We start from the raw sequence: 287,770 nt of genomic DNA, 5'->3' as shown, positions 1-287,770 counted from the left end.
TGACTTCAGCAGGTTGCTCTTTGTTCCCTGACAGATCAGTTACTAGTGGGGATATTTTGCAGCGGTGTCCCTATCCTTTTCCATATCAGTCAGTTTCTGGCACGTGACCTTGAAGAAGTGTGGCTGCTCAATAATTTTCTCTCCTCATCAAGATGGTTTGGTTGTAATAGCTGTAGCACAGGCTGAAGATGGGGTACTGCTTTCACAAAGTATGGATCCATTAGAAATTAGCACACTAGTAGATTATCTTTCATTTTGCTTTGAAAAAACCTCACTCATGCAATCGTAAAGCCATGGTTTCTGTTAGAGAGGCTATACACAGAGATTGTTGTCCTTGCCTCATGAGACTTCTTGTATAACAGGGCAAAAAAATCTCACCCCAACTTTCTTAAGTGATGCTCAGTAAACTTGCAGTTGAGATAATGCATGGTTTTTAGAAAGATGCCCAGCCTAGAAGTTTTTGATGAGTCTGTTTCCAACCACAGACAATGCGGTAGAGCATCCCTCTATTCAGCAAATAAACCAAGCTTTTAGCCTGCTCTTGGAAACATGGAAATCTACTGGCAACAGGCATGCTATAGCAAGCAAATCTATAGTTGATTCATCTGTCTCTCTGCTCTTGCTTTGGGTCCCCCTAGTGAGACAAGCGTCTGGAAATTTGATTGGTGTCATCACATAAAAAATGGTTGATGTTTAACAAAAAGCTGTGAGAGCCCAGCTGTGCCTGGCTGCAGCTAGTACACGTTGCCTTTCTGTGCTCCCCTAGACCAGCGGCTCCACTCTTCTTGGTGTCCTACAAGCAGGCCGGCCCATCTGTGCCTGTTCTTCAAACATCCAATGCATTCGGACTTCCTACAGGGCACTGTGACACCTTCTGCTGGTGGTTGCCCTCCAGAAAGTCACTGTCAGTTGCCCCTTTGGGGCAGTGTTCCTTATAGTCATGAGCCAGCGCTTGCTGCTGAAGAACAACCAGCAGCCATTGACTGCAGTTCAAATATCCTGAACACAGAGCAGGCATCCACAGGTCTGCACAGGCTTGTGAGAACACTGGAGTGACTTCAGTGTACTGGGCAGTGTACTGGTTGTCCCACACATCTTCTTCTTCACCAGTCAAACCTTTCAGGCACAACTCGATAATAGCCAAGGAGCCTACTTCACCCTCCTCAAGCCTCACCTGGGATGACTGCATAGTGTTGCCTCCTTAACCAAGCAATCACACACATCTACCCTTGCTCTGGGCTCCCAAAGGACTCCCCATGCCTCCACAGAGCTGGTGACAGGCGACAGGTGTGGGCTTCGGTGTCTGGCAGATGAGGCACATCTCCTAGCTTTATCAATCCCTCACTGCTGATATCAGCCCCAGAGGGAGTTCCTGTGCCAGGGCACTTTTTGGGTGGCAGACCAGATGAAAAGAACCATGATTAAATGCAGCAATCCCCACCGCCCTGGACTCATACGTGGCAGCTGGTGGACTCATAGAATGCCATTCCAGATGAAAGGCTCCTGACCAGGCACTGTTTCTCCAGGCAGAATACTTCATTTGTATGAGTACTTCAGAAGCAGCACTGCAGATAAACCCCACTCTCTCATCACTGCTGAGGAGTCCAGCTAAAGCTGCTATAGCACCCCTGTTTTACCTTCCAGGAGAAAAAGAGATCCTTCCCATGGCAGGGAGACAGCTCTGCCAATGTTTCCTTCTCATACCTAGCACTGGCAGTGATTTCAGCTGTGGCAAGATTCAAAGTTAATCATCTGACCCTCATCTACATGAGATAATTTTTCAGTGAGCAGAATTTGCCAGTAGCCTCAGCTGGCATCGTGCAGACCAACATGAGCAAATCACATCCTGTTCCAGGTCTGGCTTTCCAAATCCCAAGCAGTGAAAGGGAGCAGCGGGTGTCAGATCCTGAGGAAGACCTAGATTCAATTCAGCGCTTGGTGTTCGGCCATACGGCTGCCTCAGGTAGCTCTTCAGCAAAAATCTGACAGTCCCCAAATCTTCACGAACACTTCTGGCCCCGAGCGGCTGGCGTCTTGCAAAACCTTCTGATCTGACAAGTTTGCCAACATTTTGAATGGTGAACATCTCATGGGGTAGGCGGTTCTTGGGAAGCTTCCATGCATCTTCTGTCGTCTCTGAAAACCTGTCTGAAAAAAATCAGTCTCCTTCTGGCTTTGCATTCAGCCCAGCACCAAACCTATGGAGGCAGGTTCAATTGGAAAGGTCCCATCTCTGCAGGGGTTTCGAGCCAACCTTCTGATTTGATGTGAACAGTATGTACGAATGCCACTGAATGACATGTTTCCATGATAAAGAGTGTGGTGATGAAATTCTTCTGCATGCCAAGAATGGAAACAAAAAAGTTGGTGGGCAGCTGCAACACATCACGAAAACTGGAAAACAAAACCTTTTCTGATTTCCAGCAGAGTTCTCCAGGTACTCGGAAGCCTCAGATTCCTGGCCCCTGCAAGGGACCTGCGCTCCCCAGGTACACCTAAAAGCAGCCGGGCACTGTCACTGTATTAAAGCTAAACTCCACATAGAAGATGTTCATATAGGGAGATATTGTTTGAGTGACAAGGCTGATAAATCATTTTCCAGAGTTTTTCCTCTTTGCTTGACTTCTTCCCATTGATCGATAGGGAATCGATGGGACTTTGCGTGTGAAAATCTATAACCCAAAAGTCCATGCATTGATGACTTTGAGCTAGTCATGTTCTTGGGTAACACACCATTTGCTTTCGTTTTCCGTTAGCATTGTTCTTCTGTGGGGAGGAGGATAAAGAAGCCCAGGATGATTTTTGAAGCGGGGACAAGAGAGCTGATCTGTGTCTTCATGACAAAGCAGCTCTCAGGCCCTCTCTGGAGAAACGCTTACCACTCACATGTCGCCTGTCCCTGATCCTACCGGGAGCTGCGATAGCTCAATAGCTCTTAGCTTGTAGGAACTGAGAGCAGTTGAACAGACGGTATTGATGCCAATGATACCTTCATGGATAGCTGTAATGTGGTGTGTACTTGGGCGTTCAAGTGTCTAGCAGAGACTTGAGGGGCTCACTCTGTCTGCTCTGCCTTTAATCATCACCCCATATCTCCTCATCTCTAAAAGAGGGATGGCAGTGCTCACTGTGGTCTCAGAATGTAAGGAAGCTTTTTCATCCTGAAGGCCCACTGTGGTGGGTTCACCCTGGACAGCAGTTAAGCACCCCAGAAAGCTGCTGAGCTGCTCCTACTCCTCAGCAGGATGGGAGAGAGAACAGGAAGAGCAAAAGTGAGAAAACTCAGGGGTCGAGGTAAAGGCAGTTTAAGAAGTGAAACAAGACTGCACCAGTGAAGGGAAATAAGGAATTCCTTCACTCCTTTCCCATTGGCGGGCAGATGTCCAGCTGTTTCCTGGAGAGCAGGGCCTTGGAATGTGTGACAGTTACTTGGAGAGACAAACATCACAACCTGCTTAATCCTGCTTCTCCTGAGCTTTCATTGCTGATATCATATGGTATGGGGTATCCCTTTGGTCAGTTGGGATCAGCTGTCCTGGTTCGTTGCCTCTCAACCTCTTTCCCACCCCGTTCCTGGGGCAGAATGGGAAACAGAGAAATCCTCAACACAATGCAAACACTGCTCAGAAATAGCCAGAACACCAGTGTGTTATCAACGCTGGTTTAGTCACAAATCCAAAATGCAGAACAATATGGGTTGCTGTGAGGAAAATTAACTTCCTCCCAGCAAGACCCAGTATACCCACAGAGCTTTAGTTCACAAAGCAGCACTGTATCCAGGGCATCACTTTCTGTATGCCATGGACAAAAGCTTTGCAGGGCTCTGAAGATGCTACACACAGAAATAGGTCCATCAAGACCACCTTCTGCTGCTAATCTTCTATTGATCCAAAGGGACAGACAGCCTCAGGCTGGACAGAATAGCTAGTGGCTAGAGTGCGCTATCCTTCAGTTTAGGAGAACAGGAGACCTCCGTTTCACTTTGGTGTCCTGAAGAATGATTGAGTCATTTACCTTCCCTGTGTCTCATTTTCCCAGTGCCCAGAGCAGAATCTAGCAGTGCTTGTGTCCCAGGGGTTGGTGGTGATGCAGGGATGTCAGGGAGTGACATGGGCTGTGTAAAATCACTTGTTGCTGGCTCTGTTGCATAGATATTGTGTCATCTCTCCTCTGCCCTTGCTTATCTTTGAGCCGACTCTTCCAGAAGATGTAGTGTCCATGTGGATATGGACTGATTTGGTCTAAGACTCACAGAAGTTTCCCTGTAGATCTGTGCCACAAGATGTGATGTGAACCTGCACAACATATGGTTCAGATCTCCGTATTTCATACAAAATGGGACTTATCTCCATAATCCTGAACTAAACAGAAAGAGATACAAGCAGAGCCAGAAGGGAGCATCACTGCCACTCTCCTGCCAGTTTTCTGGGTCGGCATTGGCTTACACACATCTCTGCAGAAGCATTCAGCAGTCTCACCCACCAAAATTCATTTCCAAGCATCCAGATGGGGACTGAGTCAGGTTTTAACTGAGCCACTTCCAGGTGGCGTGCTGGGCAGCCCTAGGCAGACCTTGTCTTGTGCTACAGCTCCGGTACTGGGTTATACTGGCATGCAGGTCTGCATCACGCAGAGTCCTCAGCTTCAGGGTTCTGAAAGAGCTATGGAGTGAGTAACCAGCAGCACTATTGACCTGGTGTCAGCAGGGGTGGGCAAGTCCTCTACCTGTGTCTGTCCAGCAGCCTAGAATAGAGCTTTGGATCATGCACTCACCCATAAGAATTTCTCAACATGGGTAACGTGCATATGCCCAGGCTGTCCTGTACTCTCTGGCTAGCTGTAACTCATTCTGAGCCTCAGCCTTTCTGAGTTTGACCCACGCTTTCCTTCTCTTCTTTTATCCGTTACTCAGTTGTAGCTATTCAGCTTTTTTTTTTTTGTTTCCTTCTTGAGTTTGAGATCAGTGAAGAGTTTGGGATTCAGCTGCTTTGGTTATTTGCTGTGTTCCCTTGCCTTATTTTGTACCTGTATTGTTAAGATTGCTTCTGTAAGGAACTGTCATCAGCCCTCATCTCTGTTCCCCTTCACCCCCGGGAGCTCACCTCCGGGCTCTCCGAGCCTGCAGGAGATGTGTCTCAAGCCCATTGTCTTCCTCTTGCCACTCTCCTGCCACTTCAGAGCTGTGAACTCTCACAGCTGCTCTCACCCAAGGTGCCTCCCACTTTCTGTTTGCAAGGATCCCACATTGAACGTATGCAGCCTAAAGCTAACAGATGTTTTTCCAGCCCATCAGCTCAGCAGGAAACTGAGATTCAGGGTTTTTTTTCCATCACTTGTACCACCAGTACTAGAGGTTCTTTGGGATAAAAGCTGGCTTCACTGAACACCTGCTCAGCCCTTTGCTCTACAGTCATGTACTCATGTAGTCATGCCATTTTCCTGCAGATGCAGTCTTAGGATGTAGAACTGAAAATAAGTAACCTCAGCAACCCTAGATATCACATGTTTGTCTGATTATGGGACTCTTCAGTCTTTCTCCAGGTCTCTTGGTGGCATTTCCAACTGAAACTGAATGCTACCTGACCATGCTTCCCACAGTTTACTGAAGAGCTGGTGTTCTTCTTTATACCTTGGCTTAGATGGCTGGAAAGAACAGTCTCATAAAGAACCATCATTATTTTACCAGAGGGGAGCTGTAGTGAGACCAATCCATGGTGATTATCTTTTACTGGCCACATAAGAAAATGTAAAGCATGGCGAAGAGTCTTTCCTAACTGTCCTGCTGTACAAGGAAAGGCCCAGGCTTTGTGTGGTTCCAGCGCAGATAGACCTTCCTCATCCTCTACAACAGTGCCGGACCTGCTGTGGAGGAAAACTTGCCTTCATGGCCTATGTCCACCAGTTATCCAGACAGGGCCAGTCCTTCCCAGGGCATCCCAGCCCACATCCTCACTGCCTCGCTTCCCAACCCCTCAGTGCTCTGTCGTACCCACGGGGGAAGCAAAACAGAAAGGATGGATGTAAAAGGGAAAAGTGATGGCCACTTTTCTGTGCTTATAAGAGACCACGGTTGCTCCATGGCCTTTACCAGGGTCTGCACGTATATTAAGGATAGATTGCTCTTTTTGATGATTCACCGTAAAATGCATCCTCTTAACTCCCTCCCCTGTAGCCAGCCCAGCTCCGTTGAGCTGTGAATCAAGCAAAGCAGCAAGATTTTATTCCTGCCACTACCACATCAGTTCAGATTCATGCACAAGGGATTTAGTGGGTTAAGTAAGAAGGGACCATTTTCATGCAGTTGCTTTCCAGGTAGGAGCTGGGCTTTTGTTACAGTATTTTTTACAGCATCTCAACCAGTAAAACTCTGAGCACAGGGAGTCAGGACACGGTACGTATCAGAGAGGGAGATGTTCCCTAGAAATAAAACAGTCACTGTGTTATCTCATCTCCTGCTATCCCCTGCAAAAACCCGGACCTCAACACTAACATGCCTTGCTGCAGAGGGCTCCAGAAAGACACACAAGTCAGCAGGGAGCAGGAGCATTCCTCACACTGTCAGTAGAGGAGGTGGGATACCACAAGGGGACTGTTGGATGGAAGGTGAATTTGGAAAGCTGTGCACAGCCACTGGCCTTTGATAAGACACAACCCGAGTTCCCAGGGGAGCTGGGAGAAGTAAGTATCAACCATCTGCTCATCCAAATCTACCCATTCTCCAGCAGGCAACATCACAGTCAAAGAAGGATCACATCTTGCTCTTTCCCAACAGCTGGGGAGCCTTGCTGGCCTGCCCTGAGCGTGTGGATCACTCCCCTGACTTTAGAAACCTAAAAGTTTCTTGATTAAGGACTCATCTGATCTCCTTGACAAGGGAGACCCCTCACCTCAGAGACCAGTTTGTCCCAGGCAGAAGAAAACACTAGCAGCTGTTTCTCTGGCTGAGACACAGAGCTGGACATCAGGTTGTGATTTAGGTAAGGAGCTATTGGGTGTGAGAAGTTAGCTGGGATATATCATGGCTTTGTGGTCTGGGGGACAGACTGCTGGCCGTTTGTCGTTGTGAGCAGCCCCGTGTTGTCTGTCCCTGTCCCTGACCTGGCTGGTTGGACACACTTCACGCAAGAGAGCTGGGTAAAAAGTATCTGTTGAGCAAATCCAGTAGTTTAAGGCTTTTTGAAGTGTTTCTCCCATCAACATCAGAAACACTCCAATGCCCTGTCCAGTTCAGGCCTGGTCTGAGTGAGCCATGAGCCCATTTTTAGGCGCAGTGTTGAGACACACCTGCAAGCTGACTGAGGACATGCAAATCATGTAAATCAACAGTTTTCTAATTTGTGTATGTAATTTCTACATTTTGTGTTTTTCACAAAGGAGGTTTCTACAAGAGCTGAAGTCCAAGAGAGGACTAAGGCGAGCAAACAATAAAGGAACAGGATGCATCCAGCTTTGTTACTGAAAAGGGAAAACAATGGCTTCTCCATCCACATCCATCAGAGACATAAATAAATGTTGCTGGGGAGGGACCTCAGAAGATTTCTAGTCCAATCTGCTGTGGCTAACACTACACCAGGTCAGCTGTGGTTTGTTCTAACTGTTTCTTGAAAGCACTGCCTCTCTGGTGACCTGTCCTGGGAAAGCAACACCCTTATGGAAAAGACATTTTCCAACCAGAATTTCTCAAGCACAACTTGTGGCCATTTTCCTTTGTTTTACTTGTCACTGATTGACTAGCTTCTCATTTCCACATGGCCATACCATACAGGGATGGAAAGGAAGATGTTGGCAAAGGTATCACTCTGCATGTGTTGTTGTCAGTGTGTATATAGATTTTGATGGGGTCTTACTATGAACACTGGGAAGCTATCAGAAAAAACCTGCACTGCCAGCCTCACCATCCAGGCTGGAGTCATGTCCTGACTGTAGAAATAAGATGTGCTCAAACATTGAACGGGAGAAGATCCAACAGGCAGTGTTAAGCAGATTGTTGCTGGCAGGACCTGACAGTATGGCAGGGCCCCCTGAGTCCTGTCCAGTTTGCCTGTATCTGGGAAGAGAATGTCAATACCAAGGGCAGCTGCTAAGCAAGATCTCCAAGTTCCCTGCATCTGGAAGAGTTTTGATGCTGCTGGGACCAAGGACAGGAGGTTAGGCAAATGGCACTGCCTCAAACATTTCCCTCTTTCAGAACACAGAGAAGAGTGAGGTGCAGGATAGAAACTCACTCTCTGGGGCTGGACAGACATGTACAGACAGAAGTGGCTCCAGACATGTCCCATTTGCTTGTAGCATCACACATCAGAATTCCCTCCCTCCTTGCCCATGGCAAAAGCTGGCAAGAAGCTTCTTTGTGCTGGAAGTCGTCATCTGGAGCTGGAGAGACTGAGAAAATGCACTTGCTATTAGTGGGCATCAGAGAGTCTCTGTCCAGAGGTGCCGGGTTGAACTAGGGGCTCTCGATGCTCATAAGGAGTTCAGCAGCTTCTTCAAATCAACTTCCCTGAGTTGACAAATTGTTTGAGTGGTTGCCCATGAACATACTAAAGTTGCAAAGGTCCCCCAGAAAGTTTGCAAAAGATATGAATTTCATTTGCTAACACACTGTCTATTTTTACTGAAACTCTCTTCAAAACTGTTCAAAATTTGCCGTTGACCAAAAGCATTGTGTTTAAACATGGTTCTGAAAAAAGTGAATACTCATAATTCTGCAGAAAGTGGCAAATGTCAAGTTGAATTCATGCCAGCTTCCACTTATTTATTAAATAGTGTCAGTCTTTCCATTTAAATAAGTTCCTATCAAACAGTTTGATTAGCTCCCCTAACTGTGGCTTTGATTGTGATCTACTTATCCTACTAATGTCCATCAAATGAACAGAGGTGAGGACACAGAACAAACCGCTTGCAAATGAAATCAAGAACAGAGGAGGAATTCCCTACCCCCATAATAAAAACCCACACACTGCTGTGGAAGGCCCACTGCTCAGCCTTTAAACACTATGGCTTGTGCTTAATTTGGATACCATGGTTCTACTGCCATGATGAAAAGGTGCCAGTCTTACTCCAGGCAAAGAAAATCCTGGGGCTTAGCGGAGCTGCCAGGCCCTGTCTTGCTACAAGGTCAATGCCATGGTCTAGAGCAGTCATGATTGCAGCAGTAGAGATTGACCCAAGATGAGATCTCAGCCAGCTCAGATACATAACCGTGAATTAGACATGGATGGAAGGAGGCATTTGTTGACATGTTGGGGAGTCAGTCTAGATTTGTTTCACCTTAAAATGAGAAGTTATTTCCCTAGAGCACAGGCCAGTGTGATTAACCCACAAGGTCTCAATAGTGGTAGATATGATAACAAGAGGCAAGGGCTGCAGGTTGAGTCTTCGGGTTTGGGCATTAGAAAAAATCCCTGGGTGATGGTGCAGCCCTGGGTCAGACCATGGAGATGTAGGATTTTCAAGATCTGGCCAAATAAAGCCACATCTGACTGACAAGAGGCCTGTTCCAAGCAGGGGGCTGGACTAGAGTCCTCCCAAGAGCCCAGCTCTCTTGCAGGTTTTATTTGTGTCTCAGTCTGGCAAACTGTGCCATTATCTGTTTCACTGAGCTCAAGCGTAGCGTCTTCTGCTAAAGGTTCCTGTGAGCAGGTAGATCTTGGGAAAACACTGAGCTGTTTATGTGCAATGATTTTCTGGGAGAAGTTGAACGCATACATGTTAAATACTGGGAGCGTTTCTTAACCTGCAGCCTCTGTCCTCATAAAGCTTCAGAGAAATACCTTTCTTCCCAGGTCAGCTGAGGTTACCGCAGCTGGATGGGCTGTCAGACAGCAGCCCAGATCCACCCAGGCTGATCAGCCTTCTTCATCTCAGGGCCAAGCAGTGGATCTGGACCCCGCTCAGACCTGAGCCCCTACCCAGGTTCCCATATCAGCTGGTTTCGTTGTGCTCTGCCCTCAAACAAGGACAAATGAGGTGGAATTCAGAGAAGAGCAACAGGAATGATTATGGGGGTGGAGGTAATGGCTGAGGAGGAAAGATTTTGAAATTTAAAGATGGATAGCCAGGCTACAAGCCTACATGCAGAGACATTACCATCAGTCATTAAACAACACCACGCTTCAGAGCCAGGGCAGTTCATGATTCAAGACAGCCCGGTCTCCAAAGTGCTGTAGCGCAGAGGAGCAGCGCCAGGCCAGGGGAAAGGAGCCCATTCATGTGTGTGAACATGGACTTTCTTTCTGTTTTTTTTTCCCCTCAGTACAATCACTCTTATTAAAAAGGGAAATTCTGCTTGGCACCAGGCAACACCACAGGGACACCACTAAAAGGGAACCTCAGGCTCAGGGAGACTGTCTAGAATCTGGAATTGACTTGGCATGGAAACGATCGGCCAGAGAAAGAGTCAGAGCCCTGCTGCTGAGGACAGGGAAGTTGGACCAGCCAAAGCGTCTGCCGGTAGACAATGGTGCGTAATCTGCCACCGACCCGCAGAAGGACAGAGTGATCAGAGGTAGGCTTGCCCAGTGCAGATTTGCAAGAGAGGGGCCAGATTTGCCTCTGGTGTAATCCTCAGCTCCCCAGTTTCTCACCCAGCGAAGGGCCGGGCTTGGTTTGCAATGCGTTCGCACAAAGTTTGCAAACTGCAAATGTCATGCAGCGAGATGGGGAGGGAGCAAGTGAGAGGAGAAAGGAGAGCAATTAATATGCAGCTGGTGCACAGGCTTGAGTGAAAGGAGCCGACGATGACCACCCGGAGCTGACGCTTAGAAACGTACAATAAAAGCTAAACGGATGGCTGAATGTAAGGCCTAGCACATCAAAACAGATGCAATAAACTAAGGCCAGTGGAACCAGCAGCCAACAATGACAGCAGAGCCCATGGGCTGGGGGGCACGCGGTTGGCACAGAGAAAGGAGGAGGCCAGAAAGAAGCGCAGATGAGCACTACCAAGGGAATCAAAAGCCTGCTGTTTCAAAAGCCAGAAAAAATGGCAAGTGTGGTCCTGCCGCACATGGCATCGACAGCAGGAGCTGCGTGGTGCTCCGTGTCCCTCCAGGAGCCACATGGAGGCAGGACGCTTCCAGGCCCAGCGCAGGATCCTCCGTCTTCCTCCGGGGAGGGCTGCCCACAGCCGCACACTGCCAGAGGGAGCTCAGGAGGCTGCTCTTGCAAAGGGATCCTGCTGTGAAAGCTCCTCTGTCCCCCAGCATCTGTCCCATCACGAGACAGAGAGATCATCCACCCCTTGCCCAGCATGGTTGTGGTTTCGGTCATTTGGGACAAGGGCTGCAGCTGCAGAGCCCTATCTCAAGCACCAGCTTGAGGTTTCCAGAGTCTCTGTTGCATGGTGGGACTCATGTGAAGAGACTTAAGCAGGGAAGTGAAGGTCCTCACTGATGAGGCCTCCTGCCTCTTAATTTGTTGGGGCATCACACTGTGGATTAGCACAACAACCGATGCCTTGAGCCAGGGGCAATGCGACAACGCATCTGCCGAGAGGAGAGCTGACTTTGTAGCCAAGGATGCAGACGCTCAGCCATGAAGCTCTTGTGTTGGTGACATCCATGAATCTGTGTAGGACATGCATGCACATTAGAAAGAGATAGCAAGCATTTGTGATTCATATCCAATATCTGGGGTAGCAGGTTTATGTATCTAGTGAGGAACGTCTGTGGTTTTAAAGAGCTGGAGCCAATCTGCAGGGGATGTAAACCAGCATGGGGCTTCCGCAGAACTGTGTTGCTCTGCAGAAGAGAGCATCTGGACACTAACTTCACATGAGGGGTGCAAAGGTCCCAGGTGACTGGCTTCCTTGCAGCACGTAAACGCCAGCAAGGCAAAGGCTGGCATATCTGCACTTACACCATCTCCAGGAGCTGTAAACCTGCCTTGAACATCTCAGGCCATTTAAAGAAAGAAAAAAGGAAACCACCTGAAAAGTCCCTTTTGACTCCTGGCATCTCACTTGTTTGTTTGTGCCCTCCCTTGTGAAAGACCATAAGAGAAATTTTTGCAAAGGGTAGGGCGGTTTCTTGAGATACTTCTTGCTGCTCCCAATGCACAGCCCAATTTAGAGGAGTGTTGCTTCATCTCCCCAGCTCCTCACAGTTAACCTGTAGAGCAAGACAGACTCTGCAGTGCTGTAACAACCCATTAGACAGCCAGTCAATCACATCAGTGATCACTATAATGGTGCATACACCAGTGGATGCTTCCCCACCAGGGCTGGGCACAGCAGTACAACAGCAGGTCCCCTCAGCACCTACCAAGGCATCAAATGATATTAAAGGGGAAAAAATAAAATGCTCAATGTGATCTCTCCTCCAGCTGCCTGTTCTCCCTGCTGGTAGAGACTCCGTGCCTTGAGCGTGCTGTGCCCACGTCAGAGAGTGTCCCTTCCAGCTGGTGCTCAGCTCTCTGGGCAGAGACTCTCTCAAGCCTCAACTCTCATCAGCTCACCAGTACCCTTCCCATACAACACCAAAATCATACTGCAGGATGTAATGATGGCAATAGTCTCTTTCCCTGTCCCTGCCATGGGCTTTCTTAAGCCCCGTGACGACCATTGTTGTTGTGGAGATCACAGGGACTCTGGCCGTATGGGACCCTTGCTTTGGTACAACACTGTCCCGCTTCTCTTTCCCCTTCCATTTTGTTGTGTCCTGTTCTTAGAGTGTGACGGATACAGGAAGTATCCTGTAACTCCAGAGTTACCTCTTGGTTCCAGAGAACATCCACCGTGTGTCAAATTCTTCAAAATCTAGATCTAGACAGTTTTAGAAAACCACATCAGGAGATGGTTTTGTTTCTTTGCCACCCTGAAGCCCTCTCAAGAGGTATTGCCCACAGGCTTAAGCTCTTCCCAGCAAGTCTCAAACTGAATTATAAATATATCAAAGCAGGATTCTCACATCCCCCCAAAGCATCCCAAATGTCCAAAGCCTTACATTGAAATCAGCCATCCAGCAACCTCTTGAACCCTCGAAGAGAAGGCTTTTCTGGAAGAGAAACCTTGGGCCTTTTTGTGTTACTGGATATTGCGCAGGGGCAACTGGATAAAAGTCTCTGAACTCTGTCACTCAAGATGATCTAACTGTTTCTTCTCACCTTAAAAATAATTTATTAAAAATAAGCCAACTCTGGACTGTGCCAGCAAAACCTCTATTATAGTTTTGGCAACAAGATGTCCAAATCTACAGTAACCATTGACACCACTGCGATGGATCTGCTGGAGAAAGCCTGTGTAAGGATGGGTACCTATATAACAAGGAATATGGTACATATATAAATATGTGCAGGCTTCAGTAAGTGATAAATCAGTTGAGAACCCCTTAGTGTTTAGAGACAACCAAGCTATGTTCTAGTCAATCAATCTGTTGCTGAAAATATTATTAATGCCTGGCACATAGATTCATTATGAAGGCTAGATGGATGCAAAAGACACGTTTGTTAGTAGGAATTTTTGATAACTGTGCTGAAATACCATTCATTTTTGAAAAGAAAGCTAGATATAGTCATCATAGCGAATAGTCTTCTTAATCTCTTTGTTGTCCACCATAACATGCAGAACACCTGGATTCTCCTGTATGCAGGGTAAAAATGGGTAGCAGTATACCCAGCATTGTGGTACGTCATTCCCAACACAGAGACGTTGGGCCTTGGTCTGTGTTCAGAATCTATTGACACAAAGTCACCATCATCACTTCAGTGAGATCATCTGCATGTCTTCATGCAGGGATGGACACATGAGGAGAGGAGAGGAGAGGAGAGGAGAGGAGAGGAGAGGAGAGGAGAGGAGAGGAGAGGAGAGGAGAGGAGAGGAGAGGAGAGGAGAGGAGAGGAGAGGAGAGGAGAGGAGAGGAGAGGAGAGGAGAGGAGAGGAGAGGAGAGGAGAGGAGAAGAGAAGAGAAGAGAAGAGAAGAGAAGAGAAGAGAAGAGAAGAGAAGAGAAGAGAAGAGAAGAGAAGAGAAGAGAAGAGAAGAGAAGAGAAGAGAAGAGAAGAGAAGAGAAGAGAAGAGAAGAGAAGAGAAGAGAAGAGAAGAAAAGGGGTCTCATTCTGTAGCCTCTGTTAGGCACAGTAGTTATGGAGCTCAAAATAAATATAATGGAGCATCAACAGCAGGTCAATATGAAGAGCAGCTTGTATCAGCATGAGCATTTCTGATGTTGCTCATAAGTTTGTAGACTGATGTTGTTACACTGTGCTCTCCACAGTGGTGCACATCCCAGCCTCTCCTCATCCCAGCCCTGCTGGCCCCATTTCCTCTTGGCCATCACCAGCTTCCCCCTTGCCCGAGAAGATGTCTGAGTGGCAGTTAGACCCTGGTGTGGTTGGTCCTCAGCAGCCAATTGTGAGTTGTCCACAGTGTGGAAGACTCAAGCCTTGAGGCTGAGGGATCTTTGCCAGAAATGCACGGAAGACTGTCAGATCCCCTGGGACACTGGCTCCAGCCTGCCCAGCACCCCCATGGACATTTCTAAACACCGGCATGGATGAAGAAAACCTAAGATGAGAAGCTGTCTCCAGAGCATGAGGAGCTCATGGCAGTTGCAAAAGGAGGGCATCTAAGCCCTGCCTACACCACACAGAGCAGACCAACTCTAGCACCACTGGTCCAGCATCAACCTCAAGTCGAGCTCTGCCCCTCCAGTCCCAGGCCCCACGTTTCCTGGGCCAGCTCTCCACCTGCTCAGCTTCCTCGCTTCCCTCTACTGCTGTTTTTGTTTTCTTTCCACAGCTCATTTTCTCGGTCATCCATGTCTCTGTGCATCATATATCACGCCCATGTGTCCAGAGGAAAGAAAGATCCCCTCCAACCCAGCAGCCCTGTAACGGATGGACCTTCCCAATTCGCAGCTAGCTGACAGCTTGTGAGACAACAGCTTGAATTACTGAAAGAACTTTTCCCACTGAGTTAATCTGCAATGGATGTAGGTGACCTTCTAAAGGCATCTATTAATCAAAAAACCAGTGCCCATTCACTGTGCTAGGCTGAGCCCTTTGGGGGAGGGGGGTACTAATTTCCCTCTGAGATAAATCATAATTTGACAATAATCATCTGCCCTAATCACTTCGATTCTTCCCTTTAATTATTTGTACACACAGCTCTTCCTTCCCAAGAAAAACAAAGGACAACATTAAACGTGGTGTTTGCACTGTCTTCGGGGAAATGCTGAAGGCTCCAGCCACAGTCTTAAATCACTCCATGCAGAGAAGAGCACCCGAGGGACCGGAGCTGCCAGGACCCTCCGCCCAGGGTGCAGGGATCAGCCTTTCCTGGAGAGGAGCCACCGCTGCCAGCCATGGGGGCACAGTGGTACCTGAGCCCAAGGAGCAGTCCTGCAACCAGAGCATCAAGGAGGCAGACACTGGAGAGGACACAGCGGAGAGCGAAAGGGCTCCGAAGCTGTTCCAGCAGCCCGCAGTGTCACCCCAATGCTGTCCACAGCTCTACCCACTGGAAGAGCCTGACCCCCACACAACACCCATCCCCTGAATTCTTCCCGCTTGGAGGGCTGTGATAACAGCGAGACTGCAGAGAGCACGGGGTTAATCTCACATCAGTGCCCCTTGGACACTGGAGGAAGGGCTGGGAGCGGGAAGCCAGCAGACCACGGGAGGGAGGAAGGACTGAGGAAGAAAGAGAAGGAGGGGCGGTTGGGGTGGCCATGCACTGTATTGATGCATTGCATTGGTCTGGGGCTGGTGAAGATCCCTGCCTGTGGTAAGACCCCTCACTCAGCGTGACTGCGCTGTGAGGGGTGGGTTGGGCAGGCCCTGCCCTGGGAAGCTCTTGGGTGGTGCTGAAGAGAGGAGGATGTCTGGCTGCACCCCAAGGACCCAGCATGGGCAAGGGCTCCACTTCTCCTTTCATGCTTGGCCATCAAGCTGTGGGGGTGTGGAGTTGGGTCCTATTACTGCCTCTAGCAGCTGGTCCCTTTGCTCAGCCACCTTGGAGCCATGGTGTTCCCCAAGGCATGTAGGCTGCTCTGATGCTCCAGAGACAATGATGCTGTGCCCCTGGGCACTCATAAAACCTGAGAGGTTTTTGACAGGGGTCAGATGAGCTTTTTGTCAAAATCTGCATCAGAGGGATAAGAGTATTAATGGCAGTAGTGGGAGAATTTGCCCATCACTGTGGCTGAAGTGAGGGCAGGTATCTGGCTTTCCCCATGACAGCAAGGGTACAATGGTCCTGTGGGTGGGAGGAAGCTGAAAGCTGCGCAGCAGAACTCTTTTTCAGCAGGTTCGTGGGATGAGGCAAACAGTGCATGCAGTCCCTGGGAAAATGGGACTCCTCCTTTCTCTCCCTGGGAAGAAATCCTCTAAAACTGGAAACAGCCAGGAAATGCTACGCAGCACCTCATGGGAAGTGAGATTTCTCACTGCACCCATCTCCTCTCCCACTGGTTGCGCCCACAGTATTTCCTGCAGTTTGGGCAGCCAGGCACAGGCTGGGTGCACCAGCCCCTCACCACCAGTCCCCCATGGGAGACACAGCCTGGAGATGCACATCCCAGTGTGGGCAGCCAGGACGGGCTTCCAGGTACAGCAGCATTACTGCAGAGACACAGCAGCCACATTTCATTCCCTGCTTAATAGGGCTTGCGTGCAGGACTTCTTAAAATTCAAACATCTGTCCTCCCAGAAACCAAGCAAATTTGGAGACAGCCCCCACAGGCTTCTCCAGTGCTACTGGGATGACTTCTAGTTATTCCCATAGCCCAGGTCAGAACGATGTCTTGCAAGCTAAACCATGGACCTACAGCACCATATGCTGGCCTAGTTTAGCATCTACACAGCAGCACAGCTTGCCTCTCTATGTCCCTGGTCCCTACAAAGCCGTGCAGAGCAGAGCTGGCTGTCTGGTCTGGGCCTGGGGAAGCTCCAAACAGTTGGTGATGCTCCCCACTCCCTGCAGTGGGACAGTTGATGCCTCGTGGGGCCACCTCCGAGAAGGAAGCATGGCAGCACTGGACCAGCATCACTCATGTGAGCTGTCCCCAAGAGAGCAGCTCCCTGGGACGCCCGTCCAGATGGTGCAAGCGAGGTGCCCGTCTGAGCAGAGGGAGGCTGGAGCTCAGCCTGCGCGGAGGATCCGGGCAGTCCTGTCCTCCCTGACCTGCTCCTGCCCCCTCCTCCCCTGACCTGCGCTTTGTGCTGCACCAAAACCCACCCTGTGGGAAAGCTCCTCTCCAGTTTTGATGTCCCTGGGGGCAGTGGAGCCCTCCCACTGGGGGTCCAGCTGAGGCCAGCTTTGGATCCTGCCCGCCAGCAGTGTTCAGACCTGCCAGACTCCATGCAGCTCAGCTCACGATCCTCCCGCAGATGGGAGGGACGAAGTGACCCTGAGCAGCTCTGAAAGTAACCACATTAACATCGAGCTGGGGAGGAGCAGGCTGTTTCCTGAAAGTCTAATCCATGGACTCCCTGCCATGAGAGACCAGTAGTGCTGAGAGCCAAGGTTACAGAAAAGAGGACTTAATACAACTGACGAGAACTAACTGCATCGCTGAGAAAAACAGGCATAATGCTACTGTGTGCTTGGTACCTTTGTCTCCTGTTTCTCATCATTGTCTAGCATTGACCAGGGAAATACCGCAAGCTCGATTGTAGTGCTTATCTCCAGGGAAGTGAGGCATCACTGAACACAGGCTTCTTGTAAGAGGTGCTTTGCACTGCCGTGTTTTTTCCTGAGCCATAGGGGACAGCTCAAGGCTACGTGTTCCTCTGGAACAACTCCAGTAGCAGACCCTGAGTGTTTGGGATGCTATGTGTTACTCTTGGCCTGTGTATGAGTGAGTTCTGCACTGGGCACAAGGGACAGATGGTTTTTACTGTAAGGTCTGGCATCTCTAGGGTGCATGCCCCTGTACAGCAGCATGGCCCAAACAAGAAACTGCTGAGAGAAATCTATCTTTGTGCTAAGCCAGACATCAGCCTAGGTCCATCCTGTCCCCAAAACCTGTAGGGGCAGAGCTGGAGGTAGCAACGACCCATCCAGACTTTGCATATGTATCATCAGTTCACCACATGCTCCAACTGCCCTTGCTTTGCAAAGAAACACATACTCCTGTTCTGGATGAGCCTCTCCTCTGTGTGGGATGTGCTCATGAGCGAGAACATATTTAATGCCCAGCAAGCAGAGAAATGACCTTGCAGTCTCACAGTCCTGCTGTGTTCCCGTACCTTTAGATACAGCTGCCCACAAAGATGTGGGGCAGCAGTGGAGTGCCTGGGGAGGAACGGAGAGATTATTTGCCCCCAAAGTCTAAGGAGGGAAGAAACCAAACAAAATGCAAGAGGTCAGCAAATACAATGCAGCAATTAGTGCAGGCGGGTGGGGAGGAGAGAACGAGACAATGCGATTTATGGAGTTCAGGAGAGGGAATTCTCTAGGGGCACTGATCACGCACTATAAATACCTTCAAGGTAATGACATAAATGAAGGGAGTAAATTATTCACCATCTCTGATGATGGGAGGGCAGGAGGCAGTGACCTGGATCTGAGGAAGGAAGTCTGGGTGGGAGGAAGGCCGGGTGGCAGGAACAGCCTGGCGTGGGATGCTTTCCCTGGGGCAGCCCTGCTTTCTGCACAGTGCATCCTTGGCCAGGCCCACGGCAACACCAGTGGTGAGGCCAGCTCGTGGCCTGTGTGGGAGCTCCCAGTCTAGGTTCCTCCTGACATGGAGAGAGTACGTGAAGTTTCCTGCATGTGATGCCTCTGGCCCACACATTGCGCCTGTTGTTCTCCCAGGGCTGCGGCTGAGCAGGCAAACAACTCTGCTGCCTGCAAGAGCAAACCATGGCCACCTGGCCCCACTCAGCGTTGGAATGGATGGAGACCAGTTTGGCATTTGTGACAGCCACCAAGCTGGGCAAGCCAGCAGGATGGAGTTGGAAGAAGCTATGGCTTTGACTTGGAAAGAAGAACCAGGGGTTGGAAATGCAGCCTCCATCAAGACCACAGCATTACAGACTGGTTGAGGCTGGCAGGGACCTCTGTAGCTCATCTGGTCCAGCCCCTCTGCTCATCCAGAGACACCTAGATCCAGTTGCTCAGGTCCACATCCAGATGGCTTTTGAATATCTCCAAGTATGGTGACTCCACAACTTCCCTGGGTAACCTGTGCAGCGCTCAGTCACCCCCACAGTGACAAAGTGATGTTCAGAGGGAACCTCCCATGTTTCAGTTTGTGCCCATGGCCACTGGTCCTGTCACTGGGCACCACTGAAAAGAGCCTGGCTCTGTCACCTCTGCCCCCTCCCTTCAGGTATTTAAATACATTTATAAGATCCCCCTTGAACCTAAAAGAAGGAGGTTTCCTGGGGACAAACAAGAAAACTCCTGCATGCTGCTGGGGTTATTTATCTGTCTGTAGACATGCATGTTTTTGCTAAAGAGTAATGACCACATTGAAATGATGCCTCTGCTGGTGCTCTTGGCCTGTGCTGGAGCCCAGTCCTACTCCTGCTCCCTGTTGCCTCCCAGCAATCACAGTGGGGAGCTGTGAGCAGATTTCCCAATGCCTGCTCTTTTTTTCTCTCTGCTGCTGGATCACGGCCTCACACCACAAGGAAAATGGAGGTGAAGTGGGAATAGTTCTGCTGTCCCCTTTTTCATGGTGACCCGTGGAGGCAGGGGTGCCTCCTGCACAGCCCGAAAGCCTGGCTCCCCCGGCACCGTCCTGTGCCTCACCCGTGGCTGCCAGGAGAGAAAGGCGGCAGAGGAACACTGTCCGCCTCACACAGACGCAACCTTCTGGTTCTCCTCGCCCTGCAAGAGCCAAGCCTTCCTGCGTGCAGGCAAACACTCACACCCTGGCTTGCACAGGCTGAATTTAATCAGCCAGGGCAGACAAAAAGGAAATAAATGCCCCAGTGGCTTCTGGAAATCTGTCTAGATCAAGCTTTCATGTCTGTGAGCAGCATCCAACCCCTAGGAACATGTGGGCAACTCAGACTTCTCTTCCTGGCCCGACATTAAACTACAGCATGCCCCTGATAAGAGAAGACATTGACCTGATGCCAAGTGGAAAGAAAAATGTTACAGCAGGCACCATCTAGGTACCTCTGATCCAACAGACCAGTTGGGGTGATCAGGTGTGGAGGGGACCCATTGTATTTGCTAGGACATCCACTTTGATATTTGGGGTCTTTTCTATCTCTCTGCATATGTATGTGTCATTATCTGCAACTCCCTTGGGGAGACTGTCCAAGTGTCTTATTATGGCCAGTAGGCCTGGAAGGTAGCTACAGGTGTCCCAGAACTGTGTATGGGGTCAGGGTATGTTAGGGGTGTTTCTTTTTCCCAGGTTTCCCATAGCAGAAACTCAGGCATGGATTCCAGAAATTCTTCTTAAACAAATAATTTATTCACAAGGTACAGGATAGCACAGCTAGAGCCGGCACCTCCTCAAGAGAGACCTTCAGCAAAATAAACTTAGACAATTACACCCCCAAAATAGGAAGGTGGTGGCGTGAGCTGGAATGGCTTTTGGAGCTGAGAGTCTAGAGGAAGCTTTCTGGCAATGCAACCCACAGAAGCCACAGGGTCTTCTGTTCCCTCTTTGCACGGACAGGTGGCCATGGGCAGGGTGGTCAGCCTGACTGTTGGGGAGAATAAGGGAAGAGAAATCCTCATGGGAAAACCATTACAACTTTGGCTGCCCAGATCCAGCTGCCTGGTCCATGTCTCCCACAGAGAAGGATTGTTAAATTCAGTTTCTGGACACTGCAGTGTCACAGAGCTGAATAACAACAGCAGGAAAACAATGATCCCTTAGACCCCGGTTGGTTTGTCCTGTAATGGCAGAGATGCAGTATCTGTCCCAGGCACTGATGCTGTACACAGAGAACAAGGACATGGGTCTGGTCCAGTGTGGGGAACGCAGCTTTACAAGCCAGAGCAAGAGGAAAGGCAAAGGAAACTGCCTCCTAAATGTGAATTAACTGGAGTCTGGCTCCAGATTCTCAAGACAAAGCTATAAATCTGCCTAGCCCTGCTGTGAAAGCATGAGACACCCTGGGACAGCCACACGGCGTCACAGTGTCCTTGATCTCTGTTTTTTCTTCCATCCCTTCCTTTCATCCCCGCCACCCCCGGAGGCACGTTCAGTCTCCTAGTGACTACGGCTTCTCAGCCGGCTCAAAGGCTGCTCTCTCCATCCTGCTGTGTTTTATAGCAGGCTGGGTCATGTTGCAGTTGCTAATAGCAGTAGCAAAGCTCCGAGCGCAGGGAGGGCAGTCCCAGCTGAGGGACAATTTTTCCAGCAGGACACGCTGCACCTCTTTTGGTGGTGTTGGCGTCCAGCCCCCGCTCTCGTCTGTCCTGTTTCGGGAGGCACCGGGAGGACCGGCCTGTGCAGGGAGTGCAAACTGGTGGGTGTTTCACCCCAGGACTCATGTTTGGTCATGCGGCTGACAGCGCCCTGGCACATCCCATCACATGGTGGGGAGTGGGTCTGAGGCCATGCGTGACCCACGGATGCAATGGCCATGAAGCACTGCCCCCAGGCTGGATGTGGGTCACAGGACCCATCACAACAGCTCCTGACCCTTTAATACTTGTTGGGCTTGAATTTTCCTGGTAAGCGAGAAGAGGAATTCTCCAGCCGCCCTGGGAAGGGGGAGCCACGTCGACGCCTCTTCCTAACATAGGGCTGACACTGAGACATCCCCAGGGAGACACGACTTAGTCCAGCTCCCCAGCTGGTTTAAAAGTGATTCTGTTTTGAACCCACAGTCTGCCTCCCCTCCCACAACAGCAGGCAAGGAGACAGTCTCAAAGGCCACCCAAACCACATGCAGGCAAACCATTGCCTGCTTGTCCCCGTTTGACCATGTCCTGGACATCGTCTGGAAGAGAAGGAACAAAGCAAAGAGGGCATAAAGCCATCGCCTTGCTCTCCCCTGATTCTGCTCCATGCAGGGTAGGCAGAATAAGGACGTAAGCCACAAAAAGTCTGTGCCACATTTGTCTCTTTTGTGTATCTGGTCTTGCTGCACAAGGAGCAGAGAAAAGAGAAATGTGTTCAGGCTGTAACTAATGCCAGAGCCTAAGAAATGGATCAATTCACCCCCAAACGATTTGCAATGCAAAGGGAAAAGCTCTCCTCCTGGTTTACTCCTCCCCACGCACAGACACGCACAGTCCCTCTTTCCCACATCCCTGCCTTGGGAAAAAAGCAACCGCCCATGGCCCCAGTGCAGGTAGAATGCTCCACGCCGCTGCCCCCACCTGCTCCTCGCAGCTGATCATCTCCTCACCGAATTAAATCCCTCACGCGGCACCCGGGTGCCTGTGCACCCCTCGGCACCAGCGATTCAGGAGTGGCGATGGCTGGATGCCGGCGGGGGGGTCACCCCAGCACGGTGGTGATACTGCCCGTACACAGCCCAGCTCTCCGTGCCTCCAAAGATTTCCCTCCCAAGTGTGCTTGACTAATTAGTAAACGGAGCCTAAACCTTTTGGTCTACATCGATCTTATCTTTAAACCCTGCAGACAACAATTCCTCAATCGATACCTCATTTAATTGCTGCCACCAGGCTGACAGCTGGGGTTCTGGTTGTGCAAGCCTGGCTGTCACATGGCGGGCTGCCAGTGCCACCTTCTAATCCCAAACTGATTTATCCTCATGCAGCTCCTCTCTCCCGCTGACCCCAGCGTCGCCATCCCTGTTCCTGCCCCTCCCTCCCTGCGCAGGCGATAGAAAATGCCCTGGCTGCCTGCACGCCCCTGTGAACACATCACACCTTGTGCTCATCTGTCCCCGGAGCACAGCTGTGATCAAACTGTCGTGTAGATGAATGCCCAAGCATGAACGTGCAGCCTCCCTGCACGCTGCTGAGACCCAGCACAGCCTGGTCCCAGCCCAACCAGCAGAACAACAAAGGGGGGACGTCTGGGTGTCACCTGTGGTGTATCCCAGCCAACCCACGTTGAGGGACAGACAGGCAGCACTTGCCCTGCGCATCCCAATACCAGAACTGACCTCCATGCATCCTTGTGGTACTGCCCTTCCAGCTGGGACCCAGCATGGGCTGGGCATGAACCGTTTGCTGGGCTGCTGCTCCTGGAGAGCCCCAGAAACTGGGTTTTTAGGGATTCTCTTGGTTCTTTGACGAGCAGCAGATAGAGAGGCAAGCCGTGACTCCTGTTTTGGCACAAGCTGCCTTATGCAATACTGCATTGACTTCCCAGTTAAGCACTTTGCTTGGGGCTGGGGTAGGTATTTCAAGTTGATCAGGCTTTTGTGATGGACTGCTAGCCATGGTTGTTCTGTGTTTCTGTGTTCTCTGTTTTCACTCTTGTTTTAATCATGTTTTTTGCTGTAATTTAGTGACAATCCTAGGTGCAACACGCATTGCCTCCAGTGGTAGATATGTGAAATAACTGCTGTAACCCTGATGTTTGATCAGTTATGTGTTTGTCATCTGCAGTTCTCGATGGCCTCTCTTTGTGGTGATGCTGATTGCCTCTGTCCTTTTATCCTCAGGAAACATTAATGTGTAATTTTGGAAAGAAATAGAGCTTGCGTATGAACACATTACCAGCAATACCACCAGAATGAGACCCAGGCCCAGCTCTAGACTGAGATTGTGCCCCACAATACCAACCATGATTCTGGTGTCTGACCAGCAAGGAGGGGGGTGACTTTGCTTTCAGTGTTGCCTGTGTGACCAGTGCATACGCAGCTCAGCCCAGCCACCGTGACCCAGCGCAGACCTGGTCTTGGTTACACCAGCTTTCAAGCGGAATTACCTCTGAAGGTCACTTGCTCTATCTCCAGCTTCATGTGGAGCCATCAACTTGTCCCAGCCCTGCTGAACACATCTCAGAAGACTTCTCAGCCCAGATGAGGTGGGACGGGTTTGCTGGAAGTGCTACCTTCTGTGACAACTGAGGGATCAGTGCCTGGAGCTGATCGCTGACTTCCCTGAACTCCAGGACAGGAGAGGTTGTAACAGAACAAAGCTTTCAGATTTGCCTTACAAAGCCTGACTTATCCACTAAGTACCACCAGTGACCTGTCCTTGCAGCTTTGAATTGCTCCACTCAGAGTCAGCCTCCTGCAAGCCAGAGGAGGTTCAGAGATACAAAATAAATCACCAGCTCCACTATTTGCCTTAGTTAGTATCCCCATTTTTTGCTAAGTTACAGGGACAACCCCCTTGCTATGCTAGTTGCTGTACCAAGGGTAAGGGTCTGGGGGAACACACGTCTTCCCAGTGTCCAACAGATATGTGGATATTTTCTCAGAGGTGACCCTCTTGGTGCCATTTCAAGTCTTCACAGATAGCACCGAGGAACTAGTGCACTAGGGGAAGGCAGAGGAATATGCTAACAGTTTATTAGGGATAAACTCAACTATGGTGTAAATGGATGCACTGTCTTTGGCTCCACTGGGCTAACTCAGAAGACCCTTGGCTGCTGCAAGGGGCTGCTTTCTTCTCCAGCTGATGACCGGTGGGATGCATCACGTCCCACACATCTACTATTGCAGTTTGCTTTTCTCCTGGAACAGCTACACCAAGGCAGAATGTGACCCTGGACTAAAAGCTAGAATCTGCTCTTGGTGCAAACTACCGAGAAGTCAGGCTGAAGTTAAAGGTACCTAAATCCCAGCTCTCTGGGCCAGAAACCATTTCCAGAGCCCTTGTGCCTGGACAGAATCTAGCCTGTGTATCCAAGGTGTCTTACCCCTGAGCATCTGTGTGTAAGCCAGACTGTCCCTGTCAGGAAGCACTATCTTAGGAGAAAGTTTGCCCCGTTCTCAGTCTCCCAGACCACGGTTCTGCAATGAGACAGGGAGGGCAGTGAATGCTCAGTTGGTCCATGAATGGAGTCCGTGAAATCTTGCTATCATGTTAGTGGGAGTGGGGGGCTCATATGTTATTAGCAAACCACAAATCGTTACCACTGGCCTCTGGTACCGTTCAACAGCCTGTTTTATTCAGGACCACTGTCTGCTGCAGCTTGCTTGTGCCAGGTCCTCTGTGAGCCAGGCTGGAGCAAAGGGGATGCAGGCAGGCAGTGGGAGAGGGGACTCATGGCAGAGGAAACCCCCATGGGCAGGATGGAGGGTGGATACCTGTGCAAGCAGCAGCAGGGGAGTGCCAGCCCCACACAGTTGTCCTTCACCTTGGTGCGAGAGGGTGCCTGACACATGCTGCTGGGAGATCAGCAGTTGGCCCTGAGCGTGCCCCAGATGGTTCGATGCCAGGGTGTTTGCACACAGCTCTGCCATTTAATGGGGAGAGAACGCATAGCTGATCCCAGCTGAAGCCATACACCAAAATGCTGACAGACTGTTTGTTGAGACACAAACATTGGCAAATGGCCCTGCTTGCCATATACTTAGAGTCAAGGCAGAGAGGGAGGGAACTCAAGAACAGGGCTGTCTCTGGCAGCAACTGAGAGTCCTCAAAGCACAGATCAGCGCATGTTTCTGGGAACAGGAAAGTCACTTTCTTGGGAGATTTGAAGCACCCTTTTCCAAATGGGTGGAACCAGGATGCCCAGCTTTTTAAAATGAGGTTGGGAGAGATGTGGGCTGCTGGGTGTGTTCCCCGTGCAGCACAGTTTGGAGGATGGAGCATCCCACCTTTCCAGACAGGACATTACCTCTTTGGTCCCTCAGGCTTGGCATGTTTAGTAGTACTTCTCCAGAGAAAGCCAGACCATCAGCGTTTTGGATGTGCCGGAGAACTCCTCTCCGAGCAGGCAGTGCAGCGTGCAGGGCTGCGGTGATGCCAGCTGCGCTCAGCGCCTGGGGTCTCACACACCAGAAAGGAGGGGAAGGGAGTTGTGGAGAACATGACACGGAAAGCACGACTAAGAGCTGGGCAGCACGGGGCAGGGAGCAGGGGACCGGTCTTGTGCCCAGCATGGGACAGCTCTGCTCACCTCGGGGTCAGGATGGGACCTTCCCACAGCCGTGCCATGAATTCACAGGGAAGGGAAGGGAAGGGAAGGGAAGGGAAGGGAAGGGAAGGGAAGGGAAGGGAAGGGAAGGGAAGGGAAGGGAAGGGAAGGGAAGGGAAGGGAAGGGAAGGGAAGGGAAGGGAAGGGAAGGGAAGGGAAGGGAAGGGAAGGGAAGGGAAGGGAAGGGAAGGGAAGGGAAGGGAAGGGAAGGGAAGAATTGCCTCCAAATGGCGCTTCCTGGCCTCTAGCACATCCCCCGGCATGCCTGGGTTTGCAGCCTGGGGAAACCAGTTCACATCACCCAAGCGTTCAGCCCCAAACAGTTGGCTCCCAGGCGGTCTAGGTGGCAAGAGCTTGAAGGCACTGAACTACAGAGCTGCTGTTTGCAGCCACCAAACTAGGCAAAACAAGCATTACTCCTGCAGCCTTCATTTTGTCATCAAGTGCTTTTTGTCTCTCATAAGATCCCCCTAGTGGGAAGAAACTTTGGAACCTAATTGTTAACCTGGCTGGGCCTCAGTTCAAGATGATTGAGTTCTGCAAAAAAAGGAGTCCTGTGGTTCCAGGAGATCTGCTCTGCAAAATGCTGAATACTTCCCAGGGCAAGAGGGTGGGTGAGACGGGCACCCAGAGAAAGGAAAACATGGCCCATATGGGTGGGAGGCACAGAGGAAGAGGGGTAATGAGGAGTGGAAGGAGCTATCACCTGGGAAGAATTACAAGCAGAGTAAGGCCTTTTCATCTACCTGGACACCACTGTGGGGCAGTGTGATGTTAAGGTACTCCATAGTTTTAAATTACCACTAATGACCAGGTCCTCCTTCTCCAGCCCCCATGAAAGCACTAGAAACTTCTAGACCAATAGACCAGTATGGTCAAGCACACCCCCCTTGGTTGACAGGCAGGGGCCTTGGCCAATGAAACACCTTGGTTGAGAGAAGTTTCTGGATCAGTATCATGAATGACCACAGTTCAGATTCAATTAGGGTATAAATGAAGCCGTTGGAGAATGCGTTTTGAGTTGGTCTCTTTGGAGCACTGGGTCTGCAGTTGAAGACTCTTCTCCTTAGACTGGCCATCTAAGGAACATTCCCTGGGGACTGAGGTACCTTATTGGCAAATGACCTTCTGGCTGCCCTCGAGAGCCCTCACTTTTTATGAGTGGGAAGACACGTTTTGAATCATCATTCTGGAGTTTTCAGACGTCTTGGGTTTGAATCAGCTGTGTAGCAACTGAACTCCTAACTAGTATGTGAATCTGTGTTTTATAATGTTGTTGGAGTGCTGCATAATTTTGGATAAGCCTAATTTCTAATTGTTTTTTTCCTTTTTTTGCTAAACAGTTCTGGTTAGAATTAAGTCTGTTTGGAGCTTATTGCCTGCCTAAATTGATTTTTGGGGTGCCTGTGTGACATATCATATCAAAAATATCAACATTTGGGGTCATGGTTCGATGAACTAGGGAAGGACTCTTGTGGTTTGATCCTCTGCTTTAAGGATCAACTGACATGTACCTGCATTGGAGCAAGGGCAGTAAAGGTGCCAGGGGATGTCCCTTTCACCAAGCTTCTGCAAAGTGGATGGGGTCCCTGCAGAGCACGGGGCTCAGCTCAGCGAGTTCTCACTGCTCCATGCCACATGAGGCAGTGACATGAGCAGCAACCAAGCCAGGCTGTGACACCCACAAACACCCCAGCCTGCAGCGCCATCAAGGGCTCCTTAGGGGCTGCAAACGCCTGGGAGAGCCCAATAACTCCATGCTCGGAGCAACCAACCCCTATGGTGCTATCACTGCAGCTCAGGACTCTAAAATCAGTGTGTGCAACTGCGCAGGAGGCTCAGTGAGGTGATGTCAGAGGATGCATGGTAGGGCTGTCCATCTATCCTATTCTGTGCTTCTTTCTGTTCTCTCCTGGGGACTCCTTAGTGCTTCCAACTTCAAAAGATATGATTTTTTTAAAAACCTTACATCACATGATAGAAATGTTGGTCACCAGAAGAGCAAAGGAAGTTTTTATCTTGTGTGAGTTACTGTGGAAATTATGAGAAGGACTTGGACATGGGTAGAAAGATGCCTATCATGGTACTGAGGGGCAGCTACTCACCAGGTGAGATGTCAGAGCATGTCAGCGATGCCCCGTTTCCCCAGTCCAGTCTCTGGGACAGTTGTTCAGCTAACTTGCACTGGAGAAAGTTCTGGAAGCTGGGTCCTGCACCACCTCCAGCCGTCATTCTTGCTGTCCCCTGCACCGGGTTTCATACCCCACACGAATTCCTTGCCCACATCAAAGGAGGGAGAGACAAAAGGCGCCGAGTGACTATTTCTCAACGCGATACAAATGCCTCAGGCGGTGACCCAAGCAGCAGCTCGGCCACCACAGTGCCCGGCTCCCAGTGCACTCATCCTGTCCTCAGTGTCCCCCCGTGCTCCTGTCTGCCTGGTTGCCCACTCAGCCTTCACCCTGAGGGTTGCACACACACCAGCTGCTCGCCCCCGACCAGACGTGGCCCTGGGAGGGGGAAGGGGCTGCCAGCGGAAACCTCTCGCTTCACTGTGATCTCCCTGACCTGGAACCCTCCGGAGACTTCTCTCCAGATTAACCTCATCCTGCCGATGACGAGCTTTCCTCCTGGTCTTAACGCCTTTCTCCCCACTTCAGAAGTTTCCCAGTGAGGTGTGTGGGGGGTGATGATCACGGGTGCCTTTCTGCAGCTTTTTGTGTGATCTCTGCCATCTGCCTTCCCTCATCCAGAGGTTCCCCGGCGGCTGCAACCCCTCCTGCCGATGTGCTGGGCTCAGGCGGCTGGCACCACAGCCTCCCAGGGGATCCCGTCTCTTAGCAACACTCCAGCCCAGAAGGTAGATGCTGAGCACACGTCTGGTTCATTCGTCCAGGGGGTTGCGTGCACAGGGCAGAGGGCAGCTGCTGCCTGGAGGGGACGGGGCTGCAAACCCTGCAGAAACCACCTCCTCTCTCCCCTGCCCCTGGAAAGCGGGTGAGGAGCACAGGAGGTTGGCACCACAGTGGGGTACCCAGGCCCCAGGCTCCTGCTGATTGCAGAGCTCTCAGGAGCCCCTGTCAGCACCAGGGACGTGAAAAAATCCCACCGCCCTTCCTGCTACCCCTCCTCCACCACTCCCACGGCCCTGGAAAGGTGCTCGGGCCGCCCCCGCCCCAGGAGAACCGCGGTGCGCATGAGCACGGGTTCAGACCGGCGGCGGGACCAGCGCTGCAGCTGCGCCCCAGGGTGGAGGGGGGACCCATTGGGCACATCCCTAGCGTGGGACCCAGTAACGGGGCGGGCCTGGTGCTGCCAGTGTGAGTGTGGAGGGGGTAGCCGCCCCCGCCAAATCTCCGCATGCTCCTGCCCCACGCCCCCCGCCGGAGCCGTGCGCAGCGCGGGCTGTGACCGCCAGGGGGCAGCAGAGAGCGCGGCTCCGACCGGCGCCTCCGCGGCCTTTGGCGCCCCCTGGCGGCCGCACTTCGCCCTCCGCCCGGGAGCGGGGCCGGTTCCGGTCCCGGGGTTCCCGGGGGATGCGCCGAGCGGAGCGGAGCGGCTGCCCCATGGCCGCACGCGTGTCCCGGGGGCCGGAGCCCGGGGCGGCGAGGACGCAGGAGCGGAGAGTGGCAGGGCGCGGCGGTGCCAGGTGAGTGTGCGCACCCCCTTACTGGGGGAAGCATCCCTGGGGGTGCGAGCGGGCAGAGCCCCTCGGGGTGAGCGGGGCGCTCGAAGGGGAGGTTCGGACCGAGGGCTGGGTGCCCTGGGGGCTGTGCTGTTGCCCGTGGCGGAGGAGTGGGGCTGCTCCCTGTGCTGTTTTATCCCCAGTGCTGGAGGAGATGGTCTTCTGAGGTTCCTTCCAATCCCTAACATTCTGTGTGTGTGTGTGAATGGGTGCCCCCGAAACTGCGGTGTCGCCCGTGCCGGAGAGAAGGGGGTGCTCCTAGGTCTGTCTTGTCCCCTGTGATGATGTTCCTCGGGGCTGTGCCGTCCCCTGTATCAGCAGTAGGGTGCAGGATGGGCTTGTCAGGGCATTGCATGCACAACTCTCTGCCAGCCGAGCAGCGCCCCGAGCTGGTGCGACCACCTGCAGGAACACCATCCTCTTGCAAGTGATGCTGTGTAAAGTAACGCATCTTGAGTTAGAAGGAGGAGGCCCTGAGAGCCTCTGGTAACGGGTACTGGGGGATTAAGGTTGTGCTCAAGTGGTGTCATGCTTTTTGAAAGGGCTGCAATGCTTCTCAGGCTGTTCAGGGAAGGGCTTGGTGTACAGGTTTTAAAGGATTTGAAGCCTAGCAGAGGGTTTGCTGCGAGGATTTTTCTGCTCTCAGGTTCCTAGCCAGCTGCTTCCTTGTCCAGTGCCTCTCTGGCTTTATTCTGTGCAAGGGAGCAGGCTCAGCTGGGTGGCAGAAACATCCTTTCAGCCACCATCCAGCGATATTTAAGATACCAGCCAGAGAAGCAGCGTCCCTGCTGGGCTCTAAGCAGTGCTCCTTTGCTCGGACATGGGTGAAAGGTACTGAGCTTGCTGTGATTCCCCAACAGAGAAAGAAGGCTGAGAAGCAAGAATTAAAAAGTTGTGACCTGGGCAACCCCATTGAAACTCGCAGGTCACCATGGTCTGATGGTCAGAAAATGCACTGTGAAGGCTTCAGGCCTTTCTTGGTAGGCAAACCTACTGACTTCTTGGCGAAGTTGCAGGCATGGGATGCTGTCTTTGTGGGATGGGAATCTCTTGCTATGAGGAGCAGTCTTCTAGTGTTATTAAACGTCAAGTTCATTGTCAGTGCTTGTAGGAGGAAATGAGACTTGATTAGAGCTGAATACATCTGCTTTAACTTCTTTGTTAGAATACTTTGGGGGAGATGGTGGACTGTTTCAAAATATCAGGATATTTGATAATTTACATTGCTTTTCTGAAATACCTATTTTAAAAAAATAAATAAAATAAAGGAAAATATTTTTCACACTTTCAGTTCTTGTTTGTGAACTTCAGACAATTCTTTAGTTTGAAATGCCTTTGCATAGGGCGAAAGGTGCTCTGTAATAAACCAAACTGTGTCTGTCCCAAATGCCTTGTCCTCTCTTGAAGACAAGTGCTAGCAAGTAGTCCCTGTGTTAGTAGCAAGTAGCCCTAGAAAAGACTAGTGAAAACCTTCTCTGCATCTTGGCTTCCTCCTAGATGGGTGTGCAAACTCCCCGGGGCCAAAAGCACCTGATTGCACAGCTGAATTCAATGCAAGGCAGTTAAAAGGCTGTTGTCACTGATAGTTTTGAGGATAAAAGCAAGTTGATGTGGTGATATTTGAAAAATGGCCTTGATGGCTTTTCTCAGGGTGGGCTCAGCTCTCAAGTTAGACCAGAAACACTCAGTTTAGTGTCTGCTGAGGGAGCCTCTGTGGTTCACACCTGAGTTCATGGCTGCCGCAGAGTGCTTTTTGCAAGTCTGCATTTAAGAAAACAAACCACACTCTGCAGGGAGACCTTTCTCTGGAGGGGTTTGAAGCTTTCTGCGAAGAGACCTGGGACCTGGATAGTTTCCTACTGCCTCCTTTGAGAGCGGCAACAACAGGGAACAGGGTTTTGAATGGTGTCCGGAGACCTGGTGCTCTGGGTTTCCGTTCCAGCACAAGGTTCTAAGCCAAGAAAACTTCCTGTCCTGCCAAATTCGAGTAGGAAACAGCCATGGAGCAGCCAGTCAGCGGCGTGGCGTTAACTCCTCTCTGCAAGCAGCGTGGGGCTCCTTTGATGAGCATCTATCTGCAGCATTTGCATTCTTGTTTCCTTTTGAAAGACCTGGTTAGCTGCAGCCTGCTGGCTGGCTGGTGGGCTGCAGATCTTTTGAAGGTGCTAATACAAGCTCGTTAATGACCCTTAATCACTTTATCATGTTTTCTCTGAACAGTGCTCTTCTAGTGGGCTGAAAACTTGGCTGGGGGAAATGCACTGGGGCACAAGGAGTCAAGTCAGGTAGGTGGACCTGAGCCAGCTGAGGTGATGGTCTCGGCAGCAGAGAGCCTCGGGGTCATTTACAAGCGTTAAACTTGTTCTGGCACTTCAGCAGTCAGGGACATTGGGAATCTATTTGTGTTTTCTCTCTTGGTGATTGTTTTCACGCAAAACCCTGTGTTTGGCTGATCAGGCAGAAGGGATCAGCAGTTAGGTTTTCAGGCACAGGTTCCTGGGGGCAGGATGTTACTTCTTGTAGGCAGCAACAAGTCTAGCAGTCCTTTCAGAGAGATGGAGAGCTGCTCTGCTTCGACTGGGGACTGCTCAGCCCAGCCGCTTCCCTGAACGTACTGCATGTCTGCTCTTTAGCTATCTCCTGTCAGGTTAGACATGTGCGTGGACAAGATACCTCCTCTGTATTTGCTCCTCCTGCTGTGGTGACCAGATGTCCTACTCTTTAGTAGTATTGTCCTACTTTCAAGTAGGTTAATCTATTTTTGCCTGGCCCAGGGTATTGGGCTGTCCTTTGTTGTGACTTTGCCTTTCTGTGTGTCCTATGCTTGGCTTTCCCACGGAAGAGGCAGAAGATCTGTAGGTGGTGAAGCTCAGCAATACAAGCAGTTTTCCTGTGCTCTGTTTCCTGGGAGCAGCACTTGGGACCTCGCATAGCGATCAGCCCTGCAGATGAGGTGTGTGCTCAGGGGCCAGGTGCACGGTTTGGAATCTGCCTCCTTAAAGGTGATTAGATGCCAAAGGAGGGAAGGGCCAGGCTTCCAACTTGCTTTAAGGGTCTGGATGTCCTTGTGCTGGCTGGCGGTCGTGCAGATGTAGTTGTTCTTGTTTGCGTGTCTTCAAGCACCAGCACTCCCAGGGTCTGGAAGAGATCTCTGAGCAGGGAAGGAAGGGACTTTTAGGGCCATGAATGAGCTGGGGACAGGACTGGAGCCTTGTCCTGTAACTGAAAACAAAACGGAGATTGAAGCCTAGGTACTGCAGGGAGCCAACTTCCAACTCTTAAGCCTTCCTCTGAAAATACCTTGTCTTTTTCTTGCCCACCCTGCTAACACTGATCTCTGACACTGTCTGGCTCTTCCTAACCACTAGTTCATTCACCTTTTGACTTGAATTTGAAAACAATAGCTTCTTGTCCAAGCTAGCTGTGACACGCTGAGGTCTGCATGCCTGAAGGGTGCACCTCTGAGGTGGACTCCAGGTGTCCTGGCATGGCTGCAAGGCTACGGTCATGGAAAAGGCAAGGGAGCTGGACTCTCCAGTGGGTGGGCTGTAGCGTAGCAGGGCTGGGGGGCAGCATGCAGGCTGGAAGCTGAAGGCTGATGAGCTTTGGACCACTGCTGCAGTTTATTTATGGCCTGCTTAGCAATTTCAGGCAGGCAGCGTAGGTTAAGGCGTCTCCTGTCCTGGATTGACAGTACAGATCCGATTAGCTATGAAAGCCTCTAATTATTTGTCCTGAATTGCTCTGGTGGTAACCAAGGCTCTGCTATCTCCTCCTTTTGTGTGTGTCCCAGCTGGAAATGCCCCAGTGTCCCTGCAACTAGAGGAGCAAGTGTGATGTGTGAGCAGAGGCGGCACAACCTAATCAAAAGAGACAGCCCCATGAGTTAATGAGGGGATGGACCCGCTTCGTTAACTCTGGGGAGTTCTCTAAGCCCCATCCTGAGAGACAAAGGACTGAGATTACTCGTGGCTAAGATAGGGCTCACGTGATGAATTACTGCAGTGGGAGAGCTGGGTGGAGGGGCTGCAGACCATGGGTATGGGGGGTGGCTGTCAGAAAGGATGTGAAAGCTGGAGGTCCCTTGTATCTGTGCAAGGCAGGCACATCACTCACTGAGTTCAATGTCTATGCCCAGACCAAGCTGCTCATTCTTGTGTTTCAGTGCTCCTTTTGAAGCTGTATCTGAGGGTCCTCAGGAGTCAGAGACAGCAAACACTTCAGTCGCTCTGCCTGTTCTTTGCCATCTGTGCTGCTGCCATCTCTCCAGAAGGACACCTGGTCTTTGTCAATGGTGGGTTCTCCTCTGGCCCCAGTGCTTCAGCATCCAGCCCTTCTTACTGCTTATCTTTGGCTGGTTTATTGATGGTCCAGCGCAGAGGGACTGGTTGGCTTTGCATCTGGCATACTGCCACATATGAAACCAATGGAGGTGACCATCCCAGGGAAATGACCCTGACTCTCAGGGGTCTCTACAGCTTGGCCAACCCAACAGAACTGTTGCAAGCTGGCAGCTGAGAGGGAAGTCACGGACACGAGGTGGCATTACACACGCGAAGCCTGAGGACTTCTTTTTTTTCCAGGCATGCATGCTAAGTTATAGCTGTAGATTCACAGCCACAAAACTATTTTAAGGTGAAAAAAGCTTTGCAGAGCACTTACCGCATCCTCCAGCTCAATCTGGGTGCTCATTGTGCAAAAAAGGAGTCTCAGCTCTCTGTGATAGAAAATGTGTCATTTATGTTCTTAGTAACCTTAACTCCGATCTAAAATGACAGCAGATAGTTCTCAGATGAGACAGGCCATCCAGCCTTGTTTTAAGGCAAAATTTTACACAAGTAATATTAGAGGCCAGCTGAGTGCTTCCACTGTTGTTTTCAGGTCACAAAGTCCCCCCAAAATGGAATTTACATCATAGTTTCGAGATGCTGCCCAAAAGCACGCCACAGCTTCGCTCGCCACGCACAGCTTTTCTCTTTGTGTGTGCGTACAAGACCAGCCCTGCAGCAGAGCCTGCTGGTGGCACGGCTCTGCCCTGAGCCCAAGGCGAAGGGACACGGGGAGAATGGGAAGGACGCCCACCTTGTGAGCCATTTGCAGGCATCCCTGGTGGGACGCAGGTTGCTGGAGAGCTGAGTGCATTTCTCTGACCTCCAGCCGAGGGACATTCAAACGGGGCCTGTCTGCCAAGGCCAGTGCAAGTCTAGGAAGCACCAGACACATCCTTCAAGCCTCTTGGTGTCCTTCCCCTGCAGGCCAGAGGCACATCTGACAAGTTCAAACCAGAGAGCTTCCTCCATACAAATGAGGATGGGGGTAGGGCTGGGTTGTTAACGTACAAAAACTGTTTCTTTCCTGTCCACTTGGAAAGTGGAGCTATTGAATTTTAAGCAGGAAAGACAAAACTCTGTTGAAGAGACGTCTTCTGTGCTTGCTTGGTGAAATCACTGATCACAGTGGTTGGGGGGTCCAGGAAGATGCCAGGCTTGGCCTTATTAATGACTCTGTTGTTGTCTGCTCTAGTTTGCTGGTCTTTGCTCTGGGAGGCAGTTTCCCAAAGCAGCAGCTATTTTCCCCAGAGAAGCCTCCTTGCGAGCTGTCCCCGTGGTGGGGGCTGTTCCTCTGCGTGGCTGGGCTGACCTGCAGAGCTCTGAGGACCTCCTTTATGGCCACAAAAGCCTGAACTTGCAGGTGAAGGGGGCACAGGCAAGAGGGGACCAGGAGATTTTCCCCTCTGGCTTTTCAGGGTGCTCAGCCTTGCTGCTTGGTACCCCTGCAGAGGGGCGCCCATTTCTCCCACCAAGGCCTCTGGTCTCTCCAGCAGCACCAGTTTGGCTGTGCTGGGGACACAGTAGCAGCCTGACCTGTGTTTTTCATCCAGCACTTTGACCATCCAGCAAAGCAGCCATGCAGTTGCTCTGCTCACCTCCTGTTTCCCATCCCAAGCTCAGGGCATCGGACACTCTTGTCTGTGTTTTTCTCCTTGAACCACTTAGTTTTAAAATAGAGCAATTATCTTCCTTCAGAAAGGAGCTTATTCGCTCCAATCTAGGGCAGTTTGGCAGTGCAGCAGCCTGCGCAGCTCTCTTTGGGAGTACGGTTGTGTTCCCAATATGGGTGCCCAGCACGGCTGTGCTCAGCAGCAAGGGGGCTCACATCCGTGGCTTAGGATGGTGGTTGAGTCAGTAGCTGAGGGTCTGAGGAAGAGCATCGCTGGCTCTGAGCAGTGCAAGTCCTTGGTCTCTGTCTCTTCTTCGCAACCACATACATGTCAAAGGGGCACAGGCTTGGCTCCTTGGCAGTGAAGCCAAGACATGGGTGATCCCAAGGCTGTGTGCTGCCAGGGTTCACAGCCCTCCCACTGGGGCCAAGCCCTGAGGGATCCCCAGAGGGGGAAGCTTACCTTGTCTTTGGGTCTCTGTGGTAAGAAAATACAGATATTCAGACTTTCACCTACATGAATATCAACAAATGATAGATCTATGGGGCTGGAAGGAGCTTTGAGAGGTGTCCATGCTCGTGCCTAACGATTGGACAAGTTCTTACACAGGTCGTTGCTGACAGAGGCTTCTCCCATCTGCTCCTAAAATCCCTGCCCATGACCTCCATCTCTTTTACAAGATGAGGAGTTGACTGTGATTTGGGGTACATAATTGCTTCCCAGATTGAATGCTCAAAATCTAAGAGGTCCTTTGCAGAAGCTTGTTGTAGTGATGGCTTCACTGCTGGAGTGGATTCTGCCGGCATCAGCTGCCACATCGGCAGAGGTGTGAAGGGCTTACATCCCTGCATTACATAGATAGCCTAATCTCCTCTGCCTTGGGATCCTTCTGCTGTTTCACAAGTCTACACCCAGCTGTTGCTTAATTAAAATATAAGCAGACAGGAATTCACAAGGAAAATGAAGCTGATTTATTTTTTCTGTGTCCTTGATGCTCTCCTGACATCTCCTTTGGGGACAATAGCTTTGACCCTACATTTGAGTTTTTGTCTTGCAAAGCCAGTCATCTTAATTGGGAACAAAACCATGGAATGGCTAATGTCCTACACCAAGTAGACTGGAGAAGATGTTAGAGAGGAATGATGCCTTCTTTCCCCTTTGCACTGCCAGATGGCCTGTGAGGTCCAGGTGATGTGGCAGTAGTTCATGTTCAGTTTCATCTTTTGAGTGACTTCATATGGTTTTGAGTATCCGGGCTAAACCAGCCTTGACACTAACCATAGCCATGTTGTGCTGTGAAATATGGTCTGGATAGTCAGGAGAACCAGAGAAAAATCTGTGTAATGCATCTGAGGTCACATGGAAAGGCAACATTAGCTACTGAGGATTTCTAGTGTAAGTAGAGAAAAAAAGCAAGCCAACTGGAAGCTGGAGGCTAGGAGTATAAGGCCTGCCTTTATAACAGAGTATTTGACCACAGACATAAGACCAGACTACTTGTCTCTCAGCTGAGCTTTGTGTCCTTTCAGTGAAGCTGGAGCTACAACTTGTGTCCTAGAAGTTGGGGACCTACAGAGGAATCCCAGATGAGCTCTGAGGTGCTACTGAGCATGTCGATTTGGGCTCGACAAACCTTGAGATGCCGAAGCATGGGAGGAGTCTACAGGGGTCTCCTCGTTCCCTGAGCCAGCAGAGCTTGTCCGCCCGCTGGCTTTGGATGAGGCGTGGAAGAAAAAAATTAAAAGGCAAAATTTTGAAGGTTGGGAGAGTTGAATCTCCACCATTAAAGGATTGTAAAACACCTCAGTCATCAAGCCCACCCCAAGTGGCTATTTTAAGCAAAGCTTGGGAGCTCTTCTGGGTAGGGATCCAAGGCTACATGATACAGAAGGCCCAAGCTTCCATGGGTACCCGTTGGGTGGATCAGCTGGGGCAGGGTTTAAGGTGTGGCGTAGCTGAGCAAGAGTTTCCCTTGGGGAACAGACAAACCAGGGCAGTATTTGGTTGCTTTGGATTTCCTCCACAGGAGTGCTGAGCTCTCACCCCCAGACCACAGAGCCCTCAGAGGCTCCCTGGGTTCAACCCACCAGCTTTACACGCTGAATTACTCCATCGCTATGGAGCAAAAGCGATGGTACAGATCCAGCCAGGGCTTTGCGAATGCCTAGAGGCAGATTAGCCTCAGTGTTTTACTGAGCATCTGCAATCTATAGCATCTTTGACGAAGGCAGAGGGGTGTTCGTGGATAAAGCTCCGCTGCACTATTTCTGCACTGCGTAAACTCATTGATGCTGTGTGCTTTTCATACTGGAAATTGAGATTTGCAGCGGTGAAGCGAGTTAGTGAAGGAAGTGAGAGCTGTGGGGAGGGAGAGCAGAAGCACCCAGGAAAGCTGTAAAGCTGCCATTTTAATTTGCTGTATTGTACCCTGAGAACATCATCGTTGCTGGAGCTGCCACCCCAGCTACTCATCTAGTAGGAGATTTGCAAGCAGAAGAGCTTTAAACAGACGGTGAGGATTGAACCTGACATCCCATCAGATTCTCCTTCTCTTGGTCCCTCATCTACCAATAGGCACATCTTCCATTTTGCATATAACATGACCTATTGTATAAATATTTAGTCACCCTGTTGGGAACATTAATTATAAATGGAGACGAAGCTTTTGAAAGCTGCCTGTAGGTCTGGGCACCCAATTTCCATTAATTTTAATGAGAACCAGACATTCAAATCCCTTTTGGTGGCTTTGAGCATCTCAGGCAGGAAGCTTCATCCGACACACCCCTCCTGCTCCCCACTCTGCAATTTAAGAGTGAGATTTGCAAATACCTTACAAATCCTGCAGATTCCCGAGTCGCCCTCGTGCCACGCCGTCGTTCTCTGCTGAGGATGGTGAGCTGGTAGCTTCGGAAGTATTTATAATAAGTTCATTTAATCCACCCCGTTCTTTTTCCCTGCACCCCCTCCACTCCTCCCACCAGGACATTGAAGCAGCGATGCCCGAACGAACCCCCAGCCTGCGCGGTTTTTGACAGAGAAGCTTTGATGCTTGAAAATGACAGCTGCGCTGAGCAGGTCTGAAATGAATGATTGAATTATCTGACTGATTAAAAATGTGCTGTGGCTTGGAAGATCTGATGTCAAGTATTCACTTAGGCGACAGACAAGGAAGAGAGTGTGTAGGGTGTGTGTTTGTGTGTGTGCTGAAAAAAAAACCAGCTGGTGAAATGTGACAAACACCCAGAGCTGCTTGGAGCGGCAGCTTCTTAAGCTCAGCATCCTTTCAAAACCTTCAAATCTTCTGCGTGATACTCAGCAAAAGCTAACACTCAGCGTGGTTGTGGAGGTAATGATTATTTAGACAGACGTCAGCAGTGGTTTAGGAAATGGAAATTGATTTACGAGGTAGTGCAGGCTGGGGAACTGCTTAACCATGTCTCAGTCCCATACTGACCTGTGGCTGAGGAACGATAAGCTCTACCATTGAAAACACAGTTCCCATCTGTATTACAGACACATGCTCGTGGTGCGGGGTGGCCCCAGGGGTGCTGCGTTCAGGGGAACATGCCCTGTGATTGAGATTTTTGAAAAACCTGAGCCCTGGTGAGATTATCTATGAATGGCTGCAAGGATGGAGCCAAGTAGCTTGATTATGGCCGTGCCCTTCATGCTGTCACTGATGGCAACAGCAGATGCATTAAGGCCTGAGGGACAGTAACTGACTTTCCAGACCTATCTCAGCTTCCTTCCCGATCCCATATAGTGAATTGTCCCTTCCTGATGCCTCACAGAAATTCAGCTCTGCTAGGACCTAAATGAAATATCTAGAAGTGAAATGAATTAAAAAAATAAAATTGAACAAGTGTTTTGTTGCAAACGAAATACACTGTGTCACCTTAACTGGTTCAGAGCTTGCAGTGGGAGTTTCACACGGGGGAAAAAATCAAGCCATAAATGTTACAGTTGTAGTTCTTCATTTTGAATGGTCTAGTTCTGATAGTTTACTGAGATGGATTTTTTCATAAATTGTTTAGCTCTTCTTCATCTTCCTGCTTGCAGAAGATCATTATCTTCCTCGAATTCCTTGCTCAAAAGAGAGAAAACATTGGGGTATAACTAATTGCTGTACCAGAAACACTTTCTGTTTAGTCTCTCAGTTCAGCCACTGAACAATTTCTCCTTTGCCCACATAGTTAATGGTAATTCATTGGCATCTATATCATCTCCCCACCGGCATCCCAAAGCGTCCCTCTTATTGAATCCACATGAGCAGTTCAGGAGCGTTCGGAGCGGAGGTGAGGCTGGGATGCTCTTTGCAGAGGTTCATGGAGCTGCGAGCCTTGTCCTTGCTTGTTGTCCCACGGCAACCCAACACCTTCCCAGATGTGGGAGTCCCGTGTCCTCTGGGCTTCTGTTCCCCATGTGTCCCAGACAGACCCTAATTCTTGAGCTTAAAAGAAATCTTAGATCATTTAAATGTCCCTTTCTACCAGCCGCAATTTTCTATTTATAGACAATATGATGCAAGTCAGGTTTATCATAGCAAAATTATTCTTTTAATCCCCCTTCCCCTACCCCCAGCCTTTGAAAATCAGAGCTGGAGAACCTACTGTGGCCCTTAGGTTGGATCCAGACTGACAATCTTGACGAGCCTCGAAGGTGAGGGTAGGTGACTGGGCCAACATCCATGGTCAGAGAGGTTCAAGTTGATCTGCCCCAGCACGGATGTGTCCCTGCAGAATACCGGATTGAACTGGGGGGCTGGACAAATAGCTTCCCTAAACAGCTTCATAACAAATGAGAGGAAATCCATGTGCACAGAACAGCTTTCCAGCCTCAGGGAGAGATGCTGAAGGACTCGTGCTGCTGCCAATAACACAGCCCCAGAGTTTCCAAAAATGACGAGTGATAATTTTCTGTTACCGAAAGTATTGCGGTGAATTTGGTGTCATTCTGTATCAGACCTCAGTCCAACAGATAAAATTGATGGCTGAGCTCAGAATTAATAGTTGCTTAAATGACCCAATTGCATTCGTTATGAGCAGAACGTAATCCTAAACTGATAATACATATGCAAGTCACTTTAAAGTGGTCGATTTTCCGAAGTTGAGAACAATTGCAAGGAAGAAATTATTGGAAGAAAACCTGAGACAAAAATAATGTATGTAATAAATGAGGGTTGTTTAAGAAAACTCTGATAGATGCTGTCTTCACAGCACGCACACAATTTGGAGTCATCAGAGATATTCTTAGCTAAGAATCTGTCATTGTTAAGGGAGAGAAAGGCAGAAATAATAATGGTAATAAAAAACCCAAATAGAAAAAGAAGGGATTCAGTAACAAAAGCTATGAATTAACGGTTATGTAATGCAGAGACCTGGAAGGCTAATTTGAAAGAACAGTCAATGGAAATTATGTTTACTAGCATTAAGGACTATAAAAGAGTGTGCATGGATGTGTATTTATATGCATGTATGTCAGGAAGAAAAGAAATGCTGCGTGTTGTTTTTAGCTGAAGGTGATAAAAGGGTCTCCTCTGATACTGCAGACACAAGCAGTGCCCAGCCATGAAGATTCGTAGCTCTGAAGAAAAGCAGTGCCATGGGTTCATCTCTTACAGAGGTGACGGGAAACTTCTTGCTCCGGTAGTAAACAGGCAGCACGTGATATGTCAACTGGTTAACTGACATTTTTGTACATATCTAGGACCAGAACAACTACACTGAATAGTTTCATAAAACGTGGCTGAGAAATCATTTTAGGTTTTTAATGTTTCAAATCTATTGGTACCTGGGGTACTGGGGTGTATTTGCACCTCAAGTTAGTCAGGTGAAATAGGATGACTTTTGTTTAGGTGAGATCATGAGTGGCAGAGAAGGGAAGGCTCATTGTACTGGAATATAATAAAACATGGAAGGGAAGTGGACCCCTTGTAGCCAGAAGAACAGCAGAGCCCTGCTGGACCTCCCAGAGTTTGCTCAGGGTACAGTTTTCATACTCTAGATCTTAGTGAAATTAGGACAGGTCAGATGCTGAGAATGATTTGGTCTGCTTGGTCACTGCGGTGCTTGCAGTAGCCAGGCTTTGTCATCTAAAAAGAGCCAATGGTTGCAGAGTGACACCAGACGCAGTGTTTAGATGCAAGTCTTGGGGCTGGAGTAATTTCCCCCATGAGGTAATTAACCACTGGACGGTTTGTCTCAGGGTGAAGTGCTTGATGTAGTTCAGAACTTGGTGATGTTCCCCTGTATGCCTGTAACTCAGACAACAGCCCACTTTGATGCAGAAATGCTGGGTGAGGACTTTCTGATCACATCACATCTCATCTTCAAGGACACTTTGTTCCCCTCCTCATCCTCTTTCAGAAATGGCTGCAAGTTTGAGACGTGGCCTCTGGATCTGGCAGTACCTGATGTAAACAGTATCACCTATAGGCTGTGAAGCCTTCTCCTGGGGTGAAGGTGCTTTTTCCTGCACATAAGTAGCAGCTGCTTTATTGGAAGACATTTCTTTGGGGTTTTCCAAATCTCTCAGGCCAAAGAGTTTTCAGTTGGCTGTTAAAGCAGGGGGTTTTGGCAATTCCCCCTTCATAACATCTCCCTCCCACCTTCTGACCCATCACGGCACCGTAGTCCATCAGTGGCTCTGTGACCACCCACCAAGCGTGAGCCACCCTGGACCAAGCCACGGTGGAGCAGGAACCAATGCAACCAGAGAAGAGCCAGTTGTGGGTCTCATGTTCAGTCTCCAAGGCTTCACCCTCAATCCAGCAAAGCATTGCGCTCTGTGGGGTCTCTGCAGGTGTGTGCGCTCACATGCACTGATGTATGTGCACTCACACACACTGATGTATGTGCACATACACCCACGCACACACACATACAAAGGTGTACACTTTCTTTGGACTCTCTTCCAAGAACCTCTCCTGTCTCCTTTCCATCTTCCCAGACTTACAAACCCATTAGCAGCCATTCTGCCTTGGAGCTCTAAAGGAGCTCTTTGCATGAAGCCTATTTCTCATTATTCTTTTTAAAGCATCATTTCTGTCTGTCATTCATCCACCCAGGGTGAGACTAAAGATTCTCAGCTCTGCCTGTCCCTGGAATAGCCATGAGGAGCTGCCTCCCCGCCAGCTCTGCTGCCCCTGATGTGAAGCACCGTTTCCACATCTCAGCAATTGGCTCAAACAGCTCCAGGGTAGACTTTTCAGGACAGTCATTATCCAGAGCAAAGAGCTGATTTTAAGTGTCGAGAGAAATGCAGACAAAGATGCCCAAAGATTGACCCTTTTCAGAGCGCTGTTATTCCCCTCCATATGCTCCTACCCACAATGCCTGCAAAGAGCATGCAGCAAGGTGCTTGTAGAGCTTTCTCCGAGTTCTGGCTTCCATCAAAGTGAGTTCTATTGAAATTTAGTGAGTTCCAGCTGGGAAATCCAATTAATTTCCTGAAAAAAAACCTGTGGGAGGACACGGGAGAAAAACCGTTCCTGGGCACATGCAAACACTTGCGATGTTTTCATAGGAAAAAGTAAGGAAAAGGCTGAGAAGCACTCAGGAGTGCCCTTGTGTGCCACACTAAGTACCATGAGCAGCTCATGTTTGGAAAACTACTTGTAAGAAGGATGCAGCATTTCAAACTTTGGCATTATGTTGCAACTAAGACACTTTTTCAATGGCCAGGTGAAGTCAATAGACCCTGTGGGGTTGTTAGGTAAGTGGTCCTGGTTTCTCCACTCAGAGAGAAGGGAAGGCAGCCTTGGAGCAGCCTCATGTTTATCACTGGATTCTCTGGGCGTACATGACTATGAATAATCTAAGGAGGGAGTGGAGCATCTCCCATGTGAGGAAAGGCTGAGGGAGCTGGGGCTCTGGAGCTGGAGAAGAGGAGGCTGAGGGGTGACCTCATTAATGTTTACAGATATATAAAGGGGGAGTGTCAGGAGGATGGAGCCAGGCTCTTCTCGGTGACAACCAATGATAGGACAAGGGGTAATGGGTACAAACTGGAACACAGGAGGTTCCACTTAAATATGAGAAGAAACTTGTTCCTGGTGAGGGTGTCAGAGCCTGGCCCAGGCTGCCCAGGGAGGTTGTGGAGTCTCCTTCTCTGCAGACATTCAAACCCGCCTGGACACCTTCCTGTGGAACCTCAGCTGGGTGTTCCTGCTCCATGGGGACTTGGCACCGGATGAGCTTTCCAGGTCCCTTCCCGTCCCTGATACTCTGTGATTCTGTGACCACAAGCTTCCATATTTTTCCAGATGTCTGCCCATCCCATTGGCCTAGCTGGAGTGTTTCCATGGTCTGAGGAGTGTAGATGGTTAACTTCTGTGTCTGTTGTGTGGTTTGCAGTGTTTAGTTCTGCTGCCTGCAGTTCCCTGCTTCCTGGAAGGTTCCTAGAGATGTGCTTTCATTTGTTTGGGGTTTGAGGGGTTGGTATTGGCATAGAAAGAAGGTGGCCTCTCCCTAGGTTGCTCCCTCTTCCCCATGGAACTCATATCACAGGTGGCAAATGGCATCTGCATGTTCACATGCATACAGGCAGTTAAACAGCATGTCCAAAATTGTTATAGTTTAGGAGTTTTCTTAATTCCCAAAAAACGTTCTGACATACGTAAGGCATCCAACACAGATCTGCAGGCAATCCAAGAAAAACATTAGTACTCTGTTGCTGTTAGGAGTGTCTCGTAAGTGATAAGGACAAGCACACCACCCTGCTCAGGGGACGAGAGGAGGTTTCTCCCTCAAGCCAGCTGTTGATCCGCTCGTTCCCAGAAGCAGAATGATTGATAACCCAGTTATTTGGAGCCCTGCTAGTGGATGTATTCTTAGAAACTAGAACCTCATTTTCTCATGCTGCAAAATGTTACTTCCTAGGACTGGCTGCGCAGAAATTGGATTTTATTACTTGCCTTGAGACCTGAACAGTACAATAGAATGATGAATATTGATTGTGTGCCTTTTTTTTTTTTGGTTAAAGTACCCTAACCTGATAATTGGTTGATTATAAATACATGATCAGAGAGAGGAGCAAGACAGACTTTTGTGATGGCTTAAGGTGAATCGTGTCTCTTGGATGAAGTAACCCTGAGGGAGGTTAGCGGTCCTACACCTGGGTTTGTCCGGCTGCTTACTGCCCTTGTCTGTGGCCACAAGATCATTTCTTTATGTCTCTCCAACACAGTAACCTTCATTCACACTTGCATTTGTTGGATAACTCCTGAGTATAGCTGCAGGGTGGCTCATTACATGGTTCATTACCGATACTATCCCTGGCAAATAACCCCGTGTGCTGTGCTGTGGGATATCCCTTCTGGAAGAATATACAGCTGTGTTCTGCTGAGCTGCTCCAGGACATTATTTCATCTAATGGCTGTGCTTCGGTGTTTGGATGTATCGCTATACATTGTAATGAGATTTCTAATTCAGGGTGCTGAGGATTTGTCCACTCATTCAGCAGCGTGCATGGTCTGGAACAAGCTTTCCAACAGGCACAGAGGTCTAGGGAGAAGTTTTCTTCAAAGAATTAGGAAGCCATTGACTGTCTTGGAACAAGCCTCTGGGGCAGACACCAAGCCCTTCCTCCCTGGCCAAAAGGTCCAGTCCTGGTCTGCTTTCTGCATGCAGGTGTGGGAGCCCTCGGTCCCCTGCGAGCTGTCAGAGGGGAGGACAGTGCACACACATGGTGCTGTGGGCACCTTGAGCACAGGGCTGAGAGAGATGGGTGAGCATCCTGGGTCCCATGGGTCACCAAGATGTGAGCAATCCCACTGCAAACGTGTGTGCCAAGTGGAGGATCCCAGTCACTGGCCACTGCCCCAGCTGGCTTAGGCTGAGGGACGAAAGACTTGTGTTCCAGCTGGGCAACTTGAACCAGAGAGCACTCACCACCCCTCACCTGCAGACCCGTGGAAACCCCTGCTGGATTACAGCCACCAAATGTCCAAGAGGCAGTGTTTTCCCTACAGCACTGGGTCTGCAAGTAAAGTCAGGAGCCCCTAAAGCAGGAAAAGTGTGGGACACAACATGCCTCTCCACTCTATACTGCATCCTCAGCCATCTCGGTGAGCCAGATGCCTGTGTTAGCTTCTAGACAAAAGCACTGCCTGCACATGCACGGGCTGTCAGGAGGGAGAGGCGTGAGTCTTGACAAAGAAGTGATGTGATGGCGAGTGGGCGCATGGTCTGGCCTGCCATGCTGGTGGTGGCTTTGGAGCAAACTTGTCACTGCTGCTGAAGGCCAGCAGGGCTCTTCGGCCATGGGGTGGGATGGGATGGCATGCGATGGGATGGGATGGGATGGGATGTGATGTGGCGGGATGTCATGGGATGGGATGTCATGGCATGCAATGGGATGGGATGTGACAGGATTCCATGTGATGGGATGGAGTGGGGTGGGATGGGATGGAATGTCATGGCATGCAATGGGATGGGTTGTGATGGGATTCCATGGGATGAGATGGGATGGGATGTCATGGCATGCAATGGGATGGGATTGGATGGCATGTCATGGCATTCAGTGGGATGGGATGGGATGTGACGGGATGTCATGGGATGGGATTGGATGGGATGGAGTGGGGTGGGATGGGATGGGATGTGACAGGATTCCATGGGATGGGATTGGATGGGGTGGAGTGGGGTGGGATGGGGCTGTGGCAGGTGGGAGTATGCAGAGGCACAGAGAAAGCCAGTCTGCAGTGCTGGGGTCTGCATTGGGGTGGGTCATTCAGGCATTTCCAGTGCTGTTTATGGAAGTGCATCAGTTGTTACAGACAGTGTATTCAGCAGGATTTAAACCCAAAACTTCAAGCCAGCCTCAGCTTGAAGGGCAGCAATTCGATGCCAGGAAGCAGACCTGTCCCCCAGCGTTTTGCAGGTGTATGTGAGGGGACAAGCCCCGACACCCCTGGGCATATTGTTGGCAGCTCCTGTGCAGCCCGAGCAGCGAGCAGAGCCTCCCAGCCAAGCGTCAGGTCTGCTCGCAGGGGCTTTGCAGCCAGGGCTTTTCTTCCATCCTTTCTCCGGGTCCATTCAGCATCACTCCCTGCCTCCTCCCCTCTCCCCGTCCCCTCCCACCCTGGCTGCTGGATCCCCAGCAGTGTCTTGACACCTTGGGGGAAGGCTGGGAGGTGTAACCATCGCCAGCAAGAGAGGGAGAGCAGGAGGGAAGGGAGAAGGAAGCCAATAACAGGGAGACCTAGGAAGGTGGTGGAGGGGGAGGGACGTGGCCACTCCTCCAACGGTGGGACTGCAGATTATTTTGCATGGATTGTTGAAGAGAAAAGGGAGCTGCATTTGTGAAAGGACCAAAAAATAAACAGCTCGTTGCATGGGTAAGTGCAGATGTGAGCTCCCCTGCTCTCATTGTCCGACACGCGGTACATTGATCCCCCATCCTATTTTGCTTAATTATATCGGGTGTGATTTCTATTAGGATTATTTGATGCATCAGCTGTATGCTTCAGTTGCTGGAGATTAGATCTCTCCGGTAGGTGTGTGTGTGTGTGTGTGTGTGTGCATGCGCGTGCATGTGGAATGATGCCCATTCTCTGAATACACATTGACACATTTTTACAGCTCTCAGTGTGGTGTCTCGTTGGAGATGTTATAGTACAGCATGCTGTACTCACACAGACACGCAAATGGTGTTTGCTGTTACCGATTTTAAAATCCGCTCATCCACGCAATTATTGAAATACAAGACTGTTTGGCAGCTGAAAATTAAAGGGGGGCTCTTAAATCACAGACCTCATTGGTAGGGGGCTACTTTTCTTTACCCTGAGCCTGATATGTTCAGTATTATGTTTCATAACAAAGCTACATTTAAAGATCAATTCGGCAGTGGTTATTGCATCCAAATTACATGGTTGTCATGGAGATGGTACAGAGAAGCTGAAGTGATATGACTGCATCTGGACTGGAGTGGGGCTTCGCTGCCGAGTGAGATCCTGCCTTACCTCCTGTGTCTTTTTGTCTGCTCTAGGTTACAATTTCTTTTAATCTTGAACGAAGCAGTACCTTATTAAAGGATTTAGAGGTCCAGCTGCTGTGAAGAGTGTGTGTTGCCCCCGTACAGCACTGTGCTATTATTATAATTATTATATTAGCATCTATATCTCCCTGAATTTCTTCTACAAGTCTGGGGAGGAGGAAGGCGTGAGAAGGACAGATAGTTTTCAGAGCACAGCCAGGGCTGGGAGTACTTTCCAAAAACATACCTGCCGTGCCCACACCTCCCTGCTGCCTCCCGTATATCAGGGGACAAAAGGGAAAGGATTCGCTGATTTTAGCCATGTTTATCTTCCATTTTCCTGCCTCAACTTTGAGCATACAAGGAGCCAGTCACCTGCTCATCACTGTATCAGGGGAATGGCTTTTTTTGGTGGTTGTTTTTGTGTTTGTTTCCTTTGCAACTGGTAATATGAATGTGTTGGCAGTTGGGAAAGAAAATCCATAATTTATGAGAATGAAATTTTCCTGCCTAAGGCTAGCTAGAATACAAAGAGTATATCTGTGGGAAGGGCATGTTATATGTTACAGATGTGTATTTCTCTAGTGGCTGGGAGTAAATCACACTATTGTGCTCATCTTCATTATTTTGGGTGTTAGGCTGGCTTTAGTCAATATTTAATCTGAGCTCATTGTGTGCTCACACAATAAATGTGCAATTTGGAGCCTAACTTTACATCTATAAAACGCTTTGGGAATGCATGTGGCATTGTCTCCATAAATGCAATTTCACCCTTTTCTGTAAGACCAAGCCTATTGTGGGGATGTAAATATAGTAAAAGGCACTGGTGGAAGCAAGCCCATCAGAATGGCAGTGTTTCTCTAATTGTATCACTAAACATAAGAGAGAATTAATTTCTAGGATAAACAGAGCTTTGTAGCTGTTGGATCAGGGTAATATTTGCATGGAGTTCCAGGCCTGCATTACAGTAGCTAGTATTACAGCTTAAATTCCCCCCATGCCAGTAGATTATGTTTTTAGCCAGGACTGTAGCACATTATCATTATTTTTGTATTAAAAATATACCAAATCCCCATGTCCTTGTCAAATTGTCCATTGCAACCACTCCAAAGTGTGTGATTCAGCTAGGATTTTCTTTAACATGATTTTTCCTGTACAAGTCCAAGCAAACAATGCATAAAGTCTGAAAGTGGGCGGCTGAGCCCAGAGGGGAAGTCAGAGAGGTGGCTGTTTCACAAAATGGATGGTCCTCATTCTGTCTCTTCTTTCCCCCTAAAAGTTAGATACAAGTGGCGTTGAAGTGGGTGGTTTTCCCTGGAGATCCCCTCGGATCCGTGAGGCTGGAAGTCAAGTATTATCCTTCTGGATTATCACTGTGTTTCCTCCTGTCTCAGCACATTATTGCTCTTCAGTCCACCCTGGGACATGCCTGTATTATTCTCTGGGGAAACTGAGGCTTCACATGGTCAAGTGAGTTTTCCAAGGTGACAGCAGCAGCGCTGGGCAGAGGACGCAGTAGCTCTTCCAGCAAACCTCTGCCTCTGACCACCAGGCCAGTTCCACATCCAGATAGTGCAACCCCGTTCATAGGTACAGTGGGAAGGTGGTGGTGACTGGGAGCAGTGCTGGTTCATGGATACTGGGTGGATGGAGTAAGGCTGCTCTTTGCTGAGACCACTCATTGGAGGAAGTCAAGAAGTTTTACAACAGCTTCTGTGGTGTCCAAGATGAGGACACGCTTTTCTGACCCCACCAAGAGGGTAACTGAAATGAGGGTAACACCCCCTCTGGTGTCCTCCTGTGACCCATCACCTGGCTCTTCGCGTGAAATTGAATGCTTAGCACTTGGCAGGAGGTATCTGCCTTATTTCTCTTTATGGTTGCATCCAGCTCTGAGTGCGAAGCCTTTACAGGTGTCTTGGCTTTCCAGTCTCCCCCTGGTGCTGCTCACAGCTCATCTCCCATGGTGTAATACCCTGTATTGCTCTTCTTGACTCCAGCGTATGTCTCCATCCCTTCTCTTCCCTCCATCCCATCATCCAAAACCTTTTTGTCCCCTTCTTTGTGTTTTCCCGCTGATGAAGGTCCTTCCATGCAGTGTTGCCACAAGCTTCAGCAAATGCCAGGATTTGCATGTGCTATGCTTGTCACGAGGCGCAGAGCACTGGGTATATCAATCTACCTTGTTAAAGGGACTGAAGTGTCTTTTTTGAAGTCTGGAGTGCCCTCTCCATCTGTGGAGTTGCCCCATGTGGTGTCAGTGGTTCTACCTGAAGCTGGTGCTGGTGTTTGTTGCCAGAAGGAAATGGGAAGGCCTGCTCAGCTCAAACATCTGCGTGCGGCCCTGCTGACTTGCACAGGCGATGGCTTTGCCAGAAGGATGCTCTTGCTCTCTGGGCTGGGTGGGAGCTGTTGCTACTGCCACCAAAGTCCTGGCTGTGGACAGAGTGATTCCTGCTGAGGAAAAAGCCTGCTTGGAGGTCACAGGCGTGCAGTCGCTGGAGTGGGTGATCCACTTCTGTAAACAGCCACATCTCTTGAGGTTCCTGGCTGCTCTGCTGGTTGACAATGTCTCCGCTGTGGAAACATCTCCTTGCCAGAGTTGCTGAGGGTGAAAACATCCTCCTCACCCTTTCAGCGGGGAAATGCCTTTCCTAGGGATGTGCTGGGACTGGGTGCATGTGAGGCTCAGTGCACCCAGGCTCTCAGTGGTTAGATGGGTCCAAAGGGGTAGTACCTTCCACATATGAGCCTCATGGTGTATTTCTGTGGTGGTTATGGTGCAGGAATTATACGTGGGAGGGATGGGGCTGGTTCTGGCTCCCTCCCTCATTTCCTGGGGAGGTGGCTTGGCAGGCTGTGTTCACCAGAGGAGAGGCACTTGTGCAACCTGGACAGTAACCACCTCACCGTTCATCCTCACTGCTGTCCCTTCGTCTTCCTGCAGGAGATCCAGGAGATAAGTAGCTGAGATTATCAGGGAGGTCCTTCCCTGCAGTTCGTAATCTGGCTGTCTTGACCCTGGGCAACACCTAGTTCTGCTCAAGTCCCAAGTAGGGACACTAAGTGATTCCTTCTTTGGAGCAAACACTGCTCCTGTCACTGAAGCAGCCCCAGTGCTCCCTCACTAGCACCAGGCAGGGCAACAGGTCATAAGAAAGCCTGAGCAGAGACAGTGCAGCTTAGCCTTAGTCCTTGTTCTCTCCAGGCTTTTTCTGGGCTTTGGACTTCAGCCTGGTACTGGATGCACAGTTTGTCACCTGCCTCTTCACTACCACTGCTTGTGTGTCCTCCACTCCTACACCTTCCTCCTTCTCATTGCACCACATTCTTCCTTCATGGTTTTTCAGCTCTGTAGTACGTGAGCCAGTCTTGGGGGGCTGGCTGATGGCTGTGGAGGTGGCAGGACTGGCAGGTGGCTCACGCTATCTGCTACAGGGTTGTTTGAAAGAACAGCTGACCCCCACATCCTGGGCAGGAGTTGGGTTCACACTGGTACCTGGAAAAGGAGACCACACCTGAAGACTTCCTCCCAGTGCCACTCTGAGGGGTCCCATGCAAACTGGTAAGGGTGACACCTTTGTGGTAACATGAGCTCGGGAAGGCCTTGCATCCTCTCCTCCTATGTCCTTGTCTTCTCTGTGGCATCCTGAATGGCTCCCAATAATGGTAGTGGTGGGATACCCCGTCGTTGCCAGCTGCTGTGAGACAGACACCTCCTCAGGGCTCAGGGAAGGGGCAAGGTTTCCTGTCTAGCAGGATGGGTATGGGATTCATCCCAACATTTTTTGCCTTCCTCTACAGCATATGGCATGGATTGGTTCCTAGGATCATTTCCCGGGCTCCCCACTATGGCAAAGCCCTAGTCCGCTGGTTTTGTGACTCCTGCTCTGAGACACCTTAGCATTGTGAGGCTCCCAGTGTCTCCTGGAGCTCTAAGCATCCTGTGAGTGTGGCAGGGAGCACATTGGGGACAGGACCGCCCTGTGATCTTATGCATTGTTTTCTGGACTGAGGGGTTCACAGCTGGGTTTGGTGGCTTTTGCAGTCACTTCCCATCCTGTATCTCCCATGTGATGCAACTGAGATCCTCATATCTCTGTGGCCTTTCTGTGGCTCTGTGATGGAGAACCAAACATCTCCCTCAAAGGACAAATCCTGCAGGTCTGCATTAGGAGGCCTTTTTGGGGGCTGGAGCATGTGCCTCTGAGCTTTCCTGATCAACATCTGTATTTGCTCCAAAGTCAAAGCATGAAGCTCAGTTCTTGAACTTTTTTATTTTAGGGATTTTTGTTTAAATCCAGCTCTTCAGTGGTTTCAGCGCAAATGCATCACAAATCTAGGTAACACAGAGCTGCCATATCATTGCAATTTTTGGCCAATGAACAATATTTCCAAAAAATTTCGCATGGTTTTGGGAAAGAACATCACGCAGGTGGAGAGAGTTTGGCCACTTCCTAGGAACAAAAGCAACCAGGCCGCAGACACAGCCTGGCCACGCAGGACAGGCACAGAGGGGACAGAGGTGGTTTCTGCGGAGAAGGGAATACACAATGCAGGGGGATTGTGCTAAATTAAAAATATATATTTGTCTTTGCTGGTACAACAGAAGCGAGGCAAGAGGAAAGTGAGAAAGCTTTATTGAATTAGATTATGAGGCCCCAAAGGCTTCAGACTCATTAAAAAAATTAAATTATTTTTGTAATTGAGGGTGGGGTTTCTGCCAAGTGCTGCTTTCATGAGGGTTTAGGTTTTATCTCATATAAGTTAGTAACACCAGGCAGCTATTCGCGCCACCCTTTGCCGGAGTCCTGAGCCTGCCGAAGCAGGAGCTGGTTGCCTGCAGCTGGGAGTGTTAACCTGCCTTTCGAAGAAAAGGCATCCTTTGTCCTTTCAAACCTTTTGATCCAGGTCTCTTGGTCTTCTCTCACTGTTAAAGCTCTCTCTCTTTCTTCCCCAGATCCCAGGAGGTAGCTTTCTCCCATTCATAGGTGGGGAAACTGAGGCAGGGTTGTTTTTCCTCCCAGAAGTAAAGCAGGGAGCAGAAGCTGGGGAATGACAACCAATGATAGGACAAGGGGTAATGGGTTCAAACTGGAACACAGGAGTTTCCACTTAAATTTGAGAAGAAACTTGTTCCTGGTGAGGGTGTCAGAGCCTGGCCCAGGCTGCCCAGGGAGGTTGTGGAGTCTCCTTCTCTGCAGACATTCAAACCCGCCTGGACACCTTCCTGTGGAACCTCAGCTGGGTGTTCCTGCTCCATGGGGGGATTGCACTGGATGAGCTTTCCAGGGCCCTTCAACCCCTGACACTCCGGGATTCTGTGAATATTTTGATGGGTACTTCCTAGGGGCCTGTGGGATGGGTGTGTGTGGCACTGCTGTTCCATGGCCTTGTTGTTGGCCTGGCTGTGGCCTTTGGTGGCCAGACACATGGAGGGACAGCCTGGGCTGGCTCTGTGTGCCCTGAGCCTGGCCCAGCTCTGCTGGCTGTCTTCACCCTGGGCAGCCACTGCCAGGCAGCGAACTGGTCACAGACATGGCAGTAGAAACAGGGTGTCCCTGGCCCACATCTGGCCTGATGCCCTGAGTTGGACTGGGGTGTGAGGGCTACTGGAATCTTGAGCTGGGCTGGGGTATACTAAGCTGGGCTGGGCTGGGCTGAGCTGAGCTGAGCTGAGCTGGGCTGGGCTGGGCTGCACTGAGCTGAGCTGGGCTGAGCTCAGGCGAGCTGGGCTCAGGTGGGGTAGGTTTAAGGTCCCAAGCCTGAAGGCTGGACCCCGCTGGCCTGCGATGTCCTTTGCCCTCCAGCCCCACCTGCTCAGTGCAGCCCTGAGCCTGGGCTGAGGTGCGTGCTGGTGGAGCTGGGGGCAGTGGGGCTCATGTTGCCTGCAGAAGAGCTGTTCCTACTGTGAGACTCTCTCCTCAGTCCCCGTGTCACGGTGACCTGTCACTCTGCTCCTTCCCACCCTGAGAAATGAAGCCTCCTCTGTCCCCGAACTGCTGCCCCTGATCATCTCATTAAACCTGCAGGCTTGTCACCTCCCAGTGCCCCACCGCTGAGGAGCCCAGCAGAAGCTGGTTCACGTGGCCGCTCTCATCTGGGGCATCTTGACCCCAGCAGGGGAGGAGAGGAGAGCTCACAAGTGTCTTTCAAAACAAACAAACATCCTGCCTGCCTGTCAGTCAGTTTTAGCCTCTATCTAATTAGAAATGAAATTATTTGGAAAGAATTAATACAGGTAATGAGTGGTTTTAACACGCAGCTCATCCTATGTTACAGGCAGTATCTCTGATGCGCTCAGAAGCCCCTGTCTGCAGGGTGCTGAAAGACTCTGCTAACCATTTATTAACCCTTTATAAACTATTTACAAATGTGGTTTATAATAAAGCGTGACCTTTTCATTGGCACCTCTCCTCCCCTCTCTTGGGGTGGCCCTTGCTTTTGGCTGCTCCTCATTGGAGCTGCCTCCTTTCACCACTTCGAGCTCTGGTATTCTCCAGGCTTCCTCTGCAGGTTTTTCACATTTGCATGCAAAAGAGGGAGAATTAGGTGTTCAGATTTCCCATTTGTGCCCGATATGAGAACTGATAATTTCAGGAGGAGGTGACTCTGCATTGCCTGGTGGGGGTGTTGGACCAGAGCTTGCTGGGGACCCAGATGAAGTGCAGAAGATTCGGATGTGCAGCATCACAGCAAAATCACAGCACGACAGCAACACCTAAAATGCAGATGAGTTACTATTACTGCCCTCAGTCCAAGAGAGAAGGAAAGTGGACACACAATTATAGCAGCTCCTGGTAGATGCAGGGAATGATCCTGTAGCAGAAATCCGTGCTTTAATGACCTAGATGTTTCTTGTAAGCACAAGCAGAAGGGTAGGGAATCCACTGGTCTCCAGATGACAGCAAACTGTAAGGAGGGCACCTTGGTGACACTGTCCGTTTAGTTTTACACGCTATAAAAATCAGACATTGCCTGACTCAGACATACAACGTGCAGCTTGCACAGTTGTCTCAGGCTGCATGCTCCCATTGCAAGCCTAAGTGCCACTCCGCTCGTGCCACCGTGTCATGGGGTCATCTGATGGATCGGGCTGAATGGCATTCATCGCCTGAACTTTTCTTCCATGTTTACAACACACTTATTTCTGGCAGGTCTCTCTGTGCATCAGTGAAGACTCAGTCCCGGGTGTAATTCATCAGTTCCTCAAATTGTTTTCTGATGGTTAAATGTAATGATGTCTAAGGAGCAGGAGAAAAACCCTGAGAACTCTGTGCTTCATAAAAAGACCTCTAAGAGGCAAAATGACTTACTGCAGTCTGGTATAGAAACTCTTCTGTAGTCTTGTCACGAGTTTTAGCACAGGGTGTCTTGCACGTTGGGAGATGAGGGGAGCCTCCGGATCCAAGAGCTGGGATTGTTAAAACAGTGCACTGCCCTGATGCAATTATGTCAACCTAATGGTGCTTTTTGCTCTTATAATTCCCTTGTGGAAAAGAAATGACCTTGTCTCTATAGAGCACCTTTACATTAGTGTAGGAGCATGCCTGTTAGTGCTATAGTCCATCAGGAAAATCACATTCCTGTTGGCATGGTTATCCAGCACATCCATTAGGGGCAGATCAAGCCTCTGCACAGGAGTTATTTTCTGGGAAACATGCTCATTTTTCAAAGCAACTCAGCTTCAACACTTCATGATGCTCAAGGCATCCATACTTTGGGAAGCCAGTTTTAGAATTTTAAAATCCTTTAGGTTGGAAAAGACTTTTAAGATCATGAAGTCCAACCGTTTCAGGCATATCGGGCAGTGGTGTTCCTGGGGGCTGTCGCTCATGTCAGCAGCATTTCCAAAATGGAGAGACCCACTCAGAAAATCTTACCAATTCTTTCTGAAGCACCTGTTCTCTTTAAATGACAACACAGCAATGCGAACTGGATCTGCTCCCCCTACTCTGCTCTGGGGAGACCACACCTGGAATATTGTGTCCAGTTGTGGCCCCTCAGCTCCAGAAGGACAGGGAACTGCTGGAGAGAGTCCAGCGCAGCCACCAAGATGCTGAAGGGAGTGGAGCATCTCCCGGGTGAGGAAAGGCTGAGGGAGCTGGGGCTCTGGAGCTGGAGAAGAGGAGGCTGAGGGGTGACCTCATTAATGCTTACAGATATCTAAAGGGGGAGTGTCAGGAGGATGGAGCCAGGCTCTTCTCAGTGACAACCAGTGATAGGACAAGGGGCAATGGGTGCAAACTGGAACACAGGAGGTTCCACTTAAATATGAGAAGAAACTTGTTCCCGGTGAGGGTGCCAGAGCCTGGCCCAGGCTGCCCAGGTGGGTTGTGGAGTCTCCTTCTCTGCAGACATTCAAACCCGCCTGGACACCTTCCTGTGGAACCTCAGCTGGGTGTTCCTGCTCCATGGGGGGATTGCACTGGATGAGCTTTACAGGTCCCTTCCAACCCCTGACATTCTGGGATTCTGGGATTCTGTGATTCTGTGTGCTTTGAACTGGCTATGGGAAGGAAAAAGAAGGCTTGCAGGTTACAGGAAAGTTTGTTTCTGACTCATTATCTGTGCTGCAAAAGCAGGATCATGTCTGCAGAGAGACGTTTGGAGAAAAGGAGGGTTTGGCAGCCTAAATGTGGTCAGTGGTGCTGGGCAGGAGGCTTGCTTTCTAAAAGTAGGTGTCTGCAATATAAACATCCGCAGCTGGAATTGCTGTCCCAGGCTGTGGAGGGCTGGCCAGCGAACACCAGAGTGCAGTTTTCTCATTGAAACACAGACTTTAATACAGATCAGGTGCCACCTTTCTGCTGGCTCTGGAGGGTCCTGGGGGCTGAGCTCAGCTGGAGATGTCTGCATTCGAGTGAGATGGATCCCAAAGTGCTTTACCATGTGTTCAAGCAAGTTCTGGTACAGTCAAGTTCTGACTCGCATCTCCTGTTGCCATATTAAAGATAATAACAAGCACATCCTAAAAGAATAATGAAATCCTGTGGGTTTATTTTTTGTTTGGTTGTTTGTTTTGGGGGGTTGTTTTGGTTGGTTGGTTGGTTTGGTTTTTTTGTCATTTTGTTTTTGTGGGGGTTTTGTTTATTTGAGGACTTTTGTTTGATTTGGTTGGTTGTTGTAGTTTTGTTTGTTTGTTTTAGTTTGTTGGGTTTTGTGTGTGTGTGTGTGTGATGGACCAACCCAAAATGTAGTTGGGCCCCAGATCTCTCTTGAGTGAGGGATCCTGGGAGAAAGGAGGGGGGTGTTCATTCCGCTTGCAGAACCTGTACCTTTGCCAGCTGACAGAATGAGCATGACTGCAACATGGAAGAATGATGTGTCAGTGCATCACACCTCCTTGGTGCTCTACAACCAATGGACATTTTAAGAAGTTCAGTGATAATCTGTTTTACTTTGGAAAAGGAGTATTTACTTAAACCACACTTCCTTTGTAAGAATGTTTCCTGCAGTTTTGAAAGGGAATTTTTGATCTGAACTGAAAACAGCGGCCTGCATATCTAGTAAGCTTATCTGTAGAGTATTCACTAGGAAAAAGACTGGTGTTCACTCCTGATCTGAGATGAAATGATTTTCCTATAGCCTATAGAAGGTGTCCAGGCGGGTTTGAATGTCTGCAGAGAAGGAGACTCCACAACCTCCCTGGGCAGCCTGGGCCAGGCTCTGACACCCTCACCAGGAAGAAGTTGCTTCTCATCTCTAAGTGGAACCTCCTGTGTTCCAGTTTGAACCCATTACCCCTTGTCCTATCATTGGTTGTCACCGAGAAGAGCCTGGCTCCATCCTCCTGACACTCCCCCTTCCCATATTGATCCCCAGGAATGAGTCCCCCCTCAGTCTCCTCTTCTCCAGCTCCAGAGCCCCAGCTCCCTCAGCCTTTCCTCACACGGCAGATGCTCCACTCCCTTCAGCATCTTGGTGGCTGCGCTGGACTCTCTCCAGCAGTTCCCTGTCCTTCTGGAACTGAGGGGCCACAACTGGGCACAATATTCCAGGTCTTCCCAGGGCAGAGCAGAGGGGCAGGAGAACCTCTCTGACCCACTGACCACCCCCTTCTAACCCACCCCAGGTACCATTGGCTTCCTGGTCACAAGTGCCCAGTGCTGGCTCATGGTCACCCTGCTGTCCCCAGGACCCCCAGGTCCCTTTCCCCTACACTGCTCTCTAATAGGTCATTCCCCAACTTACACTGGAACCTGGGGTAGTTCCTACCCAGATTCAAGACTCTACACTTGCCCTTGTTATATTGCATTAAATTTTTCCCTGCCCAACTCTCCAGCCTGTCCAGGTCTCTGGATGGCAGCACAGCTTCCAGTGTCAGCCACTCCTCCCAGCTTGGCGTCACCAGCAAACTTGCTGACAGTCACCCTATTCCCTCGTCCAAATCATTGATGAATATATTGAATAATACAGGCCCCAGTACTGATCCCTGAGGCACTGCACTGGATCCAGGCCTCAACTGGACTCTGCCCCATTGACCACGACTGTCCGGCTTCTCTCCTTCAGCCAGTTCGCAGTCCACCTCACTACCCGGTCATCCAGACCATGTGTTCCTGGGGAACATACAAGCTCACTGTCTCTATGCTTAGGCCTAATTTTTTGTGGAAGCTTAAGCAACTCCTCCCGCCTCACCAAGTGGTGACAGTCCAGGCTTTCAACCCTACAAACCTGACACTGTGACTCTTCCCTGTGAAAGGAAGAGCCAGGTTTGCAAGTTGTCAGTACAAGGAAAGGAATAAATGAAAAACACCAAGTATATTGTTTTATTTCCCCCCTTTGAGTAACTGCAAAAGAGCGCAAAGAGTGCTGTTAAGGATTTTAAAACTCAGCTTTATTGTTTTCTATAAGTGAAAAACTGCCATTGATTCCCCAAGATGAAGTTTTGCTAGAGTCATTTGGATCTGAATGTGTACTAATTGCTCTGGGGACTCTAATAAAAATTCAAAATAAGAAGCTGTACAATTTGGCTTTAGGAAAAAGTATATTACATGCACAGTGACTTCTGATTACCCAAAGGCTCTTTTTTTAGCATGTAGCTGGTTTATTTTAGTCTGTGGGATATATTTTATCCATGGCCTCTTTTCTACAAGTGAAGGATATAGGACCTGCAGTTTTAACTGTCAGTGATGGACAGAAACCACTGGGACAGTGTATTGCCCATGAGCAATGTCCCCATCTCCAGGCAGTGACAGAGTAATAGAAATAACAGAGAAAAATCCAGAGAAAGGTAGTCAAAATATTCAAGGGACTGAAGAAGCTGTCTTACAAGAATAGGCTAAGAATGCAGGAACTACGATCTGGAGAGGAGAGGCTGAGAGGTGGTATGATTCAAACTCACATAAGAACAAGCCTCCAGCCCATAGGAGAAATAAATGAGGGTTTTCCACAATGAGAATGGTAAAAGGTCTTTATTTTCAGTGGTGTTGAAAGGGCAGAGGTCACAGTAGAGACATAAGAGGGAGGAGAAATAGTTCAAAAAGGAAGAGCCGTGGCTATGATCTCTCCTTGTCTCCAAGGGTTTGCCTCCTCAAAGAAACCTTGCTGTGCCCATGCACGCACTCTCTGCCCAGGGTGACGTGTTGCACTTGCATTTTGTAAATTCATTGGTGAATTGGATCATGAAAGCTCATCTGTTCCTTTTCACCAGCCACATTATGGAAGGGATCAACAAATATAAATCAAATAGCCATGCAGTGCATTTCACTGTTGCTCAATGGGGATGAGAACGCAGAGCACGTGGTCTGTCACAGCAGAGGATGATACCGTAGGTGCTTTAGCCCAAGGGCCCTCTCCAGCAAGAGTGACCAAGGGAATTTTTAAGCTCTTATAAAACCCAAGCCAAATGCCCAGAAAACAGGTTGGCTTATTAGTGTTTTCCTCTCTAAGAAAAGCAGAAGGCAATTGTAGCAGGCTGGCTATGAGGAGGATGAGGACGAGATCCAGCTGTAGCTATGTATGTTGGTGATGGCACAGTTTGCAAAAAGGAAAAGGGCCAAGCAGGAAACATCTGCCTGTCACATCTCTCTGAATTCTTCCCACCACAAAGGCTGCTGCCTAAAACTGCTTTTCACTCTCGCAAAGAGAGGATGGAAGGTGTTTTTCAAAAACCAACATTTTGAGAAAGTTGTGGCCACTTTGCAGTCACCTGGGATGGCGTCTTGGGGCACAGAGGGTGCTGCAGAGGTCTGCACTTTGCCATGGTAAGCAAACAAGCTGTGAGAGGGGTGTCTCCTGCCCCAAGGATGAAAATAACTTAGAAAGAGCAGGATTAAGGGTTCCTGACCTAGTGGTCTGAGTGTGTGGGACTAGGGATTGCTAAGAGGATGGAGATCCTGAGATGCTGCTGGTTGGGTATCTCTTATGCTGTATTCACATTTTCCTGAGTGAATCCCATCCTGTGGGGTTTTCTCAGGCTGGAGAAGCTGTCCCACAGCCTCTGCCTGCAGCACCACGAGGCAGAGCTGGGCCTGGGCTGGAATAACCCCAGGCAGTGGTGTAGGCTGAGGACTGACTGCGGTATGTGATGAAGATCAAGTGCATATGGGTCAGCAATGTGCCCTTGTGGCCAAGAAGGCCAATGGCACATGGGGTCTCTGAGGAAGAGTGTGAGCAGCAGGTCGAGGGAGGTTGTTCCTCCCCTCTGCTCTGCCCTGATGAGGCCACATCTGCAGTTCTGTGTCCAGTTCTGGGCTGCCAGTTAAGGACAAGGAATTACTGGATGGAGTCCAGCGGCAAGCTAGGAAAATGCTGAGGGATCTGGAGCATCTTTCTTACATGGTGAGACTGAGAGAGCTGGGGCTGTTCAGCTGGAGAAGAGAAGCTGAGAGGGATCTTATCAATGCTGATAAGTATCTCCAGGGTGGGTGTCAAGAGGATGGACCAGACTCTGTTCAGTGGTGCCCAATGATAGGATGAGGTGCAACAGACACAGACTGAAGCACAGGAGATCCCATCAGAATATGAGGAAAAACTTTTTTACTGTGAGTGTTCCAGAGCCTGGCCCAGGCTGCCCAGAGCGGGTGTGGAGTCTCCTTCTCTGAGCCATTCAAACCCGCCTGGACCGACCCGTGTGATCTGCTCTGGTGACCCTGCGTGAGCAGGGGGATTGGACTGGATGATCTCCAGAGCTCCCTTCCAACCCCAGCCATTCTGTGTTGCTGTGATTCTGTGATATGGGGCTGTGTTAGCAAGGGTGCAGCCAGCAGCTTGCGGCAAGGAAGCCTTCCCCTCTGTCCAGGGCTTGCGAGACAACAGCTGGACACCGTGTCTGGTGTTGGACCTCCAAGTACCAGAAAGAAATACATGAACTGAAGCTGTTCATGGGCAAACATGTGCTTCCAGGTGTCAGCATGGCTTCACAAGGCCAAGGGGCTGGTGGCACTTGAGTGCCAACATGGACATCTTCTGTCTTTCCCTTCATGACAGCTGCCTCCTCTATGCACCAGGAGAAAATGTGGACCAAGCTGCTGCTGTGCCCTCCCCACCTGCTTTAAGCACAGTCACAAGAACTGCCTCATCCGTGCTACCACCAGGACCTAGGCAAGGGCTACAACAACCCTTCTTGGCACTGCCACCACACTGGCAGAGCACAGTGATGTTCTGGGCAAGCTCACCTTCTATAATTTCACTGAAAGACCCAGAAGGATCAGTTCTGCTCTGCCCTGCATTTTGCAAACTTACGGGCTGCACACAAGCAGATGTGAGGCCCCAGCACCCTCCTTCTCCTGGGGTCTGCACCCCATCATATCCCAGCACAGGGCAGCCTGCCTTGCAACTCTTCCCCCTTCCTGACATCTCTCCCTGTCTTTACAATCTTGACTCTGAGGTTGTCAGATGAGTGCAGGATCTGCTCACTTTCTCCTTCACCTCCAGCACTGCAGGAGCCACATCAGAATGTGTCCTTCTCCTCCATGTCATCCCCGTGCCTCCCGCTCACCCCTGAACACCCTTGCAGTGCCTCAGACAGAGCCTTCCTGAAGGAGCTGCTGCCCCATCTCCGTCAAACCCAAGGGGCTGGGATGCAGGGCAGTGAGGCAAAGCAGGGCTGCAGCACAAAGCAGCCCAGCTTGGCGTGAGCTCGAGGAAAAGCTCATGCTTGACGAAGCAGCAGGATTCTTCTGCAAGCCTTCCTGTGTCACAGCAGCCAAGTGGTTACACAAAACAGAAGTGGGAGCCTTTCCAGTTCCTAACTCAGGGAAGAAAATTAAAAATAAATAATTTCCCACCAGCCATTCAGCTTCAACAAAAGCTGGGAGACTTCCAGAGCCAGTCCCTGAAAGAGCTGCTGTGTGGTTTCCAACCCCTTGCACAATCAGGGCAAACTTCGCTGCATCTCTGCCCAACCTCCTTGGGACTGGTGCTTTCCTGCAGTGGATGCCAGCTGGGCTTCACTTGGCCCCACTGCAAAACCAGCCATCATGCCAAAGTAAATGACAGGGCATTTCTGCTCTCCTTCCCCCCCTAACCAGCCCTGACCCATCTTTTTGTGGTCCGGGGGCTGTGTAGGGCCAGAGTGGGGCTGGAGCAGGGAACTGGTGGCTGTCCTGCATTGCTATCCTGTGGCACTGGGCACGGGGTGATGGTCGGCTGGTGTTGTCAGGATTCTGATAAATGAAGCTAACGGCAGTTGGCTTGCTTGGGTCTGGTGTGCAGGAAACAGGAGCATCAGAGGGCCACAGGGGATGGGATCCTCGGTCACTTCTCCCTTTCTCCCGTCTTACGGTGGAAGCACCAAGCACCAGAAGTGGGGAGGAGGTGGAAAGGCTATGGTTAGCACTGCATCAGGGATGCCTTTGCTTCCCTTAACCTTTCCTACCGCAGTAATTTCCTCCTTCCAGAGTGAATCCATGTCCTTCTGCCTATGTGGAAATTGCACAGCTGGTCCAAATCATGGAACTGCAACTTGACAACTGTCTACATCTTAGCAGGGCCACAGTAGCCATCGGTGTGAACAGTCCTGTCCGGGACATATGCCAGGTCATTCTCTCTTCTTCCCAGACCCTTTTATTTTTTTTCCTGTCTACTAACCCATGTTACATTTGCTGGAGGCTGGGAGCAGTGCATGTGGATGGCTCCATACCCTACCCACAGGACCTGGGGAAGCAGCAGTCACTTGAGAGGATGCCTGAGCCTGCAGAAAGGACAGGACTTATGGTCATGTGAAAATCCACTGCTGAGAACCCAGATATCAGCTTCTGGCACTCTACCTGTGCCAGAGAGCGCTTTGCAAAGCAGAAACAAAAATAAACAAGCAGGGACATGGGGAATATTAGCCTGCAGTCCAACTCAGCCTGCTGTCTGCCAGGCTGTACTGCTTTGGGGAAACAGAAAGGAGCCCCAGAGGGGGACCTCTGTATACTATCCCCCCCCACCCCTCCTCCTAATGCTGCAATGTGTCCTGTCCCAATGGCCTGGTTTAAGCTGTGGCTGCTTTTGGCCAGCTGCTGAGATGGACTTTGGTGCTTTCTCAGAGCTGACAGAAGGGCATTAAACATCCATCAGTGGACTCAGTCCAGCATTGGCAACCTTCCGGCTATTTGCTGGAGGCAGATGTGGGCAGTTGCAACCAGCTGTTCCACCCTTAGTTGTCTTCCTTGGAGTCCAAGTTGTGGCACCACAACCTGTGTCTTCTTCCCTTTGCCCATCCCTAACCTGGATGTGCTTCAAGTGACTGTCACCACAAGCATGAATCGGTGACTTATTGGATAATTTATCACAGGCAATCAGCTTACCTGCAGACTTTGGGTGCACGTGACAGCCTCTATACATGTGTGTGCAATGGATGATAGATCCACCCAGGAGACATACAAATCTCAGAGGGGTCAAGAGGCTGTAAGAGGCCTGGATCTCTCCTCCTCGCTCTGCTCAGACCGGTACACTGGAAGCTGGGAGCTGATGGTCTCACTGGCTCAGTGATTCATACTGCCAGGGTGCCCAGCTCCCAGTGCCTCTTCTCCATCGAGAACCCAGACCAAGGAACAGCATGCCTAAAGATTTAACTGTTGACTTCTCAACCCTTCCTCCAGACCATGAATGTCCCAGTTAGACTTCACAGAGGGTAAAACAGAGTAGGCGTCATGCAGTAGTTTATATGAAGCAAATGCTAATATTTTTTTATATTAATAATGTAAGTTGGTTAAAGTTAGGAGAGATGGATGGGACATCACACTTTCTAAGGTTTGCCAACATTTCTTACCTAGGCCTGTCTGCTAACTGCTTTAGCTTCCTGTTTTCTGATTGCATGTGGCTGTGTCAAGCTGTAGCTATTGGACTGGAATTTAGCTTGGGTGGTGTCTGGTTCCTACTTGAGTTTCTGTATGAATGACAGAGAGATGGGGAATTTCAGCCCAAATCCCTTGGCTGGTTTTAAAAAATGTGAACTCAAAAAAGCAACATTATTCATCTTATGTTAAGAAAAAGGCCAGCAAAGCTGTGCTGGAAAGGTTCCTCCAAAGATCTGAGTATTGGCTCTGTGTTGCGTATCTGTATTATGCCTTGACTATGGGAAAGTCGAAATTTGGCCCGTGTTAGGATTTCAGCATTACTCAAGATTGCAGTATGGTCATGCCCAGAAGAATCTGGGTGGTTCTGCAGGTAAAGTCCTTGAAGATGCTGCATTGGCTTGGTGCTGCTGCCAGTGCATGGGAAGACCAAGTGCTTGGGACTGATTTTCTGTCCTGGATTTGATAGGACAGAGATTTACAGGTCTTTCCTCTTCATTTGGGATGGGAGAAGAACAGGCAAGAGGAGACTTGGGCCACATGTGTGAACCTGAGGACTGTCCCAGGGTCTTGTTTTGACTTTCCCTGAGAGGGATTAGGTCCTGTGGGTGGGATACTGATGTGCTGATGTCCCAGGAGTTCTGGCCTGGCCTTTCTCTTGTCAGGAAGAAGGACGAAGGCCCTCAGGTCTAAGTCCAAGAGAAGTTGTAAACAGATGCCTCCAGAGGGACTTGACACAGATATCTGCTGCCAAGCTCCTCCATGGGCTCTTTCTAGCCATTGGAAAGCAGGTGGCACATCTAGGGCCCGATCCATCCAGCCTGAGGTAGACCTCTAATGGTGCACAGGTGATTCTGCCTTGTCTCTCTGTCTCCATCAACTCTATAGCAAGCCTGACCTCCTAGCTCAGGCAGTTGTCTGTAGATGACACGCCCTCTGTGATGACCAGACATACTTCTCCAGCCTGGGGTCACCTCACGGAGAGGCATATATACCCCCTTGCCATTCTGCATTGTACAATATGCTCTGCAAAGAAATTATCACTACATCTTTGATAGTTCAGATTTGCTTACAGTTAGCTCAAAGACCTCTAACTTGGCTCTTGCTTTGTTGATGGGACTGGGGAGGGTCCATCAGTAACACAGATGTCTTCCTCTGTGGATCTGGTAGACGAAATTTGACATTCAGTGGGTTTATTGTCAAGTTTCTCCTGAATCCTGCAACCACGCAGACCCTTCGCTCTGCTTTAGTTGGTCAGAGGGCCTTTAATAAGGAAAAAATCCAGAAGCCCTTTCCGAGGATTACTCCTGCACTTGGCTGTTGCACTGCCATGTCTCGAAACCAGGAGGACCATAGTCTGCAGAGGAAGGACCACTTGCAGTGCTCTGCAAAGAATGGGCCATGGGGTGGGTTTGGGGAACAACCTGATATGGAGCAGCAGCAGGGTGGCAGGAGATCAGTGAGCTTCTCCTCTCCAGCCTGGGTCTCACGTTCTCTGGTCCCTTGTTACAGGCAGGGGTGGTGCACGTGTCGGAAGTGCCTGGCTGCGCCTAGTGCAATAGGTGCGGGGACGCTGCTCGCTCCATGACAGCAGGGGATGCACACTGCACGTGGAAAAAAGGTAAAACTGTCAGCGTTGCCTTGAGGAGGGACCTGCTCGATCTCACAACTGTGGCATGGGCAACCTTTGAGGAGCGCTTCTCCCCAGACCCATCCCGTGTGGGGCTGGGAACTCCCCAGCCCACTACATGTCCCAGCTGTGGGAAGCAGGACACAAAGAGTGGGCCAGATCCTGGGTCCAGGATTGTCTGGGATGTGGGACTGGAGCAAAGTCAGCCGTGGATTTGGGTTCTCCTTGAGAACTGTCCTGCTCAGCCAGCTCCTCAGCTTGTACCTCTGTGGGTCTGCCCAGACCCAGGCCATACATGGGTGTTTGTCATCGAATTCCAGCTCTCTCTTGCTCCTTGCCCAAATGCAGAGGGATCAGCAGCAGGGAAGAGGCTGCCAACATCTCCACAGGGAGAGGTGTTGTAAGAGCAGAGGCAGCTGCAACCCAGCACTTCTTGTTACCAAAGACTAGTAGAGCCCTGCACTGACCAAGCAATTAGTGATTTTACTGCTAATGAGAGCTGCAGTTCAGCAAGTCAGAGCCCCCAGAGCCCATTGCTGACATCTAGACACACTCATGGCTTCTCAGAGGTGATGTATAATCCCTGGATTACAGAGAGGGAAGCTGAGGCAGGGAGTTTAAACGATCAGCTTGATATATGAGTTAGGAACAAAATTAGGGGGAGAATGCATCTGCCTGCTGGAATGATTAACCGTGCTTGCTGTACTGGTGAAGATAGATGTTGTTTTAAAACAAAACCAGCTGTTATCATGGCCCAGCCTGAGCAACATACAGAAACTCCTGCTTCCAGAAGAGATAATTTCTGGTGGGACTTGATTGCAGCTGCAGGGATTACAATGGAGAAAAGCTTGCATGGTACTGTGGGGCTACAGCCCATGACTAAGGATGCTGCTTGCAAGACCTGCAAACTTTGCATCAGTGGGCGTGTTCATCAGAAAGCTGCCTTTCTATCTAAAAACTGCTTCATATTTGGTGCAATATAGTGTCCTTCCTTTGCTACAGAGAGAGCATCACAGGATATATTCAATAAGGATGCTTTTGCCAGAGTCCTGGCTGGCAACTTATGACACCCTTCAGCAGTACTTGTGTGTCAGGAGAAGAGAAGTGTTACCCTGGCAGGCAAGAAGATCTGCAGAAATCCAAAGTCAGCAGGGAGAGTCACACAGGTTGGAACATCACAGCTACTCAGAAGTGTTAAAAAAAAAAGAACAAAAAACCACACCTGTCTCCTATTTCTCATATTTCTAGCATGCAGGGAATACTTGGGAAAAGCACCCCAGTAGCCAGCCTGGGAAAAGCAGCCGTGCGATGTTCCTGTCCCCAGGCCTGGGCAGCTGGCTGGCACAGCTGGGGCACCAACAGCCTGTGCGGTGCAAGTCCCCTGCGCTTGAGGCCGGGGCTGTCTGAGTGTTATGGGAGACACAGGAGAAGGTGGGTGCCCAGGGTCCGGGTTGCTCAGGATGACAATGGCACATTTTCCTCTCTGGATCTCACTGTGCTGGGTAAGGAGCACTAGTATTTGCAAAAGGAGCAATCCCGGGCATGGTCCTTCCTTGCTTTTACACTAAGGGGTTGAGAGTGGTGGGGGAAATTTTCCTGTTCTCTGCTTCAAACTGCCACCCTTCTGAGCCGCTATCAACAAGCCCCTGCCTTTATGACAGCCCTTGCAGGCGCTAGTGACGTGGTTTCTCTTCCGTTGTAGGTAGTGCTGAGCGTGAGCTGAGGGAGGCCATAAGCACTGGGAGAACAAGCAGAATATGAGCGAGAACAGCCACTTTCCATGGTCTGCTGCAGATGGCTGTGAGCTGCATTCCTCGGGCTCGCAGCCGGCCATGCTGGCCTGCGGCGGCGGGGAAGAGCAGCTCAGCCTCCCAGAGCCTGCCAGCGGGAGAGCCAGCCCCTGGGACGATGCTCAGCCCTCGCGAGGAGCCGAGGGGGAGCGCGGGGGCCAAGGGGACGAACATCTGGAAGCGTCGGCGGAGCTGGGCGAGGCGCAGGGCGCGCAGGGACTGGGGACGGACGCTGCCAGCGAGAGCGGCGGTGAGGACGGGCCGGCTCTGGCGAACAGCGCGGACACGGAGCTGGCTGCGGGGCAGACGTCGCTGCAGCGGCGGGACAGCAGCGCGCCCAGCCAAAGCCGTGTGGATTTGGAGGAGAGGGGATCCCCAAGCCAGGAGATACCCAGCGAGGGCCTCAGCAGGGAGCGGTGGCACAGTGTCCTGGGCTCCTCAGAAGCTCTAAGTGCTGACGAACCAGAGGAACAGTTTGGGTGAGTATGAAACCGTTATAACATTGGCTCAGTGCTGGTTTACCTGTGTTTTTCTCAAGCCTCCTTGGTTGAAGTTACTCTGCTCTGTGTGTAACTCATCAGTTTAAAAAGCTGCAGCTGCTCTCATGGCTGACTGTGGCTTTTCGCGCTTTTTCTCCCTGGGCTTCTCGCACTGATTTTCCGTGTTACAAATGAAGAAAAGCTGTGACTAGAGCCAGTGCCTGCCTGCAGAGGCACGAAAGTGAAGGAAAAGCTTTAGGGCTCTCAAGAGTGCTGTGTGCTGGTTGTGCTCACTTTGGGGGTGTCCCACTTGTAATTTGGAGATTCAGCTGCAGCACTTTAGGCAGGGTTACCCGAGATAATTAGGACAAGCACAAAAGCCAGGGGATGATGAGGAGCAGGGCTTGTCCAGTAGCCTGGTGTGCTGTGGAAGTCCCTGGCAGTGTGGCTTGCTCTGGCAGTCCCTGGGCTAGTGGGTTGCAGCTTTGCATCCAAAGGACCACTCCATTAGTAAGAGAAGGCAAGGCACTGAGCTTTGCTCCCTGCTGCACCTGTGGCAGGTGTCACCAGCACCTGGGTGGCACAGTGAGAAACAAGAGACATGAGTGTCATCCTGTTTCCAAGTGCCTGAGACAGTGTGTGCAATGCCTCCTCTGTACTGGCAGCCTGTTTCCATGGGAGAACTCTCCAGGCTGGGGGACACTGACACCAGTGCAGTGTCCACAGCTGATTTTATGCCTCTGCAGGTGCCTGGACTCCCTGAGGCTCTGCAGATTGGGGGCTGAAAGGAAATGACTGGTCACTGGGATGAGGTGAGGTGCTTCCCGTGCCATTCCTGTGGGAGGAGTACAGATGCTTCACTTGGCCACCAGAAATCGTCAAGGGGTCTGTATTGGAGCCAGCTGGGGTTTATGGCTGCTGTAAATCTTATGGCCCTGCCTACGTACCTACCCTGGCACGGGAGAGATGCTGAGAGCAGGAGGGGGCTGGAGACGAGCAGCAGGAGTTGATGCATAGGACTATGGCCTTCTTAAGAGGAGAAGGTGTGAAAGGGATGGAGTGGCCAAGAGGGGCCTGTGAATCACCTCCTAGTCTAGTGCAGGCTTCAGGCTGAGCCGTTTGTTTGGGGCACTGTCTGGAGCATAGACAGGGTGTCAGCAGATCTGGGAAGCCACGCAGTGTGTGGGCTCACAACAGGCATCCCTAGTTCTTTGTGTCTCCAGTGTTGAACATGCTCTCCTTTAAAAAGCTGGTGGTTTGACGTACCCAAGGTCCCCAGCAAGAAGGAGCATCACTGTTTCACCAAGAACAATTGAAGGTGTTAAAGACCATTCAATGCACGTTGTTGATGTCTGCTGCTGTCCAGAGAGCTAGAGGAGTCCACCCCCAGGCAGGTCCCTCGAGCCCTCTAACGGTCAGGTCTTGGATGTCTGGAAGTCTGTAAGGCTGCAACAGAATTGTATTTGGTTGGTATGTGGCAGAGACTGAGTTCAAGATGAAGCTAAGGGTGGCCAGTGAATGCTGCTACAATCACTGGAAGTGCAGTTATTTTAAGATACTAGGGCATGAACTGGGAGAAGTGGCAGGCTGAGGATTTGGCAATGATGCAACTTGACTGGGCTCTGCATGCACAGCCCATGATCTTACAACAGAAACATATTCACTTGGATAGCAAATAAGTCTTTCAAGAAGCTGAATGCACCAGGGACAAGTCACACACTATATTAAAAGGCAAAAGGGCAGCTGGAAAACTTCAGGCACACAGCTGAAAGATGGGAAACACTTTTTACCTGGGGATCAGGTTAGCTCGCTGTGTTTGAGCTCCTTAGTACTTTGACCACATGTATTTAGATTAAATGTGGCTGGGCCAAATACAGCATGGAGCTGGTCTTTCTTGGCCATAGATGACTGTCTGGCTGTCCTAGATCAGTGTGGGTCAGGAGTAACAAAGCTGACAGATGGAGCGAGGCACTGGGAAGTCACTGTCATCCTGCATTGTCTCTGGGTTTCCCCAGGTCTTTTTTTACTCTCCTTCAGTATGTTACTGTTTCTGTTATGACCCTGGAGTTTCTCTGTCTCTAACCTAATGTTTTACTGATAAGCAGTCAACTATTAATTCCTGGAAAATAAATCACTAATCATCATCTGCTTGTCATCATCCACATGTTGGTGCTCGTATGATGCATCTTGTCCTTGGATCTTGAAGTATTTTACAAGATGGGGTTGAGTATTGCTCATCCCACTGAATCAATGGAGAATTAAAGGAGAAAAAGTCATCCAAGGTCATCGGTTCCTTTGTGGATCTGGAGAAAGAAACCATGATTGTCCTGCTGATGGGAGATTAGTGCATCTATGCAGGAAATGGTTGTTAAAGGAAGACAAGGAAATAGCCAGAACTGTGCTGTAGTTTGCATTAACTGAATCCCTTTTACCCGCTTTCTAGTTTATCCCATGGCATCCATTGGCATTCCGATGTACCATTTGTCCAGGCCCCATTTTCCTGTCATTGTGGCTGTGTTGCCTGGAGGTCTTTCTTTCCCACAAGTCCTCCACATTGGCCCTGCTGATCTCAGGAAGTTTGCAGCTCTGCAGTCAAACTGAGAGCTCCACCACTGAATGATTTGCTCTGTTTCCAGCCCTGTGAAATCATGCAGAAAGGTCAAACTTGTTAACAGAGGGATCCCCACCTTTCACTTGTAGATGTACTTAGTATCTCTAGCTTTGGAACAGCTGCCTTTGCCCACACCTTTCCTCCTATGGCAACATACAGCTGTTGAGCAATTCAACGAAATAAAGTTCCAGAAAACCTTTTGAAGAAAGCCTACAGTGCACAGGCAAGAAAGTCTCGATTTCCATCATGTCCTTCTCTGACAGGCCTCCCCACTCCACCAACACAGCAAACTAGGTTTTATTTTATTACAACTAATTAACCAGTGAGAAGTGAAATGTAAACAACTCAGCGCATAAAAATCCAGTACGGTTCAGCTGCAATAATAACCAAGTGCATTGCTCTGCATGCCTTGCCGTAAGCAATAAAACAGCATTTCAGAGATGACTGGGGAAAGCAGCACAGGCAATTAGATGCAGTGTTGCTTCAATGGACTTACAAAACCTTGTGATTACAATGCAAATAAATATACGGCTCCTTATTTAAGTAAAGCAATTACCTTCCCTGCTGTGTAATAAGCATGCAGCACTTCTCTTTGGAAAGGCTGTGTCAGGTTCGTTCGCGTGAGCGAGATCTTTCACTATCTCCCACCTTAGCCTGGCTTTGCTTGAATTAAATGCAGATAGTGCTTCTGGGCTGGTGTAAGCTACGGAAAGTCTCTTTGTCCTCCATCCTTTCTGGGGCCACACAAGGAGAAACGTGATGTGCCTGACTTGTCGATGGCCACTGACCCATCCAGGACCATGGCTCCTGCCCTGGTCTCTGAGGTCTGTCCCACACAGTCTTTGCTGAAGCATTTGTAGGAACACAGCCTTTCTTCACTGCCTGCTGTATGAGGCTGGGCTCAAGTGATAAATAAAGCGCTGGAAAATACAAGCTCTGTGGTGTGAACAGTTAATGGAAATGACTCTGTTTGGTGTGATAAGAGTGGGGGACCTGTCTGGCTTGGAACAGTGTGAGATCTGCTAAGTAATATCTAGGAGGTGCAAGGTTTGATTGCTCTTGGTGGTCTTCATACCCTTAAAGCAGCCAGGTGAATACCTACAGGCTCAGCTGCAGTGCACAACAGCCCTGGAAAAACATGCTGTGCACCAAACCTCCTGGTGACGGGCCAGAGCATGCCCTCCTGCATGGGTGCTCCTGCACAAAGACATGGTGGTGATGGGAGTGAAGTGATGCAGTGTGATGGCTCTCTTGGAGAACCTGAGGAAACCACAAAGGCCCTGGGTTTTTTCTTGGTCTGAGGAGGACACAGACCATCTGTAAGGAAGGGGACGTGGAAGTTTACTGGGGGTAAGAGCTGTTGCAAGAAGTTTGACAATGGAACAAGCTGCCAGGGCAGGTCTCTAATTCCCATTGCTGGTTGCAATTGAGGCTGTAAAGCCCTTCCTGTCACAAGGGGATGAAGTTTTTCAAATTATTCCTGCATTGTGGAAGAAGGGAGTGTTTTCTGTACACGAAGTAATTGCCAGGCACTGCAGTTCACACTGCAGGGATGGATGGGTTTATAAAGACAAGCATTCCTGAGGACGAGGGGCCTTTGGGCTGCCGCAGGTAGTCTGAGGAGCTGCTGCTGTCTCATTTCTGCTTGTGTCTGTTCTGCTGCAGGCCAGCTCTGATGGACTGGGTGAGAGTTTTCTTAAGCCCTGAGCTCCTGGAGTCAAGGGATTATGTGGGTCTACAGATTCATGTAGCTGCAGATGTAGGTTTGAAAACATCTCCAATGGCTCAGACATCAGAGGGGACTTTTAAAGGGTGCGAATACTTGTTGTCAGGGTCTGTCAGGTCTCATGGATGTAGCATAAGCCACGCATGGTGTCTCCCTCCTCGCACAGCCCTTCAGGTGGGTTTGTCCTCCTTCCTGCTGTGCTGGTCTCCCCTGCTCCTGCCACAGCTCACCAGCCTGCTGGCCTGGCATCCAGCACCATGAAGAAGGGAAGACACCGTGGCACAGCCACATCATGGGACCCTGGCCTGCTTGGGTTCCTCAGACTCTGGAGACATGGAGAAATAAGAAACCTGAGAGTACTGATTTGTCTTCTCTTCTTCAAGGGCTTTCACCCTGGCACGTTAGAAGCAGAAAAATCTACCTTTGTTCAAATCCTCCCCCAAATGCACTTTTCTTGCAGAGATGAGGGACTGGTAGCTGACTTGTGCCCGCTCCTCGCTGCCACAGTGGGGCTATGTGCACCTCTGTCATTGCATCCTTCCCTTTCTGTTAGCTGTCCATTTTATCACCTCTCACCCTATGACTATCTTTGGTTGTTGTGGATTCATGGGGTGAGGAGATCACTGTTCTGCCTATCCTCTTGCCTCCTAGCTCCAAGTGGAACACTTCAAGCAATTACCTTGACAATACTTTCTACATTTCCCCTTTTGGTCCAGGTTTGCTTCTGGAGATGTCAAGCTGAGCTCCAGTGAGGATGACAAGGAACATTTTCAATTCAAAGACATCAGGGATGGGTTCAGCTCAACCTTTGAGAAGATCGTTGAGTCTGACCTTATGAAGGGTACATACTACAGCAGCTTGGACTCTTTGGACGTCCTCTCTCTCACAGATGAGACAGACAGCTGTGTCAGTTTTGAGGCCCCACTCACCCCGTTGATCCAGCAAAGGGTAAAGGAAAGCTCAGAACTCTTGGAGCAAAAACTGGTAGCCCAGCAGAGAGAAGCCCTTCACCACATGGCTGCTGACAAGCAAGAGCAGACAGCAGCAAAGCCAGCGGAGGGGGATTTTGGGAGCCCTCTCAGACACTCAATTACCAGCAGCAGGTCAGAGAACGTGCTGAGTCGGTTGTCCTTGAAGAGTATCCCAAATGGGTTCCACGTGGAAGGATCAGAGGAGGATACCACCAAGATCATCAACTCCATCAGGTAAGGCCGGCTGGGAATTCACCGGGCAAGGGCTCCTTCTCTTATGGGGTCCCAGTCCAGGGACAAGGCTCAGAGGACATGACAGAGATGGAGCTGCTTTTTTTTTTCCCTTGGTGCTTCCTCTCGTGTGCTGTCATGGCAGAGAGGCCAAACGCCAGCAGAAATATCTTTTCTATGCATAGGTTAGGAATGCAGTTGGGGACCAAGGTCTCATGGCATTAAATCAGCCAGTCCCTGCAGGCCTGTGGCTGAGCCCTCCCTGTTCTCAAACCCAGGACCACGAATCACTTCTGGGCCTTCTGGCTAAGATCAAGTGTAGATTCTGTGAAACCGCAGATGAGCTCCTATAGGAGCCCTGTGAACCCAAGAGAACCCCAGGCTCAGTACTTTGTGTTCATGTTTGCTTTGGAGGGCACCACCATTCACCTGGCTGCTCACAAATCCTGTTCATTCTTATAGCAGGCAAAGCTGGGTCTCCTCTGGGCAGACCATCACCTTGACATCTGCAAAATCCCTTGGCAGGTTAGAGGCAGTCAGGCACACTCCCAAAAGCGCTCTGAAGTGCAGGGAAACTGCAAGGTTTTGCTTAGGAATGGAAACACCTGTAGAGTCTCCCCTAAAGGTTCTTCTGCAGGCAGTAAGGAGGTCGGCAGAACTTCATCCTCTGGACCAACTTGGATCCAAATCATGATCCCTTGGAGGCAGCAGCTCATCTGCATGGCACTTCCTTGGATGAGGAAGCCAGGTGATGAGCAGCCAGGTCACAAGAGAGCTGGAGTGAGGCTGTTGTCCAGGTAGCTATCTGGCCTTCAATGAGTCACACTGCCCAAAGATGTGTGAATAGGCACCATGATGCCATAACTGGCCTCGGGCAGGAAAATAAAGGGACACAGGCTCACCTACATGGTGCCAGTGGGGCTTCTCAGTGTGTTTTCTGCAGGAACAGCTGGCTACGACACCAGTCCGCAGCTGGGAGAGGAGCAGCCCACCAGCGACAGCGGGTCTGGTGCCAGTGCCCTCTGCACAATTTGTGCAAATTCAGTTTCTCGTCCTTGGCAAATAATCTGCACTGAAAAGCATACCCTCTATCTCCAAAATTTACTGAATGTCCACTGTTCTGGAAGATCTTAGTAACCTTTCCATAACGGTGGAGAGAGAGGAAGCTTGAAAAGGTGTTGGAGCTGCTTGCTTAGAAAGGATATGTCCTAATTTCTCGGGGAAAAGCCACAGAATCACAGAATCACAGAATCACAGAATTGGCTAGGTTGGAAAAGACCTCAGAGATCATCAAGTCCAACCCTTGGTCCAACTTCAGCCCATTTACTAGATCATGGCACTAAGAGCCATGTCCAATCTCAGTTTAAAAACCTCCAGGGACGGTGAGTCCACCACCTCCCTAGGCAGGCCATTCCAATGCCTGATCACTCTTTCCGTAAAGAACTTCTTCCTAATATCCAGCCTAAACTTCCCCTGGCAGAGTTTAAGCCCATGTCCCCTTGTCCTATTGCTAACTGCCTGGGAGAAGAGACCAGTTCCCACCTGACTATAACTTCCCTTCAGGTAGTTATAGAGAGCAATGAGGTCACCTCTAAGCCTCCTCCTCTCCAGGCTGAACAACCCCAGCTCCCTCAGCCTCTCACCATAGGTCATGTGCTCAAGTCCCTTCACCAGTCTTGTTGCTCTTCTCTGGACCCGCTCCAGCACCTCAATATCCCTCCTGAACTGAGGGGCCCAGAACTTCAATATTTTTCTACAAATTTGAAATTAAACTGTACTATTTCATTTGACCTGAAGTGAAAGAGGATTTGTCCCATGTCCAATTCACAACCGTCTTGTTGTTTTTTCATATTTTTTTGGTTAGGACAAGAAGTCGTCAAAATGTGGTATTTTGTGTGGGTTTCGTCAGGTCACATTGCTGCTCCTTGAATTGTTTCTTGTTTCTGTGTAGCGACGCCAGCTTGAAAGACGCGCTGTCAGACTCTGACTCTGACATGGGCAGCACGGAGCAGCTCGACCAGGGCAGTACAGACACCTTGGCCAACGGCTGCAGGGCGGATAGCGAGGCCGCCAAGAGACTGGCCAAGCGCCTCTACAACCTGGAAGGGTTCAAGCGCTGTGATGTGGCACGCCAGCTCGGGAAAAAGTAAGTAGGGCTTTGAGTTACAGCCAACCCTGCAAGGGGGTTGCCTGAGATGGCAGTGGTAAGCGTGGCCAGCAGAAACACAGCTGCGGTGGGGAGGGTCTGCGGGAGCACTGGTGATGGTGCTGGGAAGACAGGACAAAGACAGGAAGGGACAAACCTGCTGTTACAAGGGCTTCCTGAATGGATTCAGGACTGTTTGACATCCATCCAGTTGAAACTGGTCCAAGTCTGTTGCCCTTGCAGTCTGAATCCTACAAGTTGCTTGCGTGTATTGGGCATTAACTTCCACAAGCTGCCGCCTGCCAGAACCAAGGGCTTCCTGTGTTTGGCAAGAGCCCAGCAAGACCACCCCCCAAAAACAGCAATCCACAGGCCAAAGAGTTTGGTATCCCAACCTATATCTGCACTGGGCTCCCTGCCACTCCCCAGGCTTTTCATGTTTGCACCCCAAAATCTTCTTGCTGCAGTGCCTGCACTGTCCTCCTGACCCAGTAGGTATAGATGACATGAAGGGTTTGGTGGAGAGCCGGGTACACACCAGAGGTCTAAGCACCTCAGTTGGCAGATTTTCCTAAGACAGAAGGGGAAAAAGTATTTATTCAAAAGTGGGAGAGTTACAGAGGTTTCTAAGAAAGAGAGAGAGAGTAACAGTAACGAGTGTAGCAGGAACAGATTATTTTAGGATGCCAGTGGGTGTGAGGACACCAATCCCCATCATCCTCCCGGACCAGATATAACCTATGTTGCTGGGAATTTTTGTGTGTGTGTGTGTGTGTGTCCTTGAAACCTCTCTCTCCTGTCCGCATCAGTGGGATAAACCAGTGCCTCAGTAAATACAAAGCTTTCAGTACCAAGGATCATCTATGACTCCCAGTTTAGTCCTGGGATAGAAGCCCAGGAATGATCTTCTAGAGAGGCTCTTTGTATCACCTGGCAGCATCCCTGTTCTTCTCTTTTGATGTGGTTCTTGCAGCAGGTGCATTGTTGGTTGCTGCTGCCTCCAGTCTACCATCCTTCTCCTTTCTTGCGAATTTGCCACACCAGTTCACCGAGGGGGGTTAAGTTTCAAGCATTGGGTCTCTGGGGGTGCATCTGAGTGTGTCCCTTTGCTAGTTCCTGCAATCCTCACGCCTCGGGAAGCTGTTTGGGAATTGACACACAGCCTTTGAAAGAAAACTTCTGTTTTATCAGCTGGTTTTTGATGTCTGAATCATTTCCCAGCACAAGACCTGGATAGAGCTGCGGGCTCTTGGACCAAGCAGGTGGATTTGCAGAGCAGGACAGGAAGAAGGATGAGGATGGGTGTGTTTTAAGTTGGTCTTGCTCACTTAAGACAATGTAAGACCAATCTACAGTGGTGAGAGCAGGGTAAGTTTAAGGTGGGTTGGCTAGAGGGTTGTTCAAAAAAGTGAAATCTCATTTAAAAGCTTTTTAGCTCATTTTAACCTTTTTTTTTCCTTTGTGCACATTAGCAATTTTCTCAAAAATGTTAAGAAAAAAGCCAAAAGAAAAAACAATACACCGCTAGCAAACAAGTAGAAAAGGCTTCAGGAGCAAGGAAATGGAGATTGGCTATCTCCAAATAGTTTATTTCCAGCTGACACAATGCTGTGAAGTTAACCTCAAATCCAGAAATTACCTTCTCTCCGAAGAGCATGCGTTTTGGCAATTGAACTCTCCATGGAAGCTTCTTCTTCCTGGCTTTGTCTGTGGCATTGTCTCAGCTCCGTCACTACCCACAGTCACCCGTCTCTTGCTGGATGGAGACTGAACTGTCTCAGCTCTCAGACCAGGAAGAAGTTAGCGCCAGGAGTTCCCTCGCAGGGTTTCCCAAGAGAGCAGCATGCTCGCAAAACCACGCAGGCAGCAACAGAGCAGAGTTTCAGCATCTCAGTGTCACCCCTGGGGTGGCTTGCTGGACATGTTCCCATGGGAAACACCTCGCTGTTCTTGTGGGGATGTCTCTGTCATGTCTGAACTGCATGGTGGAAGTGTCACCCATTCCTGCAGGAGGGACTGGAAAACATATAGAGAGAAAGCCAATAAAACCAGAACAAACACTTAAACCCACCTCAGTGTAGGCCATGGTTTGACCTGGCCAGTGTTGAAGCTCTGTATCCCAGGCATACCCTGGCTCTGGAGCTCAGGAAGAAAGAATGTCATCAATGTCACTGAGCCCCTGGCTAGACATAGGAGTTTGTTGCTTCTTGGGGGTTGGCTGCCTTCAGGTGTCCTGTGACACCACCAGTTCCCTCGGCACAGCCGGCAGTCCCTGCCCAGAGCTCTCCCAAGCAGAGAGGGTCCAGGTGAGGCACATGGGGAGGTGTGATGGGTCCCCATGCTGGGGACTGTTAGCACAGACTGCTTGTCCTAGGGGTCACAAATCCCATATGGACTCCTGGCCTCAGCAAGACCCCGTGAGCTGAAGGACAGGCAGAAAGGCCTGCCTGGCTGCCCTGACAGGAGACTGAAGGGGAGCTCCCACCCGCCTTCATCCTGCCCGACTATAGATATAGTTAGAAATGTAAATTAGGGTGTAGCTCCCACTGTAGGCCATGGAGACATCTCAAGACCAATTTAGCTCACTCAACTCTGTGCTTGGCTATAGACATGCCAAGTCTTTTGGCTTTGGGGAGCCTCGGGCAAGGCTGATCCTTTAAGCCCAGCTTGCAGTTAAGTGTGGGAGTCAGGCACTGTTCTCCCCTGTTGTCTCCTGACTGCTGCGGTACTGCGGTGCGTGACATTCGTTGCTGTGTGCCCAGTGACCAGCATGCCCAAGCAGGTTCCCAGGAGACCTGGTAAATAGGTGCTCAAACAGCAAGAATCAGACCTTTTCTTCTGAGACAGTACAACTGTGTGTGTGAGGTGGGACCTGACCTGTGGAAGGGAGAATGCTGACTAGTTCCCAGCACTGGCACAGTCGGTGCATGAGGTCTCCTGCAGACTTGGAGCCAAGAGGATCCCAGGGGAGGCCTGGGACTTCTTGGTTCTGCTTGTTCTTTGGCATAGGGGTGAAGATGTAGTGACATCTCCTTTCACAAACATGTGCTCGCCTTCTGCATCTTATATGATCTTGTCATGAAGCTCCAGGATAATCAAGAAGTCTCCCTGGAAAGCTGGCAGGAACCTGCACACCAATCACTGCTGCACTGCTTCAGACAGACTAACACAGGGAGACATGGGCCCATGAGAACGTGTTCTTTCCCAGAGATAACAATCCCAAGTGATGAGATTGCTTTTTGAAAGTGAGGCCTTGTGGCTTCACACATCTTTAGAACAGCCTCCTGTGCAAACTCCAGCACCAGTCCTTATGTCCTGCCTCTCAAAACTCAGCCTGAATATCTTCCCTTGGTGCTGTCATGCTGCTCTACCTGATCTAATTGTCATGCTTCCGAACGGCATCCACGCCAAAGGCTTCACAGCATCCGCCTCACAGCAGAAGATGAAACAATGCTGTAGGAAAAGCAATGAGTTCTGCCTGTGATGTCCTGGGGTGAAACTGGATGTGCAATGCTTAGCAGTATGCTTTGCGTTTTGTGGGGAGGGGGAAAAGAAATTGTCTATGGCAAAGGCTGAGCATATTGACATCATCTCCCACTGCTTGCCAACGTTCATTGATTACTCTGGCACTTCTGCTCCCTGAGCTGTGCAGACAGAGGAACTTAACAGCACCCATTCTGGCTTTAAAGGCAACACATCTGCAAGCATCCTTCAAAAACATGGCAGGTGAATGGTTTCTGGAGAAGCATTCAGGGGTGAGGAGGAACGGAAGCTTGGCTGAGCTCTCCAGATCCAGTTCCCAGTGGCATCCACCTGACATGCGAGCAAGTGGTGAGAGGGTGGGATGGGAGCCCACATGGAGTGGAGAGCAGGAATATTGCAGTAGGAGGAGGGGACCTGGTCAGCAATGAGGGAGGACTAGGTAAGAGAGAAGGTGCCCGATGAGCGTAGGACATCCTTTTGGTCTCCTCCTCCTGGCTGGTTTGGTGGAGGAGGCTCTGCCTGGCCAGCAGCACCGCAGAGGGGCGCACTGCAGACCCACGTCTCTCGTCCTCAGGTGTCTAGGGCTGGCAGCTGCAGTGCTAGGCTGTGGGCATGTTAGGGACCTTTGCAGGTCCTTCCAACAGCATTTCAAGCTAGGAGAAAGTCCCCCTGGGTCTGGGATGGTGTCTGCAGTGTCTTGCTGGGAGTTTGGGCTGGCCAGGAGGCAGCAGTCTGCTGTTGCTCTTGTAGACAGTGTCTTCTTGCCTGCTGAAAGGGCTGACTACTCCCTCTTTAATTACAGTAACGAATTTAGCAAGTTGGTAGCAGAGGAGTATCTCAGCTTCTTTGACTTCACTGGCCTGACTCTTGACAAAGCACTCAGGTGAGCTGGTCTCCGGCACTCGCGTACGGCCTGGGCTGGACAGAGCGGAGCAGCGCGGTGGGTTTCTCCTCCGGGCTTCCCGGCGCCATGGAGGCTGTCCATGTGATAGGAGCAGGGACTGGGGGGAGCTCCAGGTTGTCATTTAATCTTTGCTTTGGTGTCACGTTTGGCACAAGGTACTGCCACCAAAAGTGGGCTTCGACAGGAGGGCCCACAACCTGCTTCCCCATGGTGGAGAGCAGCTTTCCCAGGAATCCCATCCTGTACAAAATCAGAGCAAGTAGGAGCAACTTCTTCCCTTGGGACGGACAACCCATCCTGGTGCCATCAAGCCAGAGGTGGGTCAGATGTCAGCTGGCAGCATGTTTCCCTACACAGCTCAGAGCTGGCTCCATAGACACCCTTTGCATTGCACCTGCAGGGACCCAGGGGTGCGCAGGCTGGGGGGACAAAGGCCTTCCTAGCTGCTCTGAGGACCCCCTCTCCATCTCCCTCCTGAGCATGGATGCTGCCCACCAGATTGATCTGTGACATCTTTAAGTATCGCTTTCTCTTTGCAGGACGTTCTTGAAAGCATTTCCACTGATGGGAGAGACGCAGGAGCGGGAGCGGGTGCTGATCCATTTCTCTCGGCGATACTGCCAGTGCAACCCAGAAGAGAGCACATCCGAAGGTATTGCTTTCTATCCCTGGCTGTAGTGTCTGTTGCACACTCACAGTGCATGCGTGTTGCAGAGCCTGAGTGTGAAACCAGCCATCCACAGCTGGGCCTGAATAGCACCCACTGAGGAGGCAAGGCTGCAGCTTCTCCTTTTCTCTGCGATCCTGCCCTGCAGATTATCCCTGCCTGGGGAGGGACTGGGGACACAACGTGCTGTAAAGTGTCCCCCAAGAGAGCCAGGTCGGGATCTGAGGGTCTGAGTTGGGCTCCCAGGGAGCCTTGTCCTCCTAAGTGCATATGAGCGGTGCTGGAGACAAGTTCCTCAGCCATAGCCTGGATCAGCAGCCATGCTGCGCCCAGCACCAGGGAGCTGGTGACTGATTCTCAGGAGCTGCAAATTACCACAGTCATGGCTTGCAAAGTGGGCAGTGGGCAAGAGTGGCTGGTGCTAGCTCAGCCCAAGACCTTCTCCATTCAGTGGAAGAAGACGTTTACATGCAGATTGAGGAATGCTGTTGGCTTGCCATGCACAGGAGTCGTGTTCCTTGCATCGACAACTGCGGCAGGGAAAAGCACTGCTGGGTAAAATCCTGGGCTCGCTGGAGTTGCAGATTTTGTTAGCTACTTTTAGCCCCTCCTCTTTTTTTTTTTTTTTTAAGCAGATATAGTTTCTCCTGCCTTTTTTAAATGGGGAAGGTCAATCCTGGTACACATGTGCGTACTCACACATCCAGACATAAGCATGTCCATGTTCTCACTTACAAGCTGGGCATCGCCAGGTGGGCAGGGAGGGAAATGTCCCGCTCTGCTCTGCGCTGGGGCGGCCTCACCTGGAGCATTCACTGTGTGCAGGGCTGGGGACACAGGGTAAAAAGGAGATAAAGCTACTGGAGAGTGTCCAGAAGAGGGCTGCAAAGTTGATGAAAGATTTGAAGGGGAAGCCATATGAGGAGCGGCTCAATCACTTTGTTTGTTCAGCCTGGAGAAGAGGAGACTGAGGGCATGGTAGAGTGAAGGCAGTTTTGTCTGGAGATGATCCAGCAGCTGAGAAGCTTAAACAGCCCTCTAAGACATTTCAGGGCATTGCTGCATGCTGATTCAATAACTCCTTCACTGATGGAGGCATGGCTGTTGCAACACTGACGGTCGCTTCATTCAGCCTGTATGATGAGATGCTGCAAAAGAGGGTGGCAGATCTGACTTACTGACCATGGAGTGATGTGGCTGGTTTTTCTCCCCAGAGTAGTTTTGGGCACGTTGTAAGTGATTTCCTGCACTGATGAAACCCAGGCATGGAAGAACTAAATGGTTGTTTGTAACACCATGCAAACTGAGAAAAAAACCATTATAACTGAGCCAAGAAACGGCAAGGTTTGGGACACCGGCTCCACCTTGGGGCCATGTGGGACATGATTTACCTGACAAAAGTGATTCAGTAAAGCCAAGTGAAGATGTCAGCCCAGAACCTCTCACAGAGTCCAAAATACACACCGGGGAGCCAGGTTGTTCTAAGCCCAGAGCTGCTTCTCATGAAAGTGAAGTTAAACATCTTTCTTAGCAAGTGATTCTCTCTTGAAGGGAGATGTCCATCACATCCTGGGCTTGTGTGTTTGGTTGCCTTTAGCTGGCAGTGTTTAGAGCCTGACCTTGAGCATGGGATGCTCAGGGCTTGTCACTATTCCGCACAAACGGTGCCTTTGTTTGGTGGCTGACTGGGACAGGTCACAGCTGGCTCTCCATGGCTGCCCATCTACCTCTACAAGAAGAGACCAGTGCCACTTCCCCAGCCAGGCCTGTGGTCAGTCACAGCCTGACCCTGTGGAACCAATTCACAGAGCAGCGTGCGCAAGGGAGATAAGCCAGGAACATCAAGTTGTGTCTGGCTTAGTCTGTGGAGCAGCCCATCTGTGTGAGGTCCTTGCAAGGACCAGTTCATGTGTCAGGATGCATTTGCAGCTGTTGTTGTGAGGTGGTAGATGGAGAATGGTCTTTTGACCTTGAACAGGCTACCTAGTACAGGAGAGGGGTGCTGGACTCTCTCAAATGGAAGGAAAACTTCATGTGAGTCAGAGAGCGAAAAACGCTGCACTCATTTATGGTAATAATGTTTGTTGAACAACTCAAAAGCTTATAGGCTGCCCAGGAATGATGGCTAAAGACCTCGGGATGAACACCTGAGGTGACCATGATCAACTGGGTGGAAACTAGCTCTGTTTGTCAGGGGGTCTGCCCCGTTCTACAATGGCATTGGCATTAGCACAAAATGAATATGAAGGAAGACTCAGTGGAGAGTCTGGTCTTTAGAAAGGCATTCACAAAACTGCTTTAAAGCCTGTTCCATGGTGATTGTTTCAAGAACAGGTAAAGGTTGAGGGAAAAGCAGGTATCTCTTTTTTTTTTAAACTGTCTTATGCAGTTGGAGGAAATAAGTCCCCAGACATAGCAACTGGCCTTGGTTTTGCTATGGATGGGCTGCCAAGACAGCAAACACAGAAACTGCATGAGAAGAGGAGTAATCATGGCCATCTGTTGTGTGTTTCAGATGGGATTCATACACTCACCTGTGCCCTGATGCTGCTAAACACAGACCTTCATGGCCATGTAAGTAGTGCTTGGAAATGCATCCTTCCTTTTCTCCTTCCCAGTATAGAGGGGAACACATCCTTATGCAGGATATGTTGCTGGAAAATTGAGATAGGTCGGCAGAAAAATACTCTGACCAGCTCCAAGGGGAATTGTGGGTGCCAGGCCCAGGCCTGGGGACAGTCCTCTTAGTGCCACCCCACACTCAAGCCAAAGGCGTATCTGCTGCTGACATCAGCTATCTTATACAGGCACAGGCAATGCAGCTTCCTTCCCAGGACCTGTTGCATGTGTCAGCTCTGTCCCAGAGCTCTCATGGGTACGTCTTCACCATCAGTCTCTGTGAGGCTGCCAAAGAGCAGCACCAATTGTGCTGCTGTTCCTTGCAGTGCAGACACCTGAGGCTTCTCTCATCCCAGAAACTGCTCCGAGGGAGTCAGTGGTTTCATACAGGTGTAGATTTTGTCTTTCCTTCAGAAAACATGAAGTAAGTAGGTCCCTGCTATTTCTTTTCCCCAAGACATAACAGACAGCCACTGGAGAGTTTCGTATCAGAGAGACCTCTGAATAAAGAGCAGGGTGAGTAGAGCTCAATGCCCAAAGGTGTGGTTGGAAAACAGCAGAGGCTGTAAAAACATCTCTCACCACCTTTTAGAGGCTCCTTCAGGTGGCATAGGCTGGATTTGTTCCTGAAAGGTCAACCAGAGTGTTCCCTGTGCATAGAGAGGAGAGCAGAGTGGGAGGAACGATAACTGCAGAGGGGAGATGGGACCAGACATAGCGGACAGCACTAGGACGTTGTGTACCCTGGAGATCCCTGCCATAACATACATCTGGGAGCACACATGGGCTCTGCACCCTACGCAGTGCTGGGGAAGGCTGTAAGCACCGCTGACCCAGATCCCCTTCCTGCTCTCCAGCCTTATGGTGCAGTCACAGAGCAGGGCTGTGAGCCTCATGGGGCTGTGCCAGCTTACCAGGGCTAGAGAAGCTCCTCAAGTCACTGAAGTACTTTCTTTCATAGCCCCTCTGAGAGCTCAGACCTGGAGCCACAACCTCCTCAGAGCTTGTGTGAAGATAAAGGGGGCATGGCAGGGAGAGAACTTGTTATAGCAGCCTGTGCATGTGAAACCTACACCAGTTTTAGCCCATTTTTCTGCCCCACAATCTCATGATTTTCAAGCTGTATTGACAGAGTCCTCTTCTGCCTCCAACTGGTAGCAATTTGTTGCACATCTGCAGAGACTTGCCTTGATTTTCTCTTCATTAGCCTGTTAATGAGGGAACAGTAGGCCATATTCTAGCTTTTTTTTTTCATTTGCATACTGGTTTATAATCACCTTTGCAAGGAGTCTTTCTCTGTGAGCATGGAAAGAGGACACTACATGAGTGCTCTTCACCTATAATAGTAGAGATGCAAAGGCCACCAGCTTCACTGGTCCCATCCTGACAGTCCACGTGGGAGTGGGGCATCTCCCGTGTGAGGAAAGGCTGAGGGAGCTGGGGCTCTGGAGCTGGAGGAGACTGAGGGGGGACTCATTCATGGGGATCAATATGGAAAGGGGGAGTGTCAGGAGGATAGAGCCAGGCTCTTCTCGGTGACAACCACTGACAGGACAAGGGGCAATGGGTGCAAACTGGAACACAGGAGGTTCCACTTAAATATGAGAAGAAACTTCTTCCTGGTGAGGGTGCCGGAGCCAGGCCCAGGCTGCCCAGGGAGGTTGTGGAGTCTCCTTCTCTGCAGACATTCAAACCCGCCTGGACACCTTCCTGTGGAACCTCAGCTGGGTGTTCCTGCTCCATGGGGGGATTGCACTGGATGAGCTTTACAGGGCCCTTCAACCCCTGACATTCTGGGATTCTGTGACCCTCCCCATCCTCACAGCACCGACGCTGCCTTTGTGACAGTGGCGAGGTTTGAACACACCGGTCCGTGAAGGGAACCGGTCTCTGCAGGAGCATCCTTTCCAGATGTGCTCTGCAGCCTGCATCAAGCTGGTCTCACACAGCATTCATCCTTCAGCCGAAATGGTTGGAGCCAAGAAAACATTTTCGTCAAAGCATTTCCTGCAACAGCAAAAGCAACATTGTGGCAGAAGGCAAAAAAAATGCAGCTTTGCTCCAAAATAAGCTTATTTTGTCTAGTTTTTTTAAATTAAAAACAAACAAAATATGTCTCTGGGAAGATAAAACTTATTGAAAAGGGAAAAAAAAAACCCTAAACCTCACCATTTTTTATTTTCATTGACAAGCTGGCTGAGAGACCTGGTAAAAAGAAATTATCTCATGCTATCTAGACAAAGTCGCTTTCTTTTGACCAGGTATAGAAATGCCTGATCTTTTCTTTGAAAAATCTTCACTTTATTTTTCCTCATGTATAACATTAATTTCTTCTTCTTCTCCTCCTTTTGTTTTCTTCCTTCTGCTCCTGGAACCTCTCTTTCTGCTCTTTAACCCTTTATCAGGTGGTAAGTGCAGTCATTCTAGTGTTTTGCTTTCAAGCACTGGCATTTAGCTTGTTTTTTCTGTGTAAAGAAAAAGATGTTTGTTTGTCTGAATTCCTAAGTGGTTGTGCAGTGTCCTTCACTACTTAGCAACCTATTCACAGCTGCTATGCGTCACATGAAATTCTCCTTGTGTAAGGAAACCTCCATAACTGCAGTGTACCTGGGATTGTGTGGCTTGATCGCTCACCCCTTTTTTGTTAAAATGCTGTCATGGTATTGCGTATCACTTTTTATTTTATTGCCTTTTTTAATATTGTGTGTGTGTTTCAGTGTTTTACTGTGCGTTGCCATGGAGCAGGAAATTCCTTTGGTTAGGAGAGGATGTTTGAGGTGTCTGTGTAAAGGGGCAGTTCCCTACAGCGGTGTCTCCATGATGAGCTAGTTCACCATTCCAGCAGCAACACTTACATATGCTGAGTTCAGGGTTGAAAGTAAAGAGACTGGCTTTAAAATATGAGATTTGCACCTGGCCACACTGGCTTTCTGCCTTAGTACTGTTGATTTTCTACCACAAGTGTACTCTGACCCTGCTTCCAGAAAACTTAATGTCTTCAAAATGAGACACTGTTTTCATAGAATCACATGGAGCTGATGTTTAAAAGTCAGCAGTCACCAACAAACAATATGAGCCTTTTAATACCATCCAGGTTGTGGCAACTCTCTACCATGGTCTGCTGGTGCTGTTTGAGCTTCAAGAGATCTTATGACAAAGTAAATACTCCTCTGTTCCATCTCTGTCCTTCGGAGACAAAGCTTTGGGATGTCTCCTGTTCAGTGGTCAATGTTATCCCTCCTGGTTCAGAACTGCTGGCCCTGGAAGGACAGGGACAAATCAGCATCTCTGTACTGCCAGTTCTCATGTTTGCATTTTGGTACTTGAGCAGAGCCCCACTTCTGGAGTCACATTGTAATGTGACAAGCTTTAGCTTTTCTTCAAAAAGCAGACCAGCAGCTCTCATGGCCACTGAACCAAGCCTGAAAACGGGATCCCTGGAAGCTCCTGACTCCACGTGTCCATCGCTGTTAATCTTACAAACTCTGTGATAAAACTCTAAGCCAAGCTCATGGCTTGGTGTTAGTAGTGCTGCGGTGTTAGCTGCACTTGGAGAGCTGAAGAGCTCTGAGATATGAGCAGTCACCGGCGGCACCTGCAGAGTGACTCTAGGCTACAGCCTGGAGTTCTCTGGAGGTGGGTGGCACCACCCAGGACACTTCAGGACATGGTCTGCCATCGTCTTGAGTGAGTCAGCTCAGCAGCAGATGGCTGGGACCCAGAGGAGGCAAGAACCCAACTGTAAACAGGGGAGTTACTCTCGGCTCAATCAATGGGATGGCAGGATCAGCCCTGTCTACCCACCATCAGATCAATCTTATCCTTCCTAATTTATTCTTATGCACTCTAACCACCGCTGTGCACCTTGTCTCTGCATCTCTTCATTCTCTTATACTGCCTGCACCCATACACTTCCATCCACCCATTTCTGTGCAGTCTCTACCCATTTATCTAACTATCCATCCCTTCTCCTCTATTTAATCCACCGTTTGCTCACTGGTTCTCCATCCTAGCACACTGTGGTGCTGGTTGATTGTCTCACAGTGATTTCTAATGCTTTGCTGCATGGCCTGGAGCAAGCAAAGATGGGATGAAGTTCTTGTCTGCCACAGGGACATATCAGGACTAGTAGCTACATGTGGCTGTGAAGCAGCCTTGCTGGCTTGTTCTGTTGCTGGTAAGTGACTGATGCACCACAGAAAAGCAGAATGGCCAGCAATGAAGCTGCATCTCCCTACCCAGAGGTCCCAGTTCATCAGGGGCCGTAGAACATCTGAACACTGAGCTTTGCAGTGTGCAGATACATTCTCCTGAATATTGTGTCCACATGTGATGATCTTTCTGAAGCAGCAAGAACGCCCACTGCATGAAGCAGCACCCACTGAGCCCTTGTAGTTACACTTTCAAGAGTTGGTCCTGGGATTCCCCGTACTTGCTGAATACTGTTCCGGTGTGGGAAAGCTCAGGTAGTCCCTGGTGCTGATGCCATTGATAATGAGGCACTTGTGATCACAGAACTGTTTCCATGCAAGTGTTGATCAAGTGAAGCTGAAGCCCATGTTTTGGAGTTTCTGCTTTTTGCTTTCTCTATTCAGTGGGTGTTGATTCGGAGGCAGTTGCAGTGCTTTGGGGTTGAGTGGCTGGCTCCAGCCCATGTCTCAAAGCAGGAAGCTCAAGTGTTAAGATATTGTTGACTTGAGGATGTATTGCGCCTGAGCCGCCCCAGCATCCTGTGCTCAGTCCTACTGACAGACAGCCTGAATCCTGCCTCTGACTCTACAGCTTTGGCAACATGTCCAACAAGCTGATTCACAGTATTAGCATTCTTGCTGGAGCTTTCCCATCACCTCTTCTGGTTGTCAGAGAAAGGGTATGTTTCCATCCTTCTCAATTCCTCAGCAATTAGCTGCTTTCCACAGTGTGGCTGCTGTCTCAGTTTGGGCTCAAGAGAAAGAGACAGGTCACAGAATAAAACAGAAGCCATCCCCTGCGATTAATGTATGTCCTGGACGCAATATGCAAGAAATCCAAAGAAGCACCTGTGAGGCCAGTAACATGTGCCACTTTATCTCACTGTATCCGCTCACTTCCTAAAATATATTGGTCTCTGCATTCATTGCTGGATCACAGCAACAAGATCTCTGCAGGCAGAGAGACCTGTGCTGTGCACTCCATTTTCCTGCAGGGGTAGAAGTGGTCACCTCCTCTTTGTGCAAAATAATTTGGTGCCTCAAGGTCTCAGGCAACGTACCTCCCTCACCTCCAAACTCCCTCCCTCATAGAGGCTCATCACTGTATTTTCTGAGTGCTCTCTCACGCTTCTCCCGTTCTCCATCCACACACCGTTGTGCTGCTGCAGTTTTATTTTTTGCTGTAATTCATGGGCCAGTGAGTACACAAATCTCCCTTTGCTGAATAAACTGGCATGTCTGCAGGTTTTCCCATAGCTCTCCTGCAGCTCCTCACCCACTGGCAGAGCCTCCAGCTGTGGGGTCCAGTTGTGGGCATCAGCCGTGGGGCTGCCCTGTAAGAAAACAAAGATGGCTGAGTCTTGTGCTGTGTCCCCAGGCTCTGCACATCTCTAACAGTGCTTTATTCCTCTTTCCCCTGATCTCACAACAGTGCCAGCTCATCTGGAGCTGGCACCAACAGGAGGCATAATTAAGAGTATCGGACGAAGCGGCTCAAAGGCAGCGCCGGTTCCCTGTGTAGCCTGCACAAACAGATGGCATGTGTGGGGTGGGCCATGGTGGGCTAATCCCAGGGCCTCGCTCTTTTCTCATGTTTTCACTTGAGAAGATGCTAGGTCATCTGTTGTGCATGTTTATGGGCAGAGGCTCCTGGTGTCAGCGTCTTTCAAGAGGTTATTTTCTTGCATGGAGGATGTATCGTGCCCTGCACCTCCTACCTCACCTCTAGCAGCTTCATCCCCCCCAAGTGACCCAGTGAGGCCCTTCTTCTTCCTCAATGAATCTCTAAGCAGAGTCCTGGCTCTGCTGTTCTTGGCCATCTTCCCAGGTCCTCCTGGATGGCCACCCTGTCAGTACACTGGTGCAAAGCCCACCCAGTGTCAGAATGCCGTTGGGATCCTTAGGACCGCTGGTGTTAGCTCATGCTTTCTTCTCACTGATTCCATCGTCCACTCCATGTGATATCACCGTGGGGGTCTGCGCTTTGGGGCTTCACTCCATGGTCTGAAGGCTGCAATATGACATGGCGCTAGATATGCTTATCTTTCCTTCGTGATATCAGACTCCTTTTTCTGAACACTACATTTCCCACCGACTCCTCCACACCTCAGCTCCCATCCTTTGGAGAGGTAGAATTGCAGGGCGAGGCTTGGAGAAAAGCTGCCTGCCTCCAGCCCCTTGACTCTCGCAGGCTGAGAAAGTGACTCACCTGGCTGCGGTTGAGAGGGAAAGATTTTGGGAAGACGGATGCCAGAGATTGATATCAAGGATGCCAGATGGCCTGAAGTGTTATATCAGCGCCAAATAGTCTTGGCATTAGTTGGTGATGACTTGGTGAAGTTCTCCCGGTGTACGTGTATTGCCTTCACAGGCCACAGCATTCACGTTCACGCAGTACCGGTAGCCAGATCATCTCTCTTTGTAATGGCAACTAAAAATACTGGTTTCCATGAAGGACAAGTCATTGCTCAATGCTGGCTGTGTTCGGGTGCTGACATATCATGCTCATACAATTTTACATGGAACAAGCTTGGAGGTTCATCTATTTTTTGTGCTTTTCTTGACTTTTGAAGCACAGACCCTGTACCAAGACCAACCTAGAGACCAGAGGAAAGTTTGGAGCAAGGGCTGGAGAGGTTATTTTCAGTTGGTTTATCTCCACCGCTAAAAAAGAGGTCATTCGAAATGTTTGGGTACTGGCATGAGCAAATAAAGCAAAAAACACAGTACAGAATCAGAGCACAAGACCTCCTTCCAGCTTTGAGCTCTTGGGGCAAACCCAGGGTTCACCACTACATATAAAATTGTTCTTTAAAAGACACTCTGATTCAAGTCAATACTCTCCACAAATTTAATGAGCTGCTTCTTTTCCTTACAGAATATTGGCAAGAAGATGTCCTGTCAACAGTTCATAGCAAACCTGGATGGGCTGAATGATGGGAAGGACTTTGCAAAGGATTTGCTGAAGGTAACGTGATATAAATAGACAGTGGGATGCCATCATTATTATTATAGTGCCACCTCGTCCTGTTGGGACACCCTGAGCCCTTGAATCAGCATTTTCCAGTGCACAGTTGTTTCATTAGGAGAATTGTAACCCACATGGATAGCTTCTACTAACCTGCAGGGAGCCACCAGCAGTGGCTCTGTTGCCTGTTGGTGTTTTAACCAGATTTGTGTTGTATCTGCCCTCAGAGCGCACCAGGGCTCCCTTTCCCTCAGGTAGCTCTGTGATGCACCACACAATGCACAAAGCAAGGTATCCCCCCACCCCCAATATGACCACCTGGCACTGATACTTTTTTCTGCCTTCACTTCTATGTAACTAGACGTAACGCTCCAGTACAGCTAGTTCATTACCATGGGAGATTGGTTAAACACCCCAAAGAGAGTATTTTCTCCTTCCATGCGGTTTAACACCATCACCACTGTCTGCATCTGCTGCAGGTCCAGCAACCCAATCTGGGTTTTGCTGTGTGGAAGGAGTGTCAGCACCACATCAGGGGCATCACACTGAGCTTTAGACAACACCCCCCTGCCTCCCAGCAGACCTCACCCTACTCTGCTACTCGGTACATTCAGAGCCACGTCCAGATTCTGCTTTCCTAGCCCATCCCTGCTTCTTTCCCAGTCCCCCAGGGAAGCCACTGGAATTTTGCACAGGAGGAACTGGGAAAGCTGATCCCTAAGGTCATTCATCCCTCCTCTACGTATAAGGGCCGCACTCAAGCCTCTGCTGTCCCTTTGCCCTAGTTGAGACATTGGAGGTGCCCTGGCATACCCCAGAGTCTTTTGTCATCTTTGTGTAGGCCAGGATGACCCAGGACTAGACCAGCACCCAGGATTAGTTTCCTGTGCAGGTTGCCAAGCAAGGCTGGCTGCCAGACCTGTCTGCTGCTGACGTGTCCAGTCCAGTACCTGGTATGGCACAAAGACAGGAAAGGGTCTATCAGGACAGCAGTTGTCCTGCTCACTGGTCAGTGCTCCTCCAGGAGAGTTCAGCAGGGAAGGTCTCTCTCCAAGAACACAGAAAGGGTGTGGAGGAGATTATCTCTACAACCCAGACATGTGTTCCACAAGAAATACATCTAATACCGTGTTCTTGTTTCAGACACTATATAACTCCATCAAGAATGAGAAGCTGGAATGGGCCATGTAAGTATATGTTAAGCATTTGAGAGATAGTGTGTCTTTGAAAGTAGCTGACAGGTCCCAAGTCATGTTTTTAGCGCCCCACAAGCTCCCAGAACATTTCCTGCCAGGTTCTTAAGCACTGAATTCCCTCCTGTAGGCAAGGCGGGTTTATTTATGGCTTAGACACAAAAGCACACAGGGAGGTTGGTGGCAGTCTGTGGACACAGGCTCCACAAGCATATTCTAATGGGAGTACCCTCTTTTTTTGCTATTACACCTATAAAATACTGTTCCCTCTTCAGGTGCTTCAGTGGTCTTTGCAGAAGGAGCTCAAGCTCTGGGGTTATTTTAGTCACTGAGTCTTTCCATCTCTTCCACATAGTTCCTCCTGGAAAAAGTATCAGAGAATTACTCAAGCTGGAGCAAATCTTGTGAGATCTCCACTCCAGCTTCCTCCTCAAAGTATGGTCAACATTGAATTCAGACCAGGATGCTCAGGGTTTTGTTCAGTTTGGTCTTGAAAACCTCCAAGGATAGAAAACCCACAGCCTTTCTGGATCCATGAACCAATGATTAATTATTCTGAGAGTGACATTTTTTTCTTATGCTCTGTTGTTCTGACTTACGCCCACTGCCTCTTGTCCTCTTGATATGCACCATAGTGAAGACCCTGGCTTTGTCTTCTCGATAACCTCCTCACACATGTTGGAAGGCTGCCATGAGGTCCTCAAATGCCATCTCTTCTCTAGGTTGGACAAGTCCAGTTCCCTTAGTCATTTCTTACATTGCAAGTGCTCCAGCCCCCAGGCATCTTGGTGGGAACTCTCTCCACCTTGTTGATGCCCTTTCCTGTATTGGGGCCCAATACTGTTTCCCCTATTTAGATATGATATGCACAGTAGAGGAGGATGGTCACTTCTCTTGGCCTCCTTGCTGTGCCGCTGTTACACAGCCCAGAATGGTCTTGGCCTCTGTTTCTGCCAGGACACACTGGCTGGCTCCTGTTCAACCTGCTGTTCACCAGGAGCCCCAGGGCCTTTGCTTCAGAGCTGCTCCCCAATCAGTCAGCCCCAGCCAACCCTTCTGCAGGCCCACTCCACACCAGTGCGGTACTGGGGTGCTGCTTTTAGTGAGGCTCCGGTCCCTCTGAGCGGTGGCTCAGTACCTGTCATTTTTTATGTCATCCACAAACTCCATGAGAGGTACTCCATCTCCTCCTCCAGATCACCATTTTTCATCTTGAAACAAGCTGGGAAGAGCAGGCCTCCATGACAGGTTCATTCAATACCTTCCTCAGCCTTCTTCCCCTGCTCTGTTACGCACCCCCTGCCCACAGTACAGGCCAGGACCATCATCTAGGGGTGCACTGTTCTCCCCAGCCCCGATACCTCCCCCCTGTTCACAGTGGATAATCCCTTCCCTTCCCTTCCCTTCCCTTCCCTTCCCTTCCCTTCCCTTCCCTTCCCTTCCCTTCCCTTCCCTTCCCTTCCCTTCCCTTCCCTTCCCTTCCCTTCCCTTCCCTTCCCTTCCCTTCCCTTCCCTTCCCTTCCCTTCCCTTCCCTTCCCTTCCCTTCCCTTCCCTTCCCTTCCCTTTCTCCTTCCCTTCCCCTTCCCTCTCTTTCCCTTTCCCTTTCCCTTTCCCTTTCCCTTTCCTCTGTCCTCCTTTGCCTCAGATCTTTCTTTTCTCCAGAGGATCGTCAGACTTAGCAGGACCTTCTGGGCCATTAGCTCCATCACCTGCTGTTCTCCTCATATTGTCCTGGCTAGAAAAGTATCCGAAGATGATTCAGTCCTCCCTCCGCAGTGCCAGCTGTGCCCTGATAGCAGTAGTGCTTGCTGTGGACCAGTGTCTCCTTCGGGAGGGACACAGCCAGACAGTGACCCTGGAGGGGCAGTGGTTTCTTTGTAAGTCATGTAGCGTAGATTTCACTTTTAAAATAATCTTGTGTGGCATTTGTGTGAGAGGAAAGCAGCAATGCCAGCTCTGCAGAGGAGACCTAGTTGGTGGGTGGACGTAGTCACAAGAGGGAGCTCTGTAGTTTATGTAAGAGGAGTTCAGCAGAAGTGCATCTGCTGCTGGATGCGGGCAGTGGTTACACAACGCTGCCGGCACGTGCTCCCCAGCTCGGACACATCTGAGGGGTGCTGGCCCCGGGGTCCCGCTGCAGCGGTGCAGTCCCAGTCGGCAGCATCCAGCCCCCTCCTGCCCTCCTCCACCCACCCCGCTTCTCTTCTTGCAACTCCTCATTCATCCCGTGCTGGCCCGGGACCTGCCCTGCTGCAGGGTGTCCTGCTTGGTTGCAGGTAGACATACTGCAACAGCAGAGACCTCTCAGCTCCTCTGCCATGGGACAGATGCTCCCTGACAAGGGGTACCTGGTTTTCTTTCAGAGACGTGGCACTGAGTCGTAAGCTTGCACAGGCAACACTCTCTTCTGCCTGCTCACTTCTGCCTCCTGTCCTTGTCCATCCCGAGGAGTGAAATGCCGTTGCTCACAAAGCCCGATAGGCCAGGCAGGTACATGGCCAGCACCCCAGCAGCAAGCAGGACCTCAGAGGGGTCCCTCTGGTGCAGCTCGGAGAAGTGAGCCCCACTAACTCCCCACCCAGGCGTCGTGCCTGGGCCCCCGGACTCCTGTGGCTGCTGAGGGCTGAGCAATCATCCTTCTGTTCCAAGAGGTGTCTGATGCTTTGGTCATCTACTGGCTGCAGGTGGGGAAGTGTGGTATTTTACTGCTTGCACCCCAGCTAGTGGATTCATCCTTGGGTCCCTTCTCAGCTGAGGTTTGGTCCCAATCTAATCTGCAACCTAAGGTGACCACTCATACCATTTAGACATTGGCATGTATCATACAGGGCAGAAACTCCCTGTTTGCTCTCCCTCCTTATTGTCCCAGGGACATTGGGGAAACATCAGTTCCCATACGAGTTCTAGTTTCTATGGACCAGAGTAGGTTTTACTCCAAACAGAAAGAGGTAGGCTTGGTGAAGTTGGTGGGCATTTCCCTAAGCTGCTCAGACCTTGCTTTCCGTAGTCCGGGACCAGGAGATCTGTGAGGAGAGGCCAGTTTTTAAGGAAATGACAAACATTTCTTGCTCTCTGCTGGCCCACCCTGAGGACACAAATGGGGAGTTAATATATAACCTATTCCATGATTTGTGGTTTTTTGATCAAGTGGCCCATCTCCCTAATGTCTGTAGAACTTTTGTTCTTCCGTGGTGCAGAGGACATTCCTTCAGTATCTAGGAGGCCCCAGGGCCTCTCAGAGGTTGAGAAACTTTGGTGATACCTGGCAAAGTCTTCCTTAAACTCTGATTTTACAGCACAGAATTAGAGACTGTTCCCATGAAATGCTCATACTCCTCAGCAATGGTGTGTCTGCAGATTCCTGGGGTTCAGACGAGCACCCATTCTCTTACCTTCTTGAGTAACCTCACAGTGGGATCGCTGGGATAGTTACCTGCCACCCACTCTCGTCCCAGCTATGTCCAGATCACCACCATTGGCATGCTCTGCGTATATAGTCCCAGTATCTTTTCTTTCCATGGTTAGTCTTGTAATAAATAACTCCCTTTAAAACCAAAGCAGATAGAGTACACTGTGACCAAACCCACATGTCCTCCACTCAATCTCTTCTCTGACTTTGTTTCCAAGTGATGAGGACGAGTTGAGGAAATCCCTCTCGGAGCTGGTAGATGACAAATTCGGAGCCAGTGCGAAGAAAGTGACAAGGATTGTTGACAGCAGCAACCCCTTCCTGGACATCCCCCAAGCACTGAACGCAGTCACCTACAAGCACGGTGTCCTCACGCGCAAAACCCATGCAGACATGGATGGGAAGAGAAGTACGTGTTAATGGGACAGGAGGAGATGTGCCTCAGGGAGTACCAGAGCCTTACCCTACCCTTCTGCTTCTTCTGCTGAAGGCATTTCCTCACCACATCCTAGGGAACACAGAGTCTTGCATAGAAATTACCAGCAAAGGCCTTCCAGCATTTTCTTAATAGCCCATAACTGGAGGATCAGCTATCTTGTGATGCAGTAGATGGCTCCCCTCACCTCCAGCTTCCAGCAAGCTCTCTGTCCCCAGGTCCATCAAGACAGCTGATGGTAATGCTCCTTATTCAGTGAAACAGAAGCTGCCTTATCCACTGTATGTCTGCCTAACTCATTTGAAGCAGAGGAGCTCAGGCAATGTCTCTGCTCCTCAAGTATTTAGTCCAGAGAACATGAACTTGGGTTTGAAAGAGCAGAGACTTCCTGCACATGTCCGTTGGTACTCCTGCACCAGCTCATCTCTGGTTTTGACCTGCTTGTGTCCATGCTGGGAGGCTGCATCCCCCAGCCCATGTCTCTCAAACAAATGTCCCTGCAGACAAGCTACTGATAAGCAGTATGAGGTGTGGGCATCAGTGCATGCCTGTGATGGGCCAGGGCAAGGGCTGGTCTTGCAAGAAATGTGAAAGTCAAGCAGCACTGGCAGAAGCGGACATGTATAATTAAATGTTCTTCCTTTTTTTAGCTCCCAGAGGAAGAAGAGGTTGGAAGAAATTTTATGCTGTGCTTAAAGGGACCGTCCTTTATTTACAGAAGGTAACCATGATGGACTATCCCTTTCATACTGTCTCCAAAGCAGTCATGCTGTCCTAAGCAGGAGACCCGTAGATGCAAGTAGAGATGAATCCATGTCCTAGTGCATGCATGACCATCTCCAGAGCTCCTCCAGAGACCAGTATACAGAACTGGAGTATGCCCTCATCTTCGGTGTTAAGGGCACTATTCACAGCCTCAAAAAGGGGTCATACAGGAAGAAACATGAAAGAGGGAACACTGAGGCAAGATTTCTGTAGAAGTGTCCCAGCAAGTAGGAGCTATTGGGGAGAACGAATGAACAGATGGTAATGAATAGGTGAAATAGGATGTTGGTGAAAAATGCAATAGAAAGTTGAAGGTGCAGAGCATCAGACAAGTCTTACCCTGTTTATTGTTTTATGTGCTGGCATAGATCTGATTACGAGCAGCAGCTTCGCTGAGTCTGTATGGACCATGCTTAAAGCATTTCATCTTCTTTAGGACCTTGCTGAGCTGGGTCCTTCCGTGGGTTGCCAAGCAACACTTTCTGCCTCCCTTAATCTGTGTTCTGCAGAGTTTTCTCCAGCTCCCCAGTTCTGTCAGTCTCTAGTCAACACAAGTATAAATCCCAAGTCCCCATGAGAGGCAGAGTCACCATGGAAGAGCTTCCCTGCATGCTGTAGCATTCAGCTCTCGGCCTTTCAGGACACTTGTATGTTGGGAGGATTTTCATGGATAGTCTTTTCTGTGGGAAAATCCAAGAAGCCTGGATAGGGACTCGCTTGGATGTCAGTATGAGCCAGCCAGGGGTGCCAAATGTTCATCGATGCAGCAGCATAACCCACTGAACTAGGTCTGAACCACCTTAGTAGCAGATGCCTGCAGTAACCCCTTGAACTCACCTTGCTGGAACAGCACTCCCTGTGGGTAGATGTTCCTGTGTATTGCAGTATTATCTCCAAAGCAATGAGAATAAACAAACATTGGATTATATAAGAAAGGCGGAAAGATCCTCAGGGCAGCGTGGAATTATGACTCAGAGCTTGTAGCACACCCCAATGATTCTCATATTTTGCCAGATCTTATGGCACATGTCTCAAAGCCAATAGAAATCTGGCAGCAGCCAGTGGTAATTTGCAGAATGGGTTGCCCTTAGCCAAGTGGTATTTTTACAGCCTTGCCACTGTGTCTTGCGGCTGAAGGAAGCTGCAGCACACAGGAGAGCCCAGATCATCTCCAGCCCTCTAGGTGTGGTGTTCTTCAAGTCAGTGGCACTTGGCTTACATCTCAGTCTCTTGTCTCGTTACAAGTCTCCACATGGAGTCCACTGAAGAGGTCCTCAGGTTGACCATGAGTGACGCATGAGGATTTAACCTGTACAGAGCTGCCATGGGTATTTAATTTTATGATAGTTTTTCTATGGAAAAAAAAAAACAAAAGGCATTTTCATCAAAATCACAGGCACCATTTGGATCTAAATGAATTTTTCACCTAGGACTTCTAGAGTATGTCCCTCGGGATGAGTCTGATGAGGGGGTATATATTTGGAACGAAATACACTTTCAGAACAGAATTTTCTTCCCATGCTGGACTAAAATCCAGTTTACTGAAGATTTTCTTGGCTGCTTGGACAGCACTGGGAGGAGTCATAAAGCTGACACTGAGTGTCACTGCTCCTGATGGGTTTGGGTTTTCTTTGTTGTACCAGGGCTGGCAGCAGTAACCATCCAGACTGTTGTGTTAACGTAGTTCGTTATGTTAGTGCTAGGTGTTTAGGATTTTAAAAGAGAGTGAGGATGAGATTGACATGGCAGTTAGAAGAACAATGTTCTTACCTAGATGACTTTCAGGAGCACACGATGAAGAGACTGAGGGCATTCTTTACAGACAGAGACTGAAGAAGAAAAACACCTAAGATTTGGATAGCTTATGAAAGTGTCTGATAAACAGCAGCTATGACTGATGTGTAGTTAGCAGGGGGGACTGGAACTGTCAAGGGTGCCCCAAAGAAGCAGCACTTAGAACAACAAAATGAACCTGAGGAAACATTTGGGCAAAGGATTTGAGCAAAGAGGAGTTTCTTAGTCATGAGCTGCTGCCAGACTGTATAAAGTCCTCTTTAGAGGATTCCTTGGGCTGGGATTGGCTGTAGACAGTGTCTGTCAGGCTTGCCAGAGACAGCACAGGAGGATGAGACCACAAAGTCCTTGCTCTACCACTTCTGAACTTTCCCAGCGCTGCAACAGTGTGGATAAACCTGTCCTGTTGATTCTTAGTGCAATTTATTGCCTATGGGGTGGCTTACAGAACAAGAGAATTGTACAATACAGGAAGGAAATGGTGTGCCAGCATCCCAAGCTCTCAGCAGAAGATGCCTGCAGATAAACATAAGGTAGAACCTGGCTTGAGTACAAATCCCTGGGAGAAGATTTTCTGATGTGAAGATAGAGGAGAAAGTACCTGCTTCCAGACCCACCTGACACCGTGGAGCACAGGTTCAGCCTGTTCTGTTTTTTTTCTTAGACCAAAGGATCTAGGCTTTAATAGGAAATTTCCGTAAGTTTAATAGGAAAGTCCGCTCAATTCGGTTTTGGGGAGCAAGCTGAATAGAAATAGTAGTGAGAGAGAGAGGGAAGGAGACAGGGAAGGAGGGCCTGGGGAGACAGATGTATAGAAAGGAGGAATGGCCAGATACAGATGGAGATGGACATAAGATAAGCAGAGGAGTGGGTGGGTAGGTGAACAGGTAGAAGTCAGTCTGTTAGAAACAATTCAGGCAGCAGCCATAAACCTGCTGATGTAGACATGTCACATGTCATTGAGTTGCCAGTGTTAATGGCTGGATTAGTGTGTTCTAGCTTAGTCTGCTGAAGCATTTGCTCGATCCCCTAAAGGGATGCAGCACAGTCTTGAGGAAGAAATGCAGGCTTGGGTGTAGGGCACAGCTCTCCTGCACTCTAATCCGGACTGGGCACTGACTCACTCCATGACCTTTGCCACCTTACTTCACCTCTGTGAAGTGGCGATAATAACCCTGAATCACCACACATAGAGGGGTGTTGAGAGGAACGATGGAGAGCTATAAACCACGAGGTGCTTTTACATGGGAGTACTGGAAAGCGTGCAGGTCCTCCCGCAGGGTCTGCCCTCGCAGTCCCCAGCCATGAAGTAGTTCCCAGGCCATGGATGCTGTCCCATGCAGGCCGGCCCTTGCTTGGAGGGCCAAGGTCATGACCACACTGAAAAGGGGAAGGTGGTTCGTTTTCCTCATTAAATGGTTTATTTAGGCTAGTGGATGTGAGCTGAAGAAAAGGAAAAAGGAAAACCCACTCGCAAGTTGGAGAATTAGGAATCTCTGTAGCTCCATGTCCATATTCACATCACTGTGCAAGGCTGGTGCTGAGGGAGGAGGGCAGCAGGACCAATACACTGGGCTCTCCCACTCCATTCAGGTGCCCTACCTGAGGCATAAGAGATGGATACCTTTTCTTGACAAAACAAGCTCATATTAATTGTGGATCTCCCAGCATGCTTGCTGGGGTGGGAAGTGGGGGAGCGGGGGCTCGGAAGAGTGACCAAAGACACCATGGAGCACTGCCATGGCAGATGCTAAGCCCAAGCAAGGGGGTGGTTGTGTATGCTTAAGCAGAGCCTTTGTGCAGACAGGAGGGGCACGTGAACAGGGAGTCTGTCTACACCATTAGCATTAAAAGCTGAAAGCAAATGAAATTAATTTAGAGGGATTCAGAAACAAAGCATCCACACCTGGGCTCAGTTCCTGCAGAAAATATCATCGAAGCAGACCCTGAAAATTGTGACTCCAACATCCCAGAGAAACAAGAGAATAATAAACATGTCACCATTCAAGGGCTGGAGGTCTAAGGTTAACTGAAATAGTGTGGCACAGCATACTTTGCCTGTTTCCCAGTGACAAGTACCTGCATGAACGGTGCAGTACACATAAGATGAAAATTCAACAGCCCTATGACACCAAATTAACCCTTCTGCCAGGAAATGTGTAGCAGGATAACACCATGGGAAGGGTGAGAGTAAGGTTAGCGGTACTGTAGCGTGGAGAAAACTTTACCCAGAGTTCCTCAAAATATGACACTGCTTATGTTTTATCATAAAACAGTTTGGAGATTTAAATCAGAATCCCCTCACTGAAAAAGTCTGTGTTACTGTTATGTTTTTGGACACAGGGAGAAAACTAGAAGGGCCAAAGCTCAGCTAGAGCTGAGCCTGGCTACTGCTGTAACAGAGAACAAAGAATACTCCCATGGATACATCAGCAACAAGGGGAGGGCTAAGGATGTGTGGGGAACCAGTGACAGAGGATGAGGGAAAGGCTGAGGTGTTAAATACCTTCTTCGCCTCAGTCTTTAATAGTGAGACCAGTTGTGCTTCAGGTACCCACCCCCCTGAGCTGGAAGACGGGTACAGGGAGCAGAATGAAGCTCCAATAATCCAAGGGGAAATGGTTGGCAACCCGCTACATCACTTAAACACACACAGGTCTATGGGGTCAGATGGGCTCCACCTAAGGGTGCTGAGGGAGCTGGCAGAGGTGATCACAAAGCCACTTTCAATTATTTATCAGCAATCCTGGCTCACCAGGTCCCAGTTGACTGGAAGCTGGCGAATATGACACCCATCTACAAGAAGGGCCAGAAGGACGATCCGGGGAATTCCAGGCCTGTCAGTCTGACCGCAGTGCCAGGGAAGGTCACGGAACAGATCATCATGAGTGGCATCACACAGTACACACAGGACAATCAGGCAATCAGGCCCAGACAACATGGGTTCATGAAAGGCAGGTCCTGCCTGACCAACCTGAGCTCCTTCTACGACAAGGTGACCTGCTTAGTGGATGAGGGAAAGGCTGTGGATGTTGTGTTCTTAGACTTCAGTAAGGCCTTTGACACCGTATCCCACAGCATCTCCTGGAGAAGCTGCAGCTCATGGCCTGGATGGCCGTACTCTTCACTGGGTAATGAGCTGGCTGGAGGGCCAGGCCCAGAGAGTTGTGGTGAATGGAGCCAAATCCAGTTGGTGGCCAGTCATGAGTGGTGGTCCCCAGGGTTCAGTACTGGGGCCAGTTCTGTTTTATCTTTTTGTTGATGATCTGGACAAGGGGATTGAATGCACCTTCAGTGAGTTTGCAGATGACACCAAGTTAGGTGGGAGTGTTGATCTGCTGGAGGACTGGAAGGTGCTACAGAGGGATCTGAACCTGCTTGATCAATGGGCTGAGGCCAATTGTCTGAGGTTCAACAAGGCCAAGTACCGGGTCCTACACTTGGGTCACAACAACTCCATGAACACCACAGGGTCAAGGAAGAGAGGCTGGAAAAGGACCTGAGGGTGTTGATCAACAGTAGGTGAACGTGAGCCAGTGTGTGCTCAAGTGGTCAAAAAGGCCAACAGCATCCTGGCGTTCATCAAGAATAGTGTGGCCAGCAGGACTAGAGAAGTGATCGTTCCACTGTACTTGACACTGATGAGGTCCCACCTTGAATATTGTGTTCAGTTTCGTGGCCCTCGCTACAGGAAAGCACTTAAGGTGCTGGAGCGAGTTCAGAGGAGGGAACAGAGCTGGTGAGGGGCTGGAGCACAAGTGTGATGGGAGCGGCTGAGGGACCTGGGGGGTTCAGCTGGAGAACAGGAGCTGAGGGGAGACCTTCTGATCTCTGAACTGCCTGAAAGGAGGTGGGAGCATGAAGGGTGTTGGTCTCTTCTTCCAAGTAGCAAGTGATAGGATGAGAGGAAACGGCCTCAAATTGTGCCGGAGAAGGTTCAGATTGGGTATTAGGAAACATTTCTTCCCAGAAAGGATTGTCAGGCACTGGAACAGGCTGCCCAGGGCAGTGATGGAGTCACCATCCCTGGAGGAGTTTAAAAGACATATAGATGAGTTTCTTAGGGACACGGTTGAATGCTAGATTTAGGTTATGGTTGGACTTAAGGGTCTCTTCCAACCAAAATGATTCTGTGATTCTATGATTCTTCCTCAGCAACAGTTCAGGCAAACACTTAAAAACATATCAAAGCTCAGAAAGGGATTCAGGTAAAATGTAGAGAAGATGCTGGAGCCTTTGGAGCAGAACTGACATGGTTTGCTGAAAGGCAATGAGATTATGCTGTGCAGTGTAGCCTACACTACGGTATAAGTGATGTGATGGCCCCAGCTCTGTGTGCAAGGCATCATACAGCCTTGGAGCTGTTTGAAGAGACCTCCCAGAGACCTCCCAGCATCAGCAGCTGTACATTTCGTCGTGACTACCACAACACAAGCAGTAAGATAAGCTTCCTGGCACAGCGGGTCCATGCAGAATTGAGCCTCCAGCACCTGCACTCCTGCAAACACAGCGTGTTTCCACCAGCCAGGAAGCAGAAGGTAGAGAGAACCTGCTTGATGCAACCTTACATTGATTTACTGGGCCCACTGTTAGAAGATTTAGCTTTTTCTTACATGTGCATCGATGTCTGTGAGCCTGATATCACAGTGAGATTTATTCAAACCCAAAGAGTTCAGCCTTGGAAAAATATCCAGAACTGGAAGTCTCTCTACAACAAATGAGGCCTGAGCAGCAATGTCCTCTTCAAACAACTATTACTCTTCAAGTGGAGTAACATATTAGGTCCTCATCAGGCAAAGTATTGTTTTTTCTTTGTTAAAAGTCTAATAACCCATTCCACTGGCAGCTGAAATCACCACTATACTGCTGCACAGTGCAGCACATCTGAATGTCCCCATGAAGGCAGGGTGACTGCAGCATCCACCCTTCCACTGATGGAAAGCCAGGGCTTTTCTTTGGGGTTCACCCTTAAGAAGGCAGTTACATGAGCCAGGACCCCATGCCAGACATTTCTGGACTGTTGACCCCATGGTATTTCCTTGCACAAGGCCAAGTATCACATACCGGTGAACACAGTATGGCAACCACGCTCCCAGACAGGATGATTGCTCCAAAAAAGGAGGGAAGGAAAGGCCTCAGAAACTTATTTCTCATCAGGATGGGGGGGGTCTGGGTGATCCGCATCCATGGTCTGTGAAGTGCTGGTCCCCGATGCTCTAAAGAGCAACAGAAAGGAGACCTTTCTGATGCTACACCAGCCTTACTGAGCAGGGTTAGCAACCAGGAGACTGTAGCATGGCTTCTCCCTGAATGGCTGGATTTGTACCACCAGCACACAGGAAAAAAACCCACATCTTTTTGCAAATCTGCAGAACAGACCAAGCTCTACCTTGAAACCTGAGAAAGGTCTGGGACACATAGACGACCACCATCACAGAGAGCTGCCCCTGTGCGCTGATAGCCAAGGACAGTCAAGGAAAGCAAAACATAAGAGCAAATTAGACCTGTAGGTTTGCACTGTAATCCGCAGGGCAAGGCAGGCCCTTCCAGGGACACCCTGTCCTGACATGGTCTCTAACATGTTTAGCAGTGGTAGGGTGGTTGTTTGTTTTAGCCAGGGCCAGGTTCTCTTACATCCACCTATCCATGCATCCATCCATCCATCTGTCTGTTCTTCCATCGCATCAGCCGGCTGGACCAGCTGTTGAGCTGGCAAGGGTGCAGAGTGGGAGGGAGGGTATAACTTTTAAGTGGCCAGGTGCTCAGTCACTGGGAAAGCAAAGAGTAAACACAGGGTTGATTGAAGTCCTTTTTTTCCTAAAACGTGCTGTGCCAGATCATCCTTTCGGAATCCCATGTTCAGTATTTTCTGTCTCTTCATAAAACATATATGTATAGCTTTACTACATTCCCTACTTACGTTAAATTGTCCTTCAGTGGAGAAAGTAAAACAGGAATACATGGAATGCTCCTGCGATTTGCAAGTGCCGGTGTAATGGATTACATGACAGACCATGCCAAAGGGGCACACGAATTAAAGAGAGACCGAGCATGGTTCAGGTGGGCCATGCTCAGTCTGAAAACACCTGCTCAGAGCTGCCCTGGCTGCAGGAATGCTGCTGGCCCAGGGCTGCCCAAGACGGTCCAAAACCTGAGCCCAGATCCTCCACCACTCAGAGCTCCCATGCCAGGGCAGGTGCTCACTGATACTTGTCGACCACCGGGAATTGCATCCAGGCTTGAGCTTCGCAATGTGGGTGAAGCTCTGTAGAAACCTGACCCTGTTTCGTGCCTTCCCCCAGAGCCTCAGGCGTGTGCTGTGTCATAGTTAACTATTGATAATTATGTTTAAAACTTTCATCTCCTTCTTCACATCTTCCCAATGAATTTAATGATGGAAGAAGTTGCCAGATGTTAATTATTGTCATTATCAGCTCCTAGCATTTACTGTACAAACCGGTGCTTTTCCTCGTCTCAGCACTCTGCGATTATAGCATAGAGAGAAAGGCAGGTTCATTAAAGTAGCCCGCAAATGTTAGTGCTGTCATTATCCAATTAACATTCCTCTTCACAGGATGAATATAAACCTGACAAAGACCTCTCTGAAGTGGATCTGAAAAATGCCATCCGTGTACACCACGCCTTAGCCACAAAAGCCTCTGACTACAGCAAGAAGTCCAACGTGCTCAAGCTGAAGACGGCTGACTGGAGAGTCTTCCTCTTCCAGGCCCCGTAAGTACCAGCTCGTCCCGCAGCCTGGACAGGCAGCCTGACCTCCAACCACCACCAGACTCCCGCTGACCTGGCCAGACCAACACACGCATTTGGAGACAAACCCGGGGGGATGAAAGTGCCCAGCAGGAGGGCTCAGGTTGAGGTCTGTAGGGCTGTGTGAAGGACTTGGTCACAGTTTCCATAATACTTGTCACTCTTGGCAGCTGTGTATCAGTCCTGGAGATCCTTTCTCATCTGTCACCAAGATGGGCTGAGCAGGGTGGGCTGGGATGTAAAGGGCTGAGTAAAGGCCTCTCCTTATTATATTTTGTTGTCCGTCTGTGGAAGGGAGAACATCTATGTGGTGCATTGAACTAATGAGCTTTTTATGGGGAAACTGTCTAAAGCTCATTAAAGAAGTCTCCCCAGCTAGGACAAATGTTCTTTCTTCCTTAGCCTGTTGCAGAGGAAAGCTGCTCTGCTAATAAGTGTCAAGTGTGATTGAGTCATCTTCACTGATGTTTTTCTTGTCTCCTGCTCAGATAGGTGGCATTGTCTGTAAGCTGGGCTGGGGTACTAATGTCAAGCTAAAGCCTGAACTCTGAGTTTGTTCAGTGAAAACCCACTTGAAGGCTAGGGGGGAACAGTGCCTGAACAGATCTGATCGGGACAGCGTCCCATGAATGGCACGAATGAGGGGTCCACCCGGCTCCATGGGACCTCTGTTGTGTGGCTCTCGCTCTCCTTGGCCCTTTCCACAGTGCTACATCTCCCCAGCTCCAAGGAATGCAAACAGAGTTGACGAGGAAGGCAGGACTGCCAGGGCTTCAAGAGGCAGACAAATCCCTGAAAAAACAAAAAAGATAAATCGTTAGGGAACTGTAGAGGAGCCAATTAACCAGTGTTTTCCTCTATTCACAACCCAGCGTGGCACAGAAATGGCTTCAAAGCAAGGCCACTGATGTCCCTCCTGAGAGCAGGTGGCTCTGTGGCTGTTCTTAGTTGGCTGGTCGTGGGTTGGGAGCATTTATAGACGTCCTCTCTCTTCTCTCCTTCTCCATAACAGAAGTAAGGAAGAAATGCTTTCCTGGATCCTGAGAATCAACCTTGTTGCTGCCATTTTCTCTGCCCCAGCCTTCCCAGCTGCAATCTGCTCCATGAAGAAGTTCTGCCGCCCGCTCCTGCCTTCATCCATGACCAAGCTGTGCCAGGTAATGTGTGAAAGAAGGAGCAATGGAGGGGTGCCCAGCGCTCAGCCAGCCCCTCAGCAGGCTGAGCCCATCTGTATCTCCCCCACCTCCTGCCTGACAGACACATCCAGGTGCTCAGGGCAGGAACAGGGGAGTGAAGTAGGCAAATTGGACAGACCGTGGCAAATCCTGGTGTCTGGCCAATGCTTGCTTTGCAATGGCTGTAAAGCAGCCCTATGCTCACACACCTGCCTGTATGTCTGTTGGTTCTGGCTTGTTTATTGTTTCTTGCCCATCACATCCCACTACCTTTCTGTTGCTGGGGTTGAAACAGTTGGCGCTACTGAGCCCAACAGCTGGCACCAGCCCTGGCTTATTTTACAGCGTGGCACTCAGAGGTGGCGCTTTGTTGTTTCTCAGGCCAAAACGCCACAGACAAAGGGGGAGTCTGAGTCCCACTCGGTGGGAAAGGCTTTCTGGAAGTGAGGGGGCATGGTGCACCAGTCCGTGGCTGCCTAACCAAGAACAACCTGCAGCTGCCATCCAAAGAGCAGCTTTTGTTTGCACTGTCCAGGGAAAACCCAGCATGCCTTAGCACCTACAAAAAGTAGGGACACGCTGCCACTGGCCCTCAGCAAAGGGGTCAACAGCCTAGGATGTCAGGGGAGGGGTACAGCCCCTATCTGCTGAACCAGATGTGGCCTTTCTCAGAGCCCAGTACTTTTATCTCAGAAAAGAACAGGATGAGCAGCTCTTAGAACATGGCTGGTTCTGCCTGGCGGTTAAAGGATGCAGAGCATTTTGTGTTTCTGATGCTGAAGATGTCCAGGTGGCAGAGAAATCCACTCCTGGCACTTGTGGTATATCCGTTACTGATCTTACTCAAATACCTGTGTTTCAGATGCTCCTTATCAGATGAATTTGTGAATATGGTGCACACCTTTGGGTCCAGCACAGTAGCTAAGCTTATGTCCTTGCAGAGGCAGATCCCACATCAACAGGAAGGCAGTGCACTTGGGTGTTGCGCTCCTACATGTTAATACCTGACATGTTTCTCTCGGCAGGAGGAACAGCTGAAGTCTCATGAAAATAAAATGAAGCAGATTGCAGATGAATTAGCAGAGCATAAATTACATCCTGTAGAGAAGAGCCTCAAGTCAAAAGAGGCTGAGGAATACAGACTTAAAGAACATTACCTAATATTTGAGGTAAAGGCACTTTCATATTTTCTGTGATAAATGATACTTTGGCTGATTGAAGAGAACTAAGAACTGTGGAGTGGATGCTGTGAGCCTGGGAGGGTATGAAAGGAGGGAGAAGGATGGGGGTTCACAAGCTGGATGAGAGTCTTGGGGCAGCAGCAAACCTCACTGTTTTGCACTGAAGCTAAAAAAAAAGAGAAATCAGATATTTCCTCCGCTCTATGTTTTCTAGCCAGAGGAGGGGAAAACTGAGGAGAGAAATAAAATCCTCCTTCACTGTGCCAAAACTGAACATTTCCTCGTGTCCCAAGTAAGACAGTGGTTCTGTTCTCAATGTGCATCAGTCTTTTCCAGCAACATTAATACAAAACTAAGGGAATCACTGGGAGAATTAATCTCATTTTGCTGCAATCATTTCTGTAAATAAAGCCCAAAACGGCATTACAGCTGATTAGAGACTTTTTGAAGATGCATGTAGATAAGTTTAAATTCTCTGCCAAATTGAAGAAGCATTTAATTATGGCAGAAATGGGCTATTTTGTTCCACTGAGAGCTGGGCAGAAAGCGTGATTTCTGCCACAGAGGTGTCAGTGGGAAGGGACTGCTGGAGGCCTCTGGTGCTCCTTCCAGAAGGAGCTTGGATTAATTACCAGTATTAGCCCAGGCTGTCACTTTGTGGCCGAGTCTCAGAAATTCCCAAGGATGGAAATGTCCCACCTCCTGCATACCAGGGCTGCAGGACCCTTTTGTGTAACACCCAGCCTGATTCTCCAAAGCCAGTTTCTGGCTGCTAGTTCCCTGTTTTTGTAGCTGAAACAGTTGCTTGCTGCTGCCTCATGTTTTCCAGACATCTTGCTTTGGTGCCTGCAGAGACGTCTCCATCTGAGCATTTTTCTCTAGGCTGCCTTTTCAGTCTGCGAAGAGATGCTGGCACTTTCAGAGCATAATTCATCTCATCTCTCTTATGAGATGTGCTCTAGAAATGCTTGTTTCTCTGTGCTGACAAAGAAGTGAATATAGGCTGCCTCGGAGACGTTAGGGGAAAGAACTAGGATATTACACAAGTCTGTAAAAAGAGGTTCCATGCAGCCTTGGAATAAAGGTGTCAGGCAGAAAGGAGATGCAGTGGGGTCATAACTTAGCAGCAACAATTGAATCACTGGATGGAAACAAGGGCAAGCAGAAGTATTTGAATCAATCAAGGGGAACTCCTGAATCAGGAAGGAGCAGATCGGTCGGTCTGGTTTTGTCTCCAATATCCACCTTATACAATCAGAGTGGTAGTCAAGGCCAGTAAAAACAACGGGAGCGTCTTGCACAACCCTTGCCTTTCTCGTCAAGCCTTCCAACGATGGGTTGATCAGTCTTTGCAGGCTTTGCATAGAGCGGGCATTGCGCTGTAGTTAAATAGCACTTGTTGGGTGTGATTAGCGAGATCCTGATGATACAGGATGGGTTTTCCTGCAGTAGCAGATGACATTGCCTCTGCTTTCCATGCATGCCATGGCCCGTCCCTGTTCCCAGGCTCTCTGCTCTGTTCCCTCTTTCCCTGCAGAAAAGCCGCTACGAGACATACATCAACCTGCTGTGCATGAAGATAAAAGTCGGGACAGATGACCTGGAGAGAATTGAAACCAGTTTCTTCAAGGTGGAAGCTGATGACATTACTTTGCGGAAGACACATTCGAGCCCTTCCTTGAGCCAAGGGCACGTGTCTATCAGCTGTAAGACGGAAAAGGACATTTTAGAGCAGAACACTTAACAAGGAACATGCGCATAGGGGGATAAACTGTTGATGTTTTGCGCTCCTGGACTAGATCAATGAGCACAATTTTACCTAGGAAATTACATGAACAAAACCGTAGATGTGTATGACACGGTGACTGCTCTAGTGAAAGAAATCAAAGAAGCTTTAGTTGACACTCTCTGGAAATGCTCTGGCATTTCAGCATCATAGACACGCCATTTCTTCTTCATTCCCAACAACACCAGTGGCTTTTCTTTCCCTCCTACCGCAGCCTGCAAAATAAGGGAATGTGCTGGTTCTCCAGGTTGCTCTTTTCTCCAGCAGCCCTTTGTCTCCTCCTTCTTCTCTCCCTGGAGTCCCCACCAGCTCATGTCCGCAGTTCCCAGAAGCGCAGGAAACTCAGCTGAGACAGCGGTCTGTGGCAGCACCAGCACTCCCAGAGAAGGACACAGAGCCGCAGGGAGCACGTCCATCCCCCGAGAGGAGCACTGGTCAGCATGTCGTGATAGGATGGGTGTCACGAGCTCGTCACCAAGAAGACAAGAGGCGTCTTCAGCGCAGCATGTGGGGACATCATCTGCCCAAGGCAGAAAAGGCTTGAAGTGCCCTCTGTCACCTTATCCTTTATATATATATATATACATATGAATATATATAAATAAATATATATATATATAAGGAAACTTTACTGTGGGTTTTTAACCTCCGTGCGCAAGTGAAGGCAAGCTGTCTGGGGAAGGCACCAGGGACCGTGGAGGGTCTGACCAGCACGTCAGGATGATTCATAAAATGCAGTAGCCTACGTTTCATTGTTTTGTTTTGTTTTGCTTTGTTTTTTTCTCTCTCTCTCATTTTTTTTTTACTCCAATGGAAATCCCGCCAGGCTTTGCTGTGAAACAACTCTCTCCTGTTCCTGCTTGTTTAGACAAACTGGCCAAGTGGCTGTGCGTTTAGCATCCCTGGCATCCCCAGTTTGGGTTCAAGGCACAATTGGAGCTGTGCTTCAGATCCGGCTGAACCTTTGTGTGCAGGAGTGATTCTACCCGCCCATCAACGTTGTACTTCATTCTGCGACGCATATGCTTTTAAGCGGGGAATTGTGTTTCTGTTCCTTTCTGCTGTCTGTGGTTCAATGATTTACTGTTGTGCTAAAGTGATTCCTCTACATTTCAACGCCACAACTGTCCTCCAACACTTTATTTATTTATCTCGCTGTTTGGTTTGGTTCTTTATCTCAGATTGTTTTTCTTTTCCCCAGGTGCATTCACAGTAATCAAGTTCCAGTTTTGAAGGATCTTGTAGCTGCTAATTACAATCATTTGTGGTTTATATTTTGCAGCGTTTTTTTAAACAAACAAAATAAGATTTATTGGGACCTTCAAAGTTCGAGAGCTTATGGACTACTGTTTTCCATGATGGTTCATGATACTGAAAACCTCTGTCCAACTTTGTCACCTCTTCTTTTATCTCTGTTTCTTTGTACAGTTTGATAGTTTATTTGAAACGATGCACTAAGACTCATGTAGAAAAGAATAACAATAAAGCTGAATCTGTTGGTAAAGAGAATTGGTCTGAAATACAGTTCCACTGTGTGCTGGATTGGTCCCAGACTTCACAGCACTAGATGGCCAGGCCGACACGGATCTCCACCAGCTCCTGCCGCGTGAAAACCAGGTTCTTATGGACAGACAGCCCCAGAAAATCGCATTGCCTTTCCACAAGTGGGGTAACAGCCCGCTCATCCTCCTGGGTGCGGAAAGTGCTGGCCTGGCCAAGCTCTGGATGGATGGCCCGCTCATGGAGAACACATTCAGGCAACTCTTCCCTTCACCTGGTGCATCCCAGGTCTGTCTGTCCACTTGCAGCCTAGAGGTTTACGGGAGGAGAACGATCCAACATATGCATTGGTGGTTGGAGATGTTCTGGGAACTGTTCCCAGAGGAGCCCCAGGCTACATTGAGTGTCATGGCTGTTTCTCCAAGGCATCGTGTGCTTTGCTGTGTCAGGTACCGTACAGATACCCCTTGCCCTGAAGACCTCCAAGATGCTACTACTGCCATGAAGTGTCTGGTGCCCAGACTCACACAGTGTAAGTCTGGAGGAAAGCCAGACCTGACTCTTGCTCTCCAAAATCCCAGGTAATATCTTGTACCTCAGCCTGTCCTTTCTGACCAATCCCTTCAAGCAGGCAGTGACACCTCCAGTGTGTTTGAGGAAGCCACCAAGAGCAGCTCAGACCCCCAAGTTGAAGGTGCCAGTCTGCCATCCTCTGCTGGGAGTCAGGCTCCTCTGGGCAGCAGCAAAGTGCAGCATGACTGCTCTGGGCCTCAGACAGCATCTCCTGACGGTTCCGGTTCAGCCTGACCTTCCTGTCAGGTCCCTTCTCCTGCATGCAGCCTGACACAAAAATCATTTTAGAGGGAATCTTTTGGGGGGAAAGCTTTGCAATCCCAAAGCCAGGATCCAGTGCTCCTCTCCTGCTTGCATCACCCCATCTGTGTCAGCTGAGCAATTCACTCCCGTCTGGGAAGGGCGCCAAAGGCATTGTACATCCAGAACAGACCTGGCAGAAGACTTCCGTGGCTCCCCCACCAGAGAAAGTTGCTGTAAAATATTTACAGCCAAACCCTAGGAATACACATGGCTGCAAATGAAGGGTCTAAAAATAAACCAGCCAGGGAAAAAGGAGACAGATACAGGTTTCCTTCAGAGGCAACTGGAGAGAAAATTGAAGTAGTGTAACTGCCTCCAAATATAGAACGCAATTATGCAAATCAAGGGGCATGGTGAACAAGAAATCACCACAAGGAAGCATGAGGCTGCCATGGCTCAGAGCTAGCGGTGTCTCACAGAGCAGAAAGACATTCTCCTGTGCAGGCCAGCGATGGGCAAACCCGCAGGGCCTTTCCAAGGGACCTGGAGAGCAGACCACGACGGCGATGCTGGTGTGGATCAGCCACAGTGAGGTTCGGCCACACTGTAGCTCTTCAGGAGACCCAGGAACTGCAGCCTTCTTGTAATGCAGATGCTGCTGTGTCAGTCCCTGGTGGACTTCTCCATAAACAGAGCTCGCCAGCTCGCAGACACTGAGGAGAGCTGGGCAGGGAGATGGAGCTGCGTTGGGAACCCAGAGACACCCAAACCCTGGGTGAACTCCCACACGTGCCCCATGCAGGGGACCAGATGCTCTCTGTTCATTCCTGTCCATCTCACCACACACTATAACCTGCTGGAGGAGGTAAGTTGGGGGACCAGAGGCAATGAGGAGTCACAACCTGTCCCAAGAGCAAACAGGAGAGTGGAGAGTTACCTGACTGCTGCTTTCACGCAGCAAGGCTTGGGGCTGCGCAGAAGTGGGACATGATGTGTCCAAAGGTTACGTGGCAAGTGTCATGCAAATCAGGACTTGGCCTTTATCCCCAGTCCTAGACATCTAAGACCCCCTTTGCACATTACTGTTGACTCACATGGGCCTCATGGGAGAAGGGCAAGAACCTTCAGCCTTTAACTTTTTGGGAAATCAGTGTTGAGGCCCCTTTAATTCAGGGTGAAGCACTGAACCCTCTGGTCTGGCAGAATGTTAGGGGTGGCCTGCGAACCAGACGGGTCAGCTCCAAGGCAATGGGCATCCTGGGGGTGTTGGAGCAGAAGCGGCCCAGGCTGTGGGTGTGAAGCAGTTCAGCCTGTCTTTCAGCATGGGCATCATTGTGAGAACTCGTGAATTCTCCCATAGCTCTGTGCATTTCTACAGGGTTGACTCACACAAGTCTTCACCTGCAAGGATGAGTTTGCAGGAGATCCCTCTCTTGCTGAGTTCAGCTGGGTTGGCACGTGTTCATCATCTCACGTGTTCATCATCTCACTGAGCAGGAACAAGGCTCTGAGCTGGACTGAACCATGAGTGCAACCTCAGGAACTGTGCTTCCTGTGAATACACCATATTCTCCATGATTCTCCTACATGGGAACCAGCCAGAAATACAGAGGTTGCCATGGAAGAGCTGAAGTAGGGACCTGCTTTGTGGGTGGGCAGATGTTGCATGGAGGCACAGCACTTGCAGATTTGGACCCAACACATCTCCGCTCTACTCCGAAAGTCACTGAAGTACCAGCATGTGCCATGCACCTTGGCCTTTCTTGGCACAACGGAAAGCTTCCACAGGTGGGGTGAAGGGGGATCTTCTAGAGCGCAGGTGGAGAAGGAATGGCATTCCCCCACGAAACATGGGTAGCACCCACTCCTGAGCCCTGAGTGAAGGCCAAATGTCCACGCCAGGTAGAAAAACACCCACCTCTGGTTCTCTATGGGCATAAAGATCTTTAAGGGACCAGAGCACTGTTCATATGAAGAGAGAGCTGGGACAGCCTGGAGAAGAGAAGGCTCAGATGGGCTTTATCCATGTATATAAATACTTGAAGGGAGGAAATGAATGGAACCACACTCTTCTCAGTAGTGTCCAGTGACAGGAGAAGAGGCAATGGGCACAAATTGAAAAACAGGAAGTTCAGTCTGAACACAAGAAGACACTTTGCTGTGAGAGTGACCAAGCACTGGCAGAGTTTGCTCAAAGTGGTTGTGGCGTTACCATCCCTGGACATATTAAAAACCTGACTACTCACAGTCCTGGGCAACTGGCTCTGGGTGGGCTGGCTGAGCAGGTGGGTTGGACCAGATGACCTCCAGAAGTCTCTTCCAACCTCAACCAGTCTGTGATTCTGTGTATGGCAGCTGTCACAGCTCCCCCTTGCCCTCCAAACTGCCTGAGATTAATGCAGCCCACATATTGTTATTTCTTATTTTATTTATAATATAAAAAATGTTCAAGTGTTAAACAGTCGAGAGTTCTGACATTCAGACAATCCAGAGCAAACTTTCACAGTCATCTTATGACAAATTAGCAGAGTTTTCTATCTGACCCCATCACAGGTGAGGAATAGAGGGTTTTATTACTTTATTGCTAAAAGTTAAATGAAATACACTGTCAATTGTTGTATTATCTTCTCAGTCACAGCTTCACCATGCATCCAATCTACAGTATCTGAAATGCAAAGGACATGCAGAAGTAAAAATATAAAAAGAAAAAAGTCAGGCTACAATGTAAACAGGTTTGCTGCAGCAAACTGAGGAGAGAGGGGCACTTCCACGGGGGATGCTCTGCTGCCTGGACACGCAGGACTGTCTCTTTGAGCCACAGAGCTGATGGCCAGAGCTGCTCCAAGTTCGGACACACGACGTCCGCCACCGACGGCACGACGCGACGGTAACAACTGTCTTTACAGTACACATGGCGACGCAGAAGAATCCACTTGCTGGGCTGTCCCACGCAAGGCCCTTCCCAGCCAGCGCAGGGGCGACAAGCCCAAAAGTGCCAAACCCTGGGCTGGCACAACTGGCATCGCTGCGGCCGTGCTGCGCCGCAGGGCTGCTGGGCGGTGCAGCCGAGCGCGGCGGGCAGGACAGCACCACCCGCAGCCCTGCGGCACCACGGCCACACCGCGCAGTCCAGCGGACGGCACGGCCAGCACAGCGCCAGCGCGGTGATGCAGCCACGGGGCGCTGCGGCTGGATGGGGCCACCCTGCCGGGACCACCGCACGGTGCTGCCTGCCTGCCGGAGCTGGTTCAGCGAACCAGACCCAACCGTACACAACACGGTGCCACCGCGCTAAAGCGGGTGTCTGACCACGAACTGTGCCGCCCCAACTTCAGACCCACAGGTGGAATGGCCAAAGGTTGACAGCTATATTGTAAGGGCTGCTGCTACTGCGTGGTTTCATTTTCTCTTCCTACCTGTGTGTCAAAAGAAACGTTATTTCCGCGTTTCAGTACAGTGCTGTTGCGTTTCTTCTCCTGATTATAAGCGAAAATACAAGTATTTTACAGGGCAAGACAGACCCCTATTAGACATGATAATGGAAATGCTCCCACTCATGTCCTTGATGTGTGTATAAACGATACCTTAAAGAATAAGATCAGTAATAGCAGGGTACGGGGCAAAGTGGCAAGGCTGTTTTCTTCCAACGGAAGAGCGCCCTTGTGACAGGTTGTCGCCTAAACAAAAATCTATGATCTTAAAAATGCTACTGAAAGAAGAATCCTCAGCATGAATCCCAGCACTAGCATACAGCAAAAGGCACCACGATAGGTTTTTTTTTCTATTTTTAAGTAGTCAAAAATTGGCCCACTTTTTTTTAAACTTTATTGTTCATTTTCTTTTTTTTTTCTTTTTTTTTTTTTTTACTTTTTTATTTTCTTGGAAGCTGTAAATCAAGACATTACATATAAATAGAGATTCCCTATAAAAAAGTCATTGCCGTTAGCTATTATAAGACAACTTCGCTAAAATGAAAATAAACCATTTTATTTGTTATATTTTTTTTCCCTCTTTTATATAAAATAAAAATATTTATTTTCGGGTTTTTTTGTCTCCCTTTTTCCGCCTCCTCCATGCGGGTTCCGTCTGCGAGGCCGGGAGGCACCTAGAGAGGATCCGGGTCTGGTTTGGGCGTCGTGTGCGCTAGGCTGCTGCGCCCGCTCTCCCCGTGGGCGCTGTGTCTGCTGCAGGAATGGTGAGTCCGGCTGTCACCCGGCCGGTGCAGCACGGGCGACTCTGTGTGCGCCGCCTCATTGTTCTGAGTGCTTAGGAAGGGCGTGCTCTCAGCCACCAGCTCCTCGTCAGACTCGCTGTAAGAGGCGCTGCTCAAGGAGAAGGAGTCCCGGACGGCTCTGGCTCTGTGAGGGACGTGCCCATTCAGTTTGGATTTTTTCCACCGCCTGTTGCTGCTGGATGTTTTCTTTGGCTGCTCTAGCGCTGTGACGTATTCCTGCGTCGTCTCGTACTCGTCATCCTCCGTGATGCGGAAGGGGCTGGAGGGCAGGCTCCCCATGCTGTCGTTTAGGTAGGTCTTCCTTTGGTAGTAGCTGTCGTACCTCTGTGTGTCCTGGAAGGGGAGCTGGTACCGCCGCAGGAGCGGCTGCTGTTCCTCCACGCGGAAGCTGATGGGGGCTGCCGGCGGCAGGGAGACGGCGTGCGCCGAGTTGGGGGACGTAATCTCGAAGGTGGGCACCTGTGCAGCCATCGAGTAGTGGAAGTCGACAGGCGACAGGCGTGCTGGTGTGGTCAGGGCTGACACGTACCTGAAACAAGCAACACCACCATTTGGACACCGAACAAGCCCCAAAACCTCCAGCTGCCCCCGCGTTCCGCCCAACACCTGGCGTAGGGACCCATGAGGCCTCCAGTACGCCTGGTCCTGGAGCTCAGCACCTCCTGGGGAACCAGGCGGATGGACCTTGCACCACACTGCCGAGGCAGGATGAGCCGCTGGCTTCAGCAGGCACTTGGGCACCATGTACCCCAGGACTGGCGCTCCTGGGAGACTTGGTGTGCAGCTCCCACCCTGCCTCCTTGCAAACCTTGCAGCATCTCCCAGCAGGCTGTGTCAGGACGTCCCTGCCTCACACCTGCCCGTCAGCTGCTTTCTGTCCCTCTGGAGCTGCCAGGCTTGTCTCCGAGGAAGGTGCCCCAAATGCCCTCCCCCTGCTCAGGCCACAGACGGGGAAAACCTGGGCATTGCTTCCTCTGACTCCGCAAAAGTCTCGTCTCAGAAAGGCATCTACCTGCTTCCATCTACTCTAGTGACAACATCAGTGTGGCAACTCAGGTCTGGTCTAGTCCCTTTCCAAACAGTCCCTCCTTCAGCATCACCTCTTTCTAAGCAGCAAATTTTATTTCCTCTCGATAGCGCCAATTGGTATCTCGGCTCCTTTCAGGCTGCCCAAGCTCCCTAGTTTCTCCGGTGCCTTTTTACCCGTGTGTCTTACGAAGTGTGAGACATCCGTATGAGCACGGTCAGCCTGCCTGAACAGAGTGGGGACAGGAATGAGAGAGGAGATGTTGCCTTCCTCCTCTGCCCCAGGGACAAGTCCTAACACCTTGAAGGGTAACTGCCACAAAGTGGCTAACCAGGGTTGCCCATGGCCACCCACAGAGAGTGGAGCAAGGGTGAAGATACGCTGCTGCACCCTGAGGAACCAGACCCGGGAAGAGGATGACAGTTGGTGCTTCTTGCCACCTGATGGTGATGCTTGAGTTGCCACCCCATCAGGGTATACACATCATCCACTATCTCAGCCTTTTTGTTTTTCGCCAGTTATTGAGTACAGCCAAGTATTTTTCTGCTCCTCTCATCCCTGTGCTCCTAAACCACATCGCCAGCAGGTGAGCAGGGTGCAGTTCTTGCTGCTACCCCTACCAGCGTGGCCTCCTGGGGCAGTGGCCCTGGGGCAGGACCAGAGCTGAAGTTTCTCCAGTCTCACTACAGGAATACCGAGCAGACACAGACATTTTTGTCTCCGGCACAGAGGGCACAGTTTGCCTTTGCTGTGCCTGGGAAGCACCAAGGCATGGGGTCTGACCTCTCGCTGTGCGGTGAGTCCCGCAGAGAATCCACCGAGTCACGGTACTGCGTCATGTGCCTCCGCGAGTCCTCGATGCAGAAGGCGGCCCCGCGGCGAGCCCGTGCCTCCATGCACGCAGGGCTGTTGCATTTACTGGTTCCCACTGAGGACAGCATTATCCCAGACTGGGAATCTGAAGTCAGGCTTTCCGTCCGCTCCAAGCTCCAGGTGTGGCTTTCATGTCTGTGGACCAAACCCCACATGGACAGTGAGCAAAGAAACCCCACCAAGGTCCTCTCCAAAAAGCCGCATGCAGGCACAGCTCACACTCAGCTTTGCACTGGTGTCCCCTTCCTCCCTCTCGCTAGGATATATCCGGGCAGGGATGTCCAGCTTCCCAACCGTGCCTTTGATTTGCCTTTCTTTGCTTCTTCTTGGAGGTATGATTAGAGGGTAAAGAAAAGCAAACCAGGTATTTAGCACACCACCTCCTGATGGCCAGGGATAGGATGGGACAGCTTCTGGAGGGAGCCCAGGGCAATTCTACTTTGTTCTTGTGAAGCATTTTGGGTGTGGAGCAACACACTGGCCATGCCAAGACAAGACCACAAAGCATCTTCAAAAGAGCCATCTGCATTGTTAAGTGACAGCCCCTTCAGAGATGCTACCAGAAAGGAGACGGAAAAAAAACCCACTCAAAATCACTTTGTCATCAACAGAGAAAAGCATGCCAAAGGTAGACCTAGACGTCCAATTTCCACTGGTTTACAAAATATTTTGGCGGCAAAATGTGTCCAAGGAGCTATGATATGTCAGCTGGACCTTGCTCAGCACTTGGAGCTCCCCCTGCACAAGGTCTGGTGCGAAGAAGACATCCCGCAAGGAGCCTCCAGGGATGCATGGGGCTGGGCACACACTGGTGGCCCACCCGTGCCCTGGCCACTGGGCTGACCCCTCTCCATAGCAGAAATACGTGATCCACTAGAGCAACAGCCCCGAACTGAGCTGCGCCAGACAGGGCTGTGCAGGCCGAGGATTTTGGGTGGGTGTTTGCAGAAGAGAGCAGGCCTCATTAAGACTTCGCAAGAACTTGTTAATTATTGATGGCTCCAGGCACATACTGGGCTGCAACCACCACACTCATTTATAACTTCAAACGGTGTCCTCATTAGAGGCACCGATCAAGTAAAATGGAGCCTGATTATGCCAGTAGTTTGCCTCTGGCATGACTTCAAGAAACACCTGCTTGCTGCACTTGACTAGGGAAGATTAGGTGGCAGGTAGCCAGGGCCAGAGGCTATGCAAGGCAGGTTCCTCCCCACAGCTGCCATGTGCTAATGCTGCCCTCCAGACACACTTTTGCAACTTTAGGAGGTGCCCAGAGGTGGCCCTGGAGTCCCAGGACTTTGAAGTGAGCATGGAAGGCCAGCAAGGTGCATCTCTGCAGGCACAGGAGCCTCTGTGTGCCTGGTTCAAGCTTGCACACATTTAGCCAGGGTTGGGCTGCAAGCGTACGAGTTCAAAAAGACCTGGAGAACACTCCATCTAGCTCAGCAGGGGCAGGATTTCCCTGGACAAAGGCAGTCATTTCCAGCCCAGCAGGTCATTCTCTGCTTGTTGAAGGTCTAGACAGAGGAGTCCAGGGAGGAATTCACTTGAACACCTACGTTCAATATCTGAAGTTGAGCTGATGCATTGCACACTGAGAGCACGGGCTCATCCCTGATGAATGTCTGACCCCTGAAGAAACCTGCCAGGAGCCATCTTTAAGCTTTAGCTGAAAGGATTCACTGCTTCCTGAACAAATGGAGACACAGACATCAGGCTAATGAAGTAAATAAGCCAGGACATCTTTCACTTTATAACATCCATGCAATGTGATCTATACATCATTGACAGGCTGTAGATACAGCCCCGCTACACCTCACAGTCACTTTTCAAAGGCAAGTGCTTGCCTAGGGAAACACGGTCACTTACCGAAAGAAACACAAAAGCTGTGTAAGATGAAGAACCTGAACATCCAAACTGAGAACAGCACAGGACTTTGTCTAGAACATTTGAAGGACTGCTCTGGCCATCATAAAAATAGGGAAACTCCATCTGCAATTAAGATGCTTTCAAAAATGCTGGGAACTTCAGGTTCTGAGTCATGATGCTCTTCCCCCCTCGATGGTTATTTTGAAATGTAAAAAAAAATCATGCCTCAGGCTGTGTATCAAGAATTATCGGTACTTTCTGGATAGCACCAAATTTCCTGAGAGCTTCAGAAAGACTTCCAGTGAAAGCGGTGCCACCGCCTCAGAGGCTGAGCAAAGCTTGTGTCTGTGCGAAGCTTGAAACCACAACCTAATTTCATCTGAGTTTACAGCTATGTCAGTGCTGCACATTCCTGCTGGCACCTCACTGCAAGTCAAGACATTCCCACACCTCTCCACACCTCCAGTGTCCACAGGGCCTGTATGCCAGTGCAGTGCCAAACATCAAGTGAAAACGGGAAGAGGTGAAAGGAAAACCTTTCACTGGCTCTGAATCTCACAGCATCCTAAGGCAAACAGCAGGAGAAAGTTCAGGGGAAGACGGGATACATCACCTCTGGCTGGACGTTGGAGTGGCTGTGGAGCAGTGATGAGATGGGGAGCAGGAGTGACTTCCCGAAAAGGTTGTCTCTGTTTCCCTTCGGATCACATGTTCAGTGGCAGAAACATTCTTAGAAATATACTGTAAAACACAAAGAGTCACACAGATCAGCCACCAGCTTGCCAGCACTGCCACAGCCAAATTCAGCTGGCTTGATTACTACTGGTGAAATCACGTAAGGACTGAGTGTACCAGGCAGCTCGACACCCCATGGAAGGAGACAAGGAGGCTGGAGGCTCTTCTCTGCCTCTGCACTTGGAACATTGGAAAAGGGCTATGGCACGGAGGCTGTAGAAGGGCTGTGAAGAGACAAAGGGTTCCCCAGAGGACAGTGGTACCATGTGTAGCTGCTGCCTAGAAAAACAGCTCTACTCACAGGGGTTTATACACCCAACAGAGTGCCAGCAAAGAAGACAACCACTTGAGATCTGCTAGAGACACAGGACCTATGGAAACCCCAGCTGTAATCCAAATACTTATGCCATCTAGTGAGAAGCCCTGCTTTCCACAGGGACACTAAGCTCTCTGGGAAAGTCAGGACCTTGGGGCCAGAGGGCTGTGGTTCTCAACAATTCACTTTCCCTCTTCCTTTGTGGCTGGGTTTCAACCTAGCTAAATTTTAACATCCAAAGGGTGACCCAGCAGAGCTTGTAACTGGTTCATTGTACTCACTTCCATCAGCACTATTTCCTGTTCGAGTCTGTCTCCCTCCACTCTTCTTAGAATCATAGAATGATTTGGGTTGGAAGGGACCTTGAAGACCATCCAGTTCCAGCCCTCCTGCCATGGGCAGGGACACTTTCCACTAGACCAGGCTACTCACAGCCCCATCCAGCCTGGCCTTGAACAGCTCCAGGGATGGGGCATCCACAGCTTCTTTGGGCAGCCTGTCCCAGCGCCTCACTGGGAAGAATTTCTGCTTTATATCTAATCTAAATCTACCCTCTTTCAGTTTAAAGCCATTAACCCTTGTCCTATCGCAACAGGCATTACTAAAAAGGTCTCTCTCTAGCTTTCTTTTAGACCTCTTTTAGGTCCTGGAAAGCTACCATAAGTTATCCCCAGACCCTTCTCTTCTCCAGGGTGAACCTCAACTTTCTCAGGCTCTCCCCATAGAAGAGGTGCTCCAGCCGTCTGGTTGTTTTTGTGGCCCTCCTTGGGACTTGTTCCAATGGGTCCATGTCCTTCTTATGTTAGAGGCCCCAGAGCTGGATGCAGTACTCCAGGTGGGGTCTCGAGAGAGCAAAGCAGAGGGGGAGAATCCCCTTCCTCGACCTGCTGGTCACACTTCTCTTGATGCAGCCCAGGATACAGTTGGCTTTCTGGGCTGCAGGTGTACATTGCTGGGTCATGTTGAGATTCTCATCAACCAACAGCCCCAGGTCCTCCTCCTCAGGAATGATCTCGATCCCTTCATTCCCCAGCCTGCACTTGTGCTTGGGATTGCCCTGACCCATGTGCAGGGCCTTGCACTTGGCCTTGTTGAACTTCATGAGGCTCACATGGGCCCACCTCTCAAGCCTCTCATCCCTTTCAATGCCTCAGTCCAGCAAGGCACTTCAGCACATTGATGGTCCTACTGAGTTCACGGAGTTTGATGGGAATCTCATGTGACTGAAGTCACAGATCCACCCTTCTGGATCTGGTCCTACATTCTTAGATGGTTCTCACTTACGTGACAGTGACATTCCACCAGGACATCTCACCTTGCCCAGGATGGAACTCTTGGTACAGTCAGGCGTGCTAACCCAGGGCTGACCGGATCACCATGACATGCTTCAGCGTGACATGGTCACCATGGCAGATCTAGCCCCTGCCACGCTGATCGCATTTGTCATGCTGCAAAGTGGGGCCTGATGGGATAGCTTAATAAACAGGAAACACCGGGAACATCTCTCTTAGAGGAAAACAGGATCACACTTGATTCATCAAAACAAGCCTGTCTCAGGTGCCCTAATCTCATCCTGTGCTTCCAAGTAAAATCACGTTTCCCTTCAGATGTCTGTTTTAGAAAGGTTTCTATGCATACTCTCATCTCTTTACTCGGGTTTGTTAGTGTTTTGTTTCTCCCCACATGCACACAGGTACGTATGCACACGCATCCATGCCAAACCCCTGGCGGAAAACAGGCGCTCAGTAACATGCAGGGAGATGGAAAAAAAAGGTCTTACATCAGCCATTTGAATTTCCTCAGGATCCAAACGTGGATGGCTTGGCCCATTCGCAAGGCTCCTGTTCTGATGGGCAGGGCACATGTTCTGCCGCAGATGATTATGCATTTGTTTTCTCTGTTTCCTTTAAAAGAGAAGGGAAAAACATTATTAGGAAGACTTATCTCATGGTGCTTTCTGCCCTCAGAGACACTTGGGGGAAGCAGATGAGGGAGAAGACAAGTCTTGGACACACTTGGTGTTTCAACGGTGTTTGTGGAAAGCTGCAAAGAGGAAGAAACAAGGCATTCTACATTTGTGACCTTCTGCTGTTTTTTGCAAAAAAGGAGAATATTTCTCATTACGGGAAATTTGGAGAGCTGGGTCCAGGGTCCCCTTTTGCAAGACAAGGCCCAGCACAATGCAATGGAGCAAGGGGCATCATGGGGCTGGGAGCAGAGGAGAAAAGCGAGGAGAACTGAAGGAGAAAGCAGGTCCTGGCTTGGCTTTGGTGGCAAGGCACTTGACCTATCCTGCATCGAGCACAAAGCAGCAAAGCCCACCTGTGCTCCTGGCAGGGCATCTACTCCACAAGACCCCTCTTGTCTCAGGGGCACCCTGAACTCAGGCAAGGTGCAGGCTAACTAGGGAAAAAGGTGCTGTCCGGGCCGGGAAGGATGGTCATAAAGAGGTCCCCAAGCCTCCTGTTCCATGAAGATTGCTTTGGAAAACCGAAATGTAAATAGCTGAGACCACAGCTCCTACACAACAGCCCAGTGTGCTTCTGCTGCCAGAAGATGAGCAACCGGCTTGGGGGTCAGCTCTTCCTGATCACACAGCATCACCAGGCTGGGCAAAATGATGCTGATTCGGGTGATAAGCAAATGGCCCCAGGAAAACATCCTGCTCAGGCACAGCCCAGTAGATGCCTCCACTGGCCTCCTTCATGAGACCTTCCTGGGAATACCATATCACAGCATGTCCTTAAAATAGCATTTGGGTGAAGCACATGAAAGCGTTAAGCATGAATGCTGCCGCTCGGTAACCTCTGGCCAGCTATTGTCTGTTGGCCACCCATACTCACTTGGTTTTACAGTAAGCTACCACACAGACGATGCCCACCACAAGCAAGGCAACACAGATTCCCGTGATGGTTAAAACTCTCTTCTGGTAGAGCTCCTCTGCTTCTGCAAATGGAGAGAAAGAAACCAGTTACAAACGGGGTCCAGCACCAGGGCTGTGTCTGGCTGCAGAGGAACCAGCACTACATGAGGGTAAGATGGACAACAGGGCTCAGTCAGACCTCCTACCAACCCACTGCCCGCCTCTGCTAGCTGCCCCGAACCTCAGGCCAGCTGGCCAACCTTACCACTCAAGAGACCTTCACTCCTTCTGTCCCTCTGCACCTTCACCCTCTCTCACTCAGTAGCTCATCCCTTCTGCACTCAAACATGTTTCTTCCTTTCTCTTTCTCTGCAGCGGAACTTGGTGACTAAGCTCAAAAAATCCCCACTACTCTCCTCTCCCCACTTCTCAGTAACTTCGTAGCTTAATAAAGAAGTCCCCAAGCATCCCCCACTCACCACGTACACGCATGCCCTGTGATGCCCTCATCACAGGCTCTCTGCTCTGATGGACTCAGAATGCCTTTCCTTGCAGCGGCTGCATGCCCTGGAGCTCAGCGGAGTGCTAGAAACCACTGAGCAACAGGCCCCAAAGCATGTAGGTGCTGAAAGGGACATCCTAGAACAGTCAAAAAGCAGAATGAGGATGGAAAAGTGATAGTGTGTAAGACAAAGAGAAGGGAGCAGAGTAATTAAAATACAGTAACCAATTATAGGTATGGATTTTTAGTGGAACCCTAGGAAGCAATTAATTCAATTGCACCGGGTAACTCAGAAGCACACACAAAATTCAAGCAGCGTGCTGCTGCTTCTCTCAAATATCATCACTTGTCACGGCCCACCTTTCAAACCAGAAGAGTCAGTCACTTGCATCAAAACCCAGACCATGCTGGCAATGAGGTAATTCATCCAAATTAATCAAAGCTCCAAGGAAATGCTAGGATGCCACCTGCAGTGTAACTGAACTACATGTAGGCAGCAATCGCACAGCAAGGACACCTCTTCCTCTGCGGCTACACCAGAGCAGATGCTCTTCTTGGTGATATCCAGCAATCTCAGAGCAGCAGAGACGATTTGGTTCTCCAGCTGAATGACTGAGAGGAGGATTCAGTGCGCAGCTGCCATGAGCGTTTTAGTTCGGCATCTATGAATGATGTCCTTGTGCCCTCACACTGTGTCTTTGTTAAAGTCACTGGTGTTTGTGCTGCCTTTAATATTCATTGACTTATTTTTTTCATACATGTTAGCCAATAAAACTCATGCCATGGTTGCTGTGCTCAGCATGGACCACCATGCCACACTAAACACCTTGGACTGGCTATATGATACTCCATGTGCTACCAAACAATGAAATACAAAACCAGAAAGGAAACAGGTCTGGTCCCAAAAACCTCTGGTCCCAGAAAATTTAGCAAAAAAAACCCAACAAAACCCAAGGTGGAAGCATTTAAACATTCAATATTTAGACTGATTTCAGCTTGCCAGTTTAGGAAGGAAAATGTATTTTTGGAAGAAAAAAAAAGTGCTAGGAAAAATGTTTATCTCTTGCTAACTCTTAAAATGGGAACAAAGAAAGATTTAGTAAAGCAGGGGCTGAGAATGACAGCCCAGACATGAAGATGCAAAAGATGATCTGCAGGGCTCGCTTTACACTTAATGCTGCAAAGGTACTCTTTAAAGAACTACATTTCCATCTGTTTTGATAGTGCACTGGCCCTTGGCTGGACAAGGCACTCAGGTGCAATGTCCCACTGCTCCCCAGAGAGGCGGCAGCTCAGGCTCCCCCAGACTCCAGCTCCACAGCGCTGTGGGCCAGGAGATGCACGTCATGGGTCTCCTTGGGCTGAAAGCTACTGCAGCACCTGCTCAGAGCCATAATGTCCTGGGAGCTACTCACAGAGTGGGGGCTGGGCACTGGCTGACCTCATACTCCTTGTGTTTTACTACGAGGAACCATGTGGAGCTGGCGTGGGGAAAGAACTCACTCTGGGGTGAAATACCTCCTTCAACAATGCGTTTCCCTTGCACAGATGCCCTATTCCAGGCATCAGCAACCATGGCAGACAAGCTTTCTTGCTTTTGCACACCTTTGGGACGTGGATTCCAGCTGTGCAGGTCTTTCTTTCAGACAGGAAACCCAGCTAGGATCATGTCCTGGTTACGGATGGCACCAGGTGAGAATTTTGCTACTACCCAGCAAAAGCTACTTTTATATTACCAAAAAATTAAAAAAAGCTGGGTATGAAGTCAGTTTTCACCATGGACCCATCCTCCATCAAGCCAATTTTTCCAAGATTCTTCACCAACTATGTTTTTTGCTACAAAGACTTTTTTCTTTTGCAAGCATAAATCATTCCCTTTGAATCACGGAGGAGAGAGAAATAGCAAACTATGGCTTCTTTTGTTCCTGTCACCTACATGATGACAGTTTTCAGCCAAGGCTCACACCACAGCCTCTGCTCTGGCGATTGTGTCAGCGTGGGACCCCAACTCTGGCACATCTGACTCCTGAACTTTCACCTGAATTGCATGGGGAATGTTTGAGTTCATGACAAATGCAGATGTATCCTCGCTGCCCTGAGCTGACAGCTCTGCTGCGTGAAGCAGTGAAGTGTGAGTCTGTGCATCAGTGCTGCTAAACTAAACATTAAATGACCTGCTGACAGTCATGTAGCCTGGCTCCTAACATCTCATTAAAGTTGATGCCCAGTCACACAGTGTCTTCATGTTGCACAAAACCATCTCAACAGTGACAGAAAGAAAACAGGAGAACGCACACTATAATTTTGGATGTGAGAAGGTAAGATCCTGGAGCAAGACTTGTCCATCTGTGCCCGTATGCCCTACAAACACCATGTCTTCAGCAGCAGCACTGTCACTCTACAGCAGCAAACACTACGAACAAACCGTGCGGTGCCACATAATGCCGACAGAATCACAGTCCAGCCATGGGTGTCACAGCAACGCGTGAAATGACAGAGAAGAGACGACGGCAGACCGGGAATGGGATGTGTGCGGTTCTGTGATGAGACGTTGACAATGGACGAGGAGAACGACAAGAGGTCAACAAAAAAGGGATGTCAAAAATCCTCAATTTTCAAGTTTGTGTAAGTGTATTAGTATTAGCAGCACCACTTTCTCTGAAACACCTGACCACAAAACTCACACATTTTCTGCAGCAGGGAAGAATCGCTGGGGGTTACACACCAATCCACTGGGTCAGCACGCAAAACCTGGAGGAGACAAGTTTCTCCAGCTTCATCTAGTGCATGTCCCTCCACCACACGCAGCCCAGAGGACAATGTGGGATCCAGAAGTGAAAGTTTGGTGTCCCCATACCTCTAGCAAATGGAACTGAAACACCTTCATGTGAAGATCTGCTCTGGCTGACATTGCCGGGTCAGTTTTCTTAAATGGTAAAGATAAATTTCTCTGCTCTCATCTGGCCAAGTCCTCCCTGTGCCTGGCCTGGACACTCAAGGGAAACCTAGCATCAAGGGTTTCTTTTCCCAGGTGCTTCCTCAAGAGATACTTGATACATTTCTAAAAACAGACTGAGAAGAAAAATAATATGACTATGAGCAATAGGGCCAGAACAGAAAATTGCCCAAAGTGGCTGTTTCGAGAGCATTTAGCACACTGCAGTGTTTTTCCAAACTCCAACTTGCCACTGTGATGCTCAGCTTTGCCCCCTCCACTCTCATGGGAGACGACCGACTTCCCTGGGCTCACTTCTTTCTAGACTAACTCCAGAACAATTTCCTCCTGGTCAAGAACAGGAATACGCAGATAACCTTTGGGAGGATGGCAAAGCTCGTCCTGACCCTTCATAGGATCTGGTGGAGGTTGGTGGGCCTATGATGGCAATTTCTACAGAAGTCCCAATCTTCCTGAAACTTGCCTTCCCGTTCCTGGAATGCCTGCCCATTCCCAACCTTTTGGATGGACACAAACTCCAGCTTTTCCGTTAAATACACAAAAGCATGTTGAATGAGGAGACACGGCAATTGTAACATCCCAGTCACGCCACACACACCAGGCTGCTGCTTGGAACAAAGAAAAAAGTGCTGCTAAAAATACACATCATAGGTTTACATTTAGATTTAGCATTTTTTGTTGGTTGGTTTCGGGTTTTTTTTTTTTAGCGTTTTTGTTTGGTTGTTTTGTTTTGGTTTTGTTTTTAATCCAAACATCTGTCTTGGTGCCAGGGAAGAGAACAGAACAGCTGATTTTTTAATCATCCCATTAAAGCCATAAATATAATGTGGGCAGCTCTTAATGGCTTCTGATTAATAAATGAATGGTTGTTCCATACCCTTTAATTCAAATCCAAGATGCTCTGCCAATGCAGAAAGAAGGAAGAGAAAGAGAAAAAGAAAAACAGGTCTGTCAGAGATCTCTAAAACACAAACACACGCACTGTGCATTACAGCAGGTCAGCTTTTCTGTAGGCTCAGCAGCAGTTACACAGAACACAGTGTACGCTCCAGAGCATCCCAAATTCCCAACAGAGCTTTTACTTTACGTAAAGAAAGACCCAAACAAATTGCAGTGGGAGTTAATTATGAATTCTTTTAGTTAATTATGAATTCTTTTGAGATGAGCCATGTTTGTTAGTACCTGATGTGGAATTCACAGTTTAGGCAGTTAAAAAAAAATAAAAGGAAAGAAAATAAATAATAATAATAATAATTAAAAAAAAAGGTACTGTTCTGAAACAACTCCTGACAGGTTCAAACACATAGTGACTATGTGAACTGGGCAAAACCCTTCATTCACTTTCTACAGGCAAAACGTGCCCTGCCTGGTTCGCACGCCCCTCTGCCTGGGACGGAGCGCTGGGCGGACAGACGTGCGGACAGACGTGCGGGCAGACGTGCGGACAGACGTGCGGACATGCGCGTGGGCCCTGGGGCCGCCAGCACGATTCTGCTGCCCGCAACCTCACGTCTGGTCTGGGATGCACAACGTCCTGCAGCAGCATCGCCCGTAAATCACCCGACGGGCGTGAGCCGTGCGAGCGCGGCCCTTGCGCTGCAGATCCGCAGCTGAACCGGCAGTGCTGCCAGGGGTTACTTGCCTGGGCAAGGCAATGAATCCTTCGCAGAGCTACATGCGCAAATCGCACCCCAAGTTTCCCTCAAGTTTGTAATCTTCTGGATTTCACTTCTGATGTGGTTCTGCATTGTTTTTAAAAACAGCAAGCATGCTGAAAAAAAGCACGAATTGGAGCATCTGCTTTCAGAGCCATATTCATTACCAAGCTGGACTGCAGTTCATCTTGCAGAGAAAGCGCTAAGTAAAGTAGAGTTTACCTAATGAATCAGCAACACAGTTATCCAAAACAGGCATCATTAATTTTAGTAATTTTCCTGGTATAGTCCTCACTTAGAAACAATTTTTCTTACATAAACATTAAAGTTCTCCAAAGTTATCACTGTACACAAAAGTGAGCTCTACTGTTCCCAGTCACCATACACACAAGTTTATTTGCAGCTTAGAGATCTATTTGCTCTGTTTTCAATAGAAATTGCATTCTGCTGTACAGAAATATGGTTTTTTTCTTGCAACACTGCTAAAAATTTGGGCAGAGGGAAATTAGCACTAATCATTATGGAACACGTAAACACGTTTCAACTAAAGCAGGTTCTTCTCTTCCAAACAATGCTGATGTTTGTGTTTCGGGGGTTTTTTTGTGTTTTATTTTATTTGGGGGGGCGGGAATAGCTGTGTTGGAGTGGATTTGTTTGTTAATTTTGTATAACTTAAAGGCCAGGAAAAGTGGCTGCTCTCTGCTTCACATCTCACATTTGTGCGAAAGGAATGGCAAATTCTACCATGCATTTCACAGTCATTTTGTACGAGTTACAGTGACAGGGACACAATGTGGTGGGCAGCAGAAAACTGGACAGAATACATTCATCCTAAACTTCTTGGCTATCACATCTAGCCGTGACCTTTTCCTAAGGCATGCTCTCATTACACATGCTGTTTCACCTGACACTGGGACAAATGTGTGCAGAGATACATTAAATTTCACCCGTGTCTATGCTATTGATCCATCTGATAGCTGCGTGCTGTCTGCACTGCCACATTTCCTCCCTGTTCTCGGGTTTGCTGTAACACCTACAGCTACAAATGGATGCAATTTACAGCGTGTTTCAGTAAATTCAGAAATGTCTGTGCAAACGGATGTGGCGGACAAGACCTGAGGAGCTTCAGCCTTTCCACTGTCCCCTCATGCCAGAACTGCCGCTTCTTTGGTGTCCCCATCCCATGCTGGCTCACTGACTCTTAGCTACAGGTTCTATGAGCAGGAGAGAAACCACATTTGAGGCACTTAGTGGGATTTGCAAGGCTGTTCTCTAAGACTTCCAGTGGAAAACTCCCCCAGATGATAAGTCAACTTCCTTGAAAAAGCAAAGGAATTATTGGACCCACATTGGGAGCTACTGAAATTTCCATCATGGTCATTTTTTGCTTCTCTGTTATCTCCACCGGCGATAATAGCAAACCAGCTGTTTGATGGTATGCAGAGAAGCAGCCCTAGCATGCTAAGCCATTGAAAGCAAGGCGAGAAGTGTCAGCCAGTTGCAGCTACAGGCATTGCTGTCTCCCATAACTGAACACATCGAATATGGAGCCATTCTCCCTTCCCCTGCTCAGGAGTTCCTCCCAGCCTGGCAGGTATTGCCCTCTGTGCTGGGACAGTGAGAGAGGAGACACTTCAAGAGCAGGCAAGGATTTGGAGGGTTCACATCTCTAAAGAAGAGACTGTTCAAAAGTGCAAAATATATTACAAACCAGAGGCCAATGAGATGACCCCAGCTCCAGGAAAAACATTGCTTCAAAATGTAATCATTCTGCATTCAGCAGAAGGGCGTCATCTTCACAAACATGGCTTACCACACAGTGCCCACCTATTCTATATCAACAATATACCGCTTGGTAACAAATATGTTTGAGAAACAAAATTTTTCCTAGAGACAGCAATCTGTTTTAGTCTGGAACAAAAGATACCTCTGCATACCATGCTCAAAAGAAGTCTCCTTTGCTTTTTTTTTAAGAGGTTGATCAAGAAGAGTAATACATCTTTAAAAGCTTCGGGAGGAGATGATGCTCAGCATGATGTGTAGCACCCACACGGTGTCCTACAACCGTCCAGTCAACCTGCGTTTTACTCACCTTCCCAGTTAGATTGGGGATGCCTGGAAACCTTTTGGCAACAGTACCCTCTACAGCCATGAACCATATAGAGGGAAGCATGAGGTCCAGGTCAGTTCTGCAGCTCCTTCAGATGGTGATTCACTCCACACCGACAGAGGTGGCTGCAATGCTGCACTGCATCTCAGGCTCGTGGCAGAGGGAGCCTTTGCGATAGTTAAAATTAAATGGATGAATCCCCTCTGCAGAGACAAACTGATACACTCCAGGAGTGCTGACAGAGTGCAGCAGTTCTCTCCAGCTCCCACGGGACAAACTCTATTGGAAGCAATACATCCAGAGGATACCACGCAAATAAACTGCAGTGAGACAGCACTGAGTGGGCAGCTCTAGGCCGAGGAAATGGGCCTGTTATTTTTCTCACATCATCAGCCTTCTGTCTGAACTCCACACACGCTCCCTGGTCATGGCATTGAGCACCCCAAACTGCTGTGAGACTCCCCAGACCATTCGAAGTGGGGACATGTTTTTTGGAAAAAATCTGATTCCAAATGTGCCTGCAGAACCTTTCTGAAAATGCTGGACTTTAAAATAGAACACCTTCTTCCCAATGCGGCCATCAGTGTTAAGGAAACAGTATCTACTGGTCTCCTGAATGCATTACTTGCAGTATTTATGTTATTTCCTGTGCCTAAAAGCTAAGCTAGGCTCTTCTGTCTTGATCCCAAAGGAGACCGGACCAGTAGTTTGGAAATGTTCAAGTACCTAACTGCTATGTATGACAGAAGGCTGTCCAACAGAGAAAGGCAGCAAGAATGGGAGAACTGAGGAAGGGAAAAAGGGAAAAAAAATGGAAGAGATGACAAAAAATGTCTAATTTCCATATTCCTCGTCTCAGCTGCATGTGACTCGGGCTGGATCCCATCATGTAGATTGGTACCACTCAACTGTTCAAAGCTGGGCGTGCTGAGGAGTTAAGTGATGCACAGATCTTACACTCAGGTCCCCCAAAGGTTGACATTCATCTGAAGTGGACTGAAAGAAAAAGTTCAGTTTGATTTGGGTGCTACCAGCAGAGCGGGTACTCTGTGGACCCACTGTCACAAATATCGTGGTGGATCCTTTTCTCATCATAACACAGAAGACAAACTCCTATGCTTACTTTATCCGCAGCGAGTCTGTGACTACGTTTTTCTCTATAATGTATTTTGCCTGCTTTAAAAGATTAACATACAAAAGCATCTAATCTAAAATATCTTTATAGGAGTAACACCTGAGGACAAGATGGCTCACACTGAATTGTAGATTTATAGGATGATTAAGAAGGATAAGAGCACTAGCAAACAGCTGTGAAAACTGGGCCTCTGCTCATGTGGATTTCAGGTTGCCTAAGAACCTCATTAAGATGTTCAGTTATCGCATGGTCTCCCAGAGGCTGAATCACAGAGCACGCTCCAAGGCATGAAACAGAGTGGACACCTGAGGACCATCAAGACAGTCTATTGATAATAAATCGTACTAACAAGAGTGATACTTGCAGCGCCCTGGTCCAGGCTTCCCCCAGGGGGTACAAGGAGCAATGCAAGACAGTCCCACGATGCTGGGTGCAAAGCACACTGCTTGTGTTAAGGGCTGGGCAACGCACGGGATCTCCAAGCACAGAAAGTCTGTAAACTTCCCATAAACTGCACAGCCATTTAGCTTGTCCAGTACTGTATCAATACAAAAAAACTGGTGGGCCTAGAGGGTCCAGATATGTAACAACAGAGTATTAGCAAGCTGCGGTGGATCAGCGTGCAATTAACTTCAGGAGATCCCAAAGGGCAACCTGTACTGCAGCGAAGGGGAGAGGAATAACCCTGTTATGATAAACCACAAATGTCCTGTAATTACCCAGCCACAACACAGTGCAGTCATCACCCTGTAATTAAGTGGCCAGCAGTTATCATGTTATTGGAAGGAAGCTGCAGAATGCTTGTGGAATTTAAAATGCTGCTAAATATTGCTTTAGGATTCAGATGAGTAAGGAGGTGGAGGGTGAAACAGGAAAAAAAGAGAAGCATTCTTCTAATTATCGTTTTCATTTTGCAATCAACAGGTAGAAAACTACTGCTGAATAGACAAAATGAAGTGAACAGAGAAGCTGAAACTAAGGTCTGGACCTTTCCAGTAGTGCTTGAAGCGATAGATTTGTCCATGTGCTCATAGGGACACTTCAGCGTGAGGAGCAAGCATCCAAACCCCACCTGTCAGAAGGGTCACTTTTACATGTCCGGGTGAGCACCAACAGTCCTTCAGCTGCAGCCTGGTGATTACGGAGCGAATGGGACCATCCCTCAGGAAAATAAGCAGCCTCTGGCTTGATAAACCTGCACTGCTCTGGTTCCACACAAGGTTAGTGCTGGAGCCAGTTTGTGTGCCACTGGGGGAGCATATGATACTATTTCCAGCTCAGACAGCCTGATACAGGCACTGCAGGTAGAATCAGTTTCTGCTTTTCTGGCTGGAAGGGCTCCATGAAAGCGATTTCCTTGGAAAGAATGACTAATGGGAAGACCCGGACATTTGATCTACAGAAAATGTGATCTGATCTACAGAAAAGGATGATAGGGCAGGAATCTCTGCTGAGATCACTACACAGATCACACCCAGTGACGGTGTGACAGGTGCTCAGGAACAGATGATGGGTCTCATCTCAGAAGTACCTGTTCTTGTTATGTGTTATTGGAAGGGATCTATAATGCCTACATAAGGGAAATGTCCTGCCACACAGCTAATCAGTCAAGAGCTAGACCCATCACACTAAGCTTTTGATGGCTACAGTTAAAGAGCCCTGGGAGATACATCAAGGATATGTTTTTGTATCAGCACCCGCTGACAGCACAATTGTCATCTGCAAAGCTCTGGTTTCCATGCACAAGCTCTTCTCTCCCAGGTTTCCAGATGGCTATGCTGAGTACCATGCACCAAGAGTAGCTGTCTTTCTTCCCTTTGAAAAAGGATTTGATGCCTGAATAACAGAGTCTTAGGGGAGCCCAAAGTTGAAGAGAAAGTCTCCCAGTGAACAGCAGAAAACATTGCCCTGTGCTTCCGAAGCAGAACAGTAGGAAGACTGCAACTATGAATTACTATGAGCTTTGTAAAGAAACCATGAATGAGATACGGGGTGAAAACGGAGAATGTGCTAGATTACATTATATATGAATGTCAGCTCTGTTCTAGTATGTTCACAAGCAGGCAAGACTCCAGCTTTAATTAGGTCACCGAGTAGAAAATGAAAACGTTCCACTGACCAAGGTGATGAACGGTATGACAGTTGTCCTCCAGATCAGCGACAAATATTTTGAGAGACGAATAAATAGTGAAGATGAAATTTCAAATTCCACACACAAGAGACAAGCACAAACATAAAACTTCATCCCAAATTTCTAAATTGTGGAAAGAGTCCAACTGCACAGACTTAGGCAAGGTATAAATGTTCCCGCTTACGATGTTTCAGTTTCAGTATCTCGGCCTCATCAGGAGCAAAATAGCTGCCAACATGTTTTACAAAATCTGTACAACCATCCAGCCCAAAAACTGGCCATTTATTAGTAAAATTTCAGCAGGCTTTTACAAAGACCTGAAGAGCTTCTTGTAGAAGAGAGAAAACAGAGTTGGGTGTTGATCTGATGTAGTACAGGCAGCTGTAAGATTCAGGTGACAGTACAGTTTAAAAAATAAAATAATAATAATTAAAATAAGAGTTTTTAAAAAGGAAGGATGATTTTGGAGGTGCTTTTGTCTTCTGGAAAGAGCCGCAGGACATAGTTGTACCTATCAAACTGGACCCAGGAGACAGCTGTCAATTGGGTAAGTCTCCAGTACCTACTAGAAGCTCTCATATTAGAAAGATTCCCTCTTTTGTGATATTGCTGAACTTTTCACCCACATGTGTAAGCAGAGATGAAGAGCCGTCTGCAAAGGCAAATCGGTCCCTGGGTACTAATGCTATGGACTCATTCAGGCTGTGATGTTTGTTCTGCTCTCACTAGTGCGTGGACAGCCAGAGACACCTGCCATGTGTGACTCTGCAGGTACCTGTACCAGGGCTCTGGGAGACGTCTGACAGCTAGTCCTGTGACCCTCATCGCCCTTGGCACCTCTGGAGGGTGACACGTCTCATCCCGATGGCAGCACTGGAGTTGGATGAGGCAAATGCTCAGGCTTGGGTGCCGAACCCTCTGCAGCCTGGGGTATGAATTTGGACTCAAACATCTAACAAGAGATGTCTCAAAGCTCACTAGAAAAATAACGATGGTCTGGCTCCACTGTCTCTGCAAAGAGAGGGGCAGAGAGAACAGGGGTCAGAAGACGAGTTCGTGATGTGGACTCAAGCTGCCAGTATAGCTGGCTGGTCCTTGCCTGCACATCGCATTCCCAGCAGACAGGTCCACTGAGCATTCCTGCTTCAGGTCACTGTTGGAATTAGGATCTCCCAGCCCTCTTCTTTCATTGGATTTACATCACAACTGCAAGATCTCACTCCCCAAACTAGCAGATTATACGACTTTACCATCATACATACAACGCAGTACATATACTAATTCTATCTGCAAATATAATTGTATGGAGATCTTGATGTGAAAAACATTTTAGTAAGATGATTTAATGACTCATCACTCATGGAAATAATTATCTGTATTCTCATCTACCAGGGCTTTCCTCTGTTTTTTACAGTAATTGCAGACAATCACTGTTCTTTCTGTTCACTGCCATTAATTCTCCTTCAGTATAAATTAAAACTGTTTTAAATGTTTCTTTAACATCCCTCAGTTATATTGTACAGCCTTTATAAGACTTTCCTCTTAAAAGTTACGTAAAGCCTAGACAACATGACCTTCTAACCTCGATCCATCAGCCAGTTCCTTAAGCGTGGGTAGAGGAGCGTGCACAGAGACCAACTGAGATCAGTGAACGTCAGACTGGATCTGACCAGGCTTCAGTCAGCATCAGGTCACCTTTTTCTTCTCAGATACGTCCATCTGCTGACTGATGGGAGCACACTGTCTGCACACCCCTAACCACTGCTGTGCAAAACGAACACGCCGCCTTAGATCTCCTTGCAGTATGAGTCTTGCTAGGAAACAGACCATCAGGGTGGCTTAGACTAAGGCAGGCTTACCATAAAGGCTGGCGTAGAGCTGACACAGGTACCACAGCTCTGCTCACAAGTGGTACCTTTCCAGGCTAGAGCAATGGTGTCTGCACGGTGCATCCATTTTCTCAGGTAAGCAGCTGTTTTGGCATGCTTTGCTTTTTTCCTCCAGTATCTCGCATACATTTCCCATTCCATTTGTGTTCAATGCAAGCAACACAAAATGTAAACTTCTTGTAAGCAGATAGGAATCAACCACTGAGATACTTGCTTGACTTCCACTGCTGCAAATTCCTAGCAAAAGCAAACGCTATTCATCCAAACAAGGGCTGAGCCGGGACAGAGCAGGAGGTCTCCAAGCTTGCCCAATACTGCAATTCTTAACGAGTTCCTCTGTACCAGTCTGTTAGGAAATACCAGCAGTGTGAGCATGACACAGAAAACATTTTAACATTCTCTCTTTGTTTTCCAGCAGTAGGGCCTACGTCTGACAGTGGGCACTTGGTCACACGACTGTAACAGCAACATGAAGAAACATCACATGCGAGAAAAACCTGCCTAAATACATCTTTGGCTACCTGTCAAATAGACAAAGAGAGCCTGAACTCCTAGAGAAGACGAGTTTTACCTGATAGAAACCTGACTAAGGGTTTAAACCGGTGAGATGGGAAGCTGCTCCCAGAAGGAAGATGGGCAGCATCTGGCGTGACGCTCGGGTGCTGCACCATCTCTGGCCCACATTCAGTGAAGCATCTGCCACATCATTTCAGAACAGCATCTTAAACTCAGCAAGAGAGAAATCGACCCTGGGATATATCTACTAACAGTCATATCGTCATATTTAATATTTATGTTAAAGAACCAGGAGGGTCTGATCTAGGCCCGAAAACCTAAAATACTCCAAACGCATTTAAACCAACACCAGTGTAGGTGTCCTTATTTACTATTTAAGTAGCTGTCAAGTGCTAGCAATGTTCTCAAAACATGAATCAGGACAGAGCTATTTTATTTCCAGTGGAAATGCCAGAATCTCATTTAATCTGTTTCAGCTTTTGACCTGCCAGAACCCATATGGGATGAATCACTATGTGAATTATAGAGCAACAGCAACTTCTACTGTGCCCCAATTGTTGATTAAAGTAGAGAGTAAGCAGTCCAGACTCAAGTGACATGCTTTTCCTATTCAGAAGAACAGCAAGCTCAGTGCATACCCCTCTGCAGCACTGCTGCTACATGTATTACCCAACTGTGACCTGAAAGTGAAAACAGCTATAAACACACATGAATCATCTTCTTAGATGTTTTTTATCCAAGTACAGACAGGTAACCTGGATTGTTAAGCTGTTTTTACTTTACTATCCTGTGGTTAAAGCAGAACCAAGGTAAGGAAATGTACATGTGTTGGTTTGAAAGTTGGCGTCGTTCCTCTAACACACGAATAAAACTGAAACAAATCTCACTCCCATAAAAAGCTGGATTCTGCAGGTTAGGGAAAAAAAAAAAACAACCAACCCACACGCTGTTTACTCTTGCCATTAATGTTCTGAAAAGGCATTTTCCTGACATAAAACTCGTTTTCACCCTTGCTTTGGTTTTGCAGCACAGCAGCAATAATGTTTAAGCCTGTTGGACACCACCTCATGAACGTGCTATGAATCGGCTTCATCGGATGAGCATCCCACTGCCGTCTGCAGCAGGGGTCCCTCACATCGCGGGCTTCAAAGCAGAAAGGAAACCTTTCAGCATCAGGTTAAAGATCTAAACAGAACATTTTCTTTTGTCATTTTAAAAAGAGCTTACTTGGATGTTTCAGTCTGTAAGAATAAATCAACTGAGGTTTCAAATTTGGAAGCCAATTTGGAACAAAAGGCAATGTAAAAACATCAAGCTGTCCCAAGGGCCTCACAAAGCCCATTTGCATCTTGTCTGTATACTCTGTAGATGGGAGTCTAATGCAAGCACTGCCAGCTATTAGCATGAGCTAATGAGACTCCTGCTACTGCCAGTTCGGGATGAGGACTGCAGGATTTCTTATGGAGCGGTGGGAGAGGGGGCACTGGCAATCAAGGAGGCATCACTGAGAGGCATTTCTCCTTTAGTTCTCACTAACTGAAGCCTCTTTTGTGGCTCTTTTTAAAAAGCTTCTTTTTAAAACCACCATTTGTGGCGTCCGACCGTCCAGCATGGAGCTGGGTGGGATCCCACACGCGTCACCGTGGCTGATGACCTGCACTGTAACTGTGCCTCCTTTCAAGTCAGTCCTCACCCAGCCCAGGATCCCACTGATGCTGGGACACAGTCTGAATATGGACCTGGAAAAATAATCCGCCTTGAACAAAACGGGTTAATGACATTTATAAGCCAGGCATCTCTGCAAACCTAGAGTCCATAGGAACTGGGAAGTAGAAAGTGGCAGGTACTGAGTGGAGGGGCTCTGGGGTATTCACATCCAATGAATACGAGGTTAAGGGATTGGTCACTCTAGTTAGATACAATCTCATATGCAAAGCTGTCTGACCCCCTAGGAGAGACAGGAACATCTCTGTGTCCGGGAGGGATATAGCCTGATTTAGCCCATATCCTGCGTGGCATTGAGGGCTGGGAAGCCCTGGGATAGTGACAGCCACCAGCATGACCTCTAGGCCTCCAGGTGTGCACACGTGCCCTGTCCCACCCTCCATTCATGCTCCAGGATGTGACTCCGAGCCAGCCTCCAACCACCTCACCTGAACAGTAACTGATGCTTGGTTTAGCTTCTGGAAACAGAAACACCACCTCACCTCAGGGGAAATTCCATTACAGCCCTCGCTGTGATTTCCTCAGTTGGTACCGAGAGATTCACACACCCCCTCACACGAGTAATGTGAAAATGTACATATCTTGCACTGCACAATAGTCCATCCTGAGACAGCAATGCTAGCAGATAGAGTTCATCACACAAACTGTTCTCACACAGCACACCACATAACCTTGTGCCTTATTTGCATTTTGCATGAAAAGAGCAAGCAACGTTAAGTTCAATCAGAAATGAAAGCAGAACCCATTCTAACAAATGGGGAGATAACAAGAGCTGCAACTCTCCTCTTGGACACGGTCACAGCTCCTCTTGTGGCCAAGGAGAGCTGGGAGCGCACAAGACAGAAGAGGGCTCTTGGAGAACAGAAGAACCTGCTTTAAGGACATGACACAGAGCTACGATAACCAGGGAGAGAGAGAAGTAGAAAGAGACATACTGGAGAAGCTGACCATTGCGAAATGCTGACACCGGTCTCCTGTGAATTCGATCGGACACCTACCGGAAGAAAGAAAACCAGAAGGAGAGAAACAAGATAGCAAAATGACACCCAAACAGACTGAATTGAGGCCCCTTCTGATCCCTTCCCTGGCTCCTACGCCTCTGCTTTCAGCCTGCGCCCTTACCTGCGTCCCTAAGCCCTAGCCCAAAGCTGACATCAAAAGCCATCCCTGACTAGACCACTCTACATCCACCGCTGTGCCCGTGAGGTTTTAAGTAGTGTGGTGCATTTTTTGTCTTCAAACATACTTTGCTTAGGATCTGGCATGTACAATCGCAAAGGCAGTTTCTCCAAACATCTCTGTCCGAAGAATCCGTTTGGACATCTGGAGGGGAAAAGGGGAGAAATCACAGAACATGTCTGGCACCATTCTTGAGGCTAAGGTCAGAAATAAAAAGTGCATTGTGATGAATGGAAAAAATAAAGGCTTTACACGTGTATTTACTCTCCACTTTGCTTTAACCAGGCACCTGCAACATTCCAGCTCTACTTTTGGCCTGGATCTCCAAGCAGCCAGCCAAACCCCTCCTTTCCTCCTCTGCCTGCCTCCTTCCTTCTCACCTGCTAGAAGCACCAGCTGGCAGGAAAATCAATACGGGCTGGCTGCTACTTCCAGAGACTCTTCTTGGAGCTGCTATCTAGACAAGACTGGCAGAAGGCACCACAGAGTGGCGAGCAGCTGCTCAGGCGACAGTGCGTGCTGTGTACGGCAAGAGCTTTCCCGTGTCTTACCCCGGAAATACTCCCAGGATGTTCCAGGGAAAAGGGTGACATTGCATTTAGAGAGAAAGCATGCGCAGAGTCTCTGTGTTAACAGAGAGAAAGGGACAGAGAAGAAAGCTGAACCAAACAGGTCTTGCTGCCCAGCTGTGAGGCTCTCTCAGGCTATTCTGACCAACATCATGTGGCGGGCTGGGATGTGCCAGCCCATGGCGCACCAGTTATACATCAGTGCGGTGCTGCAGTGGCAAGGATGGTGCCCTGGGGATGAAGGCTCGAAAGCTCCCCAGAGCAGCTCTCAGTCTGATCCAGGCTTGGAGAGTGGGGGCACGTGGGCAGGGGTGCAGCAGGAGCTGCTGAACCACGCACGGGTGCAGCAGCAGCCGCACGCTCCGTGTTGTGAACAGCTGCGGGTGAACCTGGGAAGCGATGGGAGCTCAGATGTGGGGGGGCAAACACTTTTCCCCCAGGCACTTATCTCTCTCCCTCATTTCACATCTTTTCTTCTGACCTTCTTGGATTGTCCCTCAAAGTTATCCCTAGATTTCTTGAAGTCCCAGCTCTGTCTGCCCTAAAACGCCCTCCCTACCCCTCAATCGACCTCTCCCGCCTCTGAGCTGAAGAGGGTTTTATCATTATAGCTGGCATCTTAACAGCTGTTTTCCATCTTCCTGGGGTAAACAGGGCTGCAGGCTCTATACCTTGTACAAGATCGTACTGTCCCTCAGTGCTCAGCAGGTCCCAGCTGGTCAACAAGGAAGGGACTGAAGGACGCCCCAGCCAAAGGGACGTGGACCAGAGGCCTGAGCCTGAGGTCAATGGCTTAGTCCACTGCACAGGACAGCAAACAATCGGAGCAGCCTTGGGACATCTCAGATCACTGGTCTCAACCTGCACACATGGTGGGGTGGGTCAGGTCCTCATCCAGGTCACTGTTGGCCCCAAACGGGCAGTGCCTCACAAAGGTACATTAACACCTGCTCCCAGTCTGCAGACACAGTGAAGGGGATGAGGAAGGGATGGCTTTGACGTTTAATACGACCAAAGCTTTGTAGTTCCAAAGCTTGTTGGCAGATTATGTCTGTACCGTTGCTCAAGGGCTATAGCAACGTTTGTTGTTATTGATAGATTTACATTTAGATGGCATGTTACAGATATGCAACTCCAGTGGCAATAAAAAAAGTCAACAAGAGAGATGGATATGTGCCTCTGTCTCCTTGCTTAAGGGAAGACAGCTTTTTTTCACCAAATATTTAGTTCCCTTGGGGAGAAGAGGTAGAAACTAGAGAAGTCTTCCCTATTCGTTATGACCAGAAAACCTTGATTTTTAACAGTTCTTCCTGATGACAGACTGGTCTCGGCCAGCAGGTGAGCATCATGACATGTGAGGGGGTCCTAGGGGCTCTCAGCAGCTGCAGCAGCTGTACAGAACAAGGGTACACCAGCCCATCTGTCAGCCCTGCAAGGACACAGGTTCTTCGAACTGGAGGGCTCCTCTCCAAACAGGAGAGGTGGGATTAAGATGAGATGTGGGGAAGGACTTGAGCAGTCACCAGGCCACCCTTCCGTGACACAACTTGCTGGTACACCAGAGGAAGCCTGAGCCTCAATGCTATAGATGCCTACAGGGGACATGCAGATACACCTCTGAATCCAGCACGATCCAAGGGGAAGATACAGCCAATAAAAGGCTGCGTGATCTCTCCATCCCATCTACTGTCCTTCTCCACCTCAACAGCCCCACAGCTCCAAATCTGTCCATCTTTCTCCTAAAGTTCCCAGTTCTCCAAGGCAGAGTACCCTGTGTCCAGGGAACATTTCACCTGCTGTCCCTCTCACAGAAGAAAGTTTTAGAAGGTCCTACATGGCTGATGTGGCTTTGGCACTTGATTTCTTGGTGGTGTTCACTGCAGTCTGGTAGGTCTGCACTGAGCAAAAAAGCTGGTGCACCCTCACTGCCCATGACCAAACCTGTTTTCTGTGCTACACAGCACTTGATTTTCAGGACCTGTGCTAACACCTCCATGCGGGAGCGCGCTGGGTTATTTGTGCCCCACAAACTGCTCAGGGACAACCTGAGGGCATGGCTTTGCATGAGGCTGCACTGAACTCCCTAGTCATACACATAGGTTTCTCAGTGTCCAAGTCACTTTTGAAACTGGAAAACTGACTCCCTGGTCGGGCGAATATCTTTGAAAAATTCACCGTCTTTTCTCCTTCGTGCCTGTTCACCTTGGAGCACAGGAGAGAGTCATGCCAGCAATGTCGTTTCAACAGCAGGGAGCCCAGACAGCTCCCAAGGAGAGCCCAGCCCAAGGGGTTACCACCACACATGAGGCCTGTCGAATTTCCCTGTGATGAAGCAGAGGAACGTGGTGCTAGGAAGTGGAGAAGACGCCCCATTGGCAATTAAGACCACAAGCCTGAGGCCGCTGGGTGAGGCAGACTCACAGTCCTGGGCAAGCACGACTTTGGAGAAACCTTCAAGAGATCGCATTGGGGTTCGAGCAAAGCATCCAAATAGAAGGTGTCTTCCCAATAATTTCTGAAGTTTATTCATCACCACTGATAGAGTCAGGAACTTATTCAAGGAATCTTCAAGGGTATCCAGTTTATCTTGCGACACGCTGCCCATTTGCCCGGGATCTGAAATTCCCTGTGTGTTGTAAACACACCGAAGGGCCTCAGGGGTGCTGCTGAACAAAGCGAGTGTCCTACCCACCTCAAGAAGGGGCGCTTTGACTGAAATGAGCTAAAACTGTCTCAGGTGCACATCCGCAAGAGGTCAGTCCAGGCTGGAACTGAAGTGTGACTGAAGCTGCGTGCTCTTAAGGAAGGACTGAAAAACACGTGAAAATTGGTGGAAGGAAATAAAAACTCAGACAAAGAAGCTGGAAAGAAGTGAAAAAGCAAAACAGAAAAGTGTCAAAGAAGCTTTGATGCCATGACAGCTACCATATAGCCCATCTTGAGATCTCTGCAGTCAGCCTAGCGTGGGTGGGGAGAAGAGTTTTCTAGACAGAAGGCAGTAGATAACTGGTCTTCTGTGTGCCTAGGACAGCTCAGGCTTTTCATCTTTAGTTACGAGTGAATCAGCACTGGGAAAAGTGACAGAAAAGAAGCCCTCATGAACATGAGAACCTTCTGTCGCCTCCCAAGCTAGCACACAAGCTGCCAAGACACATGTGCCACTCTGGCGTCCCTGGGTCCTGATTTCTCAGAAGCAAGGCTGCTGGCAGCAACACTGACCAGGAGACCTTTAAAGAATGCAATGCTTATGGTTCCTTTTTTTAACTATCTCATACCTCTAGGCTGGTGATGATTTATTATTTATTACAATGGCTCCAGGTGTGACTTCCGGGAGAGAAATTGTGAGCATGCATGGCACACGGGTCTCCCAGTCTAGACCCTTCTGTATGCAGAGTCTGCTGCCCGTGGCAAGGGTTTGTGGGCAGGTCCTCTTCAGTGGCCAAGCACACGGTCTGAGGGACATACCTGAGAGTTAAGGTTCACTAAGATCTAGAGCAGGGCTGTCAAACCCATTTTCATCGGGGGCCACATCAGCCTTGTGGCTGGATGTGATTTTAGGCCTGTATAAATGCAACTGCTCCTCCTCCTCCTACTGCTCTAGAGCCATGAAATGATCTTTGCTCATGGCATCCTTCTTCCTGCACATTAGACCCTAGTCCAGGGATTTTGGCTACCTATCCTGGCAATATGAAGTCCCTCTGCCTTTTGAAAGCTCTCACAGGGACAACACAGAAGATGAACTATTGTGGCAAATATCTTTAGACTTGTTCAGACATTTACTGGCGTCATGGGGGCCCAGCATCTCTCCTCAGAGGCCAAGGGAAGCAGACAAGGCTGTATCCATAGGAATGGTCTTGGGGAAGTACAAGGCCACACCAACCTTTTGCAGGCAGCACCTTGTCCCCTCTCTGGTCTGTGTGGAGAACCCTCAAGACTGCACTTGTTTAACTCCATCCCTCTGTGCCTAACCAGGCGCATGAAAATTAAAGACAAAAAGAATCCACTTGCCACACGTAAAATGTTGCTACTTGTACATGCCTTCCATAAAGCTGGACAGGGAATTTTCTATCCAGATCCTGTTGTTGCTGGAAAATGTCCAATTAATTCAGTTTTGATCAATTCCTTGAGACTGTTTTTTAGCCCATTTCAAAAACACCCACAAAGTTTTGCTTTTGGGTTCAGGATGAATTGCAGTCAAATATTTGCATGGTAAAAAGAAGAAATAAATAAGTAAGATGATCAGCCAAAGAGAGCATCTCAAAAAGTTTTCATTAATTATTTCTATGTTGTTTGCAGAGCACTTTCTATGAAAATTGAGAATCTTTGACCTTTTGCCCTGAATCAGGGCCAAGCAATAATTATTGTTAATTCATATTTGTTACTATTAATTAGTAGCATCGTTGTCATAATGTTCCTGCCCGAAGCACAACTTTTTCTGCCCGGTTGATCTAAATCTCGCAAGGGTTGGCACACTTCCTTTTCTCCCCTAGATCTTAATTAAAGATTTGGTAGCTCTCATCCATGTTATAAAGGAATGTGAACGAGCAGGTACTTCAAAATAATGGGATAAGAAGAAGCTGTAGCAGGAGGACACAATGCACTGATAAAAGCAAATGGAGAAATGTTTCAAGCATGTTGCTTATTTATGTGAAGGCCTGAAAAAGAAGACAGTTCTGTCATTGTCCCCTGACCAGTCCCAGATGATCAGGCTCTGGAGAGCTGCAAAAGGATGGACTCCACAAAACCACTGATGGGAAGAAACAAAAGCAACCAGAATAAATGCAGAGGCCTCATCCAGAGCAGCTAATCAAGGCATGTTTGCTGTAGAGTTCAAACCACAAGGACACGCACTTCTAGGCTCAGTGAAGACAACAGCACAGCCCCGATTGAGCTGGGGCATGTTGTGCCATGTTGTGTCCTCCAAGCCCCACTGTTGCGGGATCAGCTTCCACACTCTGATGCTTCTCAAGGGTCTGCTATAGTTATACATGCATTAAAAAGGAAGCATTGCACGGGGCCACTTCAACCTAAAAAGGCACCTAATCTCATCACCCAAGCAGCATGCAAACCCCAATGAATGAGTCCTGGCTGGTTCAGGAGATTTGGAACAGGATGTGGGATTTTTCACCCCTAGCTCAACACTGTGCGGTCTTCATTTCCAGGGACATTTCAACACCTCCCCACAGAACTGCTCATACATCCATGGAAAAGCAGCACACTCGTGGTTGTGCAATGTGCACTTTGCGCTGAACAAATCAGTGGAGTCACTTGAGAGGGATGGCACAGCTCCTGACACCGCAGGGGAGCCGAGGAACCTGTGCTGCCAGGAGGAGCAAGGCTGTACGAGACCAGATTGATGTTCATCCCTTTGAATGGTGCTCTGGAAAAGCACAGAGGAGCTGACAACATGGCTAACCCTTCGGAATGATCTTTCCCCTTCCTCGGGGAAATCTGCAGGAAACAATATACATGGAGGAGCTAAGCAAATGAGCTTCTAGGAAGTGAATATGCAATTTTTGTAAATCAGTGATTTTCACGCATCAACTAGTTTAAAAATGAGTTGATTTTTTTTCTTGTTTGCTTTTTTTTAACTCTCCTTGACTTTCACTTTTTGTCTGAGGTGCTCCAGGCTCTGACCTCACTCCCTCACGCAGTGCAATGCTGTCAGCCCAAACCCAGAGAGCCTGTCTATCCGTCAGCTTCTGTAAATCCTTCAGCCTGACTCTTGCAAGTACAAGCGGTCCAACACGATTGGAGTTGTTGCTCTGTAAAGCTCTTTAAGTCTTCCGATCCCATGCAATTTAGGAAGATCCTGGCCCAGAGTATCAGCCACTTCGATTACATCATCCCCAAAAAGTCACGAAGCACCGTTAAGTGGGCAGAGAAGGACTGTGCTGTGATGAGACTTGGCTTTCTTCCTTTGTTTGGCTGGGAAGACCCCACCTGTAGATAACGTGTGTCAAGAACTAACTGGGAAGAAGAGTAGTCTTGCTGTGACACACACACTAACACAACCTCGTGGGGCATGGCACGCAGCAATAAAAGATTAGAGCAGCCTGAAACTGCTCTAAGTTGTGCCAAGAAACCAATGGGCCCCAAAACCGAGGCAGATGCAAGATCAGAGGCCGCTGTGCATCCCAGGTGCTGCCATTATCTGGACACAACAAACCAGTCACCGCTCTTCTGTGTCCCAGTCCAGCCCAAGACCTGGCGACTTTCTCGTGTGCATCCCTTCTGCAGGTACTGGAATTCGCTCTACTTAAACTCGCCACTTCCCTACTGCTATGGTGAGAAACCAGTCCCACTCGTAAGGCCTCTCTAAGCAAAACAGTCTGAAGAAGGATCAAGAAACTGTTCCTGTCAACAAGACCTTGGGGCTTTTCAGCTTACTAGGACTGTTGAGTCAATCCTGCATGTGTGCGGCTCAGTCATTTCCTGGATTTATGCCGAAAATTTGCAGAATATCTGATGCAGATCACACTTCTCCCATCTAAACTCCAGGTGATCTGTTTGCAGTGTAAGCATAACAGCCCAGATCGTATCATGTTCAGGTTTCCTTTGACACTGACATGTGTAGAATTTACTTCAAATTAAGAAAAAAACTATACAAGCACACAATCCAAAAAAGACACGACTTCTGGAACTGCTCCAAGTCCATTCTGGGATTTTCTCCAGTGAAGAAAACGCATTGTCTAAGGTCTGGCTGAAGTGTATTGAAAAAGAGATGGAGGAGGTGGGTATACAAGCAGTTTGTTCCCCAGAACTCAAAAGACCAGGAGGAACACATTTCAGGGAAGCCCGTTAAGAAATAATACTAAAAGGCCAGCTGCCAATTTAGGTGATATCTTTAACAAATCAAGCATGAGCCACTTCAAGAGAATAAATCATTTGGGAACTCAGCTGTTCTTTTTGCTCTGGAATGTGAGGGGTAACACCTACAGGAAGCATCTCCTATGCTTGTGGATAGCTGAACAATGAAATCCACTCCAGGAACCTAATTAGAGGATGGTGGCAGGTAGTGAACAGCAGCACTCTAAAATTCTGTTTTCTGATATCTCGTATTGGTAAGGCTGGTAACATCTCATGGGTGCCAGAACATCTCCAAGGCCCTGATGACTCTAATCAGAACAGCAAAGCGGGAAGAGCACATGGACACGTGTTGCTCCTGGCTCAAGATGCTCACACAGCTTTTGTCTGACCTCTGGCTCCAAGGCATTTGAAGAGGTTGTGCGTAGAAGGACCTACCGATCTCCTCCATGTTCATGTCTCAGAGGGATGGTGTGATTGGCTCCCATGTTAGAGTTCAGAAACACAGGCCAAAGCCTGCACCTTCGCATCCTCTAGTTTCTCCTCCAAATCTGTATCACTGTATCTTACACAAAACACAGCGTCAGATCTCCTACCTTGGCGCAACAAGGGAGTTGTGAAACATTTCAGTATTTCGCTAGTTTGTAGTCAAGCAAATGTGAAGTCCATTTATCCATCATAAGCCTTCCTCAGGAATCATCCATGTTATTGGAAAGCCATTTTATGGGAAAGAACATGTCCATATGTTCAGTTCGAATGCTTCTGCATCCCCAAATAACTAACTAATGCCTTCTGGAGTTCAGAAACTCTAAAATTACACCACTTCAAAAGCCAGGATTTCTAATCTTCAGTCTATGACTTAATGATAAAAACACCCAAGGAGAATGAACATCCAGACTGCTCCTAAAGCAGTAAGATCAGAAATGACTATACTGTGTGGAAGGCATTAGGGTCCCCTGAGTTCCTGTTAACGCAGAACTGTCTTTTCTGACAGATGAACAGTGACAGTTCAGACCTTCAAAGCACCTCCTTTTGGTTAACACTTCACTGCTCTTACACACACACCCATTCAGTTCCCATCTGGGTTTAGCAACTGGTATCTTGGGACTCATCAAAAAAGTATTGAGAGAAGATAGGAGTTGCGCTATGCATAATCCAGCTCACAGCCCTTTCGGGAAGGGTGATGGTTCTGTTCAGATGCATCCTCCAAGGTCTGAGGAGCTGAGGTATCCAGTGAGCGTACCACCACACAGTGGCAGTGGGACGAGGCTGAGATCCACGGTTGTAAATATCTTTGGCTGTGCATCTCCATGGATATGTCTCTGGGCCAAGCAGTGAGCAAACAGTCAGCTCTGGGCTTCTCCAAGCTAGACACAGGGATGCTTGGATCCCCAGGTGAGCTCTGAAGTTGACAGCACCTGCTCAGTGAATGCACACCCAGGGTAGCACCTCATGCTGACTCCATGGAGCCCCAAGGCAGGTACAGGTGTGCTTTGAGTACCTACATCTCCACCACCAGCAATCAGACCGCACTTGTTATTCACAGTCCCCATTAGGCTTGGAGGGTGAGCTGTGAGATGCTATCGGGCTTACTAGCTGGGATAGATTTGAACCAGAGGTGAAAAGCTCTCACATCCCATTCCACATCTGCTAGACTATGCAGCTCAACTTTAACCCCTCCAAGAAATTTCATTTTAAAGTTAACTTAGTATGTCTCCCTGGGGTTTTTTTTTGCAGGTTTTAATATTTGAAGGGGAGCAATAGACAACCCACAGCCTGCCACGAAGTGGCACAGAGTGGTGAACAGCTGTGTGCTAAACTCGCTCCTGGGCTCATGACGTGCAGACAAGAGAGGTAAGAGGCAAGGAATCCTCTCCTGTCACGGAGCAAGGAGGTGGCTGTGCACTGGGGAAATCCCCCTGCCCAAAGAGCAGGATGTGTCAATGGGGGATGTGGAGCTTTGACTGAGCTCAGGGAGAGGAAAAGGGACCCAGCCTTCCCTGAAGCTGCAGAGGAGAAAGGGAGGAAAGGGAAAGAAACAGCCACGACAAATATATTCTTAGAGGAAGAGGAAAAAAGACAGTGGCACTCACACAAAAAGGAAAATACGAACCCTCCTCTCCCACCCCTTCCTCTCTAGTCTCCCTTTCTGAACCTGCACAGCTCAAACTGCAATTGCCAGGAGAATTTGAGAGCTACCCCTCCTCCTACAGTTGCACAGAGGTCTTCTCTTCCCCAGCCAAGTAATTTCCATAATGACACAAGAACTACACTCACTTACTTGCAAGACAGCTGATTAATCCCCTCGATGTAGTAGCATACCCCACCATTGACGCAATAGGACTTGGCTGTCTCATTGCATTTTCTTGCATGCCCGGACCAGGAGGAGAGAGTTGTGGTTACTGCAGGGAAAAAACAAAACAAAACAAAACATATATATTGTTATATCCTTTGTTGGGGAATTCTCTTTTCTTAGATATTTTTCAACTAGTTCGTTTGCCAAAGTAAAAGCCCCAGCATTACAAACCTCAGCCTGTGCCTTTAGACACAGCTTCACCTCTCCAGGTTCTGGGGCTGTGACTTGACCTTTCCTTTCCCAGGAAAAGTGGCCAAATGAGTGAGGAGTTGAGAACACACCTTCCTCTAAGCAGGCAGCGTGTCAGGACAAGATAATCTTTTTGGCAAGCTGTAGGGAAAAGTGCCCCTTTCTTACCTCTCCTTGCCATCCTGTTACACAAGCATGCAACTGCAGCAGGGGCAGGCAGGAGGGTCGGCACAACACGTGCCGCGAGGCTCAGAGTCACGGTGGCATGCTGCTGAGGCCTGGCTTGCATCGTGATACTGGACCAAGATCCAGAGATACTGCAGGGGACATTTCATTGCTTCACATCCCTGGGAGTAAATGAGCTTTCAGAGCCAGAAGCAAGTGCCCTCATTGTCCCCGGAACAGGTCCAGCACAAGCAAGAACAGCTCCATCTCTCCCTCCACTACTGCTGAGCATCTCTCTGTCGTGCCCCATTGGGGCTGCCTCAAGAGACCAAGCAGAAGTTCAGCAGTAGAAGTCAGACAGCCCAGGTCTGTGCTGAGAGAGAGGCAGCCAGCATGACTCAAGTTTCCTGGGATACAGATGCTTTTCCAAAGCCTTTCTGGAGAAAAGCTTTCCTGCCATGCAAGGTGCAAACAAAACTGACAGTATTCTGTAGAATTTCAGTGCAGTTCCTGTCTCTGAATGACTCAGACAAACTTACAGCCCAAAACAGAGAGTCTCCACAGGCAAAACAAAGGCTTCTAGGAAGGGAAAACCTTTTGTTAGAGCAACTGATACAGGTTACAAAAGCAGATCAGCTTTTGGGGTTGCAGATTGATCTTCACATAGCCAACAGAAGAGCTGGGCACTAAAAAGCACCTGCTTTTTCCAACTGAATACTTGATCTCCTTAAAGATGGTCCCCCTTCCTGGACTGCCCACTTTGCTTAAACTCTAACACGGTTACATCTCCAGCAGTGCGGCTGCTACCTATTTTCCAGTGCCTTTTATGTTGTAGTCCAGGTTTCTGAGGATATACCCTCATCCATTCTGTTTTCCGAAGCATGAACAAACCTCACAGAGAGGCTAATGATTTCAGACCAGCTGCTGAAGACTGAGCACCTCGTTGACACAGGAGTCAAGGAAGAAGGCTGGAGCCAAAGCCCGAGGCAGGAGCTCGTCAGAGCCACGGGAGAGGCAGCGAGACAAGCCAGAGCCTGCCCTGGAGGGAGCTGGGGCTGCTCCCCACGCCTCGGGCAGCCCCCGTGCCCGCCCCAGCTCCACAGCAGGCTCAGAGGCTGCTGTGGGTGCCTGTCCTGCTGCCTTCAGCTGCCAGAGACCAGGGCCCCGTTCTCAAGCTCCAGCTCTGGTCCAGCACCCACAGGGCACGTCCAGGCTGTCACAGGTAAAGGAGGGCTCCTGAAGCCTCTCACATTTGGGTGATCCTTGGCACACAAGCAAGTTTGTTCTGGATCTCTTGTGTTTAGGACTACCTCTTACTGCATGGGGTCCATACCTCCCTGTACGAGGAGTTTGCTCATCAGGCTGAGCACAGCAGGAGTAGCCCACCCTATTACCTGCACGCAGCTCAAGGCAGAGCCAAGATTACTGCTAATTTTGCTTGAACCAACTGCTAATTTTGCTTGAACCAACCCCATTGCCTCCTGTTCCCATAGGGAAGTCAGCACCTTCCACTGTCTGACAGAGCTGGGGTTGTGCACCAAGCAGAGCTATTTCTACACTTTGCCTTGATTAACCATTGCCTCTGGGGTTGTCTTTTCACAGATATCCAGGGCAGAGCAACTTGTCCCGAAGTGCTCTGCAAAACAGATATGGCGAATACTTCAGCAAAGACTGAAAATGCACATGGTCCTGGGACAGCAAATAGCTGCTCCTCTCCTAGGGCATGTAACACCAGTTAGCTGGGAGCCAAATGTGCAGAGCAGTGTACACATACTAGAGTATATGCTGGGTTTAAAAGCAAATGATGGCTTGACCGAGCCACCAAAGAAGTCTTCGCAAAAAGTCCTCAAATATGAAAACTCCGAAACTTCTGTAGGGAAATGCAGTGCTCCCTTCCAGTTAAGATTAATGGGAACTAGAAGCCAAGGCCATCGCAATGGCTTTGTAACAAGTCTGTATAATTTATACCTTTGTGAGAAAGTAGCACATTTCTTCTAAGGTCAGCGGAGAGCTGCAGGTTCAAGACAGAGGAGCTCTAAGGATGTGTCATAGCACCTGGCCTGTCTTTGCAAGGCCTCTCCTTCAGCTGTTGCTCGATCCAGCCACTTAAATCAAGCCTTAACACCAAATGCCAATTTAAAAATGAGCATGAAAATAACGCCTAGACTGGCAGAATGTGGCTGTGTCCCAAAACGCAGTCAGAGCCAAGCTGTGCAGGGGCTGCACTGTGCATTCCATGAGAGGCTGCAGGTTGCGCTGGTAGGAGCCGCCTGCTTTGCTCCATAGCCCTCTTGGGACACGCATGCTGAAACTCAATGAACCAAAGCACTGGTGCAAATTCAAAGGCATGTGGACGAAGAGCAAGTACAGCCTGCAGGAATCTGTCACCCCCGCAACCATCAAATGCACCAGTTACTAGCAAGCAAAAGAATCCATCTGGCAAAGTCTCACATCGTAAATCCTACAGGAAAGGATTCTGGAGTGAGCCTTCCCTCAGTAGGAGAGGAGCAGAGAGGAACAGAGATGGACAAATAAAAACAGCCCAGAGCCAACACCTCAGATGAAAAGCACCCTTTCCACCAGAAAAAGTGGATGGGAAGATGCAGCGCTGTGTGATGTTGTGATACCAGAGCAAATTACAGTGCTGACCAGCAAGAGATTGCATGGGGTTGTGATCTCATATAAACAATTCTGTTCCTTTCAAACAAATGAAAAAGAGACTGACATGAATGAGTCTTGGGACACACATGTCCTGCCCTTCTAGAAAGAGAGCTGTTAACAGAGCTATGCCTGTCAGAAAAACATGTGGTTGATCAGTTCTCCTAGAAGCATCTTATTAATGTCATTATCTTTTAATCTTGTTTTCTGCAAGTATCGTGCCTTTTCTCCCAAAGAAGCACAAACTGTTTTAAAACCGAATCACAGAATCATATCCCTATGGTCCATCTGTTAGCAGCAGAGATGTACGAAATGCCACAAAAAGAGGCAGTCAGCCCAGCTCCCTGTTGAGAAGGGAGTGTCATGAAATACAGGCCATTATAAGAGTAAAAGCTGAGCTGGACTGGTCAAACCAAAGCCCTGTCTTGTTTCTCACAGTGGGAAATAGTCGATGCTTAAGGAAGAAGATCAGTATGAACATGCCATTATAATCTTCCTCTGGCTGCCTAGGATGAGCAGCTCAGAGACAAACCTAGAGCACCTTTCTTATGAAGAGAGACTGAGAGAGCTGGGGCTGTTCAGCGGGAGAAGAGAAGCTGAGAGGGATCTGATCAATGTGATAAATATCTCCAGGGTGGGTGTCAGAGGATGGACCAGATTCTGTTCAGTGGTGCCCAACGCCAGGGTGAGGGGCAACGGGCACAGACCGAAACACAGGAGGCTCCATCTGAATATGAGGAGAAACTTCTTTATTTCGAGATGCCAGAGCCTGGCCCAGGCTCCCCAGAGAGGTTGTGGAGTCTCCTTCTCTGGAGATATTCAAGACCCACCGGGACACCTTCCTGTGCAAGCTACTCCAGACAGATTGCTTTAGCAGGTGGGTTGGACTGGATGATCTCCAGAGGTCCCTTCCAACCCCAACCATTCTATGATTCTGTAAAACTACAGCGTCTTTACATTCAATAGGTTTTAGTGGTTTTCTCCTCCACAAATGTGTCTAGTTGCTCTTCGAACAAATCTAATCTTGTAGCATCCACAATATTTGTGACAAGAGCTCTAGCGTTATGTACACAGTGTGCAGACACATCTCCATTTACTTTCTTTAAGCCTGACCCTTCCTGGCTCTTGTATTAGGAACAATAGTGATCATCCCCACTTATTTCCTCTGTGCTACCCATAGCTTTACAGGCACAGTCACTATCTCCTTCCCTAGTTGGAAAGCAATGATCTCCTTTGTACCTCCTTATACAGAGGTTGACCTGGCTGCAGTTCTTTGTGCCATCTCTGTTTCTGTTTTTCCCTTTGGAGACCACCCTGCACACATTATTTCTGTCACCCTGGTTTGTTCTCTGTTGCATTCATAGTAATTCCCAATGTCCATTTTGAGTTTTGAGGTACTGAATACAGACACTTATGTGTTACAACCCTGAAATCTCACTCCTGAATGGTAACACTGTGTCTGGAGCCTTCCAAGGTGCCTGATTGCTCTGAGACGCTGTTGCAGCCGGGAATTTGTGTTCACATGGGCAGTAGCTGCAACTTAGTTTGGGAGCAAGGATGGAGAGACCAATTCAGACCAATTCAGACAGAGGGAAGTTAAATGTCTCACTTAGAAGATGTTAATTGCGCCTATGTTGAAATGTGACCCCCCTTCCACTCAGTTACTTCATGTGTAGCTGTATTCTCCCACCAGCCTGGGCCACTGGAAACACCATTACAAATAGCTACCTGGTCCTGGGTCATCTGCAGTTTGATGGCAGATGTTGGTGAGTGAGTCTCATGTACAGCTTATTTGCAATCATGCACATTCATTCACCTCTGCTCCAAATGACACTCAGGTGTGCTAGATCACACCACTGCATGGTACCAGGCAGACTTTGCTCCCTATTGGCTGCTGTGGTAGCATAAGCCCTTCATTCAGCCTCCAACACAACTCTATCTATTCCAAATGGCTTGGAAAGTTGTAAAATTCACGAGATAAATAGATACCTGAATAAGTGAGGGAGCAGTATTGAGAGCGAGCTGCAACCTGGGTGGAAAGGGACTTGTGTGAAGCCAGTGGGAGCTGATGAGGGGGTTTGTGCAGCTGCATCAGTCATGTACCAACTGTCTCCCCAAGTATTTCAATGAATTAAGAGCAAGACAGAGGGAGCATGCACGGGGCATGCTACAGAAAGCAATGGTGAAATAAGACCAGTGGGAACAAGCCCCTAAGACAGGAGCCTCTGCAAACACAGAGGCAAGCAAGTCACAAAGCTCCTGCAAGGAGGCTGGAGGCCTGGAGCAGCAAGATCTCCAGCTGCTCTCGGTCCCTGGGCAGAGAATAAAGCAGAAGGGAATAGAGAGGTGAGGACAGGGAAAACAGACGTGATTGCAGATGATCTGAAGCCAGATTTTATTATTGCTGTCCCAGTCAGTGAGGACAGCGCAGCACAAACACATGAGAGATTCAGAGCACTGTAGTCATTCAGAGTGTGTATTTTTCACCACACACCTAGGTTATTCGGGACTAACATCAACGTCAGGGCAACAGAGAGGAGAGGCACAGGCACCGGCATTGCCATATGGACTTTCACATAATCCATCTATGTAGAAAGGCCATCAATGATTACGCAAGTTTTCCTACACATGATTTAACATTTGCAGACAGCTCACCAGCTTGTTCTCAGCAATCTGGTAAAATGCTCCCCCTGCAAAGAGTTAATTAATGCAGCTTGGACTATAAATTAATTTTTCATAAACTACAGCTACTGTCGAGGAGAGCAGGGAGACAGCGATAGTTTTGCTGCCTTTTTTTTTTTTTTGTAATATAAATAATGTTGCCTGGTGTGTTCATAGAGTACAAACACTTTACTCTCTCAATATTTAGACATTCAGTTAGACAGATGAACTCAGTTGGTTGGAGAGTGTATACAAATTGCCTGCTCTGTATATGCCTCATGTACTTACTGATAAAACACAGAATTGCTGAGGTTCCTCTCAACCGTCTTAATCCAACTGTTTGTCAGAAGAACATGAATGAGAAGGTGTCTGGCCAAGTTATTCCTTAGATGTAGCACCGTAATCCTGGCATGAGCCACACTAAACTCGTGATTTACACTGATTGATACACCGAGGGACTGTTGATCCTAACCATCCTCTCTGTGGCAGATTTCTGTACATCTGGAACGACGCGCTCATCTCTTAACAAACCTGACCGGCGGCTGGATGCTCCTGCCTCTATCTGCACATAAAATCAGAAGGGCCTGTGCGGACTGGGGCTCACCTGGCAACAAACTGGGGACTCTGGAGCTCACAAAAATTCTGCTCCTGTGTGTTTATTCATTTGGAAATGAACCAATATTTACCTCTGCATTTTATTGAAACAGATCTTGCTGGGATTATGTTCCTAGCTCCTGAGGGGATCATAAGGATCAATAGCCGCAGACTAGAAGTGCATCCCGAAATGCAAATGCCAGACTGCAGGACACTCACCTCAGAGCAGCAGATATTGCTGATCAGAACAACACCGGCAGCACTCCCCACATCTCCTACCCGCACTGTTCAAGTGTTTCACTGAGGAGTAAGTTTAAAGGCTTCTGAGCGCCAAGGGGCTGCCTCTTCCCACCGGACAGGCAGCTATTGCCGGGGCAAAGTCCTGCGTTACTACCGAGCTGCTAGTTGCTCCTCCGGCCTGAGCTCTCCAGCTTTATGAAGGAACCCTTCCTATGTTTTCTCTACCACAAGGGTCCCAGAGTGCCCATGATAGCACTGCAGCATTTTATTAATATTTTCCCAAGTTCCCATCAATTGTAATAGCAGCAACATGATACTTCAATGAGGGGATTTGTTCAACAACCTAAAAAGCCTTTTGCAGGGCCAGTGCCAGCATGAATGCTTTGCAGGAGGGACAGTTGAAGCCCAAGAAGCGAAGAAACATGCCAGGATAACATGATGAGTCAGACAGAGCTTACGACCTCAGTTCTTCCAGGGGACATCAGCTTCCACCCTACGCTTTATTCCATACTGCCCATCTTTACCTTTAGAGTCACACTGGCCTGTCTTTATCGTGCATCTAGAGCTTTAAATGTGATGGCTACTTAAAAAATACACAGTGTGGAAAGTAAGCACCAACCAGGACCTGAGCTCTCTCTGCAGACTGTTGGCAAGATTGCCAACACGTACACCTCAAGGTACCGTGCCTGCATGCGTGCCGGCTCCACTCAATTATCAACCACACCTCCAGCTGTGGGTTTTAAATTATCTGAGCAAAGGCCACACCAGGACTTATTTTTAGTCTAATATTGAAAACTGGTCTGTCTGGACGGCCCATGGCTGACTGACTTGTCTGTTCTGCCTGTGCTCTGGGCTGGCTGGACACCTTCAGCTCCAAACCAACAGCACCACGCTCATGTTCGCTGCATCCAGGAGAGCCCAGTGTCTTCAGACTGGAGTGACCAGAGACTGACCAGCCAATTAACGTGCAGGTCTGCCATAGTCATGCAGTAAAGGCCATGCCAGACTGGGCTTGAGGCAAGGTTTGGGGTAATTGGCTGAACATTAACTATATGGCACATCTTACTCTGGTATATATATGCTGAAGCTTTGATTCAACTACATGTGACTTACAAACCACATCAGACTAAAGACATCACTGAGCCATTGTAATTATGGCAGCCCACCAGGCCTGTCTCACCTGGCAGAGAGAAAGTATTTCCATCACCCATCCATGTTAATCATTGGGGAAGGTATTAAATGGGAGAGGGAGAGCCTGAATGAGTCTAAATCAATGAGTCTACAAACAGTTCAGTGATGTCACCAAGATGACAGCTATGAAATCTGTGAACCCAGCCTGGTGTGTGAGGAGTTAATTGAAGAAAGAAGAGCTGTTCCACCCTGCCCTCCCACAGGGACCTCTAAAGAGACTTCAAGAATGGCTGGTGATCCCCAGCAGTTGAAGGCCCCAAAAATCAGTCCAGGGAGCCCAGCTTTCATTCAGGTGCCTCACGTTATCCCCCAGTCATCACATTCCAAGCACAACTCAGCTCGGCCTCTTCTGCTCTTTCTCCCTCTTCCTTCTTCTCACTTGATCCCAAACCTCAATCTGCTGCATAGCACCTATAGGGTGAGGTCAGACAGCCCAGCCAGACTGGGGACATGACCAGAGTCCAGGTGAGCAGCTGCAATGATCCACATACTGGTTTGGAGAGCATCCTGCTGGCAGATCCTCTCAGGACCTGATGGTATCCAAACCACGCTTCATCCACCTAGCCTCTATTCTTTTTTCACCCTCAAGACTTCACCTGTCTGTTGAAGTCAAGGAAATGAACTAGAGGAGAACTCAACAGCAGAAAACAAGTAAATGGGACTACCTAACGTTTTCAAGGATTTCAAACATTATCTTACCTTTTAAAAATTGTAATATCTTTGTCCTGCATAAACCTTCCACCTCAGGATGCCCTACAGATTGCACTGAACCTTCTTCCATTTTTGCCTCTGCTGAAACTTTTCTGAACTTTGAGATTGATTCCTATTCTGTTTACCAACCAGCTCTCTAGCCACAGAATCCCAAACCCTGTTCAGCTGGTTTGAGCTGCACAGGATCACATTACCATTTTGAGTACTCTGGATGTTGTAACGAGCATAAAGGACCTTTTTCTCTGCATCAGGGCACATGATCAAGTTACCCATCCCTGCACGTTCCTGCCTGTGAGCTGAGCCACTGTCACCACTCAACTGCCTGTGACAAACAGAAGATAACATGTCTTACTTAACACTTTTGCACTATGGATGAGGATACTGCAACTATTTCATGCTTTCTGGGCTAAGGAGGAAGATTCCTTGAAATGAGTAGTAGGCATGTCTTCTCTTCAGAGCCCCAGTGCTTTCTGAAGAAAGCATCTCTAGGGCTGCTCTAGTCTGACAACGCTCGAACAAAAACATATACTCAAAGGAAAGTGGTACCATGTCAAAATATGCAGCGTCATGGAAAGACTTTCCCAGACACCAGATTTCCTTACTGAATCTGGTCCGTGGAGTCTAGCTTGACCGTGTGGACCAAAGCTGGTGTGAAGATTGACACTACACCCCTATGACCAGGCTAGCACTCATTACACTCCATAGTCCGGCTTGTTACACATGCTAAATGGCTCTAGCTCATGTGAAGGTGTCCACACAACTGAATGAGGCTGAGTGGTATCCCACACCATGCACATACCAAGCAGTGGGGGCATCAGGAACCCCAGCTCTCTGTTTCCCAGATCCCAGTACTCACACTGAATATAGGGTTGCATCCACATGGGCTGGACAAGGATGAAAAGGCAGATTTCAATCCAGACAGCTCTCAAAATGCAGCACCATCAGATCCCAAATCTCCCAAGCGTGCTATCTTTGGTCCCAGATCCAACTGGTATCAGGATTGTCACTACACCAGAAACATGGGTTTCTCCATACTGTCATGAGATCTGTTGAGGCCCAGACCAAACAGTGCCCCTGTCAAAGGGAACCAGAGGACCTGCTCCAGCCAGCATGTAGGCAAAGGGCACAATAGCTGGGCAAAAGATCCCATGCACGTAATTATAACAATGCCGGTGTTTACCAAGCTGCCTCCTTGCACTCTGCAGCCTTGTGTCAGGTGCCAGCTGCCATGGAAAGGTGCTGATACGGAAAGCAGTGGGACAAAAAAATATGCTTGTAGAGAAAAAAGTTACCCAAGAACAGAGCCAGAACACCTTGGAGACCTGGGCTGCATTCTGAGTGTTGAATGGGGTATAAACCTGCCCTGTGCCAAGCATGCAGCAGCACCCAGAGGTCTGTGGCCACTGGAGAAGAGGAGAAAGAAGTCAGAGGTGACTCGGGATGTGGCAGAATTTGCCAGTAGCTACACTCAGAGGTGGTAAGAAAGACTTTAACAGTGCTCCAAGGGGGAAATATGTGATATTCCACTCATTCTTCCAAGGCAGGGGTAGACCCCACCATCCAGGGAGGAATGGGGACCTTCAGGAAAAACACTAGTTAAAGATGTCTAGACCAGGAGCAACAAGGTCAGAGGGGCTGGAACACATGGGGCTGCATGGAGTGATGGGGGTTTATCCCCTTGCCCATAGGAACTGTCTGGGCCATGGGGAGAACACAGTGGGTTCTTTGAGGTGTAAGGTCCAACATCATTGTCCAGCCTGCCTGTTAAGATGTGCACCTCGCAGCATGGGCCAAACAGAGGTGACCAAGCACCGTGACCACACCGTGTCAAGCAGTCTTTCCTTTCCCAGGGAAGTCCAGGTACCACCAAGTTTGCACGGTGCATTCTCAACACGATGTTTAAAATCCAGTGAATCATTTACAACCTTTCAGTGAAACAATGAGAGCTGGGACAAGCTACAAGTGCCAGACAAGCTCTTGAATACAGATATTTGAAAGATATGCAAAAATTTTACAAGCATGAGGTACACGTCAGCTTTCCAGATTCACACACCTCACATCATCTCCATTACCTCCCCATATGTTATACACATGCGCAATTCTATGATAGATCATCAGTAACCATAAAAAGCAGGGGGGCTATCTGTTATTTAGATAGCAATTAAGAGAGTTCATTAAAAAGGAATGTAAAGGAAAAGGTCAATGACAACTTTAACTCTGGAGGTTTTACCATCTCTTCACACCATTAAAAAAACCCAGGTAGTCAGGGATTGTGTTCCCACAGAAGACGTTTTTCAAAAGGAGAAACTTCTGTGCAAGCCACATGGCAATTTGCCAGTCTCCTTTCTATTGCTGAAATTTGGCTTTTAGTGAAAATAGCACACATCTAATGCAATGCAAATATGCAGCATGGATCTATGCTGGTGAACACAAAGGAAAGATCCTGGGGAAGAATGGTATGGTCATTGTATTAATGCTGCTCCATCTCAGCATGATGTCCCCAGTGCAGTGGAAGGCTGAGCACAACACGAGAGCAAATTTTAAGTGCAGTTTTCTAATCAGAAAAGCTTTTAAAGGATAGCTGGTGAGTCCCTGCTGTGGCTGCAGTCAGATTCCTTTTAAAATCACCAGGAAAAGGAGGAAACATCCCCATAAAATCTGCAAAGTGGCATCGCCAACAGAGACGCGCAGACAGCTGTGCTGTCATTTCTGGGCACAGGCAGCTGGAATGGAAATATAGCACAGACCTCAAAAGAGCCACCTGGTCCTTGGCTTTCCAGGCGCCTGCTCATCTGGACGATGCGCGGTGGCAGTGTCCCCCAGGGGAGAGGGGCTCCCCCCCACAGAAATGATGCCCTTCACCAGAAAGACTGGAATCAATGGCCGGGCACCTGGCTTCGACACCTGCACGTGTACACATGCTAAGATTTTTATCTTTGCGTTCCCATTTTCTACTGCCTTTGTGACAACTGAATAGGAAGGGGCGCTAAAAAGCACTTCCACAAAATTAAATCACATTAAATAGTTTGGGAAATCTGTTCTTGCTTTCTGGAGACTCAAGGAAAAACGTGACAGCAGGGCACAGATGTATTTTCGGCAATTTTCTTACGACTTATGCATGTGTTTTTTCTTGTGTTTCCTATAGCCTCTTTTGGTTTTCTCACTTATCCTCAAAACCAAAGCAAAAACAAACAAACCAACCAACCACAACCAAAGCCAAACCACCACCAAAACTAAATCAAAGGCCATTACAAGCTTATCTTACACCTATCGATAAAACCATGTATTGAAAGAGCTGGGAACGTTTAGAATCCAGCTGCAATTGTAAGTAACATGTTCTTCAAGTTACCATTACAATAGTATCAACCTCTCCCTCTCTAAGACAGACACCGGCAATATGAGTCATATTTTTTGAAGTATCTAGGGAAAGATCAGTGGCTTTGGGAGAAATCAAAGAGAAGTTGCAATTAAAGAAGATTCCAGGAGGCAATAAAGCTTCTATGCAAAATGTCTCATAAAAACAAAACAAATAAAGGGGAAGAAGCTATATGGGGGGAGCAGGGGGAGAGGTACTTACACTGTTCTTCCATAACAACTATTTTAGTTTCTGAGGCTGGTAAGACTTGTGGTGCTTTCGTTGTTCCTGGGGAAATTAAGGTAAGAAAGTAGTGAACACAATATCTATTCTGAGCAGAGAAGAATGGGCTTAGCGACTGCGGGGAGGAGAACAGGAGCAGGTGCTGCTGGGTGGCGCAGGCTGGGGTGGCTACCAATGTGTTAGTACTGGTTAGAGTACGCTGGGACGGGTAACTGGGTAACAGAGGCAGACAAACCAGTGCCTCTGCAGGGGACGGCACGCTGGTCCCCTTGCTGTGAAGGGCATCGTGGTGTTAGGATCTCGGTCGTGGCAAAAAGGCAGAAATGGCTCAGGATTCAGCCGCAGGTGATGAGCGCAACTGCGGGAGGTTTTCTTAGCCCTGATGGCCACGAGAGGGCAAAGACGGAATCATAGATCAGTGTAGAAAAACGTGGAGTTTAAGAAAAGGTGAGATCCTCTGAAAAGCCTCCATCCCACAAGTATGTGCAGCTCAAAGTAATGCTCGTACAAGAGATGGAGGAACGGGAAACAGACAAAGGCCATGGCCCAGGGCAACATGGGAGTCGAGAACATTATTTCCTCCTCATAAACCAGGATATTGGGAAAGTCCAATGTCCACAGTCGCCAGCTCTACTCGAGCCCACTGGGAGCAACAGCTCTTTCTGGATCAAAGCCCCTCGCCACCCTCCAGATGCACAAAGGAGGAAGCACAGGAGCCTCCGCTCTGCGTGAAGTGCCCTGCCAGAGGCAGGCGTCAGAACACCGTGGAAAGGTCAAAGCAGGAAGGAGTTTTTGTAAAATTTGGGCTTTTTTCTGCAGTGTTCAGCAAAGATGGGGGAGGGTGGTCAGTTAAGGAGGCGTTTAGAAACTTTCTGAGGAAAAAAAGAGCCCGAAACAATCACATCTGTGCTGTGCCCTCATGCCCACGTAATATCAGTATTAGGCTACTCAACCAAGAGAACTGGGAAATGCGGTATTTTTCTAAGAAAGCATCTAATTTACGTCAAAATAATAAAAATCTGCAAATAGCACCAAAGCACAATATGTTTTGGTTAAGCCCAGAAGCATTTCCTCAGAAATTTACACCCTCCCACAACTTTTCAAGCGAAAGCATTTATTTCTGAGCTGCGTATTTTGTGGAAACACCAGAATTGCAGAGGAGAGATGAGGTGATGGGTTTGGCTGATGGGCATTTTCAAAGTGACATGGGGTCACTGCGCTGCAGCCACTGCCTTTCTAAAGAAAACTTCTCCTCAATGTGGTGTTTTCGGTGATTTGCTGCACATCTGCATGGTTGAAAAGGTGCTCTCTTGAAACTGGTCTAAACTGAAGAGTAGTAGTGGAATAGAGCAAAAAGTACATTGCAATGGCAACACTGCCTCATCAGGCTGAGAATTTTTTACCAGCAGAGACACAACCTCAGACCTTCACACCCATGATGGTGCCATGCGTGAGCTTCCTCCCTGCCAGGCAGGACTCAAGTGGGATCAGAAGCCTCTCTGTCTCTGGCCTCTGCACCCCTAGATGGGAATGGCTTGTTGGGCTGAGGACATCTTGCTCCTCCACAACACTCATCTCAAACCTCAACAGCTCAGGCCACCTCTTGCAATGCCACCTCTTTACAGGGGCACCCAGAGATGTCCCCAAACCTCGTGTCTCTGTGTCACAAGAGGTAATGTTAACTCATGACCTTTTCCCAGTCCTGGATTCGCACACCTGTATCACAGCAACACTACAGGACCACCAACAATATTGCTAAAGTGTCAGGTCAGAAAGTGTGCTTCCAGCAGACAGTTGCAGAGCATCCATCCCAGCCAGCCTGTCCAGGACAGGCGGATGCACCAGGTGCCCAGGGACAGGGCAGCAGTAAAGACATAGAATATAGGGCAGCAGAACACAGCAATAGCTGGAGTGAGCTTCTGGGAAAGAGGGGAAGGCTCCGAGGGGAGGCCAGCTCACATGTCTACTCTGATGGTTACAGACTGCTAAACTTCACTGAGCACTGTGTTGAGACTCAGCCACAACAGGATTAATACTAAGGAGCTCGGAGAAGAACGCAAGCAGGGACAAAGGAAAGCACACGTGTGGATTCAGAGACAAGCAGAAGCATTGAGGAGTATTCTACTGAAAGATATCCTGGAAGAAGGGAGCTTGCAGAAGTGAGGAAAGCTGTCAAGAACACAAGAAGGCCCAGCAGTAAGGACGGGGAGACTCCAGGACAGCAAGTGCTTGGGCACAGCAGAAGGCTGTTCAGCTCTGGGTAGGTCCAGGGGCAAGTGGAAGAAGATTGCAAAGGGGTGACAGAGCTGCAAAAGCCTACATCATCTTGTTTACCTTTGCAAGGGTCTACAATTAGCATTTGACTGCTCTCCTGCCAGGTGACCTGCAAATGGCAGCAGCAAGATGTGCATGCAGCTGAGAGCAGCAAGCCCAAGGCAGAGTTGCAAGGCAGCTTAGAAAATGGATTAATCAAGGCACTGCCACAGCAGGGCAGAGCAGGCAATCGAACGGACCTGCAGCACGTTGCAGCCTGCAGCTTCACTAGCAAAAGCCATAGCCCAGATCTTTGGGTTTCTTTGATTGCTTTTCAGGTCTCAACACATTCCTGGGACAACTGGAACAACTGGGACACCTCAGGTGTGTCCTCGTACCCCCTGTGACCTGAGAGCAATCACCTGTACTTGCCACACAGCATGCTCTCCTGCAGAGGAAGAGTTAAAGCCTGACAAACGCTGCCATTACCTGTGCATGCAGGAAGAGGCAGTTGGAAGTTGTAGTGCATTTTCCAGGTGCCATAAGTGTCCAGGATCAGAGCCTTACAGCGGACACTGTTCAATCACACCCTTCCTCTTGTGAAAGGGGATTGCTAGTGACTGGCAAGGGCGAGCGGAAGAGGCAGACAGGGCAGGTAGATGCTGCCCATGCATGTTGCACATGGGGAGGGGGGTTGCATCTGCAGCTCCCGGTCAAAACAGGCAGGAACAATTCACATTGTGATGGGACAACCATAGCGCGAGTCAGAAAAAAAGGGAGCAGCACTGCCTCGGTTAGCTTACTCTGGACACCTTTCCTACCACGGTCAGAAATAAATAGGGCAGAGCAGTAGGGCTAACTCCATAGACGTGAAGCATGAAGGCATGGAGGGCTGAGCACGGGTGGCCTTTCTCCAGACTTTGCAAGCACAGGGTTTTTACAGGCAGAGTAACGGGGCGGGGGGGTCGGTGCGCTATGTGATATTGCAGCTTCACAGAATAAAAGATTCAGGACCGCAAACACTGCTGCAGAGGTTAATAGAGAAAATAATGCCAGAAAGCAGCAGGAGAAAGCTACCTTCCTTCATATTTGAGTAATACTAATAAAAGCACAACAACAGAGAAACTAGATCACACCAAAGGGTGGCAGAGCACAGAGCCCAGGCTCCCACAGCGGCCCGTTGTGAATGGCAGGAGGAAGAGCTTAGGAAACAGCCATCCCTCCCTAATCGCACCCTCTCGGCTTCTGGCAACCACTGTAGGGACTTTCTGAGCTGGAGGGTGCATCCAAACCATCATGTTAAGCAACATAATTATTATGACCAAGACAATAATAAAACCGTCTAACCTCAGACTCCATCTGCTGAGCTCTAAGAGATGGAGCACACGTTCTAGGATGAAAACCAGAACCAACTTCACTCATCGCAAAGCTATGGTTTAATTACTTGTCTTCTGGTGAGTTTTGCTTCTCAGAAATTCTTTAAAAAAATAAAACATCAAACCCACCAGTTGCTTTCTTTCCTCCTTGCTTCTTTTAAAAAAATACATAGACTGTTAAGTTTATTTAAAATGTAAATTAACCACATTGCCAATGACAGATAACAAAGATAAACATTTATGCTAAGCTGCATTTTTCTTATCTCCCAGGATTGTTTTACTCTGTATCCTGAAAGCATGAAACAAAATACACGACAGATCACGTGCAGAACCTCCCGCTTTCTGCTTTGAATGGCAGACAGCTCAAGACATTTGCTGGCTTCTTCACTTACCACTTTTCACATTCAGGCTGCCTTTTGCGGTGTCTTTCCCTAAAACGTTCTCCGCTTCACAGCTGTACTCCCCAGCATCTTCCAGCTTCACCTTGTTGAACTGCAGTCTGGAAATCTTTCTGTTGAAAAGTACAGCAGACATTTCTTATTTGATTGCTAACCATCCTCAGGAATTGATAACCAGTCCTGGCCCTAGCATGCTGCCCAGTATGTCACCCCTTCTTGAGAGGATGGGCTGCCTGATCTCACAAGCTGAACAGGCACACAAGCCTGGTCAGGATTCGGGCGAGACCATTCCCAGGAATCACAACCACCACAATTTTCTGAATTAACATCTCTCTCTAAACCCACTGCTCTTAGTGTGTCGCCATGGTTTGGTGTGACACCTGCTCTCATTCACACAGAAAGTCTTGTGAGGGGTTGAGCATCCCAGCACGACGGCTTTCTACACTGGAGAAAAGTCACGATACTGATGGACAGCGGGATCTGCCCACTGAGGAGTCAAGACGCGTGTCCTGCACCTTCCTCAGCAAGGAGGCCGAGCAGTCCAGGGCTTTACCAGCTGCATTCAGCAGTGCCACCCACGGGGCCAGGGGGGATTCATCCCTGCATCCCTTTCCAGCCCGCAAACCAAACCCCTGTGGTTTGACCTAGGCAGCTAGCTTGTAGCTTTATCTGGGCCAACAAATAGGGCAAGCACTTTGTCTCCCTCAGGTACTCACACTCCAATATACACTGATGATTGCCCACGTCACCTAACAACCTGCGTTCCTTGTTCCGTGGGAGAGGGAGCAGCTCTGTGGTGCTATGAGGAAGACAAGCATCACCTTTCTCACTGGGGATGACCAATGACTCATTCTCTGGGATGTCTCTGACTAACAGACAAAACCTCTTGTTGCCCAGTTGAACAGAGGTCTATAGGAGCCCTCAATACACTGAATACCACTCATGAGACCACAGTGGGACTCCCACGTTAGGCCCTCTGTTTTCCTACATTTCCCTCTGGTTTAGTCATCTTATCAAAAAACACCCTGTGTACTCTTCTCATAATACCTCTCCGCTTTCTACCTCAAACCTTTATCTCAGGTCTGTGTTACACAGTCTCTTTATTTAGATACCTGGAAACACTGCCAGCTTTAGAAAGAGGTCCCAGTGGCCTATGTCACCTAAGACAAATAAAATTCCTTTAAAGTGGAAAATAATCATTAGCTTTGGACATATTTGCAATGCTACATGAGTCATCTGAGAAGGACTTTTCTTTGGGCTGTGCAAATCATCATCCATAGGAAGTCCACAGAAGCACACTGGCATATTTTTAACACACTGGCGTGTTGTTTCACTGGGAGCCACGGTGCAAGGACACAGTGCGAACATCTCACTAGTTATATTAGTAAATTAAAAGCACTTGGAGACAACTTGGTAGAGCTCCCATGATGCAGGCGCTGCCCTGTTTTACAGGGTGCTGTCAAGTGTTCAATTGCATGAGTTTAGGCCCCATGTGGAGCAGTTTTGAAATGAATGTTGACAGTACGCAAAGATCTTTTGAATGCCTCTAAACTTAGCTGTCCCCTAATCCACTGTGCAAAGCCAGGTATTTGGGCCAACATGTTCTTATATCTTACATTCTTACAGCTCTCTCAACCCCCATAGACAGAATGCACCGTTTGTTTTACAAACCACCCCTATGCCTGGCTTGCAGCCCTCGCTGCAGAGCGAAAAGGCAGGCGGTGTGTGTTGAAAGCAGCTTGTAGGAGTGCGGCTCTAAGTCAAAGTCCTGTAGGAAACACGACCCTTGCACAGCAGCAGTCTGTGGCTGTCTGCATGCAGAGCTGGAAGCATCAACAAACACCCTGCCTTCAGCTGCTGGAGGACAGATACTCTAATGATAATTGCCTGTATTGCAATCTCCTACACACAGCATGTTTCACTGTGTGTTGTAACCGGAAAAAAACACTACAGCGTTAGAATACCACCTGTGTACGTGATCTTTTACTGGTAAAGGGTTTTAAGTCCAAAAGATACAAATTAGTAAGTTATTAGTGACACAGAAGGCTAATGAAAGGGGGCACACCTGACAGACTCGTCTCCAAGAACAGGTTGAGAGACATTTGGTCTTTTACCTGGAACTGGAGAGGAATGTGAGCAGAATAAAAAGCAATGTTGTCATTTATAGCATATCAGCATCAAGGAGAAACCAAAGAGGATTATTTTGTTTCGATGCACAGGACTTGTACTGTCAAAATAGCTTATTTTTATTTTCCATCACTGTTTGTTAAAATTCTCCTGGATTGCAAGATCCCATTGAAAAATCAAGAGCTTTTTCTTGCTTGTCATACCCCACAACAATGGTGTAGCTACTCTTGGTCTCCACACTGTGCTGTATAACGTCAGGTAACAGACTTGGGGGAGAGGGACAAAGGGTACAGACGAGGACCAGTTTTTAGGTGGAACACAAGTCAGTAAAGAGTATTTCCCTGTTCCAGGAAACACTGAAGGAAACAGAGAGATACCTTAGGGAGAGACACCATTAGTTATACGCCTTTTAATTTGGGAGAAATGCCTGTGGACTAGAAGAACTGAACCTGAAGGATGTAAAAAGACGAGACCTGGTTTGGTCTCTGTGTGGCAAAGACAAAGATGACCAGTCTCTCTGTTCCAATTTACCATCTTCAAATGCTACTGAAATATGTCAAAACTGCCTAGGAAATTGCTTTTTCAAGTTTTTATTCTTCCTCCTGCTGCCCCAGAGGGCAGGGACTTTGTTCACTGGAGGGCAGAAGCATGTTTTTACAAAAATACCAAGTAGTAGCATACGAGGAACGAAGTTGTGCACAGGAGTTGTGCATCCAGTCCCCTGCTGCCCTGCTGGGAGCGGTTCTTGGGGACACCAGCCCTGGGAAAGCCCAACCATGTGCATTCACAAGGGTGCCTGGCTGCCAGACCATGCCATTCTTCTGGAGGAAGGCACTGCCCCGGGGCTGTTTGTTCAGTGAAAGGGCCAGGGTCACTGACAGATCCCATCATTTCACTGCAGTGCAACTCTGTTGATATTTCTTTACTTCAGGGGAAAATCCGCCTCATTGTCTTTTCTGACCCTCAGCACATATGACTTAACCACGCACTAATTATCTCCTGTGGTGCCAATGGAGGAAGAAGCCATGGGGAATATGTTGTCTGCAAGCTCTGGGGGATAGGATACACAAGGAGACCTTCAGCCTGGCCAGAAGATCATCCCCCAAAATACCTTTCTGGCTAGGAGAAAAGAGTCCCCCAGAGGGCAGTTTGGAGTGATGAGTAAATCGCCCTCTGCGGTGCCAGTCTCCAGACTACAATGGGAAACGGGGAGATCAGCCCTTGGCCAGGACCTACACAAAGATCCTAGCAAATTCTGGCCTGGAAGGGTGACCTCATCTGCTCTAATTTAGACATCTCATCTGAATGTGAGCTTAGGCCCTGAGGCCTCCAGTGTAGTCAGAGGAAAAGAAACAGGCACTTCATCTCAGCCAAGGAGGAACTTTTCATGACAGGAGTCATGTTCCCATCAGCACTTCGGTCAAGCTTGAATCATTCTTCTCCTCTTCCCTACTGCCAAGTGGAAATAGGACTGTCTTCCCAGGTCATCTCCTCACAAAGCTGTTCACCTCAGAGCGCGTGTGCAGGAGAGCAGCTGCCATGAGCTGCCTCCAAGACACCCGAGTTCCACTGAGGACTTTGTGTTCCCTGTGAGAGTTCAGCCACTTCTGCATCGTTCAGGACAAAAATAGCTCTAGGATTACTACGGTTGTAGCGTTTTATTAGTCTTCTAAAAATAGGGTAGCTAGCAGATCAGTAATAAAGAAGTCAAGGAATTAGCCGATCAAGAGAATTTGAAGACTACAACATATGCGGCTCCTAAATTGTCAATGAAGAACACTGCACATAGTAAACACACCTTACATCCTAGGAAAAGGAAATTCCCAAACGTGTCCCATGCGAAGGACACACTGAATACACTGCTGTGGTTACCTATTAACTCCATTCCTCTCTGTTTGCACAGAGAGACGGTGCCAGGAACATTACCAGTATTGTAGAGAGCAGAAAGGCCAGCAATTGCTGTAACGTGTGCTGCTTACACTCCTGTCAAAGATTTAACGGCTGCCTATGTGCAGTCCTGGCACTCTGCACAGCGATGCATTTGCCCTAAGGGAGCAGCTAATGATTGGCAAGGAGATTCAGAGCATCCAGTTGTTCAGTTTACAGTCAAGAAGGTTGTCCAGCAGCCACCAAACATCGGGCAGCCCCACTGGCTGGAGCAGTGGGTCTCAGTGCCTTGGGGAACACATTCATTTTCCCTAGCACACAGTGGGATATAGGCAGGTAGAAGAGATCACTGCAATGCAAAGCAGAGTGGGGATGGCCATAGTAAAGCCCTCTGTCTGGCAAGGCAGAATGCGGTAGCCATAGAGTCACAGAATGTCCTGAGCTGGAAGAGACACAAAAGGATCATGGAGTCCAACTCCTGTCCCTGCACAGGACACCCCACAGGTCACACCGTGTGTCTGAGGACGTTGTCCAGTCTCTTCTTGAACACTGTCAGGCTGGGGCCGTGACACCTCCCTGGGAGCCTGTTCAGTGTCCAGCACCTCTGGGTGAAGAACCTTTTCCTCATGTCCCACTGACTCTCCCTGGCACATCTTCTGCCATTGCCTGGGTTCTGTCCCTGTCACAGAGAGAAGAGCTCAGCCCTGCCCCTCCTGCTCCCCTGCTGAGGAACCTGCAGCCCATGAGCTCTGCCCTCAGTCTGCTCTGCTCCAGCTGAACAAACCCAGGGACTCCAGCCACTCCTCATACGGCTTCCCCTCTAAAACCTTCATCAACCTCATGGCCTCTTCGGACACTCTCCAGTAGCTTTATATCCTTTTTATACTGTGAAACCCAAACAGGAGCATCCTCTCCCCTGCACAGCCAGATGGAAACCACCCCGATCTCTTCCCTGCCCTTCAGTTACAGAGCAGCACAACAGAGCTGGAAAAGCCATGGTGCCCTGCAGCGCCTGAAAAACACAAGTGGCCCTGTGCTGCCTGCTATGTACTCTAGGGCATGAGCTCGCTAGCTCAGGATTAGCTATAGAAACAGCAAATGGGAAAGGGGAAAAATACCCTCAAGCAAAGCAATTGAATAAGAGGAGCAAGGACAGGCAAGTTCAGACTTTTCAGCTCGGCCATCATCCCTCCTGCAGTGACGAAGTTCTCCTTCCTTCTCCCCTCACACCACCATCTCCCCACTCAGTGCTCGACCTGCTGGGGCTGTGGGAAAAGCAGGTGTGGGAGACAGCTAATGTCCTTGAGGGTGCTCAGGAGAGGAGCGACCATCCCCTGACTCCCTCTGCCTGTTTCTCCTACCCCTGTCCCCCAACATTAAAGTGCTGTTCTAACCTGAAAAGCAGATTTGCCCCTTCTCTGCTCAGCAGTGCTGTTGTCTCTCTTGGGACAGGCTGATTTTAAAAAGAAGACTCGACCAGTCCTCAGTCGGCAGAGCTGACATGGACACTGGCATGAGAGCGAGAGCTGGAGTGCCTTCTGGGTCACACAGCGTCAATAGAAGGGGAAAAGATCGATAAGTACGCTTCAAAGAGCAGGGTCACTTGTGCAACCCCCCCTCCATCCTCAAATTCAGCCTGGGGCTTCATCGCTGAATTGCCACAGATGTCCCTGCAATGGGAAGAGGTGTAGTGCAACAGGGCAGCGTCATGCAACCACACACCAGTCCCCAGAGCGGACTTTGTGGCCACTCTGTTGAGAGGCAACTCCCCGTGTGCTGCTGCTCTTTGTGTCAGGGAAGTCTGCGGCAGCTGCCAGGGCGTGAAATCAATGAATACGTAAAAGCTGAGGTTTGGGTTAAAGCTGTTGCACAGACTCATTGTCAGTACAGGGTCCCTTGTATTACTTGTCCTGGAATTCAAGGCAACTGGTCCATCCCACAAATGTTTCTTCCAACTCCAATGCCGGGATTTTAATTTCTTTGAGAAAATGCAGATACCGGAGCAGTACTCTGAGGCTTGCTCAGAGCAGGTCCTTTCCCTCCTTACTGTGATATCTCACAGGAGACATCTAGCAGCCTGCCAAGAGCCAGGGACCTCCCAGCACCAAATGTCCCAAAGAGTGCATGACCTCAATACAGAGCTGAGACACCCCTGGTAGTTGTGCAGCCAGGACAGCTTGCAGAGGTCTCACTATTTCAGCAACCAAACTACAAGCTTGTCCTGTTGAGAGAAGGGGAAAAGAGGGTCAGTGCTGCTGAGGAGAAGGCACAGAGGTCCTGGTTTGGAAGTGTATCACATGGAGGCTGATATGCTGGGCAAATCACAAGCAGAACCAGAACTTCATGGATTGCCAGAAGGCTTTAGAGGGTTTTTAAAGGAAAGCCAATTAGTTTTTAAAAATCAGGGGAGGAGGCGCCATACTAAAAGCAGCTATCTGGGGGAAAGCCTGTGCAGAGCACAGGAATGGAAATCAGCAGAGCCATGCTATGAACACTCAGATCAGGAAAAGGTATTTGTGGGAATAGAGATGGTAGGAAAGGGATGGCACCTTCAGATTGACAGAGAACTACCCCTGAAAAACCTCTGCAAAACGTATCACCACGGTGCAAGAGATTCAGTTACTGTTTGGGGGTTCCTTTCTGAGTTTGGAGCCTTTGGGATGGATGTCATTCTTTCCTTCCCAAGCCATTTTTCTGCAACTGGTATGTGTCACAGATCCTCAGTGCCTGCCAAGTATTAGGGGGACCTGGCAAATTCATGCCTATAGGTATATAATGTGCTGTCCCAGATGAACAGCCCTCACCCTGGCTCTCCTTGCTCAAGGCTGAGCACTTGAACAACTGGATGAATGAAATTTCAGCTCATGTCTCAATGAGTGCTTCAACTGAATCTCTAACATTTTGCAGCTGTGGTGGGCTAAGGTCTGTAGGGAGAGGTGTTGCTTGTGTGTTGCGGTGGTGGTGTTTGGTGGTGGGTTTTCTTGCTTGGTTGGTTTTTGGGGGTTGGTTGGTTGTTTTTTAAGCAGCCACCATCACCAGAAAAAAAAACCAAACTAAATTTCAGGCACGTAAAGCTCCTTTCACCTCTAAGTTTGCACACATCATCAGTTGAAGCAGCCCGGCATCTGGCTGTAACTTGTTAGCCACTATAACTCAGTCAAGCTTGATTAAATGCCCATTCCCTGAATCTCTTAGGAGCCCAAACTTGTAAAGTTTTTGGATTGTTCTAGCTCAAGACCCAACTGCTTCTTCTTTCAGTTCTCAAATTCCCTGGTTCAGTCCCAGGTGCATTGGCCAAGATGATGTCCATCATCTCCTTTAAAACAACAAGCAGACAAACAAAGGAGATGCTCTCCTTCACACCCCCCTCCAATAAAGTGCCTTCAGCAGCTAAAACCAAATCCCAAATATCAGAGACTTATAATGACATCGTGAGAGTTAGCAAGTCAGAAGCTCCCCTGGTGATTATAACAACACCGGTGCTTGAGAAGAGCCTTAGCTTCAAGGCATCTGGAATTGCTCTTGCAAGATCCATTGTCAAATGAGCCTTTTCCTTTGTTTAAAAATGTCAGCCTGAAGACCCCTGCCAGAGTGGTGGTATAGCCTGCTTGGGTTCACTCTGGCTCCCACAAGGCTTCAACAGTTCTCTTTGCCCCTCCTTGTCTCCAGGCTTAATTAGGAAATCATTTATCTTTATTGGCACTCTCTTTCCCCTGCTGCTTTGGCATTATTATTATTTTTTTGCCTTCATTCCAGGGCAGTGAGCTGTACAGGGAAGACCACAGCCCCATTCATTGTGGGTGGGGAATAATCTACAGCAGGGAGCTCTACAAGGAAGACCCCAGCAATGAATCTGCCCCAACCAGCATCGCCTGGGGGACTACTGTACAGAAACAGGAGAGGAGGGTATCCCTTGGCTCCACTTACAGGCTAACAATAGGGATTCCTGGTGATACTGAAAGTAGGACACTACTCCCAAGAGATGTCATATGGTTAGCCTGTCCCAAACTGAACTGCCAACCCTCTCTAATCTAATGATATGCCTACTTCATCACCCTAGCAATCTTCCTTGGTAAAAGAGCACACAAAGAGAAGAGGCTGTAAGGACAGCCACAGCTAGGAGACTACCAGGCTCCTGGACCCGCTTCGATTCCAGCTGAAGACCTACGTGTCTCAAAGCTGAGCCCTGAGCACAGCCTGGAGCTGGGTAGGTTCTCTGCACCTCCACAAACAGAAACTCCCTTGACTGTCTCCACAACCGGTATCTGACCATTTGTCAGGACAAAGAATCAAAACTCAGCCTTAACTTCTTGGTAGCCAGCGGCCTCAACCAGACCTCAGGTGCACTTAGCAGGATATGCTACCGCTTTGGCAGATCAGACGGAGAGCCGCTCGCTACGCTCTTCTCCCACTACTGCATGTAATTCTTGATGGGTAATTTCTCTAGGTTCACCATCAACTGTGCTTTATTTAAATAGAGCAGGAGATGAAATTCCAGCCAATAATTTCTTCCACCTTAAAGAGAAGTTTCCTCTTCGTGCAAGCCAGGCTTGCCTCAGCCTGTTACTAATTACAGATAGAACATGCAGTTCAGAAAGGAGGAATCAGAATAGTTCCCCTCCCTCCAGCAAATACCCATTGAAAAAAACATGACTTCTTTGCCTGATGGCACCAGAAGTTTTGCCGGTAAGTTTAAAAAACAAGAGGGAAGATGATTGATGGAAAGGCTGAAGAGCTGACATGCAGTTAACTGCTCCTCTCCTCCTTACAACATATACTTGCCTTATTTTCAAGGAGATTCCTAACTCTAGGAAGGCCAGTGGGACCAGATGAAAACTTGATCACAGAAAAAAGGACTTTGGTCACACTATCTAGCTAGAGATCTCACGGCCTTTTAAACATACAGGGGGGAAAGTCAGGCACAGATCAGTAGAGGAATGAGTCACAGAGGGCAACCATGTTCTTCTTGTCTCTCATGCTAATCCTTTGCGTGTTGTCTAAGGACCACAGAGCTGCACAGTCCAACGCAGAGCTGAGCCCAGCTCTGCCCAGGACTCACAGGTCCAAGGGAAACACTATGGACAACACCTCCACATCCTGGCAGGGCTCCTTTTGCCTGGCTCCAACAGGTCTATCAGGTCTTTGGATCAAACTTTTAAAGAAATGATCCTGTGCACGTGGCCAGTTACTGCATAGTCCATGATAATTTTTTACCTTCTCTATGAAAGTCCCTCCTCAGTGCTCTAATTTTAGCCCTCTGGAAACCCCATTATTCTTGAATTAATCATCACAGGGTGAGACTTCCTTTCTGAGCTTTACAGTATAGGATGTTTAATTCTTTCCTGAAATCCCCTCCTAACATGCTGGAAGTAATGATGTACAACCATATCCCCATGTCCAGTTTTGCGTCCCTCTACTAAAATCAGCCCCACTACCTACTTAATGGAGACATGCAAAGTTACAAGGGCTCCTTGATCCTCAGCCTGTAGGCACGGAGACATTTTTAACATTTATTGCACACAACCAAGACCAGAAGGAGTCAGGTCCAACGCCATGAGCACTGTGTCCTCACTGTGTTTTCAAGCACTGAGACCTAGAAAACCCAGTGGAGAGGAGAGCCTGGAAGCTGAGGATGTCAGACCAGGTGTGCACAGACGCATCCAGATCTGCCTGGAGAAGTGTTCCTGCACTCGAGTGTTCCTCACTGCTCAACAAGGGGAAAATGGTCAACAAAAGCTTGTCTTCTCAGAGCTGTCCCAACTTGACAGCTGCTTGAGTCTATTCTCCACAGCCAGACTCAGCCCCAAACAGACAAGCTCTCCACTTAATGGCAAGTTTTAATGGCAGCAGGGAGCAGAAGCAGGGATGGGAAGTGACTCTGGGGGCAGCTCAGTGGGGGATGCTTTGGGCTCACACCTTTGCCGCTGAGGGAGCCTCAGACACTGGAGGAGGCAGGTGCTCAGCTTTCTTTAAACTGTTTATCCTTGGACTTATTTTGCCAGCAGGAAGCACTTCTAGCACGCACACGTCCTCAGCCTGTCACTGACAGGCCGTGAGACAGTGTGTTGCCATGGAAACTGGTAAATGCAAAATGATGACTTGACAGCAGTGTCCTGAGGAAAGGGGATCAACCTTCTTCCATATGTTTCCGTTCTTGAGCCGGGGGTGCGTGCCTGCCCTGCATCACTGTGGGTGGGATGGCGTCCTGTCACAGCTTTGTGCTGGACACAGGGTGCCAGGAGGCACTATGGTCTCTGGAACCACAGCAGGGAAATGCTGCAAGAGGCACTTCTCACCATCATCAGGATCCCTTTTGCTGGGTGTTTCGTCTCAGGCCGATTGCTCTCTAGCTCTGAGGACATTAGCCCCCCGACATCCCTGCGAGACTCCGGTGGCAGCAAGCTCAGGGTCCCACAAGCTGCCTGCCCATAGGGATGCAGAGTCCACATGGGCTGGACCCGCAGGCTCCCACCCTGGCTGCGGTGCGGACCTTCCTTCAGGACATCCCAGCTCCAGTACCCCTCGGTAAACAACTGAGGCCATGAGGCTGACAAGGGCCACACAAATACTGAGGGTGACAGAGAAAAGAGACAGGCACAGCTCTGCCCTGCCCTGCTGCCTGCAAGCCCAGACTGCCCCTCCTGAGCAGTCCACATCCACTAGATACATCCAGTTCCCCTGGATCCGCTGGTGTTCCCATCCTAAGACTTCCACTGACCTCTCTCTGCCTCATCTCAAAACAGCCACGAATCCCACAGTTATTATGAAGGAGGCCAAGCATTTTGGGTGTGACTTTGAAATCAAAAGCAACAGGACTGAAATTAAATTAGAGCAATTAACAATAACCCATTCGAGCACTAACTGATTCTATAACTGATTTTTCTAGTGGCTTCTGATTTTGAAAAATAATACTCTATCAAGCCCATAATGATAAGAAGTGAGTTATTTTTCACACACTCAGACCTAACATATGTTAGCAAAGAATTAGTTTCAAGTTTTCCGAGGGGTTGGGCAGTTGTGAGCTGACTTTGTACTTAGCTAGGTCAGGTTATATGAATATAAGCATAGTCACAATTATGGAATAATTTTGAGCTACATCGTACGTAAATCTTTGGCTTTGAAAAATATCAACATGGATGCATTTGAATCTATTTCCAGTGAGATCCCCTTAGCTTAGTCACTGGGGCCTGTTTGTCCTGGTGTTTCTGCACTGCCCGAACGAGGCGGTCCCTGGGATGACATTGGGAGCAGCTGTCCGAGAACTCTGCAGTGTGGGGGGAGTGGGGAGCCACAATTGTGGGGAGCATGTGCCCTGGGTGCAGCAACACAAGGTCTTGCGTGAGACAACGGCTTGTAGGGTGACTATGGGTCCTAATCACAGTATCATGGTGTGCACCTGCATCCTTGCAACTGCCTTAGATGCTTTTGAGCTCACCTAAATTCAGGGGAGAACAGAGCGATTCCTCCCACAGTTATGGAGGTCCACTGATGGCTGGTGGGGTGAACACTTAGTAGCTTCTGCATTCAAACCCCTAATCACAAAGCAGGATCCACCCCAGGTAACCTGAGCTGCCTACAACCAATCTACAGCAAGCAGGGAAAGTGTCACCTGCCCAGGTCACTGGACGCCTGTCTCAGATACCCAGTGGCAGAGCTACCCAAGGACAACCCTGTCTACAAACCTAGCAACTATTCTGTGCGTGCCATGCTCCTCTCTGCTGCTCTGGAGGAAACTGGGAATCTTGCTCAACTCTCCCCAGCATGGTAAATGGGTTGTGCATGGTCCTGTGACTCCTAGGAAGCATCTCAGTGTTGCTCAGCAGTGACTCAGAGAGCACAGCACCACTTTTAGCCAGTCCCCTGGACCCAGACACTCAGCGTCAGTGAGCAGAGGCAGAGAGGTCCCATAGCATACTTACTTCCCATTCCCATACTTGATCCGGATGTCTTTGCTCTTCTTCAGCTCTTTGCCATCTTTAAACCATTTGTAGGATGGTTGAGGGTTGCCAGCAGTTGCTTCACATTTCAGTGAGATCTTTTCACCAACGTGAACGTTTGGGCTTTTCAGTTTCTTCAGTTTGGGAGGGACAGCTACAAAAAGAGAAAGCAGACAATGTGAGACCTGTCTGTTCCAGAGACTGCGCACCAGCGACGTGAGCCCACCGAGCCCCCTCCCCTAAGAAAAGCGCTTGCTGCCCCTGCTGCTGTGTGGCGGCTGGAGAGGGGCTGCAGCACAGCTTGGCGACCCGAGTTTTACCTGCACAAAGGCAGGCAAGGAGCACGGAGTCAGAAACATCCCCGTGGGGATCAGAGGGAGCCCCTGGGCCTGACGCACTCTTTTCTCTGCTCCATGTGGCCAGACCCGACCCCTCCATGGCTGCCCTCACTCATGCAGGCAGGACCCAGGTGTCTCCTGCCAGTGCAGGCTTTGCTCTGCTCCCCAGGCTTCCCACCAGGAGAGTCAGGGATGCAGGAGGTCAGGTTCTTTGGAGACTATTTTTCTCTGCATCCTTCCATTGCTGATGATGATTACCAACAACTCCACGACTTCTGCCACTGCTGACAGCCGTGCCGCCAATCCCACAGCCCCTTCAACCACAGCTGGAGCATTTCACTGCAGAAGGAGCAGAGGCAGGTGAGGGGAGAGGTCCCTCCCCCAGCAGCGTGTGCCGTGGATGCTGCTAAGATGAACAGTCATTTGGTGTGACAGTGTCAGCAGGAGAGCAATAGCTTCTGCAAGCGGCTGCAATGAAAACCCGCTCATAAAATGGATAAGAAAGGGAGAGACAGATGTGCCTCACGTTGCAGTTAGAAAAGTGAAAGAATAAAGCTATTTAAAATGGCCTTAGGACCTGCGATGTCAGGTTGGCCAGCAGCCTTTCCAGTTGGAAGCCTGGCTCTGCATGTGAGCTTTCCTGGGTGTTGGAGAAACGCGATTTTACCGTGCACCTGGAACACCAGCCAGAGAGAGAGACACTTCTTATCAATCTCTGCCGTGCTCTATATGATACCTGACAAGAAAGGATTAGCGGGCTTGTAATTTTTCTTTCAACTGACAGCTCTGCACTCTTCCAGCTCCCTTTTTCATTCCAGCATTAACCTTAAAAAAGAAAATAGCCAGTTGCTGGTTTTGCCTTAAGAATATTGGTAACACTGGTTTCCACCTGTCTAAGATGTGTTACAGGTTTTCTTCTGTCTAATAAGCACAAGCCATGTTTTAACTGCCTAGTGCATTCTGATCTTGCGATATGGAAAAGTAATCAAAGGAGGAGGAACAGGATGGGTTTCATTAGAGTAATCATTATTTTATTTGTTTATCTCCTCTCATTCTTCACTCTTTATGCCAAGCTAGGCTTCTGTAGGTTGGTTTTATTTAAAGACTGTTTTTGCTGAAAGTGATCTTATACAAAATAAAAAGCATAGCAATCGTCGGACATATGGTCCCACGGGTGGGTAACACAGTAGCTCTGGTCCCAAACACACTACAGCTGCACAGCTACACTAGAGCCAAGGCACAGAAGCAAACTTAATATCCAGGAGTGCAGAAGAAGCATGTTTAGCACACCAAGGGAAAAAAATAATACACCCCAGAGTATTCTTCCCAAACATAATTTCTGCACATCCAAGCCTGCCGCAGGCTCCCTAGAAACCCGTGCCACAGGTAACGGGATGGAGGGGGCTGCACGTGTGCTAATGGGTCAGGGCAGCTGCAGGTAATTGCTCCAGGCTGCACACTGGCGTCTTGCATCGCTTCCCCAGGTCATCGTGCTTCGGCACAGACAGACTTCTGAAAAAAAAATAATCTCAATTTTCCCCAAATTTCAGGAGTTCTGTGAAAATTCAGGTGTCCTTAGATTTTTGAAGCCAATAGCCCTGCTTAGAAATGGGTCACTCAGAAGAGCAGGAAGGCAATGAATGGAGAAGGGAGCTTGTCTCTTCCCAGAACACTGAGCACAGAGAGCCAGGAAGGTAAACAGGACCTTGCTTTTATAGGGGTCATTTTGGGGAACAGAGAAATAGACTCTGACAAATATTTATTCTGTCTGAATGTGTGTGTCAGTTGGCGTCTATTGTACACTGAGGTCACCCTGTGCCATGCCAACAGTATATATATATACCTTAAATACTGGGAAGGTCCTGACCTTGGCATTGGTGTATTTGCTGCATATTATTTCCAGGCTTGTGGTCTGCAGAATTATGAAGTAGGCAGCATGTCCTGAGAGAAAGATGTGTCAAGCCTGCCCCCCTCCCCAGAAAATGCTGGCAAGAGCACAGCAAACCCAGAAACCTGGAGATTGCTGAAGGAGAGGGCCAAGGACAAGCAAGAAAGCTTCCAAGATCTCTATTCCCCAGTTCCTCTCCACCGACATGAACCAAATCTCACCCAGACTTATGCAACTCTTGCACCTTGTGCTCCTGGCCACCAGTGATAAACTACATGACAGGTCCGTAGAGACATATGCCAAGCATGGCAGAGACAGAGCTGACACACAGGGCAGGGGCTCTGCCTGCATCGCACCTCCCAGCAGAATCCCGCACAGAAATGGGTGAGAAGAACATGTTTCCTCCCCACATCGCAGGTCTTCAGCTGTCTCACTGCAGGGGCTAAAGGGACTGTGCATTCAGCTCACAGGCCACACTTCACGGACTGTAATTGCCTGACTGAACCAGACAGGCCAGTGAAAGCGGAACCTAATCCAGAAACATTCTGGGCTGCGTCTGGGAAAAGCGCAAAGAAACAGAGCTGTGCTCCCTGGCGTCGCGCACATCTGTGCGCCTTGCTGCTGCACTACAGATGTGGCCTGTGCGGGGACAGCAGCGCGGGAAGAGCTGGCAGAGCCCGGGCACACGGCATCCAGGGCCACGCACAGGCTGCTCCGCTCACCGGGGATGCCCAGCCTTGCTCTGGGCTGGAAAGGCTCTCTTCCTAATTCCTGCACCTTCTAGAAAAACCCTCACTTAGAGCCATTAACTGCTGATGAGCCTGCTTAATGCCAGCCAAAGACCTTCCACTGGTTTTTATTTGTGTTGTTTAAACTGCAGCCCTTATTCCTAGCCTGAATTTCTCTGCCTTTGGCTTCCAGCCAACAGATCTCTCTGCTTTCCTCTGGTAAATTTGAATCCCATCTAGCAACCAGAAACCTCTTTCCTTTTTAGGTACTTGTAAACTATGAATGAATCACCTTTCAACCTTCTCCAGCAGTAAACTAAAGTAGCTTGAGAGACTAAAGCAGCAGACAGAGTGCTAATACTGGAGTATGTCAAAGACAATGTTTTACATTTTCGTTCATTTTCAGCTTTAACATCTACCCATTTCCTATCTCTGCCCTGTTCAAATCACAGCAGCTCAGAAAGTCACAAGCATGGTTCAAACAGAGGTGAAGATTTTTAAAATGCCTCCTGTTTTCAGTGTTCCGAACGTTTTGGGTCATTTTGGTCTCCTCCGTGTTTGGTATTCTAAACACATTGGAAAAATCAAGTCACTAGCTTCATGCACATGAAGATAACATACTACCCCTAGCAAACAGCCTCAGACACATACCAAGAGGGGTTCAGGTCCGATTTCACCATGTTTCCACCAGCCCCCAGTTTCCCAGTCTCCTGTGCATGGGTTACTGCTGCTCAGATGTGGCCACCACAGCTTTTGTCAGAGCCAAAACACCAAACCAGGGCCACCCAAATCACTCCATCCAAGCCAAAGCTGCTGCTCGAGCTCCTCATTATCTGAATCTCACGGCTCCGGTCTGCCAGCTTGTGGTCTCCCCCTCAGCTGGTTCAGCAACACACACCACTAGGCCACCCCTGACACTGGGTTTAGGAAAACGGGGAGGAGGTTTTGGCTGTGCTTGTCAGGCTGAGCCAACCATTTAGGATCCACATCTCTGGTCACCTTGCAATCCTGTCAACCCCTCTTCTATCCGAATTGGAGTCGAGTCTCTGGGGGGGTGAAAACTCACCATCCTCACAAAGCCTGAGTTGGACACGAGAGGCAGCTCCACCCCAGGCAATCTTTCTAACTGACTGCCACATCAGGGTATGGCTTGCTGCAGAAAGGAAGGTTTAATCCTGGTAGAGCTGAGACCAACAATAAATACAGATTTTCTACTGGTTTTTGCTCACTCCAAATCAGAAGAAACCCAAGCAACCATTAGATCCCAGCCTACACTAGCTGTGTAGGCCATAAGAATTAACCCTAAAAAGTGCCAGGGTCTGGTTCAACACATGCATGCAATTCCCTGATGTGTTTCAAGAGTCATGTTTCTACTAAGAGGCTTTTGAAGGAGAGGTTTGCCCTCTGTTAGCATTCCTGGAGTCTACTGCCAAGTTACCACCTTCTCTTGGCAAGGAGAGGGTTACAAAAGTCTAAAAAATCGAGCTCTAAATTATGCCATGAGTTGCTTGAACATCCACCCTAAAAGGACTTACACCGCTTTAATTAATTCACTTCCAATTACATCTGATATTACATTGAACTACTTAGATGATAACAACACCTCTTTTACTTCTGGTACCTGGAGTATGCCTGAAAACATCTTAGAGCCTCAACTCAAAACATCATTAATCATAAATGGGCAGAGTGCCCAAACAGAGTCCAACAATGGAGCAGTAACAAAACCACATCCCACCCACAAAGCATCATACATAAACAACACCTTGGCAGCACACAGCAGAGCAAGTTGTCCCGGGAAAGGTGCTCGGTAAACTCTTTAACAGCCCGCAACACCAGCCACAACCGCTATTTCAAGAGCTGTATCTTGCTCGCTGGGGGAGATCCCGTAGAGCGGACAATCTATAGAAACATCTGTGATCTGGAAATGGACATCGTGAGAAGACGTGACCTGTGCTCCCGGTCTCCTCCAGAGGATGCAGTGCCAACCGCTGGACAGTCCCCACACCGCCTGGCACACGGCAGGTGGCAAAATGTTTAGGTAGGTGGATCTGGAGAACCGGGAGGACGGGATGCTTCTGTGTCTCTCTGAGATGCTGAGGAGGAAGGTAACTTAGCTCTAATTCCCAAGGCCATGGAAAAGGGAAGCTAAAACATGCTTTCCCACAGGAATGGCAAGGGGAGTTATGACCTCCAAACTCACAGGTGATGTCTTGACGTGCCTACATCAGAGCAATGGCTTTCAGCACACTCCTCCCACCCAACTGTAATCCTCAGGTCCGGGACACTCTTCCTCTCTTCCTCTTCCACTCTGAGGGAAGCTGCACAGGTGATCCCTCGCAATGGGCCGCGTTTCTCAGACCGCCCAAGCCATTGGCCCCAGGACAGCCCTTCCGCACATGGGACAGGGCTTCCAGCCTCTGGGCTACTGTGCTGGGGTGGGGAAGCTGCAGGTCTGGCAGTGTCTCTAAGGGTCTGCAATTCCAGGGAAACCTGAACACCCAAAGGATGCTACAAGCACAGTCCTTGATGCTTCCAGCCTCCTCGCCACTGATGTACAAGATCTGAAGCCATGACACCCACCTAAGCCACATCTCAAAGCTTGCCATGCCCTAAGCTGCTCTGGAGCCACCCACCACTTTGCTGTTCAAAGTCGCACCCACGGGAGTACAGACCTTCCCTTTTATGTAGGGAACCACAGATGTGAAAGTTTCACTGTTCTCCAAGACAGAAAATCCCAGAATTCATCTTTCCATGGAAAATGTTTTGCGGCCTTGACTTGCTCCATATTCAAACATAACTTCTGTAAAGATGGTGATTCCTTACCAAACAGAATTTTTCCCATTTCTGTCATCTCTACTACAAGGTGAAGAGAGATGTTCCTGGCACAGGGCATCACCATGCGGGTCTGGAAACCAGACATGTCTTTGGTGGGTCAGCGTGCTCTGCGCTGGGCTAATACATCTTAATTCTCGGCTAATGCAGCACTGCTGCTTCCAGTATGCTTGCTGCCTCTACTGTTTTTATCGGAGGTGATGCTCCTTTGATCTGCGTTTGCTTTGACCTTTATTTGACAAGGAGACAAAACTGAATCTCAGCAGTAGCTCCTGCCCACTTTGACTCTTTGGCCATTTCAACACTGGCTGCAAATGCCAACTTGTCAAAGAGGGACCTGCTCTGAAGAAAGCTCCGTCCACCCAAAAGAAATGGAAGCATGGGGTCCACTTGGATAAAAAGTCTTGTTCAACACTTAACGTGCTCTGTTTGCCCTCATTTTTTCTGGGTTTTTTATAGAGAGGGTGAAAACGCAGCCACTGTTGGGTACCTGGGCAGGCTGTGGCATCTGCAGCTGGGACTCTAAATGGAGTTCAGCTCTTTGGTGGCAGGGTTGCAAGAACTCCTCTGAGCCTGTGACCCTCCAATGCCACTGAAGGTAAGAGGGCTGTATTTACATAAAGCTGTATCTGCAACAAGGGAGTGTGCAAAAGATCCTGCCTTTATTCAACGGATGGACACAATGTCCACAAACAGTCCAGAGCGTGTAGGAGAGAACCTCAATGTTGAACTGACGTATCATCCTGTTCCAACCTCTACCACAACCCACCAGTGGGTAACTACAGGCTTCAAATTGAGAATATAAAATATAATGTAGCACCTGTAAAATATAATACAGGATACATGCAACATGCTTTAGGCAACTTACATTTCCCGTTTATGCAAAAAAAGGATGATCAGACTTTTTCATAGCTGTTAATGTGACTCTTTGCACACTGCAGCAGTCCCTCAGATCTCTGCATCCTGCACAGGGGTATATGGCAGGTGAACTACAATGTCATTTTTAATTTCCAAGGGATGGCATTCTGCTGTAGGCATTATTGGGCCTTTTAATTAACACATAAACATGTTTCTCTTACTACATCTGTGATGGTGGGGACTGCATTGTGGGAGACAGCACTAGACAATGTGGCTCACTTTGCGTGTTTACACCTCACCTCCAGTATCTGTGGGTCTATCTGTGCAGTAAATGCAAAGATATAGGCTTCAGCAAGGGTTAGTAACCCAAAGCTCTCCAAGGACAGAGGAGACGCACTCTGTGCCTAGTATGTACTATGTGTTATGGGATGGCAGCAGGAGTCTGTGGCACCTCCTGTTCCTGGGACGAAGTCCCACTTTGACAGCTGGAGACGCCAGGTATGACAATGCAGGAGACATTCCGCCAGGTCCTAGAAGTTCTGCTGAGAACATCCACCCCCCTGACTCACAGACTGTGATGTGGGGAGGACACCGATGACTGGAAGCTTGAAGATGCTGGAAAGACTGAGCTCAGTAGACCTGAGGTTGGAATGAAGCTTGTAAACCTTGCTGGAGCCAGAACAACTGCATTACTCCTCACTATGTGTCCCATAGCACCCCCACCACACAAGTTCTTTTCCCCTAACCAGGTCCCTGTGGACCTCTGTCTCAGGGAGGAGAAATCACTACAATGCCAATCCACAGCACTATATGTATTTAAAACCGTGAGTTACAACAATCAGTATTCCCATGATCATTCTCACAGGCCAAAGAAAATTGACTGGACAGTCCCAGGCAGGTTTGCTGATTCAGGTTTGCTCTCTACAGGATCCCTCTGGCAGCTCACACTACAGCAAAAGGTGCCACAAAGCCATCAAGTTCACTCTTACAAATACTGGGTTCACTCTTATAAAAGAGTAACTGATAAACTCCTCTCCTCCTTCTTTCTCTTCCCCACACTCAATATTTAGTTGTTCTTTCAAGTGAAAGTTTTGAAATTGGTGTATGGTTTGGTCCAGAGCCCTCGGCTGAAATCTCAGCTCCATTGAAATCAATGAGCATTTGGCCACTGGGCAAGGGTGTCTTCCCAATACCCACCCTTTTCACCCAAATTGTTAGGACAGCTACAGTATAATTTTATCACAGATTGGGTAGAAACGCTGGAGGTCCCCATGCACCTGGCCACTGAAATGCTTATCAGAATAGCACAACAGCTACAAGTAATTCACATAAAACTATCCAATATTAAAATCCAGGGCTGAAGTGCTTGGATTTGCCAAACCTAGTACTCTATGAACACTAGCTGGTTTGCAAACAATGTAATTGGAGTAGAATTGCTATTGTGTTTGTTTGTTTTGAATATTTTTGGCCAGGAAGTTGTCCTGGAGGTATAGTTGAGCATAAGTGGTCTGGTGGAAAAATGTCATTCATTCTGTTCCTATTAAAACCAAAAACAATAGCCACACAAAGACAGCAGTGACAATTTCTGCTCTTCATGCCTCTAACAATGTGTTTTCAACCCTAAAGGCAACATCTTGTTTGTACCCAATTGATTCAGGGATCATATTTTATATAATCAAATATATCTTTGAACAAAGATATATTTTATGAACTGCTCCATTTCAGATGACCTTGGAAACAGTAATTCATAAAATATAGCTTTATCTCGATCTTCACAATCAGCTGCACAAATGGCCCACCCGTACTCTGTGGAGTGCCAGTCAGGACCCAACCAACAAACAGATTCCTTGCCCTGGTACCCTGGTGAAGACCTGGGGGGCATCCATCATCTCTCAGTCACCAAAGGAAAGTGTAACCCTCACCCCAGGAGACAAAACAATCTATGGCAGCAAAAAAACTTGTTTCATTACATGTCTATTATTAAGTCTGTACATTAAACCCTATATGGTCATGGCAAATCTCAAGACTATGCTTCAGGTTACAGGGAAGGATTTTTTGATGTAAAATGGCCATTTGTGGAATATCACCAGTTTTAGAAAGGCATGAAAAAAACCCTATTTGTTGTTTTACAGCTCTATGGACCACAGGAGTGTTTCATTAAAACATGGGGGAAAAAAGGCTTGGTTAAAGGTGACCTGAAATTCTTTTAGCAGAGACTGTCTGCACTGCCTGGGCTCTGCAATGACAAAAGGACAAAGACACCATCACAAACTGGTGGCAGCATCGCAGGTAAACTTGCAAAAACAAGAGCTGCTGCAATGCCACAGGTACAGAACAACCCCAAATACCAGCCACCAAGTCCTGCAGATAAATCAGCCACCACAAACAGATAAATGTGACCGATCCTCTGAGCGAGGTGCAGGGTTTATCAAGTAAACCTTTCTCTCTCTGCCAGCCCTGTGTCATGACCATCAAAGTTTGGTGTAAAACTGGAGGACCAGGGATGCAGTCTTAGCTTTAGAGAGCACAGCACTTCCGGACATCTCTTTCATAATATGAAAATATCTCTTAATATGTTGTCTTCAAACAGAATGAGGGTGTTAAATGACTGAGCTGTGCTGTCTGATGTCAGGAAGACCGTAAACACACAGCACCATCTGCAGCATCTCCCTTCAAACCCAGCCCACACCAGCAAAATCCCAGCACAGAATCCCTGTCTCAGCAGACTTACAGGTGAGAGCCACTTTTAACAGGTGCCTTTAAACAATGTTTAACATCGGCAAGAAGGGGAAAACCAGGAAAACTCGGGATGAGTTGCAAAGATGTCAATTCAGGTCAGGCAGAGGTCAAGTGAAGGTCAGATGCGGCAGTCAAGCTTGCAACGTTTTGTTGGCTATTTGGACCTCCCGGGAAGCCCTGGGCCAGGGGACGCTCCAGTGCTTCACACAGGACCAGGTGGAAACACCGAATGAGGCAAGCGTGCAAAAAACAAAGCCTTAATGTCTGGAGAAACAAATTCAATTAGCAGTCCCTAACACTGAGGTGGGGGATTTTCAACTTTTAACCTATAAAATCATATTCACTAGCATTCCATGACAAAAAGCAACCACTTGCAGTCTTAATTACAATATTTTTTTCCATGTCTCTGCTTACTTTGAAAGTTCACCATTGTCTCTGGTAGGGTTTAGACAAATCCACCAGAGGGTATTTCCAAAACAGAAAGCTGTGTTTTTATCGGGATCTCCCCACAAGAGACCCTGGGGCTTGCATTAAAGACTTGTTTGTTCTCTGTAATGCTATATTAGAAAGATTAAAAGTTTTTTTGCTGTTAGTTCAAGAAACACTTTAAAGCACTTGCACCAAAAGAACCTCAGACAGTGACCGCAGGTCTGTTTTTCATCCAAACACAGGAAAAGGAAAGAAAATAAAGATCATCCCTGAGACAGCTTTTTCAAAGCGGCCAGATAGACATGGCCAAACCCCAAGTGTGGACAGAATTACCACCCTATATTATCGTATTCTCCCAAGACCCAGGACACCCTGGAGCGACAGCCGGTGTTGAGCCAAGTTCTGCTCTTCCCAAGCGCTGACCCCAAACCCGTGGGACCCTCCGCACAAGAGAACGCGACCGGTGAAGAGGGGCCGGTGTGCTTTGTGCTGGCCGAGCCGAGCGAGCGGCCGAGCCCGTGGAGAAGGGGCCACCCTCCTCCTCCTTCTCCTCCTCCTCCTCCTCCGTGGGCTGCAGGGAAGCTGTAAATTCCATTTGGGACTCTGGGCACTGCCCAGTGGAGACACTAACACAGCGTGTCTCCTGCCTTGTCCAGAGTGCGGCTTCCCAGCATTGTTCTGAATAGCTCTGGACCCCCACCGAAGCACAGCGATGGGTGGCTGACACTGAAATGTCCCCCAACCAGGCTGATTTACGGCTGCCAGGAGTCTCAAGGATGTCAGCTCTTCCTGATTAATTTTTTTATCCTTATTTTCCCTCGTTTTTATATTTGAATATTGCTCATTGCGATATTCTTCAGAACTATTCTCTGGAAAGCCATACCGGCTCATTTTTGGCTTGTAAATTGCTCTTGAGCAGTTTTTGGCTTGTGCTTAAAAAAAAAAATTTAAAAAAATCAAGCAACTCTGCCTCATTTTGGTTGGATAAAGAGATTTTGTGGCCTCCATCAATTCTAGTCCCTGACAGCAGTGACAGAGCTCTTATTATCACAAACATACAGCTGCAATTTTAAAATTTGCTTCCTGTGACTCTTTGTTAAAGTTTAATCAACAGTTTCTGCTTCCACAAACATTTCCGGCAGAAAGTTCGATTTATAGATTATTCGTGGCCAACAAGTAAGAAGGAATGTAAAGCAAATTGGAGGTTGTGATGTGAGCAAACCCTTGCTGGTCGTCCAGCTGCTCCACCAAATGATTTAGGGAAGAGCAGCAAAGGAAGGTGTGACATGAGTCATTTTCTAGGAGACAAAGCAGAATGTAAGCGACCAAAAAAAACGACCAACGATGCGGCGCCAAAATGTGGGTGAAGAAAAGACAAGGGGCAACATATTGGTGGCCCAAGTAGAAAGACTATTTTGAGTTAAAAATGGATAGGGGTTTATTGGACCTGCTTTACATTCAGCTGCGGATCATAACTTGCCAACAGATCCTGCGCAACGCAAACGACTGAAGGTGAAAACCAGAGTTCTGAACAAAAGATGGTTGTTGAGCAAAAGGCTATTAATAGTGCTGGGTTTTATCCCAGAAATGTTGCGTAAAGTGGGACAATTCACATCCCTTCTCTGTGCTTCCATTTCCTCTCAAAGATCCCACTTAATATATTTGGGGCAATGACTGTCTCTTGTTGTGACTCTGTGCTGTGAATAGCACAAGGGGAACAATGCTGCAGTTGGGACCTCTGGATGCCACCACAAACGCCAATTTTAAGCAGCAGTGACAACAAGCGGAAGGAGTTTGAGATCCAAGGAAGACCTGAGAAAAGACAAGGCACAATGTGGGATTCATCTTGTATTATAAGCATGGACCGTTCTCATCTCCATACAAGAGTGACAAGGGAAAGCAAGGAGGCAGTTGAGCTAGACAAGAAAGAAGGCTGCTGTGCCCAGACACAAAACTCCTCCAGAGTTGCTCCTTCACCTCTGCACTCTCACTGCTTCTCCTCTTCATCATCTCCCCAGGCCATCCTTGAATAGCTCCATGCAGAGCTAGAAACCAAACAAAGGGATGTTCAGGGGGCTCAGACACAGTACGAAACACCTGATGGAAAGAGTGGGGTCGCTGCTGGGAAACATTTTATGTAGGACACAGTCTGTGCATGTGACTTTCTAATAAACGCGTAGAAGGTGCAGTGGTGCTGAGAAGCTGCCCTGGAAATGCTTGCATAGACCTTTACCATCTTCAGCGTCTACAGAACCAACCTGGAAAGGTCCAAAGACAGGGTTCAGGGGGAAAACAAATCACAGGATTACAAGAATAAGCTTGGAAGAACCCTTCAGAAGTTGAGCAGACCACATATCTGCCCTGAGGTTGTATCAGCCTAGCAACACCCATCCAACTCACTAGGACCCAAACACACAAACAGCCTAGTACCACACATCTACACTGCATCCCACAGGGTGCCCCAGGACCTCGCTGACTTTAAGGATATACCTGCTCCCAACCTTACAACTTCTCCAACAGGCAACACTAGATCCTATCTGGGAAAAGGCCCATGGTCCCTGCAAGAAAGGCTGTCAGTACTAGGGCACCCTTGTTACCAGTTGATGGGGAACCCAGCCACCTTATCAACTATTGAGACCTGTGCAGCACTTTTGGTCCCCAGGTACAAAAGAGATGTTCCATCTATTCCCAAAGACATAGTCTGTCTCTCCTTTTGTCTTCCAGCCCTTTACACTGCTGCTCCTTTCTGTTTTGTTCTCCTTGCCCATGCCAGTTGCCTCCAAACACCAAGTAACCAAAAATCACACATCTTTGTCCTTCCTGTCTCAATTCACCTTGGCTGCAAGATGCCTTTTTTTTTTTTTACTTTCCTTTGCAAAATCAATTATCTTGAAAACCTCGAACATCACTCTTAAGCCCCATCCTCATCCTCCTTTCATTCCTGGAGATGCTGACTACCTCCAACATCTCACTGAAGATCTCCAGGCAGCTCTGTCCTCATGAAATCAAGAGGGTCTGAATCATCCTCTTGGACAGGTACCGGGATATTGGTGCTGGTTTTCTGTCAGTTTGGGATGAGGCATCAGGGGCTGCACACACAGCTCAGAAATACTTCAGCGCTGCTTTGAGGCTGTGCCACACTCTGTTCACACTGGTTTCAGAATGGAGAAGCTGAGCTTCCACTTGGACACACACTCCATGAGAGGTGACCGCTCTTCTTCTTACGCCCTGCCTGTCCCTGTGCTGGCAGCTCCTCTACGGAATGGTCAAGCCTGAAACACCAAGAGAAGAAAGCCTTCCTGCTCACCTAGGTGCTGCTGTTTGTAGTTACAGGACCCCCATATACATACAGAGGATGGATCCACCCCAGATCCACTTTTATGGTGTTTTAATGGTGTTTCTGAGCAAGGACTCAGGCCAATAGTTACCTGGGTGTCACCCAAAGCCAGGGGATCATTAAGACCAAGCGACACATTCAAGCACAGCCTACTCTATTATGCTTTTCATCCCATTTTTCAACTTGCACCCCTCCCTTTGTAATTTGGTGATAAATAAATGTCTGGTCAAAATATCAGATAATTAACTGGGAGTGTCCTTGTGAACAAAAGTTAAAAGGACACCTCAGACGGGATCACACATCAGCCCTGCCATATGAAGGATCTTCTGAAAAGCCTTCCCAGGTAACTGAAGACGAACAGATCTGACTTCCCGAGTGCTCCACAGACTCCCCTTAATTGCTGTAGGAGCCCAAGGAAACGCCACGGCGGTTAACTGTGTGTGGCTCACCATGAAGGGCAGCAACTGGCAAGACTTGAGCTCCCAACACAGCGCTCTCCTTCACTCCCCTGACAATTTGCTACACTGCTGTTTATTCTAATCCATTGTTCATGGTCCTCCCCACCCAAGCTCTCAGCCCATGTGACACCCTCCTGTCCCTACCAACTGGAACTAATTTGGGGTGCTAGGGCTCTATCAAGAGACTTTAATACTATGTAAATGCTGGCAAAGTATTACCTGCTTCCATACAGATATTTTGGGCTTTTATCAGATACCCAGGGTAAATAAGCAAGCCATCACATTTTTGGGGGGCAGTTGGCTTGTAATTCCTGGCTCCCTCAGTGCCAGTGATCATTTGAATAACCAAGTAACTTCAAGAGAGCCTGGTCAGCGAGGACTCTTCAACAACCTAAACCTCACTGTTCCAGAATTTCCCTCTACCTCTGTTATGTAAAGTTGATGCTGCTAAAGCATTTAGCTGAGCTTAGGTCAAGAGAAGATAGCTTTTGAGAGACTTCCAGTGGTTCATTTGCAATAAATGGCTGAGGAATAAATCATCTCAGCCCTGATGAGTCCTCAAGCAGCCAACTCTGTTAACGGGGCAACTCCAGCAGCGAAGAACAGGGGAAGGCTTTGGAGAGTCATGACAGGCACCGAAAGCTGCCAGAAGAGACCACCAAGCCACAGAGGCTGCCATGTTGGGTTAGTCCATGCTCCTTGCTAGACAAGGACCTCCACTTCATGGCAGAGAGTATCACTTACTCCTTTTGAATAACTTCCTGGTAGGGAAGCCTTCTGCATTCTTTCAAGGACAGAGCTGTTTTTCTGCCCGGATGCCCAGAGGCTTATAACCCCCACATGCATTTTTACCCTAGTTAATCCAGCTGGCAGCGTATCTGTGCTTCATATAAATGCCTCTTGCTTTTTGCCAGTCCTGCTATGCTCTTGCCCTCAGTAACTGCAGTGACAACAGCTTCCAGGGGATACTGATGTACTAAGTGAAAACTGACCAGGAGGAGTTAGGGATGTCTGGGCTTCCATCTTCGGTCTCAAAACCAATGTTAAAAAACAGTGGTTCCTTCTGTACTGTCACAGTGCCCCTTCTCCTTTGAGAGACCTCAGGTTTCAATGCTGTGGGGTGCAAGAAGTTTCCAAGGTCACTTCCTCCACTGCCAAATGCAAAGATCCTTCCCTACTCACACACCATCCTTGCAAGAGCCACAGTAATGCTTCACATAGAAAGCACCAGCAGCCTTGCACCAGTGTGACTGGGGGCACGGGACCTCCATCCACCACCAGGAACCAGGCTGGGGACCACCACCACACCTCTGGCCCCAACTGAGCAGACACAGGCCACCCATGGACCGCAGTCAGCTCCCCATAAGACCATTTCCCCAGCATCTCAGATCTGGTGTGGTGGGACCAAGACACTGCTGGAGAGGTGAATTTGAGGAGGAGGCTTCAGGAAGCTTCATGCTCAGGCCCATGAGGGCTGCAGATGACAGCTAGAGTGGCCAGTCTGATAGCTCTCAGCGAGGTATTTGCAGACTACAAACCAAAATGCCATACCTACGGGCAACTCCCGTAGCGCACCGCCCCAGAAACCCAGCCAGCTCACGTGGACCGCGAGCGCAGCGTGGAAGGGCTGCTGACTCAGGCTAATTCATCAAGTTGAGTCCCAGGTTGCTCTGACAGGTTGGGACTCGAGTAGCTAATCCAAGCCCAAACCTGAGGAAGGGGGACTGTCAACTCAGGTTGGTATGCGCAGCCTCTCTATCCAGGGTGGCTTTTGCAGAGGTTACCAAGAACCCCGAAGGTGGGCTCTGCTCTGAAGTGGGCCCCCTTTGCTGGGTGCAGAGGGAGCCTGGCGGCACCAATCTCCTCCCTGCCACCCCCTCACCTCCTCCATGGTGCTCACTGAAGAACCCAAGGCCAGTTCAGAACAGAGCTGCCACAGGAGCCTGAGGCTGCTCAGGTCAAGCGCAGTTCTTCAACCAAGTCCACCCAGCAGCATGGTAAAAATACCAGCCCTTTCTCTGCAGGATGAGGGTTTAAGGCAGAAATCTGGTGCAGAATAGCTCTTTCCCTTTAAATTCACACCCTAGGCCAAGCATGTTTTGCAAGAGCCTCCCTGTGCAGACAAGCCCTGAGGCTTGAATGAAAAAAACTAGCAATGCTCCTGCTGGGGAAGCACCCAAGACATTTTGAGGCTAGGGCACCCAGTATTATAGTGAGGTGGAGGTGGCAGAAGAGATGGGGCAGGCTCAGGGACGTGTCATTCTCCATAAGGGTGGGAAGACAGAAAATCTGTACAAGAGACACTCGGTGACTCTTCTGACCTGCAAAAAGGACCACAAAGAGAGGAAGGGGGAAGGAAGAGAGGACAGGCAGATGCCACACGCTCAACTCAGCTCAGGAATCACGAAATGGGCCTCTTCTCCTTCTGAAAAATGGTGATATTGGATTAAATATAATGAGCTATCCAATTAGAGATGTGTTTGAGGCTGTTCTTATCTTTGATATTGTGAATGTTTAGGCCCCAGAAAGGACACACTGTCTGGCTTTGCCCTGCGATTACAAAGGATAAGAGAAATTGGAGATTGCCAGAAAATAAAGCAAGTACTACACCTGCAGCTTTACGGGAAATACCAGATTATCACAGTTCTGGCAATGAAACCGAAACTGTTGGCAGTGTTTCAGGTTACTACCGCTTCTTTTTTTTCCTTTCTGGCCCCCCAAAATGAACAAGACACCTATCTAACCCCGTAAGAAAACCAGAGCTGTGACTCATGCCATCTCTCAAACACTGACTCAAAACATTACCAACACTAAATGTTACAACACATGAAACGAGCAATGGCCCTGCTAACACGAGGTTTGTTCTTAAAATTGCATGGCCTGCCCACATTTTCTAAATATAGGATAGACGAGGAAACCTCTCCAGAAGCGGTAATAGTTCAATCAATCAACCAAATACATGCTATGTGGACAGAGGTGGTTTTGAAAGCTGCTATCAACACATTTCCATCCTACAAGATTTCCTTGCCACTCCTGCTTTCCTTTCGGCCCTTCAGCAGCAGGTAGAACGGATAAGTTCAACCACAGAAAGGAGCAATTCCCTGAAATGCAGCTTAGGAAAGTCCTAAGCAACAACGGCATCACTGCAGCTGCTTATTTGCAGATTCAGGAGGGCAGTCTTACAGCTGGAAGTTGGCCAGTAGAAGAGCCAGAAGTATTACTGAGAAAAATTAAAGCTTGGGAGGCCTGTGGAAGACAAGGTCACTTGCCCTGGGAAGGGTCTGTAGGACCTACACCATCATCGGCAGGACAGATCAGCATCCACGAGCCGGCCTTGACAAATTAGCTGAGAGAGGCATAAGTATGCACTGTAACTAATATGTAAGGGCTAGGTACTAGGGCTACGGAACCCAAAATTGTTCTGTGTCTTCACTGATGTCTTTACCCACACTGGTGTCCAAGCAAGCGACAGAAAAGCTTGCTCAGAACATCTTCATGCAGCGATGTTCTTTCCTCACTGCAGCGCAGACATCACACGGGCTGGGCGAGGACTGTTTGCCCGTGGCAAACTTCTTCACTTGACAGACCTTTGGTTATCAATATCTTCATCCTCGTGCCTGGAAGTGCACAGCTGTGAATCACGGAAGCTGATTCAGATCCTCAGCCCTGTCATTAAGGAGCAGCGTGCTGCACGGGTGCCTAAAGCCACTGCAGCAGCAGGGATGGGCACCACCCTCCACCACCTGCCTCCCGCAGGAAACCCAAGTGTTCATTTAACCACCATCCACAACCATTCTTCCAGATCTCTTCTATTCCCCCCCCAACAGCTACCAGCATTATTTGCCAAGATGTCCCTCCTGAAATCTCCCCACTGACACTTTTTTAGACAAACCCCCCCAAACCAAGATACCCAGGAGTTCACCAGGTCGCTCCCTGATCTAAATGTGTCTACTTCAGGTGGCAGAAAGGTTTCTTTATTCCTAAGTGGTCTCAGTAGCCCTGGAAAGTGTGCCCAGGGCTGATCAGTGGGAAGGACACATAGAAACAGGTCATTTATGCTGCCTCCCATCTTCCTGAGATGACCTTTTCAGGGGAAAAGGTTCAGATTCTGGACAAACACCATTCATACCTGGAAAGATTGAGAGAGATAACCCAGGACTGAATGGGAAATGTTCTTTCTATTAGAGAAGAAGCATGGACATTATTATACACACAGTGCTTTTGGTACTGAGTCATCATTTCATGTAAGACCCGGGATAATTTCTGGTTTGGGTTGAATCTCTTTTTCTGGATCATATAAATGTCATCTCTGCAATGTTAGGACCTCTTCCACAATGCAAGTTTTAGCTGTGTTTGTTACCCAACAGCCAGCCAGAGAGTTTATTTTAGCATTCATTAATCGTGCCTCTCACGCAGACTCTCAGGACAAATACAGAAACCTAATCTCATTTATTGACAAATGTGAAGCAAAATACACTTCCATGCCAAAGAGAAGTTCATCACATTCCTTGTCCTTGCCCTTCAGGCAAAAGCCTGAATGAGCAGATGAAACACACAGGATCTCTGGAAGGGAAACAAACTGCTGCTCGGGCAGCAGCGATCAGGCAGACTCCTGGCCTTTGAAAGACAGTGAGCCCAGCTCCAGCACCTCCAGGACCTGTTAGCAAGACTCTCTGGATCTGAATCACTTTAACACCTCAGTCACTTTCAGGCAACCAAGATTCACAGCGCAAGATCTGCAATTTGCTCTACTCATGGCAGAAGTCACACAGCCTAGCAGCGGGGTATCGTGGGATGCAGAACCGACGCTGACGCACACGCTGCTGCGTCCATCAGCGATTGCATCACGGAGCCGCACAGCAGCAGCACAGGCTGCCTGAGAAAGCCCTGCCTTGCACTGCCAGCTGTCTACCCAAAAGGGAGCAATACACCAGCACCAGTAGGCACTGGAGTGTCTCCTGTTCCCCCATCAGTATTCCTCTTGTTTGCAATGGAAGGCAGGCAGGTGATTTTTCTTTTCTCTGTAGTGCAGCTGAGGCTTCTCTCCTGCAGAGAGCAGCGAGTTAGCATGGGCACAGCTGAAGCTGGTGACCTTACCATTCAGAACAACTGTGCTGGCAGCTGGAAGATCCTCCCCTCCCTCCCTCCCTCTACCTGCCTCAAACTCAGCATTCCTCACCTTGCCCCACTCACCAGAGCCTGGGTGCAGGAGACGTGCACCTGAACACCCACGTGGCGCAGGTAAGGGAGACATGGCCAAGTTCAAGGGAGCTGGAAGCACCTTTGCTCCCTGGCCAGTTTTCTCCCAAAAGCATCAATAGCCAGTTAGTTCCCTCTTGGGACCTGAGCTCGTTTGCTGATTTGACTTCTCACATCACAAATGTGAGAGCGCTATGAATAATCTGGCCAATACCAGGCAGACTCCACAAACCCACACCTGCGCATACACAACTCCCAGAGTAAGACAGACCAGTTTGGCCCCAGAACAAGGAGGCTTCTCTCCAGGAGCACTTAGGCCAAGCTGAGAGGTGGGAAACAGCGCAAACAAGAAGAGCTCTTTTGGTTGTGCTTTGATCCAGAGTCAGAGCTGCCGAGCATGGGAGTTTTGTCAATGGATTGAGTGGAGGAAGAACTGTACAAGAGGCATATGAGGAGCAAGAGGATCGGTACAGGCTTTGTCAGGGTACTGTGCTGGCCAAAATTGCACACCCACACCCCAGAGGGCTGGAGTGCTTCAGGAACCTGGGGACTCTCACAAAGCTCCGTGGACTTTGAGGTGCAATAAAAATAATTCATACGAGCACAAACATACCTACACATGCACATATACCCAGCCTGAGAGTTCAAATAAAGTCCCAGCCTTCAAATCAAAAAGCTGTTGAAAGCAAGAGGGTCAGGTGCTCAGCTGGTCCGTATCACACACACCAACAAAGCCAGAGGAGATAGGTCAGAGAAACATCTGCTGAAAACTTGGCTGACGGATTTTAACCTGATTTTACCCTCAAATTAAGCAAATCTGGAAATTCTTACACCAAAAAGAGGTTTCTCTGGCAGGCTTCCAAACAGCAGTCAATTATACTGAAAATACGCTTCAAATTTGTTTGTTTTTTAAGCAAAACACTAAAACAGCTGACTTCAGTGTAGTTTTAAGGTAAAGTTTTGCTGCTTCCTTAAAGAACACTATTTCTGTCCATCTCACACATTTGTAGCTGTCTTTCAGAGCTGCCAGCCACTGAGTCTCAGACTTGGAGAGCAAATGCAGCTCCCTCCCCATCCTCACCACGCATGAAAATTCAACAAGAAAAACTGGGCACTGACTTCCAAGTGTAGTCACAAATATAAGTGGATAGTAAGGATGAGACAAGCTGTAGAAGAGCTCCAGGACCATCGGACTCCTCCCAAGTGTTGTCATCACCATTACTCCATGGATATGGCTTAGCACTTATCCCTCTTCTCTGCAAAGAAGCTCTCCCTCATATTGAGGAGCTCTTACCTTCCAGACATGCCTGAACTAAAATCCTTTATAAGGCCTGATGACTGAGTCTGCCAAGCCGTATTACCAGAGTTATTACCTAAATGTTTAAATTTTAGTATTATTACTTGTTGTTAAAATTTGGAACGTCTCAAGAGTGCAGCCACGTAACGCTGCCCTTGTTGGAGAAGAGACAATCCCAGGTCACATCAGTTCAAAACTCAGCTTTCTGTCTGGAGGACAGACAGGAGCCAGGACCGTGTCCTGGCCAGGAGGCCACACATGTCCTGGACTGCTCTGGATGCTCTCACGGGATGCTGAGGGAACCTGCGGTTTTGCTCCGATCAGGCCCTTGCGAGCCCAGTGAGAGCTTCTTTTTCCTGCCCGGACAGCAGGTCCGTACAAGGGGTGATGCGTGTCCAAGCTCCACCCAAGCGGAGAGGCTTTCGCCTTCCCAAGCCACCTTTGCTGCCAGCACAGCCCTCCACCCCACTGCTGCTGGCAGACCAGTGGAGGTTGACCAGAGCCCAGGACAGCATGTGCTGACAGAAACCAAGGCAAGTAGCTTCACACAGCACCAAGCAAACTTTTGGGTGGACCAGGAGTGGAAAGCTCCACGTTACCTCACTGCCCTGAACACGGGGCAGCCTTTGCTGGGACTTCACAGTCCTGCGACTTCTCAGCCATTCGGCCAAAGGAAATGGCTCAGATTTACAGTCCTAGTCATGAGCTGCAAGCTCAGCTGCTCTTGGGCTTAGGTTCTTCAAGCTCTTTTCAAAAAACACTTTGTTTTTTATGGAGCCTTGCTCCCAGAAGAACACAAGCAAATCCAGGCAGGAGCCACGTGTGACCTGCAGCTCTACTCATTGCTTACTGCAAGAACACAGCACTAAAACAAAGCTCCCAGCCACTTAAAAAGGCATAGGGCCATGCGATCCCCATGCTGAAATCCCCTTGTGCACCTGAAAGTGGTTCTTAGAGTCCAAGGGAAAATGAGGAGGGGTCGGAGGAACAAAAGGCTCATTTCCCCTCCCCTCGCTGCCTCTGGAGTTGTGCAACAGAAGTGGGATGTATGTCCACACACTCACCCTGCCCTACTCCCATCCCACCTTCTCGAGTCAGTTTTGAGCTCAAACACATGCTGCAGTCCCATTAGATCTCAGCACTGAGGCAAGACAGGAGATCAGGGTAGCACTCAGCGCAGGAGACTGGGGGTCCAGATGCACGAAGAAGGATGACAGAGCCACGCTCTTCACGGCAACACAGCTTTCCTTTAGCCGCTCTGCAGCTGGAGCCTGTCACATTAACAAAGGCAGGAGAATGAGCCAAGGGCTTGACCTCAAAGGTCGGCAGCCAGGCTGTGCTCAGCCCTTCTCCAGATGTTCCTTCTCTCACCAGAGACTGTCTCTCCCAGGTTACTTAAATCCACCTCCAAAAAGGGATTGAAAATGGGATGCCCAGGGCTCTGACTCACTCGCTTTTGGATCCACAGTGGGATTACTTACTTAAGTACCATTCTGCTCCAACCTGACCCTCTGCCAAGGGTTCCTAGCCCCCTACTCTGCCTAAATGGAGAGATTCCTCAACCCTTCCGTTTGTATTAACACCCGAGACTATGAGGCAGGGGCAGCTCAGGAACAGAGCCGCATGCTCATTTATCAGTCCCTTCTTCTACAGAGCTAGTGAGCTCCAGCAAAAAGACCAGAAAGCAGCTGGGCCATATAACCTCTTCCTTTACCCCAGTGTGAATCACTGGAGTTTGTGAGTCAGACCCCCTCCATTCCCAAAGCTGAGCAAGTTGCTGCACGTTGGCTGATGCCGCATGCACACCCAGCCACACGGCAATGGCAACAGCCGTCCATCAGGTCAGCCGGTGGAAATCCTCTGGCGAAAACATGCATGTGGACAGATCCCGGAGCACAGCTGACAGCTGGTACCTTGTGTGTCTGGGTGTTTATAGAAAACAAAACTGCTACTGTAGGATATCCGCTGTGGGTTATCCTTCTTGTAAACAAACCTTTAGGCTAATGTTTCTACAAGCTCCTTAGAACTGAAGTCTTTCCTACAAACAGATGACTAAGAACAAATCAAGCACAAATCGAGAGCATGTTCACCCTGCAGTGTGGAGAGAGCTCACACAGAAGTACCTTCACCCGCGGTGAAGGAGTTGTTTTGGTTGTACCACTGTCGCGTATCTCTCATAGCACGAGCTTCCACCACAAGGCTTGCATGTAGGACCTGCAAGGGATGTTTGCATCCCTCAAACTCTGTTAATGTGGCAGAACTCTAAAGCCCCCGGTCAACCTGCAGCTGCTTCTGCTGCGATCCCACCACTGCCTTGTGCCAGGGGCACTCTTCCTCCTTAAGGCTTACAGAGCTAAAACTGCAATACCCTTCTGTATGACATTTCAACCAAATCCTGACTCATCTGAGAACCAAGATCAAGCTGGTTCTACTGAAATGCGAGACACTCTCCGCAGAGATTCTTCACCTGCTCTCTGAGTAGCTTTCCGGCATTAGCATTCGCCACGGACAGTTCAAGAGAAAGGCACAACTCCTGTGTTGCCTGCTTCATTAGTGCTGGCAAACAACAAAAACCGTGAGCACGTGCAATGTTTTGCTCAGAGCCAAGTAAAAATAAGAGAGAATGCCTGGAATTGCTGGAGAATTTAACAACAAAATGCTTTACATTTCTCTGGCCTTTTCTCCCCAAGCAACCTCATGAAAGTACAGATGAAACACAGACTGTTTCCAGGCTCATAGCCCTTCCCTTTCCACTTTGCTCCTTGCCTGTGCCACTGTCAGGGCTTCCTCCAGCCCTTTTGCTTCTCCTCCTGCCTGTCGTCCCATGAGGCTGGTGTACTGGTCTCCTAATCCATTGCCACAGATCCACTGTTTGCTCCCCCTGTTCTGCTCTGAACTTTTACATCGACACCAGCCAGTTTGTCTTTCCGAGCATGAGAGGGCAGTTTCCTTCACAACACCCACAGCCTTGCCCCAGTGTCAAGTCTTTGATCGCCCCAAGCCATCCAGTCTCTGATTAAGTACCATCTTCTCTTTCAGTGAGTTTTTTTCCAGACCTGAACCTTGCCAGCATTGTGGGTCTGTTGCTACATTTTTCAGCTCACGTAGTCCCTTCTGGGTGTGCCTTCCACGTGTGTTGGGTGAAACACTGTCTGTCTGTCTTTCAATGCACGTTACAACCATCTAAAGAGGGATCCTGATGGTGCTCGTCATAGGTGGACACCATCTCCCTCTGGAGGCCTTCACAGGCTGTTCCACTGGCTAGATCTGCAGCTGAGGCATTTGCTTTAGGACATCACTAGAGGCATAAAAATGTCAGTTTAGGTTAAAGACAGCCCTTGTTCTCAGAACAAAGCTACGTCTTCGCATGAGATCAGCAATCCTCTTTTACACATTCACAGAAGCCACAAAAATTGTGTTAAAAGCTGCAGTGGAAGAATCCTCTCCTCCCCTGAGTTTGGGAGACCTCAGATGAAATTCAGCATCCCCCATGGCACATCGATGCTCTTCCCTGAAGCTACTGTTTCAGCTCTCTCTTTCTCTAAGAGGTTTTTCTGCTGCTGTGATTCACTGGCAGTGAGCAGCTCTACTACATGGGGCAACTCCCCCAAACCAGCTGGCAGGGCTGGGGAGAACTTCTCCATACCAGAGATGTCTGAGGGCTCTCTGCAGAGCAATTTCTGTCTACAGGCAATTTCTGATGCAGACACCTATGAGCACAAGGGTAGATCGAGACTTTGCAAGTGCCACAGGTAACAAAGTTGGGCCCTTCACACTTGCCAGTGTGAAGGAGGAAGGTTTTCCACGCTGTTATCGTCCCCTGAGTCTCCCCTGCACTGGCCATCTAAAACAAAAGTCCCTGTCTGGATCTCCCGAGAGTGTTTAAGATTATTTTTTTTTAAGGTCCTCTTCCACCTCCTGGTTTCAGAGGGGTCAGCACACCCCATTTGCATGGAAATACTACAGCATGTGGAAAAACAGAGAACACAGATTGCCCTTGCAGTGCAATGCCAGTTGTCTGATGTGTGCCAGGGCTGGGTTTTTGCAACAGCTCGAGCACGCTGGAGAAGCAGCCTGGGGTCCAGCCACGAGCTGAAGAAATGGAGTGCACAGGGTCCTCAGCTGCCTGGAGTGAGGGTCAATGTACCAGGACTGGGACATCTGCTCAGAAGTGATTGAGGGAGAAACGCGTATCTTCTAAAAGTCCTTTTGGGGAAGCATTGCTGAGGTAAAGGTGACCCATGATGGGAAGAAGTGTTCACAGGTTCCACCGACCCAAACCAATCCAATGTGGGATTTGGTTCAGAAAAACCACAGACAACCAGGTGTCTTCCTCTGATGGATCCATGGAGGGAATAATGGGAAACCTCTGCAGCAATACAAGGTAAAGGAGTGACATAGACCTAAGTAATCGCGTTAGTAATTAATGCAATAAAAGGATTGTGCCCATTCTGCGCAATCCAAACCCAGAATCTTTCTTTTCTTTCGTTGAAGTACAGTCAGGATCAATGAAATCATCCTCAATTCTGCTCTGGATCCAGTAGTAGAGAGAAAGGGGTTCTGCACTCTGGCCAGAGTGTCCAGTTGTAGGATTCCTATGCACTAAAACACCTCTACAGTGTGTCTCAGCAGAGGACTAGGCTGTCAGCATGAGTAAGTACAGGTAAAGGGTCTTCACGTGCTCCCAACAGAGCAGTGAGCTGCTGCGGGGCATTGACACAGCACTAGAAAACAGCATGGTCTGACCCTCAGCTCACATGTGGTCCTTTCCTCCCCACACAGCCCCGCGGCCCTGCCATGGCCCATGTGGCTCCAAGCAGGTGGCTGAGCTACTTGGGCAGCCCCAGCATCCCCCATTCCCCCGCTGTGCCCAAGCCAATGCCTCCCAGCTGCATCAACCCCTCCATCCCGCTCCCAGTAGAGAAGATACCCACGGTGTAGGCACTGCCCTATACTGGCTGTGCACTGAGGCGTCAGGGTCACCCTGCCAATGGCTGTAAGGCAGCCCTCAGTCCCTGCACACTCCAGAGTCCCTTGGGCACATCTGGTCATCCACAAACAGCTGTTGCCTCTGCTCGGTCGTTTCAAGCTCTCTGTTCTGAAGCTATCCCAAAAGTTTCCTCCCAGACCCCACAGCAACAGCTATGTTCTGCTGTCAGAAGCGGGAGACCACGTGTGAGGTCAGCCTGCCACAGCATCAGCACCCTCTGCCACCTCAGCCCGTCTGGGGCAGAGCCAGTGGAGGAGTCCGTGCCCTGGGCACGGCGGGGTGGTGACAGAGCTGGGTCTCTGTGCTCACAATAAGGGATGAAAAAGGGTGGGGGCAGATCCTGCCACCAGTGGTGCCAGCAGAAAGCCAAGACAAATCTGTTCAGGTCAAGCGCACTCACTAGCATCACGGTAGCAGGACCAAGAGCAGCACTGCATCCAGGCAAGTGAAGACCTAAACTAACACACTCCTCCAGGACCCGGTCCAGCTCGTAGCCTCTCTTAACACTGATTAAACACAAAGTCTGACAGAGTTGCAGCTCTGTCCAAATACATTGCCAGATAAACCACAGATAAGGAACAGCCAGGGATAATCCCTCCCTGATACCATGACAGAGAAATAAATACCACTGTGCTACATTACCACCAAACCTTCTGTACCTCCCCAAGACAGTTCTCGCATTGCCCTGGCTCGTACTCCCCATTTACTTGGGAATCAAACTTTATCAATTAAAGGCAAACTAAACATTTTATCCTGGCAACATCTTAAGCATTGCCTTGCTCATTCAGCAAGGAGCTGTCAAATCTCTTCAATAACAGCCTGATCTTGTTAATAAGCATATCAGCAAAGAGCGAAGGTTTACAGTCCATGTGTCTTTAACTACAACTCAACGCAATTGCCTCAAAAAGCGAGGCTATAACTTAAATCTGATCTCTGAGAGCTGGTCTGTCCCAAGGAACAGTCCCTGTGATCTTCCAAAAGAGCGGCTTTCAACATTTTCAATATTTACCTCGGGAAGAAGTGATAAAACAACAAACCAAACAGAAAAACTCAACACACCAGAAACCCCAGAGAATTAGCACAATTACCATATCCCCGTGACAGGAACCGAGTGCTGCTGTTTTTTGAAAGAGTACGTTGCCCTAAATTCTTGGGTCTTTGGGTACCAAAAAAGAAAAAGAAGGAAAAGAAAAGATTAAGAAGCAAGCAAACCTGTAACAGCATGGAATATAAATGCGACGCAGAGATTTGCACACTTGCCTGGCAAACGGTCCCTATCATTTGCACCTTCATGCAACCCACAAGTGCTTTCCTGCTGGCTTTCTGGCTTCTCTCTTCTTCCTATAAGTAAAATTCGTTAAAAATGGGAAGTACCTTTTCCTGGGTCAGGTTCTCTTTCCCCTTTTTTCCCTTCTTTGTTCTTTTTGCTCTTTCCTTTCCCTTTTTTCTTGTTCTCGGACATTCTGCACAAGTGTTTACAGTCTCAGGAAAAGACAGTCCACACCAGATCTATATGCCCCACGACTGCTACTCCAAATGTTACTTGCCAGCTGCAACTTCCGACTGTTCTTATATTGTTTCTGACACAGACAACACCCACCACTGGGTGGAGAAGCAAAACTTTAACTGTTTGCTCACTGCTCCCAGTTGTCTGAAAAGATGCACTGGGTTACAGTGGGAGGGCAAGGGGAGCAGTGCTATGGGACGGGAGCAGCTCTCATGAGAGTGTCTTGGACATATGAAGCCTAGAGGTGGTTTTCCGCTTGCTGCTTCTGTCTGTGGCCGCAAAGAAGTTCTGAAGAGCTTCTGGAGCATCACAGGAAAAAAGTGTTTCGGGGAACTGCTGATGTTCAGTGATATGTTAGAGGCAGTGGTGTCGAAAGAAATGGGTAGAGGTTCGCAACCCATTCCTTTTCTGCCTCAACCCTGCAGAGGGATTAAGTCGGCCTTTCTCTTCCTATTGTTGTTCCCACCATAAATCAGAGTGACTCCACCTGACCTTTAACCCAGCTCTTTGCTTTCCCAGAAGGTCCTTCCAAGAGCTTGGAATAGTTAGATAGCCCTTACCTGCACTTCTCGTATCTGTCCTCCACCACCGGGAGCTCTAGGTGATTAAACCCATTTCTCATCTACTTAGGAGTTAACAGGTCCAACATGTGATGGGTGACTCAGCCCAATCCCCTTCTGTAGGGCTTGCCATGTTGACATCGCCTCAAAAGTCCATCACGATCCACAGCTGGAAAGCTCCAGGGTACTGCCAAATCATTCCCAGATGCAGCTCAGGGCTTCAAAAGCCCAAAGGGGCCATAAGCCTTAAGGCACTGGGTAGCACATTCGATTCAGTTATCCATGAACCAAAGCCAATTCCAGAGCCGGGAGCGAAGCATGTCCTCCAGAGAAGCACTCCTGCCTGGTGTATGGACATCAAGAAATGAATGAGCCATCAGCCCCCTTGGGGTCTTCTCCCCATGGTTAATCGCCCTCATTGTTAAAAATATCTGCCTGCTCTAAAGTGGAATATCTGGCTTCACTGTCCAGCCATTGTTTCTTACTCTTGTTTTCTCCTCTCGATTAAAAAGCCCTTCAGGAACTTGTATTTTCTCCCATGGAAGTGCTTAACACACTGTAATCAAGTTAGCCCTCAATCTTCTTTTTGATAAGCTAAACAGATGAGGCTTTTTTTGCATTGCATGTTGTATGGCATTTTCTCCAGCTCAGGGATCACATCTGAGGCTACCCCATTTTGCAATATCCTACTTTAGCTAAGAACACAAAAACCAGGCACTATTCCATTGTCTGTTGTGTACAGAGGCAAGCACAGAAGCAAAATCCCCACTGTCATCCCTTCCCAGCCACTTTAACCCCCAAGAGTCACATCTGGGCACTGGGCTTCACAAGGAAAATCTGGTCTGTTGTGTTTCTACTGCAGCTCCTACCAAGTCCCTGCTCTGCCAGACACACTGCCCTGCTCTCTAAGGGGAATTTCTTGCCCCTTCACAGCACCACTCTCTGTGGTGAAGCTTCGTTTTGTTTTAAAAGAGCCAGTGTGCCAAGCCACACAGATTACCCTCTCTAGCTTCTTTCTTCTCTCTGATGCTTGAAACTCCATCAGTCTCTGGGTCACCTTGCTAAGTTTATGAGTACATTCACCTCCAGGCTGCAGGTGACAGCGATCCCATGGGCAACACTTCACGGAGCAGTGACTGCCTGCCAGCACAGAATCCCAGAGTGTCAGGGGTTGGAAGGGCCCTGTAAAGCTCATCCAGTGCAATCCCCCCATGGAGCAGGAACCCCCAGCTGAGGTTCCACAGCAAGGTGTCCAGGCAGGTTTGAATGTCTGCAGAGAAGGAGACTCCACAACCTCCCTGGGCAGCCTGGGCCAGGCTCTGACACCCTCACCAGGAAGAAGTTTCTTCTCAAATTTAAGCGGAACCTCTTGCGTTCCAGTTTATACCCATTGCCCCTTGTCCTATCACTGGTTGTCACCCAGAAGAGCCTGGCTCCATCCTCCTGACACTCCCCCTTTCCATATTGATCCCCAGGAATGAGTCACCCCTCAGTCTCCTCTTCTCCAGCTCCAGAGCCCCAGCTCCCTCAGCCTTTCCTCACACGGGAGATGCTCCACTCCCTTCAGCATCTTGGTGGCTGCGCTGGACTCTCTCCAGCAGTTCCCTGTCCTTCTGGAACTGAGGGGCCACAACTGGACACAATATTCCAGGTGTGGTCTCAATGACATTTTGGTATGGATCAGTTAACCACTTCTTCGCCTGCACACAAGGTATACTAGAGAACTTCGAACACGTTTTCCAGTCTGAGCAGAGGACATCACCACACTGACCACACTGTGAACAGCTGAGAGGTATAAGCCAGAGAGCACCTAAGCAAACTTGTTTAGAACTGTTAGAAAAAGCCACCAAGTCTGATTTGGACTTCAAGGCTAATATACATTGTTTTAACATCATCTGTGGTTTCTTGGTCACAGGACAGTAGTAGCCCATCACATTGTTTCCTTTCCAAATGCAGGGTAGTAGTGGTTACCGACCACTTAGTGTCTTCTAAGTCATTACAAATGGCCGTTTCGATTTGGTTATTTCACTGTGTGCCTCATAACCATCTTCCTCTTCGCTAATATGTTTCTAGAATCCCTTAATTCTGTAGCTCTACCCCTAGGCAATTTGCCTCCAGATGTCTTTTTCTTGTTGTCTACACACCAGAGCTCCAGATGGACATGGACAGCTACCTATTTTTCTCCTTTCTAAATTTGTTAATCTTATTATTGCTTCTGGTTGTTGGTTTCATTGCTACCGAGCGAGGGTGGCTTTTAGCTAAACCTTCTCCTCTTTCACGACTGTGAAATCTTGACTTTCTTGGTCTCTGCTCGTAAGGGCTCCCAGTTCTCACTCACATCTTCCTGTAAATGTTTTAACACCCAATCAACTTCACTCAGTTTTCCCCAGCCTTGGAAAATCTGTTCTTCTGAATTCTCAGGAGTGTCTTAGATATATTTATTATTAGGACTCTCATCTGCAAGCCTATATGAATGAAAACCCACCATGGTCTCTGGCCCCACATCAACCACCAGTGATTAATTCAGTCATCAAAATCAATAGTACAGCACTCACCAGGCATAACGAGGCCCAAACAGAGTTCCTTTGCTTTAGTGTGATAACTTAGTGTTAGATCTACTGAGTTTTGAGAGACTTTGATGTTTTACTGACAGCAATAGTTCCCCTCCCTTGGCAGCACATGCCTCCCAAATGGATGTTTCTCATAAAAACCACATTTCCCTGCCTCCTTTCTTCTGCAAATTTATTTTCATCTTGAAATATCTCTTACCACAGGTTCCTTCACATGAAGGCTGCATTTATTTGCTCCCCACCGTCATTCCCGAAGATAAACTATAGCTCTTTCTCCACTTGAGCAAATCAGTTATTTCCATTCCTGTTAAAGACACAAAATCTGTGTTTTCTTGGGATCGTCTCTCCAAAGCGCTTGTGTCTAGTAGAGGTTTGTTACAGTTAACAAGTGCAGCTATGATGATGCCCTACCGTTCTTCCGTTCTTCAAATGAATGAATAATCAAAGATTCCCTACTGTTGAACAGCTCAGAGGGTGAAGCTGTGCACACCACCACACAGCTCAGCTTCAGCATCAGAAAATGGAAATTACTGAAGTCTAAGAAGCAAAAGTGGAAGTGTCTGGCTTGGCCTCACTGTCCTACACAGCCTGGGACACGCGATGGGAAGAAACAGCACCCACGGCACCCGATATGGGTATTTTTGTATCTTGGCAGCAACCACAGTCTCATCTGTGACAGGCGAGGAATATTATACGCAGATTAATTTTTTCCTCGCCAGGCGTACATCTTGTTATCTTACCCAGCTGGCTGGTCCCTGTCCCAGGGCAGGGATCTGCCCCTTTCGATCCAGCTTTAGGATCACAGATGTATGGAATACGCTGTCTCCTGAACAATCGCAATGCACAAACACCGGAGCTAAATCCAGCAAGTGACATCGGTCCTCATGTGGCTACGCTGGTATAATAAAACCCACCAATTGGAAGGGTATTCCAGTTGGGTCTCCCAGGTGCCTAATCTGGCAGTAGGCATGTATTTTAATTGCCGTGCTCTCACAAGTCACTTAACACTTCATTGTAAAACATAATTTAACGCTTATTGCTTTAAACAATGTCACGGAGAGTTATAACCTAAACCGCTGCCAACCTGTGTTTTTTGTAGTCGTTACAATTCCTGTACAGGTTTAAGCTTAGCAAACAGGTGGCATGTAATTATATAAAAGACTGAGCCATACCTTAAGCGCAGCTAATTCTCGCAGGGAACCCAGCACCGTGGTTTTACAATGCACTGCGAGCAGCAGGGCGAGTTTACCAGGTAGAGCATCCTTACCCTCACTAAAATTTGCCTATAAGCCAACCCAACAAGACGGGCTCCTTAATAATCCCCAGGAGGTCGGAAGCGAGATGGGGTGAAAGAGAACCTCCCTACCTTTTCCCACACACAGTATCCATTGCAGGCAGCGGCTGTAAAATTACTTCTTTAAACAAAAATCCCAGATCGGCTCAGCGAAGAATGGAGTTCGCAGCTTACAGTCACGCTGCTGCATTGCCTTCTGGCTTCTTTGCTGGGAGGATATAAGGCACCACTCCCATGCAGAACAGCAGCGTGCTCTCCGGGGGAAAACAGCGGAGCTTGCAACAGCAAGGTCTGCATCTGGAAAAAAATGATTAATACAACACCCCCGGCCTGATGGAGATTCGAAAAAGAAAAAGCGCTGACCCATCAGTGCTACGTGATATTTGCTGAAACCCAGACGGCAAACCCACTCCGGCTCCTCCAGTCTCTAAATTTCAGAAGCAAAGGCAGGCGCGCGCATTCCACAGACTTCTGAGGCTGTATTTATGGCAGCAATCTTGGGAGCACAATGACCCATTTTGAATCGTGGTGTTTTCAAAAGCTCTTGGTATTGGCTTAACTCTGCTCTCACTGGCATCACCAGGAGGTAGCCATCAGCTTCTGGAGAACCTCTGTCACATTACACGGTCTGTCCTAGAACTGCCAGCTCCTGTGCAACAGTGGAGTTGACCCCAAATTGGTGGCAGCCGGAAATACTTAAATATTATTTCTAGAGAAGCAGAATGGAAGACGACACAGTAGGACTGTACCTGTCAGCATCCCTTTGGCTCATCAAGGCAACCCGCTGGACACCATGTCTCCGTGTCCCTCTTCCTACAAAACACTGCGGGCTTGACAAAAAGACTACAGCACTGTGAAAGCAGCAAAGCTGCTCCTGATCGCTTTGAGCTGGAGAGAGGCAGAATCCTACCAGCGGGTTCCTGAAGCAAAACTATCGAAAAGCAGCACAGCCTTCCTGTCACTGCTGTTCAGACAACACCTCCAGGACCAGGGTAAAAATCACAACCTGGGGATTATCGCCTCATGACAAGCATCTTGTGCCAGATGGAAAAGATGTTGGCATTTGCTGGATCGCCAACTCAACAAACGCTGCGCTACAGGTTTGTCTGCTGGAACCAACAACTGGGAAAGGTATTTTTAAACTGAAAATACAGTCCTTTTTGCTGCTACATTTTTTGTGGCCACACAGGAAAAAAAATAAAAACCATGCAACAAGTACAGCTATTTACTTGTCCAACAAGGGCCCAGGTAAGTTCCAGCTGACGGTCACCTGATGTCCCTCTGTTCCACAAACGGCATTCTTCCATGGTCACGTTTCACATCTGCACACTCCCAAGTCCAGCCTATCCCCCACTGCACTTTCAAACACAGCTCAAAAACAGCACAGGTCTTGTGAATGACTGATAGAGACCTGACCCCACCAGCCTGAGTGGGATATTTCACATCGCATCTTCTTCTCCTTTTCATCCTTAAGGGATGAAATCCTTGTCTTGACATGATTTATCATGTAGCGGTTATGTCTTATAACCACACACATTTTTCCTCAGAGAAGCGAGCTTATGTTATCAACTCTCTGTGCAACCCAGCTGAATTTGCTTCTGAAAGCAGGCAGAAGACAGGGAAGCCAGCCTTTCCCCACGCTGAGACATTCAGCGAGCCTTCTCTTGGATGCTGATGACAGGAGAGTCACTGCCAGCTTAGACAAATCCCAGCCCTTGTTTGCAACTGCTCCATGCGATTCTGAAGCAGGGCTAGACAACGCTCCAGTGCTGGAGAAGATGGATGCTATGGGGTGTCTCTGTGGGGTGCCTCACACAGGCGCCCTTTGATGCTTGGGTGTCCTCACCCAGCAGCAGGCGGGTCAGCCGCTGTGATTTACCGTGTGTGCTCGTGGCCGTGGGTATTCCTGGCCCACCACAATAGTTAGTGCTGAGCTTAGACAGAGGCTTTATCCCTGATTTGGAAGCGGCAGCACCAAGGGCTTGTGTGACGAGGCCTCAGCTGATGGGTTTAAATGATGGGTTTATGTCACAGACTTAGCCCTTCCCTCATGCAAATTGAGGCTTCAAGGCTACTCAGAACAAGCCTAGCGTGAACTGGCACAAACTCCCTAACGGGTCTGGGACAGCTCCAATTAAGTTATTGCATCTGTGCCCACGAGCCAGCCCTGACACCCCAAAAGCAGGAGTCAGCTCCTTGCTGAGCCAGCCCCCCAGCCCTCAGAGTCCCTGGAATCCTCTTGAACACATTTCATCCCATCAGCCATTTCCTTCAAAACTTCCTCTTTATTTCCATTTCCTCCTCCTGCCCCCGCTACCAACAGCAATTTTCACTGGAAACCAATGAACAGGGCATCCTTCATTCACACTTCAGTCCTAAGCCTGACCAGAAAAAGCCAGGAAGTTTTGTGGAAAATTCCATGAATTCTTATGGTCTGTTTTTCTCTAGATGCAACTCTGTTGAAGTGCTGAAGGCCCCAGAAGGTTATAGCCTCCTACAAAGAAATCAGAAAGCTGGTTTTAGGAGTGTTTATATTGAATTGATAGCATGAAGTCCGCCCCCCTCAGCCCATCGCCTACTTGCAGGGTTACTCTTGAGCTGGAGGAGTGGAAACGGAGGCAGAGCCCTGTGTATGTGTAGATCCTGCAATGAGAGGCATTCTAACACCCCAGTGGCTTATCTGAGCGGATCTAAGCACTGTGCCAGCCCCATGCACAACCTAGAAAGTCTACAGGAGGTACGGTTTACATGCGATCATTCTAACTTGTGCATGCCCTGATCCATCACTACCCTCCTTGTCACAAACCCATATACCCATCAGTTCATCAGACCTACAGCCTAAAGGCTGCTGCCCAATGCATCCAAAGGGCCAAACACAGAAAAGGCACATTTGATGTGTTAGTTCCCCCATTCAAAAGAGAACTTGGACAGAAGGGACCGAGGCCACCTGAAGAAATAATAATCAGAAGCTGCTCTCATAGTTTCTAGAGACCTGACCTTGGGCAAGAGGCTGCATGTAGGACCTCTCAGACGTGTAAGAGCTCACAAGGCTCCATGAAGCAAGATGATTCCTAGGCTCATCACACCACGGGTCCAGCTTACCTCTGGCTCTGTGCAAGCACCAGGGTGTAGGTGCAAGGTCCTACCAGTGACATACCTGTCAGATCTCACCACTGGGAACAGCTCTGCAAGGACATTGACGGAAACACCTGAGCTTTGCTTTACAGAACTGTTTAAAAAAGCAATTACAGATTACATCTCTACCTAAATGAAAGGATTCTTCCCCAGAAACCTCCGCTGGAACCTTAAAAGGCCAAGAAAAGCAGACACAGCATCACTGACTGCAATGCTGTAGGTGGAGAGCATGATCAGATGGACAAATACATTAAGCAGTGGAGGTGCTGTTCTGTGTTGTATTTGCTTAGTTAGGATGTGCCTGGAGCAACAGAATAATTAGATATGCTCCATTTTATTCAATGGAGGCAATGCTGTGGGTTAACCCTGGTGGGCAGCTAAACACTACAAAGCCACCCCCTCCCCCTCCCAGTGGGATGGGGAAAGAGGAAAGGAAGAATAAAAGCCAGAAATCTTGGAGGACGAGATAAAAACTTTTAAAGAAGTGCTTTATAAGGGAAGGATAAATAGAAGATGGAAGAAAGCAAAAGGAAAAAGTGATGCAAAGGCAATCACTCACCACCTTCCATGGGTAGACCAACGCCCAGTCAGTTCCCAAGCAAAAGATGGCTAACCCCTTTATTGCTGAGCATGACATTATATTGTATGATTTATCTCTTTGTTCAGGTCATCTGCTCAGTTTTGTCCCCTCACAAGCTACTGCACACCCCCAGTCTATTCAGTAGAAAGGCAGAGTAAGAAACAGGTGGCATTGATGTTGTGCAAACAATGTTTAGCAAAAGTTAGAACATCAGTGTGTTACCAGTATTGTTTTGATCACAAAATCTAAAACACAGCACCGCAAGAGCTGCTATGAAGAAAATTAACTCTGTCCTGGGCAGGATCAGGACAGAAGAGCATCAAGAGTCCATCGAGGGAGGATACTGAGGTTCATGTCATCTCCCCACGCCTGTGCTATGCTAGGGAATGCATTCCTCCTGGGCAGGCGCTGCTGGCACTGACACCTCAGCCATCTGTGCTGTTCTGTGTTTGGGTGGCCTGGGGACAGCAGGGTCACAGCTGCCAGCTCTGCTGCTCCTGCTCCAGGGACAGAGATGGGCGGTTGAAGCATCTGTGATTGTGTCTGCCCATGGGAGAAGAGAGGAGGAGCTCAGGCAGCCACAAGAATAGTTACATACTCTCCCTGGACAGGAACCAGAGAAGACAGGTGATGCTCAGCAAGGGAAGCAGGCTGCAGAGGGGATTCCTCCAGGATATGTGGACAAGGAGACAGGCAGGGGGGCCCATGGTGACTTCCAGAAATAACTCAGCATTAAAAGGTTGGACTTGACAGCACCGTCTACTCAGCCAGTTAAGATCAGCCTGCATGGTCTTTGGGTAGCCCTCTGTCCCACAGGGACATGGGGGTGCTAATCTGAGCCTTGCTCTAGGATCAGAGCTACGCAGAGAGCATTTTCTTTGCATAACTTCTCTAATCCAGAGACAGAAGAGCCTGAGGGAATGACTTGTGACTTCACAGCTGGGAAGAAGCAGGAGCAAATCCACTTTATTATTTTTGTGCTCCTCGGCAGGCTGCCTCTTGTGCAGGTGTGGGGGGACAAAGAACAAGAAGAGCTGTCTCCAGACTTTGATTCAATGCCTCTTCTCACAGCCACTCCATACATTATGCTCCTCCAGACCAGATGAAGGCCTCTACCCTTCACCAGCCAGCCCATGCTATTTCTGGGTCACCGCCAATTCTCCTCTGCCTTGTTCACAAATGCACAGTCCAGGCCAGAGCCAGCCCAAGGAGATACCAACCTCTGCTGCCTCTCCCTGCAGATGCCTGCAAGCAGAGCGCACAGCACCCCTTGTATTACGGCCTGGTGTTGAGCTTGTTATCCGCTCACGCAGCCAGAGCTCTCTCAGAATTACTGCCTTCCAAACAGCTCCTTCTCATTACATAATTCCGCCTATAATTGTTCTTGCCCAAAGGTAATAGCTGTGTTTCTCACAGATTATAACCAAGATTATCCTTTCCTGCTCACTGTCAGAACCCTATGTCTCGCCTTTTGTTCTCTGCTCTCTGCTTTAATTTGCATTACGCCTTTTGAGAACCCAGTGTGGGGCTTTTCCACACTGTTCCCCCATCCTACCACCAGCATGTTTTGTAGTGAGGGGAGTGACTATTTGCCTGGGCAGCATCTCCCCTTTCGCCCTTGCCAGATGAGTGCTCGGCGAGACCGCTCCTCCCTCCATCAATCCTTTCCACATGTTGCAAGCTATTCCAGCTAATTGGCGCTCCAGTCTCCAACAAGGTCTACGTCGCACCACAGCACACTGTGAAGGGTTATCCGCTGCCTTCCTCAGTCCACTAATTGTGTAATTATGCAGAAATGGCCTGTCTGGTACAATCTATTTCTCATACTCCCCTGTGGTGCTTGTTGCTTACAATGCTCATTATTTCTCTAAGTATTTGCAGACCTTCACCCTCCATCATATTTCCACAAATTGCAGTTCTATTAACAAGGGAACAATTCCTGAAGTCCTTGCAAACATTGCATTCATTTTCTCAACTGCTCCCTCCTTTCTGGTCAGGAGCAGATTGAGCGCTGTCTCAGACCCTCCTGCTGCCTCGGTTCAGCAAAGGTGCCTTTGCTCTTGAGTCTCCCCCATGCAACTTGTTCATCTGCCAGGCTCAAGAGGCCAGGCTGTGCAGGACCGCAGTGCACAGAGCAACGGGAGGTGTTTTGTCCCACACTGACTGCCTACAGGACCCATACACCTCACCCTCTGCTATGGGTGCACACTGCTGGCTCTCAGCCACTCCGTCCATCCGTCCATCCCACAAGGAGGAGACAGGCAGGCTCTTTGCTTGATGCAGGGTTTCTGCCTGGTGCCAGACTCATCCGTCTGTGCAATTAAACACCAACTAGGGCTTGTTCTTCAGACTCCCTTTCTTGCCACAAGAGCTTGGAGCACTCCCCCTCCAGAGAGGAGCCTACACACATTAGGATGCAACCACTGCCCCCTGCTTTCATCTCACCCAATGCGGCTAGCAGTATGTCCGGACAAGGTCAGCACTGGACCTTCTGAGCCAGAGGAAGGATAATGGCCAGAAACGCAGCTGCAGGTCCTGATACGCTTCAAGGTGGCACAGCACAGGCAAGCAACAGATGTGACCCACTGCTTTTGGGGGACAGGGCATTGGAGGCAGGCTGAGTGAAGCTCTGGACCAAACGCCAGGTTCCTTGTGACTGTGACTCTTCTAGGGTTATGCTAGAGGTAGGGAGTGGCTATAGGGGGCCAGAACAGGCTGGTGTAGGTCAGCAATGGGGCTGGAAGAAGCTGTACCACAAAGACTGGTCTATTGCCCAAGACTCAGCATTTCAGGAGACCTCCCAGACCCTGAGGAGCAGTATTTCAGGGAATTTCCCTCCTTGCAGACAAGAGGAAACAGAGGGACACCATGGCAGCCACCAGGTGACATCTTAAAAATTAAGGGCCTCTTGTGTCAGGACAATGGCAGGCAGGAGTGGGGGTGGGAACCCCAGACACAGCAGCTATTTTCTGGAAGAGAACTACACGCAGTACTGTTGAGCAGAGGTACTGTGTGTCAGCATATCCCTCACATCCCTTATCCCTCGAATGAAACCTCAAGTGAGGTCACGTGAGATCACCAGAAGCCCTGGAGTGATGGACAGTGGGAGACTACACTAACGCAGCAGCACTTGGCATCCATCTGGGCAGGTACACCAACAGATGTACCTTCCCAACTATGAATGTTGCCAGCGGGACCTACCTTGGCCAAGGGGATGCTTAAGGTCAGAAGTAAAGTTGGTTGAGTTGGTCTTTAGTTTTGGTCCATTTGTTCAGCCTCCCTTCCTGGCCTATTCCTGCCCCTAGTTATCCTCTCTGCTCTTTCCCAGCATCAGATTCTCCATTTCAACTCACTTCTGCTTCTCCCTTGTGTTTTCCTCCCCAGCTCCGAGCAGCCTGCTTGGTCCTGTGACACAGAATCCCAGAATGTCAGGGGTTGAAGGGACCTGGAAAGCTCATCCAGTGCAATCCCCCCATGGAGCAGGAACACCCAGCTGAGGTTCCACAGCAAGGTGTCCAGGCGGGTTTGAATGTCTGCAGAGAAGGAGACTCCACAACCTCCCTGGGCAGCCTGGGCCAGGCTCTGCCACCCTCACCAGGAAGAAGTTTCTTCTCAAATTTAAGTGGAACCTTTGTGTTCCAGTTTATACCCATTGCCCCTTGTCCTATCACTGGTTGTCACTGAGAAGAGCCTGGCTCCATCCTCCTGACACTCACCCTTTATATATCTGTAAACATTAATGAGGTCACCCCTCAGTCTTTTCCAAGCTCCAGAGCCCCAGCTCCCTCAGCCTTTCCTCACACGGGAGATGCTCCACTCCCTTCAGCATCTTGGTGGCTGCGCTGGACTCTCTCCAGCAGTTCCCTGTCCTTCTGGAACTGAGGGGCCACAACTGGACACAATATTCCAGGTGTGGTCTCCCCAGGGCAGAGCAGAGGGGCAGGAGAACCTCTCTGACCTACTGACCACCCCCTTCTAATCCAGCCCAGGTATCATTTGCCTTCCTGGCCACAAGGGCCCAGTGCTGGCTCATGCTCATCCTGCTGTCCCCAGGACCCCCAGGTCCCTTTCCCCTACGCTGCTCCTGAGTATGCCCCAAGGCTGAAGGCACAGAACAGCTCACGCGACTGACTCATCCATGCAGTTGGGAACTGATGCACCCTTTAGGAAGAGCTGGGCAAAGTACGGCAAACACACGCCTGCCAGGAGCACCAACACATTGTATACCTTGATTCCCAGAAGGACTCATGATGCAGAAGTTGCTTCAGCAATGCCTAAGTTATCTTTTAGGCACCTGAGGTCCCACGATGGTTCCTTGGCAAGCCACATCCAGAAGCGGCCCAATGGCACCCAAACTAATGAATGAAATCTGGCTTACACACAACATGTAAACGTGCAGCATCAGCCCTGCAGCTGCTCTGCTCCCTCATTTCACGGCCCACACCCATTACCCCCCAGCTGGCTCTTTTCCTTCTGCACCACACATAACCTCTCTTCCTTGGAGGACCCTGGGATCAGCCCTACAGGCAGAATTGTTGTACCCTGTGCATCACATCTCACAAACAGGTTAGCAGAACACAACAAAACAGGGATGGTCACGCAACAAACAGGCTCTAGGTGGTCAGCTTTGATGTCTTCTCCATCAGCCACACTTCCTATGTAACCTGGACTTCTCATTCATCCCAGAGCTACGCAGGCAAGAACTCATGGCAATAGTCCCAAGTTGATAATCCGCCCTTATCAGCAACAACACAGGGAAGGGGCTCAGAAGAGACCCAAGGGACCTTTCTACAAGAATAAATTGGAGTTTACTGCACAGCTGTCTGGCTACTATTCAGAAGAAGTTTATGTCAAGCTTAATTTACATTCTGAATTTCCAGTGCAGCTTTTTGCTTATTTGACTTGTGCCATAGCCACGGTGCAATAAGAACTGGTACAACTGTTGATCATGATAATAGACCAAGTGTGTTACTAAGCCTTGCACAGGGTTCTCTCTGGCACAGAATTCTACAAGAGAATTTATATGTCCCTATGAATTCTAACCATCTTTCTCCTAGATATTTCCGAGAGGGTGTCCCATGAGAGGCCTGGTGCTCTCTGCTTTCATTAAGTCTGGACATTGCATAAAGCAGTCTCTCCATTTACTGTTCTAGCTTCCTAATTGTAAGCCAAGAGTTGATAAGACTTCACAAAAGGAGAAGAGGAGAATACACCGAAAAACCCAATTTGACACCATTTGGTCAGCTCAGTTGTAGATCTCAGCAGAGAGTTAATGGAGCAGAATTAACACGCTGCTCAGTCAGACAGGACTTCTCCATCCTCCTTTAATGACAGACCAACTGTTTTTGTAACCACCCCCTGCAGATATTAAAGCTGAGAAAAGTCCTTCTCATAGCAAACCACAAAAAGAGTTTGGTTGTGTTTTTTTTCTGGAATGCTCTGTCAATTAACAAGATGAACTTCTTAGAACTAATCTGAAGGCTGACATATCTTAGGCTTCTCAGTCTAGGAGACCATTCACAGATACACCTGGATTAATTATACATTGCAAATAAATTCACTGAAGAACTAGATATTCCTTCCTGTTTGTAAAATGTTTCTTAGCTGATCTTACCAACTGAAGATGACAAATACATTTATAAACATCTGGTGAATAGTTTACACGAAGAAATGTCAGGCTCTGACGCAGGTCATGTGTTATGATCTGCATTATATCCACATGGCAATCAAAGATACAGTTGTTACAATCACGCACATAACCCTGTGGGCTTTTATCTGCCCAGCACAGGTAAGTGCATCAGTGAAGAGAGAGCTCAGGGTGAGCCAGAAGCCCAAACACACAGCATTTATTTGGCTTTGCTCTCTGAACGCACACGGACTCCCCTGCAGCTATCATCTTTGTATTTATAAACTTGCATTATATAACATAGCGCTTTGGCATCTGTCCTGCTCAGGATGCCCGTGTGCAAGGCACAGCAAGGTCACAAGTCCCGGCAGCTCCTCTAACCACCAAGCGAGGTGCCGTTACTTATGGCCTACAACCCTGACAAACGCAACGCTCCAGAAATCGGAGGAGGCACCCAAGAGCCCGGCCTTTACCAACGAGATGCTTAGACCAAGCCTCTGATCCAGTAGCACTGCAGAAAAACAACCTGGTTGATAAGTCTGCCTGATCTCCATTGGCTTCAATCAGCCCTAAGGGAAGTTTCATGGCAGAGGCCCTTTGCAATACACACCCTTGAGCACAGCTGAAGTTGAATCAAGCAAGAGGGAACCCTGGGGAGAGGGCTAGAGTCTCATCTGAAAGCCCACAATGCACCACAGCCATGCTTCAAGTACTCAAGCAGCGGAGAAGTGCTGCAGAAGGACTAGTGAGGACCTTAGACTAGCACACTAGAGATTAAAAGGGTACAGGGCAGTGTTTGCACAGTCCCTTCTATGGCGTTAAATGACCCCTATCCTGATGAAAGAGCCTTTACTCTGTCTCAGAGACTTCTGTTAAATCAGGTAAGTGTACACAGAAATTAGTGTTTCCTCTACAAAGAACACAAACAGAGACACGGCAGAATTTCTGATCCCATACATTCCCCCCACTTGTGGGAAGAAAATTCTCTCCCTTTCCACCATTCCCAATCACAGTCTTTGCTTTCGGACTCCGCAGTTCTTTGGTCTAACATAATGAAGTGTTTTTTCTGTCTTCTGTGCCATAATGAAATGATAATGACCTTCCCTGGCAATCATTCGACCCTGAATAATTTGATCCATAAGCAATGGAAGTGCTTGTCGCATCTGCCTCTGTTTAGAGCATGGCCAAGATATTCTGCTGCTTTTCTCAGCTCAGGCATAAAACTTAGAGTGACCCCACCACTCAGACCTGTTGTTTGGGTTCACCAAAGGTAAGCTGATCATTTTAAAGGCAAGTTCATTGCAGATAACTAAGTTAGTAATGCCCATAAATAACCCAAGGCCCCATCCTGCTCTGAGACATCACACATAGAAAGCAGCCGTATGTGTTCCCAAACCATGAGTGAGATTCCCACGGTTCAGAGGCATGGGGTGGCAGTCTCTGTCCCTCTTGGCTTTCAGTCACATGCATCAGGGTAGAGAGATCAAGCCAGATGGACCCACCCCTGCTAAGAGCACTTTCTGCACCACATGCGAAGTTGTCACCATTCACACTTACCAGCAGCTGCCTGACCCCTATCAGGGTGGTGGCAGAAGAAATATGGAGCCAAGTGTTTAAAGGAACAGAGAGGTTCTTGGCAGAGATGGGGAAAGAATGCAAGATTGGCAGCCTTCAAGCTAGAGAGCTGTGCACTACACTGAGGTCCCAGCTGCTGCCCCTTGGATCTTCCCAGAAGGACTAGAATATTCATGCCCTGGAGGAGCTCTGACAGAGATCATGGTCTAGTTCCACAAAGCTCACCGGTATGAGGTTACTCAGCTTTATCCGGGCAACCAGTACCATCCGGATGGACCCCAGCTGTGGTACCTGCTGATTGTAGCCTTGTTATGCCAGTTGGATATTCCCTGCTCAAGGACGTGTCCATGGAAAGCACAGACCCTTGACACTCCTAGCGCTGGCTCTGCATGCAAAGCTACCAGCAGGCTCACTAGGCATGTCTGTGTGCGTGTGTGTTCCTCCCTGGCCCAAGTGGTAAAGCATGAGAAGAAACCTTGGCACTGGCCCAGAGACATCTGAGCTTTAGTAGCAGCATTTGACGACAGATGTGTGTCTTGCAACATCGCTACTGAAGTGTCTTTTCCCTTCAAAGTAGGAATCATTTTCCTTCACGTAATAGTCCAGGCAAATATAATCCTATTAACAGGCCTATTAAACTAAACAATACTTGGCACGCTGTGACCTAAAGAAACAATCCACCAACACCGGCAGCTTGTAAACAGCCCTGTCCCCAAGGCAATATGGGCAATTCCTATGTCCAAGTGCCCTCCTAGCCAGCACCCTCCCACCCTGCTGCTGTCTTCATAAAAACTCTTTCCTGAGACAAGTGGGCTCCTTTCCATCCCACTCCCCCGTCCTCTAAATCAACTTTACTCCCTAACCCAATTAGCATCCACTCAAGTTTACACCAAGACAAGGCCTGGATCTTTGTTGGCGGCTTTGCAATGTCTCTAATCTCTTGGGTTTATTGCTGTTACATATAACAGAGTTCCCAATTCAGTCATGCCTGACTTGAAAGCCCAGGCCCACATCTCTTTTTGTTAGGGCTGCCAATAAAGGTTCCTCCTCCTGGTCTGGTCTCTCTGCTGGTGAGTCCTAATTCTTACTACACTTTCCCCAGGATGCAGCTGGTCCTTCTCTGCCCTCATTTGCAGCCGTGACATGGAATGAGCTCTTGACAGCACTGCCTTGAGAGGCGAGGAATGCTAGGGTGCTCAGGTACTCCATATGCAGCCTTGGGCACTGGCTTCATCTCTGTAAGCCTGAAAACAGCTATCATCTCCATGGAGCTGCAGCAAGCAGAAGAGCAAGGAGAAGAGTTTGGGATGGGGAGCCATTTGGGGCTGCAGATACTTTTAGCAGCATGAAATTATGCACTTGCTCGCAGATGTCACATCCATCCCATGGAGCACTAAACTACAATCAGCAAAGGAGGAATCCCCAGAGACTAAACAGCAATGCTGGTGACTGGATACTGTCTTCTCATTGCTCCTCAGAGCTACCCACACAACACAACCTCAACAGTTCTACATGCTATGTCAACCACTTGGCTGTGGCCTTCCAGCACTGTTGTGCTCCCCAGGTTCTTCCAATGAGAAGAGGCACACCTGCCTATCAAAGCACTGTTGGTTTACCTCCCCTGCAGGGAACTCAAAACAAGACTGGAACAATCACCGTTCTCTGTCTCTGCAAACATGCCCACAGTGCCACTGCACTGAGTGGAAGAAGGTGTCATCTCATCTGTCTTTCCCAGCACCAGTTCATCCTTCAACACCTTGCTAAGTAGCTGTTCTTTTCACGGGCCGAGATCAATTGCAGATGATTCCTTGGCAGAGACCATTTGCCAGATGAGTGAGGGATGTTTTATCATCATCCCAAGCACTTCTGCCAGTTCCAGGAAGAGAAGCAGAGGTGTTCATCCAAATTACATCCTTGGTTGCATTACGTGTTAGAGCTGGGGTTTCCAAAGAGATGGACCGTCCTACCACTCTGCTTTGGAAGGAGATCTGCACCAGCCCCACCAGCTTATGTAAATCAGATTCCCCTTGAAGCTGGGGAAAGACAACCCAAAAATCACTAGTCATTTTTCAGTTCCTTTGTTTCATATATTACCTTAGTAACCTTTGAAAAATAAGTACTACAGACAAACCCAGATCAGTTCCCAATGAACTGCATGGATCTCCACAGAGTCCCAGACAGAAAATCTAGACTAGAGAAAATGACATATGGTTAAAATTGCTCATTGTCACTTGACTCTTGCACAGTCCGGCTACTTCATGTTTTATCCCAGCCAAACTGGCTTTCCTTGTTGCTTTGCTTTATGGGGAAGGTTTTGATTATTTCAGCTTAATATCTCCCTCATCTGCTTTTATGGGGAAAACTTATTGAAAACTCCCCCTCACAGCAAACTCCAGCACAAAGTGAAGCAATGACAAACGGATATCAAAGGATTTCCTGATCAGCCGCTTTCTCAAGGGTCTCATCTGGGCAGGGTCTGAGATAACGCTAAGATGAGCAGTCCAGCACTAAAGCACCTAAAGGGATTCGATAGGATGAAGATCTATAAATCTGCCCCTATCAGAAAGTACAATCAAATTACAGGAATTCACTAAGGTAAACAAACAATCCTAAAACGTGTCCAGATATGTGCAGGGTGATTCAGTCCAATGACAAATACACCAGACACAGCTCCAGCCTCTTAAACTGTCCACAGCACTTTTCATTTCCCCCCCGTTAAATTCCCGGAATAACTGACATTCTGCGTTGTTCAAACAAACAATATTTATTTTATTCTTACGTAAAATTGTACGAGTTTTGCAGATATAAGTAAACATTACCTCCTTTCCCAATGCTGTAACACACAGCGGTATCACAGGGACAAAAGGACCGTGGTGCCTGCATCCACCTCAGTTCTGCCAAACCTTCCCAAACAACCCTGCAGCAATCAAGCATCTTGGGTTTTGGTCTTCATCACACCAAGCACTTTAAACCAATTTCATTTTAACATATATCAACACAACCCAGTTTTCAGAGGTGTTGAACTGCAGTAGCTGCAACCAGCATTTTCAGCATTTGACAGCCAGGCCACTTCAACTCATGTAGCGAAATATTTTAAAATATTGACAACAATATTGTGTTTAGTCAGCTAGAATGAGAACAAGATGGTTTTCCTAACTGAAAGGCTGAGCTAGGCTCTTCGTGACAGAAAGCAGTGGACAGAAAGCAGGACAGAGCGTTTCAAAATGAAGAGCAGCAAGTGCATATGCTGGATTCAAGAGGCTGATTTATTTCTCTTTTAGCAAAAGCATTCAGAAACGGACATATTCGTCTCTTCACAGATGGTGCCAGGCCAGATTGTCCTGTTGGAACCGTTATTGACAGCGTCATTGAATCATCTCCATTAATGCCCATGAGGAAGCATGGGTAGTTCTGCAAGGCTAGTGCATGGCAAACCACAGCGCGGCTCATTTAGTATTTTATAAACACTTTTGGAAAGCTGAGCTCCTGCTTCAAGCCTACAAAGCCAAAGAGCAGCTCTGTCTAAGGTTAAGAAAAAGCCCCACCTATGTTTCTGCCAGGAAATTTTATGCAGCTTGGCTTCACCTTTCAGCCAGCACTTTGGGAATTGCCAAGATTCACTGGGGATGAGAATCTAAAATCTGTATTTGCACAAACTCATCAACCTAAAAAGCAGAAAACAAACAAACAAACAAACATGGGAGAAAGTGATACTTGCAAATGACACCACAATTCTGCAACACTGGTTGCAGGATGAAGGAAGAACAAGGCTGAAGAACCATCATCCAGGGAACATTAGGAAATAAAGACCAATAAAGCACACATCTAATTGCTCCCCAGTGCAGACCAATCTTAAAAGACAGTGATCTCTTCCAAACCTCTTTCTAGATATTGTGCACTTGTTCTCTGAGCATGAAGTTAGTTGGGCAAAGGCTGGGATTCATGAGAAGAACTTGAATATATTAATACTATATAAGTCCCCGACGAAAATGGAGAGCTTTTTTGCCCCCCTCTCACCACACCGCATGAAACCAAGGGATGCAGAGCCCCTGGAACCTTCAGCTCTGGCAGACAAAGGGCAGAAGGAATGTTTGAATGAGCGATTTTTGACTGGCGCTGGGAATTTGCCGTGCTTCCTACGGCTCTTCATCAGTCTTGCAGGGTTTGCAGGTCTCTGAAAGCACTGGGAATCAAGGACCCTATTATGCTTCATAAGCCCCAAGGATTTTGCCTCTTCTGAAGCACCTTTCTACCAAGGTAATTTCATTATCCAAAAAGATGAGATTTTCTAATGAATTTCAGATGCAACAAGCCATTGCAAAGCTCCCCTTCATCAAACTCTGTGTTATGACAATGGCTAAATGAACTGTCAGGGCTAAGTATGGGGCTGACTCAGGTGGTCTTGCAGGCTGATTTCTCTAGAGCTTGAAAAGACTTGGGTGCCTGTTTGAGACACTTATCCATGTAGTGAGTTGACGGTATGGCTGTCATGTACATTTGGGTGTTTGCTATAAATTGCTTCTCTGGACCTGTGTTGTCTGTGGCCTTAATTCCCCAGGCACACAGAGCAAGGAGTGGCTGGAGACATTCGGGTCATCAAACCTCTCTCAGAATCCTCTCCTCAACTCTCTGCAGGTTCTGACGCCTCTGCTGTTCAAATGACTGCGAGTAGAACCCTAGTCTGGTCAGCCAAAGCAGGCCACAGCTTTTCTGCGCAAGTGGCACTGGAATTACTGGATACCACAGCAAGAGGCCCGAGTGATTTGTATGAACAGCAGGGTGGGCAGGCTGGGTGGCCCAGGGAGATCCATGTGAACAGACTCTGAGGCCATACCCTTTTGCTAAATAAAAACTGAAGAACTCCCTTGTTCCAATGGGAACTTCTTAGAGCCGGTAAAGTTCTGCCCTCCCATCAGGTTTTGAAGCTCTGAGTCAGTTTAGCAGACAACCAGGAGAACATCCCCTCTCCCATGGGCAGGGGATGACAACTTGGCTGTCCTCTCCTCATCTGGGTACTGCTTTGAGCTTAGGCCTGGGCTGCTCAACACTCTTGGTCATCCTGATATCTCCTCCAGCTAGAGGAGATTCACCCTATGCAAAGGGCAATGACAGGCCCAAATTCACCTACTTTCCCTTTTCACCATTTGCATGACCAAGTCCTCTGAAAAGCTAGGACTCTCAACACACACTTCCCAGAGTCAAAGCTGAGCCATCCACAACCCCTTTGTGCATCCTAACCCTCCAGGCTTGTTAGCAAACAGATTTCAGATCACATTGGAAAATATATAGTGTTCTTGTTTGGATTTCTATAAAACTTGTTCTGCACCAGGTGAGGTGAGAGGGCTTTCTTGGTATCAATAAGAAAAGCCCAAGAGCAAATCCCTTAATTAAACAGCTACTATAATAAGATAGAATTAAAGAGAAATATTGACTGAGTAAATCTTACGTGCCTTCAGACGCTGGGAGCCCTGCAGTAGTGCTGCACTGGACAGACCCCAGATGAATTTCTCTACAATGCTGCACCAATCCAGTCTCTGGAGAGAATCTCCCTTTTTGGTCACTTGAGCTATTATTTTCTTACAAGAACACAATTCTGTTCACCATGGATATTGTCAAACAAAAAGGATGTTGACGTGGGAACTCGTTGCTGCACTGTCAGATAAAGTCGACGCCATGCAGGTGGTGTAATCATAGCACGGAGCGGGAGCTGCCCGTGTTCTCTGTTACCACGAGCTGGCTGAGCCTGTCCTGCAGCCACAGAACTGAAGGCCACACTGGACATCCAGCACAGCACCGGCCTGGGCATACACAGGGTCACTGTGATGGGGATCACTGACTTCTCCATGCACAGTGGCTCCCAATCAGGATCACTGCATTCACCCCTTGATCCACAGTTTTACTTTCCAAAGGAATGATAAGTTACAGATTATGTTAACAACATACAGGCTTCCCAAGCCCTAAGTCTGAGGTGCAATAGAGCATACATGGCGCATTCCACATCACTGATTCCTCCAAGACAATGTCTTCCACAAGCCTCCCAATACAAAGCTTTAACATAACCAGCCATACAACAGCAGGGTTTGGGGGCATTTCTGCCAAGTGCTGCTAAGCTCATTTTATGAGGATTGTTCTGCGCTATATACACTCTTGTGGAATTTTATTTGTCTCTGATTGAACTTTCCATCTGCCTAAACGTGCCCAGCGGAGCTGATGATGCCCACACAGTTCTTGTAACGTTACACCTGGGTGACAATACCCACAGCTCTGCCCAGCCACCTCCCATCCTGCTTCCGCTTGGCTGGCAGCAGTCGATAGGCCTCTGCACCCAGGTGTGTGTGGGCATGTGTGCCCACTTCCCGTGTTTGACGAGGACAGGCAGCTCTCGGTGCCCAGCCCTTCTCCCTTCCAGCGGGCATCGCTCCTCCAGCTCCCCCGGCACAGCCCTGCACTGCAGAGCTCAACTGGTACCGTCGGCATAGCTGCTAAACAAGGAGATCTCTACCACCCAAAGCAGACACCCCTCCTAGGGCTTTATTCAACAGAGCTAAGTTCAGTGAGAAAAAAGGACGTGTAGAATCATATACCCAGCTTTGGCTTCATTTGTCCAGGCCTAACAGCTACAGAAGCTTCAGGTACAAGTACAGACACCCAGCATTGCTTGCCGAGCAGCTCAGCAGCCTCTGTGTGCTGGGAGACATTTGCCTCTCCAACCCAGGGACACAACAGCCCTGCCACTCTGGCCCAGAAGTTCTAACGAAGCCTTTTCTTCCTGAAGGAGGACAACGTCAGTGTCAGAGCTTGCATTTGAGTACTAACAATCCTTGGGTCCTAAGAACATGTAAACCGAGAGACTTTTCTAGTGAGAAGGACAAAAAAATAGCATGAGTGCATGCTTGCAGAGCTTGCAAATGGGTGACAACATTAAAGTCCTGCTACATTTTAGCATCAGTACTCAAAAAGGAAGAAAAAACAATTTTTAACTGATCACTCATAACTGATCAAATATACTTGAGTCATCTTCTTTGCATAAAAATCGCTTCTAATCCTGACATCCTGGGCAGAGCTCTCTGATTAATACGCATCCTCTTTGCAGTCACCAAAGCTCTGAGCACTGCAATTCCTTAGCTCCAGTCTTATTAAAGGAACCAAGATACACTTTGTTCACATTTCACCTCCTCCTTCCTCTCGTCACAGGAATTTCCGCGGAACGGATGCTGAGCGGCTGCGTACATGAGCAGGCAGAAACCACCTTGGGTAATCTGAGTTGGGATCAGCCACCACGACACAGCTGCATTCAAATGACCACGGATCATCAAAGCACACAAGACAAACAGATTTCTCAGGACAGCACCTAAGCATCCAGCTGCGGAACACGACCAATGCTCAAAGTGTCAAAGCCTTGATGCTCATCTCAGCTCCTGCTCCTCACCCGTGGACTGAACCCTGCACAGCGCAGACGTGCACATGCACACCGGCGACTGGCTCTCAGATCAGCCTCTCTTGAACCTATGGGAATTCCCAGAGAACATATGCTTCCTACTGGAGCAGGTCCCTTTGCTTCCATTCACAGTAAGTTAACAGCCCTCTGGGCATGACTTAAATGGAAAATGTGCTATTGGGGAAGGGCTGAGAATGTTCTGCTGCCTTTTCAGGCAACTAAGCAACTGGAGGCAAGAGGAATTCAGCAGCAGTGAGCAGACAAGAATCTGAAAATCACCATTTTAACAAAATTCGCAAGCAGATAATAGGATGTTATTGCCCATGTTCCAGCCAAACAGAATCTAAATGTTTCTGAGTACAATGAATGCACAAGCACGATGGACCCAATACACCATCACAGAGACCACAGACTTGTAGCAAAATGTCAGAGGACGGGAACTGGCAGGCAGGCACATTGCAGTTATTTTGGAGCTGATGTGGTTGTTCTTGGTGCTACTACCAGAAAAAAGCTGCATGCATGAGTCCAAAGCTAGCTCAAAGCACCGTAGCCATTGGAGGTTTGCAATGGAGTTAACAGCTCGCTACAAAAACACCCACCTCCCTCAAGCAGGGATGCAAAAGAAACAGACCCTTCCCAGACCCAACACTGTCACACTTCACTGCGTAACCCTGAGGTCTCTGCAGCAATGGCCTCCTGGCCAGAGAGCACCTCGACTCAAATCCTCTCCGCTGCCTTGCGTGGGTGCCCTTGTTGCACCCAGGGAGATGTCACACGTACATGCTGCTGGAACCACTTCTGCCAGCAAATAGAAACCCTCCCGTATGGCTGCTGAGCCCAGTACTGCAGCCGTCACTCGCTTCATGCCAGACTGAGTCATTCTGAGAAACAGCTACTGGTGTCAAATCGATCGCTGGGAGCCAGTTCAGCTATGCACAAGGCAAGGATCTGCTTACTGTGAGCCACAGTGGGGCAGAGAAGTACCAGCTGACCTACAAGTAGCCCCACAAGTAGAACTGTTTACAAGCGTATGCTGAAGGCACTTTGATTAACACTGACAGATACCTGCCGAAGTAAAGAATTAATGAGCCAGGTATAGGGGCCACACACCATCACAGCCCATTTGTCCTCTTATGTTACAACCATTCAAAATGGATAGGCCTCCACGGAAATCAAGGGGTGATGCTGATGCCAGTTTAGGCAGGTGAGAGAAGCATCAGGGCTCTTTGTTTGCTGATACTCAGACATTGCACACGTGAAGTATTCATCGCGCACAGCCAGGGCACCACACGGATCTAGTGCCATTTAGTCTGCAGCTCAGAGACTTCCCAGAGGAACACAATGCCATGCAGAGCTGATGTGCTGCTGCAGCCCTGCCATGCAAAGCCCACCCTGTAAAGCAGCAGCCCCCGCTGCCAGCCGGACCTTTCCCTGCGTCAGGCTGTCTCGCCCTGCGCAGCGAGCGCAGCTGTGCATGTTTACCCACAGTGGCACTGGGGGTGGAATGGTGACCTTTCTCATGAAACCATAGGGGAAACAAAATTCCCTCTTTCAAAACTTTGTCATGTCTCAACTAGCTGCTCTGCAAGTAATTTTTACAGAAGAAGGAAGGAGCTGTCAGCTGAGACCTGTCAGTGACCGAGAGCACAAATCACCCTACCTCCCCAAGCCATGGAGACAAAAGCAAAGCACTTGGCAAGAGGACTGTCAGCCCCGCTGCCTTGGTGCCAAGATACCCAGGCTGTCTCCTCCAGCGTGCTCCTTGGAGCATCGCAGATGGGAGGAGCTGGCAGTCATCGTGACAGGCGGCAGGGGAGGGCTGGGAAATCAAAGGGCCATTTCCACGCAGATAAAAATTCCCGTGCCTCGAAGCAAGCAGAAGCTTGTGCCTTGAAGCGCATGTCCCATCCAGCCTGCCTTGCTAATGTGGGGGGGCGCGTGTGCCGTGTTGCTGCCCATATATGCCAGCTTGGCAACGCGAGCAGAGACCGTGCTGCTGGGTGAGCTGCGGCTCCCATCCTGGGGACTGAAGCCACCTAAGTCTAAACCTGGGAAAGGTCTGGCTCTTTCCCTCGCTCCAGCCAGCACAAGGCTCTTTGTCTCCATTCATCAGGACACCAGTCATAGAATTTGTAACCTTGTAATAGCAAAGCTTAGGGTTTATAAATGCAAGCAGCACTGTTAGGAGACACTGGAAAACAGAAAAAAAAACTTCGGCAGAGGAGATTTAAAAAATAAAGGAGCAGAGACAGTTACCTGCATAGGAGAGGTCTGTCTAAGCAGGGGATTTCCCAAAGCCTCTGTTTCGAAAGCATGTGTTGAACAGGGTAAAAATATCCTTCTCTGCAGTCAGATAAATACATGCAGGGAAATATCACCACCTCCAGCTTCATCTGAGCTCCAGGCTGTTGCTCATGGCATGATGATGGTTTCATATCTTGGGGAAATCTGTCACTTCAAAGTCACGCTGACATATGAGGAGCGAAAGGCAGAAGCAGCCCCATGTTTACATGCTGCAACTAAATAAAGCAAGTTGCCAAGACACATTTACCGCTCTTAAAGTATGTTGCTGAACATGACCCAGGTGTGCACAGACGCTATCCACAAACACTCATCCTTAGCACTGTGATGCATTGGTTGTTCACATGTTGAAATCTCTCTTTCTTTCACCAGGTTCTCTGGATTTTGTTCTGATGCTTCTATCCCAGTCACTTGCATACAGGGTTCTGAAACAAGATCACTTCCTAGCCCTCGAAGGGCTTAGGACTGGATTTTCCCAATCATCCAATAAAAATACAGCCTCTTGCTCACTTGAGATAAATGCATTTGTGTGCAGAGGATGAGCAGCTTTACTTATCTACTAAGACATTCCTGCAGAGGTTTGGGAATCTTTGAGAGACTGGATGACACAAAATTCTGCTGTATCAAGGGGAGAACACGCTCTTTAGCTTAGACCTGGCCTTTTTCATTACTCTTCTCATCAGCACTAATCACCTATTTGGAGCTTTTCCTTTTTTGAAATGGGCTTTTTTTGGGGAAGAGGATTATGAACAAAATGAATTCCTAAGGAGTAGAGACCCTCTTTAACAGGTACCTTGAAAACCTTTGTCAGTTCTAACTGAGGGCAGATGGAGGTACCAGCAAAATATTTCCCGTCAGGTCAAGAGCTGTACTGACAAGATCCTGCTCCTGAAGGGAAATGTTCGACTGATGATTACCACTGAAATTATTAGACCTGGCAGTAAAATCCAAATTGGTCTTATCGGAGAGTCACTAGCATTCCTCAGGTATGACCAGAGGTATTCCGTGCAGCACCCAGATCAGACTTCAGGTCACCAGGAACAGAGCGTGAAGTTGTTCTAGACTCTATTGGGAATCTCCAGGAAAAGATTTGGGAAGTGAAGTGCCATAGGATGGTATAAAATTAAGATTTGATTAAAGCAGCATGGGCATAGGTGATTGCCAAAACTAAGGAAAGAGATCATCCAAGGCCTGGATATGCAAAGATGGGCAATTTAAAATTTACATTTGAAAAAAAAAATTGGAATTATGAGATGGGAAATGATTTAAAGTTCCCCTCAAAACCTTGGCTCTCTTCCACTGCACAACTCACCATGGCAACTTTTTTCCCCTCCTCCTAAAAGGCTCTACCCTGAGCCCCTTCACTCAGGACTCCGCTTTCCCTTCATACTGTGAAGTCAAGCTCTAAGCTTGCCCCCTTCAGTTCACTCCATTTACTGTGCAGAAACCACAGAAAAGTGCAGTCACATCACTTTCTACACAGCATGAGATTCCCACCATCTAGTTCAGGTCTTCTCTTTCCCTTCAGGCCAGCTGACTTCAGAATCTCTTCTGGCATCTCCTCTATCTTTTTCCACTCATGCCTTCCTCTCCAGAAGGCACTAACAGTGGTCTCTAACAAGAAGTTCCACCAGACAAATTCAGAGATCATCGTGTGGTCTCACCATCCACTGCAGCTCTTCCACATATTCTCCACATGTGCTCTGAGGTGAAGAATGAACTTGGCAGGTGAGCCAGAGCACCACTAGCCCACTTGGGCTAGGACCACTTAAGTGGTTCCACCTGGACACTCAGGACACCGCATCCCAGAAAGCCAAGTCGGGGTCCACAGGCTCACCTTTTGGGCAACTTGGGCAAAAGCCTTCCTGCCATCTTTACCTTCTAAGCTAGTGTAGGAAGCCAAGGAGTGGTGTTTTCTCTGTACCGCCTACAGGTGAGAACTCCTAAAGTGCATCAGATGCCCTTTGTGAGGAGGAAGCCACCACAGGAGAGCCAGCAGTGGACATATTCTTCCCATTTATAGAGTTTGCATAGACTCACTATGTTAGATCATACCTTAAGGGGACTAAGAAAGAAGAAATCAGAAATGTTTTCCGAAACATACAAGGACATGCTATTTATTGGATGGTCTGAAGGCAAAGACTGCGTTGTGCCAAACTGAGGGATTAAAGGCACGGATTCTCAGTGTGAGTGAACCAAGAGACCCTTTATTTCCGCAAGGTACTTACATTTATAGTTAGTAGCTGTTGTACACGTGTTTAACTTTGTTTTAATTGGGTTACACTAGCTGTTCACACGCTTAAAGTTATCTATCTTGTGATTGGTTTACTTCATCTCGCAAGCACTCTGGCAGTTTGGCTAACACATCGTAAATATCTTTTCTTGTACAAAATCCTCCTGGTTTCTCATTCTATTTTGGTCAAGGTCATTCTAGTAACTCAAGGTGACCGTCTGTAAGATACTCCACACCAAACCAGTATGGTCTGCTGTTATTTATGAGCTTTCCCTGGGGATGATGCGCCTACCTCCATTCCCATCTCTAGGTTCCTGACCCTAAATTCAGCCAGCACCCTGCATCCAAACCACGACATCCACTACTGCAGAAGTATCTTATAGAGATGATCGTTCATCTGCAGAACTCACACAGCAAGATGCCGCATTTCGCTGGAGAAATCCAAAGGGCCAGGATTCCCTACATACACACACATACATGTATGTGTCCTCATGGCCTTTCACCAGGATCGCCTGGCCCTTTGAAGATAACACGACACCTCCAAATTCCACCCAGTCCAGGCTCCTCTCAGCAGGTACAGCCTGGCCCCAGCAAACACTAGCTGACAAACACAGCTTGTGCAAAAGGTTCAGCAGAGTTCCAGAGAGAGTCAACACTTGCAGCACATCCCCTGGCAGGAACGTGGCGCATTCCCCTTGCTACCCACCCTGTCTGGTTTTCCCAGCAAGCTGCTGGCAGGGCCCAGGCCAGAGCGCACACCGTGCCATCACAGCCAGGGAGCACGACAGACAACAAACAGTGCCAGGAACGTGTCATGGAGCTGCTCTGGAAGCCCAGACCTGCTCTGCCCATATGACCATGGGAGTATCCTGTTCTGCCACTCACAGGACATCATTAACAGGGGTATTGAGGCCAGCCCCAGTGATGTGGAGACAGAAATGCAGTTCTCCTCCGTGGGGAAAGTTTCTGTTTTCTGGTGGTAGAGATGATGTCAGTACCTGGAGCAGCTGCAAAGTTGATTCAGATTAGCCCGTGTGGCTCTACAACAGATCCTGGCAGCAGGAAAGCAAGGGTTGATGTGACTCCAGTAACCAAAGGGTGAGCAAGGATCCACCGACACTGGGGCCAAATGCTACCCAAAGCACATCATCCAAGGGAACCGGCCAGGAACTTAAATCCTAACTCAGCCTTGTTGCCATAGACATTTGAGTGTGGAGCAGGGACCCCCAGATTAAACAGTTGATTAATCTAGATGCCAGGTCTTGGATGCTACAAGAGGCAGGCAGTGTGGAAGCAAGGCCAACATGAACAATCCCATGTGGACCAGCGCTCCCTGTAGCAGCAAGGTTGCCACTATTAAACTGTGCAGACCAATAACAGATGAATGACTTCACCAAGGCACTTTTGCAGATCTTTTCAAACCACTCCCCACTCCTTCCTATAGCTCTGTTCAAGCATCTACCTTTCTGGCAGGACTGCTCTACATTGGTGTACAGCAGCTTTAGTGGTGGGACCTACATTCAGATAACAGGGTAACAGAACACTGGAACAGGCTGCCCAGCGGCACTGCTGAGAAAGAAGGCTGATAAACAGCCTCTCACTACCTCCTGACCAATATGCCTGAATTCAGTTCACTGCTTTTCTTACAATTTTCTGAAAACTACAACCTTCCCTTGCTTGCCCTCCTCAGCTTGCTGGCTCAGTCTTGCTGGTGTGCACTCCCCTGGTGAAATTTCTACCTGGGACAGCGGGACTTAGAGCTTGTTCAAATCCACTTGATCTCTTCTGCTAGGAAACTTCGGATGCTGAAGTATTTTACTCTAATTGCACACGAGCTAGTTATGAAAAAATGCAAAAGGTCATACATGACACACTTTAGTGTCTTCTACTTTTATAATGTATTTCATGACATCCCCTGGGGAAAACACTCCTGCATGAACATGTAATGACACAAGAGGAAAGCATAAGTAGGGTAATCTGGGTATGGATGATAATTACCAACGCATAAAATACATCATGAGATGGGCTTAAATAAATCACATGAGGTGGCATTTCTGGCTTAGCAATTCCTTTACTATGATACCATTTTTGTGCCCATAGGCCAATGGAAGGTATTTAAAAATCTCAGGACCAAATGGACCAAGGAGTCAACAGCAGTGAGTCTGTGTCCTTTCTCCTGTCACGCTCTCACTGGCATTGAATTTGGCCCTAGAAAGCTAGTGCTGGTTTTCCCTGTGCTTCCTGGCAAACTGAGCCTCAGTTCATCCTGCTGTATCAGACTCCTAATCGGCAGACATTTCCTCTTCACAGCTGACCCATGACTTGCCTTGGAGTAAGAGACTGACCAAGGTCTTTGTATAGGAATCCATACCTTCTTCCGGTCTGAGCAAAAGACTACGGAAGTGAGATAATGCATTGTAGAAATCATTTATCCGTCTCTCAGGAGTACAGATTCCCCTTACTGTAATGCCTTAGGAGTTTCTGGAACTAATTCTGCCCTTTGGGCTGGCATGAAGGGGGAAAACCTGCACTACCGCTTATCACTGTCTGCCTTCAAACTGTGTACTCATGTGCTACTTGACAGGTGACAAGACCCACTGAGCAGCAGTGTCTGAGACAGACAGACTCCCTGAGACATCTCCCAGTTCAGCAGAACATGCACATGGTTTTCTTTCTATCTACATCTCTGCCAATGCACCGAGACTCATTCTCGGCACAGATCTCCTGCAGACTGCTTGGAAAGTCTGATTGAGGCAACTTGAACACCATGGTCTGCCAGCACTGGCCCTGGGAGATGCCACCACAAGCTCAGAAAGTCCCAGAGAGTGAACAAGGCTAAACAGGCAGTACAAGATGATTATGAGGTTGGGAGAGGTCCTCCTGCCCCTCTACTCTGCCCTGGGGAGACCACACCTGGAATATTGTGTCCAGTTGTGGCCCCTCAGTTCCAGAAGGACAGGGAACTGCTGCAGAGAGTCCAGCGCAGCCACCAAGATGCTGAAGGGAGTGGAGCATCTCCCGTGTGAGGAAACGCTGAGGGAGCTGGGGCTCTGGAGCTGGAGAAGAGGAGACTGAGGGGGGACTCATTCCTGGGGATCAATATGGAAAGGGTGAGTGTCAGGAGGATGGAGCCAGGCTCTTCTGGGTGACAACCAGTGATAGAACAAGTGGTAATGGTACAAACTGGAACACAGGAGGTTCCACTGAGATATGAGAAGAAACTTGTTCCTGGTGAGGGTGTCAGAGCCTGGCCCAGGCTGCCCAGGGAGGTTGTGGAGTCTCCTTCTCTGCAGACATTCAAACCCGCCTGGACACCTTCCTGTGGAACCTCAGCTGGGTGTTCCTGCTCCATGGGGGGATTGCACTGGATGAGCTTTCCAGGTCCCTTCAACCCCTGACACTCTGGGATTCTGTGATGACGGGGCATGTCGGCATTGCAAGCAGAAGGCCTAGCAAGTAGGCAGGAACCCAAGCTCTCCTGGAGACAGCGGACCAGGCAAATAGATGTGTTCTCCTCCAAGCTACTGGATCCACACAGAAGCCAGAAACAACGGACAAGTGTTGGTCCTGCCATTTTCCATTCAAGACAACCACATCCTTCTTTAGTCCACACAGTTAAGGTTCTTTCCCAGAGATAATCACAGGACACAAAGCCCCTCCTCACATCCTCACACACACAGTGAAGATCCCACAATATGTTGTGGGGGAGAAGCTCACAGGAGGGGACCAAACCAAACAGAGCACAGCTTGTAGACACCTCACACTGATCAACCAGACTGGGAATGGATGTCTGGCTAAACAATCAAGAAACAATATCTGCAATGCTTCATACAACTCAAGTTTGCCTCCTGGAATAAACAGCGAAGTTTATCAGTCTTGTGAGAAAAGAAAGAAGTCCCTACCCACTGCACCAGCTCCGAAATAACCCTTTGTTCGTTCAGAATAGTCTGGGTCTCTGAGCAGTTCTGTTCAAATTTTCTGCTGCCCACAGCCAGTCTGAAATGTCTCCTCTGCCTGAGTCCCTATGACACTTATATTCCTTCCTTGCTTAACGTATATACAGTAGAAACAGAAGTGGCTTAATCTGTACTTTCCACTCCTATTGTCCTCTAATGGCCTGCTGTAATCATCCAAACTGAACTCTTCTGGCAGAGCACAGCGTCATTTCTTAACTGGCTCTCAGTCTTCCCCCAGTGGGCTCCTGACCCTATCTGGAAGCATTTTCTCCTGGTGAATTGTCCTGGGAGCCAGTGATCTTCTCAATAGGACAAGCCCAGTGGCTCTGGGCTGAAATGGAAACAACCACTATTGCATTAGCAGCAGAGGGAGAGCTCTCCCAAGCATTCCTAGAGCTTCACACCCTGAGATGGAGACAAACAAAAATACCATCTTCCCGGACAGAGGGAAGAAGGGAAACCAACTAAAATACTTTCCAGGTGCCATACTACAGACAAGCACAAGAGCATTCAGATAGGAAGATTCATTAGCAACCTGTTAACTTTGGTGGGGTCCTGTGATTTCTTTTGGGTTTTTGTTTGGTTGGTTTGGTTTGTTTTAATATGACACATTGCCTCTTTTCTAGACTGGCTTGATTTGGCTTTCTGTGCCAGTAAGCCAGAGAAAAAAATAAAACAAAAGCCAACCAAACAAAACCCAACATTGAAATACTTTTGTTCCCTTGCTTTCCTTTTTTAAAGCTGCTGAAATGAGGTGGACCAACAGCAGTTACTGTCCTGTTCTTAATCCCTGGTTTGGACACAAGAAGTGAAACAACTCCCTGGGAGCACACAGGTAAATGCACTATCTGAGCTGAGTGCACACTATCTTTCGAAAGCCAAGAGCTATCTTCTGTCCTGCCAAAACTGCTGTCATTATCAACAAACACATGGTGATTCAGGGAGCAAGAGAGTCCATTTCAGAGAAGCTTGTTACCACAACTGCTCATTTCATTTCAGATTCCTCCAGCACCCATTACCCAGGAATCTCCAGTGATGGAGATGCCCAGGGTCCATGGTGACCCATCCCTAGGCTGCACTGCTCTCCTAAGGAAGGAGCCATCAAAGGCACGTGGAGCCTTCAGGCTGAAAGGACACAGCAGTCTGGACAAAAATCCACCATGCTCACTTCTGGATTGCTGCTCACATCCAACACACCCACCCTGCCCCCCAGAAAAGCAGCTGCTGTGTCTTCTGCTATGTGAACCCACAAGCTCCAGCACCCTGCCAGACATTTGCAATGATGGGGGAAAAATAAGTACACTGCAGTGTTTATAGTGATGGAGAGGGGATTAAAGCCATTTTTGAGCAGCTAGTAACCCAAACCAGAGGTGCATGGCAGAGATTGTATGTCATGGCACCTAGAGTACAAAGTGGGATATTAAAGGCAGATTAGGATAATTTCACATGCCAGACACCAGGAGAGACCTTAGAGTCCAAACATGCTTGAACTTGCCGATAAACCTGTTGCCTTCAGTGGATAATCACCAAAGCCAGCTAAAAACCTGGGAACGCAAAGCGAATGCCAGGCCTGATAACAGGCATTTAATATTTATTAGTGCAGGGTTATGAGCCCCAAGCCCCTCTCTCTCTATACCGCTGCCTTCACTAACAGCATCGGCCCTTCTGCAATCACACCAGGAGAGAGGCCTTTCCCTGGTCAAATGGTTTGTGTCAGGCTGACACCAGACGCCTCTGTGTCTCACTGAAAGGAGCAGTTTTATGGCCAACTGCCAAAATTAGTTTATAACCTGTGACTGGTACCAGCAATCGCTATGTCTGGCTGAAGGAAAGGTGCCCTGATCTCAGGTCTATGATTATATATGTCAGGAGGAGAGCTAACTGTATTACCATGCATACTGCTTTAGGGTAGCTCACATTATCATGTTAACCCCTCTAGCTCAAGACACGCTGCAAAGAGCATCTGCCCTGACATGCACAGCGAGAAGGCTGTGGATGCACTGGGAAGTGCCTGTTCTATTGCTATCCCAGCCTGGGCATTACAGGTCTCTTTTCATCAGATACAGTCTACTCTGTAACTACATCCTCCTGTCTGGCCCTGGGCAGTCATTTCTGTAGTCTTCTATGGCTTGTGATAGAACAGCGCTTTACATCTCCTACCTAACACTCTTAAGAACCAACTAAATGTTCAGTGCTTACAGCAACACTGAAATACTAGCCCCGTTTTACATGTTCATTGTCATCAAATGATCTCATACCCAATAACTTAGTGACTATATGCAAAGTGACACCAAAAGTAACTGGATTCCTTAGAGCAGGGATGTTGAACTCATTTTCACCAGGGCCACATCAGCCTCGCAGTTCCTTTCAAAGGGCTGAATATATAAATGTAGGAGTAGTTACATTTATACAGTCCTAAAATTACAATTGGCTCTTTGAAAGCAATCACAAGGCTGATGTGGCCCCCGGTGAAAATGAGTTCAACATCTCTGCCTTAGAGGAAAAGCAAGTAATAAAACAGCAGAAATTCTCTTTATGCTAGAGTTAAATCAAGGTCAGATTCACCAGCCCGTGCTCTATGGATCTGGAGGACCGCATTTCCTAGCACTTAGCACCTTCACAGAGAACAGGATGCCACACAGGGATAAAACAAGTGAAGGACTGAAAACTACAAGAAGAGGAGAGATGGAAAAGGGAAAGGGCCAAGGGGAAAATGCTCTCATGGGATAAGAGAAAAATCACAGTATCACAGTATGTTTGGGATTGGAAGGGACCTCAAAAGATCATCTAGTCCAATCCCCCTGCTGGAGCAGGAACGCTTAGGTGAGGTCGCACAGGAACATGTCCAGGCGGGCTTTGAATGTCTCCAGGGAAGGAGACTCCACAACCTTCCTGGGCAGCCTGGGCCAGGCTCTGCCACTCTCACTGAGAAGAAGTTTTTTCTCAAATTTAAGTGGAACCTCTTGTGTTCCAGCTTGATCCCATTACCCCTTGTCCTATCATTGTTTGCCACCGAGAAGAGCCTGGCTCCATCCTCGTGGCACTCACCCTTTATATATTTATAAACATTAATAAGGTCACCCCTCAGTCTCCTCCAAACTAAAGAGACCCAGCTCCCTCAGCCTTTCCTCACACAGGAGATGCTCCACTCCCTTAATCATCTTTGTTGCCCTGCGCTGGACTCTCTCCAGCAGTTCCCTGTCCTCCTTGAACTGAGGGGCCCAGAACTGGACACAATATTCCAGATGGGGTCTCACCAGGTCAGAGTAGAGGGGAAGGAGGACCTCTCTCAATCTACTGACCACCCCCTTCTAATATACCCCAGGTACCATTGGCCTTCCTGGCCACAAGGGCCCAGTGCTGGCTCATGGTCACCCTGTTGTCCACCAGGACCCACAGGTCCCTTTCCCCTACACTGCTCTCTAATATGTAATTTCCCAACCTATACAGGAACCTGGGGTTGTTCCTGCCCAGATGCAGGACTCTACACTTTCCCTTGTTAAACTTCATCAGGGGTGACCCAAAGGGGCTGGGGACCCTCCCAAGGAAGGAGGTAGCAGGAAAGCTGAAATGTTGATTTCAGAAAAAGCAAACCACCAGAAGCTCTGAGCTTTTGTGTGAATAACTTCGAAGGCTAAGCCACAGAAACAAAAGTAGTGACAGATCTGCTAGTTTGTTGAAGGAGCAAGCCTTGAGCAAGCGCTCTCACTGCTAGGGAAGAAGCAGGAGGAAAAGGACTCCTTGTGAACCAGGAGGGACTGACAGTAGGTTAGATTACAACAGGCAAGAGTTAAAAGCAATCTCACCAACACAAAAGGACAAAGCTGAAAAACCAAGACACTTTTAGCTTTGGAGGAACAGTGGGGGGCAAGAAGCTGTTCTAAACCCATCAGTCACGAGAGGGAGATGTGGAACGTCCACTGCTCAGAGCTGGAAAGCTATCGGCTGTCTTGGATACATGTTGAAGGTCACAAAGACCAGTGTGAGAATAAAGCAGCAGCTGGTGCAGCACAGCTATTGTCAGCTACAGAGGACAAGATTCAACCCTCAGATAAGGCAAGAGGAGAGTAAGGAGTACTTCTCTGCGTGAAGGGTTTCCAATGAGATGCGCCTGATACGCCTTATCTCAAGGCACTGATGCAAGTTGCTGGGTTTTGGGCTCCAGAAGCAACTAAGTAGCCTTAGAAGGCCACAGTGAGGGTAAACGAAGTGGCGCTTTACAAAATGGAAAAGGAGAAAATCTGGGCAATTACAGACCCACTAGCTCAGTTTTCATTACCACAAGCATTAGAGGAAAGCAAGGAAGGGTACAGGAACTAACACAACCTCTTCAGACCAACCCAGCTTCCCTGGACAGCCAGGCAAAAGAACTTTGTAGATGAGAAAAAAACAAGTTACCACTTCTTGATGTTATAAAGCCTTTTGATATTTGTTTGGTGAGAGTTTCCTAAGCAAATTAAGGGAGATTCAAATAGTAATATGATGGGAAAACATCTAGAAAAAAATTATCCAAAGAGTAGTCATAAATAGCTCATTGTCTGATGGAAGTCGCATCAAGTGAAGATTCACAGAGGAGGGGTTTGGGTCAATCCTAATTAGCCTTGCAGCTTACAGACAGATAACAGAAAAGGAAGCAAGTTTACTCATGATGCAGATGATGCCAGCACAGAAGAGGCTGCCAGTATTATCACAGGACAGGCTTTGGATCCCAACCAATCTCAAGAACTTGGGAGATGCAGCCAGAAAAGAAATAACAACTGAGTCAGTGCGAATACACCATGCCAGACCTCAGCAGGGCAGCCAGCCCCACATGGACAGAAGGGGGAGAGAAGGATCTAGAAGGTATTGTGGGTCGCAGCCTGCACGTGAGTCCATGTCCACTGATGCGCATGGGGAGGACAGGGCGTGAGTCCCATGGGTTTTTAATAACTTCACAGATGGAGACTCCACATCCTCTCTGGGCAACCTGTGCCACTATTCGATCACTCTCACAGTAGAAAAGCATTTTTTTTTTATTCAGATGTAAACTGCTGTGTGCCCGTCGCCCCTGGCCCTGTGACTGGACACTACTGAGAAGAATCCAGCTCCCTCTTCTTCTTTCCATCCCATTAGGTATTTATATACATGGATACGATCCCCTTGAGCCTTCTCTTCTTGAGGCTGAACAGTCCCAGCTTCTCAGCCTCTCCTCATACAAGAGATGCTCCAGTCTCTTAAGCACTCATGGGTCCGGTTTGCTTAAGCGCCCCCTAACTTGAGGGTAGGTCTTCCTTGCTCCACACTGGTCTCCTGGGTTTGGGATTGTTGACGGCTGGTTTTACCAGTAAAGACTAAAGCAAAGAAGGCATCAAGTACTTCAGCCTTTTTCATGTCTTTTGCTACCAGATCCCCAGCACCTCTCAGCAGCAGGTCCACATTTTCCCCTAGTCTTTCTTTTGCTCTTTATATACTTGCAGAATCATTTCTTATCACCCTTCACACTCCTTACCAGATTCAGCTCCAGGTCACCCTATCCCTGAAGGATCAGACAGCAACTCTACACTCCTCCTAGGTCACCCACCCCTGCTTCCACCTCTTGTATGCCTCCCTTACATGTCTGAGTTTGGTTACAAGCTCATTGCTCACCCACAAAGTCTTTGCTTGATTGATCTCAGTTCTATCTCTTCAACTTTGGCTTATGTTACAAACATTTGCTGCTTCTTCAGGTCCTTGCCTAGGTCTCTTCATGGGGAATAGCTTCATTACTCCAAGCCATGTTGTCTAAAACCAGCCTCCAGCCCACCAGCTAGATTTTTCTAATGTCATATGGATATTCAGCTCCTCATCACAACAGGTCTTCTTCTACAACCCAATCGTGGCATTTGCCTGTGTTTGCTCTGTTGGTGGAGCAGATGGGAAAACCACAAAGGAAGCAGCGGTAGCTGAGTCTTCCCTCTTACACTATTCACCCATTTAAAGTCTTGCTGCACGACATGATATGTTTCAACACCTGCAGTGATAAATAGTAGCACAAACCAGGAACAACCACTTGGTCATGTTTATCCTCAAGTGTTCCTTGGTTGCATTGCAACCCACAATAGCATTCGTTAACAAGTGTTAGAACATAGTTACAAATTGCAGCAAACACAAATGCTCTGTCAGTGTTATTGCAGACTTCATTACTGATGATCCTTCACATTTCAGCAACAGCCATTCAAGGATCTGAAAACATTTATATGCCTCTGTGAGCCAAGTGTCATGCTCCATGTGTGAGCCAGATGTTCACAACATCATTTTACAAACGAGGGAACCAAGTTCACAGGGCTGACTCCAGACCCCTTTCCTCCTACTGAGTAATCCACTGCCCACCAACTAGTCATAGGGGAATTATCCAATTCAAGGCAAGGCAGGATACCATTATGGTCTCTTTGTTTCCTTGCATTGTCTCTATTCCCTTGCTCATCATCTTGTATTTAGATTCTAGGCCTGGAGGGGTACCTCTGAATGTGTCCACTGCAGCACAGCATGGCACAGAGACGCAACTTAGCACTACTCAGTACAGCAATGCGAGCAGCAATGGTACCAGAATCTGGAGAACAGGGAGCTCTTGAAGCAGATCTCCAGCAGCTGCATTCGTCAAACCAGGCCCCTTACAGACAGAGCAAGCCCAGTTTCTTCACAGTAGCAGCAAAGCCGTGTAAATCCAACACCTCTCCCATTCCAGCCCCGCAGAGCACACAGTGCCTATACTCGGCAGGGCCCTGGCTGTCTTCAAAACTTTGCACTTCCAAGAGCCGAAAGGAGAGTCAAGAAAGTGATTCCCACTTAAACTGACCTTTTTAATGTGCTTAGCTGCTCCGTCTCCCTCAGATCTTGCTGACTGAGCGGGACAAGAGATTCCTTTGCAGCTAGAGAAACACCTGTGTTTATGAAGCCAAAGAGACAGCAGCATCTCTCCTACATCCCCCCTGCCAAACCACTCCACCAGCTGGATCTCTACATCACGTCATGTTTTCAAGCTTAAGGAAAAACCACATGCTGCTCCCTCTAGTGACAACCTGAGCACATTTAAGCAGTCTGGCCCTGACTCAGCACCCCTGAAATAGTTTTTAGGCATAAGAGACAACATTTTTACAGAGACCCACTCTCTGGCATCAAAAGTCTCTCTCACATCTTTGGCGTATCCGAACCTACCTGAGCTGTGCTCTCTGAGACTGCTGCTCTGCAAGCACAGGTCTCACCAGGCTCAAGGGGCCGCTACCAGGATCTGCAGAGCTTCACCAGCCCTCAGTTAAAATCTAGTTGGATCTGAGAGTGACCTCGAGGTAAATGCACTGGGCGGCCACAGTCACCTGAGCACGGTCATCACGTGTGCACTCCGCAAATGGCACTCATCGATCAAATAAAAGCAGTTCGGGAATTAAAAGCAGCAGCGCGCCAAAGATCAGCCATAGTCCAAACAGGCTTTCCAGCATTCATTCCAGGGACAGTAAAAAGTTGTTAAACCCAGGTCTAGTCACTGTAAGCTAGAAGCAAAAATGGATATTGCAGCTTCATGGGTAAAAGCAAACTGCACTGGGCAAAGAAAATTAATGAAGGGAGGATGAAGTTAACATAACCATTGCCTTTCTACTAATTCTGGACCACCAGCTAGCACTAATGAAGACGCAGGGCTCCAGCTGGACAGAAGTAGCATGTATACAGAGAAACTGTGAACACCTCACTTCAGCATGTCCTGATGCTGGCAGCATAACAGCTCTGCATAAGTCCCTCATATTAGTTTCCAATCAAGAAGAAACATATACAGATAGCTGAAGAGAAGGGGGGTCATTTATTTCTTAAAATTCCCCAGTGTACTTGTTTTGTCTGGGACAGTTCTCTTCATAGTAGCTTGTACAGTGCCACGTTTTGGATCTGAGATGAAAACAGTATTGATAACACAGGGATGTTTTAGTTATTGCTGAAGGGTACTTACACAGTGTCAAGGGCTTTTCTGTTTCTCACACCGCCCACCAGTGAGAAGGCTGGGGGTGCACAAGGAGTTGTGAGGGGACACAGCTGACCCCAAATGACCACAGGGATATTCCACGCCATATAACATCATGATCAACAATAAAAAAAACTGGGGAAAAAGACGGAAGGGGTGATGTTGGCAGCTATGGTGTTTGTTTTCCCAAGTCACCATTATGCATGAATGGAGCCCTGTTCTCCTAGCAGGGGCTATACACCTGCCTGCTGATGAGAAGGAGTAAACAAATACCTTACTTTGCTTGGCTTGCATGTGCAGTTTTTGCTTAACCTATCATGGAATCACAGAATGTCCTGAGCTGGAAGGGACCCACAAGGATCATGGAGTCCAACTCCTGTCCCTGCACAGGACACCCCACAGGTCACACCGTGTGTCTGAGGACGTTGTCCAGTCTCTTCTTGAACATTGTCAGCTTGGGGCCGTGACACCTCCCTGGGAGCCTGTTCAGTGTCCAGCACCTCTGGGTGAAGAACCTTTTCCTCATGTCCCACTGACCCTCCCTGGCACATCTTCTGCCATTCCCTGGGTTCTGTCACTGTCACAGAGAAGAGCTCAGCCCTGTCCCTCCTGCTCCCCTGCTGAGGAACCTGCAGCCCCATGAGCTCTGCCCTCAGTCTCCTCTGCTCCAGCTGAACAAACCCAGGGACTTCATCTGCTCCTCATATGGCTTCACTCCAAACCCTCCACCAACTTCATGACTCTCTAATAGCTTTGTGTCCTTTTTACCCTGTGTCCCCAGCCCTGCACACAGTGAATGCTCCAGGTGAGGCCGCCCCAGCGCAGAGCAGGACAATCCCCCCCACCCGGCTGGCTGTGCTGGATGCACCAGGACACGGGTCCCTGTTGGCTGCCGGGGACACTACTGGCTCATGTTCAACTTGCCATCAACCAGAACTCCCTCTGTGGAGCTGCTTTCCAGCATCTCGTCCCCCAGTCTGTCTGTACAGCCAGGGTTGCCATGTCCCAGGTGCAAAATCCAGCACTTGCCCTTGTTAAATGGTTAGTGATTGCCCAGTTCTTCAATTATTACACTGCCCTCATCTCAACCCACGAGTTATTGTGCTTTTCTCCCCATACCACTGTGGGTGAACGATCAAGCAGCTGGTGGTGCTGACCTACCAGGGTGAAACCACAATACCCAGTTACCTGGTTTACCTGTCTCTCCCATTGCAAGTAAATAACCTGCCAAGGTACCAGACTGCCCCAGCCCAGGCACATGGCCATGTGTGGAGAAGCAAAGTCTGGCAGCCCCTTCCAGGGCTGGCAGATGCACACAGCTGTCCCCAACTACCTGCACATCTTGCAAGTCCCTTTCACCATCTCTAGTCCTTGCAAACACCAACCCAAAGCACACAACTGACTTTCCTCTGCATAGAAAACAGTAACATACTTGCCCTTCACTCCCACTCACACCAGAGCCTAAGCCAGCATCGAGAAGAAGACGCAGGCACTGGGGATGACAGTCACACAGTGACTTGCTGGCAAGGCAAGACACAGGCAAGCAGGGTGTCAGTATTGCCAGCCCATGATCAGCCACATGCAGGGGCCTGACCCTGCTCCACTGTGCACGCTGCCCCTGAAGTGACAAATAACCACAGTGCCATGGCATCCCTGTGTCCACTGCAGACAGCAAGTCTTCAGCCGAGCAAGCTATGGTCAGGTGTCTTTGATCCTTGTCATTGGAGCAGGAGATCACATCTGCTGCACTGGGTAAGAGGAGACCAACGTGGGCGATTGAGCTGCTGTGTGCTGTGCAACAGACTGGCACAGAGGGGAGGGGACACTGTGTGCAACGTGCTGGCTGCTACAGCGACAGGGCCAGCATGTGACATGCTCACTCCTACCGAGGTAGAGCAGGAGAGCAAGAAACAGAATCCTAGCACACCTGCAATACACCAGCTCCCAGTAGGACACACGAGACTCACCAACTTTTCATGAGGAACAGCCAGCATACTGCACTGGCTCTGAGCAGAGCATGTCTGGAAGGCAATGCACACACTTCTAGAGGGGCATATGTGACCCATTAGCTCCCAGCAGGACACACCGTGACACACTGACTCCCAGCCAGCCAGGGCTAATGTGTGATGCAGCAGCTCCCAGCTGATGCCCTGCCTGCCAGCAGGATGCCTGTAACCAGCTGACCCCCAGCAGGACACTCGTGATGCACTGGCTGACAGTGGGGATGAGCCCCATAAGATGCTCCAGCTCCCATTCAGACACAAGGGACTGACTGATTCCCAGCAGGATATGTGCAGTGCCAAGACTCTCTGTGGGACACACGTGATGCACCAACTCCCAGTAGAACGCAAGCAATGCAACAACTCCTAGTAGGGCAGAGCCAGTGTGCAAAATACCAGCCACCAGCAGAATACATGCAAAACACAGTGAATCCCATAGAGAAAAATGGGAGACATGGACTCACACCAGAGCATGGGTGCTGTGCTGACTTGCATCAGAACACACATAATGCACCATCTCCCAGCAGGACACTTCTGATGCACCGGCTCCCAGCAGGAGATGTGCGGTGCAGTGATTCCCAGCATGGCACACAGGATGGAGCAGCTCCCAGCGAGATGTGCACTGTGCCGACTCTCAGCGGGACACATGCGATGCACTGACTCCCACCAGGACGCTCACAGCGCACCAGTTCCCAGTGAGATACATGCAATGCAATGACTTCTAGTATGGCAGGGTCAGCACGTGAGGCACAGGCTTCCGCACAGCATGCATGAAGCATCAGTTCCTAGCACAACAGATGCTGTGCATGAGATGTTAGTTCCCAACTGACACACCACTCAGAGTAGAAAAAGGCTGGTGTGCAATGCACAGGCCCCCATGTGCCCTGCTCCGTGTCCAGGAGAGCTGTGGGTCCTGCCCTGGTAGAGCAGTGTGCCACACTGTGTGCCTGGAGGGACAGGGAGGACATAGCAGGGCTCCCAGTGCCACCTAGCGGGAGAAAGGAAAGGCTCCAGGGCCATCCATCCCCAAGCCCTGAGTGCTGGGAGGCACAGCAGACATCCCCCAACCCCACCAGCCTCTCCCACCATCCCTACCTGCCTCCAGTAGCAACCCCAGTCACACACACCAAACATCTGACCAGCTCTCCTCGCCATGCTCATACATCCTGGGCCCTGCAGATTGTATAAGGGACTGCCAAGGAGGCACAGACCAATTTACTCCAGGTGCAGCTTGTTAATCACATCAAGCACAGTCCTGTCAAATTACTGGGTTTCCATCCCACAGGTAGAAACCTCCTCAGAGATCCACAGCTGCACATGAGCTGCAGTGTGAGAAAGAATTAGAGCCACTCTCATAAGAGGACATTTCAAGAAAACCCCCCAAAAAGGCAAATGCATCTTCTGAGGCACACGCTGGTGCTCATTGTATTTATCTGCACAGCTACCTGTGAATTATCCTCCATCTGTGTGCATTAACTCTGACACACACAGTCACGCATATACAAGAACGCACTGCAGGCACGTCAGCCAGAGAAAACACTGGCACTGCAAACAGCTTGTGTGACTGCGTAAGTTTTGTTTTATAGGCTTTCTCCCTCAAAAACAGACTAGAGGTTCTGGGAGATAGAAACAGCAGATGGGGCCATAAAGGCATAGTACAGAGCTGTATGGAAGTTTACACACGGGAAGGCTAAAAACTGAGTAACAAACGCAATTTAACGTGAGAGGTGGGGATGGTGGATTTGCAATCTTGCTGCACATGAATGCAATCTTTCCTTCCATCTCTCCACCCAGCAGGCGACTGGCAATCTCTTAAGCTGTATCTCCACTCATCTACAGCCGCTTAATCACTTGGCATATTTTTTCATTCCATCTGCATCCTCAGTCTCTTCCTTCCTCACATGTCCTCAGCCTGAAAACAATCCCTAGGATATTAAAGAGAAAACCATGACACCTTGTGGAACAGATGGATGCTTCTCCAGATAAAGACACCCTCATGAATACTGGTGTGTCACCCAGTAGGTCTGCCCAGTGTAGTACAGCCCCGTCAGTGAAAACAGGAAAAGTAAGGCTCGAAAAACCAGAAGTTCCCAGTAGATGCCCCAGGTTCACCTACTGATCAAAAACAGCCTTTCTTTGCTCAGAGGATCAGCTACCAGATTTTTTTTGGCCTTAATCATGATTAAGCTGAGCATCTCTTCAGGGAGTTTTTCCAGGGAACTCAAATCCCTGCAAAAATTAAATCAGCTGCAAGATGCTCTGTTATCCTCATGATCCACCCTGAGATCAAGGCAACGGCTGAGGCTAGAAAATCAGGCCCATCATAGTGACAATCTCAGCAAGATCCCAAACAGACCTGCAGTAATATATGAGACAAGAATAAAAATGATCAGAGAGGAAATCATTTTGAAAAGAGGTAGCCAGAGCTCTAGGCACAGGAGGCAAGCAGCTAACGAGAAGTCCTGTAATTAATAAGATTATCAGTACAATGGAGGACCTAAGCAAACTAATGTGTTGGGCACAAACATGAACCCAGTACAAAGCCAAGACACCAGATGAGCAGCTCAGCTATGTCCAGAGAGGCAAATGACATCCCCATAGGGTCCCACACTCCTCAGTCGCTATTCCCTTCTCACCTACAGCAACAACCCTGCAGGATCCCAATGAAACACAGGCACTTAAACTGAAGGCTGTCCTCTTGCCATGATCTCACCACCTCTGCCCTAACACGTCCCAGCTCCCAGCCTTCTGCCTGTTTTAAAAACCGCACAACTTGGGCTCAGTGTAGTCAAGTGAGCTGTGGTGGTCCAACAGGAATCACAACTACTGTCCTCCAAGAGCTGCCCTTGCCTCCCAGAGCAGCACAGCCTCAAAGAAAGGAAAAAGATGGGGGTAAAACATCAATCTGAGAGCTTAAGTTCTCCAGCTGCTCAGGATCAGACCATTAGTTTAAGAGCACTTACATGAGACAAAGAATAGCTTGGGAGCTGGTGGGTAGAGACTTGGCCAGGCTCTCCATGTTACCAAGTACATGCAGGGCAGCAGAAGCAGCATTGGGCTCTTGGCTCTGTCAAATTTTGATTGCAAAACTGAAAAATGTGGTAGAAGCATTTTGATTTTGCAAATTTTACCAGCCTGTCAGGACACACTGGCGGTGACGAGCTGCAGAGAGATTCGGGCGGGCAGTGAGGGGAGCTGGGCTTGGTGCAGGTGACAGTGGTCAGTATGCTATGGGCAAGGAAGAAGGAGGGTATATGAACATAGCAGGGCTATCACTGCTACTAGGAGAGGGGAGAAGACTGGAGAAAGGTGGAATTGGGGGTGGGATTAACAGATTCTAGAAAATCGCAGGGACAGCCAGACCCATCAGATTCTGAACAGCCCAGATGTTCACAGCAGTCAAGCCCCTTCTGGTGCTTAGCCTGTCCCCAAGGCAGAGAGAACGATGTGAAACACATGAGGCCAATGGCTTTACACTGCCTGCAGGCCAGGTAGGCCAGCTGGCCTTTGGTGCTGCACACTCAGGCAAGTCCTGCTTCCCTGAGCAAAAAACTGAGGACAGGCCCCACCACGCTTGAACGTGACAGCTGACATCTGCGTTGGAAAGGGTCCCTCAGCATAGAATCATAGAATCATTTTGGTTGGAATAGACCCTCAGAATCATCAAATGCAATGATAACCTAACTCTAGCACCAAACCATGTCCCTAAGAACCTCGTCTAAATGCCTTTTAAACACCTCCAGGGATGGTGACTCCACCACTTCCCTGGGCAGCCTGTGTCCAAGACGGGTCACTAACCATTTTCCCTTGTATTATTGGGGCTTCATTCTGCTCCCCATCCCTGTCTTCTGGCTCAGGGGGCTGGGAACCTGGAGCACAACTGTTCTGACTATTAAAGACTGAGTCAAAGTAGGCATTTACTATTTCAGCCTTTCCCTCATCTTCTGTCACTATGTTTCTCCCCACATCCCTCAGCATGACACATCATCAGTGTGTTAATACCTAAAAAAGGTATTAACATCTGGCATCTGGTTCTAGAGAGGCTTTAAGGGTCTTGGGGAATGAAACAGGTAACCACAACATGACTCCAGAGGAGAAGGAGCTTCCCTCCTGCCAGACAGCAGCTCTAGATCCTAGACCCACAATGCAGGTACAGCTTTTTGCACATGGGCTCTAGTCTGGAGATCAGTTTGGTCTCTCCTAGGTGACGGATCACTGCACATGATGGATCATGCTTGGGCTTCCATACCTCTTTGAGATCACAGGAACCTGAGACCGCTGAAACCCCAGCAATTACTAATGGTTTCTCAGAGCCAGTGAACACTACAAGGAGCCCAGAAGAGATCTGGGCCAAAGATTATACAGTGTGGAAGTCATCATCCCCAAGCACTATGGACTTAAGACACCCTTCATCATGTGGCATGTGAGTGAGGGACTGCTCGCAGAACAAACTCCATTGGTGGTAGATGCTGAAGCTCTGATCCCATCACTGGAGGAAGCTCAGGCATCCGTTCTTGGCCCACGGTTCAAGTTGTACTGGGTCAGAGCAACAGTCTGCCGAGACCAGTGCTCTTCTCCAACAGTGGCACGAAACTTGGTAAAGGCCACAAGAAACAAGGTGAGTACAGAGCGATGGCAGCCCTGACAGTGCGAACTGCTCCTCAGCCCACCTCTCGGGCTGGAGGTCGTTGTTGCCCTGCGATGTCTAACACCACTGCTCCAGAGGCCACCACACATTCTGACTCCTGCCTTTCAGCAGTGAACGGGCAATCCCTACATATCTCATCTGTAAATGACGGCACGGCCTTCTTGAAAGCTTTTCAAAGAGAAGTTACATGGAAATAGCCCCAAGTTTAACGTTACTTCTAACAGGCACGCTGAAACAAGCAGTGTGACAGGAAAACCTGAGGCCGATGGCCTCCAAGCCAACATGCTGCCAACCTGTCACCTCTCCAGTAGACATCTCAGTGGACAACTCTTAATTTATATCTTCTGCATCGGGACCACCAGCCAAAAAGGATAAAAGCTGACCTTTACCTCTGCTGCACGAGTCAGAGAAGCACCAACATTTGCACAAACACGCTGCCTCTGACAGCCGGCAGTTGACAATATTTCATTCTTGCCTACAGAACACTGAGGACCTGCCACCAATGTAGGCCCCAGCTCACTGCTTTCTGGGTATGACGGCGAAGAAACATGAAGAAAACTGTCACACAGCTTGAACTGTATTTTTTCTGAGTGTCAATCACTCCCTATAATTAATTAGATCCCAAAAATACACAAGAAACTAAGAAAAACAACAGCCAAAAGCTAAGATGACTGCACTCTATCAAAAAAGCTTTTATCTCTATGCAATGAATAAACAACTCTGACGTAACTACATACAGCAATTCTTCATCAAATGTCTGAGCATCAAACTCCCTTTCCAGACCTACTCTGATACAGCTCTCAGCAAAAGTGCTGATGAAATATCAGTGGCCACATTCACAAATATGTCTAAAGCCTAGCACATAAATGCAGGAGAAACGGCTCCTAGGATGTACCACACCATCTCCTCTTTCTATAGCAATGCCAGCTTGCAAGCCTCAGCATCTCTCTGTGCACTCCATGGGTATTTTAGTCCATCACCTCAACATGGAAAGCACAAATGTTGTTTTTTCAAGGACAGACAAGAGGACAAAAGCTGAGTGGATATTCCCAAAACCCCTCATGTATCTTGAGGTTGGGGGAAAGAAAATCAAAAAATAAAAACCAACCAAACAAAAACAACCACAAAGCATTCAAATGCAGCTTTCCCAGGTGTATGGCCAACAGACTCAGTCTGGACCTACACCAGTGCTGGTAGCTGATGGACACTATTCATTTCCAGGTTCCTACTCAACTGGAGTCAGTGATTTTGCGTGCTACCGGCCTCTGACTGCGGGGCAATGCAAACAATTAAACCGGCTATTTCTGCACTAACAACTGTCCCTTCTCGGGGAAGGCTCTTTCATATCGGGCAGCCCATATTGCCTCCACTTAATCAGGCCAAGATTTAAGGAAGCCCGCTGTGAGATGACACAGATTGCTTCCTCCCTCGGGAGCCGGTGAACACCACGGTCAGTGTGTAACTGGCAAACTCTGCAAAAAGAGTCCCCATTATACACAGCAGCTGAGTCCTCTTCTCCGCTTGGCCTCCACAGACATGGACTAAGCCAAGGGGCTCCATGTACTTAGTCATCCTACATGTTGACCCCTCTCTTTACTCCTCACAAGTGTTAACTGGCCGCAGCACAGCAGTGGGAAAGCAGGCAATGACAGAGGGAATGCGTAGCTGTTCTCTGCTCCCATGTCAGCCGCGTAGACAGAGCCTTGTCTGGGAGCAGATGAAACCATCTGCTCAGTGTCTGGCAGCTCCAGGCAGTCGAAGGGCAGGGAAGGCTGCCGTGCCCAGCCGCCTGCCACCCCGGCAATTCCCGACCGTGCTGAGCACCCAGAGCAGGGGAGCTCAGGCTGAGAGAGACTCCCAGCATGGGGCGAAATTAGCCCATTCCCTGGCATGGGTCTGGAACAGGGCACCAGGATCAGACCAAACAGTTCCAGATAGATTAGACCATTCAAACCCGCTCCTTCAAGGCCTTTGTGAAAGACCCAGCAGATGCCATACAAGAGGTACCGGTGAGGGCTTGTGCCTCCCAAGTGTGCGAGTCTGCTAGAGCCCTGGATTTACTCTGTGTCAGGGTGCTGAAACTAGGCAGTATGTCTTCTGATGTGGATCTAGCAGTTCAGCAGCCTTATTTCAGCTTAGGTGTTAAAGCTGCTGTTGAGATGCAGAAATTACGCACACAGGACCCCCAGACACTTGTATCTCCGAACCCTCTTCCATTCCAGAGGGGGAGATAGGATGTCCCAGGCAACAGCTTCATTAGCACCATCACCACCTCTCACCTCAAGACACTTCCAGACCTGGCAGCTTCTGCCTTTGGATCCCTCTGCCAAAGGTCAGCTTTGTGTCTGGGAAATGCTTTGACCAGAACAGAACTTCCCAATTACTCCATGCCCAAAGTCTCCCCTGATTTAATAGACCACATCCTCAAGTTGTACAAAGGATGTTGCACAAACACTGCAACTATGGGTACCAGTGTGAATGTCCTCATCGACCTCTCCAGCCCAGGATCTGCTCCAGCATCTCCTGAGTTACATCTGATGCTGCACCTTGTGCCAGGTAACTATGAGCGAGAAGTTGAACTGGAGCCCTCCAGACCCCTTCCACACTTATCTTGCAGATTATTTACCCCCTGAACAGAAGTTCAGGGAGCAATGTCTCACCTGCAGGGAGATCTTGAATGCCATCCAAAATCTCCCTGCTTCTCCCTGCTTCCAGGGAGGTATGGAGCAGTCCCTTGTAAGATGTGCTACCTTTTCAGGACACCCAGCCCTTTCTCCCTGCATATCCCCATCCCAGGGCATGGCTCATCACTTCTCTCAGCTGGTCATTCTGAATCCTCCATGATCTCATGAAATTCCCAGCATTGGTGTTCATGTAAGAGGATACAGATAGCTTTTAACAAGTTTCCTCATCTCGTAGCAGCTTAAAGCATAAGGAGCCTCCATGCACCTGTGTGAAAGCGGGGATCGAGAGGGCTACAGAACTGGTCTGCAAAATGGAAAGTGCTTGTCCCATGGCAGAGCCTTCAGAAGCCTCCAGGCCTGCGTACTGACCCACTACTGTTACAACTTGCTCGAGTCCTGTCTTCTATGGAGCCACTCGTTAGCATTCCCACATGAGATATCTCTGCAGCCTGGAGACCAAGACCCGTTTACATGGCAGGTACACAAGAAATTGACTGGAACTTGCACCAAGCTCTTGACAACACTGCACAGTGATAGCTGCCTGTCATTGGCTTCCCTGCTTCTGGAAAACAATCCCATGGAAAGTTCTTTGAAACCATGCAAGGACCAGAAAACATAGTTTTAGAAGGGAAAGTGTCAGCAGCCTTCTCCAAAGACAATGTTCATAATTATTAGCATATATGTATTTATGGCATCTGCACATGAGTGTCTACACAGGCATGACCACAAGGCAGACCACTGTGTGACCAGCCATGTCCTGTGGGAAACCAGAAAAAAACACTGTTTTCTTGATATCAGCTCAGCCAAAGTAAAGTTGGGCTAAAGGTGATGGAATGAAGAGTACTGTGCACAAATACACCATCCAAACTGCAGAATGGCTGCTTCTCTTTCCCATGAATTTGTAAAATTTAACCAATCCTTTAATAACCAAAGGAGATGTATATTTTTACCAGAACTGAAATGTATCCTGGTTGTTTCAGCTTGCCGAATAAGAACAGGACAAGTAGGAGACCCTAGACTTGTTCCCAGGTTGCTCCTGCATCCCAGACCAGATTTCTAGATGCAGCTGGAGCCTCAGGAGATCCCACGTCAGCATCCCCAGCCAGGCTCTGCAGAAGCAAGACAGCTCCAGTTGGGAGAGCTGGCTACACAGGAGCCAGGATCCAGCAGGAAACCAACAGGGCAACACCAGAACTAACAGCTTCTCTCACCTCCCCCGAACTGGGGAGATGGAGTAATAAAAACAAGGACAAGTGCACTTGATTTCTAAATGTTCCCTGACTTCAATTCATGAGCTGTCCTATTAGAAATGGATGCAAGGGAACACACTATTAGTCTCCAGGTATGATTTTAATCATAGAGCCACTTTCAACACAAAGTGGTAGTCATGTTATAACTGAATATCTCAGACAGATTTCTCCACAACACTGGCAAGAACGATCTTCACCCTGAGCAAGCTAGAGCTGATATGGCCCATTTCAGAAGACCACCATGGCTCATTATTAGTAACAGGTGCTGCCTATTAACCTTAATTAAGACACAGGTGATGCTAAACATTTAATCAGTCCTTAATTAAGATCTCAAACATTTTTAAGCTTAGAAAAAACAGCCATTTGGCCCAGCTTGAGATACCAGCCTTCATTCTTGGTTTACTCTCCACGTATTTCCAAGCCCATGGGGAAACGTCATACCAGGCTCAGAACAGCAACTGTACGGGAGCTGGCAGACCTCGTCATTTCCTCCCCAGCCAAGCCGGCACCACATCAGAGCTGCCACCAGGTCTCTTCTGTCCCACTTTCCTGCAACTGGATATTGCTACACAGAAGCAAGGGCCTTGGAGACTCTGGGACTAACAGATGCAGTTTTCTAGGACAGCATGTTCCAGTTGTGAGCTCCAAAGAGCACGTTGAATGCAACGAAGAGCCAGCTCCTGCCTGGGGGCAGTTTGTTGCACCACCAAAGTCAACTTTAGGTCCTTGCTCTGTCTTGGCCACAGTAAATCACAGAGTTTAGTGCCTTCCAGGGATGCTCCCACTCCTCCAGACCCTCCGTAAGGGAAGGACTCTGAGGGCCCTCACCATGGAGAAGCCACCTCATGAAAACCCTTCCACGTACCTTGACCAGCTTCCTGACCTCCTGCAGAGCAGAACTAGTCTGAGGTTTCCACAGCCTTCCCACACCTCTCCCAGGAAGCCAAGGAAACTTGTGCTGAGAGGGGCTGTTGCTCCCTCCCAGCACCCATCATCTCCTATGATGGCATTAGAAGGGTACAGTTTGATAAATGGTCCTTCTGAAACAACCATCCCACTATGGGCTGTCCCTGCCTTCCCAAAACAACACCTTTGGGGTTTAGGGCTTTTTTTCTGGGTTACAAGCATAATGGTAGCGTCTGCACTCTCATGCTGTTGCAGATTCCTCAACAACTGTTTTGTCTGGGACAAAACAACTGCTGGTCACAGTTCAAGAGCTGGCATGGCTAAGAATCCTTCTCTATAGGTAAACCCTTTTTCAGTGGTTGGGTGCAACAGCATGGACACAGCCTGCATGTCAGTATTTGTGCCAGAGGACAAGCCCACAGCAATGCAGTGAAGGGATTTTGAGATGAGCCATGGCAAGAGATGTCTAGAACCTGGTGGGACAGGAGAGCCAAGTTTTCCCCATCATCCTGCAGTACTGTGAACCACATTTGCTACGCACACATAACAGTGTGCAAGAGAAACAAGAACTGCCTATGTGGGCAGACCAATTCCTGCCTCAGTTTGTTTTGTCTCTAGCAAATAAAGCATTAAAAAAATAAGTAGGTCCAATAACATGCAGGTCAGTCCATCCCTCACCCTATCCTCCAACAGCAGGAAAACAGCAGCCAGCTGGAGCTGGCAGTTAAATGGGTATCTGAATGCGTGTCGCAGCCTAAAATCCTTACTCAGTGGAATGAAGCCTCAGCACCTGACAAGGCCACTGACAAATTGCTCCGTCACCTTGGAGCTGTGTCAGAGGCTATCTGTGCTGGACACAAGCCTTCAGTGGAGTCTGCCTGGGGAAGCAAAGGCTCCTTTGCGCTGGGCTTGGTCAAATATTCCCAGAAGTACATTAGGACTGCGCTGGCTTCAGCCCTTTGTTCACAGGAGCCTCTGTTTCATGACCTTGGGGTGAGCCACTCCAAGACTCAGACTGCCTGGCTGACCCTGCTGTGGAATCAGGGAAAATCATCATCAGAAATTACCTAATCAGAGGGTTCACATGTCTTTTCCCCACCACATCTCTGCCAGCTGTCCTACACTCCTCTCCTTGCTGTTTCCTCACATGCTTCTCTCCTCATCCCTCCTGTCTTGTGATCTCCTCCCAAAGACACTGCCTGAAAAGCAGCAGGAAGCAGAGACAGTCCCAGCACTAAGAGCAGAGCACAGGACCATCTCCAGGTAGAGCTCTGGCCAGCACCTTACCAGAGCTTTCACTGCAGACCCCCCTGCGGACAGCAGCAGTGAGAGGTTTTCCACCTGGCAGCAGGTTTCCAGCCTTCCCCACTCTATCCCTTATTGTGCATGAGGGAAGCTATGCCAGTGCACCACTGCTCAGCAGCTGGGACATGGGACACCCACCCCACGGCTTCTGCCCCTGCATTACACAACTGGGGTGCAAGCCGCGTGGCATGGCCCAGCTGCAACCCTTGCCTATCAAGACCAACAAGCCCTGTGATTTCTGAGTGGGCGAGTCCTGCCAGACAGCACGGAGAGCTCAGAAACATCTCACTGACAGGCTGGGAGTTCGTTACCCTGGAAGGTGAAAGCGGCCTCTTTGCAACAGGCTGAGGGCAGCTGGAGAAGCTGTCAGCCTCCCGCCCACCCGCCAGGTCCCTGGCTCCTCTGGTGAAGCCTGACGGTGTTTCGCCAGACACTGCCGCGTCCTGGCATCCTCAGAGCTGCGAAGCAAAACTGCTCCAACAACCCGCCCCAGCTGCTGGTGCAGAGACACGGCTTGTGATGACAGCCAAGGACCTGCCCGGGCCAGCAGGATGTTTTCCATCACCGTTAGCAACCAGAGCAGTCAGGATCAGGACCATCTCTGTCCACCAACCTCCGCCTCCTGTCCAGGTAAGTCAGGAGGAACAGACGATGTCTGTAAGACGCTATATGTTCCCAGCATGGTGGATTGCAGCCCATCCACCTTGCGTGCTGCCTCGTCACATTCAGCCAGCACTGAGGAGCCAGCCAGGAGGGGTGATGCTGCACAATGAAGCCTTGGGACAACAGACTCTCAGCTACCAACGGTGGATGCTGGTACCCAAAGCAGCCATACCACAGTCTAACAACTTGAAGCAAGGTTTAACTGGGAGAAACCTTGGGTGGGACCTGAAAACAGGGAAATTTTCTGGGTTCTCCTTGTTGCTAACACAAAATAGTGCAGAGCTACACACACTCAAGCTGGAGGTGGATTTCAAGCACACAGGAAAGGTACTAAATAAATGCTAGGACATTTTCACTCACCTCCTGGTGGGGTGAGCTTTGCTTGTTCATATTCTCAGGCTTGTCTCAGACACCATAAAACTTCTACAAGGAAATGAAGATTTGCGTGCAGTCCCACAGCTTCGGGAACTGGGGCTTTAAAAGAAACCTTTGTGAGCAGCCCCATCACCATCGTAGCAACTCCTCAGGTGCTTGCCTGGGTGTGAGCTCCTCTGTATAGCACGGTGCCCCTGACCCAGGCCAGGCTAGCCATGCTCTCTGTGATTTCCTCCACCATCATAAATCCCTTCTAATTCCCTCTAAACCATTCCTTGTCTTCATCAAAGCTCAGCTCCCTCCATGCTTTGCCCAGCAGGGATTAGTGCAGCCTCATGGAGCAGGGACCACAGGCAGAGCGAAGGCAGAGCAGGTCTGGCCCTGCCTGTGGACAGGCCTCTCCCTGCATCCCTGCACCCCTGATCTGATTTCATGGCTAATCTGAACCTGCCACAAGCTGGGAGTGAGGCAGTCATGGAGGCTGCAATGGTATCAGCCTCCTCTGCTCTCTCCCAACCATATCAGCTCTTTTCCAATCCCCTTGCTCATCTCCCACTGCATCCCAGCAGTCATGCTCCCTTGGTTTGAGAGCCAAAATTACTTCTCTTGACATCTGCCAGACCCACACACCAGCACTCGGCTGCTCCCAGTCCGCCACTGCATCTCACCCAAGAGGCTGAAAGCAACCCAACAGTCTTGGGGTTTCACACACTGGTTCCAGCCTCTAATGCAGCATCTGCACACAGATGCGGGGGCTCATCCCTTCCACCGGGAGAAAGGAGCAAGCAGCAGGAGAGGCTGCTCCACCAAGGAGACCTGATACTGTCTATATGGGAGCCAATAAGAGATGGCTCCAGCCCCCTATGCTCTAACCATTCAGAAGTAAAAATTTCCTTACACAACAAAACCCAAACCTTTCATCCATCTCCAAATCGCTCCCTCCTCCAGACGGCTGCTGTAGCCCCCCCATCACTACCTCTGGCAGGACCACGGGAGCACACCTCTCCACTGACAGGGGAACAGCACCAAAGAACAGCCTTAAATGCATGGTGATATGTGCAGTCATCCCTTGCAGTCTCCGGGAGTTAGAGATTCACATACGCAGCCCAAATTTTGGTGACAGCACAATCAGTTTGATGAGAATAAATAAGATGCCAGATTAGCTCCCTTTCTCACTCACTAGCGCAGGAAGGTTTGGGACCTCAGGGGCTCTGCTGGAAGCAGAGCACATGCTGAGGCTGAGGCCAGGGTGAGCCCGAGCTACATGGGGTGCCTCAGATTTGGCTATGGGCAAGCCAGTGTGGCCTTCAGGCTGGGCTGTGCTGCACAAATGCTCTGGCTGCAGGACAGTTCAGCCAGCTCATGGTAACAGAGGAGAACACGGGCAGCTCCCACTCCATGCTATGATTACACCACCTGCATGGCCTTGACTTTATCTGGCAGTGCAGCAACGAGTTCTCATGTGAACAACACTCAGGAATAAAGTTGTTTTCTTGTAAGAAAATTATATAATGGCTCAAAGGACCAAAAGAGAGAGCTTTTCTGCATGGACGGGTTCTGCTCTGCACCATAGGAGAAATCTATCCAGGGTTTGCTGCACAAACACAAGATGCCCAGCATTTGAAGGGACATTAGATTTACTCACTATATACATTCCTTATTCTGTCTGATTAAAATTGTTGTACTGAGACAGTTGTTGCTGGGCTTTTCTCATTGAGAACTGACATGATCTCACCTCACCCTCACCCAGTGCAGAACAAAGAGGTAGGGAGGACACACAGCTTCCCTGGTGAGCACAGGCAGCATGCGAAACAAGGGCTCAAGGTACATGGGGCTAGTGGCTGGAGGCACTTGAAGTACAAAGGTGCAGAGGAATGAGTGGCTGGGGGAACAAGAAGCTAAAGGATTCAGCCCCTGGCGGGGCTGAGCCAAATCTATGAAGCTCTGCCTCAAGAGAGGACTCACCATTGCATGCAAAATGCTCATTCCTGTGTATTGCTCTCCCTTGCCACGGTGTGTCCACTTCGGACACAGGCACAAACTCAACTGCCAGGCCCAGCCAGGATGTCCTGGCCCATGCCTGGACCACTCCTTGCTCATTGGCCAGCCCTGTGCTTAGCAACAACCAATCCCAAGAGGTTATTTGCTGGCTACTGGGTAGGAAGATGCTGGGATTTCTTTCTTCCCCCCAGTCTCCAGCGCTGATCATTTCTGTCTCCAAAGGAGCACTCTGGCACAAACACATGGACAGACACACACTTACTTCTCCAAGGCTCCAAGAGAAACCTCCCAGGGCTGCCACTGCATCATCTTACGCTGCAGCTTCCACTGCAGTGTGACATGTCCCAAAGGCAAGTCCCAGCTGAGAACACAGACTGGGGATCAGGAAGCAGAGGAACAGCTGCATCCACCCACAGCTCCCCCACTAACCCCAAGGTTGTTATATCTTGAACATAGACTGTGGCTGGAACTTAACCACCTCACACCATGAATCACAAATATCTACTGATAACACTATCCAGGGCTTTCCCTGCTGCAACAAATATAGCCCCAATGAGCTCCAGAATGAGCCCCCCTCCCCTAAACCAAAAATATGGGAATACAATGTGACTGCAAACAGTTGTCTGCAAAACCAACACAACCAGGCCTTCCCTGTCACTCTACCAGGTGGAAACTCCAGGGCAAAGCAGCAGGGTCTGGTGGAAATCCACAGCAAGGAAGAAATGACCTCAGACTCTCCCCACCTCCTGAGGCTAGTGCTGTACCATCGGTCCTGGCTGTGACTGGGAGACCTGAACCACCCCGAGACACTGATCTGAGGCCTAAATGACTTTAAAATTCTGCCTGCTACCTGACACAGGGTAAATATGTTGAGAGCACAGGGGCTGACCTTGTGCACAGGCCAGCAAGAGAGGCAGGGACGAACTGGTGCTCTTCTAAACCCCAGATAATCTCCAATCCATTTTCAACTCTGCAAAGAAAGAGTTCAAATTCATGAAAACCCAACGAGGACACTGTAAGGAGATGGCAAGCAAGGCCTGAGCTGTCCCTTAGCCATGGGGTTTGTAGCCCAGTCACCAGGACACCTTCCCATTTTGGTAGCACGCACCCTGCACACTGAGCTCTGAGGGAAGGGACATGGAAGGGCAGGGGTGGGACATGCTGGCAGACTACCAGTGGCTTTCATCATCAGTGCAGTGTCCCCCTGAAAAGATCCCTAGAAAGCTGCTTCTTCACAAGTACAGGGCATTTCTCAAAAAGCATCAAATGTATTTTGGATTTAGTCTCACAGCAGCCGGATAAAAGTGGAGAGGAGCTCAGAAAGCAGTTGGACATGGAAGTAAGTACATCCCTCTTGGCCTTTCAGTCTGGCACACAGGCACAAAGTGGCTCCAGCATGGTCAAGCGAAGAACACGGGTTGGGGTTTGTCCCACTGCTGGGCTCCAGAGCCAGGGCCATAGGCAGACCCCTGTCCACGTGTGTTGGGTATCACTGCAAAGCACTAGGGTGAGCGAGCCACCAGGTAACAGTGCCGCTGCTGAGCAGCTTGTCTGCTGGGGCACGGAAATGAGTCAACTCCAGCCTCGACCCTCAAAACCACTGCACGCATGGTGAATGCAGGCTTAGGAACCTTCCATCCTGCTAAACTCACGGAGCCCCACGGCACAGCACTGGGGAGCATGCTGCCACAAAACCCTCCGACGGGCTCCTGGGATCTGCTCTCCCAGCCTGACCCTCCTTCAGGTGACAGCACCAACCCGTGGAGAAAAGCCTAAGGTGAGAGCTCCAGCATCTCACACTCTCCATGGCTTGGCCACCACAGCTGGATTGCCCCAGCCAGGCTCTTACAGGCACATATGCTGCTGGAAGGACATAGCTACTTGGATGCAGTTCTCTACACATTCAAATTGGGGATGAAGGTTCCCTGGGATGAACCAGGATGTGGGGAAGCATCCTGTGGCGACTGGCAGTGGGTCAGCAAGAAAGAAGCAGAACAGAGGACCTCGAACCAGCCCTGCCTTTCAGAAGGCGGTCAGAGAGGAGGGTGTTCTGCAGTGGTCAGACCTAAACTGATGCTTCGACTCCTTTCTTTTCTCACCGCGGCAGGATGGGAATGGCGATCTCACTGGGACATTTGCTGTAATGAGTTCAGCTCCAGCAGTTAAAGTTAGAGCTCACCTCAGCCATCCGTGTAATGCTTTTGTAATTTAGTCCAAAAACTCATGGTAACTTTTAAGGACCTTGTGCCCATGCATGTGGCTGATCTCAGATCTCAGCAGCCACAACTGCTCCACTAACGTCCCAGGCTCCCTGAAGTGTCTGTCATCTTATTAGCAGAGCCTCCACTTGGGATTTATTTTCCATCCAGAATTTAAGCTGAATTTATGTATTAACTAAAGACTATTAGTGCCAAAAATAAGTGGAATGCCACTTGCTCAGCAACACAAGCCTTACGAGAGACCACGTGGCACAGCCAGCCCACCCAATCGCAACCCCAGAGAGGCTTTTTATAGACACCCACGTCTGATGGAGTGCAAGTGATGCTTGGCTTGCCGCAAGCCTTGCTGTGCAAGCATCTGATTGCAGGGGGAGGAGGGAAATATCCCTGCATCCACAGGCAGGAAGGCACAGTTCTCTCATCTCTGCTGACTGGGTAAGCAGCCATGTGGAACTGGAACTGGTTTAGGAACAGGTAGTGGCAGAGCTGCCTCATTTCCCTGCCGTAAACACGCACACATGCAGCACGCAGCGTCTGACACACAGCACGCATGCTGCTGAGTGTCTCAGTGCAGGATCTCAACACCAAGGGTCCTCCGCTTCCCTCTGAGCAAGACTGCTGCAGAGAGGAAAAAAGGTCACTCAACATCGCACAGTTCTAGCTGATGGTGACTCCTCTGTTTCCCAGGTTGTCGCCAGGGTATTTTTCCTCTGAGTACATCCACTCCCCCACAGCAAGCTGTCTCAGCTACCAGGAGAGTGACACTGATGTGACTGTGAAGGCTTCTCCAAGGACTCTGACCAGTCTCCACTGTGAGGGATGTGAAGCCACGGCTGCAGCGCTGCTGCTGCCAGCGGCCCCAGGAATCCCGTGCTGCACAAGTCGAGGCACGGAAGGGTCAACAGCAGGTGGAGGGCAACCCTCATATACTGCAGCTACCTGTTTGGCATGGCCTCTTCTCTTCCACTGCTCCCTGTCCTACTTCCTCCAAACCAGCCATCTTGCACCCTTTCCAAAGCCAGACTCAGCTTCTGAGCGGGCAGCGTGGGTTTGCTGGTCTGGTAGCTCTCTGCAGCACGCCCAGTACGCGGGGTTAGAAAGGGGCTGCTTTGGCCATGACACAGAGTGGGGCAGCACACAGAGAACCCATGGCCCATGGTTTGGGCCAAAGGAGCATCTAGGAACACAGGTTCCAGGCTTGCAGCAGAGGTCAGCAGGGCCATGCACAACTGATCTACACAAACCTCTCTGGTCCAACAGCTGCTTGCAGAGGTGTGAATGGCAGCTTTAGGCCATCAGTTGGACCAGAAGCCTCAGGCAGGCTGCTGGACCCCTCACCTGTTTGCCCCACGACATGGTACGCTGGCAGAAGCACCACTGTGCTCACAGTCCCACCACAAGTACAATGTTTGCTCCCTAAGTTGCAAGGCAGAAAGGCAAAAAGTCCACCCAGAAGCATTCCCAACAGCCGTTCTCTGCTGCCTCAGTCCTGTCATTTCTGCGTCACTGATCTGCACGGGAAGTCAGAGAAAGAAGAGCAGACGATGGCATCTGAGAAGCAGAGAACGAGCAGGTGTGCAAACAAGACCAGCATCAGGCGTCGATTTGCGAAGTTTGTGTGATACAATCCAGCCTATGTTTTCTTTCATGCCCATGGGCTCTGGTCCTGTCACTGGGCATCACTGAAAAGAGCCTGGCTCTGTCATCTCTGCCCTCTCCCTTCAGGTATTTAAATACCTTTATAAGGTCTCCCTGAGCCTTCTCTTGTCCAGGCTGAACGGTCCCAGCTCTGTCAGCCTGTCCTCACAAGAGATGCTCCAGTCCCTTCATCTTGGTGGCCCTTTGTTGGACTCTCTCCAGTATGTCCCTGTCTCTCTTGTACTGGGAAGTCCAGCACTGGACACAGTCCTCCAGATGTGGCCTCACCAGTGCTGAGCAGATGGTTAGGATCATATCTGTTGACCTGCTGGCAATACTTTATCTAATGCAGACCAGGACACCGTTGGCCTTCTCTGCCCCAGGGGCACATTGCTGGCTCATGGTGAACTTTGTGTCCGTGAGAACCCCCAGGGCCTTTTCTGCCAAACTGCTTTGAGCTGGGTGGTCCCAGCATGCACTGGTGTCTAGGGTTGCTCCTTCCCAGGTGGAGGACTTTGCACTTCTGTTGAGCTTCAGGAGGTTCCTGTTGACTCATTTCTTCAGCCTCAGATGGTCTCTCTGGATGGGAACATGACCCTCTGGCATATCAGACACTCCTCCCAGTTTACTGCCCACTGCAAATTCTCTGAGGGTACACTGCCCCCTCATCCAGATCATTAATAAAGATGTTAAATGGGACCGGACCCAGTATTGACCCCTGGGATACACCACTAGTTACTGCCCTCCAACTAGACTGCGTGCTACTGTTCTTCACCCTCTGGACCCGGCCATTCAGCCAGTTTTCAGTCCACCACCCTATCTGATCATCCAGCCCATATATCAACAGCTTTTCTATGAGTATCTTGTGAGAGACAGTGTCAAAGGCCTTACTGAAGTCCAGGTAGCCAATGTCCACTGTTCTCCCCTCATCTCCGAACTCATCGCATAGAAGGTGATAAGATTGGACACAACAGTCTTCCTGTAGGCAGGCTCAGACTTTTACGACTTTTCACCTAAAAAAACACCCAACTTCCTACAAAATGCCTGTGTCTCACCAGCAAACTCCTGCAAGAGGGAGGACCTAGAAGGGATGCTGAGAGTCTTTCCCAGCAGGCAGGTCCAACCTCCATGTCCTGCATATTTAGTGGCGCCAGAAGAATCCATATTCCCACTTCTCATCCAAATACTGATTTTCCAGGAAATTTCATCCAAAAATAGGTCTAAATGCAAAAAAAGTTCAGTGAAACGCCTTCAAGTTTTCAAAGAAAGTGCAGCCTCAGAGAACACTGCAGAAAAAGGAACCAAAGCCATCATTAAAAACATGTTATGGTTTTCTTAGCTCAACTGCAATTATCAGTCTGAAAGCTGAGGATGTACAATACAGTGTGTGGGGGAGGAAGGAGGGAGAGAGGAGAGGAGAGGAGAGGAGAGGAGAGGAGAGGAGAGGAGAGGAGAGGAGAGGAGAGGAGAGGAGAGGAGAGGAGAGGAGAGGAGAGGAGAGGAGAGGAGAGGAGAGGAGAGGAGAGGAGAGGAGAGGAGAGGAGAGGAGAGGAGAGGAGAGGAGAGGAGAGGAGAGGAGAGGAGAGGAGAGGAGAGGAGAGGAGACACAGCAGTGTGGAAGGAAATTGAACACTGCCAAGTGAAAGGCACTGTTTCAGGCAGAATGCATTTCCTTGCAGAAGGGTTTCCCATGTCATCCCTTACACAGAGAAGGAGAAAAAACCATTCTTTTGAAGAACATCAGCCATGAAAGTAAGACTTCAAGGAGTGGGGTTTCGCTCAGATGCTGCAGCCAGGTTAGCCCCAGGTATGCCATTCCCCCATCCTTCAACAAAAGATGAGTACAGCCCAGCATAAAACTGCTCCACATAAAATCCTGTTATTAGCCTCACTTGCTGGAAGGTGTGTGTCTGTTACAGCAAAGAACCCCAAACCTCCAAGCCCCACTCCTGGGCAGGTTTCTGCCCCAGGGACATGGATGTGTTTTCCACAGGCTCCATACTCACTGCCTTCCCACCGATCTGATAACTCTCCCGGGAAGACCATTTGCCTGGATAGTTGCTGACCTTAGTTTTTAATAAGAGAAGCCCACTGCATGGTCCTCCCATGTGGGCACTGCACATCACCATGACCACTCTTTCCCCCTCAAACCTGGCTGCTGGTGTGTGGTGTCGGAACCTGTGCATGAAGTTTTGCCCCTGTCACAGCAAACAGCAGAGCTGGCAAGAGATGCTGCATGATGGGGCATCACCAACCTGCTCCTCCCAAAGGAGACAGGGACAGCAGCTCTGCTACTGCACTGCTGGGATCTCTGGAAAGACGCCAGGACCAGCTTGCTTAATAAATACCCAAGTGAGACAACTTGGACTCTGCAGCCTTTTTGGGCCAGAATCAGAGGCTTGGCAGAGCTCATCTGTGCTGTGCTTAAGGCCACATTTAACTCGGCACCCCACAGGCCCAGGGGATGAAGCACCAAGGACTTTAAAAGGGCTGGTGCTGCTCTCCTGGCTCTGGGACACCAAGCAAGTACAAGGGGTGGGAAATTCCCTGAAGGCAGAAAGGTGGGAAAGGGCAGTAAATTACGAAAGAGATGATTGGAAAGGAAATTCTGTGCCATGTCCCCTTGCAGCAGGTTCACACGAGGCTTTCAGTAAATCTTGTGCAACACAAGCAAACATCCCAGATGAGGATCAGCCCTGCCCACAAACCCTCAGCATCCCTCATCCCAGACATGAGCCCTGCAGGGATCTGTGCATGGACAGGGACTAAGTGACCTCTCTCAGAACCTGACCCGCACCACAGCACGCACAGCCACACATATCCCCGTGCGCCAAGAGCAAAGGACAGAATGAGACCTCTCTCTCCAGCTGCAGAGCTGCCCAGCACCATGACTTGAAGAGCCCAGGGCTGCCTTGGCAGCAGCTGCTGCAGGAAAACCACAGCTCGCCCAGAAGGCAGGTTTCGAAAGGTCACCGTTTCCTAATGGCACCTTCCAATGTGCCTATCTGCCCTTCTGAAGCCAGAACACACTTCATGTATTTATGATTTGGAAGTTACCAACTCCTCTCCTGGATGCTTTAACATCCAAATATGAGGTTTTCTGGTCTCATCAGCCAGTTCCAAAGTTCACCACAGAAAGGTATTTTTCTCTCCTTGCTCAAAGAACTACCCAGAGCCTCCTTCCTGCAATGGCCGTAGTTTTATTCACTGTTCCCAGTCTGCCTACAGTGATGGCAGGTGCTTTCTTGGCAAATACAGCTGTTTGTTCCATAGGTATAACAACACCATGGGCGGGATTTCCTGGTGTGACAGCTCTGGTCTCCGTGCTTTTCCCCTGATGACACGGAGCAGAAGGCGATTCAGCTCACAGCGCTTTGGGAGGGAAGGAGAGGCCTGAAGCCGTCTGTGACCTGAGGCAGGAGGGCTCCCGGATTAGCTGTATTAGCACAGGTGGAGAGTGCGGTTGTCTCTCCTCTCACCAGGAAGAATCCGCAGAAGTAAACATGCTCACAAAACCCTCCCTGTCTGGGTTTGGATCATGTCCCGAGTAACATCCACTGACACATAGCACCCCAGAGGGCTGGGGAATGGGCCCTGATGGCAACTCTCAGGGTCAGTTCAAGCCATAAAACACAACCCTAATCTCTCAGCCCCATGCAGCAGCTACAGATTTGCAGAAGTTTGCAAGCATCAGCAGAGCAGCCACTCAGCCTGCCTCACTCGAGCATCCTTCCATCACAGCATGCACCACAAAGCTGCTCAGCCCTCTAACAGCTTGGAAAATCCTCTCTCCACACCATCATGCAACATCAAGTGCCCTCGGGGATCCATGCTCGCTGCCAGCACTCCCAGCCAGTTCTGAGCATCAGAAAAACAGCCTGGATGCCAGAAGCCTGCATCTCACCACACGACGGACTGACAGAAATCATCTCTTCAGACGTCACAGCTCCCCCACACAGATGGAGTGTGCTGCTGCAGATCAGAGGCAGGTCTGGGGACAGCAAGTTTCTGTCTCTGTGGATCTGACAGCTTTGCTGTGAGCTGAGCTTGCCTGGGAAATGTTTGGAGCTAGATGGCCACCCAAGGAGAGTCAACATGCTGTTTTGACCAGTATCAGGCAGGTCTCTTGCAGAGCTGTTCCAGGAACAAGCCAGGGCTCCTCCACCTCCAAACACACACTCAGACCCTCCCAGTTGCAACGGGCACCACTGCAGGGTCTGCCTCCTGTTCTGCAGGGTCTGCCACCTCCAGGGAGGACCATTTGGCAGCAGAGACAGCGCTGCACCCAGGGCGATGGACCACAGACTGCTCTGAGGTCCACCAGGGAAAGAGGGCAGGGTTTCATTACCAGTTCTGCTGATTACCCACACCGAAACACTCATGTGAACCCAACACACTACCAGTTTCTGCCTAGTCCCTAGAAGAGCATGCAAAGAAGCATCCTCCCTGCTTGCCGGGCAGGGAATCACGGTGTGGGGATGTTAAGGAGATTTCGCTGCGATCAGTGGCACAGATGGGAACTGAACCAAATCTCCAAGCACAGCGCCCTTGCCTGCATCAGTTCCCTCTAGAGCACAAAGCCACACAAACGCACCTCTCTGCAGTGCGTGCACCCAGCACAGCTTCACAGACACACGGCTGAGACCAACCGGTACGATGGCAGCTGGTTTTCTGTGCCTCACCCCCCACAAAGAGTGTCCATATGCTAGAAATGAGCTAGATACTCCACAAAGGTCCTTCTCTGGTCCAGGCAATGGAGATCAGGGTCCACAGAGGCATTACTGAACAAGACATGCAGAAACATATCACTGCCTTCCTGCAGAGCACTCCCCTCCTGGACTACAATCCCGTATCAGCCCCATATGGGACCCCACTGTAGCTCAACCCTTCTGGCAATAATGCATTTGGGGACATGCAGAAGCAGCAGCTGCACCCCAACCATGCTGTACACACAATTTTGTCCTACCCGATGCCCAAAAAACCCACAGGGCCCTTCCCAGGATCTAACTTGCATCTGATCCTCCCAAACTCACCAGAACACCTTGCTCCCTCTAGGCTTTCCCCTCCTTGCCTGTGAGCCCATTTGGGCTCTAGGGCATGGTCAGGTCTGGGGCTCCTGCAGCATTTGCCATGTCCTGCAGTTGCTGTTGTACCTAAACACCTAAGAAACAACAACAGTCATCCTACAGACCCAGCCTCTTGTGTCCCCCCTGCCAGGAAGACCAGCTTAAAATACCACCCTATGAAGAAAGTGTGCCAGAGAAGAGCAACCCCTCTGTACCACAGACCTTTACCCCAGCTGCATCTCCATTTCCTGACATCAAGGCGTCTTTCTTGGGGACATGTCTGTGTGACTCAGGCTCTCTAGTGCTATGAGAAAGGGTCTCCAGGTTTCCTCAAAGCCAGCCAGTAGCACCCTGCTATGTCAAGTCCCCCCAGGACAGGAATCTCCACTTAATTCCAGCACAGGACATAACTGTGCAGCTGCCTGGGCAGGCAGAGAGTGTCCCAGGGCCCCACAAGAAGACCTGACTAGGTCACACCTGCCTCACCAGGCAGTTCCCCACAGAGTGCAAGAGACAACCTGGCAGCCAGGATGGGAAGACGGCTCCTTCTCCCTGCAGGGACATGGGGAGAAGGCAGCCGAGACCCCACACAACAGGGGATCGTCCCAGGGATGCTGATGACTTCAGCTGGACTCCCAGCAGCAACTGCCAGCCTGGCTCGAGGCTGAAAGCAGCCTAGGAGAGACTCAAGTCCCCACTCTGCCTCTCCACACCAAGCCATGCAGAAAGGCAGCCAAGGACAACCTGAGTGGAGGAGGCAGGAATCACAGAATCCCAGAATGTCAGGGACTGGAAGGGCCCTGGGAAGCTCATCCAGTGCAATCCCCCCATGGAGCAGGAACACCCAGCTGAGGTTCCACAGGAAGGTGTCCAGGCGGGTTTGAATGTCTGCAGAGAAGGAGACTCCACAACCTCCCTGGGCAGCCTGGGCCAGGCTCTGCCACCCTCACCAGGAACAAGTTTCTTCTCAAACTTAAGTGGAACCATTTGTGTTCCAGTTTGTACCCATTGCCCCTTGTCCTATCATTGGTTGTCACTGAGAAGAGCCTGGCTCCATCCTCCTGACACTCCCCCTTTCCATATTGATCCCCATGAATGAGTCCCCCCTCAGTCTCCTCCAGCTCCAGAGCCCCAGCTCCCTCAGCCTTTCCTCACACGGGAGATGCTCCACTCCCTTCAGCATCTTGGTGGCTGCGCTGGACTCTCTCCAGCAGTTCCCTGTCCTTCTGGAACTGAGGGGCCACAACTGGACACAATATTCCAGGTGTGGTCTCAAAGGGTGGAACAGTCCAGATGAGGCCAGAGGCACCTGTCCTCATCACTGCTGTTACTATTGTCCCACAGACCAATGGGGAAGATCGAACCCCCAAGCAAGGTATCCTGACAGCCCACTGATTCTCACTGTCATACACCCAAGACTAATGAACATGCTGCTAATTGTCCTACTCCAGACATCCCCACATGATTGGAAAGGCAACATTACATTGTTAGAGGGCGACAGTAGAGGCCATGCCCGATCCTGGCCTCACCTTGGCTTGGCCCACCTTGAAGAGCTAAAGTGGACAGTGCAGAGCAGGGAGCCAGGGTCCAACAGGGTTGGCATTGCTGCCAACTTTGAGACAGCCCAGAAAGCAGAGCTAATTCCAGTCCCCACCCCCCTGCCAAGCCATCTGCCTGCCCCGAGACCACCACGAGGGTCCTGAACAGCATTTCATCATTACTGAGCCATTACAAAAAGTGGATGAGCAGTGACTGATTATAACAAATGCAAATACCTGCCTTCTGACCCCATATTGGCAGAAGAGTCCTCCTCCCACTAAGCAGTGCAGCATGTCCTTCCATAGGCTCTGCAAAGCCTTCCCATCCTTCTCAGCATTTCCACAAGCTATAAGACAATACTGCCCATACAGACCTGCCCTAGAAAACCATCACATCCAAGATCTGCTCTCCACCAGCTCTAGGGCACTGCTCCCACCCGCAGTTCCCACAGGCTCATTTCCTGTACCTGAACCCCTCGGGAAGGCTTTCCCGGAGTCCTCACCTTCTGCAAGAGGGCAAAGGACAGTCCCCTCACAGCAGGACAGCATAAGCATGGGGGTCAGCAGGGTGGGAGCAGGGTGTTCTGTCATGAGCACGACAAATCCCCACTCACTGAGCACGTGTGTCCCATCGTAGAGAGCTGCTGTGCCCAGAAACAACAGCAGCCACCAACTATAAGGCATTCCAGCAAAACCAGAACATGCAACCCAGCCTGCAAGGGTGAACTCAGCTGCCATCCACGGGCCTGCAAAGAACAAGCAATGGTAATACAGGAAAAGCTGGTTCTGTTCTGCTGCAGACAACAGGGCATGGGGCAGGTGGGGGCACCAGTGAGAACCACTGCAGCCACGAACCCCAGGCAAGAGACCTCACAGGATTCCCCTGGGCAGGGAGAGATGCTGTGAGCAGAAGCACCTTGTCCCTGGGTTACAAGACCAGACAGCAGAGTGGGAACAGAACTGAGCACCTCTCTAGTCCCTAGTCTCAGATCCTCCCAACAGGCTATCATGCCTGCCTACAAGAAGGTCACACATACCAGGGTCATTCCTGATAGGTGTCCACCCAACCTACTATCAGTACCCTGCTGATAGTCCTCACCCAGCTCCAGACCAGGCTACCATTCACAAGGGGATAACTCTTTGCAGAGGAGCAGACACCTCTGGTTTGTAGTTCCCACAGCCTTATCAGGACTGTTGCCATCTTCTGGCCTTTTTTCTGCACACAACCTCTTCTCACCAGCCCACCCAGCTCCATCTTCAAGGTGCCACAGCAGCTGGGGCCATGCTCAGCCCATGCCACCACCGTGAGCCTGAGCCCAGCTCCAGCCTATGATTCATCCTGGGGAGCACTTCTAGGGCACCCTTTGGTCAGGGTTTGGACTGCAGGGATACCTTAAGGGAGACAGGAAAGACAAGAAAAGCAGAGAGGATTCCCCGACCCAGCAAGCAGGGCCAAGACGTGGCTACAAACTCAGCAAGAGCTGGCTGATCCTACCTGCAAAGAGTCAAGAAGTCCCTGCTCAGTTGAACACCAGTGCCCTGGGTCTCCAAGGCAGCATCTCCTCTCCTCCTCTGACCCACTGAACCTCTTATTTTCTCACTTCCATTTTCTTTCCTAATATAAACACTCTCCCTCCCCTGAACAGCTTTAGCACTGTCTCCTGCGCCTGTCATACCAAACTTCTCTCTAAATCCTCTGAGCACAAAGGTGATCCTCCCCTACCTGGCCACATCCCAGGTTCCCAGGCCTGGAGTTAGACATTATTTTCATTCAAGCTGCAAATCATCTGCTCCCTTCTGGTACCCTATGTTCTGGGGAACCTCATGTTTTCCTCCTCCAGACTGGTCACCCTCTTATCCAGGACTGAGCTGGACTTGGGGATTAAATGAGAGCAGTTTTCACTGACCCTTCTGGCCAAGCTTTGCAGCACACAGCCCAGCATCAAGCTGCAGCAGCCAACACTGGGAGCACAGTCATTCGGCAGTGAAAGAGCAGCACAGTGATTCATCTTCCTTTTGATCTTTTAGCCTACCCTTGCAGACTCCATACTCTGTCCCCAAAATTTCTGGCAGTTGACAGACCTTTCCACCTGCCCCCAAACCTGAGGAGGCAGGAGCTGAGAGGTGCTGGCACTCTTTAGGGATATCGAGCGCTTCACACCCGATTCAGCAGGCAAGCAGATGCCTGGCTGCCAAAGTTGCCAGGGAGATGAGCTTCCTCCAGAGTCCCCCCTCAGCACACACCTCCACCCGAGCTCCTGCTGAGGACAGGCATCCTCTGCCATCTGCACCGGAGCGAGCACGGCACAGCACAAAGAACACGTCCCCGGGGCACGGGGCAGAGCCTTCTCATTCAAACAGCACCATTTGGAGATGAAAGTCTGGTCCAGAAGTTTGGGAGGGTGCGTGTTGTCATCCTGGCAGCCTCCTCTGATCAGCAGGGAGAGCAGAGAGAGAGGCAGGATTTACTGACATCGTTGCTACACCCAGCCCAGCTCCCACCAGTATGACCAGCACTGACCGTGCTGCCGCCCCCCGCATTAAGTGGGCACAGGAGGACTGACAGAAGCTGCCAGACAGCCCCAGCACCTCCTGGCTCAGCGGAGGCACTTTATCACTTCCCAGCACTGTATCGCTCATGCTCCTCTGCAGCGAGAATTTCTCCGACGACCAGCGTCGCCCACGGGCTCGGAGCCACACAAACCTGCTGCCCACCAAGGATCAATCTCCTGCGGCTCCTCCTGGCTGGGCACACCACTCACCCTGCCTTCCAAAGGCCGGCACAGGTCTCTGGGGGAAGCCCACGCTCTGTTCCAGGGCAGCACAGCTCTGCTCTGCACTCAGTGGTGTCATGCAATGACTCAGGAGGGGAAATGGAGATAAGGTGCACTTCAGCACCAGCATCCAATGCCCCAAACCTAGCAAAGCAGCAGCTGTTCCTTATAGGAGCCATGTCACACTGCTCATGGGAACGGCAACTCCATCCCATCCTGCTGGGAGAGGCACCGTCACCTCAGCAGTACATTACCAAAACTGATCCCTTGCAGGACTTTGCCGTAGATTTTGGGGTGTGCCAAATGCTTAAAGGCCCAAGGCCCTGGTGACCATGTCGCATTTTGCTTTACACAGCGCAAATCAAGTGGGGAACTCAGCTATGGCAGAACATGGCTCCCTTTTTGCCTGATGATGGAGTTTATTGTCCCTGTGCTCCCAAGCATGCACCAGTTTCTTTTCCAGATCCAAACCCAAGTCAAGGTGTTGGCTGTGATTTAGTAAGGGCGTTACGCTTCAGGGCCCATATCTAAGGGTTATGAGCCATCAGAACACAAAGACAGCCACTGAGAAGCAGCTGATGTCCAGGGGCTGTGCATGGAGAGCCTCTAGATACAGAAACCAGTACTACTGGAATCATGCAGGAGCCTTTTCAGTCTCTTGTTACCCAAAGAGATCCTTGAGGAGATGCTTTATTTCCTGAAAGGGGAACTGAGAAATTAGCCAGGCCTTTTTCTACACAGGGCACATGCCTGGGAGAGGACAACCTCTGTTGTTTCGGGCACAGCTGAAGTCACTTGGACCTACAGCAGTGGCTGAGCAAAGTTTCAGTTGCCAGCTCCCCGTCACACCTGGGAGATGAGGGGCTGAACTGGCCACAGGAACCCAGGGACTGCGGGTCCACTCCCAGGCCAAATCCTGTGTGCCAGCTAGCCAGGAGCAGAAAGCACCCAGAAACCTGTCGTTCTTGCGAGGAGTAAAAGCTTTCTGCAGCAAAGTGACCGTTCCCCATCTGCAGAAACTCAAGGCAAGAAGGAAGCAAGTTTTCACTCTTTTCCAAACCTAAGGAAGTGTGATTTTCTGGAGGTGGTGAGAAATATTCAGACAGCTCTAATTAGCAGAGTGGCGCATGAGAAAATCCAGCTTTGCTGCTGCCTGCTCCACAGCTGTCCTGGGATAAAGGGGAGCACCAGCATCAGTGCCTGGAGCCCACCTGCACCTTTCCCCTAGGCTTGCCTGGCTTGGAGCAAGCCCAGTGATTTGCAGGATAGCAGAGATGGATATTTTTGCATGAGCTGCTGGTCCAAAGTTGCCAGCGCTATTTCAGGCAGCAACACCTACACTGTAATCCAGGGGGCTGTATTTTCCAGCAGATACTTCAAAATCAGGCTTCCCTCTTCTCCTCGCAGGCCAGCTGTAACCAACCTGGCTCTCCGAACCAACAGATAAACAGCTCGCAGCGTTGCGTGGCCACCGAGTCCAACGCCACATCCCCAGCATGTTCCTGATTCCCACTGAGAATAAGGCACCTTCCCACTGGAAAAAAAAGACCTCGTCTCACAAGAAGTACCTGCTGTAACAACAGGTCCTCTGCCTGCAAATCCTCCCAGGGATCTGCCACCACCAGATTACTCACTCAGACTAAGCTAGTTAATCCTACAGGCGAGCCGTGTACTTCATCCTGGAACTCTGCTGCATTTTCGGTGAGTTGCTCCAGGAGATGCACAGGCTCTAATTAAAGATACCTTGCAACTTCCCGCATATGGAGGCAGGAAGACATTTGTTCCTCTGTGAAAGCAGAAATCAGAGCTCAGACAGGTTAAATCCCCACCAGCAAAAGCCCCTTCTGGGTACAAAATACCTGCAAATATATCTTTCACACAGGAAGCACGGGCTCATATAAAGTGGAAAGCAGACCCTTAAGGATGAGGAGGGTCAGGACCACAACGCCCTCCTGGATTCAGCTCGGGAGTGGTGCCAGCAGGGCCAGCACACCACACAGCCATCCCACTAATGAGAGCCAGCACCGTGTCTTGCACCTGTTTCTTCCTCCTTCATCTGTGCATGTAGGCACAAAGGAGATAAGAGACCATCCAGAATTAAGTAGCTGAAAGATGTAAAGAAAACAGACAGGAGGAGAAGCAATAACAAGAATCATTATATAACAGTATGAAAAAAACAATACTACTGCCAGTGCAGAGAGGTTTAAAGATATGCAAGCGGGTGGCGAGCCCACAGGATCCTGGGCCCAGGGATCAGCTGCTCCCGTTGTGCCACAGGGATGTAAACCAGCTGGACAGAGATGCAGAGGCTACAAACCTCTGGCGTTTGCAGGGAGGGAAGCTTCAGTCTCCAGACCCTGCCCAGCAGTGGGATGGCCAAAGTGAGAATCCCCCTAAGACCTCAGCACGGCAGGGGGAGACATAAAACAGTCCAGCCAAGACCCCGCACATGCCAGCTGCACAAAGCAGTTTTCCCATTCTGCCTCCTGCAGCCCATGTTACCCTTCCTTTCCCTTCAGCCCCCCGGCTCTGCTCAGCGAGGGTCTGGGTCCCATGCACAGCCTCGCCACACACTTTCTCTCCTCCAAGCAAGCTGTGCAGACAGCAGAGGCTGTTCCTTGGAGAGAGAGAGATGCTCCAGCCACAGGCCTAATCCTGCAAAGCATCCTGGACCTCAGCAAGCAGCAACGAGAACACACAGCATCTCAGGCTGTGAGAAGAGGATGGATCACTAGAAAACACACCTGGGCATAGAGCCAGAGCAGGGAGAAAGTGGTCTTGTGAGGTCTCCATCTTCGGGAGTGGGGGGATTGGAGTGGTCAGAGCCACGATATCCCACCCCACCCACTCAGAAGTGGCGCCAGCATCTGTCCCCCAGCTCTGCATGTCCTGTACCAGGCTGTCCCTCAGACCACACATTGTCCCTGGACACTTCACCCCGTGCCAGCTCTGGAGTTGTCCACAGCCCCCATCTGCAACAAGCACGGGAAATAGCCCTGCACCCCTCCTGATCTTCTCTCCCAGCAGAAACCAAGGAGCAAGAAGGCAGACCACGGCCTGGTTTCCCAGTCCAGGCACCTTTCCAGTAGCTTGGGTGCTACAAATCAGAAGATCCTGCCAGGAATGTCACCTTCAGAAGCAACCTCCTAGCCAAATCGAGAGCATGAGGTGCTTGGGGAACCACAAGTTCAGCAAGCTGAGGCTCCCGTTTAATCTTCATCACTGAACCAAACCACAGTTATGACAGTTCACAACCACCAGCTTTTATTTTGATTTTGCAGTCCACTGTAGAGCTCTGGTGAGACAACGCTCCTGGCAACCTGCAGAGTCCCTTAGCCAGGGAGCCTATTCAGACCATCAAAAATACAGAAACAAAAGCATCAGCTCCAAGAAGGTGTCACAGGCAGAATGACATCCCTTAACTTGTTGTTACATCAGCCTACATGTTAGCCCTTTGGGTCTGATCCAGGAAGCAATGGAGCAGCCTCCTTTCCTCTTAAAGTCATACCCTGCTGCTCAAAGATGCTCAAGCTTGGGCTCCTTTCTTTAAACAAAAAAAATATATAAAAGCCACATACCTTTTGCAGTGCTTTGACCCGATGGTGAGACCACAGTCCTGAGAAATCCCCCCATTTACATTCCTTTTACTCCATGACAGCTATTTCACCAAATCCTCTATGTCCATGACGGCCCACATACAGATGCACATGAAATTAGTGTCTCCCAGATTAGTTTTCTCGTATGCAGTCCTAGCCTATTTTCCTCAACAACATATTATGATATGTAGGGTTCTACCTTTCTGCCAGGAGATGCAATCTTCTAAATTTATCTTGTGGTTAACTAAAAAAGGAAACAGTTGTGGCTTTCAAAATCTGGGGTCAGCAGTCCCAAACGGCAAAGTATTTCCCTCAGAAACACCTAGTTAGTAACAAGACAACAAGGAAGCACACATATGTTCATTACAGAGCTAAGTATAACTGACGAGGCACCTTGCCTTTAATGAGGCGAAAGGCCAATTAACATGATGAGCAAGTACAGCGTGCTGTCATTGAGTGGGGAGCCTGGATTCCCTGGAGATATGGCCTGTATATCCTCGTAACCGACCGAACACAAATCCATTTCTGATGGCATGTTGCGACGCCCAGAGCTCTTCAGGTTACCACCGGCCTTCTCCGGATTTTGTGACACAGTATCTGAGCCTTCAAGCTGGACAAAGGGCCAGCCTTGCATTTTTGTAGGCTCAGATCCTAACCCTGGGAAAATGCAGTCATTGTCTCTGTCTGGTCCCCCACCGCCCAGCCCATCACAGGTATTTACCCTGCCAGAGGACAGCAAGGAAAATCAAAGGGGGTAACGCTCCAGCAGGCGCTTCCCTGTTAAAGTCATTTCATAACCGCGTTTACAAATGTGGATCAGCACACAGTACGCACAGAGAACAGCGCGAGTGCATTGACAGGAGACATCTCAATGCACTCAATGAACAAAAGAAAACCAACTTCACACGATGAGGTCGTTATTTTGAGGGAGGCAAAACTTGCTGGCAGTAAGGGCACACCTGGAGAGCCAGCATCTGCCCCAGGCCCCGCAGCCCCCCGGGAAGAGCCTCTCTCCGCATCGGTAAACATGCCCGGGGAGAAACACGCATCAGGCAGCACCAGTGTGCACAGAGTTAACGGGGCCACCACCGCATGCCGGTGACGGCTCTCCCGGCCGGGGGCTGTTTGCCATCACCGAGGCGAACCGAGGGAAGCGGGACCCGGGCGGGGGGCACTAGCAAGCGCCGAGACCGACGCGCTGCCGCCGGGAAGTCGCCAGTCCTGGGTGCAGCGGCAGCCGGGCTGCGGGCCCTTCACCTCCTGGCCCGCAGCGGGACTCGGGGCTGGGCTGCTGGCACGGCGCCGGGGAGCCGGGCAGGCCGGGACCTTGAGCCGGGCGAACGCGGACCCCGGGGCCGGGAGCGCGGCTGCTGCGGCCGGGCCCAGCGGAGCGCATCGCCCCCGCTGCCAGGAGCGGCTCCCGGCGCCGGTGGGCCAGCGATTTGAGGGGCGATCGCGGGGCACCCCGGGGGAATGGGCCCCTCGTCCCCGCTAGCGCTCCCCGCCGCCGCTCCATCATCGCCCCCCGCCGCAGGTGCCGGCGCCCCCCCGACCGCCGCCCCCCGCCTCCGCGGCGCGGCCCATACCGCAATCGGCGCAAAGGATCCGCGCCACGTCCCGCTTGAGGTTCTTGCCGCTGGTATCGAGCGGGGCGAAGGCGGTGCGGAAGACGAGCGGCTCCTCGGTGGGCTCCAGAAAGAAGATGTAGCGGTGGTTGCGCTTCACTTTAAAGCAGGGTGCCTTGGAGCCCACGCTGATGAGCTGCTCCCGCTGCAAACCGCCGCTGTTGAGGGGCCACAGGTCGAGCACCTTGACCAAGACCCCCCCGGCGGGACCGGCGGCTCCTCGGCTGTCATTGCCGCCGCCGGCGGGGGGGCCCACGGACTGCACCTTGCCCTCCAGCACCACCGCCGCCGTGTACGCCTGGTCCTGCACCGACTTAAGGCTGGGCGAGTAGCAGGCGAGGGAGACGCCGAAGAGCAGCATGGAGAAGCCGGGCGCCGGGTCGCGCCTCATGCCGCCGGCTGCCGCTCGCTCCCCGCCGGCCCTGCGGCGGCCGGGCTGCGGGGCTGCGGCGCGGCGGGCGCGGCGGGGCGGAGCGGAGCGGCGCGGCGCGGCGTGGCGCGGAGCCGCGCGGATCCTCCTCCGAGCGGATCCTCCTCCGAGCGGGGGAAGTGGGATGCTGACCCCAACGCCCCCCCCGCTTCCCTCCAGAAAAGGTGATTCCCTGCCTGGGGACTCCCGCCCGGGGATGCCCGCTGCAGCAGAGGGGATCCCTGCGCCCGTGTTTCCAGCTCCTGCAGGGCCTGGGGGGTCCCCGGGGATGAAGCCAGATCGTGTTGCCTCCATCTCTGCCATGAAGCCAGCCCCTCGCCAAACCCCCAAGCGTTCACAGATGCACACCCGCCCCCCCCCAACATGACACCAGTCATTTGGGGGCAGCTGCAGGTGGCACGGGGCTTCCATGACACGCAGGGCCCAGGAGCAGGGGGTTCCTCTTTGCCTGATTTTTTTACGGAGCTGGGAGATTTGTGCCTGAGATTCCCTGCACATCTGAAGACAAGGCATTAACATAGCGACAAATGGAGTAAGGTAATAGCTGAGGAGACAAAGCCTCCTTTCATGTCCTTGTCCCTGCTGTCTCTTTTTAATAAACAAGTGCGCTTCCCCTCTTTCCCTGCAGTGGTTTCCCGGAGGAGTCAGATTAATCTCCAAAAAGTGGCTTATTTGGATTTATTTTCAAAGCTGATCCTGAAGCATCTGTACTCCCAAAACCTCACTGCCCAGATGTTACAGTGTGGAAGGGATCTGAGACACTAAATTAGCAGTGGAGGATTTCATATTTGTTGTTGCACTAAATTCTGCATTGAAGGGGAGCAGCCATGGCCCCATCACGATGGAGGTGACCTGGAGGCAGGAGGGCTGGGCTCGGCCTTGTCTGAGGCAGTGGGTCAGGACATAGGGATACACAGACCTGCCTGCACTGAAATGGAGACCTGGCCCCCGCCCCAGTGGCTCTACAACCTCAAGGGAATCCCTCAGCACACCCCAAAAGACGACAAAAGCCAGGTCATTGAGCACATCAGTGAGAGGAGCAGAGATGGCAGGATTGAGGTTTGCTCTCCATCTAGCGTGGTGTAGCCAGAATCATCAGGAAAAATGGGAATAGAGCAGGACTGCTGTGCCCAGGCACAGGCACAGAGTGCAGCCTTTCCTCATGTTGCCCTGGCTCTGCTGTCCGGGGCAGGAGCCATCACGGTTCCTGCGCTGGCACAAGACGATGCAGACACAGACAGAGCTCTGTAGCCATGGGGCGGCTGTAGGTCCATGCTGCCAGCCTGGGACAGCTGCTCTGCCCCACTCCATAGACGCTAACAGCTCTCTGAGCAGTTCTGCCATTGCAGGACCGTGATGCATCGGGAGCAGCGCAGCACGTTAGCAGCAGGGTTTGGAGAACATCTCTTGCACGCATTTTTTCTTGCTAATTGTGATTCTCTGTGGCTTTCTGTTTTCAGGTGTTTCTGAAAGCTTTCTCTTTTCCCCTGTTCGGTAACTGTGCAAAACTGCAAAGGAACAGAGGCAGAGGCAGAAGGGACCAGAAATGTTTCCCATAGCAGAGGGAAGGACAGTGTTTGGATTCAGGAAGCTTCTTGAAAGAGTAGGGGAACCACTTGACTTCTCTCTGCTTTTGACACGAATCTCTGTGGAAATTCCCCTTTCCCTAACATTTTGCTCAGACAGAAATACAGGTTCTTTTTGAGAAGGAAGGAGATATCCTATAGCATAAATTGATCTGGAGCAATCCTGCTCCACCCTGCCCCTCACCAGAAAAGATAGTTTAGTGCCCAGGCATCTGAGTGACTAATCCTTGTCTTCTCCCTGTTTACAAGTTGAAATCCCAGTGGCACCACAGTGGTTCAACTGCTGGGAGAACTTCAGGACAATATACCTGTGAGACCTCTGGAGCAAGTTTGAAAAGGGAGGTTTTTCTTTGTCTCTGGGGTATTTTGGAGTCCAGGACACCTGACACTCATTCAGGATAACTGGGGCTGGCAGGGGCCTCAAGAGGAGTACTCTGGTCCAAGCCCCTGCTCACAGCAGGGCCAGCTGGGATAGGTCGCTCCAGGTCATGCCAGCTCAGGCTTGAGCCTCCCTAGTGAACCTGTTCCAGTTTTGACCACCTTCATGGTGAAAAAAGTGTTTCCTTATCACTAATGGAAATTCCCTGCGTTCCAGCTTGTGCCTGTTGCGTCTCATCCCCCCTGCGTCTGGGAGGCTTTGCCGCTCTACTCCCTCTCTGAGATCTCCTCTTTCCCAAACTGAAAAGAGGTGGCTCACTGAGATTCTCCTTTTGCCTCCTGATCTCCAGCCCCTCATTTCCACTGCACTCACTCCAATTTGTCAATGTCTTTCCAGTGCTGGAAAGTCCCAGCCTCCACCTGACACTTCCAAATGCCACATAGAGGGGAGAGCTCCCTCCCCCAGCCTGCCCACTGCACCCTGCTCATACAGTGGGTTTTGTGGGCTCTAGCAGAGGTTCTGTTTAGTAGAGTGAAGACCAGCAAAGGGCCAAAGGACTCCTTCAATGCGCTGGTGTCCGATGGCTGATCCTCACCTGCGAGTCACACTTGAGTTCACTACAGGTCCCAAAGGGCCAGCTGGAGGGAGATGGTCCTAATTCATCCCACAGGGCTGGAAGGCTTTTCTCCCAGAGGAATGCCAGGGATGCTCAGGGAGGCGGCCCAAAGTGTTCAGGGGCAAAGGTGACCACTATCCACTGAGGGCAGCAAAGCCAGACAGGACGTGGTATGGTTTTTCTGATAGGAAAGTGCATGGTTAAAGTGATGGCTTAATTTTAGAGTGCCCATGGACTAGTGATACCAAGAGCATCCTTTTCTAACATCTCCCCCCAGGCTTTGCATTGCCTGCTGGCTTAGGTGATGTGTACAGGGTCTTCCTTTGCATCTGGGTTGTATCATGCATCACCATGCGACCTCCTGCCCGCAATGCTCTTTTCAAAGCTTTCTAGAAAGAGCTCAGAAGAACAAGTGTGCTGGGGCTCAAGGGTTGTGCCTTATACATTAGGGACTTGCATTGGTTTTATCTGCACTCAGAGATGGATAAAAACCTCTGGGCTCCAAAGCCAGTTTGCCAAATTGTACTATTTAAATCTCACTTTTTCTTCTAGATGCATTTTCTACAGCTTCCATGTCTATTCTTAGGGGTAGAGACCATATCCCCATTTCATTGGGTCTGCATCACCAAATATCACATCTTTGGAATCTCTTCTGCTACTCATTTTGTCTAAGAAAGAGTTTTCTCCACCTTTGCCACCATGGATGATAGCTGATATCAATCCTTGCTTAGTCTCAAGGCTTGACATGTATTTTCAAATTTTCACCCTGTTTAAGGATGGTCAAAACTGTGGCAAATTTACTTGCCAGCTTCTTCTTTCTTCCGTAAAATCCACTGCACCTTTCAGTGAAGTCTTTGTGTTTGTCATCAAGCAGAAGCCAGAGCTTTCTGCACCACACCATCTCAATGCAACTGCTCTTGAATGTTTGTGCTTCTGAGCCATCCGTACTCCTTCCTTTCTGTGATTTTATTTCTTCATCTTCCGTATTTTCCCTTTTTCAACCAGCAAAATCAGTTCATTCTGCATTCAGGCACAAGCCAAGATGCCTCATGAAGAGCCATTATTTCAGAAAATAACTGTTTCATCCCCCAGCTGCTTTGATTTCTCCAAAGCCTATCTCTCCCCTACCTCCCTGGTGCAAAACGCATCATATTTGCCACCCTGAAAGGGAGATGGAGCATCTGAGCTCAGCCTGGAGGACCCCAAGAGCTCAGCAGCACTGTCACAGGTTTTTGCCCCTCAGAGCTGTTTTTTCATTCACCTCATTTAATTTTGCTCCTTCAGTTTCCCAAGAATTCCTGCAAAACAAAGCACTTCTCAGGTCCATCCCTATGCCAAGGGAGCTCCTGGCGCAAAGAGCCCTGCCTGGTGACAGATGTCACAAAGGGCAGTGCCCCAGTGTCCCTGCAGCTTTTCTGTGAGGAAAGACACTGACCCCCAACAGCACAAGCAGGCAGGTTGCGCATCTTCAGCATCTTCCACAGGTTGCAGAACCTCATCCTCCTCCACACTGAAGACACGTTCCTGCAGATCCAATGTGGGTAAGTCCTGTCCAAAAAATGGGGTTTTTCATATAATGAGGTAAAGAGTATCTGCCTTTCCACCCCAGGGTGTTCTGGATGGGCTGGCGTTAGCCCTGCTTCAGGTGAGCCTCGGAAGCATGTGTGCATCACCAGCGTGCTCCATCTCCCCCAGCCCTCCTCAGCGCCAGCTCTGTCCTGGTCCCCTGTACATGGCAGACTCAGGACTCACCCATAGCCTAGCCAAGGGAGCACAGTTTTCCTTCCCTGTGGGACATTCATTCCCTCTGACAGTCAGGTGTTTTACAAAGAATCGTGCCTGAACAAATCCACTGCAGACATTTTTTTCCCCTACTTCCATGTCTTCTCTGCAAGGATTCAGCTTGTTCAGCTTGAGGCTGTCCAGCAAAAGGGGATACATCGCACATGGAAAGCATCAGCACCTGCCATGCAGGGCAGGAGCCAGCCCTTCACCAGGACACACCAGACTCCCGGCACCAACGAAATGCTGCCACAGCCTTGGGTGAAACAAGAAAGGCAGATGATAAATTACTAACTCAGAAATTATATGGAAAAAGCAAAGCCCAGCACCCAGTTTGAGACTTCAGTCTGGAGACGGACTAAGCAGGACCATGGTCAAAATAAGCCATATCTGTTAATCCTCCCAGGTAGGGAAGGACTGGGATGAGCATCGTCCTAATGTCTTCCTGTGGGGTGCTCAACCGTTCAGAGGAAAGAAGTTGTGCACATTTGCTTTTGGGAGATAAACCTCTACTTTACTAGAGGAATTAAACGCATCCTGAAAAACCTTTTGTTTCCTGGCACATGGCAATCGAAGGGAAGAAAAAATCAAGAGCCAAGTGGAAGAACACATGGAAGAAAAATGATTAGGGTTCCCTCCAGCCCCTTTGTGGCAGATTAACCTAGGTGCAGATAAGAAAATTAGCCACTCATCCTTCAAGGAAATGTGTGCATCTTTTACTTGCTGCCTCCCCAAGAAACTCATTCACTCCTTGTCCACCCACACAAGCAGGAATTATAAATGAAAATCAAATATAAACAGTTCAGCCTTCCTTTTTTCCTCGCAGCCTTTCAATCAGATGTTTCGGTCCATGCCTTGGTACCCAAATTTGCGTCTTCATCGTTCTGATAGCATGAGCCTTGGCTCACTGTGCCCCTCACGCACTCTGTTTCTTAGATACGTGTATCTGTATCCAATACATCTGTCAGCAGCTCCTGCTTTGGGAGGGTTTCGCACCACTCGGGGTGGACAAGACAGACGGGAGCTTGTCACTGAAGAGCAACTGCTCTGTCATCACTGCTCACCCTGCCCAGGGCCAGAGGACCCAGCAGAAGCTGGTGATCCATGAGGCAACACTTCTGTCCCCCAGGAGGATGGTGTTGGCCAGGCGCTGCGAGGTGTCACCAGAAAGATGACACACAGGTACAAAATGGCACTGGCAGGGCAATGCTCCCCACACAAGGTTGTATCTTTGGCTCCCAGGCACTGCAGCCCCTAATCTGTGTGCCCTATTCTGTGTAATCTCCAGGCTACCAGGGAGAGACCCCTTCGTCCTGGACACTCTCCCCAGGGACTGGATTTTTCTCCCTGCCATTCTGATTTTATTCTCTCCCTTCTCTCTGCATGAGCTCCTTACACCCCCCTGTGTATAAAATAACTACTACAGTTGTGGCAGTGCATCAGGTACGTCCATGCACCTCCAAGTTCCTGTCTTAAATAAAGTCCGTAGCAGTTCTGTGTTGCCACATGCATATCCTGAGCCAGGAGAGCCTCTATTTGAAAGAAGTATAAAGGAGTATTGTGAAGAAGTAAAATGAAGAGCAACATATCCAAATCACCGTGAAAAATGCAACAGTTGAAGCAGGCAGCTATTGCCAGACAAACCCTTGACGTGATATACCATTGCAAAGGTAAAAAACAGTGCTGGTCATCAAAGCATCAATGCAGTTTTGCCTTCTCTAACAATGCTGCTTGTCCAGAGAGTGAACAATGCATCTCTGGAGGGTACAGATGCAAACTGTGCAATGAGTGCCATCACAGAGATAAGTGCTGTCCTAAGCTTTAGCTCTTTCGGTGGTAAGGGGGTTCCAGGTCATCTGCTGCAAGATTGTTTCTCATGGATTCAAAACCAGTTCAGCCCCTGCTTTTGGAGGTGGCATTTTGAACACTTGTTTTAATCTTTGCTGTGAAAGCAGCCGAAGCAGCTGGAAGGGCTGTGTGACAGCAGGGGACTCTGAATCTCATAATGGCACCCCAAATTCTTAATGGCAACTGCATCTCACAACAGAGCAGAAACTCTGTGATACCGTAGCATCAGCCAAGCATGACACGGAGGCTCCTCATGAATTCAAGGTGGCCGTTAATCCAGTTTATGCAGAGATTTAATGTTATAGATGTCCATTTTCAGCACCTCTTGCTCCCGCTTCAGGACATCCCAGAGCTTTGTACGGTTGACGCACTGCAGAGATTGGAGTGTTGGCGAAGGGGCGCAACAAATAAAGCTGATGGCCATGAAGCGATGCCAGCAAGTTTGAAACTGGGAGTGTATGTGCATCCAGTGGAAAGCTAATGAAAGCATTTCCATGAACACAACAGCTCCCTGCATTGCAAATACAAGTGTCATTGAGGTGAACTGGGCTGCTCAGATCCTCTGACTGAATGCTGAGGGCTGTCTGCAGACTCAGGAAAATGTATCCCCTTCCCACTTTTGCTTGTTTTGTGTATCTTGATGTAAAAATATGCCAAGTGGGCATGCACCTTATTACATGTGTAGGAAACCTGGAGAAGGAGGACTTGAGATGACACCCCAATAACAGAGACAGACAAGGCTCCTTGTCTGGCTTTGCCCTTGATTCCCTGTTTAAGTATTGTTTGCCACCACTGAGACAAGAGACCTTCTCTGAACGATTTCTGATATTCAGGACACTGTTTCTGCAGCAACAAGTTAATGCTTGCAGGCACCCTGTGGCTGGAGAACGCCCTCGATATTACAGAAGTGGTAACTCGTTTAATGGATTCAAATAAATAGGAAAGCCCAAGACCTGAGGTGGCAGCGTCTAAGACCTGTACTGAGAGGTGCCTTGCGGTGAAATTAAATATAGGTCTCACAAACCAGAACAACAGTGCTTTTACTGAGAAGATAATCACGCTCTGGTAGAAATTACATGATATAAAGCTTAGATTTAAAATGAATGTGGATTCAGGGTCAGTTCCTTATGGAAAAGTTTTCACATCAGAAAAATCACTCGATGAAACTGGCTTTTTAATTCGCAGTTTCATCAGGAAGCCTGGAGGACCGAATGGGTGCTGGAGCCTCGTCCCCCACCTTGCCATCTTGCCCTTTGCAAGAAGGGCTGGGATCAGAAGAGGGGTGGGCTGTGTACAGGCTGTCCTACAGGACTTAGTTTGAGAACAAGAGATAACACTCCGAGATAGAGTTAATGCTTGTAATTGCTCTGGTCTGAGAGCCAAGGACATTCTGAGTGCTCTGCCCACAGGTGTGAGGCAGCAAGGAAGGGGGACAGAGCTTGACTGACACCCAGACTGATCAATAGGAATACTCCAGCCCATTAGCATCATGCTAATTATTTAAGAAAAGTTGGGATCTTCTGGTCTCTCTCGCTCTCGGGCGCTTTCTCTCTCAGGCGTTCTCGCTCTTGCTCTCTCCTGGGCGCCCTCTCTCTCATGCATGGTTTTTTGCTCTTTTTGTCAGAGCCGGGGGAGTTCGGTTCAGGACGTTTAGTTCAGTCTTTTACAATTTGCAGAGGCCTCTGAGCCTTTCTGCCTTTTTTCCTTCTTTTCTCTCTTCGGGATCGGCTGTGGGACCAGATGCTGTTTCCTGGGACTGGCTGCTCGCTGTGGATAGAGTTCATGAGGAATTGCCTTGAGTATCTTTTATTTCTATTTTATATATGTATTTACTAGTAGCATATTAGTATTTTGTGGTTTTCATTAAACTGTGTTTATCTCAATCCAAGTTTCTCTCTTCCCTTCCAATTCTTTCTCCTATTGGGGGTTTGAAGGGTGGGTGGGGAGTGGGTGAGTAAGGGGCTATTGTGGTTGCATTGCCAGCTCGGGTTAAACCACGACAGCATGTTATGACATGACGAGGGGTGATAGTTTTAAACAGAAAGAGGAAAGGTTCGGACTAGACATGGGGAAGAACTTTTTTACAATGAGGGTGCTGAGAGCCTGGCCCAGGTTGACCAGAGAGGTGGTGGATGAACCATCCCTGGAGACATCCCAGGCCAGGCTGGACGGGGCTCTGAGCAACCTGAGCTGGTGAAGATGTCCCTGTCATGGCAGGGGTGGCACTGGGGGAGCTGGGAAGGCCCCTTCCAACTCAAACTATTCCATGATTCAATGGGCCCCTCCAAGGATCTGAGCCTCAAGTTTCAATTTTCAGCTCCATTTTCAGTTCTCTCTCCTCCTTGCGAAGTCTGTTCAACAGCAGTGGGAGGTTACAAATAGAGCAAGGCAGCTCATCTGCTGCATCTCGCTTGTGTGATCCGTGGGTACCCACGTGTGCACACCAGATCCTCCCTGCAAAGGCACTTCATGACTTTCCCCACTGTATCCGTGGAGCAATGGCCACACTTTCCCGGTCCGAAGCTCCCTCCTCAGTCCTTTGCCGTGCATGTCCTGGCTGGAGCTGAGGATACAGGCAGCAGAACCACATGGGTCTGCACTCAGATTAACCCTGAAAGTCAGGGACAACAATTTGTATTTCCTTATCCAAAACTCATGTTCTGGGAAGGCTGCCAGGCCAGCTCAGCCATGATAGAGGCTTCAGTGGGAATCTCTGTTCACTACAGGAGTGATGGGGTACAGATATCACCACCACTGAATTAATGGTGGCCAAAAACTACCTGGATGGCAGGTACAGAGGCAACAGAGACAAAGTCTCCTTGGTGTGGCACATCACAAGGGGCCTGTAGTGCTGTTTGGGATGCTAAGATCATCCAGATGACTTTCCTTTCCCAGGGGCTAGCATATCCCTAGGACAGAGGCAGGGCTTCTCCACTGTCAGAGCCCAACGAGGCAGTGGTCATCCTGACCTAGTGCTGGCAACAGTCATGGTGTGAGCAGCCACTAGCCAGAACCATCCCAGGGCTCCCATCCCGCTCCCCCCTCACAGGAGGAGTGGGCTAGGGACGCAGAAGGGGCTACAAATCTGTTAAATCAGGTGCATTTCCACACCTTGAGCACCAAGTCACCTACCACGACCGCAGTCCCGCTGCAGAGGTGCTGCTTCTCCAACAGCATCAGCATTTGTGAGAAAACAACAGACCAGTCACTGCCAACACCGGGACGACTTTATCACATTGAATTCTGTCAAATACATGATTATTATAATTTTTTTTTTAAATCTTACTCAGTATTTTGTAAAGCTACGTAAGTTTTAATCACAGCAATATTATTCCGTCATTGCTGCCTTTCTCCTCCACTCTCACCCCCAGCTATGTACAGCACTACCACACTCCTTAATTATAAGAGTATCAGTTTTCCTGTGACTTCCATAAACATTTTAACCAACAAAAGGGTGGATACCAACAGCTTAAAGCTGTGAGTTTATTACATATGTCATGAGTTTGAGGCCACCTGAGCTTGGCAGTGCCAGGGAAAATCCAGAGGCTGCAGAAGGAGGTTGTGAGGGGTCGTGTCCCTCCCAAGGCAGGTCTGGGCTGGGGGAGGATGGTCTCTCTCTGGTCTCAGTGAGAAAGGCCCAACCGCAACTGGCTTGATAAAATAGCTGTTTTAATAAGGCAGAGAAAAAGGACAAATACAAAGAGCAAGTAAATCTTACGCCCCTTCAGATGCAAGCCACCCTGCATTCAAACAGCACTTGATGGACCCAGGATGGATTCTGCCATGCTGCTGCAGTTATCCTGTCCCTGGAGAGAAGTTCCTCCTTTTCGGTCCTTCAAGTTATTACATATCTTTCTTTTTATTCTATCTTATAAAAGCAGCTATTTTATTAAGCCATTTGTTGTTGGGCCACTCTTGCTGAGACACAGAAATAACCCTCTCTCCCACCTCACCCTGGCAAAGCAAGTTTGCAAATGCACCTGTTTTGTTAACCCTTCTCCTCTCTAACACAAACCATGTGCTTCACGCAGGGCAGTCTCTTACCTGCTCCATCCAAACCTTGTGGGATCACAGCACTGCATCTTCCCACCTGTACCACATGGCATTTGCAGAGCAGCTGTAAAACAATTAACGGAATATAATTATGAAGAGGATGTTCATGTTTGCTGCACACTTGCACAGCACTTTGTCTCAAGCACAACAGGGCTGGTTGCCAAAATATTCCAGTAGCAAAAACCATAAAACAAACTTGCTCCTCTATCTAGACACACTGTGAGAGGTTGAAACCACCCTAAAGGTCCCTGCTGGGTGAGAAGAAGGACTTCTTGCTGTGCTGGATGCATTTCTCATTAGCTCTAGGTGATTCCTGCTCCCCCCAGCAGCAGGATTTGGGGGGCACAGAAGACAGAGGTCCCTCCTGCCAGCACCATCCCCAAGCTTCTCAACCCCACTCTGAGCCCAGGTTGCCAGCACTGCACTTGTCCCAAGGCCACCAGTGTGCCCTGTGACTGTGTGACTGACCTCCTCCAGCCAGAGCCACCATGCAGCTCCCCAGCTCCCTACCGGGAGCCTCACCAGGAAGAAT

At 49.2% G+C, this 287,770-nt stretch overlaps 2 protein-coding genes across 9 annotated transcripts; one reads left to right on the top strand and one right to left on the bottom strand.

Moving 5' to 3' along the window:
- Positions 1-46,688: 46,688 nt before the first annotated feature.
- Positions 46,689-110,183, top strand: PSD2 (pleckstrin and Sec7 domain containing 2). Of its 4 annotated transcripts, XM_065849167.2 has the most exons (17): positions 46,689-46,887; positions 65,264-65,372; positions 67,084-67,650; positions 72,704-73,192; positions 75,141-75,335; positions 79,621-79,701; positions 79,878-80,039; positions 80,262-80,374; positions 82,905-82,963; positions 90,077-90,166; positions 91,310-91,353; positions 94,988-95,178; positions 95,856-95,926; positions 104,339-104,496; positions 105,545-105,689; positions 106,733-106,876; positions 108,426-110,183. In XM_065849167.2, the coding sequence occupies exons 3-17, from the start codon at positions 67,139-67,141 to the stop codon at positions 108,630-108,632; spliced, it is 2,661 nt and encodes an 886-aa protein (XP_065705239.1). In that variant the 5' UTR covers positions 46,689-46,887; positions 65,264-65,372; positions 67,084-67,138; the 3' UTR covers positions 108,633-110,183. The 4 variants fall into 4 exon arrangements, with proteins under 4 accessions (XP_065705239.1, XP_065705237.1, XP_065705240.1 ...); XM_065849165.2 differs by lacking the exon at positions 65,264-65,372 and having other exon boundaries at positions 82,905-82,965; positions 90,076-90,166; XM_065849168.2 differs by lacking the exon at positions 79,878-80,039 and having other exon boundaries at positions 46,692-46,887.
- A 3,217-nt stretch (positions 110,184-113,400) lies between these two features.
- On the bottom strand, positions 113,401-276,978 carry NRG2 (neuregulin 2). Of its 5 annotated transcripts, XM_065849035.2 has the most exons (12): positions 276,506-276,978; positions 176,405-176,576; positions 164,466-164,584; positions 160,424-160,489; positions 148,363-148,483; positions 138,462-138,520; positions 127,243-127,266; positions 122,888-122,990; positions 121,825-121,948; positions 119,607-119,734; positions 117,035-117,259; positions 113,401-115,753 (listed from the first exon to the last, which is right to left on the bottom strand). In XM_065849035.2, the coding sequence occupies exons 1-12, from the start codon at positions 276,933-276,935 to the stop codon at positions 115,096-115,098; spliced, it is 2,229 nt and encodes a 742-aa protein (XP_065705107.1). In that variant the 5' UTR covers positions 276,936-276,978; the 3' UTR covers positions 113,401-115,095. The 5 variants fall into 5 exon arrangements, with proteins under 5 accessions (XP_065705107.1, XP_071670954.1, XP_071670955.1 ...); XM_071814853.1 differs by lacking the exons at positions 127,243-127,266; positions 138,462-138,520 and adding an exon at positions 138,773-138,849; XM_071814854.1 differs by lacking the exon at positions 127,243-127,266.
- Positions 276,979-287,770: the final 10,792 nt, after the last annotated feature.

Source organism: Patagioenas fasciata, chromosome 14 (assembly GCF_037038585.1).
Source record: "Patagioenas fasciata isolate bPatFas1 chromosome 14, bPatFas1.hap1, whole genome shotgun sequence".
Taxonomy (NCBI): Eukaryota; Metazoa; Chordata; class Aves; order Columbiformes; family Columbidae; genus Patagioenas; species Patagioenas fasciata.
The sequence above is the reverse complement of the archived record's forward strand: the minus strand, read 5'-3'. Positions and strand labels throughout refer to the sequence as shown.

Bases quoted from the DNA above. Each gene is read 5' to 3' on its own strand.
- PSD2 (XM_065849165.2), top strand. From the start codon at position 67,139: ATGAGCGAGAACAGCCACTTTCCATGGTCTGCTGCAGATGGCTGTGAG. The intron at 75,336-79,620 runs GTAAGTAGGGCT...CTTTAATTACAG, and splicing joins GCACGCCAGCTCGGGAAAAA to TAACGAATTTAGCAAGTTGG. The intron at 95,179-95,855 runs GTACGTGTTAAT...TCCTTTTTTTAG, and splicing joins AGACATGGATGGGAAGAGAA to CTCCCAGAGGAAGAAGAGGT.
- NRG2 (XM_065849035.2), bottom strand. From the start codon at position 276,935: ATGAGGCGCGACCCGGCGCCCGGCTTCTCCATGCTGCTCTTCGGCGTC. The intron at 127,267-138,461 runs GTATGTCTCTTT...CTGCATTGGCAG, and splicing joins CGCAATGGTCAGCTTCTCCA to AGCATCTTGGATTTGAATTA. The intron at 119,735-121,824 runs GTAAGACCTTTT...TGTGTTTTACAG, and splicing joins AGGAAATTCAAATGGCTGAT to TATATTTCTAAGAATGTTTC.